Raw genomic sequence first — 288,358 nt, 5'->3', positions numbered from 1 at the left:
GCCGTGCGTGGCTTTGTTTTTGTGGATGTATGTATAGTAGAAAACAAGAATTTAAATAGCAATTCGACAGATTGCAGTGCTATTCTTCATATTATTATTATTTGCTTGTCGATTTTCAATACATTTAATGATTCTTTTAATATTTCAGCTCCTCCCAAAATAAAGAAAATTGAGGATATCGCTTGCTTAGCTGGTGAAACAGTACGCATGGAAATAGATGTTGAAGGATCCCCACAGCCAAGTTTTAGTATAACCAAAAATGGAAAGGATGTATCGGATGAAAGTAATATAAAAATTTCATCTACTTCAATTGGAAAAGGATCAACAAAAGTTTTTATCGAAATTTCTGACGTTAAACTATCTCAATCTGGACATTATTCTATTAAAGCCACAAATGATCTGAGTCAAACTTCAGAGTATTGGAACTGTACAGTTAAATCCAAACCAATATTTGTAAAATGTTTGGAAAGTGAATATATTCACGGCGAAAAAGAAACTGTAAATATGTCAGTGCGAGTAGATGCATTCCCCGAACCAAAACTAACTTGGTATCACGATAATACTGAAATAAAATTGACCGACACAAAATATAAAATGGATTGTGACGGGAATACTTACACTTTAAAAATTACTGGTGCCACTCGAGTCGATGCTGGAAAATATTCCGTTAAGGCAGTAAACGAGCACGGCTCAGCAACTAGCGAAACGCAATTACTTATGAAATGTACTCCAGAACTAACAAAAAAATTACACAATATTACTGTGCAGGAAGGCGAGTCTAATGTTGAACTCGTAGTTGGAATAGATGCCTACCCTCGTCCGCATACAAAATGGTTTATTGATGGTATTGAAATCGACGAAAACCGTAACGATTGTCACCAATCAATTGATGGAAATAATTATAAATTAGTTCTTAATGACGTTTCCGTTAATAGCCAAGGAAACTACTGTTGTAAAATAATGAATGATTATGGAATACTGGAAGACAGCTGTTCTGTGACTGTTAACTGTGAGTACAATAATAAATTAATATACTTAACAAAAACATTTCTCCTACAACAACCAGGTGATTGTTTCGGTGCTTAATGATGCCTTATTATCGCAGTAAATGATTGGTTTTAGGGAAAAAATTCATAAGCTGGACGATGGTCGTTTTTACGTCTGCTATCGTACATGATTGTTGTGGCTGCACCAAAGAATGAATTTTTTAAATTTGACCATGCTCGTCAGGAATTGTTTTCTTTCGGTTGAAAAGATGTCAATGTACAACATTTCACCGGAGTATGATGGGGCTGGAGTCTCTCCGAGAACCTGTTTCTTCGGGTGCCTGTTATATTTCTTTCGCAAGCCTTGTCATTTTTGGAAGGTAGTGTTCCCCCAATATCTATTTGATATTTTTTCTATGTAAATGTTTATGTCGCGTGCACCGTATAGGTACTGCTGAGCCTTCCCTAGTGCCTAGACTATGGCCCCTAACTTTCTTTTATTAGTAGCATTATGGGTTTCACATTCTTTCAATATTCTTGAATTCATACAAATGGACCTTCCCTCTTGCGAAAATACCGCACCAATGCTGTACGCAGAAGCATCCATTGTTAATTTGAGGTTGAAATCTGGGTATCTGAGTATGTCATCTTCTGAAGCTGAGACATTTCTCACCCTCTCAAATGCAAAGAAATAATTAAACCACTGTCAGTGAAGAGATGAAAAATAAAAATAATTATCGCATATAGAAAGAAAACGGTGTTAACAATACATTTTTTAAAATATATTTGTAGTATTCTGTCTTACAAACTATGCTCCAACTCCTAGCTAATCGAAGTCTGTGAATACCGAAAGGTATTCTGAAAACAACAGTCGAATTAAGGGAAGAGAGCGTTCTGCAAAGAACACGATATCCAGACTTTTTACTATAGTCATAAGGGTATATAGTTTCTGGTAAATCTAGAAGAAACACTGAATTGAAAACGATCCAATAGAAGAGAGGAATCTATGTCGCTGACAATCATCTTGTGTAGGAAGATAACCACGGAAGATTAAGAAAAAGTCTGCTGGGTTGCGATAGCAACCAAGTTAGCAGGTGAGGCACTAAACCGCTGGGATTCGTTTTTTTGTCTTGTCTTATAGTGAACAATACTTGATGACGCCTTGGATCATACGTATTTTGTATTCACCTATGCGGCTTTAAAATATATTTGTCAGCTACTTTGCACTTTACAATGCGCTAGTAATTTTGAGTCTTAATATCTTATACCTTGACCCAGTGATAGGGGCTGTTGTTAGTAGCTTTCTCGCAAAAATCAGCAACACAGATACAAATTTCATAAACAATTTTTCACAGCAGCTAGAACTCATTTAAATTGAACTCCATTCCATCCCATCTTCGGGTGCCCCAAGAAATTATATTCCCTCTCACGGTCTCTTCGCCGCTCTAACTCAAGCCTACTTACTCGTCTGCTCCTCCTCTAGTCATTTTAGGAGTCAGAGTTGCCTTTAACTAAACTTAAAATGTAATCGATTTTCTACTTTAATACATGGAATCCTTTTTCCTTGGTATTGCTCTTAAAAATAAGTTTATCTACATTACTTACTTCTTCCACCCTTGGGGCGTGAGCACATCCTCGCGAGGAGCGTTCGCTATTCTTATGGGGCGGGCTCCACCAAGCCCACCAGCTCTTCGAGGCCAGGTTCCCACCTCTCGATATCATCGGTTGGCTCCTCTAGATTCTTTCATTCGGAGCGGACCAGTGGTGATGGCGAGTTGCCCAAGATCATGTCCATGGTCCTAGAGACAAGTGGCGGAGGACGAATTGCTAAAGCTTCGGTTGGGTTGGTTTTTCGCCTCGAGCCAGACGAGTTCTTGGTGGCCCCATGATCGACTTGTGTCCAACAAACATCGACCTCTTACTCCATCTCGTTTGCGGTCGTTTTGTTGAAGTTGTCCATTCCCTGAAGGTGTATTAATAATTACAGTTTATTAGCTTATGTTAACAACCGTTTTATCCATCCTCCCTATAGTACAATATTGCTTGTTAGCTCATGTTCCCTATGGTGCAGCTTACAAAAGGACTCTTCTTACAACTAGCTAGTATGTTAATTATTACAATCCTTATTAAGCTATTTTGCATCTTCGCTGGGGCCTCTTTGGACATCGTCTCGGACAGGCCCGTGATAGTGTTTCGGCTGGGCAAGCACTCGAAATGAGGCGCGAACTTCACAGCCCGGTAGGGATCATGCCACTTTTGCTGCGAATCCATCGGCGGACTTGGAAAGCTGATGTTGGCGTTGCCACACCCACTCTGTGATAGTTGGTCGCCTTACCCTCCGATGTAAATTATTGTACCTCCCCTTGTTCCGGAAGTTGTGACGCAAGTTGTGAAGGAGGGTGTCGAATACTTCCCTCAGACGCCCGGCCTTCTCCTCTGGCGTAATACTCCTTATACTAAGAAGGCAGGGGAGAATCAGGTTGAATCGGCCACGCTCGTGTTCACGGCTACCACTATTTCTGGTAACATTTCGTCCCACGGACATTGGTGCTCTTCTATGAGCTAAGCTATCTTCCTCTTGACCGTCCGGTTCGTCCGTTCGGCTGTATTTTCCCGAGAGATGTACGTTGCTGTGTATTGCACCTCTACGCCGATGAAACTCATGAAAGTCTTGAACGTCCGGCTGATAAACTGCACCTTGCAGTCGCACACGAATGTGCGAGTGACTCCGAATCGAAAGAGTATTCGCTCATGGAACTGCCTCTGTAGGTGTACGTTTCTGTGTATTGCACCTCTACGCCGATGAAACTCATGAAAGTCTTGAACGTCCGGCTGATAAACTGCACCTTGCAGTCGCACACGAATGTGCGAGTGACTCCGAATCGAAAGAGTATTCGCTCATGGAACTGCCTCTGTAGGTGTACGTTTCTGTGTATTGCACCTCTACGCCGATGAAACTCAGGAAAGTCTTGAACGTCCGGCTGATTAACTGCACTTTGCAGTCGCACACGAATGTGCGAGTGACTCCGAATCGAAAGAGTATTCGCTCATGGAACTGCCTCTGTAGGTGTACGTTTCTGTGTATTGCACCTCTACGCCGATGAAACTCAGGAAAGTCTTGAACGTCCGGCTGATTAACTGCACTTTGCAGTCGCACACGAATGTGCGAGGGACTCCGAATCGAAAGAGTATTCGCTCTCGGAACTGCCTCTGTAGGTGTTGTGCCGCTTCCTCAAGGGGAGCAATTCCACCGACTTACTGAACGCGTCGTGGAATACCAAAAACATCGTACTCCCGTGCTTCGACCGTGGTAAGGGGCCTACGAAGTCGGCGCAGTGGAGGGCCCAAAGTTCCCTCAGCTGCGTGTCTACATCGCCCGACCGGTCTCATTAGTTATACCTTTATTTTTTGATACACAACATATTACGTGACGTTCGGCATCCCGGAACATCCCGACCAGTAGTACCTTTGTGCTTTGTGCCTGGTTCCTTGATCACCTTTTCCAGCATGCATTTAGTCCATTGAGAGTTTTCAGTATCCTCGTTTTACATTTAGCGTCGATACTGGGCATGCATCTGAATCCGAATGCGAGCTGAGCTGCCTGTAATCAATGCACACTAGCTATTCCCCTATTTTCTTCTTCACAAGCACGATCGGCACGCTGTACGGGCTTCGGGATGGCTCGATAGCTCCAACCCTAAGCAGTTCCTCCACTTGTTCGTCGATGACTCGTTGCATTAAGGGGTTCCATAAGTAGAACTCCTATTTTATGGGCTCGTCCTTCGACACGATCTTCTGCCCGTGGGACTCAGCTACCCTTTCCGCTCAGCTATCCTTCGCGCTATTTGGTGCCGATCCACACGTGATGCTTGGATCCCCGCCTTCGCTGACTTCTTTCGTCTCCTTTCTTTCCCCCCTTTCTCTCGACGTACCCTGGACACACTATTATTGCCCGACCGCGCCTTCAGAACTCTCTCCTCGGAGAACTTGCCCGTTCCCGAATTATTGATCTCGCCTTCGGGATTATCTCCGCGGGGCAAATTGTTGCGTCTCCTGAATTTTTGTTCTCCCCATTGTGATACGCAACGTATCCTGCTTATTGCATGGAGGAAGTCCATCCCTAGGATCAGCTGGTCTAGCATTGACGGCATTTTCAATAGAGGCAAGCTTACCGTGCGACCAGCAAGTCTGACCTTTGCCTGTTATTCCTACGATATCCAACTCTGATCCGTCCGCTAGCGTATCCTGGTTCGCATTTTCTAGATTGCTTCACTCTTTGCCACTTTAGCCGCTGCTCGTTTCTCTGAGGCGGTCGCCTACAAAATTCTTGGCAAATGCTCATCCAGTGCAGCATTGCACAAAAAAGACGACCTGGGGATTGGGATTATTATTAATTATCCTTTTGCCCCCCTCGGAAACATATTCGAAGCCGTCTGGCCAGTGGCCCCGGTTTTTGGCCGATCATCCTGTTTGCAGCGTCTTCCCGTTCCATCGGCAATGACCTCGGGGCTGTTCCGGTAGTCTCCGCACATACAGTTTAGGTTCAGGGCTGTAGTCAGCATGGTGTATTAATGCCCGCAGGTCTACCACGTCCTTTTTGAACAAGAAGAACAAGCAAGAAGAATTCCAATAATAATGTCTTTACACACGGACCATGACATGTCACTAACATGTCCTAGATAGATTCCACCAAGGACAGCGGATCGGCCTACCCTTCGAATCGCATACCCCACTTCGTAACTCGTTTGGGACCATGAAGTGTCCCCTCATTTCTGTTAGTGGGCGGGTTGATACTATCGGGGAGCCCTCGGCAGAGCGAAATGTTCCCGACCTAACTTTTATAGCCCTTTTCGCGGCCCCGATAGCTCGGGATCGCCAGGACCTCGAGCAGGCCGGGGGTACTTAGATGTGGTCCGGAATGTTACTTGGATATGGATCGACTATCCCATTCGGTGGGTTCGGACTGGGGCTCATCTTCCGAAAGTCACGTATACTTGGCCTCCAGCTCGGCAGCCAAGTTGGTCGAGTGCGAACTCTCGGAAACGAAGTTTGCCAACCGACGACGCAAATCTCCAAGCAACCCTAGCTCACTCAGCCCGAACTAACGAGCGATTGTTCTTTTCGCCGTTAGTGGATCCAGCGCAAGCCCACCCCTGGATGTTCGCACTAACCGTATCCGTGTCCGTAACCGTATCCATCCTTTTTGTATTTTTTTCCCTTCCTATTTCCCTTTTTTTTTCTTGGTACCTGAACTCAGGTACTCAGGTTACTCCTGTTCGGATTTATTTCCTCTTTCTTTTTTTGTCTTTGATTTGATTCTTATTTTATTGATTGTGTACATTCCTCCGAACACCGGAAAAAAAATGTACATAAAAATCGTTACCTTACCTTACTACTGGGATCGCTTCACCACAGCTGCTGTTCAGCTTCACCGTGTAACGACCTTGCCTCGCTCTCTTCGCCATGTTAAAATGTAATCGATTTTCGATTTAAATTCAATAAATCCTCTTTCCTTGGTCTTTTTCTTAATAATTAGCTTTATTCGAGTTTCAAGCATTGCTTCGGTCGACTTCATGTCTAGTTTATTAGAAAACAGATTTTATTCAAATATATTCAAGTTTGTGTGACTTCATGTTAATCCTTGTTTTCTTTTAATTATTTTGATTGATGTTATTACTATTGGGGCTTGGCTGAACACTTTCATCATTCTCCTCGTCACAGACACCACGATCGTTTCTTATCAGCTCGGCATCTGTAGAGCTTTCGTAAGTTTACCTCGGAGCTTTCGCTCTACAACGCCGTCAAATTTAAAAAATCAAATTTAAATATATAATTGGATCCTTGCCTGGACTAAAATTATAATTAAATCGAAAGGCATACTGCCCTAACTAAGTAATAAGGCTTACTGCGGAAAATTGCACCAAGATCGGTTAGGAAACACAAAGGTTATTAAGGAACACATCAATATATAATTACATTTACAAGCCACGTATTTGCGGCACCCTGCTCCAGCTAATTGAATTTTATCAACACCGATGCTCTCCTCTTGCAGTGCGCAAGATGGCTACGCGAGCGACTTCATCCTTTCGCACGGCAAGGTCCGTGTTTCTCGCCAGTGGCCACCTTAGAGGCAAATTTTCATCCTTTACGAGGGCTAGATAGTTGACGTATAGAACTGGTTTCGGAGTACGCCATTTGGAGCGCTGCTGAAGCAACATTAAATATTCTTCACGCCAGCGGAACCAAAAAGGGTGTTGGAGGTATATTACGCGTTGTCAGCCATCCAGACGGTTGAATTGAATAAAGAAATTAGCTGAAATGACCAAATCTAGGTCTGCTGTTAATTATCGTTAATTATCGATGCTATTTGTCAGACTAGGGTGCGAAGCTCCTTGAAGTTGAGAACACGAGAGCCAGCAGCACCATAAAAATGATGCTTCGCTGTCTTCACTGCATCCTCCCAAAACTTGTGCACTGAGTCAATATAATTGCAACTGATAAATAGACGCTTGAGGTCCAGAAGCTCGTTCTTGGCGCCGACAAAGTTGGTAGCGTTAGCTACTGGATTTGACTGGAGCTTTACTTCGTACATATGGCTTATAGAAAAATAGTCAACAATAGCGAACGCCATAGATTTCAAAGGGTCTACAAGCAGTCAAACGTTCTTAGGGAGGATCAGCCATTATATTCTCTGCTAATCAAGGCTTGGCACGAAAGCATCTCACACATTTCCCAACCACCTTGGATACGGTCTTCCTTCCACCAATCGGCTAATACTGAAAACGAATATGGGCCAGAAGTGCCGGTGGACCAGCGTGTAAGTCCCGATTGTGAAACCTTGATGAATGATGATAAATGAATCTGTGATGGGATGTTGCCGCGGGTGAACTATTGGATGGCGAACTTCGAAATCCAGCGAAGAGTTTTCTAAGCGCCCACCAAATCTTAGAATGCCGAACTTAAGTGATGCGATTCAACTGGATGGCTTATCAACACTTCTCGGTTTATAAGTTGATTTAATGCAGGTGTGCTCTCTGGATGAGCCTCAGTAAGAAATAGGTCCCAGCTTGTATGTCACGCACTGTTAGTCCAGGAAGCCTGCTGCTGTGTATGAACGTATTTGCAAGTGGCAGGTATATCAACGAAGGGAGATGATGCAACAAGGGCCTTCTTTCTTAGTTCCAGCTCTGGCCTTTCTGGAGCAGGCCAGTCCAAATGATTTCCATATAGAAACTCTGGGCCGTCGAACCACAGTGACGATTGACTTAATTCAGTGTGTGTAAATTCTCTCGGCAGTGGACCTGCCGGATTGAGTGAAGTGGGAACGTATCGGCATTCCATGCCATTAGTTAGCTCTAGAACTGCTATAACACGATTAGCTACAAAGACATTGAGCTTTCAGGGCTCGATCTTTATCCAGGAAATGCATACAGAAGAATCCGACCAGCAATAGAATTTTAAATCAAAGAGTTAAATAATAAGACGGCGCCACAGAGCTCTAGCTTTGGAACTGTGATTGTTTTTAAAAAAGCTTCTCGCGATTTGGAACACAACAGCTGACAACTGGCTGATGATCGTCGGAAAATGACGTAGACTTAGGCCCCACACGCTTCGATGGCGTGACAAAAATCGTGAACTTCTAACTCTGCTGCAGGAATTGACATGAGACGAGGAAATTAAAGAAACTGTGCTTTCTCAAAATTGCAGCAAAAATCATGCCCTGCTGTTCCTAGTTCCTAGTTCCCTGTTCCTAGTGATAATGGCAGGCTCTCGTCCTAATCAAGCTTCTCCTTCCAAATCTGCTGCAAGAAAATTATAGCTCTATAAGTCCAGGCAGGTCATACAAGCGAGTTATAGTCGAAATAATTGATATTTTATATGGTTTGGATCTCTGCTGAGTAAATGAGAAAGAAAACAGCAACTGATCCGACGCTGAGTCCCAAGCGAGTCCAACAGTTTTGGTGATGTCGCTCCCATCATCAAACTTTAGAAAAGATTCCGTCCTCTTCGGGTATCCCTTCCAGTATAGCAGTATTATTTGAGAAACTCTTTCGCAACTTCAAGCCTCACTTGCCAGGATTGCAGCCGTCGGATTAAGAATTGAGTCATCCCTTGAAATGAGGTCTTCAACGTAGAAGTCACGCCGCAGAATACGAGATCCAATTGGAAAATTAATTTCTTCATCCATAGACAGCTGATGCATAGCACAGACAGAGAGGAATAAGGCTGGCTTTGTTCCATATGTAACTTTATCTTGTGGACCAGCCTTCAATAGTTCATTTAATAAATATCCTGAGGTAGCTGCTGAGCCGTCGAAAATGACTCGCAACTTTGTCGTTGAACTGTTTTCTTTAAAGACACTGTGATAAGGGAAAACACATTGGGAAAGTCCTATGGATTCTGGAGCGACAAGCGAAATATGAGCGAAGATCCAAGAGCCAAGTATTATTTTTAAAAATTTGAATATTGAAACCTCAGGTCTGGACGATTTTGTAGTTTGCGTTCCACGGTCAGGAACCGACGAAAGGCTTTGCTTGAAGGGTAATCGATGGCAATCCCATAATTTCCTAACAAGCTTCTATGTCCCAAAATAGTCGAACCAATTCTTTAGCACGGTTTTCAGAAATTGACTCAAGTTTGCCCGCTGTATGCTTCACAATCAACATGGAAGCACCCATACGCAGTCCGCGTCTAGAAACTATCCAACCAAGCCGCGTTTTCCGAAGACATGGTAGCCCTGGGAGAAGCTTTTTCTGCCCGACGCTGAGGGGCTCGTAAAACAGGCTAAAGAAAGGCGGATCTTCAAGTTTTATGTTAGCGGAAATTTTCCAATTCGTAGTGTTGATAGTAAAGTTCGGTTGACTATTACTTATGTTAGGTGCTACCAGAGCTGTGAGGCATGTTGAGTATTTAGAGACTTGAGACTGTATCGTGATAGTGATCGTATTTACTTCTGTGACATAACGAGATTCTCCTATACTAGAGACAACGCCTGAGGACTTGTGCTAATTTAACTGAAGCTGTTCAGCAAGGCGCGACGTTATAAGATGAAAATGAGAACCGAAATTGAAAAAAGCACGACAAAGTATCAAAGTGCTGGAGCGAATTTTAACCTGTGCCTGAAAAAACAAACGACCTGAAATTCAGGTTCTCTCCTGACAAGAGACATCCCTGAAAATTGTATTACAGCGCTAGATCTTTATTAAAGGCATCTCCCATAATAAAAAATCACTTTGTAATGTCTCTGGGTGCGATGGAAACTGCTTCAGCAAAGAAGCGCACGTAGTTGGGTCGGATTCCCCTTCAATTGGCGCAAAATCTTTCTGTGAAATTTCGTGGCTGTCGGTCTAATCTATTAGCATCCTTTTTCCGGAAGGAAAAGTTCTGGCACTCTAGTAAAGGCTAGGGTTTCGAGCCTCTGAAAATATTAATTGCCAAAGAGATTTCTAAAGACTGCTGGTTGCCTTTCTGACAGGCCACCACAAAGTCAAATATTATCTCCACAAAATGCGCCTTTGCCCCGGCGGAGTTTTCAGGCTCAGCTAGGCGGGAGACTAAATAACTATACAAATTTCCTTTAAATGTCCACTCATTATTTGGAAAAAGACAAAGAATTTGGGCTAAGAGCTTGTTTCCTTAGCTCAGCCTTTCTACAGCCTGTACTGCTCCCTTCATTAGGGAGGTCAAGCTCCTCTTTCTTACATAGATATCCCCTAGCATAAACGGCCGTTTTGATCGCACTGTCTTGCGTGAAACTTCCTTTGATGACAAGGGTAGATGAAAGCAAAATTGATAATGATTTGAATGAGAGCAAGCAAATGTGTATCAATGAGCCAGTGTGGACTTCGCAGGAAGAGTGCCATTTTTCAAAGCCACAGATTAAGGTTAAGACTTTGCCTTTAGAGAACAGGAATCGTATTAAGTAAGTTACCCTAACCTAAGTCTGCTATCGACGATCCATTTGTGAAGATGGAATATTGCGGCGATCTTTTTAATGGATAGATGTAGTGTAATCTCTCCCAGGATTGATTCAATGGCTAGGGCTTACTACTTATTTTAACTTGCTTGGCAAGCGCTATTGTCCACTATTATGGCTGCCGCGGATACAATGTTTGTTGTATTCTTGGACTTTCTAGTGTTATATGATTCTTATATATTGCAAAATCCTATCATCATAACAATATTGTATTGTATAGTTTCCTTAGTTTCTCCTTCCAATGGGCGAAAAATATGTTTTTGTATGAAAAACTTTTTTATTTATTAATATATTTACTACATCAGTTTCAGTAAGTAATATGCATAAGTCTTAAAACTCAAATCTTAACAAAATCGCACTTTTATATAATATAGCTCTATAGAAAAAATCGTTTTTTATTTTATCCAAGATATTTATATAATTTACGAGCTTCACTATTCTTAAAGATCTTCAAAGCTATAAGAAACAAGTAAGAGGTTCTAGACTGGAGCTCCCGACTAGGGAATACCCTGAACCGTCTTATTCCAACACCAAATAAATTAAAAAACAAAAGTTCCCTTGGCAGGGCTCGAACTCGCGACAGACCGCACCACTGGCTATGCCTCTACTCAGCAGCCACACTAATAATTTAGTATTTATGGTAAAAAAATGAACTAAAATAGCATTACAGAAAAAAGTCGCAATTACCATGCTGATAGAATGCGAAGAAGACGCTCACGAATGTGTGTGTATACATGTATACAGAAGTTCTTAAAGCTCCTGCCCCATCCAATTGCGTAGTTTCATATAACTTTGTTTTTTTCTTAACCGATCTTTATGAAATTTTCCACAGTATACCTTATTGTACCATAAAGTGTTTGTGTATTCTGAAAAAGTCAATTGCATTTAAATTGTGGCTTAAATTGGCTGGCAATACAAGTTGGGTTATAAGCTTGATTTATAGCTCTGAAGTGGTAGCGGGGAGGTGGCGATAGGTATAAAATGAAACATACTGGACATATATAATATTCTAGAAGCAACATATCATGTTTAGTGACTCTAGCCCTTATTATTGACCCAATTTGCTCAAAAAAGAGGATGTTGATTTCGATTTTTATCGATTTCTTGGAAACGGAGTAAGTTATCGATTATCGGAAATAAACTCGATCTGCGCAGGCACTAGGAGCACCTACATCTAAAATTTTTCTAGCTCTAATAGGTTCTGAGATCCTTGCGGTCATACATACGGACGAACGGATATACGGACGGACAGACAGACGGACATAGCTAGTTGGACTCGGCTATTGATGCTGATCAAGAATATATATACTTTATGGGTTCGGGGATGCTTCCTTCTGCTTGTTACAATGGGTTCAGGGCATAAAAACTCTGACTTTTTCATTGCTTTTGATTTAGTTTTTGAATCCCTTTGATTTCGTAAACAGTCTTCTTTTATCCGTCTGTGTTTTGGTGTTTGTGTGTCTTGTATTACTTTGCTGGTCGTCTGCTTAATAGTAAGGTGTTAGAGGTACGATGATTTAATGTTGTTCGTGCTTATTTAGTCTCTTTTTGTTTGAGCTTGTTTTGTTAATTTGTTACATTTTTTTCTTTTATTCTTGTACTTACTATCAATCAAAACCCCGTTATAGCGTGCACCTCCATTACCTAAGGTAACTACTCTGATCATCTTAGCTCTTACGTTACAGTTTGGGATCTGTGTTCACCAATCAGTCGGTCAAACAGTTTTATACACATAAATTTCGTCTATGTTTCTTGTCGTTTAGGGTGTAGGCTTTGCGAATATTTATTATATCGTTGATTTTTGGTTTCGTGGTTTGTCGCGCTATAATTGGTTTTATGATGTTAAAATAGTAAATGTAAGCTGTTAAGCATCTTTATAATCTGGAAACATTGTCTCAGCATAGTACTAATTCTGTAATTAAATACTTGTTCAAATTTGTAGTCATGCACGAAGTTTCTATTAAACGTTTAACCGAACCACTACGTGTGTTTTCTCTATGTGCATCTCAGGCACACTAGAAATATCCCAACATTGGTTATGGGCCATGGTTCCGTTGTTTCGGTCAAATAAGTACACAAAGTGTCTACGTTTTTTTTAAATCATTGTTTTCTTAAATTTTGAAACGTTTATTTCGCGCGAAATGAACGTGGTGAAATAGTCATAATTAACATGTCGCATCAAATAGAAAAACTTGGTGTGGACATTTATGATGTTTGGCATATGGCCATGATAAGTGTCTTGATGATGGCGGACCCATGGAATGTTGTGTGTGAAATATGTATAAAGCCAAAAGGAAAAATTGCATACATAATTTTAAATCTGAAGCCAAAACAATTCCAATAATAATATCTTTAAACACGGACCATGACATGTCACTAACATGTCCTAGATAGATTCTACCAAGGACAGCGGATCGGCCTACCCTTCGAATCGCATACCCCACTTCGTAACTCGTTTGGGACTATGAAGTGTCCCCTCATTTCTGTTAGTGGGCGGGTTGATACTATCGGGGAGCCCTCGGCAGAGCGAAATGTTCCCGACCTAACTTTTATAGCCCTTTTCGCGGCCCCGATAGCTCGGGATTGCCCGGACCTCGAGCAGGCCGGGGGTACTTAGATGTGGTCCGGAATGTTACTTGGATATGGATCGACTATCCCATTCGGTGGGTTCGGACTGGGGCTCATCTTCCGAAAGTCACGTGTACTTGGCCTCCAGCTCGGCAGCCAAGTTGGTCGAGTGCGAACTCTCGGAAACGAAGTTTGCCAACCGACGACGCAAATCTCCAAGCAACCCTAGCTCACTCAGCCCGAACTAACGAGCGATTGTTCTTTTCGCCGTTAGTGGATCCAGCGCAAGCCCACCCCTGGATGTTCGCACTAACCGTATCCGTATCCGTAACCGTATCCATCCTTTTTGTATTTTTTTCCCTTCCTATTTCCCTTTTTTTTTCTTGGTACCTGAACTCAGGTACTCAGGTTACTCCTGTTCGGATTTATTTCCTCTTTCTTTTTTTGTCTTTGATTTGATTCTTATTTTATTGATTGTGTACATTCCTCCGAACACCGGAAAAAAAATGTACATAAAAATCGTTACCTTTCTTACTACTGGGATCGCTTCACCACAGCTGCTGTTCAGCTTCACCGTGTAACGACCTTGCCTCGCTCTCTTCGCCATGTTAAAATGTAATCGATTTTCGATTTAAATTCAATAAATCCTCTTTCCTTGGTCTTTTTCTTAATAATTAGCTTTATTCGAGTTTCAAGCATTGCTTCGGTCGACTTCATGTCTAGTTTATTAGAAAACAGATTTTATTCAAATATATTCAAGTTTATGTGACTTCATGTTAATCCTTGTTTTCTTTTAATTATTTTGATTGATGTTATTACTATTGGGGCTTGGCTGAACACTTTCATCATTCTCCTCGTCACAGACACCACGATCGTTTCTTATCAGCTCGGCATCTGTAGAGCTTTCGTAAGTTTACCTCGGAGCTTTCGCTCTACAACGCCGTCAAATTTAAAAAATCAAATTTAAATATATAATTGGATCCTTGCCTGGACTAAAATTATAATTAAATCGAAAGGCATACTGCCCTAACTAAGTAATAAGGCTTACTGCGGAAAATTGCACCAAGATCGGTTAGGAAACACAAAGGTTATTAAGGAACACATCAATATATAATTACATTTACAAGCCACGTATTTGCGGCACCCTGCTCCAGCTAATTGAATTTTATCAACACCGATGCTCTCCTCTTGCAGTGCGCAAGATGGCTACGCGAGCGACTTCATCCTTTCGCACGGCAAGGTCCGTGATTCTCGCCAGTGGCCACCTTAGAGGCAAATTTTCATCCTTTACGAGGGCTAGATAGTTGACGTATAGAACTGGTTTCGGAGTACGCCATTTGGAGCGCTGCTGAAGCAACATTAAATATTCTTCACGCCAGCGGAACCAAAAAGGGTGTTGGAGGTATATTACGCGTTGTCAGCCATCCAGACGGTTGAATTGAATAAAGAAATTAGCTGAAATGACCAAATCTAAGTCTGCTGGATCTTCTGAAAGGGGAAATAATGGCCTGGAGTTAATTATCGATGCTATTTGTCAGACTAGGGTGCGAAGCTTCTTGAAGTTGAGAACACGAGAGCCAGCAGCACCATAAAAATGATGCTTCGCTGTCTTCACTGCATCCTCCCAAAACTTGTGCACTGAGTCAATATAATTGCAACTGATAAATAGACGCTTGAGGTCCAGAAGGTCGTTCTTGGCGCCGACAAAGTTGGTAGCGTTAGCTACTGGACTTGACTGGAGCTTTACTTCGTACATATGGCTTATAGAAAAATAGTCAACAATAGCGAACGCCATAGATTTCAAAGGGTCTACAAGCAGTCAAACGTTCTTAGGGAGGATCAGCCATTATATTCTCTGCTAATCAAGGCTTGGCACGAAAGCATCTCACACATTTCCCAACCACCTTGGATACGGTCTTCCTTCCACCAATCGGCTAATACTGAAAACGAATATGGGCCAGAAGTGCCGGTGGACCAGCGTGTAAGTCCCGATTGTGAAACCTTGATGAATGATGATAAATGAATCTGTGATGGGATGTTGCCGCGGGTGAACTATTGGATGGCGAACTTCGAAATCCAGCGAAGAGTTTTCTAAGCGCCCACCAAATCTTAGAATGCCGAACTTAAGTGATGCGATTCAACTGGATGGCTTATCAACACTTCTCGGTTTATAAGTTGATTTAATGCAGGTGTGCTCTCTGGATGAGCCTCAGTAAGAAATAGGTCCCAGCTTGTATGTCACGCACTGTTAGTCCAGGAAGCCTGCTGCTGTGTATGAACGTATTTGCAAGTGGCAGGTATATCAACGAAGGGAGATGATGCAACAAGGGCCTTCTTTCTTAGTTCCAGCTCTGGCCTTTCTGGAGCAGGCCAGTCCAAATGATTTCCATATAGAAACTCTGGGCCGTCGAACCACAGTGACGATTGACTTAATTCAGTGTGTGTAAATTCTCTCGGCAGTGGACCTGCCGGATTGAGTGAAGTGGGAACGTATCGGCATTCCATGCCATTAGTTAGCTCTAGAACTGCTATAACACGATTAGCTACAAACACATTGAGCTTTCAGGGCTCGATCTTTATCCAGGAAATGCATACAGAAGAATCCGACCAGCAATAGAATTTTAAATCAAAGAGTTAAATAATAAGACGGCGCCACAGAGCTCTAGCTTTGGAACTGTGATTGTTTTTAAAAAAGCTTCTCGCGATTTGGAACACAACAGCTGACAACTGGCTGATGATCGTCGGAAAATGACGTAGACTTAGGCCCCACACGCTTCGATGGCGTGACAAAAATCGTGAACTTCTAACTCTGCTGCAGGAATTGACATGAGACGAGGAAATTAAAGAAACTGTGCTTTCTCAAAATTGCAGCAAAAATCATGCCCTGCTGTTCCTAGTTCCTAGTTCCCTGTTCCTAGTGATAATGGCAGGCTCTCGTCCTAATCAAGCTTCTCCTTCCAAATCTGCTGCAAGAAAATTATAGCTCTATAAGTCCAGGCAGGTCATACAAGCGAGTTATAGTCGAAATAATTGATATTTTAGATGGTTTGGATCTCTGCTGAGTAAATGAGAAAGAAAACAGCAACTGATCCGACGCTGAGTCCCAAGCGAGTCCAACAGTTTTGGTGATGTCGCTCCCATCATCAAACTTTAGAAAAGATTCCGTCCTCTTCGGGTATCCCTTCCAGTATAGCAGTATTATTTGAGAAACACTTTCGCAACTTCAAGCCTCACTTGCCAGGATTGCAGCCGTCGGATTAAGAATTGAGTCATCCCTTGAAATGAGGTCTTCAACGTAGAAGTCACGCCGCAGAATACGAGATCCAATTGGAAAATTAATTTCTTCATCCATAGACAGCTGATGCATAGCACAGACAGAGAGGAATAAGGCTGGCTTTGTTCCATATGTAACTTTATCTTGTGGACCAGCCTTCAATAGTTAATTTAATAAATATCCTGAGGTAGCTGCTGAGCCGTCGAAAATAACTCGCAACTTTGTCGTTGAACTGTTTTCTTTAAAGACACTGTGATAAGGGAGAACACATTGGGTAAGTCCTATGGATTCTGGAGCGACAAGCGAAATATGAGCGAAGATCCAAGAGCCAAGTATTATTTTAAAAAATTTGAATATTGAATCCTCAGGTCTGGACGATTTTGTAGTTTGCGTTCCACGGTCAGGAGCCGACGAAAGGCTTCGCTTGAAGGGTAATCGATGGCAATCCCATAATTTCCTAACAAGCTTCTATGTCCCAAAATAGTCGAACCAATTCTTTAGCACGGTTTTCAGAAATTGACTCAAGTTTGCCCGCTGTATGCTTCACAATCAACATGGAAGCACCCATACGCAGTCCGCTTCTAGAAACTATCCAACCAAGCCGCGTTTTCCGAAGACATGGTAGCCCTGGGAGAAGCTTTTTCTGCCCGACGCTGAGGGGCTCGTAAAACAGGCTAAAGAAAGCGGATCTTCAAGTTTTATGTTAGCGGAAATTTTCCAATTCGTAGTGTTGATAGTAAAGTTCGGTTGACTATTACTTATGTTAGGTGCTACCAGAGCTGTGAGGCATGTTGAGTATTTAGAGACTTGAGACTGTATCGTGATAGTGATCGTATTTACTTCTGTGACATAACGAGATTCTCCTATACTAGAGACAACGCCTGAGGACTTGTGCTAATTTAACTGAAGCTGTTCAGCAAGGCGCGACGTTATAAGATGAAAATGAGAACCGAAATTGAAAAAAGCACGACAAAGTATCAAAGTGCTGGAGCGAATTTTAACCTGTGCCTGAAAAAACAAACGACCTGAAATTCAGGTTCTCTCCTGACAAGAGACATCCCTGAAAATTGTATTACAGCGCTAGATCTTTATTAAAGGCATCTCCCATAATAAAAAATCACTTTGTAATGTCTCTGGGTGCGCTGGAAACTGTTTCAGCAAAGAAGCGCACGTAAAAGTTGGGTCGGATTCCCCTTCAATTGGCGCTAAATCTTTCTGTGAAATTTCGTGGCTGTCGGTCTAATCTATTAAGCATCCTTTTTCCGGAAGGAAAAGTTCTGGCACTCTAGTAAAGGCTAGGGTTTCGAGCCTCTGAAAATATTAATTGCCAAAGAGATTTCTAAAGACTGCTGGTTGCCTTTCTGACAGGCCACCACAAAGTCAAATATTATCTCCACAAAATGCGCCTTTGCCCCGGCGGAGTTTTCAGGCTCAGCTAGGCGGGAGACTAAATAACTATACAAATTTCCTTTAAATGTCCACTCATTATTTGGAAAAAGACAAAGAATTTGGTCTAAGAGCTTGTTTCCTTAGCTCAGCCTTTCTACAGCCTGTACTGCTCCCTTCATTAGGGAGGTCAAGCTCCTCTTTCTTACATAGATATCCCCTAGCATAAACGGCCGTTTTGATCGCACTGTCTTGCGTGAAACTTCCTTTGATGACAAGGGTAGATGAAAGCAAAATTGATAATGATTTGAATGAGAGCAAGCAAATGTGTATCAATGAGCCAGTGTGGACTTCGCAGGAAGAGTGCCATTTTTCAAAGCCACAGATTAAGGTTAAGACTTTGCCTTTAGAGAACAGGAATCGTATTAAGTAAGTTACCCTAACCTAAGTCTGCTATCGACGATCCATTTGTGAAGATGGAATATTGCGGCGATCTTTTTAATGGATAGATGTAGTGTAATCTCTCCCAGGATTGATTCAATGGCTAGGGCTTACTACTTATTTTAACTTGCTTGGCAAGCGCTATTGTCCACTATTATGGCTGCCGCGGATACAATGTTTGTTGTATTCTTGGACTTTCTAGTGTTATATGATTCTTATATATTGCAAAATCCTATCATCATAACAATATTGTATTGTATAGTTTCCTTAGTTTCTCCTTCCAATGGGCGAAAAATATGTTTTTGTATGAAAAACTTTTTTATTTATTAATATATTTACTACATCAGTTTCAGTAAGTAATATGCATAAGTCTTAAAACTCAAATCTTAACAAAATCGCACTTTTATATAATATAGCTCTATAGAAAAAATCGTTTTTTATTTTATCCAAGATATTTATATAATTTACGAGCTTCACTATTCTTAAAGATCTTCAAAGCTATAAGAAACAAGTAAGAGGTTCTAGACTGGAGCTCCCGACTAGGGAATACCCTGAACCGTCTTATTCCAGCACCAAATAAATTAAAAAACAAAAGTTCCCTTGGCAGGGCTCGAACTCGCGACAGACCGCACCACTGGCTATGCCTCTACTCAGCAGCCACACTAATAATTTAGTATTTATGGTAAAAAAATGAACTAAAATAGCATTACAGAAAAAAGTCGCAATTACCATGCTGATAGAATGCGAAGAAGACGCTCATGAATGTGTGTGTATACATGTATACAGAAGTTCTTAAAGCTCCTGCCCCATCCAATTGCGTAGTTTCATATAACTTTGTTTTTTTCTTAACCGATCTTTATGAAATTTTCCACAGTATACCTTATTGTACCATAAAGTGTTTGTGTATTCTGAAAAAGTCAATTGCATTTAAATTGTGGCTTAAATTGGCTGGCAATACAAGTTGGGTTATAAGCTTGATTTATAGCTCTGAAGTGGTAGCGGGGAGGTGGCGATAGGTATAAAATGAAACATACTGGACATATATAATATTCTAGAAGCAACATATCATGTTTAGTGACTCTAGCCCTTATTATTGACCCAATTTGCTCAAAAAAGAGGATGTTGATTTCGATTTTTATCGATTTCTTGGAAACGGAGTAAGTTATCGATTATCGGAAATAAACTCGATCTGCGCAGGCACTAGGAGCACCTACATCTAAAATTTTTCTAGCTCTAATAGGTTCTGAGATCCTTGCGGTCATACATACGGACGAACGGATATACGGACGGACAGACAGACGGACATAGCTAGTTGGACTCGGCTATTGATGCTGATCAAGAATATATATACTTTATGGGTTCGGGGATGCTTCCTTCTGCTTGTTACAATGGGTTCAGGGCATAAAAACTCTGACTTTTTCATTGCTTTTGATTTAGTTTTTGAATCCCTTTGATTTCGTAAACAGTCTTCTTTTATCCGTCTGTGTTTTGGTGTTTGTGTGTCTTGTATTACTTTGCTGGTCGTCTGCTTAATAGTAAGGTGTTAGAGGTACGATGATTTAATGTTGTTCGTGCTTATTTAGTCTCTTTTTGTTTGAGCTTGTTTTGTTAATTTGTTACATTTTTTTCTTTTATTCTTGTACTTACTATCAATCAAAACCCCGTTATAGCGTGCACCTCCATTACCTAAGGTAACTACTCTGATCATCTTAGCTCTTACGTTACAGCTTGGGATCTGTGTTCACCAATCAGTCGGTCAAACAGTTTTATACACATAAATTTCGTTTATGTTTCTTGTCGTTTAGGGTGTAGGCTTTGCGAATATTTATTATATCGTTGATTTTTGGTTTCGTGGTTTGTCGCGCTATAATTGGTTTTATGATGTTAAAATAGTAAATGTAAGCTGTTAAGCTTCTTTATAATCTGGAAACATTGTCTCAGCATAGTACTAATTCTGTAATTAAATACTTGTTCAAATTTGTAATCATGCACGAAGTTTCTATTAAACGTTAAACCGAACCACTACGTGTGTTTTCTCTATGTGCATCTCAGGCACACTAGAAATATCCCAACATTGGTTATGGGCCATGGTTCCGTTGTTTCGGTCAAATAAGTACACAAAGTGTCTACGTTTTTTTTAAATCATTGTTTTCTTAAATTTTGAAACGTTTATTTCGCGCGAAATGAACGTGGTGAAATAGTCATAATTAACATGTCGCATCAAATAGAAAAACTTGGTGTGCACATTTATGATGTTTGGCATATGGCCATGATAAGTGTCTTGATGATGGCGGACCCATGGAATGTTGTGTGTGAAATATGTATAAAGCCAAAAGGAAAAATTGCATACATAATCTTAAATCTGAAGCCAAAACAGTTAATGCACATCAAGTCATGCCCAACATCTGCAGCCATATGGAACAAATTAAACGATATTCATTTGTCAGTAAAACCGATTAAAAAGGTCCAATTATGACAAAAATTAATTTCAATATGGAGCAGGGTGACGACGAAGTCGCATTTGTTAATTCACTTGTTGAGACAATTGAAAAGTTGGCAGAATTTGACATCCAATTTTTGCTTGATTGCATGTATTGCAATTTGTTTCTACTTGTATATTTTCAACTTTCATACCACGCACCACTTGCTTGTCATTAAGCAATTTCAAATCCTTAAAATTCAGGTGGCCAAATCTATTGAGCCATTTTGTGGAAGATGAATCAGAACTATTTAGCATATGAACGTGATCAAGACTATGTTTGTACAAATTAACCGAAAAAGGGTAGTTACGTTATAAATGATTTATTTCTGGCTGACCCGTGAGGGTCTCTTAGCCTATCCCTCGAAGCTCTGGGTTGTCGGCAGAACCTCCGGTATCTCGCTGAGTCAGTGCCTCGTGACCGACCATCGTTGGTCACTCAGCGCGCGCATGCGAGGGTATCGGTTATCGTGTCCCGTTCAGCAGCCAGAATTTGCTGACCGTTGCAACACGGGCAGCAACTACTTTTTTGCGCGTGTTAGCTCCTCCCTCGGATAAGTGGCACCGTCCTCGGTGCTCCTTGGAAGAGCTTCAGGGTCCAGGGTGTTCTCCAGGGTGGACCAAACTTATTCAGATAGCTACGCAACAAGCAAGAAAGATGACCACCACGGTGTGCCACGGCACAGCTGCTCATGATGGGTTTTGATAATATTTCGTCTTTCAAGTCGCTAATGTGCTGTAGATTCCTGATGCTCAGCTAGTGACATTCCCGAGACGACTGGGCTCTTCTGCAAGACGCCTTTGTGGTTGATGAACCGACTTCTGTTCAGAGAGATGTAATCTGCGAAAGTCAGACGATAGGTTCCGGAGATTAGTTGGTTGTCCCCGTTGGAGGATACGGCGTCCATGGTTGCGTCGTTTATGATGATAACACCTTCGTCGACCACCGTAATGGGATCCAGGTGTCCCGTGCGGGTATTGCATGTAGCGGCGGTTCCAGATACAGTTGTGCACAAGATTCTGCCTTAAGCTTCTTGCAGAAGGTATTGCTGGCTGCATCTCTGCGGCTTCCCACGGTGAAGGTGTGCGTACTGCAGTCAGCGACCATGTTACCATCTTCAAAATCTAAAACTATTTTATTACTTTGTACAGGATAAACAATGATTTTCTTACAAACTAGTTGAGGGATTGGGATCTTAATTAGGAAGTGCAAAATGTCATTATTTTAGAAAGCCTTAATAGTCCTTAATTATAATGTAATAATAATCCTTAACAATCCTAGATACTTCTTAAATGCTAGGTTCACTAACGTTTGTGAGATGTTCATTCATGGCATCTCGGATGTCGCCGCTGTTCAGGATAGTTAGGCTGATGAGGTCTATTTTGGCTAAAGTTAAAGTTAAAAGTAATTTCTCTAAATCCGAAATTATTATCCTGTTCTCTGCCAGTATAGTCTCGTTTAGGTGTTCGGTTGACTGTTTCGTCCGTCTTGTGGATAGAGTTAAGTGCGTCCGTGATTGAATTTAGTCGTTCTTGAATATTTTTATTTATTTGTACGTGCCTGTTTTCTGTTTCTAATTACTGTCCTTGCTTGAATCTAACATGTTGCCAATCGTCGAAGTCCGGTGTCCCTGCACCCACCTTTAGGGCGGTGACTAGCAAATTTATGCTTTGTGCTTGCCTATTGTGAACTCTTAGCGTAGCTACCAATGTGTTCCTTAGTGAATACGTCCAGTACGCATTTCGTCCTGTCTGCGTAATCCTCATAGGAGGATACGTTTTTGGTCCTAAGTATCTGAATCTGTTCGAAATCGTCACGTCTCCGTCAACTATGGGTATGTGTCTTGTGTGTGAGTAGTCCGTATATTTTGTCGTGGAGGTCACATAAGTCAGGGTTATCCTTATAAGTATTATCCTAAGTCCTAACCTAAAATGTGTTAAAGTTCTTATTATTTTGGATGCTAAAGGTGTTCTTAGGGATTCTATTTTATCTAACGGAGATTGTCTTTATGGACTACCCTCCCCTTGATAAGGACAGTCGTCCCGAGGTCTGCCTCTGCAATTTCCTCAGAACATAAGGGTGTTAGCTCATTTCCTAGCCGCTTGTGTTGTTTTAACCATACCTTGTCGTTTGCTTGGTAGGTTTTATATGTGTATTGTACGATTGTGCTTTATTGTGGCCATAGGTACCAGTTCCACCGTGTTGTCGATTTGTTTAACGATATTTATACAACGAGCTATTTCAGTGAGGGTGCTATGGAAAATTTCAACGTGCCTATTTGACGAACTGTGCAGTGAGGCTGCATTTGCGATGTGGATATTAAAGTTGTTCAATAAAATGGAATTGATTGTTTCGGAGTTCAGCGATTTCTCGATATCGCAGTAGATTGTCGGAATTTTTGGGTAAAGGTTGATCAGTTGCAGTATTGGATTTTTTATATCCAGTATTGTTTGCGACTCTATCGGTTGTACTATGGCGAGTTTCGAGAATTTATCGACACAGGTGAGGAAGGACCTGTTAAAAATACGTCGACGTGGAGTATTTCTCCAGCGTAGGTTGGGACAGGTGTCTGACCGAGGGCTTGCTTGATCGGCCATCTTTGAAAAGAAATAGTCTCTTAAGACTTGTTTCACGTTTTCTTGGGCTGCGCGATGAGCGCGGTTATGTTCAGTTATCATTGTCTCCCTCTGTTCTGAGGGGTCGGTAATGTCAGTGACAAGGAATTTGCAGTGTTTTAATGTTGTCGAAGGGAATGTTTCGACTAAGTAGTTTGTATTGGATGAATGCCAATATCGGTCGCTCGCAACGGATTGCGTTAACTACATCGACCCTTCCTGCGTCCAACAAAGTTTTCCATAGCGTGTCGCGTTCGCATAATCTAATTTTTTCTTTAAAAAAAAAAATAAAATAAACAGTTAACTGGCTTATCAATTGTTTCTGTTGTGTAAGTGAATGATTCCTAACTGTGACAGGTGGCAACGTCCGAGTCCGGGCTATCTTCTACCGTGTTTATTAGCTGGCGTGACAGGGCATCCGCCACAACGTTTTCTTTTCCCGATTTGTAAATTAGATTTTTTCATCGATAAACGCTTTCCAGCGTTTTATATTAGCGTTAGGATTCTTATCGGAGACCGCGAATGTAAGTGGTTGGTGGTCTGTGAAGATATTTGCTAACCCCATAAAGATAGCTTCTAAGCTTTTTTAGTGACCCGACGATGGCTTGCAGCTCCCTCTAGTTTGTCTGAAAGTTTTTCTTGTTGTCGTGCAACGTGCGTGAAATCATCGAAGCCAGGATACTTTTTAGCTTTGAAAAGGTTTGTAATGGGTTCTGGCTTAGTTTGATTTCCACTTTTCGTGAGTGGTTTTTACTGATGGGGAATTGGGGGCCTGGCGATTTTGGCGTAATCTTTAATAAAACAGCGATAGTAACTCGTAAGGCCTGGGGGCTGGGAAATTTGAAATCGTTTTGCACCTTTTCAGGTGAGGTTTTTAAATCATCCCTGGATACGATGAATCCCAAATATTCTACGCTTTCTTTAAAAAACTTGGACTTGTCTTGGGAGATTCGCATACCTGCATCATAAAGACTTTTAAGGACCTAATCGATGTCCTTAATATGGCCTTCTTTTGTTTCTGAGAAGATAATTACGTCGTCTACATAAACGTAGCACGATTTGTTTGTGACGGATCTATTCATAAATATATAGATATAAAACACAAATATATTGAACAGTAACTTGAGTATTGACTTTTAGCTATCATTCCAACGATCGATTTCAGTTACATACATTTCAAAATATTAGTTATTGCATGATATTAATCTATCTAAAAATTTCGGTTGTAACAATCTTGGTAATTTCTGTTGCATATGTATCTACGACATACATATGTATTTATAAAACTATACCTCAAGACAAGTCGAGCTTGTCCGACTAAAGCAGTCTTATTTGCAGTCTAATTTGCATTATTAAATAGAATTTACATTTTTAGGTAAACCGAAAATAAGAAGACCGCTTAAGGATGTTGAGGTAAATGAAGGAAGTTCCCTAACCTTAGAAGTTGAAATATACAGCAATCCAGATGCCAATGTAAAATGGTAAATATACTAGCTTACTTATATAAATAATTATTCCTACATAAGATTTTTAAAATAATAGGTTTAAGAATGGGCATGAAATTCATGAAGATGCAAACATCAAAATCATAAGGGATTCCCAACGTATTGAAAATTATTACTTAACTTTAAATCTTGCTAAAGTTGAAGACTCTGGCACATACGAAGTGAAGGCATCAAATTTCATTGGAGAGACAACATCAAGTTGCAAGGTTATAGTTTTGAGTAAGTATATTTGTATTTCATGAAATTTATATATAATGCAGGCTTTTTGTTATTTTCTCGTATATTTCAAAGCGATAATATGTATTGAATTGTCTCGTTTTCCCTCGCCTTATTTGTAATTTCTCTACAATTGGAGGACCGCTCTTTTACGTAAAAGTCTTATCTTAATTGCTTTGTATAGGCTAGATATTATTTCCAAAAATTCAGTACTAGGTTTGGTATATCATTTCTGATACCAAATTTAATTCTTGCATACTTCACTTCTGCTCTTTTTAAAGGTAGGTGTTTAAGTTATTTATATATATATATATGCTTATTGGCTAGATAATACCAAAGCATATGCTTCACACTCTTAAGTTTGTGCTGGGCTTATCCCTTCATGTGTACTGTACATCCGGGCCTCCTTGTAACGCAGCTTGCTACAAGATCTTGCAAGTGAGTCAGGTTTGGCTGCATTCAGATGCTGTTTGGGCGACAAAAACAATTTGGATTTTGGCAATGGATTTGGCATGCCATCTATTGTGGTTATATGTCAACGAATCGATTTACTCGAATTGCGTAACCTTAAATTGGAATGCCCCAGAACTTGGTAATAAGATGGGTTGGATGATGTTCGGATGTAATACAATCTTAAATGACCTGGCCTATGACGCGCTAGTATAAAATTCGAAAAAAACATGGATCTGCGAGTGAACGGACGTCGAACCTCATCGACCCTAATGGGTATCCATGCTGGATAATTCCAGCAGGACAATAGCGGTAGGCAGGACCTTTGAATTTTTCTCCAACAATAGAGTGGTTACGAAAGCGACCTTGCGACAGCCCTCACGATGTTGAGTAAGATTGAGTTTAGTCTTTTTGCGGGCCTCCGACTAGAAAATGACCAAGACTCAAGGTGAGTGAAGTTGAGGCATGCTGCGCTATTCGACAAGAAAGTATAAATTTCCAAGACATACCTGGAAAGGGAGGGAAACTGATGACCCCCGCTTCCGATAAACCACCCATTTGGGCGCTCCTGGCGGTATAAAACGCAGGGTGACCGTAAATTTAGGTCACCTGTCCCTATTGCCTCAAGCGGATTTGGACAGACGCAACTTTTAAAGTCGAACGGTCGAAGTTAAAAAAAATATTTGAATAAATTTGCGACCCAATAGCCCGCTAGATACGGAAAGGTTAGCACTTGTATTCATCTGCATACCCCTGACAGCATTTTATAAAGCAGCATACGTAGCTCAAGCGCGTGACACTCTATTGAAATCGGAACATTGTGTATGGATACCGTCAGAGGGCGAAATAGTTGTCATGTAAGACTACACTGTGCGCTTTTCCAATCTCGTATCTTTGCCTTTATCATCCCTATGCGATATCCGTTTTCGAAAATGGGATTGATTATATCCGAACACTTGCGGTGAATCGTTTGGTATGGCAGCTTATAAGAATGTCTCTTCCGTTCCAGAATAGAACGGGGCGAGTACTTAGTAGCTCAAATATTATTAAGAACCGTGCCTAACAACATTCTTTATGTGTAATTCTGGAGGGTGGCTTGTGGCTTTGAAGTGGTGGATCTTAACGCTGGACTGCGGTTATATTAGGATAGAAAAGTTGTTTCAGTGGTGAAGCGTGCCGGATCGTCCGTTGTAGGTGTAGCAATTATTGAGATTGATGCGCCATGGCAAAATAATTTCTGCATAGCTCCTTTGTTTTCATGTTAGCGGATCCATCATTGACAGTTAACTGAAGTAAGCGAGGTCATGCTCTCCCTGGATAATTTTCTTTGTGAAGAAGTCCTGGGTGTAACGGTCTTTGGCAACAATTTCTTTAGCTTAACCGATTATTATGGTAATTATGTAGTGCCTGAAAAGAGGTCGGGGAAGGTCAACCACCGCAGATAGAAACTCTATCTGCAAACCGAGAGACTGCAAACCCTGGCTATGGTAGCGAGTGGAGACACTTGGAGGGGTCCCTTTGGAATAAGCTACATACTAAATTTGTGTTGAGATTCACTTCGGTAATAAATGGTGTATTAATCCTTGATTTAAATTATCAATCGCGCAATTGCAGAGCCGATGTTATTAAGCATCTGTGCTCCCGATTGCATATAAATTAGAAGATTTAGGAGCAGATACCCACTGGTTACATAATTTCTTATAATGAAAGCTACTCCATAAAATTTCCGAAATTGTGCCACTGACAGTGCATCGGACAACGCCGCCTTTGCATGCTTAGTTATTGACTATCATGAAAATATCGAAATTCGCAGCCAGCTAAGTATTCCTTGGGCTCAAAAGAAAACACCCACTTGACCTCCCCCAAAGAGTCTAACTCTACACACTTCACTGCTCCCCTACACTAAACAGACACATAGATACACGCAATTCCTAATTGCCAACGTACACAGAAAACATTTAATTATTGCCCAGAAGGCGGGCAGATTTTAATTTAAAACGAGAAAGAAACGCTATCTTCGGCACGCCGAAGATCTAATACCCTTGCAGACCCAATTTTTTCATAATGCACATAGTGATTTGCCCGTATCTAAGAAGCACAGGGAAAATAGTTAATGCCGAGTTTGGTCAAGATATCTTGATAAACAAAATGTTTTTTCATATAACAACCTAATTTTCGACCGATCGTTCCTATGGCAGCTATATGATATAGTGGTCCGATCTTAATAGGATTTTGCATATATATGAGGAGCTTAGTAAAACTAATAAATGCCGAGTTTGTTCAAGATATCTTGATAAACAAAATGTTTTTTCATACAAAAACTTAATTTTCGACCGATCGTTCCTATAGCAGCTATATGATATAGTGGTCCGATCCAGCTGGTTTTCACATATGTGCTGCGCGCAACAGAAATATGGAGTTCTGCAAAGTTTCATTAGGATAGCTTTAAAAATGAGGGACTTGTTCGCATATAAACAGACAGACGGACAGACGGTCAGACGGATGTACGGACATGGCTATATCGACTCGGCTGTTGATGCTGATCAAGAATATGTATACCTTATGGGGTCGGAGATGTCTCCTTCTATGCGTTACAAATTCTCGACAATTTATAATACCCTCTGCAAGGGTATACAAATAATTATGTTAAAAAAAAACGAGAAAGATCTAATAACCTTGCAGACCCAACCTTTTTATAATGCTAATAGTGATTTGCCAGTATCTAAAAAGCACAGGGAAAATAGTTAATGCCGAGTTTGGTCAAGATATTTATTTTTTTTATTTATTTATTTATTTATTAATGGTCGACAGAACGAGTGTCTTCCTCATTATTCAATAGATTTTACAATAGATAATAGAATTATATGCTAAAAGCCAAGTTAAATAATACAATTTTCTAAATAGCATCACCGACCGATGGAGGTGTTTTACTTGCCAGTCCGGCCAGCTGTGCCCCTTTTTACAGCTAATTTTGTCAGTCACGCTATTAGAGCCTACATCTAAGCAGAAGATTGTAGGTAAGAAAAAAGTGTTCTCAAGTGAAATTAACAAGTAAGAGGTTCTAGTCGGGAGCTCCCGACTAGGGGATACCCTGAACCCTCTTCTTCCAACATCAAATGCATATATATATTCTATTTTAGAAGTTATATGTCAAGTTTAGTGACTCTAGCTCTTATTATTGACCAAAATTGCCCAAAAAACAGGATATCGATATCGATTTTTATCGATTGCTTGGAAACGGAGCAAGTTATCGATTATAGGAAAAATCTAAACCTACATCTAAAATTTCATGTCTCTAGCTCTTATAGGTTCTGAGATCCTTGCGTTCATACATACGGACGGACGGACATACAGACATGGCTAGATCGACTCGGCTATTGAAACTGATCAAGAATATATATACTTTATGGGATCGGAGATGCTTCCTTCTGCCTGTTACATACATTTGGCTTTCGCACAAATACAATATACCGTCATACCCATTTTAATGGGTTCAGGGTATACAAAAATTTTAATTTGTTATATTAGTAAAGAAAATACAATAAATAGGAAAAAATAAAGTAAGAAGATTGTTAATAAAGTAAAGCAATGTGAGTGTAAGATAAAAAGTGTTAAGTAGATAGGATAAAGAGAAAAGTAATGGGAAATCCCCGACCCGGTGGGAGAAAATTTGTTCAGCCTGTCCGGCAAGCTATGCCCCTGCTTATAGCTGGGAATGGTCAGCGACTTCCCGAAGGTATCCTGACATCAACGATTTTATTAGAGGTAGAGACAGTTCGGTAGAGAAAACTTGATGCAAAGCATTATAATTTTTACATAGCACGCGAAAAAGATTGTGCATAGCGTAGTCTGTTGTGCACGTAGATAGAAATAAGGGGCGATAATTTCTGGTTGGTCTAGCCGGAACAGAGAATTGAAGACGCCCTAGCAGAAAAGGAGAATCTATGTCGCCAATAATCAACTTATGTAGAAGGACAACACCGTTAACGACGGAAGGTTGAGAAAAAGCAGTCTGCTGGAGTAGGATCGCAACAGAAGGTTAGATTCCCAACTTAAGCCTCGTAAGGCAGAAGCAGAAATTGCTTCTGAACTGATTCAATACGATCCTGGCTATTGTTATACTGTGGTTACCAGATGCAAGAGCAGTATTTAAGGATAGGGCGAACAAGAGAGATGTACAGAAGTTTTGTTATAAAAGGATCGTTAAACTCTTTAGACCATCGTTAAATGAATCCAAGTACACCTTTTGCCTCATTAACGATGGTATCTATGTGAAGATTGAAACAGAGTTTAGAATCATAAATAACGCCTAGATCCTTAACTGTTAGTAGACGTTGCAAAGGGATATTGTCGATTGTATAACTGACAATATAAGTTGTAGTACGATTAAATGTCATAAACATACACTTTGAACAATTTAGATGCAATTGATTGGCCGAACACCAATATTGCATAGTGTTCAAATCGTCTTGAAGACGAGAATGATATAGGGGATTAGTGTATGATAGAATAAGTTTCACGTCATCCGCATATATAAGTACACGGGCATGTGATATAACCGAGGGGAGATCATTTACAAAAAGAGTAAAGAGTGAAGGACCGGGATGACTACCTTGAGGAACGTGAATCGGTTTAGAGGTAGTCAGCCTCAGCATTACTCTTTGGGTCCTACCTTTTAAATAAGAATTAATCCAAAGCAAAAGGGACAGAGGGAAACCTATTCGGTCAAGTTTAAAAAGTAAAATGTCATGGTGCACAGAGTCAGATGCCTTATTGAAGTGTAAATGACATCAGTTTGCACTTTCGAAAGGAAAGCATCATATACCAAGGAAGTACACTCAAGCAGATTGGTCGTAGTTGACCGATTCTTTACGAATCCATGTTGAACAGGGGAAACAACTGATTTGCAGAAATGCTGCAAATTCGAAGTGATTATTTTTTCAAATAATTTAGGAATAGCGGACAGTTTTGCAATGCTCCTGTAATTTTGTATATCAGACTGCCCACCTTTCTTTTGAAGAGGAATGATATAAGATTCTTCCAAAGAGATGGAAAGACAGAAGTTTCAAGGGATAGATTAAAAAGCTTTAGCAATGGATAAAGAAGGGAAGAACTACACTCCTTGAGTAGACAACTAGGAATATTGTCCGGCCCAGGAGAGTAAGAAGACTTTATAGAGTTTATAGCTAATTGGAGAGAGCAGTGTGAAATAATGGGAGGAGGTATAGAACTAGCGGAAGAAATAGTATAAGGGTAAGAATTAGTATTGGGACAGACTGAAGAGTAAGTTGATTGGAAAAAATTAACAAAGAGATTAGCAGAATCAGTGTCAGTGCTAGCTTTATCTATCCCGAGAGAAAAAGAAGATGGCAAATTTGAAGAGTAAGTCTTCAAGTTTATAAAATTATAAAACTGTCTCGGATTTTGGGCAAATTGCCTTTTACAACGAGTTAGATAATTCTCAAGCCAAGTCTGTACACAAACCAGACTTTTTAAACTTCTTAAAATATTTAGATTTTACATTTTTTAGATGTGATAATCTGGGAGTAAACCAGGGTTGTTTGGAAAAAGTAGTCGAAAGAATTGACTTAGAAATACACACATCTAAGAGGGAGTTTAGGGTGTTATAAAAAAAAATTAATGGCAGTATTCATATCAACCGAGTCATATAAGAAAGACCAATCGGTTGCATAAATAAGCTGATTCAGCAAAGAATAATTTCCTTTGCGAAAGCAACATCGGGGCTTATTGGCTGATGAGCACGAAATGAAAGGATTACAATTAAGCATTGCAATCTCTAAAGTAGGATGATAGACATCCTCAGGAAGAGATAAAGGAGGGGACCTAGACACATTAGAAATAAGGTAGTCGTTAACAAATACAAGGTCAAGTGTTCTAATCAAATGATTAGAAATTGAATTGATTTGAAACAACGAAAGATCAAGCATGCAGTCTATAAAATCGTGCTGTGCTGAGGGCACTAGATAATTTTTGGCAGTAAATAATGACCAAGAGATGTTGGGCAAATTAAAATCACCCAACACCATAAATAGGTCATTATCACGCACGTCTGAAGAAACTTCTTTAATACAAGTAATATGTTTCATATAAACTTGAATATCAGAAGAAGGTGGGACATAAGAGCATGTTACATAGACATTCCGTGTAGGAAAAGACACCTTAACTGAGACAATCTCAGCGTCAGTAGGCGTACTAAAACAGAAAAGTTCAGACTGGAGAGTGGCTTTAACGGCAATTAACACCCGACCACCTCGAGTCGGCCGATCATTTCTATACAAAATAAAGTTATTTGATAAAATCTCAAAATCAGATATGGTTGAGTTCAACCATGTTTCTGAAAATGCTATTATATCCGAATTGAAGGAAGTGCTGGCCATGAAAAGATTTTTAAGTTTTGAAATGAGACTTCTAACATTCTGATAATGAATAAAGATTTGGTCAGAAGATGAAGCTAGTTTTTTGGGGCAGAACTGGTACCCTGTATTGAAGGGACTGGAAGGGTGACAGGCTGGTTACGCTTTTTAGGCTTGAACTCGTGAACAATCATGTGTGGAGGCCAAAATTTGGGATCACAAATAATTGGGAACATATCATTTGAAACATTTATTTTGAATGATGATATTTCACGAGGGGTGGAGAAATTAAATTTGGTTATTGACACGCTAGCAGAAGATTTGCTAGCAATATAACTTGCCTACGAGGGGCAACTACCGTTAAAATAGGCGCTGATGGGGCTGTAGGGAATACAGGAGTTGGAGGAGCTAAAGAGGCACAATGATTGTTTTTAACAATCTGGGAAAGATTGCGCGCAGGTCTACCTTTGCGGCCAGGAGCTGATGGGGCTGAGGCAGTTTGATTAACTGGGACGGGATCAGGTACGGGCTCTACTGTGACTACTACAGGGGTTGAAACAGGGGTAATTGGACAGTCGCTTGGAGAAGGCGATAGGGACGACATTGGAGATACATCAACAAAAGTTGAGGCTCCAACCGGTGATTGGTTGGGGACTCGAATTCATAGTTGCCAAGCAACTCGAAACTCGAGTCAAAATTACTCGAGAGCTGCTTAGCCACACTTTTCAATTTTAAGAACTGATTTCTCACAGAATTATACATTCTGGAGAAATCAATTTGCTTGTCGATGCATTCTGAGCACGACCAACGCAAGCCACCGCAGCCCTTCTTGGCAATTGCAGCGATCTTGTCGCAATCACGCCCAGTGAGACCTGCACATTTAGCATGCATTATATTCTCACACAGCCAGCAATTAACAAATTGCGGCAGTGCAGAATCATCAGCCTGCTTGAACGTGCACGGTTTCTTACAGCACAACATAATTATTAAATGCGTATGCAAGTTGTGAGAGCGCAGAGCAAACGAAAACGGTGCACAAGATAGAGCAAGTAAACACTCAAAAAACAATTATTCGTACACAAACAAATTGTTTGGAGCGAAAAGCAATAGAAAAAATTTGCGGGCAAAGCACTATTAGCATTATGAAAAGGTTGGGTCTGCAAGGGTATTAGATCTTCGGCGTGCTGAAGATAGTCTTTCTTTCTCGTTTTTTTATAAATATGTTTATTGTATTAAACCAAAAATAACATACATTTTTATTACAACACTGTTGGCTTAGGTGATATTTCGCTAAGCCTGGTTGAGTCCTTAGGCATTACCGTGGACAAACGTCAAAGGCGTCTCCTTTTAATAAGGCTGTCAAGTAGGTAGTCGGGAGCTCTGGGGTGTCTCCTAAGTCGTGGTTGGAGGACGTCCTTAAAGCATCTCCTCTTGAGCCTGCTGACTGCACACCTCCTAGCGAGGTCTCTTGCTACCCGGTTGCAGCGTCGCTGCAAGTGTTCGTTGTATCGGTTGGCGAATGCTTCGACTTGGCTGTCTATAGTCTCCATTTTGTGGTCTCTGTGCAAGGTAGAGTTTCTGACGAACCAGTCAGCGCCGGTCATTCGGCGCAAGGCCAAGTTTTGGAGTGTTGAATCCGTCGTCTATTTGTCCGTTTGCAGCGGAGTGGCAATGGGCTTTTGGGGTGAGGCACTGTCTGAAAAGGCCGTCGATGTGCGAAGATAAGCCGTCCGAAAGGTAAGCCTCTCATCCAGTACAATTCCAAGATACTTGGCGGTTGTGCCAGGGTGAAGGAGGCTGCCATCTATCCAGACTGTTGGAGCCTTGCCACGCCTCAGTGTGAAGTTGACCGCCTGGCACTTCGAGGCATTGAGCTTGATGTTCCACCTGCGGCCCAGCTCTCAAGCAAGTGGATGTATTCCTGGGCCCCATCAGTGGATTCGTACTCATAGTGGGCGGAGTAAAATACTGCCACTTCATCGGCAAATGTGACCAAGTGTTTGCCTGGGGTGGTAAACTCATCCGGAGTGGGGATTTGTGCCGTGTAAAAATTATAGAGGAAGGGAAGAGATTGCTGTCCTGACCTTTACTTCGAACTTTCGCTCCATTACATAAGAGCGCAGAAGTAGAATGCAGGGGGCGGGGAGACTCATCTTGATTTTTTGGATCAATCCATCAGTCCAGATTCAGCCGAAGGCCTGCTTAACGTCTACAAAGACTCCATAGCAATAGTCTTTGTCATCGTAAGCCTTAAGAATATGGTTAATCACTCTGTGAACCTGTTCAATAGCACCATGCCCACCCCTGAATCCAAATTGGTGATCAGGAAGAAAGGCCATTTGATCCATAAGACTTGCAAGTCGGGCTACAATCAGTCTTTCCCAGACCTTCGATAAGGAAGGCAGGAGACTGATCGGCCGGAATGACTCAGGGTCATATTCCGGCTTGACCGACGTATGGATTATATGGATCCTCGCTAACTTCCACTGGCCAGGGCGTCCTTAATATGGCGTTGAAGATCAACGTTATAAAAAGGAGCGCGCGCATTGGCAGGGCCTTCGGAGTGGTGATTAAGCCCTGGGAAGGGCTTTGATGACGTTGATCGCCTCCTCCACGCGGATGGGACAAATAGGTGGTGACATCTCCGTTTCAGATGTCACCAACGCTCAGGTAGTCTCATAGAGCTCTTTTGGGGGAGGCCACATCGAAAGGTGTTAACCGTTCCTACGGGTGGCTGGTGAAGGTATCAGCTTACTCATCGTCTGTTAGGCAGAATTTTCCATTGTGGCGAAGAACGGGTATAGTCCATGCTCCCCAACCTTCTGGAGAAGGATGCGTCTTTGTGTTTGCGAAAGCGATTCTTTAGTTGCCGCTCCGCTCTTAGCCACTCCGCCTTGTCCCACGGACGCTAAGTCGCCTGGAACCTGCGTCTGCACCGCCTCTTGATCCTAAAAAGGTTGGCTATATCCGCGGGCAGTTCATTGCCAGCACTATCCAGCCGCCTGGCAACTGGACGTCTGCTCTTTTGGCCTGCAATATACTGCTTCAAAGTCCACGCTTCCAGTATCAGTGGAAATTTTCACCGTCGAATATTGGTAAACACGATTAGCAAAGCTCATTTGCGGAAAAGGCCTCCAGCTCTAGTACTTTACTTGAAGTGCCATTAACATTCCAGATTAACACCTTTAGTGGTGTGTTCATTTGAATAGCAACGCGGTCAAGATTTTGCTGGATTTGCTGTTGCATACCCAAAACCTGCTGTTGCATTTCTGCTATGCTCTCGATAGATCGGCTCATGTCCTTAATGGCAGAGGAAAGTCCTTCTCCGTTTCCAAATGTCTGCTGTTGCTGTACCTGCGCAGTCAGCCTCTCCTGTTGCTGTTCAGCAATCTATGTAGCCTAGCTTGCGCTGGTCCTTCTCGCTGGCTAGCGCTGGAGGCGTTGTTCTCTTTGCTGAATGCAGCTAATCTACTTCTGATGGCAGCGGCGAATGAAAGCCCTTCTACTTGTTCAGTGGATGCTGTACGGGGGATGGGCGCATGTTGCCGAAATTGGGTCGGGCCGTGTGTAAATGAGCCCCAAATTAACGCATTTGTTTTCTACGGTATGTGGCTATGTGCTCGTACTCCTGACATCTATGGCATTGTACCACGTCTTGGCTTCTTCGTGCAGTCTCCACCTTGGGCACTTGCACAGCTTCCTGAGGTTAAGAGCCTCCTTGTTGCTGGCCGCCGGCTTCAAGTTAATGAAGTGGATATTCATGGGCTCCTTGTTTCGGATTGTGTACGTGGAGAGCGGTATAGCCCTGGCTCTGCAGGTCGTCGATGAGCTCTCGGTAGTGTGGAGTGGTGGAGGCCTTTGATGACTATGCGGTAGGGCTCCTCCTGCAGCTGGTATGAATAGAACTGAATTTTTTGTTCTGTTTCTTTATGATGGCCCTGTATGTGGGAGTCATATATTCCGACCTAGGTTGGATTTGATGGTCAGGTTATCCACGTCCATTACTTCGGATAGTATGAGTCACACGTTGTTGATGTCGTCGATGACATTTGCGGGGTGGCTCCTTTCCTTCAGTGGGGGCTTTGCTGTTGGCCTTTTCTTCAGGCATGGAGGAGCTGGTGCTGGCATGGGCGACAGCGTTGGGCTGGCTGCCACCCCCAACCTGAGGAGTCGCTGAGGCAGGCTAGTTCTCTTCTTGGGCTGAGCTTATCTGCTCGGCCTCAGATTCGTTAGTCTCCATGTCTTCGTCGTTATCGGGTGGTGCCAAGAGAGCATATCTATTCGATGAGTGTATTTGAAGACGACTTGTGTCAGTCTTGTTCTGTTTTCGCCGCGAGGCGCTTATCGTTTTTTTTTTTCGCCTGTGATTGTATCAGATGAGCCGCAGCTGCGACGGGTGAATTGGGTTTGTGGATATCTATTATATACACTAGGGTGCCAACGAGGTCTCTATTCACACTAGCACCAGCAAGTGGACTGCTGCCGACGTCTTCGGAGACCATTAAACTGAAGTACTTCTTCCAGACATCAGTGCGGAGAATTTATTGGCAGCTGTTACTACGCGGCTATTAGGTATTGAGGTGCTGGGCGGCGTAGCGGCCTCAGCATAAAGTTGGCCCACCTCGTTAGTTCGAGACGACCCCTTGTTACTCATTGTGGTTGCGTTGCTGTTCTCAGCACTTTCCGCAATGGTGGCTCTATTGGCGTTGCCACTGGCTGGGTGCATGTCAGCACGGCAGCGCAGTTTTAGTTTTGTTTTCCTGTTTGTTATTGGGTTACAATAATTGATGCGTGCGGGATTGCAAAAGCCGCGTTTGGCCGTTTGGGCGTGCACTCAAATTTCGATTTTAAATTTTATTCCGCGTGTACGCCCGTTCAAATAAATGCCAAGTTTGGTCAAGATATCTTGATAAACAAAAATGTTTTTCATACAACAACTTAATTTTCGACCGATCGTTCCTATGACAGCTATAATATATAGTGGTTCGATCTTAATAGGATTTTGCATTTACATAGGGAGCTTAGTAAAACTCATAAATGCCGAGATTGTCCAAGCTACCTTGATAAACAAAAATGTTTTTCATACAACAACTTAATTTTCGACCGATCGTTCCATTGGTATCTATATAATATAGTGGTCCGATCCAGCTGGCTTTAATATATGGGCTGCATGCAACAGAAAAAAAAACCTCTGCAAAGTTTCATTAAGATAGCTTTAAAACTGAGGGACTAGTTCGCATAGACAGTTAGTCGTTCGCAACAGACAGTCGGACAGACGGACATGGCTACATCGACTCGGCTGTTGATACTGATCAAAAATATATATACTTTATGGGGTCGGAGATGTCTCCTTCTATGCGTTACGCATTTCACGATCAAGTTATAAAACCGTCTGCAAGAGTATAAAAAGTGATTAGCTATGTTATTCGAAAATTTCGGTTACGCAGCGCTTTCTGCCATTGACGGCTTTACCCGAAACTTATATTCAGAGAAGCCGGTTTCAGAAACGATTTCTCGCAACAAATTAGTAGGTTGTCCCGTCAAAATCTATAAAGACATAGAAATTTTGGATGAAGACCAAGGCAACTAGCGTTTAGTCAGTAAAGCGTTTTGCAAATTTCTTCACACGCTGCGTACTGAATTTTCGAAAGAAACGATGACAGTATCAAGCCAACATCCAACAACAGCAGGAAGAGAAACAGCAAAACTTCCCTTAGCTTGATAAACCGAAAAGTCCGGCTTTTTTCAGTCCGATCACCCAGTCACAACGGCTAGCCTGTGCCAATAGATGTAGACTTATCTATATCAAAGTACAGGCACAAAGTCTTCATTTGTTTAACGTGGCATGTCCCCGTGGGGGCTTACTACCACGGTATTCCCATATGTCACATTTGTGACACATAATATAGCGGGCGGAAACAGAATCTCTGCTAGCGCCTCTCAGGGACCACGCATGCACAATGCCCCTTCGATACCAATTGAATGCGTATTGGACGGAACAATACATTCCCCTATTGAGGATCCACAACCAAAACACCAGCACGGTGTTTTGGTCGTTTAGTTTAAGTCGACTGTAGCAATGACAAATTAAAAAAGGATATATTATAGATGTCATAATGATGACATTCTTTTATTAAATTAACAATATATTATATATATTTATAATATATATAATTCGTTAAAAATAGTGAATGATTGTAAATCAAGCTTTTTTTTTACATGACATTTTATGTATTTTTGAATAAAAAAGCATATCACTGATATTACAATGTGATAACATTTTCTCTTAAGAACATTATATTATATCTAAAAGATTTGCATAATTCATTCAAAAATATAAATCTAATAGTATGTTAGTTTTATGTTTGACAAAATTTTTAGTCACATAAAATTAAGAAACTTACACAAATTAGTAAATTTGCCGCTCAAATTAGCTGGTTGCTTAAGACAACCTCGGATAATCACCCAGGGTTATCACGTGGATTCCATTTCCAATTGGTGGGGCACATTGTGCTTTCGAGCCAACTTTACTAATGACTTACGAATTACACTTGCCATTCTACATCGCCGCATATGCCCCTTTCCACAGACAGACAATCTATTACCAAAGGGCTAAGAGTATCGAGTAAGCCTAATACGAGTCCCAATAAAAGATCGAGCCGCATGACCAGTCCAAGGAGACTTAGGGTCTGCTGCATGATCAGTCCAAGGAGACTTAGGGCAGACCACATCACTTCCAGCCGTGGTTAAGCCAAAGAGGCAGACAAAGAGTCTGCCGCCGAGCCCTTCACTAAATTCGATGTCGAAGGCGAGCCCGAGTACAGCATCAATACTGCCAATTTTTTAGGCAAAGGTCCTTCCTATGGCGCAAAGTAGCAGGGGCAGACATGAAATTTTAAATCGACACGGGAGCGTCCAAAAATTATATTAAACCTCATAAGTAATCATCCCCTCCGAAGCCCCTTTTCGCATTTCCTATTCAATAATTAAAATTACAATCTGTACAGCAATGGTCGTTCGTGGGTGTTTTCTTATATCTATGAATAAAAGGAAGCTAGAATGTTTGTTAATAAAATTTAGCTTAGCGTTGGATTTGGTGTATCTGCCAGTTGGGCACTCCGGACTACAATTTTAGTAAATAATAAGAGCTAGAGTCACCAAACTTAACATTTAGCTTCTAAAATAAAATATATATATGCATTTGATGTTGGAAGAAGAGGGTTCAGGGTATCCCCTAGTCGGGAGCTCCCGACTAGAACCTCTTACTTGTTTTTATTTGGTTTACTTGCGAAAGCTTTTTATAATAGCACAACCTTCATTGATCTGTAGTTTATATGCGCTTTTCTAAGATAACTACGCATGTCACATCTACTTTTCCATTCAGTCTCACGAACACAAGATTAGTCAGGACTACTGTTAGAATCTTTTATATTTTTAAAAGTATTGTCTTTTTTAATATTTCCCTTTATGGTTTGGTAATCCGATCATTCATGTAGATAAAAAAGTTGTTGTTCGGGGTCAAGGCCCAAGAGGCTCAGTCTTTGTTGATGTATATGAGCCCGGCTGTTTCTGCCTGTATAACTGAGGATTGCCACTAATCGTTGTTGATTGCGATACAGGCTATATAGTTTTAGCCTAATCCTCCATCGGTTTTTTAAACACATTCCATCTTTCGACACATTAGAAAGCACTTTAATCCAACTCCTCTCATTTCTTTTCCCAGTGTTTATCACAATCCTCCGGGCTGTCCAGATCCATAAATGTTAAGAAGTCAATTGTCTTCACCCAACTAGAGTGGTAAACAGGAAATCCTGTGAAATTCTTAATTTTTTAGGAAACTTCGCCCTTAGTCAGCTGTTGAAAAAACTATAATATGTAAGAGTGATCTAGATAGGTTCGCCCGACAAGCGATTGCCCTGAACCTTCTTCTACTAAAACCAAATGAAGCTCGCGCAACTCACTCGCTTTCCCAAGGTTACTAGCGTTATTAAATAGCCTCTGCTTGTGTCGATCTCATAATCGCGCGAGATAACACAAAGACATAGCACAGCATAAAGTCCAATGCACTTGTAATTTTATTTATAAAATAAACAAAATACACTTAAAAGACTGTATGCTTGCAAATGTATAAAGCCATTTGTGGGCTTTGCGTTAGCTGTTATGTGGGTTGCGAATAGCTTCCGTGTTCCGACCGCCTTAAAATTGGTTCCAATGGCAGTTTTCATTTATTTGATTTTAGCTTTTATAGGCTGTGAGATAAACGTGATTATTCATACGGGCTGAAATACAGTCAAACGGACACGGCTAGATCGACTCGGTTATCGATACTTAATAACAATATATATATATATATACTTATACTGCACATGGCTCTTATACCATTTAACCAATTTAAATGGGTTTAGGGTAAAAAAAATTGACATGAAGGCAATTACTTCAACCGCGTATCGAGCCGATTATAACCCCATACTATATTAATATTTGATTAGCATCTAGCGGGTTTTTTCCGGGCTGTGTCAAGTTTTGTGCTTCAAATTTCAGATATAAGTCACATTTCAGTAATAGCAAAGTTGGCTTGGGTGATTTTTCGCTAATCCTTTTTGAGTCCTCAGACTTTATTGTGGACAAACGTCAAAAGCGGTTTTTTTCAATAAGGCTGCATCGTCACGTGGGTATTCGGGAGACTCTGGGGTGTTTCCTAACTGCGTCCTTGATTTGGCGTTGAAGTTCAACGTTATAAAAGGGAGCTCACGCATTGGCAGTGCTTTCAGGGAGGTGTGGCATATTCGATCATGGCCTGGAACTTTAGTACTAGGAAGGACTTTGACAACGTTGATGACCTCCACGCGGGTGGGACCGATAAGTGTTGACATCTGAATCGGAGTCCCAAACGCTCGGGTAGTCTCATCGAGCTTTTCTGGAGAGGACGAATAGAATGTTCCTCCAGGTGGCTGGTAGCTTTTTTTCTAGTTCTGGTTTCTGACAGTAGAATTATTCCGATGTCGTCTTTTTGTACTAGGGCCTCCCTTTCAAGAACTTTACCTGAAATGCCGTTGGCATTCCAGATTAGCACCTTCAACGGTGTGTTCATTTGGATCCGCCATCCTCTCGATAGCTCGGCTCATGACCTTGATGGCAGAGGAGAGTCCTTCCCCGTTCCTATTTGCCTGCTGTTGCCGTTGTTCCGCAGTCAGCCTCTGTTGTTGGTGTTCTCTCAGCAGGCTATGTAAGCTAGCTTGCGCCGATCCTTCCTGGCTAGAACTGGAGCCGTTGTTCTCTTTGCTGAATGCAGCTAATCCACTTCTGATGGCAGCGGCGAATGAAAGCCCTTCTACTTATTCAGTGGATACTGTACGGGGGATGTCAACAGGTATATGCCTATGAATTTTATTGCTGCGGCTTCAGTTCGCTTGAGTCGGCGGGAGATTTTTCATTTTGGCGGGCTTTGGGGCCCCAGCACGCTTTGTATATTCGGTGCATCACTCGCAGCCCTTATAATTGTAAGTGGGCGCATGTTGCCGAAACTGAGTCGGGCCGTGTGTAAATGAGCCCCAAATTAACGCATTTGTTTTCTACAGTATGTGGCTATGTGCCCGTACTCCCGGCATCTATGGCATTGCACCACATCCTGGCTTCTTCGAGCAGTCTCCACCTTGACAACCTGCTTGCACAGTTTCTTTATGGTAAGAGCCTCCTTGTGGTTGGCCGCCGTCTGCAATTTAATAAAGTGAATATTCATGGGCTCCTTGGTTACATTCTTGCTAGGATTGTGTGCGTGGAAAACGGTATGGCCCTGGCTCCGCCGGTCGTCAATGTGCTCTCGGTTGAGTGGTGGAGGCCTTTGATGACTATGCGGTAGGGCTTCTCCTCCCGCAGCTGGTATGAATAGAACTGAATTTTTTGCTCTTCGAGATTCCGTACGAAGGCCCTGTATGTGGGCTTATCATTGGCTAGGAGTCGCATAGTCCTATCTTGGTAGGGTCAGGTTATCCAGGTCTACTACTTCGGATAGTAATTGCTATCGTCGTTATCGGGTGGTGCCAAGAGAGCCTATTTATTGGGAGCATGTATGTCAACTGGACTGGTGTAAGTCTTTTTCTGTTTTCGCAGCGCAGCAGGTCTGGATCTGCTGTCTAAGACTTTGCGCTTATCATTTAATGTCTCGTCTATGCTTGGACCAGACGAGCAGCGGCTGCAGCGGGTGAATTGGGTTTGACGAAAATTAAGAATATTAATCATTTTTTTAATTTATGTTTAAATACATTTTTCTCTTCACAATTCTTCTGCATGATTAGTTTAATGATCTAGTTTTATGACAGCTGCTTATATGATCAACGGTTTTATGTAGTAAGAGGAAGGCCTCCTGCGACTGTCCTATTGGTTTTTTTAAAGTATGGGCTTTTGCCTAGCTTTCTGTTATACCTTATGTCTTTTTGGTCGCCTTGTTTTTCATGCTGCCATTGTCGCTTGACGCCAAGATACATAGTGTTCGTGAGCGCCATTCAATTCTGGGAGAGACCCCACAACGCCGAGAATCTCGTCGCAAGTTTCGCCCGCTTCCAGGGTCACAGAGTCGTGGACTTTTACCCAGGATCTGCCACCGACAACTTTTGTTTTCGGCTTGTGAGCTCATGTATTTTATTCTTTATTCCCTTTGAACACCCAACGCAGTGCCCACTGTTGTTGCTATAATAATCTGCAACTGTGACGATTCCATAATTAGTTTATTGTCAGAATTGCTCGACTGGTAACTTTTTACCACCCTTAGGCTACTAAGTAAGTAAGTATCGTCCATTACGCTGACGGACCTCCCATTCTCTTTGCTGTAGGTAAAATAGACTACAACTGTGCCGCGTCCTCCACATCCGTTACGTTGACGGCAAGATATTAAACTGAGAAGAGAATTAAACTGTTTTGTTGGTTGCCGCCACAGACATAAGTAAATAAATTCACCTTTAAACGAGAAAGAAAGGCTATCTTCGGCACGCCGAAGATCTAATACCCTTGCAGACCCAACCTTTTCATGATGCTTATAGTGCTTTGGCCGTATCTAAGAAGCACAGGAAAAAGAGTTAATGCCGAGTTTGGTCAAGATATCTTGATAAACAAAAAAGGTTTTTAATCAAAAACCTAGTTTTTGACTGATCGTTCCTATGGCAGATATATCTTAATAGGATTTTGCATATATATGAGGAGTATAGTAAAACTAATAAATTCCGAGTTTGGTCAAGATATCTTGATAACCAAAATGTTTTTTCAGACAAAAACTTAATTTTCGACCGATCGTTTATATGGCAGATATATGATATAGTAGTCCGATCTTAATAGGATTTTGCATGTATATGAGGAGCTTAGTACAACTAATAAATGCCGAGTTTGTTCAAGATATCGATCCTATGGCAGCTATATGATATAGTGGTCCGATCCTAATAGGATTTTGCATATATGTGAGGATTATAGTAAAACTAATAAATGCCGAGTTTGGTCAAGATATCTTGATAAACAAAATGTTTTTTCATAAAACTTAATTTTCGACAGATCGTTCCTATGGCAGCTATATGATATAGTGGTCCGATCTTAATAGGATTATGCATATATATGAGGAGTATAATATAACTAATAAATGCCGAGCTTGGTCAAGATATCTTGATAACCAAAATGTTTTTTCAGACAAAAACTTAATTTTCGACCGATCGTTTATATGGCAGATATATGATATAGTAGTCCGATCTTAATAGGATTATGCATATATATGAGGAGTAAAGTAAAACCAATAAATGCCGAGTTTGGTCAAGATATCGATCCCATGGCAGCTATATGATATAGTGGTCCGATCCTAATAGGATTATGCATATATATGAGGAGTATAGTATAACTAATAAATGCCGAGCTTGGTCAAGATATCTTGATAAACAAAATGTTTTTTCGGACAAAAACTTAATTTTCGACCGCTCGTTCCAATGGCAGCTATATGATATAGTGGTCCGATCTTAATAGGATTATGCATATATATGAGGAGTATAGTATAACTAATAAATGCCGAGTTTGGTCAAGATATCTTGATAACCAAAATGTTTTTTCAGACAAAAACTTAATTTTCGACCGATCGTTTATATGGCAGATATATGATATAGTAGTCCGATCTTAATAGGATTTTGCATGTATATGAGGAGCTTAGTACAACTAATAAATGCCGAGTTTGTTCAAGATATCGATCCTATGGCAGCTATATGATATAGTGGTCCGATCCTAATAGGATTTTGCATATATGTGAGGAGTATAGTAAAACTAATAAATGCCGAGTTTGGTCAAGATATCTTGATAAACAAAATGTTTTTTCATAAAACTTAATTTTCGACAGATCGTTCCTATGGCAGCTATATGATATAGTGGTCCGATCTTAATAGGATTATGCATATATATGAGGAGTAAAGTAAAACCAATAAATGCCGAGTTTGGTCAAGATATCGATCCCATGGCAGCTATATGATATAGTGGTCCGATCCTAATAGGATTATGCATATATATGAGGAGTATAGTATAACTAATAAATGCCGAGCTTGGTCAAGATATCTTGATAAACAAAATGTTTTTTCGGACAAAAACTTAATTTTCGACCGCTCGTTCCAATGGCATCTATATGATATAGTAGTCCGATCTTAATAGGATTTTGCATGTATATGAGGAGCTTAGTAAAACTAATAAATGCCGAGTTTTGTCAAGATATCGACCTATGGCAGCTATATGATAAAGTGGTCCGATCCTAATAGGATTTTGCATATATATGAGGAGTATAGTAAAACTAATAAATGCCGAGTTTGGTCAAGATATCTTGAAAATCAAAAAAAATTCCATATAGCAACTTAATTTTCGACCGATCGTTCCTATGGCAGCTATATGATATAGTGGTCCGATCTTAATAGGATTTTGCACATATATGAGGAGTATAGTAAAACTAATAAATGCCGAGTTTGGTCAAGATATCTTGATAAACACAATGTTTTTTCATAAAAAACTTAATTTTCGACCGATCGTTCCTATGGCAGCTATATGATATAGTGGTCCGTCCGATCTTAATAGCATTTTGCATATATATGAGTAGCATAGTAAAACTAATAAATGCCGAGTTTGGTCAAGATATCGATCCTTTGGCAGCTATATGATATAGTGGTCCGATCCTAATAGGATTTTGCATATATATTAGCAGTATAGTAAAACTAATAAATGCCGAGTTTGGTCAAGATATCGATCCTATGGCAGCTATATGATATAGTGGTCCGATCCTAATAGGATTTTGCATATATTTGAGGAGTATAGTAAAACTAATAAATGCCGCTACGCTTTCTCCATTTATGCAAAATCTTATTTACATCGGAGAACTATATCATGTAGCCGCCGTAGCAACGACTGGTCAAAAATTAAGTTGCTATATGGAATTTTTTTTGATTTTCAAGATATCTTGACCAAACTCGGCATTAACTATTTTCACTGTGCTTCTTAGATACGGGCAAAGCCCTATTGAAAGGTTAGATCTACAAGGGTATTAAATCTTCGGCGTACCGAATATTTTCTTTCTTTCTCGTTATGCACTATAAATGTGTTCAGGGTATACAAATACATGCATATTATTATAAATATTTATATTTAAGTTATATGTTTTATAAAACTAGAACTGGAGCCGTTGTTCAATTTGCTGAATGCAGCTAATCCACTTCTGATGGCAGCGGCGAATGAAAGCCCTTCTACTTATTCAGTGGATACTGTACGGGGGATGTCAACAGGTATATGCCTATGAATTTTATTGCTGCGGCTTCAGTTCGCTTGAGTCGGCGGGAGATTTTTCATTTTGGCGGGCTTTGGGGCCCCAGCACGCTTTGTATATTCGGTGCATCACTCGCAGCCCTTATAATTGTAAGTGGGCGCATGTTGCCGAAACTGAGTCGGGCCGTGTGTAAATGAGCCCCAAATTAACGCATTTGTTTTCTACAGTATGTGGCTATGTGCCCGTACTCCCGGCATCTATGGCATTGCACCACATCCTGGCTTCTTCGAGCAGTCTCCACCTTGACAACCTGCTTGCACAGTTTCTTTATGGTAAGAGCCTCCTTGTGGTTGGCCGCCGTCTGCAATTTAATAAAGTGAATATTCATGGGCTCCTTGGTTACATTCTTGCTAGGATTGTGTGCGTGGAAAACGGTATGGCCCTGGCTCCGCCGGTCGTCAATGTGCTCTCGGTTGAGTGGTGGAGGCCTTTGATGACTATGCGGTAGGGCTTCTCCTCCCGCAGCTGGTATGAATAGAACTGAATTTTTTGCTCTTCGAGATTCCGTACGAAGGCCCTGTATGTGGGCTTATCATTGGCTAGGAGTCGCATAGTCCTATCTTGGTAGGGTCAGGTTATCCAGGTCTACTACTTCGGATAGTAATTGCTATCGTCGTTATCGGGTGGTGCCAAGAGAGCCTATTTATTGGGAGCATGTATGTCAACTGGACTGGTGTAAGTCTTTTTCTGTTTTCGCAGCGCAGCAGGTCTGGATCTGCTGTCTAAGACTTTGCGCTTATCATTTAATGTCTCGTCTATGCTTGGACCAGACGAGCAGCGGCTGCAGCGGGTGAATTGGGTTTGACGAAAATTAAGAATATTAATCATTTTTTTAATTTATGTTTAAATACATTTTTCTCTTCACAATTCTTCTGCATGATTAGTTTAATGATCTAGTTTTATGACAGCTGCTTATATGATCAACGGTTTTATGTAGTAAGAGGAAGGCCTCCTGCGACTGTCCTATTGGTTTTTTTAAAGTATGGGCTTTTGCCTAGCTTTCTGTTATACCTTATGTCTTTTTGGTCGCCTTGTTTTTCATGCTGCCATTGTCGCTTGACGCCAAGATACATAGTGTTCGTGAGCGCCATTCAATTCTGGGAGAGACCCCACAACGCCGAGAATCTCGTCGCAAGTTTCGCCCGCTTCCAGGGTCACAGAGTCGTGGACTTTTACCCAGGATCTGCCACCGACAACTTTTGTTTTCGGCTTGTGAGCTCATGTATTTTATTCTTTATTCCCTTTGAACACCCAACGCAGTGCCCACTGTTGTTGCTATAATAATCTGCAACTGTGACGATTCCATAATTAGTTTATTGTCAGAATTGCTCGACTGGTAACTTTTTACCACCCTTAGGCTACTAAGTAAGTAAGTATCGTCCATTACGCTGACGGACCTCCCATTCTCTTTGCTGTAGGTAAAATAGACTACAACTGTGCCGCGTCCTCCACATCCGTTACGTTGACGGCAAGATATTAAACTGAGAAGAGAATTAAACTGTTTTGTTGGTTGCCGCCACAGACATAAGTAAATAAATTCACCTTTAAACGAGAAAGAAAGGCTATCTTCGGCACGCCGAAGATCTAATACCCTTGCAGACCCAACCTTTTCATGATGCTTATAGTGCTTTGGCCGTATCTAAGAAGCACAGGAAAAAGAGTTAATGCCGAGTTTGGTCAAGATATCTTGATAAACAAAAAAGGTTTTTAATCAAAAACCTAGTTTTTGACTGATCGTTCCTATGGCAGATATATCTTAATAGGATTTTGCATATATATGAGGAGTATAGTAGAACTAATAAATTCCGAGTTTGGTCAAGATATCTTGATAACCAAAATGTTTTTTCAGACAAAAACTTAATTTTCGACCGATCGTTTATATGGCAGATATATGATATAGTAGTCCGATCTTAATAGGATTTTGCATGTATATGAGGAGCTTAGTACAACTAATAAATGCCGAGTTTGTTCAAGATATCGATCCTATGGCAGCTATATGATATAGTGGTCCGATCCTAATAGGATTTTGCATATATGTGAGGATTATAGTAAAACTAATAAATGCCGAGTTTGGTCAAGATATCTTGATAAACAAAATGTTTTTTCATAAAACTTAATTTTCGACAGATCGTTCCTATGGCAGCTATATGATATAGTGGTCCGATCTTAATAGGATTATGCATATATATGAGGAGTATAATATAACTAATAAATGCCGAGCTTGGTCAAGATATCTTGATAAACAAAATGTTTTTTCGGACAAAAACTTAATTTTCGACCGATCGTTTATATGGCAGATATATGATATAGTAGTCCGATCTTAATAGGATTTTGCATGTATATGAGGAGCTTAGTACAACTAATAAATGCCGAGTTTGTTCAAGATATCGATCCTATGGCAGCCATATGATATAGTGGTCCGATCCTAATAGGATTTTGCATATATGTGAGGAGTATAGTAAAACTAATAAATGCCGAGTTTGGTCAAGATATCTTGATAAACAAAATGTTTTTTCATAAAACTTAATTTTCGACAGATCGTTCCTATGGCAGCTATATGATATAGTGGTCCGATCTTAATAGGATTATGCATATATATGAGGAGTATAGTATAACTAATAAATGCCGAGTTTGGTCAAGATATCTTGATAACCAAAATGTTTTTTCAGACAAAAACTTAATTTTCGACCGATCGTTTATATGGCAGATATATGATATAGTAGTCCGATCTTAATAGGATTTTGCATGTATATGAGGAGCTTAGTACAACTAATAAATGCCGAGTTTGTTCAAGATATCGATCCTATGGCAGCTATATGATATAGTGGTCCGATCCTAATAGGATTTTGCATATATGTGAGGAGTATAGTAAAACTAATAAATGCCGAGTTTGGTCAAGATATCTTGATAAACAAAATGTTTTTTCATAAAACTTAATTTTCGACAGATCGTTCCTATGGCAGCTATATGATATAGTGGTCCGATCTTAATAGGATTATGCATATATATGAGGAGTAAAGTAAAACCAATAAATGCCGAGTTTGGTCAAGATATCGATCCCATGGCAGCTATATGATATAGTGGTCCGATCCTAATAGGATTATGCATATATATGAGGAGTATAGTATAACTAATAAATGCCGAGCTTGGTCAAGATATCTTGATAAACAAAATGTTTTTTCGGACAAAAACTTAATTTTCGACCGCTCGTTCCAATGGCATCTATATGATATAGTAGTCCGATCTTAATAGGATTTTGCATGTATATGAGGAGCTTAGTAAAACTAATAAATGCCGAGTTTTGTCAAGATATCGATCCTATGGCAGCTATATGATAAAGTGGTCCGATCCTAATAGGATTTTGCATATATATGAGGAGTATAGTAAAACTAATAAATGCCGAGTTTGGTCAAGATATCTTGAAAATCAAAAAAAATTCCATATAGCAACTTAATTTTCGACCGATCGTTCCTATGGCAGCTATATGATATAATGGTCCGATCTTAATAGGATTTTGCACATATATGAGGAGTATAGTAAAACTAATAAATGCCGAGTTTGGTCAAGATATCTTGATAAACACAATGTTTTTTCATAAAAAACTTAATTTTCGACCGATCGTTCCTATGGCAGCTATATGATATAGTGGTCCGTCCGATCTTAATAGCATTTTGCATATATATGAGTAGCATAGTAAAACTAATAAATGCCGAGTTTGGTCAAGATATCGATCCTTTGGCAGCTATATGATATAGTGGTCCGATCCTAATAGGATTTTGCATATATATTAGCAGTATAGTAAAACTAATAAATGCCGAGTTTGGTCAAGATATCGATCCTATGGCAGCTATATGATATAGTGGTCCGATCCTAATAGGATTTTGCATATATTTGAGGAGTATAGTAAAACTAATAAATGCCGCTACGCTTTCTCCATTTATGCAAAATCTTATTTACATCGGAGAACTATATCATGTAGCCGCCGTAGCAACGACTGGTCAAAAATTAAGTTGCTATATGGAATTTTTTTTGATTTTCAAGATATCTTGACCAAACTCGGCATTAACTATTTTCACTGTGCTTCTTAGATACGGGCAAAGCCCTATTGAAAGGTTAGATCTACAAGGGTATTAAATCTTCGGCGTACCGAATATTTTCTTTCTTTCTCGTTATGCACTATAAATGTGTTCAGGGTATACAAATACATGCATATTATTATAAATATTTATATTTAAGTTATATGTTTTATAAAACTAAAAATTTTTATAAATAAATATTTTATTTAGACAACGACTGTATATCCATGGAACAAACCGTGACAAATGCAATGATTGCTACTACAGAAAAATCAGAGGATGGGGGTAACAACACACACTATACATTATTCATTAACACCTGTATTAAGAGAACATTATGTTTTCTTTTAATATTGCTGTACAAATGCGCTTTCTTACAAATTAAAATACTCATAAGAGATTAACTGCAAGCCGAAAATAATCTTTTATTTTAGCGATATTTCTATACATTATTACATAAAATTATTATTTTAAATAATATATAATATCTAGAAGATGTCTAATTTACATATCTTGTGCCCATAAAAAGTGAGGTAGCATAGCATTTCTAGTCAAAATGAGAAATCAGATTCTTCTTATTAGATATTCCAGTAAGTCGGATTGAATACTATGCCTACCGCTGCCTGCCGTTTCGCTGCCATATCGAGCCCACCTTCAAAAGCAGCAGAAAAAAGCTTAAGAGCATGGGATGGCTACTGAGAAGTCTCTTGCCTATTTGGCGTTATGGCATTCAAATTTTTGGCAATGCTACCTTGTCTAATCGGTGCAAGCTGCATCGATTACAAAATCTTGCCATTAAACCATTATCGGGATCTCCACGCTATGAGCGGAATAGTATATTCCATAGTGATCAGAACTTAGCTCTCGTGGAGGACGAAATTCATTTCACTCTGGCAGAAAATTCATTTTTGGCACTTGTCTGACGCGTGCACTTCTTTTTTATGATTTTGGATTTGAATTGGTGAATGAATGTTGACCCTTTATTAACTGCAGCAGCCAGTGAGGCCGAAAGAGTCAACTATTGCCAAGCACCTGCACCTGCATATGTATGTTGGTCAAGTGACTGATGAATATTCTTTTGCCCGCATGACCTGCCCATTTACACACATTTGTGTGCTTGTGTGTGTGTTTAGCGACCAAAATACACAAATCATAAAAACTTCAAATTTTGTCAAATTTGCATCGGGCAAGCAGGCAGATAACCAACAGGCACACAAGCGCATGAATACTTCTAATCATATACAAAATATGCAAGTATGCGTGAATAGCAAGACCAAGGAATCGTAAATGAACACATGCCAACGCTTAGGTACCCTTCGCAACGTTGTAGCAAAACCTTTCATTATTTCATATTACTCGTCCATTCAAAAGGGAAGAAAACCACCGACTATTGACAAAAATTGAATTTGTGGGCATTTTTACTTGAGCGGACAAAAACACACACAGACAGTACAAAGGTAAATACACAAACTGAAAGAGCACTGAGGGTAAGCCAAAGCAGTTTCGTGTAGTGCGAAGGAATTAAAAAAAAAGCAGCTATGCCGTTCTATCGCAAAAGTCATATGTATTTCTTACTCTCTTGCTGTCTGAGCCCGCGAGCGTGTCTTGAACCCGAACAAAAACGAAGACGACTTTGGACCAGCCACACAAAAATTAGAGGCCCCATCGCCGTCCACTGGTTGTCCAGTCTATATGTTCTTTGGTTAGTGCTACGGGTTACACTTTACGCTTAGTGGATGAGGTCCCCGATGGTGCTGCACAAGTAGTAAGCGTTTCTCCCGCTTGACGCCGTTTCCCGAGGCTACAGCAGATGTTGTTCTTCACAAGACCGAGGCCGATAGCTACCTGGTTACAAAATTGTTCCTACTAGGTTGCTAATTGCGACCGTGCCCTTGTCTGGTCAGATGTGCACTTTTGGTATCGCCGACTGGAACGTCTAAATATATTCGATGCTCTTTGTCACTACTCTGGCTAACAAAGACGACACAAAAACTGTGGAGTCCTTAATTAGTTCCAAGTCCTAACACCAGCACATATAAATATTTTCTTTAAATGGACACCCCGAATCACAACTAGGTTATTGGGTCGACTTACCATAAAGATTTTTGGTTTCTATTAGCGTACAAAAGAACACTTCGAAACTTGTAACACAATTGCAATCTTGGTCTCTGACATCTTTGCAAAAGTTATATATTTATATTTCGACTACGCAGATTATATACCTCTATTGTGTGAGTGAGTTACATCATCTATAGCTATCTGACGGCTTACTCGTAAAGCCGTGGGTCACTCAATAGCTGTGGCGTCGGATAAGAGATTCAACAGCACATTTTTTCCAAGCGCTAAAAATATAAGGAATACCCTGTTCTTTGGTGAACGCTGGCTCCCAAGGCAGCACCAATGGCATACATCATTTTATACCAATTTGAATGATCTTTTCCGATATAGACTCGAATAGCCGCTTGCTCTAATCTATTTACTCATTGCTTTGTGGCGAGTATACTTCCGTCCAAATATGGATGATTTCATATCGTGTGAAAAGCTTTAAAGACACTAGGTTCGATCTGCGAGCCGTTGTCGGTCAGAATAGTTTCTGGCACGCCGAAAGTAAAAGACAATGTGTTTTCTAGATGGTCGATCTTTTTGTTGGCAGTAGACGCGCGATGAAGCCACATAAAATGAAATTTAGTATTATGGTCTATAACCATCAGAAGGCCTATATTGACGTCCTTTGACCGAGGATATGGCCCTAGAAGAACCATGTCCAGCCTCTGAAATGGTCGATCTGATGTAATAAGCTTGCCCATTGAAGGTTTCAACACTTCATTACGGCTTTTCGTTTGCCGACAAACGCCGCAATTTACTATATATTCATGAATTTGGGCCGATATTTTTGGCCAAAACAAGTATCTCTTGAGATTCCTAAAGTTTTATTTGCTTGGTAGGATCCCACGAATTGGGCGCCAAATATGTAATTTTTTCCTTTCAGTTCAGTTTAGCTTTTGTTAACTTTCAACCAAAATAAAACAAAACGATCAAAACAAAACAAAAAATAATAAGAAAATTATTGATCAAAAGCAAGCTCCTAATATATAATATAATATCCAAATTCACATTATTCAATTTCGCTTAAGTGAAAGAACTAACGTGTTGATCGTGTCTCTTTCCCTCTACCCTCCCTACCCTGAAAAGTAACAAAAATGGGATTGGGATGCTTCTCCCTATTTCACTATAAATTGCAGTATTAAAAAGCTGGTATAATTCATTTATTCGCGCATTGTTAGTTTTTGATCATGAAAACGGTAATATAGCCTGATCTTATCACCTCTTGCTCTATTCGCCCTATTCAGTTGCGCCAGTAAAGGCGGCCACTCCATGTAGACCCATTCACATCCCACAAGGATGCTGAGTCATTCTCTGACATTTTGGCTGAGGGCGGAGTTGTCTCGGAATTGATTCAGTATCTAGGTCTGCTGATTTGCAAGATTGTAGTCCAGAACGCCTCTCCCGCAGTTAACACAAGCTTCTTAAAAGCGTTTTGAAATAAAAAAAAAAATTTGCAGACTTAGCGAAAAAATTCGTACGTTTAGCGACCCCAAATGAAAATATAGGCCGAAAAAAATCTATAATGGCAAAGCCACTCTCAAACATCTTAAATGGGTGTTGGAAGAGGAGTGTTCAGGGTATCCCCTACTCGGAAGCTCCCGACTTGCAACTCTCACTTGTTTAATTTTTGGACAAGACTGTGACATATTGTTTTAGATGGAATGAGTGGAATAAAACTGATTAAATCTTTATGTAAGAAAAACGGACATCAAGACATCAGCCCTTATCAGGCGCTGTCGAGTTTGTTTCCGATATTCGGTTACATGCCTGTTTCCAAAGAATCGTTAAAATCGATATGATTTGAGCAGTTTTGGTAATTAATAAGAGCTATGACATGTAGCTTCTAGAATAGTCTATATTTATGAAGTATATTTTATTTTATACCTATGACCACCTCCTTCCTACTACCTGATAGCTATAAATCAAGTAAAAAAACCAATTTATGCTGCCCCACAATATAAGCCACATTTTAAAAGCAATTATCATTTTGAGAATATACGAATATTTTATAGTACAATAAGATGTACAGCTGAAAATATCAAGATCGGTTAAGAAACACAAAATAAACTAGACAGTTGGGTTTGAGTACTTGTAAGATACTGATTTTTTTCTTACGAATCCTAGGTCCTATATACTAACAGAGTGTCTTATTTTAGGTCTGCTGTCAATGCAATTTTGGCAGCAGCGATCATAAAATATTGTATTTAATTAGGGTCTTTTCCTCACCCTTGCTACTTAGCATTCTAACATGATATTTCTTAGCGTAGGTCGAGGGAATAATGGTTTCCTGCCTTTCTGATTGCATCTTATAATGAGCAATTGGCAATTTATCTTCTGTTCCAGTCGTACAGTCAGATCTGATAGATAATATTTCTGGTGGTGTTTTTTTCGCAGTGGATCCTACTTGTCGTGTTACGCAGGTTCTTAAAGATCAAACTGCTTTGCGTTCTAGTCCTACCCAGTATGTTTTGGCTGTTATTATAGATACATAAATACAATTCGATGGTCTGTTTGGTTTAAGAGCTGAAGTTTCGCAGGTGTTATCACTAGCACTATACTATATATATACTATACACTATACTTAATATTCTGAACGCGGCATTATCATCTGCATTATAACTGTGTCATTGTCATCTGTCCCTGTTTTTGTATTGGTACTGGTATAATTCTAAAAAGATGGGACGGGTGTCTACTGAATAATGGTATTTTGACATTTATGATGAGTTTATTGTCGAAAATGCCCTTTGCCTTTAACAGTGTATAAATCTCCCTAATGTCTGTATTTATTCTCATTCCTGGAAGTACTAATTTTTCGGATAGGCTATCTTTTATCTTGGAGACTTCGTCCCTTAATTGTCTTGGCTTTAAAATGTTTGGATTGAGTCGAACTAAATTTTGTCACATTGATCAATTAAGGAGCTCAGTTGTTTATTTATTATGAAGAAACTAATAATAATAACTAAGTAATATGTCCTGTGCCTGTATACCAATAAGCGGGTAATGGGTCTTGTGGCCCTCTTGTAATTTTACCTTTACTACCCTGATTTTATTGTCTTTTACCCTATGTACTTCTTCTACTATGCCGAAGGGCCATCTTGCTAGATGACAGTTTTCGTCTTCCATTATGACGATTTGTCCCTTTTGTATATACCGTGTTTATTTTTTTCCACTTACTTCATTGCTGTAGGATATACGAATAGTCTTCTTTCCATTTTGACCAAAACTCTTTCTTCATTCTTTGAATCTGTCTAAGTTTCCTATTCTATTCTGTGTTTCTTATTCTATGCTATCTAATGTTGGCCGACCAATTAGAAAATTATCTAGTGTCAACACTTCGTTATCGTCAATGTCTTCTCCGTATGTGTACATGGGTAGTGAGTTTAATACTGCCTCAATTTGACACAACCATGTAGATATTTCATCGAATGTTAAATTGTTGTCGGCTATTACCCTTTTAAGGTGATATTTTACCGAGTTAATTCTGGCCTCCCAAATACCTCCGAAGTGAGGTCCTGCCGGCGGGAAAAAATGCCACTAGATTTTTCCATATCGGGGCAATCTTATTGATACTTTGGATCGCTTTTAGAAAAGCTAGATAGCTTCCTTGACGCTCGTACGAAATTTGCTCCATTGTCAGAGTATATGTGAGTTTAATCACTAACTATTTCTAGATGAATTGCTCTTGTGACCATACATACGAATACTGCTATATACCCTTTATATGTTTTGTATTCCCGAGTTTTTAAGCATCTAATGTTGTATGGTCCTGCATAGTCTACACCTGTATTTAAGAAGGGGAAGGATTCTGTTGTTCTATGTTTCGAAAGATTTCCCATTATTTGTTCCACTGTTTGCCTGTATCCAGTACATTTAACACATATCTTTAGATGTTTCTATTTTCTCTGGATATGATTTCTCATGAGGTTAATTCCTCCATGTAATGTTTCTGTATGTGCTCTTCTTATTATTAGATCAACTATGTGCCCTTTGTTTAAAATTATTGGATGTTTGATATCAAAATGTGCATTTGAATTTTGAAGTCCACCTCCGACTCTTAATATCCCATTTTGATCTAAAAATGGATTTAGTAATACAATTTTACTCTTTATTTCTATTTCTTTTTTCTGACGTAAGCAATTTATTTCTGTCATAAATTGATTTGCCTGCTCTTGCTTAAGTAACATTGTATGCTATATTTGCTCTTCTAAGTTCCTTAACAGTTAGATGGGATGGAAAGACCTCCTGTGTGATTTTGATTGCAATAAATCTTAGTATATACGCTATTATCTTTTCTGATTTCTATAAGCAAGAATAGCTTTGACTTAATTCTTGTATAATCCTTCTTCAGAAGCTTAATAATATTGTATTAACTATTCTTCGACCATCTGTTCTTTTGTCCAATTTTCTTTAGATTTTGATAGCCATTCTGGCCCTTTCCACCAAATTTGGCACCTTCCAAATTTACTTGGACAAACTCCCCTTGAGGCCACATCCGCTGGATTATCTTCTGATTTTACATTTATATTTGCATTTTTTATTTTTAGAAGAAATCCAAGCTGACGTAATTGTAGAGTCACTCCATGCATATACTTAGTTGTATTGCCGTTGTTAGTGACTCATTTATTGTTTTCATTCATTTTGCTAACAGATATGCTGCGCATAATTATAATTTCGGTATTTTCTATTTCGGTATTTTCTATTTTTTATTGGGTTTACCTTACTTTTGCTGGCTAATATCGTGACTGAGTTACCTACTTTTTCATATACCACTGCTACGTATGCCATCTCTGGTGCATCCGCGAATCCATGCAGCTGAATTTCAAGCTTTATGGGATTCTTATGTCTTCTAATAATGTTAAGTTTTTCCTATACTGTTCCCATTTATTTGCATCTTTCATGCATAGTTTGTCATCCCAATATTTATTTATTAACAAATATTTTAGCATGAATAATTTTGGATAATACTTGTCTTTTATTTATGTTTTCTGAGTCCTCACAATTGACCTTAAATTTGAATTCGCCTTTTAAGGGCTCCCACTGTGTTAATAGACTAATTTTCTGCGATAGTTATTACTTTATTTTCTTCAGTATTCTCTACATGCTCTAAAATCTCTTGTTTATTTGCAATCCATTTACTCAAATTAAAACCTGCTTCGACTAGCTCCCAAGATATTTATTTTATTTTCTTTTGACAGTCTTGTATGGAGTCTGCTCAGATCATCTATATAAAAGTCATTTTTAATTTTTTCCCCAATGATTTGATTTTTGCAATTATTTGCTAACTCTAGCAACACTCTTGTTGCTAAGTATGGGGCTGACATGGTGCCGTATGTAACCGTTGTGAGTTTGTAATTTTTAGTCTGCTGATTTGGAGTTTCTCTCCACAGAATATGCAAGTATTATTGATCTTTTTTGTAAACATTTATCTGGCGATACATTTTTTCTATCACTTGCGCCATTTTAATACGACGTCGAAAATATCTTTTTGGACTCTGGGTCCCACCCACATTATATCATTTAAACTTTTGTTGTTTGTGGTTTTTGCGGTTGTATCGAAAACTACTGTCAACTTTGTTGTGTGAGTAAATAATACTTTCCCTTTTCGTTGGACTTGACCATATGTCCTAAGTCCATGTATTCTTTTAAGAAATTGCTGTAAATTTCCCTAAGCTGTGTATTTCTTTTGAATTATTTCTCTAAATTTAGAAATAGTGCCATTGCTTGTGGTCTTGTTTCCCCTGATTCTATATCTTTCTTAAACGGAATAGTAACTGAATTCAAGGTATTCACATTGAATCCGATTCTTTTTTTGTTGTTTCAATAAAATTGTTCTCGCAGATTTCTGCTTCTGCATCTTCTGTATCTTATTCTATCTCCCAAAATATTTTCAAGTCTTTAAACTCAATGACTGAAGCGACTTTTTTTTCTTCTACTTTGGATTTTGTGCACTCAGACACTATCCACCCGAACTCTGTGTTCTGGCCGAGAAGCCTGTCGATTTTTACTACTCAATTTTTTAAAATGTGAGAATTCAGGTCAGTTCCGATAACCATATCTACTCGACTTGGTTTGTTAAACTGCGGATCAGCTATTATATAGCTTTCCATTTAATTTTATCAATATTTACTGATTTAATTAAAAGCGCTTTCATCAGTTTTGGCAAAACAATTGCATCTACTGTAAGCAGCTCCTTTTATAGCCTCTTAGCGAATGCGACACCATGCATCTTGCTTCTCCTTTTAGTGCCGTTTTCTAATAGTTAAGTTTAAGAACTGGACTCAAATTCTTTCTTGATTGAACCAACTCTGTAAACAACTCGGCAAAGGGGTCCCACTCTTTGGAATTCCCATAAAAGGTGGACATCTGCATTTTCGGGATCATTCGTAGCTCCTCTGTTTTGACATGGCAACCCCCTAATTTTGGTTGACAATGGTCTTGCATCTGTCCTGATTTTTCGTCTATCGTGTTCTGTAAATCGAATTATTGCTTTTTAATTTCCCTATCAAACATAACGTTGCTGTCAAACTCTTCTTTAAAGAATTGTATTTCTTCCCAAAGAAATACTATCTTCTTTCTTATGAATCCAAACATTTTACTGTTGTTTTCCCTAATGTCCACCTGCGTTTCATCTAAACATTTGTTCCATACATCGGCCTGTCGAATTCATTGGCTTTCCTCTCTATTGCCTCTGATTTCGTACTATCTTGGCGAACTGGTTTCGCCCTCTCTTCTGTTGTTTTCCTATTTAAGCTACCTGACAGTTTTTCCCTAATTTTGGCTATAACTTCCATTATCACATCGTATTGCTTCTTATTGAAGTAGTCATGATCGACTGCTCCAATTTTATACAATACGCTATGATTGACATGAAACTGCCTTTGCAGATCTCCTACCTCTTCTAACTCTCCTCCTTGACCAGCCTCTATTTCCCTAATCCTGCCCACTAATTGCGACTGCTTCGTCAACAATTCTAGGGTTTTATCTGACATCATTTTTCTAAAAAGAAATTATTATTATTTTTTAATAAGTTCTTTTTAATTTTTATCTTCAATGGACTGTATTTGAATATTTTTAATCTTATAAATCATGTATATATATATTTATTGTGAGGCGATCTTGTCGCCGATCTCGCATGGGTGCGCCAAGGGTCGCACTCTCACTTTATTTTTTATAATTGGTGGAGGATTTTTATTTACTTGCTCCAGTAGTTCTCTTCTTTCCTTTTTGAGTTTCGTCCTTTGGCCTCCTCGTCTCTTGGGGGCCTTGGGATATAGTATTGCCACTAGTTTTTCTTCCTCTGCCTTCCGCGCTGCTTTTGCTGCTTTGGCCGCCGGTTGCCTTGCCCAATATTCCTCTATGGACAAGGGCTTTGGTCCTGATTGCGGTTCTTCTTCTATTTATACCCTGAACCCATTGAAAATGGGTAAAAAGGGTATATTGTATTTGTGAAAATGCAAATGTAACAGGCAGAAGGAAGCATCTCCGACCCCAAAAAGTATATATATTCTTGATCAGCATCAATAGCTGAGTCGATCTAACCATGTCCGTCTGTCTGTCCGTCCGTCTATCCGTCTGTCCGTATTTATGAACGCAAGGATCCCAGAACCTATAAGAGCTAGAGACATTTTAGATGGAGGTGCTCCTAGTGCCTACGCAGTTTGAGGCTGTTTCCAATACTCCGTTTCCAAGCAATCGATAAAAATCGATATCGACATCTTGTTTTTTGAGCAAATTGAGTAAATAAAAAGAGCTAGAGTCACCAAACATGATATGTTGCTTCTAGAATATTATATATATGTCACGTATCTTTCATTTTAGACCTATCGCCACGTCCCCGCGACCACACCAGAGCTATAAATCAAGATAATAACCCAACTTTTGTTGCCAACCAATTTAAGCCACAATTTATTTGCAATTGACTTTTTCAGAATACACAAATGTTCTATGCTACATAAAGATATACTGTAGAAAATTTCATGAGAAAAAACCAAAGTTATATGCACTGCGCAATTGAATGGGGCAGCAGCTTTAAGAATTTCTTTATACATGTACACACACACATTCATGCGCGTCTGCTTCGCATTCTAACAGCATGGTAATTAGGAATTTTTCTGTAATGCTTTTTTAGATCCTTTTTTTATCATAAGTATCATAAGTACTTAATTATTGGTGTGGCTGCTGAGTGGAGGCATAGCAAGTGGTGCGGTCTGTCGCGAGTTCGAGCCCCACCGGGAAAAGTATTTATTTTTTTTTTGTTTTGCTGGTGTGGCTGTTTAGTATAGACGACAGCAAGTAATTCGGCCAGTTGCGAGCTTAAACCCTGCCAAGGTAACTTTTCTTTAAATTTATTTGGTGTTGGAATAAGAGGGTTCAGGGTACTCCCTGGTGGGAAGCTCTCGACTAGAACCTCTTACTTGTTTTTTGTTGTGCTTTCTGATTCAGTGAGCGCCACGTAGTTGGTTTTGCTGTGCGTCGTGACCTTTTGACGAGGGATGTAGGCGTTGTTTAGTTGCTTAGACCTTTTCTTGCTTTTCCGAATTCCCGTTTAGAAGCGCAGTCGGTGAGGGCGACGTGTCACATCCTTTAAGAGTTTTGCCCTTTGGATGGGCGTTGATCCTCCCTGCCAATCTGGTCTTCTGGGCTGCTCGTCTTTTTCTGTTTCGGCATGCTGTTGTTATTGCACTGCTCGAAAAATTTTTTAATCGGCGTGCCGTTAGTACTGTTCTGACCGTAACAAACTTTTTGTTTCGGCGTGCTGTTTGAACTACACTGCTCGATTTTTTTGTTTTTTCAGCGTGCTGTTAATACTGCACTGCTCGAAACTTTTGGTTCGGAGTGCTGCTTTTACTGCACTGCTCGAAGAACCAAATGAACTAGAGAGAACTTGTAAGATACTGATTTTATTCTGACGAGTCCTAGGTCTTATATACTAACAGAGTGTCTTATTTTAGGTCTGCTGTCAGTGCATTATTGACAGCAGCGATCATAAAATATTGTGTTTAATTAGAGTATTAGTCGCTTATGGAATGTTACGCGACCACATCGGCGCTATCTATTTTTATGCTGCTTGATGCAGTTGTACAATATGGTGTGAGGTATACTTTTACCGAAGGTCAAACTGAGACTCAGTGTCACGTGTTCATGTGTGAACTCAAAAGAAAATGTGTTTTGGCTGCGGCCGCTAGAAAATTCCAAGAATTTCTGCATGTGCTCACACATTCATGCGCGTCTGCTTCGAGTTCTATCAACAGCAATGCAATTGCGATTGTATTGTTTTCTGCGCTACTATTTTAATTCCTTGTTTTCTCATTAAGACTCAATTATTTGTGTGGCTGTTAAGTAGATGCGGCGGCAAGAAGTGCGGGATGTTGCGAGTTCAACCGCTCTGAGGCAACTATTTTAATGGCCTGAACCCATTAAAAATGGGTATAAGGGTATATTGTATTTGTGCAAAATCTAAATGTATGTAACAGGCAGAAGGAAGCATCTCCGACCCCGAAAAGTATATATATTCTTGATCAGCATCAATAGCCGAGTCGATCTAGTCATGTCCGTCTGTCTGTCCGTCCGTATGTATGAACGCAAGGATCTCAGAACCTATAAGAGCTAAAGACTTGAAATTTTAGATGTAGGTGCTCCTAGTGCCTGCGCTAGATCGAGTTTGTTTCCGATAATCGATAACTTACTCCGTTTTCAAGCAGTCGATAAATCGATATCGTCATCTTGTTTTTTGGGAAATTTCGGTAAATAATAAGAGCTAGAGTCACCAAACTTGACATATAGCTTCTAAAATAGAATATATATATGCATTAGATGTTGAAAGAAGAGGGTTCAGGGTATCCCCTAGTCGGTAGCTCCCGACTAAAACCACTTACTTTTTTTAGAGAGTTCAGTGTATCACCTAGTCGGGAGCTCCCGACTAGAGCTGTTTACTTGTTTTTTATACAGATTTAAAGAAGACCTACGCATATTAATGTTCCTGCGCACACGTATGCAGTTCTTCTATTTTGCGCTGACATGCGGGTTGAGAACTTTTTTTTAAAAACCTTTGCACTTCCTAACTGATCGTACTGAAATTTTCTTTATTATATTTTATTGTATTTATTTGTTTATTTGCTTTCAAAAATCAACCTTAAAAAGTGTGTTAAAATGGGTCATAAAATTATAGATTTCCGATTGGAATTTTAATCTATATGATTTTGCAAGATAGAGTGTGGTATCCACAAAATTAAATGTTTACCGTTTTTTACTGTATTTTTAACTCAATTTTTATCAATGGCACTTGCCAGAACCTTTAACCTTGAACAGTAATTCTTCAATGTTATTTAACGTTTGTTGTGCCCTGTATGAATTAAGAATAGTCTTAGCAAGTGCTTTAAAAATGTTAGGTCGACAGTTTATAACAATGTTATATACTTTTTATGGTATTATTAATAATAAAGATTTGTTTATGTATATTTTTAGCGGTACCCGAAATTCTTCACATTGATGTTTTTCAAATACACAGTTTTGAAAGCCTTCCCCTTAAATATGAAGTCATCGCCAAAGGTATACCTAAGCCGGAGGCAATGTGGTATCACGATGGGAAGCCTCTTACTTCTGACGAACATTTTGGTATAGCTGTTGATGGGGTTTGTATAAATAGGGATTGTGTACACATCCAATTTTAATAATTATATATTTAAGGATCGTTATAAATTGGAAGTAAAGTCATTAGACCTTAAGGATGCCGGTGAATACAAAGTAGTAATAAAAAATAAGTGCGGGGAAAAAAGCCACCAAGGAGTACTATCGCTGTCAAGTATATATTTATTATTAACAAAAAAAAAAATGTTATTTAATAAAAAATTAATTTAATTGTATACCTAGGTGCAGCAGAATACAGGAAACCCAAACAAATCTCAAGCAGCGGGCTACGAGATATCAAAATAAGGAAGGGAGAGAACGTTAATGAAAGTGTGATACTTACAGCGGATCCATTACCCGAAATAACTTTGTTTAAGGATGGAGAGAAGGTTCCTGAAGATGAAAAACATATATTAAAAATTGAATCAAAAGACTTGGAAAACGGACTTGCACAATATACGTGCACAATCAATATATTGGGAGGTAGGATTTGTACCCTTGTTATAAAATTTTGTTAAGAAATATGTTTATGAATATACAGACGGCAAACTGTTTCTAGGCAAATTAATCTTTCAATTTTAAAGCTGTCCTCATTTAACTTACGATTGGTCCTCCTTTTTTGTCCATAAATATATCGAAATCGGACCACTATATGCTGAAGGAATAATCGGTATATACCAACTTCTAGACTGACTTTTTTTCAACATATGGCCACCAAAGCTTGCCATTTACGAGCCTTACTTGCTCCCAATTTATGATAAAATTCTTCTTAATAGACAGTGCCTCGTAATGGATCCAACGATTATTTCTGTCTTGTTAAGCCTTCGAGTATGCACAATTTTTTCAAAATTAGGGGGTTACTTGATTTTCTAAGCTCACTCCTCTCATTGACGAGAAGAGCACGTTAAACGTTGGTGATGGATGCTGCATTGGAACGCAATATTTTGAAAGAATAAGTTTGGCTTTAAGGAGCACGAAATAAGCAAAGCTACTTGGCCGCTTGCAATAGCTTTTTGTTTCTTGAGTAAATCTATTGTCAAAGATGTATTCTGTCAACTACGCCAAGAAAATCGACGGCACAGATGGAAAATGAGTGCACCAGACCTCTTCAGCGTTAATTTGCCAAATCGCTTACAAAGAAGACTCTCGAGTGCCCTTAGACTAGCATGAAAAACCGTCAAATGCATCTATCAAATTAAGTTTCTGGAAAATTGCGAGCTTGTAGTCAGAAGTAGAGGCATCGTACGAAAGAGGAGAATGTGGAAGTCGTCCCCCACTTCATAAATATCCATAATAAAATATCCTAAGTAAATGGATAAAGACACTGCAGGCTATTACCCACGGGTGTGCGCTTTCGAACCCTTTCTAAGTCATCTTTAAACTCAACTAGTCGGATGGCTGTTTTCTCAAAAACTTTTTTCCATTTCATATTTCATCTCAGCAGCCTAGCATGCGATGAAAACCCATCGATAGTTGGTCAAATTACCAATGCTGCTAGTCCATCAGCTTTTTTACATTCTCTTAAGCTACGCGTTTCATCTCTCGTCAGATGCTGGTTAGCCAGCCAAGATTCTTTTGGTTCCTTTAAAATAAAAGCTGAATCAAACCAAAACGACGCAATTAACTCCTCAGCATCGCAGCCTCTCGAAACAATATCTTCCTTTTGTGGGTACAGGGCGATATTCACCGTTCTCCTTCCACTCTTGCATTTAAGCCACTCGCCTCGACACAAATGTTGTCAAGACCGAAGAATATAACCGATTCCAAAGGGACGTGATTTTAGAAACCAAAAACCGTCTGTTCGCTCAGCAATTTTATAGGAGTTTCGCGGGATGGTGTGCAGCGCATAATTTAAGTCTAGGGAGAGTCTTCTTAGATTTGGTCAACAACGAAATGCGACCGAATTGGTCTTCAAGATCCACTGACTTAACTAGAATTTTCTAAACGTTTTGGGGTTACCTAATAGTTTCTTACACTAGCTACGGAACACGAAAACAAGCCTCGACTATCGTTTTAAGGAAACAGCCTTTGACTTTAATTTGATTCTTGAGCAGAAATGTGTTGATACCTACGTAGGTACTTACGTTTCAAGGCTATTTCTCAATCACTTCATAATGAAATCATTGCATAATCGGGCTTATCTTTTGGTCATGATCTATTGACAGAAGCGATGGCGACATGCATCTTAACGATGCAGCAGAAAGTTGTGATGTCTCTGGTCTTAGGTCTTAGGTTAATTAAAAAAGCATTCTTTCTAGCTTCTAATTGCTATTCAACTTTATGTTATATTCTGCATACTCCTTGCGTATTCATTCATTTTAATATACCTATAGGCTCCTACTATTAATTATAGCTCGATCCGTGTAACCAACAGTTAAACAATTAATTAGCCGTAGAGCTGCGGCAGCAGCATTCGCAGAACGCTAACTTATATTTAATGCCGTTCTTCAGTGGCCGCTTAGCGCACATATGTATGTACGAGGTCAGTATAGAGCCAGCCTCATCTTCTGGAAAGGATCGGTAGTCAAGTCAGATTGCGTGGTGATCTGTGATCTGTCAACAATTTAGTTTGATACGAATGAGTACCAAGCACATGAGAATTAGCGCTAAGCTAATATTGCTTAATATTCCAATGTGCGCTAATACACTCAGATACGTCAACGGTTTCTCTCTATCCCTTTCCGCGAGATCAATTTGGTGGAATCATGATTTCACGACTAACTTTGTTTAAGATTTGGCTTTAGCCGAAATTGACAGGAATTGCGAAATTGAAGGGTAGTTACCGCCCGCTTTTTGGTTTTATTTTCTAAAGTCAGCAACCATTATTATACCCTAAACCGTCCGAATGAATGCGTCTATCTCTGTACCTATAAGAGTTGGGACATAGGTCATCTTAGTTTCCCTAAACCGACAACTTGCCCCAATTTCAGAAAACCGATAAAAATATATATAATCTTTGAGTAAGGCTGCATCGTCACGTAGGTAGTCGGGGGCTCTGGGGCGTCTCCTGTGTCGTGGTTGGAGGAGGTCCTTAAAGGATCTTCTCTTGAGCCTCCTGACTGCAGACCTCCCAGCGAGGTCTCTTGCTACCCGGTTACATTGTCGCTGCAATCGTTCGGTGCATCGGTTCTACGGTTTTAAGAGCTCGAGTCCCCAAATTTTACATGTAGCTTCTTAAGTTCTATATACAGAGCAGGTATTTTTATTTGTATAGCCATCGTCACTTCTACCTCTATCCTATATCCAGAAGTAAAATAAATAACTAAATTAATAGCTACCCACCAATTTAAGTAACAACGCTCAAAATCAGGATTTCGATATCTATTTTTATTGATAATTGGAAACAAACTTGTGTACTGTGGGGGCAATAGGAGGACGGTGCCAATTAGTGCGGTCGGTACGGTCTCGATTCCTATTCCGATTGAGTTGTGTGGCCAAATCTTTTTTAAAGAAATCTTTCCCCATCCCGACTGAAAGAAGCTTCACGATTCCTCTCCCATAACATCAAAAACTCGTAAGCCACAATTCTTCAAGGGTATATAGTTTTCGGCGGGCCGAAGATGTCCGTTTTTATTGTTTTTATACTTTGAACCCATTTAAAATTAGTAATGTTTCGTGCAAATGTATGTAACGCCACAAAGTATATATATTCTTGATCAGCATCAACAGCTGAGTCGATAGTCTGGTACCCTAGACACGTAAGATTAAATTAAGAATAGAACGTACAAAAGATTGTTGTAATCAACACATAATGAAAGCTTAAACAGGCCAAGCGTTATGATTAGGAATGACATTAAGATCATTAACTTCATTACCGCTATTGTTGATATGTCCGAGCGGTTAGCTATCAACTTTTTAAGAAATTATTCTGGGGAATTTCTATAAAAAGTCACTAAGACTCAAAAGGATATTACCAACAGAACTAAGATATTAATGTCGGCTTTGAATAGCTTACAGAAAGCAACATTCTAACATGCAAATCAGAACCCCATAATTCACATGGATACAATTTTGATTTCTGAATAAAACCTTTTATGTGCAGTAATTCAAGCCCTATATAGATTGACTGGGAACTCGAGAGGCTTAATTTGTGAAGAAGCAAGGAGTGATTAACCTTATCGCACATGGTAAAGTTTTAAGACAAGTTTACAAAGTGCTACAACTCAATACCGTAAAGCACCTAAGCACCATTAGAGCCCTATAAGTACGTTCCTAGTTACAATATGGAGCTGTACCAAAAATTGCATAGCGTTTAGATTTGACAAATTAACAAAGTTTTAAAATACCTAGAATTATGTGAAACTAAAGATGGTTAAAATGTCAATGTTTTCTAGAAAAGTTTGCTTTGGCAACTGCATGTCGGGAGATATAAGTGTTTCCAGATTTCTTCAATTTTTATACCCTGAACCCATTAAAAATGGGTATAGGGGTATATTGTATTTGTGCAAAATCCAAATGTATATAACAGGCAGAAAGAAGCATCTCCGACCCCATAAAGTATATATATTTTTGATCAGCACCAATAGCCGAGTCGATCTAGCCATGTCCGTCTGTCTGTCTGTCCGTATGTATGAACGCAAGGATCTCAGAACCTATAAGAGCTAGAGAGTTGATATAGGTGCTCCTAGTGCCTGCGCAGATCGAGTTTGTTTCCGATAATCGATAACTTACTCAGTTTCCAAGCAATCGATAAAAATCGATATCGATATCCTGTTTTTGGGCAATTTTTGTAAATAATAAGAGCTAGAGCCACCAAACATGACATATAGCTTCTAAAATAGAATATATATATTCATTTGATGAAGAGGGTTCAGGGTATCTCCCAGTCGGGAGCTCCCGACTAGAACCTCTTACTTGTTTTAACCACGTTAGTGGATAATAAAATAAAACAAATAAATTATAATAATAAATAATAGCTGTAGCCGTTCGACTTCCAAAATCGTTGAGCTTATCTAAATCAGCAAACAACAGATTCAATATGCTGGTTTGAGTACACGTATTGGTCGTCTAATGAAATGGGCCCCTATTAAACTGTAGCACTTTTATTAATCTTCTAATGAAATAATAGTGAAATAATACTTCGGCTGAATATAACCTTACGAACTCAATAGAATCATGCGACAATAGGCATTGCAGAGAGTAGAGGAACATTCGAATATGTAAAAAAAGGTAAATATTACCGAAAGATGCTTTAGCAAATAGAAACACATTCTCAGCAAGCTCAATGGTGAATAATGACGTCCAGAAGTTTCATGGTTGTGTCACGGCAATGTTAGATATATTTTACTCGAATGCCGAGAAAATTTTGATTGCATCTATTGCGCTTTCGCATTCAAAATAATTAGTCATTTAGATAAGGTAAGCAATAGTGTCTTGAAAACTTTAAAATCTAAAAACTATAAATTCTTAGTAACTTTTTCATTTTCGAAAGCTCGCCTTATTTCCTTTATGAAAAATGATATTGATTTGATAAATCTTTTATTTATTACCATCCTATTGTTTTATTATGATCATATTGTGCAGAGTTAATATTTTTAATAATATTATTAAAAGGAGAAAACAACCGGAGAGAGCTGTGAGCTGTGCCAGCTCAATATAGGCATCCAAAGGGATCTGAGAATATGAGAAAAATACCGGCGAGGAATAGAGTAAGCCTAAAGTAGGCAACCCATCCCCACGGACATTAGTACAGCACGTGTTCCAGATTTTCGTCCAGAGTTGGGCAGTTCGTGTCTGAATCGATGTCTTCCTGTACAGTTCGGTCACACTTTTCGTCTTCTAGTTCATTGCTACAGGCTTCCATCAAGTTGTCTTTGATACTGCTCTCTCCGATCTTCGGTTGATGTCGAGTGAAGTAGCATCGTCCATCGCTATTCTGCGTATATTTTCCCTATTTTCTTCGCAAGTATATCTACTGGCGGCATTACCTCCAGTAAACTGGCTGCCTCGTTTGAACCCAGAGATAACGCATAGTGCGCTGAGTTTGTAAGGGATCGTCAGCTTCCTTCGGAGGCCTTTCTGGCTTGCTACCGCTACTGACCACATCGGTCCACATCCAGCATTAGCCGCTGCTTCTACTTCTTTGATTTCTTTGCCCACCACTACTAGAGCCAGATTATCTGTGAATCCTATGATAGTGCAACCCTGAGGCAATTGCACCTCGTCGCCCTTGCGGGACCCCGACTGAGCCCCTTTAACTCTACCAGCGTCTTTCAGTGCCTCGACTAGTGGCGAGTGCAGTAGGGCAGGTGACACGAATTGTTCCTTGACTGCTAATCTTTTTTGTTACGACCTTGTAACATGGAAGCAGTTGGATTTGCTCTGTTTTATACTTTGCTTGAGGACTCGTTAGGCTGCCCAGAGGTCTCCCAACCATAATCTGGGCGGCATCGGGCTTGTTGAGAGCGCCTTCTTGCACATAAATAAGTCTTCCTTACATATCTGATCCCCGCGATCCACCAGTAGCATGGTGCTCCTCTTCTGCTTGGCGTTCTCCTAGGCATGGATAAGTCGCACGCATCCGAGGTGCTTTTCATTAGTTGCTGCGCCATGTCCTCTGCTGAGTCCGTTGTCCATGTCCACTGAGCATGGTGTATAGAGCCCTTGAATGTTTCCTCGTCTAGTCAGCTGTCCTTCCATTTAGGGCCTCTTGTTTTAGGCTGCTGTTGCTTCCGTCCTCTCCGGTGGATCGCGAAGTGTACCGCTTGATGGTCGCTGAATGCGAATTCCGTCGTGAGCTGATCTTACTTACTGGGGCGGTGATTTAACCATATGGCCGTTTTGCTCCATACCCAGGCACCTAAAACATCTGGTGATGTTTATCCGCTCGCGGAGCCTTGAGCTGGCCCACCCTACTTTCAGTGTGCCTACTGATAGGTTTTTTTTCTCAATTCCCGGCTTTCGCGGGCTAATATTTTCTGGGGATACGTCCAGTAGTTGCATCTGACTATTCAGCGCCTCGAAAATATCCTCTCTAGTCGTAATCTCATCCATGTCTTTGCCATCAATTGTTACTCGATGGGACATCGTCCGGGACTCTGCCTGACGTGCCGTGGTCTGCTTCCGCTTTACATCCACCGTCGTACTGAACAGGGGCGAGGTTTGTGAAGACTGATGCATCCTAATAACCACCACGAGTCACCCATGAGCTGGTGGGTGGACCGTTGCTTGCCATCTTCAAGCATTTCTACCAGCTGTGAGATCCCGTGCCTGAATTTTCGGAGTGCTGAGCTACTCTGAGGAATCGTCATTTGGTCCCGATTAGAAGTCGTCTCTGCGGGGACTGCTATCGGTACACCTACTGGTCAAGTCATTTTGCTCTTTGCAGAGCATGAAAGCTCTCCTTCGTTTGTGGGGTTTGGGTATTACTCATGTTATTTGGTTCCAACTCCTAAGCCGTTGTCTTTGATCGTTGTACAGTCGCGTTATGATATCATTGTTGTCTTTGCAAGCAGTGAAGCAATGCGAGGGTTGACACCCGCTTTCATGGGGTCGAGTTTTCAAAGCCAAATCCGCGTTAATCAGGAATATTACATCTGAGCATATACTGCCTACTAAATGGTGACGAGGAGCGTGCTTGGAGATTTGCACTGTTTTAACGGGACGGTGGCGGTAACAGAGTTAGCCTCTTGTCATCCGTTAGCCCAGGGATCGTATAATCAGATAGGGCTGCCCAGTGTTAACAACCTAAGACTTACTAGTCTCAGTCTCAGTTGCCTTCTCGTGTTAGCTAACTATCTAGGGGATATATCGCACCTGTCGGCGAGCATACACTCACTTTTATGTGTGTGCGTGTGTGTGCATACTGCGAAACCTAAAAACTTTTCAAATTTGCATCCAACAGGAAGGGATCCAGCAAGCTCACAAGCCGTATAGAAAATTGTGTATTTGTGCGTGCTTGGCCGGCCCGAATTTCAATATTTGGTTTTTTTCAGAATACTTCGAAAAGCGAAGACGATGAATTAGCCTTGCAGACGTACAACTTAGATTTTTTTATTTTAAGCAAAAATCTATAATATTAAATATAAATATTTCTTTTAGGTAATTTACATTTTTGTTAAATAATTTAAATCAAATTCTACTCATCATTTCTGACTGGACGAACAAATACATAAGAGTATTCAAATGTGTGTGAATTTTGCTACCGCAGGCACAAAAGGGTCTACCAAAAGATCGAAGGCAGCGCCAGCCAATTGAAGAGACAATCTCTTGCTAGAGACAAACGCCGTAACCTACTTGCGCGAACATCCACACAACACAAGCATATGTATGTTTATACATCTCGAGATTTTTGAAAAGCTATGCAGGGAGAATGAGATGCACACTAGCGCAAAGCAATGAGTGAAAGCGAGGCACACTCCGCACATGCATACATACATATGTTTTTGGCCTATAAGCAATTTACGAAAAATCATCTGCCCCAGCGCGGTTGTACGCTGAGCGAGATGCGGCTTCATACTGAGCGATCACAAGGTTAGCGTTCGGCTGCCACTCTCAGCATTCTTACTCTCTCTGGGCACATCGAAATGGACGCAAGCACTAATAGGGTTCACTCACATCAAATTATTATGCTTCGACGTATCTATGTATTGTATGGTTAGTGCTCGTATGTACTCGGTTATTACATTCAATTTTAAGATGTTTCGGGGGCGACGATGGCGCATTTCCAAAATTGTGTAGACAAGGGAAGAATGCGAAAAGATGCTGCATAGGGTGCTTGTATTTCTACAGTTTGTTCTTTATAATAGAAACATCGAATGTTTTTTTATCTCTCCAAGTCTCCAAGTCTACCACTCCCTCCTAGATCCTTATAAATTCAGTTAAAATATTATATTATTATCTATGAAACAAATTTAATTTAATGTCATTCTGATTAACATTTTACAATTTTTTTAATTAAAATAGCTGACATTAAGGATTCAGGCCGTTATGAGCTCAAAGTAAAAAACAAATATGGAGAACTGACAACAAATGGCTATATAGACGTATTAGCGAAACCTGAAATTTCTGGTTTGAAGAACCATAAATGCTTGCCAGGTCAGTCTGTCTGCTTTGAAGCATTAGTGCTTGCCAACCCGAAACCAAAAGTTTCGTGGACTCGGGGAAATGAAAACCTTTGCAACAAAGAGAGCTGTGAGGTCATCGCCGATGTTGATGCAGATAAGTACCGAATTGTTTTCCCGTCAGTTACACCAAAAGAAGACGGCAAATATTCAATTGCAGCAGTAAATTCAGAAGGAAGAGCTGACAGCGAATTTTATTTGCAAGTGCTTGGTAATTTTTAAATAAATTTAAGCTCTAAAACATAAGATGTTACTCATTTTTAATTCATTTCAGTTGAAAAGCCATCTTTTATAGTTCCACCAGAAAACCAAATAATTCACGACTTACAGCCTGTTTCAACAAGAGTAGTAGTGCATGGAGTTCCTACACCATATATTGAATGGTTTAAAGATGACAAGCCTATTGACTTTGAAACTGTTGAAAAGCTTTCCCAGGAAAAGGCCTACAGCGCTAAATCTACAAACACAACACCCGATCAAGTTGAGGGTATATTTGGAATATCGAAATTTAAGGAAAATAATGCTGGAACGGTATGACGAATTTCCTAATAAAAACATTACCAAAAGTGTATCTTTTATTACAGTACACATGTGTTGCTAAAAATGAAGTGGGCGAAACCAAAATATCATTTGAATTGGGCTTGCAAGCCCTTCCACCAAACTTTACGAAAAAACTTAACAGTGCATTAGACGTTCTACAGGATGAGCCTCTTGTTCTAGAATGTTCACTGGATGGCAGTCCTTTACCAACAGTTCAATGGCTTAAGGATGGTGATGAAATCAAGGCTAGCCCAAGGTATTTACATTCCATGCAAAAAATATATTTCATGGCTTCTAAAGACTCAGTTTATCTATTTTAAAAATTTTACGAAAGAATTTATGCATACATGTGCATACAAATGTCTCAATTGTATCGTATGCTATTCTCAGTGTTTGTGCTGCTATTATAATTCAGTTTTTCCTGATTGAAACTTAATTCTTGATATGGCTTGATTAGATGGGTCAGACATCGAGACTTAATAATAATGTGCAGGTGCTGAAAAAAGTATTCCTATCATTCTGCATTCGATTTTACTAGGCTCGTCTAGGATTTATTCTAAACTGGTCTAGTACCTAGAAGTATAGAGTCTATTAAGCCAATATTACTCTAGAAAAGTACGTTGCTAATCTTGTCACTGGGACGCAACGAGCCTTTGGCAGTGCATACCTTACGGCGTAAACCCCATCCCCCTTGGTATCCGGGAACAAATATTAGGCTTAGGATCTGGAAATGGCGACTAAAACTTTGCCGCTATCGAAGTATATTTGTCGAGAGAAGTATCAAGCAGGTGGCCTGGAATTTTTCAGTCGTCAGATACGAAGGGGCTAAAGCATACATATCGTTTAAATAGCCCTTGTTAATGCATCCGGATCGAGCTGGGTATTTTTTTTTTTTTTTTTTTTTGTCGAATGGCCCAGCGAAATATACATTTGTTTGAAAACTTAAAAGAATGTGCTTCGTTCTTCGGGCAACTCACGCATGAGTTGGGTTTGAAACTTCTTGCCATAACCGACACACACAGTCAATTTGCAATTTGCCCATAGATAGAATTGACCCATCTGAGAGTTGAAAAGCGCTCGAACAATTCTTTAGCGGAGTAAACTTGGCATGGACGTATGGAGTGGACTGTGTTTTGGATCAAAACCTATCGCAATATTCCTCTCTTTTAGTAAAAAGATTATGTTTAAACAAGTCTCATTTCTCAGAAAATAAAGTGCAATCGATCTAGATTTCTGAAGTTAATGCTTTCAACGATCTTTAAGGGTAATGTAACTACACATCTGCCGTGTCAGCCCTTTTAGTAGTCCGAGTAAAGTTTTTTCCCAAACGAAGTCTTACTCCTTTTGACAGTTAAGCTGGTAATTATTTCACCTGCCCGAACTTGATAAATCCAGCCGTGGTTCTGGACTGACAAAAAGACGTGGAAAAGGAAGAAATATCTACTGGACCTGTAAATATCCAGCCGAAAAAGTTATAAGCAGCGCATATTGAATTTTGAGGTTTGGTAGGTCTCTGTTGAACCGGACATGACGCCACATTACCTAGCAGATTGAAATCTCAGTTTTCTTGAAGCGCTGTAGATTAGAGGGTGGAATGGACTGTAAGTTGCTACAATGATGCAGAAGTATGTCATGGCGACCATTGCCGTGAAGAGGACATTTCAAATAATCCTCATACAAATTTGTAATCTCCTCTGAAAAGAGGAGCTGAAGGCTGATCGCCGGAGCTGTTTCTAAAATGGCCGCACATTAACGAAATAACAGTGATTACATTGCTTCCACATTCGACTATGATATGTTGAGAGCTGAAAAGCTCTTACAATCTTGCTCGATCTTATTTTAAAGCAGACTTAAAGGATGTAGAGCGACCCTGCAAATAATGAAGAAGCGTTGATTCTTACATTGAACTGACAAAGTCTGTCAGTCAGAAAATGTTCAGACCTGCTGGGGTGCATGCATGATTTCAATTGGGTTTTTTGTTTGTAACTGAGTGTATTGTTTTATTGTACTCCATTGTTGAGAGAAGAATAAGATCTATTCTTGTATCTGCCTATCGATTTTGATGTACCGTGCAATTTCTTTGAGAATGTTATGAAATCTTTGGACTTGTTTATTTGAAGTGCTGTGCAAACGGGGTGCGTTAGAAATTTGGATTCCAAAATTGTTTGTCATGGATCTTATGGTTTTAGAGTTCAGTGTCCTTTCGTTGGCACAATAGACATTCTTTATGTTCGGGTGTTTTTATTGATTATAGTAATGGTGCTTATTTGCCTATGCTTGCACATGAAGTAATTGACCGAACTCAGAAAATTTATCGATGCACGTCAGAAAATTCTTCCTGTCCGTGAAAAAAACATTTATAGGATAGGAGTGTTTCCTAATACTTGTTCTGTTGGGTGTCGGTTGTGTTTTGACATAGAACGAATCCTATGAATCCTGATGCTAAATGCTTCATATTTGGAAATAAATAATTCCGGAGAACTTGTTTCATATTTTCCTGTGCTGGTTTATGAGCTGTATTATGTTCTGCTGTCATGATTTCTCTTACTTCAGTTTTGGTGGTGGTATCTAGGATGAGATATTTGGCATGCCTAAATGTGGTTGAGGGAAGTAGTTCAACTAATTCAACAAATTCAACAAATTAGTTACTTTGTGTTGAATTTAAAGCATTTACGTGTTGTCGCGATAGAGCGTCAGCCACGGGATTTTCTTTTCGTGGCTTATAAAAAAAATGTTTGTTATGTTCGTGTAATGAAGGGGAGCAGGCAATCTCCCCAAAAAAAATTGCATGAGTCTGCAGCGGACAAATATAATTTGCATAATGTACCGCAAGCATATGGCGGCTTTGCTTTCTTCTGCGTGTTGGCAGAAAGCGAAGGCAGTAGACAGATCCCGCGGTTGCGCGGGAAACGCTGTTTGCCTAAGAAACCTTTTAAGGCCAGATACAAAGGTATGTAATGCGGCATCTTTGAACTCTGCATTTCGGACCGCCGTGGCTGTATCATGACTGATTATGGTTTAACTTATTAATAACGTGAGCTTTTCCTGATGATCTTTGTGCACCATGAACGGCGGTCTGTATTAACTGGACTATCTGATTGTTATTCATGTGTACGGTTGGCTGTTTCTGGCTTATCGCAAATTTTGTTTTCGCCGGCACTAGCACTGTTTGTAATAATGTTATTTCTCCAAATAGGTATTTTTTAGCTAGAGCTACGTAATCATTGTGTATTTTCTTATTAATAAAATAAACAAGTAAGAGCTTCTAGTCGGGAGCTCCCGACAAGGGAATACCCTGAACCCTCTTATTCCAACACCAGATGCAGTTCGCGCAACGCGCTCTTTTGAAATAATAAAGATAAATTAAAAAAAAAAGTTCCCTTGGCAGAGTTCGAACTCGCAACTGACCGTATTACTTGCTGACGACTCTACTCAACAGACAAACCAGCAAAAAAAAAAAAAAACAAGTAAGACGTCCAGTCGGGAGCTCTCGACTAGGGAGTACCCTGAACCCTCGTATTCCATTGATGTTTTCGCTAGCTGCCCATCCAATTGCACAGTTACATGTAACTTTGGTTTTTTCTTAACCGATCTTAATAATATTTTCTACAGTATATCTTATTGTACCATAGAATATTTGTGTATTCTCAAAAAGTCAATTGTATTCAAATTGTGGCTTAAATTTGTTGGCCATATAAGTTGGGTTATTAACTTGATTTATAGCTCTGCGGTGTTAGCGGGGTATAAAATGATACCTAATATATATATAATATTGTAGAAGCAACATATCAAGTTTGGTGAATTTAGCTCCTAATACTTACCAAAATTGCTCACAAAACAGGATGTCGATATCGATTTTTATCGATTGCTTGAAAACGGAGTAAGTTATCGATTATCGGAAACAAACTCGATCCCGCTACCACCCCAGAGCTATAAATCAAGTTAATAACCCAACTTATATTGACAACCAATTTAATCCACAATTTAAATGCAATTGACTTTTTGAGACTACACAAAAATTCTATGGTACAATAAGATATACTGTAGAAAATTTCATTAAGATCGGTTAAGAAAAAACCAAAGTTATATGTAACTGCGCAACTATTGGATTGGCAGCTAGCGAAAACATCAATGCAACAACTGCATTTGATGTTGGAATAAGATGGTTCAGGGTTATCCCCTAGTCGGGAGCCCCCGACTAGAACCTCTTACTTGTTTACTTTATGAAATGACTGTTATTAAGATTTTTAGCAACGTATTTAATATTTCTCATTTCTTCTTGCTTTCTTCACAGATTAAAATTATCCTCAACACCAGAAGGAATGGTAAAATTGGAAATCGAAAAGTGTCAACCAAACGACTCTGGTGCCTACAAATTAGTAATTTCTAATCCACATGGACAAAAAGTAGCATTGTGCGCTGTTGCTGTTAAACGTAAATATTTATTTTCATTAATTTTATTAATTAATTATTTGGACTCGATTTGACCTTGGGACGAGATCTGACGTATCGTTGGTTTTTATACCTTGAACCCATTAAAAATGGGTATAAGGATATATTGTATTTGTGTAAAATCCAAATGTATGTAACAGGCAGAAGGAAGCATCTGCGACCCCATCAAATATACATATTCTTGATCAGCATCAATTGCCGAGTTGATCTAGCCATGTCCGTTTGTCTGTCCGTCCGTCCGTCCGTATGTATGAACGCAAGGATCTCAGAACCTATAAGAGCTAGAGACTTGAAATTTTAGATGTTGATGCTCCTAGTGCCTGCGCAGATCAAGTTTGTTTCCGATAATCGATAACATACTCCGTTTCCAAGCAATCGATAAAAATCGATATCGATTGTTTTTTGGGCAATTTTGGTAAATAATAAGGGCTAGAGTCACCAAAAGAGAAATGTTGCTTCTAAAATAGTATATATTTGTCAAGTATCTTTCATTTTATACCTATCGCCACCTCCCCGCTACCACCCCAGAGCTAAAAATCAAGTTAATAACCCAACTTGTATTGACAACCAATTTAAACCACAATTTAAATGCAATTGACTTTTTCAGTATACACAAGTATTCTATGGTACAATAAGATATACTGTAGAAAATTTCATAAAGATCGGTTAAGAAAAAACCAAAGTTATATGCAACTGCGCAATTGAATGGGGCAGCAGCTTTAAGAAATTCTGTATACATGTACACACACACACATTCATGCGCATCTGGTTCGCATTTTAACAGCATGGTTATTGCGACTCTTTTCTGTATTTAAGTTCCTTTTTATCATAAGTGCTTAATTATTGGTGTGGCTGCTGAGTAGAGGCATAGCAAGTGGTGCGGTCTGTCGCAAGTTCGAAAATATTTTTTTCCTTTTGTGGCTGTTGAGTAGAGTCGACAGCAAGTAATGCGGTCATTTGCGAGCTCAAACCCTACCAAGGAAATTTTTTTTAAATTTATTTGGTGTTGAAATAAGAGGGTTCAGGGTACTCCCTAGTCGGGAGCTCCCGACTAGAACCTCTTACTTGTTTATTATGCTTCATTGCATTTTAAAAGGGATCAAGTCTTCTCATTGTATATTAGTAAAGCTAGAATAAAGTAATAGCACGTAACTCACAATGCGCAGCCAAACAAAGTTTATTAGCGACAGGCCCATCTTCATTGGCTAAAAGTATTTACTCTATATGATGATTAATTTATAAGATTTAATATACTTAATGCGATCTTACCTAAAAACAAGAAAGAAGGGCTAACATCAGCACGCCGAAGATTTAATACCCTTGCAGACCCTTTTCATAATGCTCATAGTGCTTTGCCCGTATCTAAGAAGCACAGGGAAAATAGTTAATGCCGAGTATAGTCAAGATATCTTATAAAACAAAATTGTTTTAATTACAACAACTTAATTTTAGACCGATCGTTCCTGTGGCAGCTATATGATATACTTTTCCGATCCAGCTGGTTCCGACATATGTACTGCGTGCAAGAGAGAGAGGACGGACAGACGGATATGGGTATATCGATTCTGCTGTTGATATTGACCAAGAATATACACACATATACACATTTCACGACAAAATTATAATACCCTCTGCAAGGGTATAAAAATCAATACAAATATGCTGTGCGGCTCCAGTGTCATCCAAGTAAGGCGCCAGCCATCTTATATCACTTCGATTACAGACTGACTTCCCAATGTATGAGGCTCAAATCTCGTCAGGGAACGATTCGCATTGTGCCCGTCACACTCAGCGTTCGCACATTCCATGGCGGTGAGGCCGAATCTCTCAAGCTCAGTCCTTTTTCCACAACACAAGCTAGTGAACCTTAGAACCCAAGCCGTCGTAGCTAGAGAATCTCTGAAATTAAATGAAAAAGTTATTTGATGTATCCAGGGCAAGGATCGCAGGATGAATATCCTGGTTCGGGCTGCGGCCAGCTGCTTTCCTGCTGCCACAATATTGTCGGACCGTCTAATCATCGTTACTGTTGGCTGAGATATACGTGGCGATGCGGTCTTGTTGCGTCGTCTGCTTCATATTCAGCAGCAGGTACCCACATTATCGGGGTTCCATAATAAAGCCTTTTGATTTTGGATTTTCACTGTGGTGTCTTCGAACATCTTCTGTGCTCGTACATCGTCGCTGGCGTAAGCCTTACACTGAAGTTCTCCAAATCAAAATGTACCATCTTTAGGATTGAATCCACCCGTGCTACTGCTAGGAGGAATGACTTTGATGACGTTTCTGTCGATTGACCTTTTACCGGTCCAAAGACCACCCATCCAAGTTCGGTGGCTGCGGCATACGGCCCCTGTGTTGCATCATGTTTGTATTGGCATTCGAGATGCACGTAGTTTAGTCCGCGATACAGTTTCATTGGCAATCGTGCATCGTTGCCCAACACTTGGACCTCGCGTCGTTGCAGACTGTGCATTGGTAAACTTAGGTTCGACACGGCACACACATTTCGAAACACACGACGCTTGCGTTTGTCCGCTCCACTAATTGCCATGCTTACCACAGTGGTCGGCTCAGTGGTTGCTCTTCCACTAAACAAATGTGTATTTAGATCTAAATAGCGCAATAGCTCGTCGACGATTATAGTAACAGACGAGCTTTCGTCGAGGAGCGCATGCGTATCGATTCGCTTATTGGCCCCGTGCAATGTCACTGGCAATATGCGGAATAGTTGGCATTCTCCTTCCGGATCGACACAAATTATCTTCCTTTGTTGCGTCACTTGGTCATCCACTTGCTGCGGTGCCCTTATGTGCGCATTCGTCCATTATACATTACTCCATCATCTGCTGGCTACGGTGCATTGTGACCGTACGCAGTATTATGTAAAGGGCGATGGTGCCTCTTCCGGCATCCATGAACTTGCCATTCGTTGGCCCTTTTGCAGACCCTTACTATGTGGCCATCTCGTAGGCACGAGAACCAAAGCCGGTCCCTTTGTACAAACCTCCACTTATTTTGTGGAGGATCTATGTTAAGCTCGTTGCAGTCTACGCTTCTGCTGCTTTATATCTTCGTACACACAATCGTACATACCTCATTGGTAGTCCGGTAAACACGCTCTAAAATGTACGAAAGTCGGGAAAGACCTAATTGTACCTGCATGCCCGGCCAATTCATCCCCTCTTTTTTGGTGGTAGTTTTGCGACTAAAGCATTTATCAATGTAAAAATCGCAAAATGCTGTTTTCCGTTAGCTCATTGTGGAAAGGTTACAAGGTTACTAACGCATGTAGCAAATGGCACGATTTAAGCAATGATATGCTCTTGTATTGCCTGCATCACTCGAATACTAAGTAGTTGGCTACATATTATGTTCTGAGCGGCCGTATCTGAAACATAATTGTCCCATCACATTGTTTACATTTCTTGGATGTATAGTACAGTTTCATGCAAAAGTTGTTTCCGTAAATGCACAGAAGAATATAATACAATTTTCAACTCTAGTCCCAAATTTTCACCCAATGACGTCGGCAATGCCTCACTCAAAGATGGCGTTTCGCTCAAAATATCAGTTTCAGGTGCTCTAGCACAGCCACTCTTTTTATCAAATCCATGACTTGCGAACTTGAGAGGTTTGTGCTTGGGTTTCCTTTTCCTGTCCTATGCTGGCCTATATCCATGGTGCTGGGGCCTTGTGGCGCGCCTACAGAGGGGACTTGCAGCTGTGATATAGTCTTCACCATTCTGCTTTTCTGCTTCGACTGCACCTCACTCGCCGTGGTAGTTATCCTCTACCCATCATTCAAGCGTGGGCTTTCCTGTGTGACCGTCGTGTCAGCCCATTCAGCTCGGAAATGACTTCTAATATATTTTACGCTGGCTGCGTACCAATCATAACTGTATAACTAAGGTTGAGGCCCTGCCTGTGCTGTGTCTATGTACACGCACTGTAACTCCAATTGTTACACCAAGTCTTAGCTCCAGTGCATGTCGCCCAAGAAGTCTCTTACAATAAGAACTGAGAATAACAGATCATGTCGCGTGCCAAACGAAAGTAGAGTTACAATTTGAACACTACGCATGGCCCCTGGTCATCTTACTCCGATGCTAGGCGTAGTGCAAAAAGTGCAAGTGAAAGGTGTTGCTAATGCATGTGCAAGTTCAAGTGCAAGTGCTTTATTCGCAGACTGTGCTCCTGCTGCCTTCTAACTTACGAAAACAATTATCTCAATAATATCTCTATATATACAACTGTTTGTCCTGACTGACTGACTGACTGACTTATTGACTGACTTACTGATTGATTTCCTGAAATTCAAACCGCATATGTGGAAAAAAAGCGAAGAAACTTATTTTCAAATATCTTTATTTAAATTCATTCGAGGGGTGTTTCACACTTTTCGAAGAGTGCAATTCTCCTTGGTGGAAATGGGGCTCAAAAAGGGTGGGTGACGTTTCGTATTTCCAACTATCTATCCGTGAAAGTTTATTGCTTATGATCGGCTTCAAAACCATATTCAAAGATCTTTGTGAGAATTCATTTAATACTTTCTTGGGTGACAAATGCGGGTCAAAGGTTTAATAAACATAAGTTCATTCTTCAGCTTTAAGATTCTCACTGCAAGATTAACATGGGTGGAAACCCATGATTCCGAAACTTGGTTCTATATTCGATGCACTTTAAACATATTTTTAAATAGAAGTTGAAATCAAGATGGGTAGACTTGTTTTCACCTTTCCGCAGGCTTGTACTTAGTGGAAAAATAAACTTTCCACATGCAAAGCCGGGAAATACCCGCTAGTATATATATATATTTGAATGCAGTTTTATATTAAAACTTTAAAAATTTAAAGATTTATTCTAGCGTGCATTTTAGTATAACCTTCTTCCCGACTTCCTGGCTCCGAATTCTTCTTACGAATGCAAGCCTAAATATGCTTACATATCAATTAATCTTATGAGAGAATATATGTATGTTCGTGGGAGAATGAGTGCATGTTTTATTTGGAAAAAAGAGTGCGTTTTGTTCACAATTTGTATTTCTGTGGCGTATTTTGTACACGCGATGTGACGCATTTGGTTTATGTGTTGACAGGCAACATCGGTTCACTCTCAAGTGGCGATTATTTGATACTTGAATAATATCCCTTGTGGTGCTATTTTGATATGTCTGACCATCCAAATGACTAACTTTGCCTTCTTTTCTTGATCGAGTTTCGACCTCAAATTCGTATGTATTAATAAACAGTGGATATAAGTATGAGAACAATGATAATAGTGTCCATAATTTCTTGCGTGTGAACATTTTATTGTTGGTTTGAATAATGAATGGTTTTTAACGATACGTAATGTGATCAATTACCTTATTAATTTAATCATTACCTATCATGTTTCTTCTATTTTTGTTTAAATCTTCTAAGTCGTTGGCATCTAAAGTTAAATATAAATATTTAAAAGTTAAACCCATGAAATCCATAAAATCCCTTTTTGCCTTCTGCACTGGACATTATTTTTACCTGAGCACCTTATTTATATTATTCTTAATCTTTAGAAGATGTTTTACTTACTGTTGACTTTATGTTATTGTAGGGTCATGAAATGTATGTTTTTTTTATGCGAATGATGAGATAGGGACGTTTTTATACCCTGAACCCATTAAAAATGGGTATAAGGGTATATTGTATTTGTGCAAAATCCAAATGTATGTAACAGGCAGAAGGAAGCATCTCCGACCCCATAAAGTATATATATTCTTTATCAGCATCAATAGCCGAGTCGATCTAACCATGTCCGTCTGTCTGTCCGCCGTCCGCCGTCCGCCCGTCCGTCCGTCCGTCCGTCCGTATGTATGAACGCAAGGATCTCAGAACCTATAAGAGGTACTAGGAATTTTAGATGTAGATGCTTCTAGTTCCCGCGCAGATCGAGTTTGTTTCCGATAATCGATAACTTTCTCCGCTTTTCCTCCACTTTCTCCAATTTTGGTAAATAATAAGAGCTAGAGTCACCAAACTTGACATATAGCTTCTAAAATAGATATATATATATATATATATATATATATATATATATATATATATATATATATATATATATATATTTGATGTTGGACGAAGAGGGTTCAGGGTATCCCCTAGTCGGTAGCTCCCGACTAGAACCTCTTACTTGTTTTTAATTTTATTTCTGTCAATTTTTTGTTTTTAGTTTTCCTGTGCATTTTTAATTGGCTTCTTGTGATATACAAATATTTCTGCAGGTGTCCTACCAGTAGTTCCATGTACTATTTGATTGTTATAAACGTATATTAGTTAAATATTTTAATACGCTGAACCTGTTAAAATGTATTTGTAAATGTTTTGTGTAAATGTTTTTAACAGGCAGAAGGAAGAATCTTTGACTCCATAAAGTGTATATTGTAATATTGTTGTTTTATTATCAATTATGTTTCGGCACGTCAGTGCTGGTTAGGTTCTGGTAACGGAATGTTTTTATTCAAAGTCAATGTTATGTGCTTAGACTATGGATACATATATGTTCTTATGCTGTTAATGGTTAACAGCTACAAAGAGAGGGAGAGTGAGTAGCTTGCATATGCCTGTGTTAGTGAGCATATATGTTGCTGTACGGGCATATACGCACTACACCTCCCTTTTTAAAGAAATAACGTAACATTATAAATGTGTAGTTATTAAATGATCAAAATTGGTTTTTTTTTGTGTATTAAATATTAAAATGTAGTAAAAATAATTAAAATAATATGAATTTTTAAAAAATTATTTAGGGTTTATAAAAATGTAAAAATTTCAAATTATAAAAATATAAAAATATATAATATTAAAATGTAAAATATAAAAATGTAAAATTTGAAAATGTAAAATATAAAAGTGTAAAATATTTATTGATGGCTCTGGCGACCTTTCCATATTTCAATAAAATATGGAAAGGTCGCCAGAGCCATCAATAAATATCAACGGAAGGCACGCCGTATGCACAGCAACCAACATGAGCTACGCAAAAATAAAAACTAAATACAAGGATTCGAAAAGAACAATTAATAAATTCCAACTAACACTGGTAAAATTAACTAAACTTAAATCTAGTTTAAAATTTTTGTTAAAATGTAGAAAATCAAATTTAATACCTAACTTCATCAAAAACTTGACACAGCATTTGACCATACTGACCACTGACAATAAAACCTACCCTGACATAACAAGAACATTGACTAGACACACACATTTTTACCATACCAAAATATTAAGCTTACTTATAAAACACAAACACAACCTATTACAAGAACAAACAAAACATATGGAAAAAGCAAAAACAAACATAGAACAACTGATGACCACAGATGACGCAAAAGCGTTTTTTGAGAGCGAGAGAAATATAGAAAACAAAATAACAACAACACTCAAGAAAAGACAAGAAACGAAAACGATAAGTTACGAGATCAACGGAACCTAGCCTTAGCGGACAACAACACTCAAAGAGAGTGGTTTGTAAACAAAACAAAAATAGAATTCCCGCCAAACGTCGTAGCGTTACTCGCAAAAGGGCCGAAGTTCGCTCTCCCAATCAGCAAGAGAGATTTTCCTCTCTTGAAATACATCGCAGACGGTGAGGAGCTAGTGCAAACAATAAAAGAAAAGGAAACACAAGAGTCGGCGCGCACAAAATTCTCTTTGTTAGTCAAAGAGCATAAAACCAAGAACAACCAAAACAGTAAGGATCGAGCAATATTGGACACAGTAGAACAGACACGAAAATTACTGAAAGAAAATATAAATATTAAAATTCTATCGTCGGATAAGGGCAACAAAACCGTAGCAATGGATGAGGATGAATATAAAAATAAAATGACAAATATTTTAGACGACTTATGCGCGTATAGAACACTGAGACTGGATCCGACATCAAGACTACAGACAAAGAATAACACCTTCGTAGCACAATTATTCAAGATGGGTCTTATTTCAAAGGACGAAAGAAATAAGATGACTACAACAACAGCGGTACCTCCGAGGATATATTGACTACCAAAAATACACAAGGAAGGAACACCACTGAGACCAATATGTTCTTCCATCGGATCTCCATCTTACGGGCTGTGCAAATATATAATACAAATATTAAAAAATCTGACAATGGACTCTAGGTACAACATCAAGAACGCGGTAGATTTTAAAGACAGAGTCAACAACTCCCAGATTAGAGAAGAGGAAACATTAGTATCTTTTGACGTAGTATCCTTATTTCCCAGCATACCAATAGATTAGCACTTGACACAATAAGACAAAAATGGACCAAATTAGAAGAGCACACGAATATACCGAAACAACTATTTATGGACATAGTTCGATTTTGCATACAGGAAAACAGATATTTCAAATACGAAGACAAAATATACACACAACTTAAAGGAATGCCAATGGGATCACCGGCTTCCCCAGTAATCGCAGATATATTAATGGAGGAACTGTTGGACAAGATTACAGATAAATTAAAAATAAAACCAAGACTCTTGACCAAATATGTAGATGACCTTTTTGCCATAACGAACAAAATAGACGTGGAAAATATTCTAAAAGAATTGAATTCCTTCCACAAACAGATAAAATTTACAATGGAATTAGAAAAGGACGGGAAATTACCATTTTTAGACTCTATTGTAAGCAGAATGGACAACACACTCAAAATAAAGTGGTATAGGAAACCCATAGCCTCCGGACGAATACTCAACTTCAATTCAAACCACCCAAAGAGTATGATAATCAATACAGCACTAGGCTGTATGAATAGAATGATGAAAATATCGGACACAATATACCACAAAGAAATTGAACATGAAATCAAAAAACTCTTGACCAAAAATGACTTCCCCTCAAATATAATCAAAACATTATTAAAAAGACGACAAATCGAAAGAAAAAAGTCAACAGAACCTGCTAAAATATACAAATCACTAATATATGTACCACGACTATCAGAACGCCTCACAAACTCAGACTGTTATAACAAACAAGATATAAAAGTAGCACACAAACCGACGAATACATTACAAAAATTCTTCAACAAGATAAAGTCGAAAATCCCGATGATCGACAAAAGTAACGTCGTTTACCAAATACCATGTGGCGGGGAAAACAACAACAAGTGCAATAGTGTCTACATAGGTACAACAAAATCGAAGCTAAAAACAAGGATTAGTCAACATAAATCGGACTTCAAACTAAGACATCAAAATAATATACAGAAAACAGCACTTATGACCCATTGTATAAAAAGCAACCACACACCAAATTTTGATGAAACAACAATCTTACAACAAGAACAACACTATAACAAGCGACACACATTCGAAATGCTACACATAATTAACACACCAACCAACAAACGACTAAACTACAAGACAGACACAGAAAATTGCGCTCACTTGTACAGACACCTCTTAAACAGCCAAACAACCTCAGTAACAATCTCCACGTCAAAAAACGCAGACGTGTAAAATAATGTATGTAAAATGTTCGAAATAATGTTTAATTTATTGTATTATAATTGTTAATTGTTTTTTGTATCTTGGTGTTAGTGCCCTGAAGACGGTTTGCCGATGTGCAACCGAAATATATCGGAAGAAAATTAAAATAAAATTGTTTTCATTGTTTGTTTTAACAAACACGGACCTCGAGCCAGCCAACAAATAAATATTAAAAGTGTAAAATGTAAAATTCATTGTAACAATTTGTGTTTCTTAAAAAATTTTTTTTTTTTTTTTGGTTAATAAAAAAATTTATGTTTTATTCGTTAAAAATGTTTAGTCTATTTTTATGAACTTTTTGTTCTTTACCTTTTGTATCTGTTATTATAGCATTGTCTTTATCTTTTATGCTTACTACCGTATATGGTCCTAGATATTTATTTTCTAATTTATGACCTACTTCATTTTTTAAAAGTACTTTGTCTCCTATATTCAAATTTAAGTCTAGTGTTTTCCTATCATATAGTTCTTTATTTTTCTGCTTATGTTTATCTATCATAATTCTTGCTCTTTTATATGCTAATTCTAGTCTATATTTTGATTCCTTAGCATAGTCTTCTACATTATAAAGTGGGTCTATTTGATCTATGCTATTAAAATGTTTTGGTATATTTGAATTTTTACTGAAAATTAGCTCATATGGACAATAATCATGTGCCATTGATGGGGTTGTATTGTAACAATAAACGAAGTATTGAAGCCATGTGTCCCAGTCAGTTTTGTCAACTGATATGTAGGAACGTATGTACTCATTAAACGTTCTGTGACTTCTTTCAACAGTACCAACTGTTTGGTGATGGTGTGCTGTTGATGTTATATTATCTATTTTTAGGTATTTACATATGTCCGTTATTATTGAATTCTTATATTCTGTACCCATGTCCGTTATGAACGTCTTCATTGGACCGTACTTCAGAATAAAAGATTCCAATATTGCTTTAGCGACAGTTTTTGCATTTTTATTTGGGATCGGAATGGCAACTAGGTATTTTGTTAAATCACAAATTAGTGTAACTGCATACTCGTTACCATTCTCTGATCTTGGTAATGGACCTATAGTGTCAACAATTACCCTGTCGAAAGCGTTTGTTAGTGTTTCAGTTATAATCATAGGTGTCTTAGTGTGCTTTGTTGTTTTGGCTTTTTGACATTTCGGACAATTACGTATGTACTTTGTTATATGACGTGTCATATTTTTCCAATAGTAATGTCTTTTTATTTTTGCTAGCGTTTTTGAAATGCCTGTGTGGCCACCTTGAATAGGATCATCATGGAATGTAGACATTATTGCTTCTTTTTCTGTTTCTTTAGTTATTTGGGTTACCGGCTTGAGTAGCGCTACTCTTAAGTTTTTTAAATATATATTGCCCAAATTTTTGAAAGTATCTATTGAAATGTTTTCAAAGATCTTTTCGCTCGGTGCCACTTTGAGTTGGCTGATTCCTAATATACCGGCTTCTTTTTCAAGCCTTTGGAAAAATTGACCTAAATCGATAGTTCCATTAGTATAAAGATCGCTAATCTCAATTCTTGCAACAACCTTTTTACCATGTTTTAAAATACATAGCATATTTGTTATGTGCAAGGTCACTATTTTTCGCATATCGTCGTTTTTAATGACGTCGTATACGTTGGGCTTAGAAGCTTTATCAAGATTTTGCCTTGGCAAAATTTCTTGTTCTTTTCCTGCGCAGGATTTATTTTGTCTACTTTGTTGTCTTGTAGTGACTTTGAAGACATTTGTATTAGTACTTTTTAATTCTTTGATGGTTATTCTTGATAACGCATCTGCAACAAAATTATCTTTTCCCTTAAGGTATTCTACAGTGAACTCATACTCTTCTAAATCTAGTCTCATTCTCGTTAATTTTGAACTTGGATTTACCATTGAAAACAGATATGTCAATGGTCTATGGTCTGTTTTAATAGTGAAATGTTGACCATATATGTATGGTCGAAAATGGGTTATTGCCCAGTGGATTGCTGACAACTCTTGTTCGGTTGTACTTTTATTGCTTTCTCCTTTTGTAAATGAACGAGAAGCATATGCTACGGGCAATTGTTTATCTCCATACGTTTGAGTCAAAACTGCTCCACAGGCTAGTTTACTGGCATCTGTTATGATGCAAAATTCTTTGCTAAAATCTGGGTATTTTAGTAAAGTGGGCTTCATAAGAGCTTTTTTTAAATATTCGAACGCTTTTTGGCATTCATCGGACCACTCAAACTTTACAGTCTTTTTACATAATCTTGTTATATGACGTGAATAATCTGCAAAGTTTTTTATGAAACGTCTGTAATAATTGCAAAATGCAACGAATCTTCTAGCGCTATCAGCGTCCGTGGGGACTGGATATTTTTCAATGACATCATATTTTTTGTCATCTGGCAAAATACCTTGATCAGTACACTTATGACCTAGAAAAGTCACTTCATGCATGAAAAATGAACATTTTTCTGGATGTAATTTAAGGTTGTGTCGCCTACACAAGTCAAAAACGTTTGTTAAGTTTTTGATCATGTGGTTTTCGGAACAACCGATGACGATTAAGTCGTCCATGTACAAGAAAGCTTGTGAAGGTTCTAATCCGGAAAAAGCGATGGTCATCATTCTTTGAAAAGAATTAGGCGCTATTTTTAGACCATATGGTAATCGTGTAAAACGATAGGAGCCATTGCTCGTTGAAAAAGACGTTATATTTCTAGAATTTTCTATTAATTCTATTTGGTGAAAACCGGACATTAAATCTAAGCATGAGAAATATTTTGCTCTGCCTAGTTGATCAAGAATATCATCTATTCTTGGGAGTGGAAATTTGTCAGACAAGAGTTTTTTGTTAATTTGACGATAGTCTATAACTAATCGCCATCTCTTGGTATCGGAACCCGGTAATCCCTTTTTTGGGACAAGAAGTATAGGACTGTTATATTCCGATACAGACGGTTCTACAATATTATCCGAGATAAGTTTTTCGACTTGATTATTAACTTCTTCTTTATGGGTATGAGGAATTCTGTAGTTTTTAATGTACACTGGCTCAATATCTTTTAGTCTTAGTTTTTGTTTATAAAAATTATTGGTTGTTATGGATTCGGTTTCGAGTCCGAATATGTCTGTATACTTGGTGCAGAGATCTTTTAATTGTGTCTGAAATAATGGTCTTTTTTAGTTTTTTCATCACCGTTTCTTGGCGATCTTTGCTAATTTCGTGGACTGTTTCATAGTCACTTAGCTTTTCTATTTTAATGTCGTTAAGATGTACTATTTTTATTGAATTTGTTGTATTTAAAATTCGGACAAATGTCTGTTGATTATTGGAAATAGTATTTCCAATGAATATTCCTTTATCAATTTCTTGATTTGGAATGAAAATATTGTTTTCTGGCGAAACAATATTGATTTGACGGACTACTTCAGAACGAGCTGGAAGTATTGTGGCATTATTATCACAAGTGTGAGTTATCGGTAGTTTTATAGGATAGTTTAAATTATTTGGCCGAAGTATTAGAGAATCACATGTTTGTGTGAAATCTAATTGGCAATTATACTTTTTAAAGAAGTCTATACCAATAATGCCATCGCTGGGTATTGGGAAATCGTGTCCGACTATGTGAAAGTCGTGTGGAATGACATATTTTCCGGTAGATAATTCTACGAATGCTAAACCTTTGGAAAAAACTGAACCTTCACCGATTCCAGATATTTGAGTTGATATGTTTGAATTAATGTTTTCAAATGTATCAACATGTTCTTTTAATAGTGATATGTCTGCACCAGTATCTAGCAATAGGGTAAATGCTTTACCTGTTTTTTCGTTATTTATGTTAATGAAGATACTGAGGTTTAGATTGACTGTGTGTACTTTGGTATTTCTTGGTGCATATCTTAAGGGTTTTGTTGGTTTTCCGAGTTAGTCTGTGTAACTCGAACATTATTATTACCATTATAGTTGCCATTGTTATTGTTTTGGTTGTTACCTCGGTTGGAATTATTCCTTTCTCGGTTATTACCACGGGTATTACCTCTATAATGTCCTCTGCCATTGCTATTGTTAGTATAGTTTGCGTTATGATTACCGCGGCCATTGCCTCTACCTCTTTGGTTATTGCGATAATCATTGCCTCTATTATGTCTGCCTCGCTGATATAATACTGTGCTGGCACTTCCAGTCATTTCAGTGCTGCATTGGATATATTTACCCATAGCATCATTGAAATTGCTGAAATTGCCTGCTTCTAATATTATACGAAGCTTTTCGTATTCGCAATTCTTTGTCATGGCAGATATTGTTTCTTTAGTAGAAAATTTCTCTGCGTTATCAAAGTCTAGTCCATCGTCAATATAGGCTGCTTCCAGTTGCTTACGCAAACTGTCAATTTCAGCTGTATATTGCGAGGCTGACTTGCCTTTCTGCTTTATGTTAAGCAACTTAGCTTTGATAACGTCAGTTGACTCGCCTTTGATATTGGTATTTAATTTATTTATAATACCAATAATGGATGTTTCATTTTGTACTTTGTACAAAATTGCGCCAATTATTTTAGACTTTATGACTTCTACGGCTAAGTCTTCTTGTGTACCTTTAGTACGATCGACTAGTCTTAAAGCCGTTAGAAATCTGGCCAGTGATAGCTTTTTGCCATCAAATTCCGGAATTGTAGACGATACCTGTCTTACATATTCGCGGTCTAAGGCCACTTGATTTACTGCCATGTTTGGTTCTGTTAATTCAAGTGGCTCAATGTCGCTATCAGCTTCAATATCAGGGTCACTATTTAGTGTTGGCTTAGACTCATTCAGTTCTTCTAGTTGATCTGGTTCAAAGGTTGCCATTAATTTTAAATCTGTTGGGATATCTATTACTATGTTGTGCCTAGTGCTGATATTCGATATTCTAGTCCCAAGTGATTTGATTATTTTCTTACATTGATTTACGTGCTGCTCTGTAAGCCTATTTTCTTTACTTAAATAGAGTTGAACTATGTTATTATAGTTTAGCACTAATATGTTTATGTGGTGAATTAGCGTTTCAACCCTTATATTAACACACTTATAAGATTTTTCGAATTTGTCTTTGAAATTATTTATTTTTCTCGCTAATTCACTCCATTCCATTTCTTTTTTTTAAAAAATTCTTGGTTTGTCTATATCATTTTTGAATGTTTACAGGAAATAAGAATAAAATTTTACTTCGCAGACAGATTTATAAAATAACCAATAAAATTTGCAAAAACATATATATAAATTTAATGAGCAAATAGCCATATATTTTAATTAGTTTGTTTTCTCAATAATGTTTTTGATCAATTACTGTTGCTAATTACGAGTAATTTTATTTTAAATTTTATCCAGGTCGTTTGCCTGGCTCTGGTATCGCTTCTTAATGCATCTGTTGTGGTACTTATATAATTTGTATAATAGATGCGCTAGTATTATAATAAAAATTATAACAATAAGTATTGTTATTAGTTTAAGGTCGGTGTTTTCGACTTCGACTTTGTTTATTACATTAGCTGTCGAGTCTACCGTTTTTACATCAACAATGCCCATTTTGGCTGAATTTTCAAAATTTTTTACAAATTTACTTATTTCATTAGTTTCTATTGACATATATCGGATTTTTTTTTTTATATTCTTGGAATTATAAAAAGTTATTTTACATGTTTTCCTGCCTAGTATTTCGAATGGCTTTACGGGCCAAACGTCTTGCCGGTCGACTCAATTGTCGTCGGGCATTACAATAGGTTTACAAATTTTTTTTTTTTTAATGATAATTATAATTATAATAATTTTTTTTTTGTTGTGCGCCCTCTGTGGCGCTGTCGGTCAGTTCACCCTTGGTGTTTTCCAGCGTTGGTACAAGGGGCGGTCTGCCTCTCGTACTTCTTCTTGTTCCAGCGTTGGTACAAAGGGCGGTTTGCCTCTCGTACTATTTTTTACTTGTTGATGGCCGCTGACATGTGCCCAGGCAATGTGGGCTGTATAGTGGTCCCTCGCAGTCTGCTGGGCATTCGCGTTGTCTTCTCGGGATTGGTTGTGGCTGTGGTCGATGTGTGTATGGATTAATGAGTTTTTTCTCTGAGGGACAGGGGGGGCTCTTTACTTTGCTTAACGACTCAAGATGTTTGAGTTCGTCATGTAGCTTGACTGCAGTGTCCCAAGGTATTGGGTTTTGGGACTTATATAAGAGTCTTACGATCTCAGACTTTCTTTGCCTGATCCGCTCTTTAATGCCACTGCGCCTTTTTAGCTTAGAGCTCATGCCCCCTGTACTCACTCAGTTAATTTTGTCTTTAATCTCTCGCTGTTGGTCATTGCAGACATTGTCCCGCGCCGTTTAACATTATTTTTCGTTTAATTGCTGCACTCCGCTGTCCCGCGCCGTTGTAGAATTTATATTGATGTTGTTGCTGCTGCTAACATGTTCGTGACACTTGTCACGGTCGCCATGTAATATTGTTGTTTTATTATCAATTATGTTTCGGCACGTCAGTGCTGGTTAGGTTCTGGTAACGGAATGTTTTTATTCAAAGTCAATGTTATGTGCTTAGACTATGGATACATATATGTTCTTATGCTGTTAATGGTTAACAGCTACAAAGAGAGGGAGAGTGAGTAGCTTGCATATGCCTGTGTTAGTGAGCATATATGTTGCTCATGCAATGTGCTCAGACGGAGCGTGGGATCTGCAGCGTAAGCATAAACGGTCAGCTAGTGAGGCTAGTGAACCGCGCTGCGTAATCTGAGACCGAGCCAATACATTAGCTGGCTCTGGGCTTGTTTACGTTATTGTTGTTATTGTATGCAACAAAGTGCTGCATACTTTATATTTGAATACAGGGTATTCTGTACGGGCATATACGCACTACAATATATTCTTGATCAGCAACAAAAGCCAAGTTGATCTAGCCTTGTCCGTCCTTCTGCATCAAACATATCTAACAATTTGAACTACACACAAATTTAAGTCACTTATCCCTTTAAGAATAAATGAATATTTTATAGTACCACAAGATCTACTGTTGAAAATTTCATCAATTGATTAAGAAATGCATAAGATATTAATAAAAACGTGTGATTGCATTAAATATGCTTAAAGTTTGGCTATCTTTCACAGAGGTTAGCTATAATGACACCAATACGTCGAAGTCATTTTGACAGAAAGCTCACCGAAAGCCACCTCAACAAAATAAAAGCCGCACTAAGTACGATTCTTGAAAGGTTACGCAAAGATCGTTGGTATTTGGGTACTAGGAACATCAAGAGAGGCCTAAGAGTTCCGAAAGTAGGAGACGTAATCCGTAACATGCCAAAAATTACTTTGAGCGCATCGCATCGCAAGTCTTGTTCAATTTTGTTCAATTTTTGCTAATATTAGCTCAAGCTGCCAATATTAGGTAGTTGTGAACTTGTTAATAATAAAATAAATATAAATTTGTACAACAAAAATATCACCATAAATTGTTCAATTCTTCAAAATTAAGTTATCTTTTACTTTGGGCTTAGCTCAAATGTCACTATAAACCATAAACTTCAATTCCTAAAGATTAGATTATTTAATGACATGCGACGATTAAACACCCTTGCAGAAATACAGCCTTTGTTTTTTAAATTTTAAGTTAAAGGTTTTCATAGAATTCAACAAACCATAAGAGGACCTTTAAAAATTTAAAAATCAGATTTTTCTTATGTTGTCTGACTGGACAAGGCCATACAAATGAGAGCCTTGGAATAAGTGTACGGCATGTGCAAGTGATTCTAAGATATTGCAAATCGTTATTTGCCCATTCATTGCATCTGGTTCTTGACAAATGTTTTGATCGGCATGAATCGGCACAAGCACACATAGAAATGTAGATGTCGGGGTTCAAGTATAGTTTAAAACTATGCGATGCGATAGAGTTGAACTGAATTTAAAAGAATCTTTACAAATAAAAAAAAAATACTTAACGATATAAAATATTGTTTTTGTTACGTGGTCAATGAATCAAAAAGCAAGGTTGCACTCTTACTAAGAGTGCTCCCGTTAAAAAAATTAACATTGTAATAACTTTAGTTTCCTCTTACAGCAAAAGAAATGCATCCGAAATTCCTGAAGCCCCTTGAAAATCAGTCTATCATTGTTGGAGAACCATTGAAATTAACCTCTCAAGTCATCGGCTTTCCTGCCCCCGAAGTAAAGTGGTATAAGGATGGTATGCTTCTACGCCCTAGCTCAAACATTAATTTTATTAATAATCCCAATGGACAAATCGGTTTGAGGTAAGCTGCTTCGAATAAATTATTTATTTATTTATTTATTTTATTTACATATTCAATTTAAATCCAGTATTGATTCAGTCGATGCAAACGATGCTGGAATATATAAATGTATAATTATTAATAAGGAAGGCGAAGAAGAAGGCGCTGCAAAAGTGGAAATAGTTGCTAAAGAATCCAAGCCTGCATTCATTTCCGAGCTTCAAGATGCAGCAAGTGTTGAAGGATTTCCTGTCAAAATGGATGTAAAGGTTATAGGAAGCCCAAAACCAAATCTTCAATGGTTTCATAACGGTCATGAAATATTGCCTGAAAACGGACATATTTCTATTATGGAAAACCCTGACAGTACTTTCAGCTTAGTTTTAGATAAAACTGTTCCATCAGATTCCGGATTATATGAAATTATTGCTAAAAACTCAGAAGGATCAACCTCCTCTAAGGCAAAACTGTATATTTCTCCAAAAACAGACGAAACATCTACAGAAGAAGCCCCACAATTCGTTTCAGGTCTAAGGGATGTGAATGCAGACGAAGGGGAAGAGCTCATATTATCTGCACCGTTTATAGCAAATCCAATGCCAGAGGTAATGTGGTCCAAGGATGGAGTTCTTTTAAGCCCAAGCGAGCGCTTGTTAATGACTTGCGATGGCAAACACGTTGGTCTAAATATAAAACCAGTAAAAGCCTCAGACTCGGGCAATTACTCTTGTCTGTTAGCTAACCCCTTAGGAGAGGATTCATCTTTATGTAATGCAAATGTAAGAAAAGTTTACAAGCCACCAATATTTACCCAAAAAATATCAGATCAACAACAAGTTTTTGGAAATAACGCCAAAATTCCAGTAACTGTTTCTGGTGTCCCATATCCAGAACTTACATGGTTCTTTGAAAATAAGCCAATAGAGATATCGGAAAAATACGCTATTAAAAATGATGGAGATCATCACCTACTTATAGTCAATAATTGTCAAGCGACTGATATAGGTGAATATAAATGTATTGCCTCCAATAAAGAAGGTAAAGATATTACCCAAGGTCGCTTAGAAGTTGTTAATGAACTGTAAGTATATTATGCTGCTTATTATTGATGAATATTTCTCAAAGATCTAAACTTCATATTTTTGTTTCTAGTAAAAAGCACATGCGGTCTGAAGCACCAGTATTTCTTAAGAAAATTGGAGATTGTGATGTCTACGAAGGTATGACAGCGAAGTTTACTGCTTGTGCAGCAGGTTATCCGGAACCAGAGGTGGAATGGTTTAAAAATGATCAAAAACTGTTTCCATCTGAAAAAATTGAAGCTGAAAAAGAATCAAATGGTCTTTTACGTTTAACTATCAAAAATGTTACGGAAGCTGACGTAGGACGCTATTCCTGTCGAATATACAACCCTTATGGCGAGGAAGTCTGTAATGCCGAATTACTTTATGATGGTAAGTGTATGTATATTAAGTATAATTAAAATAGAATATATGACGAAAAAATGGGGAAAACACAGACTTGAATTCTACAACATTTATTTAGTCACTATACGGCATATGGGAAGCTACATTATAAATGGGTCTCTCATATAAAGTTGATAAACTTGATCCAATCCGCGAAGCTTATTGGTAATTAAACTCCTGATGACCTCTACAGAAAACTAAATAAAAAATATTAAATTGCAATTATGCATTCGCGATCCCATCCACTTTTTATTTGTTAACAACGCTGATTTGAATTGTATCAAATTTTTGTTTTTATTTCATTTCGGTGTAGTATGAGGGTAGCGATGAGGTTTTAGTTCTAGCGCAAGCGACGCGGGTGTGCTGTGTCTTTGGCTCTGACTTAGAACACTTTATCTATTAGAGCGGCATTTACTTCATGTTATGGTAAGCCTTCGCAACTTTGATTGAGCGCGTGTGGCTGTTGCGCGCCATGTAGTATGGCCTATACAGACATAAGTGGAACTTTCATGCGTTTCTAGATTACGTGCCAAAAAAGTAAATGAGATACGAATGGAGGGCAACATCTTATGCAGCTTCAAATGTTTAAAATAAAAATACATACCAAACGAGTGCAGATTATTTGATGGGCTGCATGTGTAACTCTTCCACCTATGCAACGCCCTGCATTGCAACGTGCTGCATCCAAACTCTCATCCAACGCTGTCGTGAAACTTAATATACTAGCTTAATTGTCTAGAATAGAAGAATTTATACGAGGAAGAGAACACTCCGATTATAATATACTGTGATGCTTGATGTAATCTTTGCAGAGGTCCCGGAAAGGTGTATAAGAGGAATAGTAAGTTGGGCAATCACACGTTAATCTAGTAGAGCCAGACAATTATATTTGACAAAGAATAATTCTGTGAATAATTAAAATAGTATTTTACTGAAAATATTGCCTCAACAGCACACAATCATCCCTGCTTCATCGAGGAAGGGCAAATAACAAGATTTGTATAATAATCCAATGCCATATTGTGGGGACCAGACACATCAGGCATACTTAATAAAAGGTCGTTCTTAACTGTTGCCATCGCATAATAATAATAGGCTTACTGGCGACAGTCGTAACACGATAGTCAAATTAAAGTACTTCCTTACCGGTACTATTAGCACATTCAACAGAGGTAAGCTGTCAAGTGTATAAGAAACCATTTGGGTTTCTCTTTCTGAAGAAATCCATTACCTTACCCTTGCAACAGTTCCGATAACCACTAATAATGACAGGCATTATTTACATCATAGACATACAATAGTACTCAAGAGTAAGGCAATATTGAGGAAAGGTTTTAGATGAAAAGCCAGAAGTGACCCAGGTATATTTCGAATATAAATTGCTGAAAAAAAGCACTTTTTGAATTACTCAAGTACTCAATTTACTTAAGTACTCTGCGAATATTGGCTGCGAAAGCGAAAAGGCATAATTTTGATAGGAAGAAGGATTGAAAGCTAAATTGGAAGGATTACTAAAACCTGATAAATGATGATAGTCTCAATTAATTTCTTAATACCATTAATGACTAAGGATATAAAACCAAAAATGTTCTAAACTTCACGAACCCATACTATTATGCTGATATAATAGAGACGCATAAATATTTCAGTTTTGATAAAACGATTCTCATAAAAGGCTTTGGGAATAGTTTCCAACATCAGATTTACTCCCTTTTTATGGAGAAAAATTTTACACGATATGGCAGGGAAAGATAAAGTGTTAACAGACATCACAAAAGATGGTTACAAAGTGCTGCAGCAGAATACTCAAGTACACAAGCGGGTACACTATCAGTTCACCTTAAAAAAGGTCTGCTGACAGATCGGCAATGCCCGGAGAAGATCTGCTGATCCCACAGAAGATCTGCTGTAGCTAGAGAGTAAAAAAGATATAGCTGCTGCGTGACCGGAATTGTGGGCTTTATATTTGCAGTCGGTCATCTGCTGGATAAACAGCCGCATTTCGACATCAACCTACCCATACGGATCGCAATTATAAATTTTTACACGCCGGTGCTTAAAAAAAATTCCAGAAAAAGTTAGGATATATTCTTGATCAGCATCAACAGCCGAGTCGATATAGCAATGTCCGTCTGTCCATCTGCCTATTTCTATGCCAATTAGTCTCTCAGTTTTAAAGCTATCATCATGAAACTTTACAGAAGAAGACCTTTTTTTCTAATGCACGCAGTACATACCATGTCGCAATGTCGGTATGTCAGAACCGTCTGGATTGGACCACTATATCATATAGCTGACATAGGAACAATCGGTCGATAATTAAGTTGTAACATGTAAATTGTAATTGGTGGGTCTGCAAGAGTATTAAAACTTCGGCGTGCCGAAGATAGCTCATTGTTTCTTGATGTTGCAGTGGGTCTTCATAAGCCTTTTTTAAGAAAAACAGTTTGTTTTAGAATGTGATGTTGAAGTACAATTTTAATATTGTTTTCTGTATGAGTTAATATTGCCATTTTCTTGATTGCTTGATAGATAATTTTTGAAATGTATAAAAGAGAATTAAATGCGATGTGCAAAAAAAATGTTATTTTTATTAGAGCGTCGTGCTCCCTTTAACACAATCTTGAATACTTATTTAAGTGAAAGCCATTACCGCTTGTCTATCCGTTCGTCGGTATGTATGAACGCAAGGATCTCAGAACCTAATAAGAGCTAGAGACTTCAAATTTGGAATATAGGTCCTCGAAGTGCCTGAGCAGTACGAGTTTCTTTCCGATAATCGATCCCGTTTCCAAGTAATCGATAAGAATTGATATCGGAATCCTTTTCAGGAAGTCTCGTAAGTTGTGTAACTTGAGTAACTTGTCATGTAGCTTAGAGATTAGTATATATATATTAAGTATCTTTCATTTTATAGTTATTCCCACCAAATTAATTAATTAAAATTAAGCCCGTAATTTGATTGAATGTCGGTGTGTGCCAATGTTTTAAAAGATCGTTATTTTTTACATTTTCTGATTAAATATCGTAACCTTCATTTTGACTGTAAAAATATCAATCTGCTTCCTGAACAACACAGTGATACCTAACCTCAGTTAGCTGAAAACAAAAATGCCATAGACTACCGTGTCAAATTCTGCTAATCGGAAACTTCACTACCTTGAGTCGAATTTGGACAACAACTACATTTCGGTGGCTGTGCGTATTTTAACTCTCGTCCCAGTCATATTAGGCCGGTAGAAGTTTGATTGTGAAGTCAATATTAATGATTCTTTATCTGGAACATGAGGAACATCCTCTGAATACAACCTGCATCACCGGACATCACAAAATTTGTCTCTGCTGACCTGCAAAGGCTTAGATATGCTGATTATTATTGAGAATCTGAAAAAAAAAACAAGAACGGCCCTTATCACGGAGGACTTAACACATCCGGCCGACTGGAAGTCGACGGCCGTTCAAGATTTTGTTCATGTGTTTTAGGGCAAGTCGAAGCCAGGCTAAGGATATCTGGGTACTCTAACTATCTTTTCATAGCTATTTAGCTTATTTTTATTGAACATTTTCTTTGTGGCTTATCTTTTTGACAGTAAATTAAGTACTAAAAGATACGAAATCACAAATATATTTAATGGTTCATTTTATTTTTTAATTTTTATAGTCATAGATTCGCATCAACGTCCTTTGGGAGAGCAGTACACAGACTTTAAGCAGTATAAAAAAACCGGTGCTCCACCTCCTCTACCGGATGGTCCTATTATATCACGAATGACAGATCGGCGTCTTTTATTATCCTGGAAACCGTCGGTACCATTAACCCCTCGATATCCTGTCACATATCAGGTAAGTTGTTATATACATCAACTTATATTACGAGTGCTTAATTAATTAACTTATTTTTGATCAAATAGGTCGAAAGACTCGACTTACCAGATGGTGATTGGCATACAATAAGAACTGGAATCCGTAGTTGTGCATGTGATATTAAAAACCTTGAACCGTTTAGGGATTATAAGTTTAGAATACGCGTAGAAAACAAATTTGGCGTAAGCGACCCTAGTCCGTACACTCAAACATTTAGGTAAATATATAATAATTTTATGTTTAGTATACTGCTAAAATCGTTTCATTCGCTAGGCATAATCTTATACCAGATCCTCCGAAGACATACACCTATTTGCCTCCGGGTACTGACTTCAGACCAGATACTTCACCTTACTTCCCTAAGGACTTTGATATTGAACGGCCACCACACGACGGATTGGCCCAACCTCCTCAGTAAGTTACTTTGTTACAATATAAATAATATATTACGAATGTAATAAAGTCTATAACAGCAGCGTTGCATATTATAGTAAAAATAATACATAATTTTCACCAAGAGCATCCATTTGCAATACTAAGTTGATTCCTCTCAAGCAAGAGTACACATTTTTTGGTCGGGAATGCCTCCTTTTATGAAATCTCTTATCTTTAACTACAGTGACTTACGCTAACCTGACTGTTACAAATCGGTGTAGTCCCAACCACTATGCATATGATATAAATGGTGAAGTAAAAAAACAAAGCTTTTATCAGTAAGAAAATCAGAATTATTTGCATTGTATTTGCTGTTAGGTTAACTTATAGTGTATACCGCCACCACGCGGACGTTTGGAACTGTATTATATTAAATACTGATAGAATGCTTATTTATTTATTAATAGAAAACAAAATCACATTTTGTAAATACGTTGCTAAAAGCCTAGTTAGAATACACAATTTACTAACGGCATCACCGACCGATGGAGGTGTTTTATTTGTCCGTCCGGCAATCTATACCCCTTTTCACAGCTAATTTTGTCAGTGACGCTAAGAGAAAATTATTTACCCAATTTGCTAAAAAAAAAAAACAGGACGTCGATACCTATTTTTATCGATTGCTTGGAAGCGGAGTAAGTTATCGATTATCGGAAACAAACTCGATCTGCGCGGGATCTAGGAGCATCTACATCTAAAATTTCAAGTCTCTAGCTCTTATAGGTTCTGAGATCCTTTGACTCATACATACGGACGGACGGACAGACAGACGGACATGGCTAGATCGACTCGGCTATTGATGCTGATCAAGAATATATATACTTTATGGGGTCGGAGATGCTTCCTTCTGCCTGTTACATACATTTGGATTTTGCACAAATACAATATACCCTTATACCCATTTTTAATGGGTTCAGGGTATAATTAAAAATGTAATTGATTTGAAACACCAAAAAAATGTAGCATGTAATCAGTAAAGTAATGCTGGGCTGATGGTACAAGGTAAATGGCGGTGAGTACTGACCAAGACAAACTAGAAACTTTTTCAATACATGTCATTTGATTCGAGTAATCTTGAATGTCAAAAGAAGGTGGCATATATGAGCAGGTGATGTGTGTAGCACCAGTAGGGATAGTAACTTTAGCTGAGGCAATTTCAACATGAATAGGCGCAGTAGAACAAAAAGGTTCGGAATGGATGGCGATACCAACTGAAAGGCGTGGTTAAAATAACACTTTGCCAACTAGTACATTTTCGCTTAAAGCAGTCTTTATGGGCGGCGGCGATAGCCACAACGGTTTACCACCGATCACGAGTGCGCTTACCCATGTTACGCCCATGGAAGCATGGAATGGTAAAAACCCTCTTTTTGCAGTAGCTTTGGAATAAGCGGCAAAGCAAATTCAGTGCCAAGGGACAAGATTACCGAATGGTCAGATATGCCTGAAATTCAAAAGGATATCGTCTGCATAATCCGAATTATGGACAAGTGGTCGAAAAGAGAGATGTACTGTTCGATGAGCAATAAGCAGTGAAATACGCGATACTGGAGCTATTATGTTTGATTTGCCGACTGAACCAACGGGTCAATCGAACACAGGCAGATAGCTCATACGACAAAGCCAACAACGACTTAAATAATGACAGTTGCTCAGACGACGAAGTCACCTGTCACCGAAGTCACGTAAAACCTGACAGATAAGGTACCATGTTTGGGACCAGGAAGTCCCAAATGAATTTGGACTGGAAAGAGTAGACGACCCAAGCTCAACCTGCAAGCTCTATAGAGTTCTGTGACAGATTGTGCTTTTTGCTTGTGAAAACGGACCCTGCTTGTACCTGCATAAGAATGACAGTCGCGCTATGATACTGGTCTATGTAGCTCTATTTTTCATAGCTTGTCAAAATCAGAGATATCGAAGTTATTTGAATTTGTGGAAAAACGACATTTCCAGTTGTTCCTAGGCATGGATGTCCAAACGCGAATATAAAATGTGGGTGAAACGACCTTTTGTCAGATGCAATACATACGATATGCTGCATAGGCAAGGCATGGAATGCCACCGCCGCCTATCAGGATACCAAAATTTTGTAAAACTAGTTCATTCATTCATCTTTTAGTCAAGAACTATATCGGTCATTTAGTTTACTCGTTCAGTTATGCAGTCAATCATTAACGATTTTGCTTGGCTATTCAGTTGCACACGAACTTTATTTTCTGTTCAGTTATTTTTCATGCTTTCTGTTTCAACAAGTAAGAGGTTCTAGTCGGGAGCTCCCGACTAGGGGATAACCTGAACCCTCTTCTTACAACATCAAATGCATATATATATTCTATTTTAGAAGCTAAGTATATGTGAAGTTTGGTGACTCTAGCTTTTATTATTTACCAAAATTGCCCAAAAAACAGAATATCGATATCGATTTTTATCGATTGCTTGGAAACGAAGTAAGTTATCGATTATCGGAAACAATCTCGATCAGTGAATGGACTAGGAGGACCTGTAGCTGTAGCTAAAATTTAAAGTCTCTAGCTCTTACAGCGGCAAGTAGTTCGAACCCTGCCCAAGGAACTTTTTTTTTTTAATTTATCTGTTTTACTACAAACGAGCGCATAGCGCGGGTTCAGGGTATCCCCTTGTCGGAAACTGCCGACTAGAACCTCTTACTTGTTTGTTCATTAGCAACTAAATATTTCAAACGAATGTATTGTTCATGAACGGCGGAACTGATGAGCAGAATACATCGTTCATGAACGACTGAACGAGTAGCTAGCACAGTACAATAGGGAACGAGCATTTGGCATGCATCAAAAATGCTCTACGGTATCCGGTATCAACATTAAGCTTGAAACTGCATTAGAAAGAATGTCAGCAGGCTTTTGTGGGCTACGTGGATGCCGAGTGGGGGTGCTGACAGGATGGATCGCCGGTCGTAAACTGGATATGTTTTTTCCAGCTTCTAAATTTTTTACAAATATCCAAAATTCTTTAAAGATCACACCACTTTATTAAATGGCTGCCGTTGACTGATCTGTTGTTTTTTTCTTCTTAATATATCTTACCGAACTCGCATTTACTAGTATACCAAAATTATCTGTTTTCGAAGAAATTTTTATCTAACTCAGTAATTACGAGCTTCAGTATTCATACATAGCTCCAAGACTCTATGGCAATTCTTAGAAAATTGTATCTTCAAGATAAATATTTAGTGCGCCGAAGATACCTGAACTATTTGGTTTTATGTTTTTTATTTTTAAATCTTTCATTTTTCCTAATGTATTAGCCATTAATGTAAGATTAATTTTTTTTTTCAGATTTTTACTTCGCGAAAATGATATATCCTATGGAGTCAAAGGACATAATACTGAACTGATGTGGTTTGTGTATGGTTATCCTAAGCCAAAGATGACCTATTATTTTAACAACATTCAAATAGAATCTGGTGGTAGATTTGATCAGAGCTACACTCGCAATGGGCAGGCTACTCTATTCATTAACAGGTAAGTATTTTTATTTATTAACGGATGTGATTTCTATATGTATATGTATATGTATATGTATATGTATATGTATATGTATATGTATATGTATATGTATATGTATATGTATATGTAAGTTAACACATAGCACTTAATATAGGATATTTCATAAGTTATAATCAGCCCTCGCTATCGCGTGCTTCATAAGTTAAGGAACAGCCCCCGCAATTGCGACACTGCATACTTTGTATCAGCGCGCAATAGCTGCAATGGTCAGCGGTGGTAACCGGACACTTTTGTTTTGCTGCAAGAGTTTCCGTTATTGCCTAAGATTTTGCTGAGTCGGCTTGCCGACCATGACATTGTGGCGTGATGCGATTTTGGCTTAGCTTAAGTAAAATTTTCTGTGCATTAAGTTTTTAGTTTTGTATTTGACGTTTAAGAATAAACTTGCACTACTCCGGCACGCTGCCGTAAATATCATTTGTTATATATTACAAAAACATTGCTGAGCCACAAGGCCAGTGATTAGCAAAGAGAGTGAAGTCAAACTCTCCACCATAATCGTCCTAAATATCACTGGACCAGCAAATCGATTTAATTTGTATATGTATATGTATATGTATATGTATATGTATATGTATATGTATATGTATATGTATATGTATATGTATATGTATATGTATATGTATATGTATATGTATATGTATATGTATATGTATATGTATATGTATATGTATATGTATATGTATATGTATATGTATATGTATATGTATATGTATATGTATATGTATATGTATATGTATATGTATATGTATATGTATATGTATATGTATATGTATATGTATATGTATATGTATATGTATATGTATATGTATATGTATATGTATATGTATATGTAAAAACTTACTCAATCAAGATATGATTACTACTCGGCATTAACTATTTTCCCTGTGCTTCTTAGATAAGAGCAAATAATTATGAGATTTATGAAAAGGTTCGGTCTGCAAGGGTATTAAAACTTCGGCGTGCCGAAGATATTCCTTCTTTCTCGTTTCTTATTATTCTCAACGAGATCACACGCACGTGACAGAATCTATTCTCTATCGTATGCTTCTGTTATCAACAGTTATAGAAATTATATTCAAATTCAGGCTTCCTGGATTTGTTGAATTTTTTCCCATTTTCCTCTTGTATCAAAGCTATGTTGTCGTAAGCTTTTCAACGAATCTCGTCTTTTGCCTCCTGCAGCTCTAACAAATACCCTTCCCCAAAGAGTTTTTCCATTTTTTTTCTCGTACTTAGTTCATATATTCATTCCCATTAATATCTTAATTAATTAATAAAGTGATTCTCAAAGGAGAATCGCTTATAAATTGTTGAACCTTTCTTACATGCTTATACCGTGCTTTAGGATTTGTTGTACCAAGTTTAGATAGTAATGTACAATTCCTAGGCCGTTTCCTCGTGCGAAAAATTGCTACTAACCCGATCATACTTGCATCGCAATGCACCTCTGTAGCAGTCTTTTGGTCAAACAACTTCGGAATGAGAGATCTATTGAAACACAATTTCATCTGATAAAACAATGCAAGCTCTTCTGCTCCTATTTTAAAATTAATGTCGTTTCTCAGCACAGTCGTCAATTTTCTAGCAATGACGGCGAAGTCTTTCAGAAATCTACGGCGATAGGAAAATGTACCCATATAACGTTGAATACTTTTTCTATCTCGCGGAACTGAAAAACTATCGGCAGCCATATTCCTCTCTTTTAATGTTGTATGGTTGAATCATCGATATATATCCTAACTGACCTTTCTCCCCAAGACGTGACACTTTTCTCATCTTATTCGCAGTCCTAAAATCTGTGCAAGCCTTTTGCAACTTATCAAATGAGTCTTGCACATCTTGCGATGGGACAATTATATCGACCGTGTATAAAATAGGGGTGCCGCCGTCTATCACTGGTCTCAAAGAGCAGAATTCGTATTGTATACGGTATCTTTATTACGCACCACATGCAAGCATATGTTTACTGGTACCCTGCCTAAACTGGTATAAACTTTGAGCGAACCTAGCGTATGAATTCTCTTTCCTCCTATACCGATTAATTTTTTTAGCTCTGATCCCAAAGCATAAAACTATGTATAAATACTTTTACTGATGGTACAAATGTCACTGCCCGAATCAAATAATGCTGTTTACCGATTTTCACATTTTTTTAAAGCCCTATTAAATTTCGATTTGATAAAGCTGTTATAAGGAAATTCCCAATGTCTTCCAATGAGAATCCTATGGTTACATGTCTATAACATACATATCTCTGTATATTTGTTACTCAGTGGCAGTAGGCTTACGACCGATAATAGTGTTGCCATATATGCTGATGATACCAGTACGTATGTAGCTTTCAATGTTGTGATCTAAGTGGCGGCTACACTATCAAAGCTAATAGTTTAAGGAAAACCGCAAGGCGTTGGTGCTAGGCTTCGGGTTGGCTGGCATCGATGACGAGGACATCTAATAGCTCGTTGAATACCTGATTGCTTGGTACCTCCCGTCCGAAGAATCAAAGGTGTAAATTCTTTGTCAAATTATATTTAGACTTCGGCAGCAGGTAGGCTTGTGCCTGAGCTACTAACCGCAGGTGGAGTGATTGCAATCGATTGAGCGCTCGGGGTTGGTCGATTGGTTTTACACAAGTTGGATGTACTCGACAGTGTTCAGGCAATCATTGTCAATTCATGAAAGCCAGCTTTGCTCGAACAGGCGAGGATAATGGGTCCGATGGACTGGTACTATGGAAGTCGACCATGGTATAGCCCCAGCGCCATGACAAGCGACTTTTACGACCTTTATAGATTTTACCGAGGTTTTGAAAGAAAGATGTGTGAGATTGGAAGAGATATAGGTTAGGAAGCCACTACAGGGCTTCCGTTCATATTAGCGAATATTGTTCGTGTTCTGGCTGTAGTGTATTTAATAAGATCGAGAAAGAAGGACTATCTTCGGCAAGCCGACGATTTAATACCCTTGCAAAATTAACCTTTACCTAATGCTGATAGTGCTTTGCCCGTATCTAAGAAGCACAGGGAAAATAGTTAAGTTTTCATACAACTTAACTTTCGACCGATAGTTCCTATGGCTTTGTCATATATATGAGGAGCATAGTTAAGCACTAAAAGCTTAGTTTAGTGAAAATATCTTGATAAACAAAAAATATAAGAACATACTTTTTGACCGATCTTTCCTATGGCAGCTAAATAATATAGTGGTCCGATGTAAAAAAAATTTTGCATAAGTGTAGGGAACATAGTGATTATTACAAATGACGAGTTTGGTCAAGTTACCAAGAAAAACTGAAAAAAACATACAAGAACTTATGAAAACAGCTATATTATATAGTGTTCCGAACCAGCTGGTTCCGACATATGTACTGCGTGCAACAGAATGAGCTATATCGACTATTATACTTCATGGGGTCGGAGATGTCGCCTTCTATGGGTTATACATTTCACGACGAAATTGTAATACCCCTTGCGAGGCAATAATAAGTCAGATTATTGAGAGGGTACGAAACATCAACAAGCGCCTGAAAGCAGAGAAGATACAGTATTGATTAAAAGGAAATTAGAAAACAACGAATTCTTAGATTACAGCTTATGCACGAAAGCAGTTCGCACAAAAAATAGGTATAAAATATATGTGAAAGGTATTTTGATCGAGATACAAGTATATTTTGATTAGCTTCAAATTATTTTCAAACTTCCTGATAACTATGTCTTTTCGGCTTTATGGTCATTATCAAACCGTTTATTAACGAATGAATAAAGTTTCCACGATTTTTGGTGTTTTAGAAAAACGGGCGGATAGTTTTTGCACTAGTTTGGACAGGTAGCCGGAAAATGTATATTTTGTTATTCATCCGATCGACTTCCAACGCATTTCTAATAATAATATAACTCACATGAAACTTTTTACGAACGGAGAGTGAATCGAAAAGAAATATACAAAATTTTAAGAAAAAAATAGTTGGCATTAGAAAAGAGCGATGGCATCCGAGGTATACTGATAAACTATTTATTAAACTTCTGTAAGAGGTTAAAAGCTTGTGGTTTGTGTGCATGTGTGTGTATATGTAGTTGTATATATAAAAGGGAGTTCGCCTCTTTGTTGCACCAGTGCTGAGGCACGAACAAGAAGTTTTTTCATAGTCGGGTTACTGTTTCTTCTACTGTTACATTTACTTTTTACTAATAAATAATTTAAATATTTATATGCGCATAGCATGTTAGATCGAGATGTTGGGTGGTATGAAGCAGTCGCTACTAATGAACATGGTGAGGCAAGACAACGAGTACGACTTGAAATCGCTGAGTACCCACGATTTACAAAAAGACCTGATGAAACGTTTATAATGGCTCGGAAAAATGGACGTATTGAAGCTAGAATAACTGGAATTCCAATTCCAGAAGTTCGTTGGTATAAAGATTGGAAACTTTTAGCTGATTCTTCCCGTATAAAGGTATATATATTAACATACTCAAGATAGTTAAATTAAATTAAAAAATCATTCTCTAAAACGAACATTGCTAAAAAAATATTTTGATTTAGATGCACTCCTATGACCCCGATGTATACATACTATCAATACATGACTCAATAATTAAAGATGGCGGCTTATACTCAGTTAGCGCAAGAAATGTAGCTGGCTCTATTAGTACCTCTGTGACTGTGCATATAGAAGAAAATGAAGACCAGTATATTTATAAGACCTATGGAAGGCATCCATATGTTCGATCAAAGCAATTACGATATGAAGACAAATATGATATTGGCGATGAGCTCGGCCGTGGAACTCAAGGAATAACTTATCATGCCGTTGAACGCGCGACAGGAAATAATTATGCAGCGAAAATAATGCATGGAAAGCCAGAACTCCGACCATTCATGTTGAATGAACTCGATATGATGAACATGTTTAATCATAAAAATTTGATACGTCCTTATGATGCGTATGAAAATGATCGATGTGTCACACTAATAACGGAACTAGCTGCTGGAGGGGAACTTGTTAAGGATAATTTACTTAAGCGGAATTATTATACAGAGCGAGTTATTGCTAATTACATACGCCAAGCTTTATGGGGCCTGGAGCATATGCATGATTTGGGAGTTGCTCACATGGGCTTGACGGTAAATATGCTTTAAATCTAAAAATAAAAATAAAATATGATTTATACTATTCTTTTTTTATTTATTTCAGATTAAAGATTTGTTAATTTCAGTTGTTGGCAGTGATTATATAAAAGTTTCAGATTTTGGTTTATCCCGAAAAATAAATAAACATAATTTATCAACATTGGATTACGGAATGCCGGAATTCGTTTCTCCGGAAGTTGTTAATAAAGAAGGTGTAAGCTTCTCACACGATATGTGGTCAGTTGGTTTAATCACTTACATACTGCTTAGTGGCAGAAATCCGTTTCAAGGAGTTGACGATAGGGAAACATTAACAAATATTCGCGAAGGTCGCTGGGATTTCAAAGATAATATATGGACACACATTTCTGAAGATGGTCGCGACTTTATAAGCCGGCTACTTGTTTACAGTCCCGAAGAACGTATGGATGTTAAAACAGCATTAAAGCATCCTTGGTTCTTCATGCTGGATGGTCCAGACTCCCTTGACGATTTCGAAATTGGAACTGATCGGTTGAAAAATTACTATGGTCACTTTAGAGACTGGTATGCAAATGCTTCTTGTAAAAATTACTTCCGAAGACGTCGACTAAGTGGCTGCTTCCAACATCCTTCTAAAATGGTATACCCTTGTGGTCATTCATACACACCTGAACATACCCCCGAGCCTTTACCGGAACCAAGAAATAGAAGCAAACGCGATGAACCCGTTTCTAAATTTTTGCATCCCGATTATGAGTTAGGCCTTATACAATCTGAAAGCCAGTGAGTAACATTATAAATAAAAACATTGGAATAATTACCCACGGTAATTTTTTTTTTTTTTTGTTTTTTCTTAGCTATCAATATGGTCCCGATACTTATTTATTACAATTAAGAGATGTGAGTTTCCCTGTAAGATTGCGGGAATACATGAAGGTAGCCCACAGACGATCACCATCATTTGCGTTAAACGATTCAGTTGATTGGTCGGTAAGTACACGAATCCATTGTACAATTAGATAGGTGGATAGACTTCAAAATATGCACATATGCACGTTCCTTTAATATGAACGCGTCGATCACAAGACTAGAGACTTCAAATTAGAAACATAAATGGCAAATATTTGTATCAAGCGTGTCTATATACTGAAGATCTACAGATCACAGACCATGAAGGGATCATTATTAAAGATGTGTTATCAAGAATAAACATCCAAGAGTTGAAAGATATGACATACCAACACTTACAGGCACTACAAGACAAAAAAGTAGACAAAATAAACCCTGCGCAGCAGATATGAATGAAAACAACATAATCTTAAATGTGCTTCTAAGCCCAACGTATATCAAGTCATTATGAATGACGATGTGCGAAAAGTATAGTCCTTGCGATTAGCACCATTCAAATGTTTATTAAAACATGGTCGATAAGATTACAGCAAAAATTGAGATTTACGATCTATATGCCAATGGAATTCTCGATCTAGGTCAATTCTTCAAAAGGCTTGATAAAGAAGCCGGTATCGACAATATTAGAAAGCTCAAAGTTGCACCGAGCGAAAAGATCTTAGAAAACATTTCAAGATAATGGGTATTTTCGACAAAGTTCTGGTCGACATAATTATTCTTTTATCAAATTAAAAAAATGGTAACGAATATGGACTCACAATTATTTGTGATCTTTCAAAATACCTTGTTGCCATTCGTATAGAAAAATTAGCGCAAAAAGCTTCGCAAAAGCTTTATTCGATTCCTTCATTTCAATGGACAATCCAATAAAGATGTTCATTACAGAACATGGGTACAGAATACAAAAATTCCATAATTATTCACATATGAAAAATAAATGAAAATAGTCGGTATTACGTTTACAGCACACTTTCACTGTTTAGCGACGTGAGAAAACGTTAAATTAATCCATACGTTCATACATCGCGGTTGATAAAACTAATTGAGCTCCAATATTTTGTTTATTGCTACAATACAACCCGATCCATTGTCCATATTGTCCATGTGAATTATTTCTTAGCAAAACCCAAACTTACATAAGCATTTTAATAGAATAGATAAAATAGAACCACATTACACTTATATAAGATTGCGCAACGAAATCTAGATTTAAATTAGAAAACGCTTACAAGAGATCTAGAAAAATTATAGAATTTAATCAGAAAAAACAGAAAGAATATTATGTTGGAAAAGTGTCAGTATTTTAATAAGAATTAGGAACATAATGTACGAGAAGTTTTTAGCTAAACACTTTAATGTAAACATATATGCATAAGTACATACATAATAATGCTAAATTAGAATTGTAAGCTCTGTCTGAATTGAATAAAACATTGAATAAACCGACTTCAAAAGACAACCACTTTTAATTTACACACTATTTACGACAAGTCAATATAGCTATATTCGTAGGTTGTAGTGTCTGTTTGTCTGTTTTTCTGTCGATGCTAAGCAAACTAGACTCTCAGTTTGAAACCTATCGTCATTCTCTTTTGCAAAGTTACGTTTTTAATATGAAAATATGTCGGAACAAGTCGGATTATAAGATTATAGCTGCCGTACGATTAAGGTTGTACATTAGGTGTTTGTATAAACTCTTGTGGTTATTTATCCAGATACTTGTCTTCCCCACACCCGGCATTGCTCTTTATAAAAATAGCCGAATCCAACGACATCGGATTCCCATCATAGCATTTACAAGTTGTATTAAGGTCCACATATGTGGGACAAGTCTTATCAACACGGAACTACCATATCATATAGATCTAAGGAAGGAATCGAGCGAAAAAAAAGTAAGAGTTAACATAGGCCTAGCATGTAAGAAACTCCACATGGAATGAGCAGGCTAAATATTAAGTTAAATTAACTTTAGTTTGGGTAATATTAATACGAGAAGCGAAGGAATAATTAGGTTCAGTAGTTAGTACAGTTGCCGTCTCTTGGAGTAATCCCGGCAGGTGCCAAGTTGCCCTCCTCTTCTTGCTTCGCGTATCTGTAAAAAACAAATATCTTGAAAATTGGACACGTGTAAAATGAGATTGTTGGTTCTAATCTTTGATTTTAAACAAACCCACTTCACTTTCTTTTTGAAAAGGTACCAAATAAAGCTTTGATTTATTGATTTAAGAAAATTTCACATTTTTCAGCTTCCAGTAATTCGTGAAAGACGACGATTTACTGATATAATGGATGAAGAAATTGATGACGAGCGAACAAGAAGTCGAATAAGCATGTACTCTGCAAATGATTCATATTCTATAAGACGCCTGCGAACCGAACTTGGACCTCGTTTGAATGAATACACAGAGGCCGACGCAATGATAGAATGTCAGCGTGATGGCTACCCACCCTTTTTTAGAGAAAAACCACAAACCATTGCTATTATGGAAAATAAGCCAGCGCATATACACTGCTTTGCAGTTGGCGATCCTAAACCATGCGTACAATGGTTTAAAAATGATATGGTTGTAAATGAAAGTAAGAGGATAAAAATAACTTTTGATGAGGATGGTCGATCAATACTGCGATTTGAACCAGCAGTTCATTACGACGTAGGAATCTATAAAGCAGTTGCTAGAAATAAAGTTGGTCAAACTGTGGCAAGATGTCGTATAGTGATTGCAACTCTTCCCGATGCCCCTGACTCACCGGAAGTATCAGCAACAAGTGCAACAGAAATACTTCTTAGATGGAAACAACCGCGCGATGATGGGCACTCTCCAGTCTTATGTTATAGTCTTCAATACAAAATGCTTAGTTCGGATACGTGGACAACTGTAGCTGATAATATTGATCATGAATTTTACCTTTTACATGAGCTTGTTCCTAACACAAATTATCAAATTCGATTGGCGTCGAAAAATCGCATTGGTTGGAGTGAAATGGGAATACCCGTTAATGCATCTACTTCGGGAACGGAATCTCCAAAAGTCCACATTACCAAAGCTATGAAGCATTTACAAATGCTGACTGAAAAGGGGCAAGAAGTGGTGCTTGAAGAAGAACGTGTACATATGGACTATCATTGCGAGCGAGACCCTCCTAACTGGGTAACTGATTCCTCCGTAAGTGATAAATACAGTTTTATTTCCGAAATTGCACGTGGAGAATTTAGCACCATTGTCAAGGGAATTCAAAAATCTACTGATACGGTCGTTGTTGCAAAAATTTTCGAAGTAACTGATGATAATGAAGATGCTATAGTTTCGGAATTTGAAAATTTCAAAACTTTAAGGCATGAACGTATTCCAGCGTTGTTTGGAGCTTATAAGCCCATGAACTTACCAATCGCAATATTTGTGATGGAAAAACTTCAGGGAGCAGACGTGCTTACTTACTTCTGTAGTAGACATGAATACTCTGAACAAATGGTTGCATGCGTCATTACTCAACTTTTGGATGCGTTGCAATATCTGCATTGGCGTGGATATTGTCACCTTAATATACAACCGGATAATGTTGTTATGGCATCGGTTCGATCTATTCAAGTCAAGCTTGTCGACTTTGGAGCAGCCAAAAAAGTAAATAAATTAGGAGTTAAAATAACACCAACTGGTATGTTGGACTTCCAACCTCCAGAGATGATAAATGAAGAACCGGTGTTTCCTCAAAGTGACATTTGGTCATTGGGCGTGCTTGCTTATTTACTTCTATCTGGTTGTAGTCCATTCCGCGGTGCTGACGAGTATGAAACTACACAAAACATTTCCTTTGTTCGATATCGTTTCGAAAATCTTTTCAAGGAAGTTACTCCGGAAGCAACTCGGTTTATTATGCAGTTATTTAAGCGACATCCCACGTAAGCTTAAAATTATTATTTACAAAAAGAATCATTTGATACATTTGTTTCATTAATAGGAAAAGGCCATACACAGATGACTGTCTGGAGCATAGATGGCTTATGTCTTCAGATTATATGGTTCGAAAACGTGAGCGTGCCCTATTCTTAGGGTGTCGATTAAAGGTAGTTTATTTTGAAGTTACTTTTTCAAAAATGATATTTATGCTAACTCAATATTTCCGGCAGAACTTTTCTGATGAATATCATGAACAAAAGAGTAAAACAGCAACCTCATCCAAGTCTCCTTATTCAGTTGAGGGTGGACCCACCCCAGCACAACTTCTCCGATCAAATAGCATTGAAGAAGAATTGCTTACAACCTTTTAGATAAATGGAGGAAAAAAAATATTTTTATTTTGCTTTTATGATTTTAGGACATTCATATATTTGAGCATGCGAAATAAGAAAGTAACCTAAAATGAGATATAAATTATTTATGTTGTCATCAATCAATTAAATCAAAATCTAATTATATATATGCCTTAGAAAAATAAATATACTGTGTCCATTAAATATGTATGTAACTGTGCCACCTCGGACAATTTTATAGTTTTTGATGCCTAATGAATTTCTGTTGCAAATTTTTTATTCAAGCCTGTTGTTGGCGCAGATCCGCGCAGTGCTTAATGAAATGAAATTAAAACTTGAAGTCTAGTGTTAGAAAGTTAGGCTTATGGCGGAGCAGGAGTGCAGTAAAACTTAATCACTCGCTCTGGGAGCGAATTCGCCTCGCTTAGCCGGCGTAGCTTAATTTAGACTTAAGAAGTTCGTTGTCAGCTGTTGAATTAAATTAAACCAACACAAGCACGAAGCGTATCAAATCTACGTCTTAAAAGCCACCAGATTTTTAAATAATAATATAAAATCATACAATTTTAATTAGAAAATAATTTGTGGTAAAGTGCAACTAGTTGTGGCTCGCGAGTGAGTTAAAATTAAAAATTCAAATTAAATCGCGTCGGGCGAGATCAATATAATTATCTGTACTGCTGCCATCAGGAGATGCTAAGGAAAGTAGCTACCAAAACGGAACAGCAGGTACTGTGCAAGAAATTGAAAGCCCAACTCTATTGGCTTGGTTGCGCTAATGAAGCCAAGGCTTTCAATTCTTGGCAGATATGTACATACTAACCGCTTTGGAGATTAATACATATAATATATTATTTGTGAGATTTTGGGCTTCTGAGCGAATGGTAATTGGTGTCAAAAATTAATTGTCATTACAATTCGTTTGGCAAATTCCGTTTTTAATTGAAATTAATAATTATTAAATCGAATTTACAGTCAATTTGGCAACTAAAAAATGTTGTGACGATTATGTTACGGAACTGCTTGTTTCTCGGTGGGCCGCGCCGGCTCATCGGTTTCTCTGGGTGTAGTCCCATCCCTGGCCCGCAGTCCGCACAATTGATAACAACAAAGCTACACGTCTTTAGCAAAACAGACTTACACAACACTATGCAAAACAAACCACAAATCGATAACGTCAAACAATCGGAACTGATAACTCATGAACAAAATAAACAGCTGTAACAACTATGAAAATGTAAACAACAAAGGTGAGACACTCAATATAAATTAACAAAAAAGACACTATTTATCCACCTTACTCTTCCAGATCGGGCCCCGGTTCCGGACCCAGCGTACCCGCCCAACCATGAGACGATCACCTACTCGTCTCCCACATTTTGTCCATTAGATGGCCATCAGCCTGTGCCGGCTGTTATGCCAACTCTCCCCAACGAAGAAAATTTAGCCGAACATTTCTCTCATCAGGTACGGTATATAATTGGTTGCGTTTTCTTAAAGTGTATAACAATTATAATCATCGCCTATGGCATTTATCTTTGCAGCTATTTAGAATCTCATGCAAGTGGATATTTGATTAGCTTCACAGGTGCGTATAATGGTTCGTGCATTCCTATAATTATTGGCATCAATATTTCTTTAATTTCGTTCTTTTTTGCACGAGGTCTCCGTCCAGATAATATTCACGCACGTGAGCATTTCTTCCCCGGGTGCATATTAATGTTGCATATTTATATTTATACTTATGGACATTAGGCATTAACGGAGGCAATTTAGAGGCAATCGTTGCGCCAATTTAGGAACAATGTGCCCACACAACTACGTAAAACTGGGTATGTCACGACAATCAGTCGTGCAACAGGTAGGTGATATAAATTGTTTTAAATCGCTTTAATCGCTACCTTACCCTACCTAAAGAGCGCTCTGGGGATGGTAAGGGGCGATATAAATGGGTAATTCCAATTAGGTGATGGCATGTGTTAATTTTAAATTTTTATCTTTTACAGGCGCAGATGCAGCACCTTTGGAAATTCCCTCACCGTTCGCACTCTAAAGTGAAATTCGGCGTAAGTGCCTATGTATGTATAGACATGATTTATAAATACAAAAAAAACTAAATTTAACGACAAAAAAAAATCTGTTCTTTTTCAGGGAGTACAATCAGGAGTCTCCATCATTTCTCTGCCAAGGGCTCGAACGAGGATGGGCAAAATGGAACGGACTCACTCGGAGGATGTGGGCGTGGTCTCGCCTGTGGTCGCTTCTTCGTTGTTGGCGTCCGGTCGTCGGTGGCTCGTCTCGTCGCCTTCAGAGTTGCGCCGACGCTTGGGTGGCGGCGTCGCGGAATGGTATGATATGTTCGTGGGCTTCTCTGGTGCGGGAGCTGGTCACTTTGTTGCCGGAGCCGTTAATTTTTATTTTTTTCCCTTTTTTTTGGTTTGTTTCGTCGCACTTAAGTTTTAAGTTTTTTCTTTTGCAATACGTTAGCACATACGGATTAAGCGATTGACTAATAAAGAAACCCCGTCAAAAACAAGTGTATGCCCTTTGATTTTTTTATTCCTTTTTTTTAAGCACATTATCCGTAGCCGGCAAAATAAAATATCCAACTTTCACATTTTTTAACTGTGAGCCGGTACGTCCGCTGTGGACCGCTGACAAAGTCGAACTCCTTTACATTTGGGTAGCAACATCATCGGTGCCGAATTTCGGCACACGCATACGTTGGCGAGGCGGGCACCGTTGCTGCACATCTGCACAGCTGCATTTTTTTGGGTCAATGGCCCAAATGACGACCAAGGGCATATCCAAGGGCATGCGATCCACTCTATGCATATTCTCTTTAAGAGCGAACCGGGCGGCCAATAGCAATCGTCGCTTTTGGCGCCGTGGATCGTAAGTCTGGCATTGCCACCCTTCAAAAATTTGGGCTCCGCCGTGGGCGCAGCTTCACCCCGCATACTCTGACCATATGACGAAAAGATATCGGCGTGTCCGATAATATCGCACGCAACCAACTAGGTAAACACTCGGTGCTGCCGATAACGTCAAATGCACCATCACCACGCAGATTATTGTAACGACATGAATAACCGTTACATCGAATCTGCGTGCGCATATGGATTGACCCAGCCGGCTAATAACGATGCCCAACGTAAGTAATCCACGACAAGTAATCTATATTTTCGCACTGACCCGAAAGAAAAAAAACAGGGAGGACGGGCGCTGCCGCCGCCATTGCCTGGCAGGGAGGTGAGCAAATTACGATTATGTATATCTTTTGCGGGGAAGACGCCTAGCACGCATCCCTGGAGATCTTCTAACTCGTAGGCGTTGGTGCCCACGGCTCGGACGACTCGGCTCGGGCGAACTTGGCATTGAAGGCTTTGCCGAAGCTACTTAGTGCGAAGTTGCGCCTCCACACTTCCTGTTCCGGTTCCAGATGGAGCTGGCGCGCGCGGTGGTCGTATCGTTGGCGACTTCACTCGTAAGCGGTGTGCAGATGGTCCTTGACGTGGCTTCGGATTACATCCAGTCTGTCCTTCGCTTCAAGGTCAGAAATACTGTGATCGGCCAATGATCTCAGCTTCCTGGCCAGTTTGTAGCTGGAACCATTCAGGTACATCTGCTGTCCAAAGACCGCGAAGAACGGAGTCACTCCCGTACCGCTGTGGACCGCATTCCGGATCGCCACTTCCACCTCTGGTAGGTACGTGCCCCAATCCCGATGATACTGACCCAGGTAGGTTCTGATTGCAGACAGCACTGTGCGGTTCACGCGTTCGGCGGCGTTGCTCTGAGGCGAATACACTGGTGAGTAATGCCAATCGAATGGACCATCGCATCGAACGACTTTGACAATAATTTTCGTCCATTATCCGAATGGATCACTTCCGGCACGCCAAATTTGAAGAACACCTCATTCACTAGGAAGTTCACGACATCCGCCGCGGTGGCTTCCCTCATGGCCTTCAGGAAGGTAAATTTCGAGAAGTGGTCTACGACGACGAATATCCACGCATGCCCTCGTTTCGACCATGGATACTTCCTCAAGAAGTCGATATATAGCTTCTGGAAGGGGCGGTCGGTGCGCACTTCTTCCCCAATTCCGACCTGCATCCGGTAGTTTTGTGCCTTGGTCTCCTTGCATGTATAGCATTTCCGTACATAGTCCCTGACTTGTATGGCCATGTTGGGCCAATTATATCGCCTGCGCAGCGCGTGCAGCGTTTTCCTCATGCCTCCATGAGCTGACGTCTCGTCCGCGTGTGCTTGTTGGATGAGTGCTGTAGTCTGCCTTCGACCTCATCCTCCAAGCTCTCGTTCCCGGTCCTCTTGAACAGAAGTCCGTCCTGCACTCTAAGATCCGGCAACATCCCTTGTTGGCTCATCACCCCTTTTATCAGCTCTCGATATTCGGTGCTCTCGAACTCCGGAGTCTGAAATCCCAACAGATCCTCTGGGGTCAATTCGACCTAACTTTAGCATTTTATCCACCACGGCACACACGATCGCCTGCTTGGCCGGAGACAGCGGATAATGTCTGTCCTTCACGGGTTCTGCTCCCTCGATCAGCTGAATTCGGTGCTGCAGCAGGTGAGGCCATCCTTCTCAAATTGGAGAAATCTGCGCTTCATGCTTTCCAACTGACTCCTCTGATCGTTGTCCAGGTCCCTCATTTTCGAATCCGTCGCGCAGTCGTCGTCGTCCCGGTAATAAGCCACCTCTGGGTTCACTACCGTTACCTCAGATGCCTCTGGTGGTGTTCCGGGCTTTCTGGCCGGACCGAGCAGCTCTGGTACAATCTCGAAGGCCCGCCAGAAGTCGATTCCCAGGTATAGTTCCTGTCGCAGGTGTAAAATACGATATCTTCCTTTCTATTCTCGTATTTCACAGGCAGAACCACGCGACCTAAAATTGGGCGATTGGCACCCGCCGTTGTCCTCACCATCGATTCGTATGGCAGCGCTTCCCATCCCAGTTCCTCCACTAACTCCCGGCATCCTCGTCCCAACAGACTGACTGAGGCCCCGTGTCCAGCAACCCTTTCATCTTGGCCCCGGCGACTTCCACTTCGGCGAATACGCGTGGGTCTATACTATCCTCCCGTCTCACCGCTTCGACGACCTGGCGCCGGGTAATCCTGCGTCTGCGGAAGCGTGCATACCTTCCAGCTGTCGCTCAACAAAAATTCTATTTCGGGCCGACATGTATGCCCGAACACGTTCTTCATACGGTAAGCCCCTAAGTGTTCCTCCTTTGCTTATATTATTATTATAATACGCCTTATCCTGATCCATATTCCAACTCTCCGTCTTCTTTTCAATGATTATTGGCTTTGGTAGGTACCCCTCTCCTGCTTCCCCGCGGTCGCCGTCCCGGAACGCGTCTGCCCCGCCATCACCGCGCTCCCTCTGGGGTTTCCCGGACAGTTTTCACACTGGGAGCAGAAAGTGTCTGGCTTTCCACACCTATAGCAGAATATTTTCCGCTCCTTGGACAGGCAGTCTCTAAAGACGTGATCGAATTATCTGCAGTTCCAGCATACAAGTCGGGATGAGTTCCTGCCTTGCACGAATGCTTCCTCCAGTTCTCCCGGCGGCGTTTCTGTACGTTGTAGTGGTACTTCAACCTCGTGGACTACGGGCCTCGTTCCTTGTGGACAACGCGACGGCCGCAGGTGTTCCATCCGGCTTCTGCGACCCATGTGCCTCTCCACTTCTAGGCACTCTTGGCGCAGCTCATCCACGGTGAGTACGTCAATGGCATAGATATATTTCGCCAGACTTTCTTTCAAGCCACGCCGTCTCTCAGCGGCTTCTGGAATCGCGCGGCATCCACCCCTTCGCTGGCCTGTTGCTCTCGTTGTAATAGCTCCTGCATCACATCGTGTTCCGTCTGGTAGCCCCGGAACCTGTCCAAGAGGGCATGTCGCAGCTGCATCCAGCTGTCGACCCTAGAATGCCGCACGTGTATCCAATACCACTCGCGGGCGCGGCCGGTCAGGAGCAGGTGGAAACCGCGCAGGACTTCCTTCCACGGGCATTGATACTGCCTCTGCAGGAACTCCAGGCGGAACAAGAAGTCTTCGACCGAATTCATCGCGTCCTCGCCGTCAAACTTGACGTTCCATCGCTCGAGCTACATGTACGCCGCTTCTCGTACGTTGGCGTACGCCTCCTCCGGTTGAAAATCATCCGCTCTCCGGTCCTCTACTCGGAAATGGCCGTTATTCGGGTTACGCCAGTTCCTCGTCTGAGCATCTGCGACGAAAACTGGGCTGCTGGAAAAATACTCCGCCCCTCGTGCGCCTTGTCTATGTGGCATCGGTGGGACCGGTGGGGGAAATGCCTCGCGCTGGACCACTTCCCGTTCTTTCGAGATGGCGCCTGTTCGTGGTCCCGGCTCGACATGTCTCGGCGGCTTCGGCGCAGGGTTAGTCTCGGCGGCTTGGCTCCCTGGCGGCCTGAGCACATCAATGATGCCCTTCATCACTTCCATGAAGCCAGCTCGCATCTCCGCGCGGATGGACTCGCTGATGCCAGATAGCAGAGCATGCCGATACGTTTGGTGGGCCTGAGCGATCGCCGCGTTTGCCGCCGATTTGAGCACTGAGTCTTTCGGGGCTTTTGGGAACTCCAGGTTCCGTGGAGGTTTATCTTGTTGCGCCAATTCTTTCTCCAAGTCTACCAGGTGACCCTCTTTTGGGATCTGTCTCTCTGGAAATCCCCGGAAATTCATTGACGTTCGCACCAGCCCCCCAGCCGGGCGCGGCGGTGGCAGAGCCGATGCCCCATCAGCGTCAGAAGCCCAATCAGACACCTGTTTCTCAGCCATTCTCATATACCTGCTGAGAACTGTACCCCTCTCTTCTACAAGGATTGCTACCCTAAAAAAAAACGTTACCAATATTTCTAATAAATTAATAAATAAATAAACACCCACTAACAAATCTTACTAGTAAAGAATAATAATTTCATTCACATCGACCACAAAAACATTCACAAAATTAGATTTTTTTCTTTCTAATTAATTTCAAATACTTGGGGGAGAGAAGACAAATCCTAACACAGGCTAACTAATCTACGCATAATCTGGACAGTGGACAACACTTAAGCATTCGTCAAATGCTCAATTCGTCAGTTAGAACGCTACCTTGAAGGTTATTTGGTTTCTGTCGCACTTCTGGGCACCCTTAAGGTGTGCTGTGTGACAGGTGCGACGCAGGATCGGCTTTATATCGTCCTGGGTCACCCGTCTCCGAAGCTCATTTAACTACAGCCAGCACACCCCAGCGGTAGCACAGAGTGGGACAAAACAAATAGAAAACAGCAAACAAACTCTAGTAAAACCTACCCTAATATCACATTCTATCACAAGTTATTTTGTCGTGGCGGCTACCACCAGGCTACGATAAACAGTCGCGAACGTTTCGCCCACATGCGAACGTGATTTTCCGTCATCAACCACTACAAGAAAACTTCTCATGTTTATGGATATTCTCTACTTCCGTCGTACTTCTCGGATTCCACTACACGCTGCGCGATTATGAGCTCCCTACTCGTGCCACATTAAACTTCAGCGTGGGTCCTGAAGCCAAAGGAATCCTTTTCTTTGTACCTGCATTTATATCGTATTTATTTTTCTTTGATTACGCATCGACTTCAAAGAAGCCGAGTGCTTCTTCAAGTTGGGCGCCATATTGTTACGGAACTGCTTGTTTCTCGATGGGCCGCGCCGGCTGGCTCATCGGTTTCTCTGGGTGTAGTCCCATCCCTGGCCCGCAGTCCGCACAATCGATAACAACAAAGCTACACGTCTGTAGCAAAACAGACTTACACAACACTATGCAAAACGAACTACAAATCGATAACGTCAAACAATCGGAACTGATAACTTATGAACAAAATAAGCAGCTGTAACAACTATGAAAATGTAAACAACAAAGGTGAGACACTCAATATAAATTAACAAAAAAGTCACTATTTATCCACCTTACTCTTCCAGATCGGGCCCCGGTTCCGGACCCAGCGTACCCGCCCAACCATGAGACGATCACCTACTCGTCTCCCACATTTTGTTCATTAGATGGCCATCAGCCTGAGCCGGCTGTTATGCCAACTCTCCCCAACGAAGAAAATTTAGCCGAACATTTCTCTCATCAGGTACGGTATATAATTGGTTGCGTTTTCTTAAAGTGTATAACAATTATAATCATCGCTTATGGCATTTATCTTTGTAGCTATTTAGAATCTCATGCAAGTGGATATTTGATTAGCTTCACAGGTGCGTATAATGGTTCGTGCATTCTTATAATTATTGGCATTAATATTTCTTTTATTTCTTTCTAATTTGCACGAGGTCTCCGTCCAGATGAATTAATATTCATGCACGTGAGCATTTTTTCCCCGGATGCATATTAATGTTGCGTATTTATATTTATACTTATGGACATTAGGCATTAATACCTAAATTTTTCTCTTATCTTCTAGAATTCCTTTTTTTTAATTTTAACAGCACTAAATGGAACAGGCGACGAAATTCTACAAAGATATTGCCAGTCGCCGCAAAAGAAACGCGCACGGAGGCAATTTAGAGGCAATCGTTGCGCCAATTTAGGTACAATGTGCCCACACAACTACGTAAAACTGGGTATGTCACGACAATCAGTCGTGCAACAGGTAGGTGATATAAATTGTTTTAAATCGCTTTAATCGCTACCTTACCCTATCTAAAGAGCGCTCTGGGGATGGGGATTGGCGTCCGGTCGTCGGTGGCTCATCTCGTCGCCTTCAGGCTGGCGGCGTCGCGGAATGGTATGGTATGTTCGTGGGCTTCTGTGGTGCGGGAGCTGGTCACTTTGTTGCCGGAGCCGTTAATTTTTATTTTTTTCCCTTTTTTTTTTGGTTTGTTTCGTCGCACTTAAGTTTTAAGTCTTTTCTTTTGCAATACGTTAGCACATACGGATTAAGCAATTGACTAATTAAGAAACCCCGTCAAAAACAAGTGTATGCCCTTTGATTTTTTATTCCTTTTTTTTTAAGCACATTATCCGTAGCCGACAAAATAAAATATCCAACTTTCAGATTTTTTAGCTGTGAGCCGGTACGTCCGCTGTGGACCGCTGACAAAGTCCTCTCCTTTTGGGTCAATGGCCCAAATGACGACCAAGGGCATATCCAAGGGCATGCGATCCACTCTATGCATATTCTCTTTAAGAGCGAACCGGGCGGCCAATAGCAATCGTCGCTTTTGGCGCCGTGGATCGCAAGTCTGGCGTTGCCACCCTTCAAAAATTTGGGCTCCGCCGTGGGCGCAGCTTCACCCCGCATACTCTGACCATATGACGAAAAGATATCGGCGTGTCCGATAATATCGCACGCAACCAACTAGGTAAACACTCGGTGCTGCCGATAACGTCAAATGCACCATCACCACGCAGATTATTGTAACGACATGAATAACCGTTACATCGAATCTGCGTGCGCATATGGATTGACCCAGCCGGCTAATAACGATGCCCAACGTAAGTAATCCACGACAAGTAATCTATATTTTCGCACTGACCCGAAAGAAAAAAAACAGGGAGGACGGGCGCTGCCGCCGCCATTGCCTGGCAGGGAGGTGAGCAAATTACGATTATGTATATCTTTTGCGGGGAAGACGCCTAGCACGCGTCCCTGGAGATCTTCTAACTCGTAGGCGTTGGTGCCCACGGCTCGGACGACTCGGCTCGGGCGAACTTGGCATTGAAGGCTTTGCCGAAGCTACTTAGTGCGAAGTTGCGCCTCCACACTTCCTGTTCCGGTTCCAGATGGAGCTGGCGCGCGCGGTGGTCGTATCGTTGGCGACTTCACTCGTAAGCGGTGTGCAGATGGTCCTTGACGTGGCTTCGGATTACATCCAGTCTGTCCTTCGCTTCAAGGTCAGAAATACTGTGATCGGCCAATGATCTCAGCTTCCTGGCCAATTTGTAGCTGGAACCATTCAGGTACATCTGCTGTCCAAAGACCGCGAAGAACGGAGTCACTCCCGTACCGCTGTGGACCGCATTCCGGATCGCCACTTCCACCTCTGGTAGGTACGTGTCCCAATCCCGATGATACTGACCCAGGTAGGTTCTGATTGCAGACAGCACTGTGCGGTTCACGCGTTCGGCGGCGTTGCTCTGAGGCGAATACACTGGTGTGCGCAGGTGAGTAATGCCAAACGAATGGACCATCGCATCGAACGACTTTGACAATAATTTTCGTCCATTATCCGAATGGATCACTTCCGGCACGCCAAATTTGAAGAACACCTCATGCACTAGGAAGTTCACGACATCCGCCGCGGTGGCTTCCCTTATGGCCTTTAGGAAGGTAAATTTCGAGAAGTGGTCTACGACGACGAATATCCACGCATGCCCTCGTTTCGACCATGGATACTTCCTCAAGAAGTCGATATATAGCTTCTGGAAGGGGCGGTCGGTGCGCACTTCTTCCCCAATTCCGACCTGCATCCGGTAGTTTTGTGCCTTGGTCTCCTTGCATGTATAGCATTTCCGTACATAGTCCCTGACTTGTATGGCCATGTTGGGCCAATTATATCGCCTGCGCAGCGCGTGCAGCGTTTTCCTCATGCCTCCATGAGCTGACGTCTCGTCCGCGTGTGCTTGTTGGATGAGTGCTGTAGTCTGCCTTCGACCTCATCCTCCAAGCTCTCGTTCCCGGTCCTCTTGAACAGAAGTCCGTCCTGCACTCTAAGATCCGGCAACATCCCTTGTTGGCTCATCACCCCTTTTATCAGCTCTCGATATTCGGTGCTCTCGAACTCCGGAGTCTGAAATCCCAACAGATCCTCTGGGGTCAATTCGACCTAACTTTAGCATTTTATCCACCACGGCACACACGATCGCCTGCTTGGCCGGAGACAGCGGATAATGTCTGTCCTTCACGGGTTCTGCTCCCTCGATCAGCTGAATTCGGTGCTGCAGCAGGTGAGGCCATCCTTCTCAAATTGGAGAAATCTGCGCTTCATGCTTTCCAACTGACTCCTCTGATCGTTGTCCAGGTCCCTCATTTTCGAATCCGTCGCGCAGTCGTCGTCGTCCCGGTAATAAGCCACCTCTGGGTTCACTACCGTTACCTCAGATGCCTCTGGTGGTGTTCCGGGCTTTCTGGCCGGACCGAGCAGCTCTGGTACAATCTCGAAGGCCCGCCAGAAGTCGATTCCCAGGTATAGTTCCTGTCGCAGGTGTAAAATACGATATCTTCCTTTCTATTCTCGTATTTCACAGGCAGAACCACGCGACCTAAAATTGGGCGATTGGCACCCGCCGTTGTCCTCACCATCGATTCGTATGGCAGCGCTTCCCATCCCAGTTCCTCCACTAACTCCCGGCATCCTCGTCCCAACAGACTGACTGAGGCCCCGTGTCCAGCAACCCTTTCATCTTGGCCCCGGCGACTTCCACTTCGGCGAATACGCGTGGGTCTATACTATCCTCCCGTCTCACCGCTTCGACGACCTGGCGCCGGGTAATCCTGCGTCTGCGGAAGCGTGCATACCTTCCAGCTGTCGCTCAACAAAAATTCTATTTCGGGCCGACATGTATGCCCGAACACGTTCTTCATACGGTAAGCCCCTAAGTGTTCCTCCTTTGCTTATATTATTATTATAATACGCCTTATCCTGATCCATCTTCCAACTCTCCGTCTTCTTTTCAATGATTATTGGCTTTGGTAGGTACCCCTCTCCTGCTTCCCCGCGGTCGCCGTCCCGGAACGCGTCTGCCCCGCCATCACCGCGCTCCCTCTGGGGTTTCCCGGACAGTTTTCACACTGGGAGCAGAAAGTGTCTGGCTTTCCACACCTATAGCAGAATATTTTCCGCTCCTTGGACAGGCAGTCTCTAAAGACGTGATCGAATTATCTGCAGTTCCAGCATACAAGTCGGGATGAGTTCCTGCCTTGCACGAATGCTTCCTCCAGTTCTCCCGGCGGCGTTTCTGTACGTTGTAGTGGTACTTCAACCTCGTGGACTACGGGCCTCGTTCCTTGTGGACAACGCGACGGCCGCAGGTGTTCCATCCGGCTTCTGCGACCCATGTGCCTCTCCACTTCTAGGCACTCTTGGCGCAGCTCATCCACGGTGAGTACGTCAATGGCATAGATATATTTCGCCAGACTTTCTTTCAAGCCACGCCGTCTCTCAGCGGCTTCTGGAATCGCGCGGCATCCACCCCTTCGCTGGCCTGTTGCTCTCGTTGTAATAGCTCCTGCATCACATCGTGTTCCGTCTGGTAGCCCCGGAACCTGTCCAAGAGGGCATGTCGCAGCTGCATCCAGCTGTCGACCCTAGAATGCCGCACGTGTATCCAATACCACTCGCGGGCGCGGCCGGTCAGGAGCAGGTGGAAACCGCGCAGGACTTCCTTCCACGGGCATTGATACTGCCTCTGCAGGAACTCCAGGCGGAACAAGAAGTCTTCGACCGAATTCATCGCGTCCTCGCCGTCAAACTTGACGTTCCATCGCTCGAGCTACATGTACGCCGCTTCTCGTACGTTGGCGTACGCCTCCTCCGGTTGAAAATCATCCGCTCTCCGGTCCTCTACTCGGAAATGGCCGTTATTCGGGTTACGCCAGTTCCTCGTCTGAGCATCTGCGACGAAAACTGGGCTGCTGGAAAAATACTCCGCCCCTCGTGCGCCTTGTCTATGTGGCATCGGTGGGACCGGTGGGGGAAATGCCTCGCGCTGGACCACTTCCCGTTCTTTCGGGATGGCGCCTGTTCGTGGTCCCGGCTCGACATGTCTCGGCGGCTTCGGCGCAGGGTTAGTCTCGGCGGCTTGGCTCCCTGGCGGCCTGAGCACATCAATGATGCCCTTCATCACTTCCATGAAGCCAGCTCGCATCTCCGCGCGGATGGACTCGCTGATGCCAGATAGCAGAGCATGCCGATACGTTTGGTGGGCCTGAGCGATCGCCGCGTTTGCCGCCGATTTGAGCACTGAGTCTTTCGGGGCTTTTGGTAACTCCAGGTTCCGTGGAGGTTTATCTTGTTGCGCCAATTCTTTCTCCAAGTCTACCAGGTGACCCTCTTATACTCATATACCTGCTGAGAACTGTACCCCTCTCTTCTACAAGGATTGCTACCCTAAAAAAAAACGTTACCAATATTTCTAATAAATTAGTAAATAAATAAACACCCACTAACAAATCTTACTAGTAAAGAATAATAATTTCATACACATCGACCACAAAAACATTCACAAAATTAGATTTTTTTCTTTCTAATTAATTTCAAATACTTGGGGGAGAGAAGACAAATCCTAACACAGGCTAACTAATCTATGCATAATCTGGACTGTGGACAACACTTAAGCATTCATCAAATGCTCAATTCGTCAGTTAGAACGCTACCTTGAAGGTTATTTGGTTTCTGTCGCACTTCTGGGCACCCTTAAGGTGTGCTGTGTGACAGGTGCGACGCAGGATCGGCTTTATATCGTCCTGGGTCACCCGTCTCCGAAGCTCATTTAACTACAGCCAGCACACCCCAGCGGTAGCACAGAGTGGGACAAAACAAATAGAAAACAGCAAACAAACTCTAGTAAAACCTACCCTAATATCACATTCTATCACAAGTTATTTTGTCGTGGCGGCTACCACCAAGCTACGATAAACGGTCACGAACGTTTCGCCCACATGCAAACGTGATTTTCCGTCATCAACCACTACAAGAAAACTTCTCATGTTTATGGATATTCTCTACTTCCGTCGTACTTCTCGGATTCCACTACACGCTGCGCGATTATGAGCTCCCTACTCGTGCCACATTAAACTTCAGCGTGGGTCCTGAAGCCAAAGGAATCCTTTTCTTTGTACCTGCATTTATATCGTATTTATTTTTCTTTGATTACGCATCGACTTCAAAGAAGCCGAGTGCTTCTTCAAGTTGGGCGCCATATTGTTACGGAACTGCTTGTTTCTCGATGGGCCGCGCCGGCTGGCTCATCGGTTTCTCTGGGTGTAGTCCCATCCCTGGCCCGCAGTCCGCACAATCGATAACAACAAAGCTACACGTCTGTAGCAAAACAGACTTACACAACACTATGCAAAACGAACTACAAATCGATAACGTCAAACAATCGGAACTGATAACTTATGAACAAAATAAGCAGCTGTAACAACTATGAAAATGTAAACAACAAAGGTGAGACACTCAATATAAATTAACAAAAAAGTCACTATTTATCCACCTTACTCTTCCAGATCGGGCCCCGGTTCCGGACCCAGCGTACCCGCCCAACCATGAGACGATCACCTACTCGTCTCCCACATTTTGTTCATTAGATGGCCATCAGCCTGAGCCGGCTGTTATGCCAACTCTCCCCAACGAAGAAAATTTAGCCGAACATTTCTCTCATCAGGTACGGTATATAATTGGTTGCGTTTTCTTAAAGTGTATAACAATTATAATCATCGCTTATGGCATTTATCTTTGTAGCTATTTAGAATCTCATGCAAGTGGATATTTGATTAGCTTCACAGGTGCGTATAATGGTTCGTGCATTCTTATAATTATTTGCATTAATATTTCTTTTATTTCTTTCTAATTTGCACGAGGTCTCCGTCCAGATGAATTAATATTCATGCACGTGAGCATTTTTTCCCCGGATGCATATTAATGTTGCGTATTTATATTTATACTTATGGACATTAGGCATTAATACCTAAATTTTTCTCTTATCTTCTAGAATTCCTTTTTTTTTTAATTTTAACAGCACTAAATGGAACAGGCGACGAAATTCTACAAAGATATTGCCAGTCGCCGCAAAAGAAACGCGCACTGGGGCAATTTAGAGGCAATCGTTGCGCCAATTTAGGTACAATGTGCCCACACAACTACGTAAAACTGGGTATGTCACGACAATCAGTCGTGCAACAGGTAGGTGATATAAATTGTTTTAAATCGCTTTAATCGCTACCTTACCCTATCTAAAGAGCGCTCTGGGGATGGGGATTGGCGTCCGGTCGTCGGTGGCTCGTCTCGTCGCCTTCAGGCTGGCGGCGTCGCGGAATGGTATGGTATGTTCGTGGGCTTCTCTGGTGCGGGAGCTGGTCACTTTGTTGCCGGAGCCGTTAATTTTTATTTTTTTTCCTTTTTTTGGTTCGTTTCGTCGCACTTAAGTTTTAAGTTTTTTCTTTTGCAATACGTTAGCACATACGGATTAAGGAATTGACTAATAAAGAAACCCCGTCAAAAACAAGTGTATGCCCTTTGATTTTTTTATTCCTTTTTTTTTTAGCACATGATCCGTAGCCGACAAAATAAAATATCCAACTTTCAGATTTTTTAACTGTGAGCCGGTACGTCCGCTGTGGACCGCTGACAAAGTCGAACTCCTTTACATTTGGGCAGTAACATCATCGGTGCCGAATTTCGGCACACTCATACGTTGGCGAGGCGGGCACCGTTGCTGCAAATCTGCACAGCTGCATTTTTTTGGGTCAATGGCCCAAATGACGACCAAGGGCATATCCAAGGGCATGCGATCCACTCTATGCATATTCTCTTTAAGAGCGAACCGGGCGGCCAATAGCAATCGTCGCTTTTGGCGCCGTGGATCGCAAGTCTGGCGTTGCCACCCTTCAAAAATTTGGGCTCCGCCGTGGGCGCAGCTTCACCCCGCAGCGGATCCGTCAAAATCGACGTTGAGGTGGTGTCCGGCTTCGCCGCTTGCATTCGAGAGCTTGGAAGCATCTTAGAGCACGATTATAAAAATCAATCAGAGCTCTAAATTTAGTTTTCGCAGGCAGGCGCATGGGGCATGTGCAGCCTTGCAAAAAATAATTGCTCACAAGGAGCGCCCTTATCAGAAAGGATGGGTGCGGAGCCACAAAACCTTTTGACGATGCAGAGCCCCGAATCCTCTGCTAGGCTAGAGAAGTTTTATTCAAATGTCCGCCAGAGGCAATCCACTCGAGTTTTATCTGGATCATCTTCAATTTATTCTCCATGCGATTTTAACCAACACAAAATAGCTCGAAAAATAGACTAGCACCAAGTAGTAGATCGATCCGCTGGCTACTAGTTTTATTTTTTTTTTTATACCCTGAACCCATTGAAAATGGGTAAAAAGGGTATATTGAATTTGTGCAAAATGCAAGTGTATGTAACAGGCAGAAGGAAGCATCTCCTACCCCATAAAGTATATATATTCGTGATCAGCATCAATAGTCGAGTCGATCTAGCCATGTCCGTCCGTCCGTATGTATGAACGCAAGGATATCAGAACCTATAAGAGCTAGAGACTTAAAATTTTAGTTGTAGGTGCTCCTAGTGCCTGCGCAGATCGGGGTTGTTTCCGATAATCGATAACTTACTTCGTTTCCAAGCAATTGATAAAAACCGATACCGACATCCTGTTTTTAGAGCATATTGGGTAAATAATAAGAGCTAGACTCATTAAACATGATATGTTGCTTATAGAATATTATATATATGTCAAGTATCTTTCATTTTATACCTATCGCCACCTCCCCGCTACCAACACAGAGCTATCAATCAAGTTAATAACCCAGCTTTTATTGCCAACCAATTTAAGCCACAATTTAAATGCAATTGACTTTTTCAGAATACACAAATGTTCTATGGTACATAAAGATATACTGTAGAAAATTTCATGAGAAAAAACCAAAGTTATATGCAACTGCGCAATTGAATGGGGCAGCTTTAAGAATTTCAGTATACATGTACACACACACATTCATGCACGACTGCTTCGCATTCTTACAGCATGGTAATTGCGACTTTTTTCTGTAATGCTATTTTAGTTCCTTTTTTATTATAAGTACTTAATTATTGGTGCGGCTGCTGAGTAGAGGCATAGCGAGTGGAGCGGTCTGTCGCGAGTTCGAACCCTACCGGAGAAAGTAATTTTGTAAACCCTGTACCCATTAAAAATGGGTATAACGGTATATTGTATTTGTGCAAAATGCAAATGTATGTAACAGGCAGAAGGAAGCATCTCCGACCACATAAAGTATATATATTCTTGATCAGCTTCAATAGCCGAGTCGATCTAGCCATGTCCGTTTGCTTGTCCGTCCGTCCGTATGTATGAACACAAGGATCTCAGAACCTATAAGAGCTAGAGACTTAAAATTTTAGATGTAGATGCTCCTAGTGCCTGCGCAGTTCGAGTTTGTTTCCGATAATCGATAAAAATCGATATCGATATCCTGTTTTTTGGGCAATTTTGGTAAATAAAAAGAGCTAGAGTCACCAAACTTGACATATAGATTCTAAAATAGAATATATATATGCATTTGATGTTAGAAGAGGGTTCAGGGTATCCCCTAGTCGGGAGCTCCCGACTAGAACCTCTTACTTGTTATATATTTTTATTATATTGAATCAGAAATAGCATACATTTTTATTACAACACAGTTAACTTAGGTGGTATTTCGCCAAGCCTGGTTGGGTCCTTAGGCTTTATCGTGGACCAACGTCAAAGGCGTCTTCTTTGAGTAAGGCTGCATCGTCACGTAGCTAGTCGGGGGCTCTGGGCCGTCTCCTGTGTCGTGGTTGGAGGAGGTCCTTAAAGGACCTTCTCTTGAGCCTCCAGACTACACTTCGACTTGGCTGTCTATAGTCTCCATTTTGAGGTCTCTGTGCAAGGTAGAATTTCTGACGTACGTTTTGGAGTGTCTGAATCGGTCTTCGATTTGTACGAGGTGCAATTTCCCAAACCTAAATACCGTATCTCCAAGTTGGCGCCCCCACGACGTTCTCAACTCGACCCGTTTGCCCGTTTGCAGCAAAGTGGCAATGGGCCGTTTAGTAGCCAGTTGGCCTTGGCCATATTAAAGCGGCACTACTTGAGAAGGCCGTCGATGTGCGCTCGAAAGGTAAGCCACTTATTACGCGGAAAAGGATGCGTCTTTGTATCTGCGAAGGGCCACCTTGACTTGCCGCTCCGCTCTTCGCCACTCCACCCTATCCCACGGATGCTGAGTCGTCTGTAACCTACTTCTGCACCGCCTCTTCATCCTGAGCAGGTTGGCGGGCAGTCCGTTGCCAACACTATCCAGCCGCCTGCCAACTGGTGGCTTTGGCTGCTGCTGCGCGAATCTTTGCCTTAAGCAGCTTAATGGCGGCCTCTACATCCAGTCCAGTGCCAATTTTAGTATTGAGGTGCATACTATCACTCGTCTGTCTCTGGAAGACAACGAGATCAGTGCGTGAGTTGATCAGCCTAGGTATTGCGCTGACCACTCTGGCCCTGCTCTCCAGGGTAACTATCAGTGCCAGGTGGTGGAGCTGGTCAGCGATTTCCTGGTAGATAGCAAAGTCGATGCTAGACGGAGTAAAGGTATCTTGTGGGAGAACCTGTGGCCACTACCTTCGCTTGACGATGCGCTAGGCTGTTAGCTAGTTGTGCATTCCAGTAGCCTCACACAAGATATCTGCTTCCAGCCGAGTTGAGTATGACGTTGAAATCATCAGTCGACGTCTGCTCATTTCGCCTGCAATAGACTGCTCCAAAGTCCAGGCGTCCAGCATCAGTGGGCACTTTCACAGTCGAATATTGTTAAACACGATTTGCAATGCTCAATTGCGGGAAGTGAACCAAATTAATCCTCAATCTATGTAGCCTAGCTTGCGCTGGTCCTGAATGCAGCTAGTCCTCTTCTGGTGGCAGCGGCGTATGAAAGCCCTTCTACTTGTCCAGTGGATGCTGTACGGGGGAAGTCAACAGGTGTAGGCCCATGAACTTTATACGCTTGAGCCGGTGGGAGATTTTTCATTTTGGCGGGTGTTGGGGCTCCCGCACGCTTTGTATATTCGGTGAATCACTCGCAGCCTTTATAGTTGTAGTTGAGCCCGCATTTTACGCATTTGTATTGTTTTCTGCAGTATGTGGCTATGTACCCGCACTCTTGGCATCTATGGCATTGCACCACGTCCAGGTTTCTTCGTGCAGTCTCCACCTTGACCACTAGCTTGCACAGATTCCTCGTGGTAAGAGCCTCCTTGTTGTTGGCAGCCGACTTCAAGTTAAGGAAGTAGATGCTCATAGACTCCTTGGTGGCTTTGCTGTTCGGATTGTGCACATAGAGAGCGGTATGGCCCTGGCTCCGCAGGTCGCCGATGAGCTCTCGGTTGATTGTGGAGTGTTGAAGGCTTTTGATGACTCCTGCAGCTGGCAGGCAAGTTCTCTTCTTGGACTGAGCTTATCTGCTCGACCTCAGATTCATCAGTCTCTATATCTTCGTCGTTTTCGGGTGGCGCCAAGAGAGCATATCTATTGGATGTATGTATTTGAACTGGACTGGTGTCAGTTTTCAGTTCAGGCAAGTTCTCTTCTTGGGCTGAGCTTATCTGCTCGACCTCAGATTCATCAGTCTCCATGTCTTCGTCGTTTTCGGGTGGCGCCAAGAGAGCATATCTATTGGATGTATGCATTTGAACTGGACTGGTGCCAGTTTTGTTCTGTTTTCGCCGCGCGGCAGGTGGGTACCTGCTGTCTAAGACTTTGCGCTTGCCGTGGCGGGTGAATTGGGTTTGAGGATATCTATTATATACACTAGAGTGTCAACGGGGTCTATATTCACACTAGCACCAGCATGTGGACTGCTGCCAGGGTTTTCGGAGACTATTAAAGGGTAGAAAGGCGAAACTGAAGTACTTCTTGCAGACATCAGCGCGGAGAATTTATTGGCAGCTGTTACTACGCGGCTATTAGGTATTGAGGTGCTGGGCGGCGTAGCGGCCTCAGCATAAAGTTGGCCCCCCTCGTTAGTTCGAGACGACCCCTTGTTACTCATTGTGGTTGCGTTGCTGTTCTCAGCACTTTCCGCAATGGTGGCTCTATTGGCATTGCCACTGGCCGGCAATGTCACCAAGGCAGCGAAGACGACTTGCTCACTGAAAAAAATGGCTTGTAGTATTTTAGTTTTAATTTTTGACGTTATTGTGTCTTATTTTATGTTTTTGGAAATTTTTCGACTGGCAATGTCGATTTCAAAAAAGGCTGATAATCTGTTATTGTACGCATTTCGACTTCGGAAACGGCTGTGCCAAATTTCTTGTCAAAGGACTGAACAGGAACATCAGCAGACATGTTAGACGATAAAGCTGCTTCACTAGTGCTTGAAATCGAGACGCTCGAATGTTGAGTTGCCAGCAGAAATTTTTTTGTCTGCCGGTGATAAAGTTGAGCTGAGAAGCAGAATCGAGCAATACGCGATAAGGTATGTATGATGCTCTAGAGCGTACCATTATATCAAAGCTTTCCTATTGTCAGCGATTTAATAGTGTCTCATAGCTAAGACGCCTAACTAAAGAACACTGATGCCCTTGACAAACAGTGGCAGTCGAACGGAGCCAAACGCAGAGCCGATCACAGTGAGCTTCGAGCACGTATATATATCTATGTATTGCGAGCTCTATGGCACCGAACTGCAGTGTGTGTGTGAGTGCACTTGCTGGATTTGAATGCGGGAATGGTTTTGTTTAGCCCTGATCTGCATCCAACAGCTTTCTTATTATTGAGCCGACTTTCTTTATAATAATGCGAAATAAAATGATTACCTCGATTTAAAATAATTTTGGCACATCAAAAAAAGGTCAAGCCTAGACCGATACAAATGCGTGTGTGTGTTTATCTGACTGCAGCGGCCAAGACAGCGACGTTTGATACGAGAAAAGTTTATAAACGAAGATAAGTATGAAAACTAAAAAAATCACGTCAAGGTCACCACATTTTGAGAATCTGCTTTGGGCCCTATTACCTATTTTATTAATAATTATATCAAACAAATAAGACGCGAATTTTCAGTTATGTGCGTATTTTCAGCTGTTTTTTAAAAATAAAAGTAATAGTTGTGTAGTTACAAGTTTTTTTGCAACTAATTAATTATCACTTATTGAGTGCTGCGATATTAAAAGAACGATTTGCACAGGGCAATTATTAGAGTTTACAAATTATATTATTTAGTGCAAGGCGTCATAAGTCAAAATGCTGACCTTATGCCTCGTGCAAAATATCACGTTATCGCTAAAGCTTTTGTCGGCTCCCTGATCGCTCATGTTCGCTGTCAAAAGATGGCCGTCCTCGATAATTCCATACTGTCTACGGACTTCTGTATTTCTCTAGAAGCTCGTCTTCTTCTTAGACTCTGGCAGAGGAAGATAGAACCACTGAGGAACCAAAAGGAAAAATTATGCTCCGACTGGAAACCAGCCCTTGGGCGACCCAGCTACCACACAATCTTTGAGTTTTCGGATGACTTGTAGAATATGAACATTTAGTCTGTTTATCGATATCAGGCTTAGTACCGGATCGCTACTAAGGCTTTGCTGAGGGCATCATTGCAGCTCATGTTTGATGCCATTTATGTTGGCTAGCCACTCGAATGTGATAAGATGTGATCCACTTATATCTTGTCCGTCATCTGTGAAAACGTTCCACTTATTCATTTGAGCTGCTACGCAGTGCAGTCATATTGAGAAAAAATCTATGGAAAACTGATTTTGAATTTTAATAATGAAGTAATTGTGTCGAAGTTAAGCATTGCACCAATATCGTAATCGATGTCCTCTGTTTTTGAAAACAAGTTTACTAGCTACAGAATGCCCCATTCTTTTGTCATCTATTGTCGATTCTTTTGTCAGCTATCGCTCGACAGTTTTTTTGTGGGTATAGAATATGTCAATGTGTAAAACTTCGCTGTCATATGCTGGTATTGAGGTTTCCCTAAGTTTTTACTTTTTGGGTTTGCTGTTAAGGACAGCCTAATTAACCAACTAACATTAATCATTTTTGGAAAGTAATCGCGAAAGGACTTTAGTGTGACACGCAGTGTTTGCAGTAAAAGATCTTTGTTGCTGGGAAGCATAGGGCCAACTCATGTCCGAAACTGGTCAAGGTTGGAAGGTCACACTGTCACTCTGACACAGTCCATGTGTATTTTTTGGCCCGATTATTTGATAACTTCGCTTTTCTAGCCGACATATTCGGCTCACATATTTTCATTTTTCATTACCTCATATTACTCACCCCACAATTGGGGAAGAAATGCCTCAGACATTTAAGAAAAATTGAATTTGTGCGCATTGTTGCTTGTGCGGACACATACACACACATACGTTTAAGCGATCCCTAAAAATAATGAGAGCGCATTGAGAGCACTGAGAGCAAGCCAAAGCAGTTTCCTGTAGTGAGGGCTAGATATAAAACAGCGATGCTGTTCTATTGCACAAAGCATATGCATTTCTTACTCTCTTGATCGCTGAGTAAGTAAGCGTGTCTCTTACCCGAACAAAAATGAAGTTGATTTTGGACCAGATTTCAGCAATTTTAAATACCATATTCATTGTACTCATCTATATGTAATTTGGTTAGTGATACAACACCGCTTAGTACTGTTACTTATTTTAAAATTGGAAGAGGTTTTTTGGCGATTAACCCTTTTGACAATGTATATATATATATTTTGTTATATGGGATTTTTATTTACAAAAACAAATCTCATCATCCATCTGAGTTCTGTATATACAACACATAGAGTAATAAAGTGTTATTACTAGCGAAATAACCCCATTGTATATGTTTGTATACTTGAAAGTTTTTTTTTTTCTCTCATTTATTTTTATTTTTTACTTTCCCTAGAAGTTGAGGGCATTAAAATAATTATTAATTATTATTATTATTATTATTAATTAAAAAACGGTGTCCACCCATTTTCTATTGGATTCATATTAGGATTTTTCGGTGGAGTGTACCCTTCCACAATTGTACAACAGCCACACACTCTAAAAATTGGCTTATTGCCTGTCAAATGCTCAGAGATTGTCTAGCATCCATAGTATTTTCAATGAAGGTCAAATCTCCTATACCCTTGCTCAAAATACACCCCCACACCATCACTGACAGTTATCCCAATTTAACTGTTGGAATAATTTTGCGGTTTTCCAACGCCGTTAGTGGCTTTCTCCAGACTCTGGATGGCCCATCGTTTAGCTTTTGTCACAGAATATAACGTTATTCCAAAAAACCTTCGACCTATTTACATGGCCTTGAGCGAATGATAACAGGTTCAAAATGTTGACCGCCGAAAGTAGAGGTTTTCCCCTGGCAACTCGTGATGTGTAATTATTCGTATTAAGCAATTTTCGGACAATTTCATGTGAAACATCAACACTAGAGTTGTGTCGTTTAGTTCAGACCAAGTTCGAACGGGTCACTAAAATGAACTACCGAACTTATTCAGTGATTAGTGAACTAAATCGGTCATTTGGTTCACTCGTTCAGCTATTCAGTCGGTCATGAATGATGTTTTCTGTATTCGCTCAGTAGGTCATGAACGATGTATGCAACTCAGCAATTCAGCCGTTCCAGAACAAAACATTCTTTTGAGATGTTTGGTTCTTAATAAACATAAAAGATAGCAGGATTTTAATTTCACTTTTGATTTGTTAAGTTGTAAGTATCTATTATCAATGCTACAGTATAATAAGTAAAAAAAAAACATTAAAAATAACTGAACTGAAATATAATCGTTCATGATTGACTGCATAACTGAACTCAGCGAATAAATCATGACCGACTGAATAGCCGAGCAGAATTCATCGTTCATGACCGACTGAACAGCTGAACGAGTTAACTAAATGACCGATTTAGAAATTCAGAAAATAAACGAGTGAACTTATTCAGCAAATTGAACTAGAAATCCCCACTCCAATCAACACCACTTTCTTCCTTGAATTCCTGAGCAATATCCAAGCGAAATTTGTTGATTTACCTAAATGTTGTTATTTTTTGTGGCATTTATTTTTCACAAAATTTAAGCCAAACAAATTGCAATAGAAAATGACGAGGAAAGTCGAAAGCAAAAGAGAAGCCAAAACACATAATCCCAAATAATGGGACCGCCCAAAGAGAACTGCAAACCCATTTACCGTAGTTTTAAAAACACTTTATTTACAGCATAAACATTAAATGTTCTTAGTTTTCTAATTCTATAAAATGATTGTTATTTGAAAAATTGTAATGCTAGGTTCTAGGTTCATACAAATGAGGTTTTTTTCGGTAGTAAAAAAACTATTATACGCAAGTTCATACAGTCCGGTTAATAAAATATACTACACACATTCATATATTCACATACTAAAGTAAGTAATCCGAACCAGATCACACAAACAGAAAAAGAGAAAAACCTCTCGCTAAAATAATATGTTCGGTTGCATAAATCCATTATAAACAATAAATAAATATTATTTACTAACACATACTTTTTGTTCATTCTACTGCACCTTATACATACAAAGGCTTATGTGCTGACGTCCACATAAAAGCGGCAAATACATGCTTCAATAATTTATCCCATGCATTGTTTTTTATCTCCTACAAAATTAAAAAGCATAAAAAACATATCAAAACTACGCAAAGTAGCTCCCGCCTACTATCTGCTGGTTCCCACACAAACAGCGAAGAATAACTAACATAAACACATTTGGAAATTAATTTCATTCCTTGCCATTCGAATTGGCCGCATTGTTTTAAGGTTTATAATAAAACAATAAACGAGTACCAACATAAAATAGCGAATGTACTAGACGTATCCGATTATGAAGTACTTGTAGCAAGGTACTCGTTACCCTTGGGTAATTGAAAATAATTTTGAACTCGGGAAGACGTCATTATTCAAGTCACGTCCACATCCACATCTACACTTAATGACAGCTACAAAATTCTTGTGCTTTATTTTCCATCATTTATTATTATATATAAATATGTGTATGCAATAGTTTTAATTAATTTCAATTGATTTATTATAGTAAATAAATAGTTTTTTGTCTCTTCTGTCTTTCCTTGGGCTTAAAAATAAAATATATGAAAACCACCTCATCCAAATTGGACCGATTCCATCGTTTCAATTAATCTCATGTGATTGATTAACAATAGAATTGTTTTTTCCTTGTTTGTTTATTTTTTTTAAATATAATAAAACCCACTTTATTTAAAAATGACCAATTCCAGCGTTTCTATTAATCGTGTTTGATTAATCAAAAAAAATAATCATTCTTCTGTTTCTCTGCTGTCATCCAATTCCGAGGCTCTTTAGGAGCCTACTATTGATAGCGACAGAAGCAGTGAGCAACGACATTCCGTTCCATCAGAACAGCACAGAAGGTCAACATTACTTCCGCACCCGTCGATAAGAAAAACGTTTTTCGCCATCAACCGTGAAAAGTCTACACACTCCTTCCTCGGAAGAATTAACTCTTCAAGCAAGTTTTTCAAGGGTGTCCGCTAAGGGTCCGACAATTTCGGTATCCGGTCCTCTAACCACTCGGGCTGCAGGTCTGACATTTTTTAGCATTGCTAGTTTGTTTATGAGCGTTGTGCCTCTACTCTTAATGAACAAAAAGTGAGTGCAATCGCCCTGATCGCGGCTCCTGCGCCCAGCCCACTGCCAAGAGGCTTCTCCCGTGCAGAAGGACATTTTTACTGGGGAAACTTTTTTACGGCACTCTATATAATCAATCAACAGTTAACCCAGATCGAAGAACTATATCACCTCACATCAATTATTCCATGCTTAGAGGAGTGATTGCGAAACAGATTCATCCCAGGCGAGTTATACCATAACTTCTGTATGATGATTTTTGAGCCGATTATGATTGGTGCTAGTAATCGTAATGGATCTTTGTGGCTGTGGAATACCATTTTTTTTGACATAAATTCAAATAGTAAAACATCCCGACGTTGATCCCAAGCTACGCCAAGTGCTATAGAGACATCATTTCCATCGAAATCTAAATCCTTTGCCGATTTGTCGTCTTTGATGGCGTGATGATTGGAATGCCACTTAACCAATGCGGTTCTGCAATTCGACGATAATTTTCCAATTGATGCGCCGATGGTAAATTAGTTCACATGCAGATCTGATAGATATTGCAAGCTGTGATCTGCTAAGTATGGGGCCGAGGCTGTTATATATATTTCTGTATTAAGCTCAAATGTCGGCAGATCAGCATGAGGGGATGCTCTCCAAAATACATATTATATTTTCGATTCACTGGGCTGACTAAAACTTGTCTATCATTTTAGTAATGTCGGCTTTGTTAGCGTAACGAACCAATCGAAAAAGAAGGAGAAGTATAAACAGATACCCTTGTAGCACTGGGCCAACAAGTAGGAAATCATTCAATAAAGACTGGGATGATGTAACGCAAGAGGCGTCAAACACTCGAAAATGCGTTGTTATACTGCTGGACTAACACAATGGTGAGTTATGTAAAAGTGTGGCTCGCTTAATCTCGGATACGCCACTAAAATTATATGCTCGGGATCCTCATATTCTCTCATGAAAGTCACACAACTAAGGCGTCTCTCGAAGGCTAAAAAATGACGACATCTAATATCGCACCAAGGCGCGTTAGATCTCTCTTGAAGGTAGAAGCCCAACAATCTTGCGTTGTCCATCTTTGTTGTCTTGGAATACTTGTCTTTACAGAGCCGATGTTCCGGACTGTTTGACTTTGGCGAGTTTTGTATAGTATCAATGTTCCACAGTAGTTGAATTGTCAATTGGCTCCTCCACAGAAAGCAAGCACGTTGATGACTGTTTAGCCAACTGATGACGTATTTGCCAGACACAACCCATTCAAACACCGTTTTCAAAGGAGTGGCAAATTATCTCCGAGCTTGATCTGCCCAACAGTTAGGCATTCAAAAAATTCTTCTCTACCAGAAAGTTTCGTCCGCAAATGGTCTGACGTCTCGATTTCCTTATTACACTTCCTCATTTAAGTACACGTTTGAAGAGTTATCGACACTCATATTCAAAATAGAAGCTTGCCTCAACTCGAGGTCAATGTCCCCATTATCAGTGAACCCGGCTGACCTACTGGCCCTAAGTCCACGCCATTTTCTAGTAGATGGTCATCACATCGATGTAGGATCCTGAAATTAAAGTGAGTGTGGCGTCCATCCTGAACCGTTCAGTTCTGTTGCCGTTGGAAAAAGGATTACCTCAAAAAGAACAAATGGCAGCATGTAATGAAAAACCTTCGAAGCGGTGACATGGTTATCGTCGAGGACGCTAACCTTCCATCCAATGGCGGTTCGGCCAAGTCTAAGCCAGGCATCCATGCAAGGATAACATGGTCCGTGTGGTAGATGTATTTACTACCCGCTCCGATGTCACCATTCCGTCTTACTTCCTACTTTAGCGACATAGCTCCTCGCCCAAACAACAATACCTGTGGCAAAGACAAGCACAGAGGAGACGAAGCAAAGAGCACACTCAAGGCCGCGCCTGCCAAAGGAGCGGAAGGCGAAAACTGGCACTCGCCCCTCTCGACGCATCCATCACGGGAGCCGCGCTCGGTTTCCATGGCGCCAGCTACAACGCTGTCGTCTCTCCTCCAGCACAGGAGCATCAGTGTACTGTCTACTGCACTGGGATTCCTTGAAAACGGCACAAAACCCTTCGAGCCTATTGGCTAAAATCAACCATTTATTAATATTTTCTCGGCACAATGTATTTGAAACATTTGTTTTGAGGTCCCCGGGAATTACTGTTCTGTCTTTGTTGATTTTATGGAGCTTTGGCATGCACGCCAGTAGTGCTGTGTTTTACGTTAGTATGGTGTCCAAAGTCGTCGGCTGCCTGGTTTCTTTCCTTAATGGCCTTCAGCCGCTTGGGCCAGCGCTAAAGTCGATGGTAGATCTTTAGGGTGTCCTGGGAAAACTTCGAACCTTAAAGACCTGTAAAGCTCGGTGATGAATGGCCTCTGTATTAAGCAGGGCGGCTCAATATGGTTTATGATTCATAAAGATTTTATTTGTAATAAGTGCCAGCCTCGAACTCATCAAAATATTACAAAAGGCTCAAATCACCTTGCTTGACCATCTCTTGTCCCTGCCGGAGGATTCGTGGCGCGATACGATCGACGTATGTATTGTTTGCCTAGCAATTATTGCGCCTGATCTTATTTCTTATGATGGTAACGGCTTGATTGTGCAATTTACTATAACGATTTAATTTGCATCTACGACTGATAGCCTCAAACATACGCATTCATCCTGGTAAGTATCGAACTCCGGGACTATCTTTATTATGTCCAATTTCATCTCACAATTAATGTTTGATAGACAGCTATCCATGGCTATCATATGATGTGTCAGCACTATGAAGGAAGGTTAGAGAAAATTGTGTTCATAAGTAAAATTAATAATAATCTTAATTTACTATATTATTTCAGAAAAAAAAAGTTATTAATAAAATGAGGAAAAGTATACTAGATATATAGAGTGTTTAGTAAGTATGATAAGTGGTTAAGATTTATAGCCTAACCAGCAAGCTATGACCTTACTCTGCTGGGTAGCTGGGTATGGTCAATGACTCCCCCAAGGTATCCTGTAAGCAACGATTTTATTAGGGGGAGGGAAAGTTCGACGGAGAAGGAATACCAACTATTGTAATTTTTACATAACACTCCAAACGCATTGTGCATATAGTAATCTGTAGTGTACGTAGGTAAGAATAAGTGGCGATAATTCCCGGTAGGTAGACGCCCTAACAGAAAAGAAGAATCTATGTCGCTAATCAACTTATGTAAGAGGACAACACCGAGAATTGGCAAACGTTGGTTAAATACCGAAGATCAAGAAATATAAGGCTGCTGGAAGATTGGGGTCCCAATTTAAACATCCTAAGGCAAAAAGCAGAAACTGTTTGTGAAAAGATTTAATACGATCCTGACTATTATTATACTGTCGTGACCAGATACAAAAGCAGTATTCAAGGATGGGGCGAAAAAACAGATGTATAGGAGTTTGGTAATAAAATGATTTTTAGACCAACGTTTAATGAATCCAAGAACACCCTTAGCCTCATTAACGTTGGTAGTTATATGAAGGTTGCAGCAGAGCTTAGAAATAAAAAGACCGTCTTAATCCCTAACTGTTAGTATATGTTGCAATGGAGTATTGGCAATTTTATAACTGACAAATTAACACTTTAAACAATTCAGCTGCAACTGATTGGCCGAACAACAAAGTTGCATAGCGTACAAATCGTCTTGTAGACCAGAGTAATGTAGGGGATTACTGTATGAAGGAATAAGTTTCACATCGCCTGCATAATGTGAACCCGACTTGAGGTTGTCAGCCTTAGCATTACTCTTTGCGTCCTACCTTTTAAATAAGAAGAAATCAAACGCAAAAGAGATGAATGGAATCGGAAAAGGTCAAGTTTAAGGAGTAAAAGATCATGGTGCATGGTGCAATGGAAGATGGAGGGAAGAACTACTCTCCTTGAGTAGACGATTAGGAATATTGTCAGGCTAGGAGAGTAAGAAGATTTTAAAGAATTTATGGCAGAAAGCAGATTTTTTTTCTTTCTCTTTTATTAGCTATGTTTTTTCTACTATGAATGAGCATCTTACCCTAGCTTTACAAAAATGGATTAAACATACTTAACATTACACATAAAGTTTTAAAAGGCAGAAAGGAGAGAGTAATGGGAAATAATAGGAGCAAGTATTGGACCAGAGGAAATAATATTATAAGGGGTAGAATCATTATTAGGAAAAACTGAAGAGTAAATTGATTGGAAAAAATTAGCAAAGAGAGAAGAATCAGAATCATTGCCAGTAAAAAGAAGTTCGACTTCTGAAACTGAAGAGTAAATTGATTGGAAAAAATTAGCAAAGAGAGAAGAATCAGAATCATTGCCAGTAAAAAGAAGTTCGACTTCTATGTGGAATATTTAACCAAGCCAATACTCGAACTTGACTTATTAAACTTTTTAAAAGATAACGACTAAATATTGTTTAGGTTTGATAGTCTGGGAGTAGACTAGGGTGGCTGTGAAGAAGCAATTAAAGGAATTCAGTTGGGAATACAATCCAAGAGAGAATGCAGGCTGTTATACAACAAATTAAGAGCAAAATTCATATCAACCGAGTCATATTAAAAAGACCAGTCGGTTGAATGAATACGTTGACTGAGCAAGCAATAGTTTCCTTTCCATATGTAAATATTATATTGCAAAAATGAAAAGAGCATAGTGAAATCTTTAAACGCCGTGTTTAATCAAAATATCTTAAATGACAAACAAGTTTTCAGTACAACAACTTAATTTTCGACCGATCGTTCCTATGGCAGCTATATGATATAGTGTCCGATCTTAATAGGATTTTAAATGTATATGATGAGTATAGTTAAACCAATAAATGCCGAGTTTGGTCAAAATATAGTCAAAAACAAAAAAATGTTCCATACAACTTGACTTTCGATCCTTCCGATCCTTCCTATGGCAGCTATATGATATAGTGGTCCGATCCATCTGGTGTGACATATGTACTGCGTGCAACAGAAAGAGGGACTTCTGCAGTTTCAAAAAGATAGCTTTAAAATTGAGAGACTAGTTCGCATAGAAACAGACAGACGGACATGGCCATATCGACTCGGCTGTTGATGCTGGTCAAGAATATATATGCTTTATGGTATCGAAGATGTCTCTATACCCTCTGCAAGGGTATAAAAATATGAAATAGATTTTGTAGGATATTAATACGTCTATTTAGGACATGATTTCAGATGGAAGCTTGCTACCAAAACCGGTCACAGTATGGGTGCAAAATAAAAAATGACTCAACAGTTTTTACATTACATTTACATAGAATCGCAAATTTGTTTGAATGCAACATAAAAATTGTAATTCATATCATGAGTAACCCTTGTATTCAAGCATACATATGTAACTTGATCACTCCATTATTTTGTTTCTTAAGCGTTGGCACCTGTGTGCACTTATTTTGGTGAACATATATCCAGTTTTTGGGGCGCTTTATGCGTTTTTTTAGTTATCTCAGTGTATATTTATAAAAAATTTATTTATGAGCGCATCAACTCGAGCAACAACTCAAACAGGTAACTTACATTATAGGCATTTACATTTTTAATTGTTTTTAAACAAATTATTTATTAGCCATAAACAAGACCGTACAATTATAAATATTGTGTTTTTATTAACTATCCATTAGTTATTATAAACCAGTTAACGACTTAATATGTTAATGTTCCCTTCATATACACATATATTATTCATTTACGAAGAGCATACATTTATGTTTATGCATATGTATGTACATACATATCTACATATGTATGCATAGATATAAAACATATGTACATACTGTTTAACAAAAATATACTACATATACATACATATGTATATGACTGCTCGGCATTGTCAAGTCAAAGTTGATTCCAATCTGGGGTGTAATGAAGTTGTGCAAATGTATGTAACAGGCACAAGGGGACACTGCGACCCCATAAAATATTTATATACATACGTGTTAAGGACGATGAGATGAGTCGATCCATGAACGCGTCTGTCCGCATAACCGAGTCGATCTCTCCACAAAAGCCATATATATTAAATATCAAATATGTACTCATAAACAATACGCAAAACGTGACTATAAATATTTGCCGTTATCTCGCCTAATATCGATAACATCGATAAGAATCGTTTTTTAGACATGGTTTTTTAAGAATATGCACTAACCATACAAAGCATTGTATGGTATGGTATATGGTATATGCAACATTGTATGGTTAGTGATGTAACTCAAAAGTCCAATGAGCTAGACACACTAATACTGGCTTAATCTCGTTTAGAATAAAAATTTCCATGAAGAGAGTTTTTACTATATTTCACATCCTCCAAAAATGAAAATATAATATAAAATGGAGTCAAATTGGAGTGTTTGCAAACATCTGATATCAATATTTTTGCCTTCAAAATATCATAAGGGAACACCATAAGCACCGGTGGTATTTCATTATTCCACCAGTGGGGAATTTCATTAAAGAATGTTAGAATGTTTTTTTTTATAATTAATATAGAACATGCAAGTACACTGTAGTTATTTGTTAAACGTTTCCGAGCCGATTTCTTAAAATCCAAACCTACCAAAATAAAATTGTAATAACTTTTAATTTTTAGCTTTTGTGCAACGATCTGTTTTGACGTTTGGGTTGCACTTTCTTTTGTAATATTGCTATAAATAATTGCTATAAAAAATTGCTCTCAAAAACACTTAAGGGTCGAGACCTATGGAGTGGACGAAGACATGATGATATAAATTCATCGGATTAAATATTTTGACACTGCTCTGCACTTTTCACTTATAGTTTAAGTGTTATTTTTTTGCCTAGACCTAGCAAAAAGTATGTAAACTTTTCGTTAAATAATTTATGTATTTCCTTCTGCAGCGAGTTAGACCGATGATTTTATTGTGGTATAAGTGTTATAATATCACTGTACTTCGGGCTTAACTAATGTTCTCGTTGCTGATTTTCCTTTCTATTTCATTATTGAATTGAAATATATTATATAATATTGATTAGAAGAGAAATCGTGACAGTATAAAACTTTTGTATTTCCGTAATAACCATCGAAATACTATTTGTCGTGCCAAATTATTCACTAATAAACTTAGTGATAATAAAAATGAACAAGTAACCAAATTGTTCACATCGGGTAGAAAACGTTAGACTACAAGCCGTGAGGTATCCCTTTCCTCTCTCCCAAAACACCCAAAAATGCAAATTCAGCTCATTATTAGGAATAGCGGTTACTTATGTGACTAAATGAAATAGCAGTACACAAAAGCTTAATCGATGCTAAAATCGAACAAAGTCAACATCATTTAATACATGTGCTTCAGTGCTTTTAAGTCGCCAATGATGATATTGATAAGCTATTTTGGCGTTTGGCGTAATGTACTCTGGACAAATGAGAGTAGTTTTGAGTGCCATTAATTGAAAAACCCGTTTTTATTTGGTAATATAAAACAAAATTCCTGAATTCGCACGTCATTATGAATTCATGATGTGGGAAATAACTTCCATTAAATGGTTCTAAAATCAAGATCAATATTTAATGATTATGTAATTTCCTTTGGCGATCGACTAATTGGGAGAGCATTTGTTATCCAACAATATTATGCTGCTTATCATAAGATGATAACATTCCTAACGATGGTTCTCCTCGCAAGGGTGATGAAATAATAGATTAATCACATAAAATGTTTCACTGAAAACGCAAAAACTATAATAAATATTTTGAAATAAGTATCTCGTTGTTAACGCGACAATTGTAGCACGGAATTATCGAATACTTTGAAAATTCAAGTGGTCGATAAAAGCGTTTATTTTTAAACGAATATTTTTGTCATCCCTTTTGGTCTATAACTATTTGTATAACATTTGAATGTAGATGTAAAGAAAACTTTTCATGACAAATTAGGAGAAAGATCCAAAAAATTGAATTAAAATAAAAATAGCTTCCACGATCCCCTATCCAAAAGATGATATATTCTAAACAGCAACAGGTTACCTCGTGTTTCCTTCACTTGAAAGAACAACATAAGCTTATAAATGTTTATATGTTGTCTCGCTTCTTCTTTCGTACTTCTGTCTTCGTACCCGACCTTCATTTAAAACTTTAAATTAAGATCGTGCATATGCTTCGATTCTCAATTAATCGTATAATAGATCGTTTGCTACAGGTTGGCAGCACTGCCAGCTGGTAAGCCCAAAAAGAGTGAATGGTTATTGGAAGAAGAAAAACTCGCACATATTCCAAAACAGAATTAATAGAAAAATGTGAGTAGTTGTTTTATTTTTTATAAATGTTAAAACCAATTTCGCTTTGCAGAGAAAAGCATCGAACGCCTTTAGAAATTTTAATAATTTCTCAAATTTATCAAGGAGCTTCGTGACATCGCATGTAACTACACAAAAGAGGAAGAGCGAACTTTGTCAAAAGACTGAGCCGAATTGACGCCAGAGCTGAATGCAGTGGGCCCGTCATGTAAGGCTGACGAAGGGTAACGCCATGAAATTGTATGATTTAAAAGTAGTTATACATTATTAATGCATTCATTTATAATTAATAGCTGTGGTAGGATTGGAAACAATCAATAGAGAAGATTGCAGCACATAAAATGGTGAGAGGACCAACTGTCATCGCTCTTGTCATCAATCTTTATAAGAACTTGATCGTGCCTTACAAGATCTAGATAAAATTAAAAAAAAGGATGTGCCCAGAACACCATTGGGAACAAACACCGCCTCATCTTGAGCAAAGCACCTCAGCTATTTAAATAAATTCTTAGAAAAATTTGTTACTAAAAATAAAATATACAAAAATAGCTTTACTTTTTAAGAAAATAAAAAACCTTTTTACGATTTCAATGCCAATCGAAGTTTATTTGGAAAACGGGAGATTTCCAAAAATTGAAATGTTTGTGTGTAGACGATGCGAGAGTCTACATACATATGCATAAATATATCAAATTTAGTGATCGACTCAAGTATTGATGCTGACCAAGAATGTATATATATACTTTATGGCGTCTCAGATGCCTGTAACATACATTTGCACAAAGTCATCATACTCGTTTTACACAGTTAATTCACGGTTATAAATACGGCTCTTGGATTTCAATACTTTCATATTGCATTATTTTCATAAACTTGTGCCTTAAAAGTTTCTATTATTGGAATTATTAATCACATGATTTTGCACACGAATTACCTAGATAATGCCAATTAGTATCTGGAAAAACCGAACCCAAAAAATTGTGAAAAATAAGACAACTCAATTATCTTCTACACATCGTTTGCACATGCCAACGTTTCAGATGCGTTCTTCTTTTAGAAAAAAAATCACGCGACCAACTGTTATTTTCTTATTTCTTGGGCTCTTTAATTAATTCACAACGAATTTACACGTACACGTACGTAGCATTGAGTTTGCGAAACTTGGCGGCAAGAACATTTTAAGTAATGCTCATAAGTATCAATATTGAATCCTTAGTTAAAAAACACCTATTCCTCTTTTATTTGTTTATCAAAAAAGATATAAATATAGCCTTAAGCCTCTGTCCACTGACCCCATTTCTTACACATTTAAATAAGAAATTTAAATTTGTACTAATCCCACAGGTTTAGCATTTAAACATGGCGAAATGACGAAAAGAGTATGTAAAATTGTATTATGTGAGTTTTGCAAGAACAACTTTTCGGCGGTTATGAAATTTAAACCAACTCGATCAGCTGATTTTTTAAAGAAGCGGTACTTTTCTTTACTCACATGATACTTCCAAATTTTTAAAAACATCGATAGAAAATTCGATGAATCATCGCAAAACATACGATCTGTTCGGGGCGAATATACACATTTTTTGAAATTGTCACTGTGTTTTTTTTTTTATGGAATAACGTACAGGCCGCATTTAACACATTTTTCAAATATGTGCCATTTTCAAAAGTGTGTAGAAAATGTAGACAGTGTATGCTGACAGCCCTATAATGACGTCGCAATGTTAAATTGACAAACAGCTAACTCTAATGCAAGCACAGTTCCAAAAAAAACTAAATTTTTAGAAATTATTGTCAAATCAAACACACTGCTTGCAATAAAAAGACGAACCTATGAAAAGTTAAAAAACGATAGTTTATAAACTGAGAAACAAGATTGATTTGAGATCTTCGTGGTATCAGAAATATTATGATCATGTGCAAAAAAAAATGTTCACTAATTTTCGATCATTATATTTATTATATTATTATATATTGCTATATACCTCGCTTTAAACTAAACCAATTTTCCCAAAAACTTTTGTGGATGACTCAAACTCATGGCAAAAATAACAGGTACTTTTTAATACTTTTTTATTGTAACGGACATTTATAAATATATTATATATAAGAAATTATATATTTATATAAAAAATGTATATCAGCTAAAAGTTCCGGTTTGTAATCCGACCCTACCATTCTTAGGGTCTTTCCCGTAAGTTTGAGGTAGGGTCTGACAAATAGTTTGCTCCGAAATGTTAACTTCTTGCCCACAAAAATATATTTAAAAATTGAACTATACGTCGATAAAGCGTTTTGTACAACTTTGAGAAAAGCTGACGTGCAAAAAAAGATTTGTCCTGTTTTGCTGTGTAATTAAGTATTTAAAACAGATTTGTCTCGCCTAGACATCAGTTGGAAAGCAGTTTATTTTGTTAGTATACTTTGCATCATTTGCTTAGTTTATTATACCCTTGCAGAGAGTATTATAATTTTGTCGTGAAATGTGTAACGCATAGAAGGAGACATCTCCGACCCCATAAAGTGTATATATTCTTGATCAGCATCAACAGCCGAGTCAACAGCCGATCAGCATCAACAGCCGTCTGAACGTCTGTCCGTCAGTCTGTTTCTATGCGAACTAGTCCCTCAGTTTTAAAGCTATCTTAATGAAACTTTGCAGAAGTCCCTTTTTCTGTTGCACGCAGCACATATGTGAAAACCAGCTGGATCGGACCACTATATCATACAGCTGCCATAGGAACGATCGGTCGAAAATTAAGTTTTTGTATGAAAAAACATGTTGTTTATCAAGATATCTTGACAAAACTCGGCATTTACTAGTTTTACTGTGCTCCACATATGCATGCAAAATCCTATTAAGATCGGACCACTATATCATACAGCTGCCATAGGAACGATCGGTCGAAAATTAAGTTTTTGTATGAAAAAACATGTTGTTTATCAAGATATCTTGACAAAACTCGGCATTTACTTGTTTTACTAAGCTCCTCATATATATGCAAAATCCTATTCAGATCTGACCACTATATCATATAGCTGCCATAGGAACGATCGGTCGAAAATTAAGTTTTTGTATGAAAAAACATGTTGTTTATCAAGATATCTTGACCAAACTCGGCATTTACTAGTTTTACTAAGCTCCTCATATATATGCAAAATCCGTTTCAGATCTGACCACTATATCATATAGCTGCCATAGGAACGATCGGTCGAAAATTAAGTTTTTGTATAAAAAAACATTTTGTTTTTCAAGATATCTTGACAAATCTCGGCTTTTACTTGTTTTACTAAGCTCCTGATATATATGCAAAATCCTATTCAGATCTGACCACTATATCATATAGCTGCCATTGGAACGATCGGTCGAAAATTAAGTTTTTGTATAAAAAAACATTTTGTTTTTCAAGATATCTTGACAAATCTCGGCTTTTACTTGTTTTACTAAGCTCCTGATATATATGCAAAATCCTATTCAGATCTGACCACTATATCATATAGCTGCCATTGGAACGATCGGTCGAAAATTAAGTTTTTGTATAAAAAAACATTTTGTTTTTCAAGATATCTTGACCAAACTCGGCATTTAATAGTTTTACTATACTCCACATATGCATGCAAAATCCTATTAAGATCGGACCACTATATCATATAGCTGCCATAGGAACGACCAGTCGAAAATTAAGTTTTTGTATGAAAAAACATGTTGTTTATCAAGATATCTTGACAAAACTCGGCATTTACTAGTTTTACTAAGCTCCTCATATATATGCAAAATCCTATTCAGATCTGACCACTATATCATATAGCTGCCATAGGAACGATCGGTCGAAAATTAAGTTTTTGTATAACAAAACATTTTGTTTTTCAAGATATCTTAACAAAACTCGGCATTTACTAGTTTTACTAAGCTCCTCATATATATGCAAAATCCTATTCAGATCTGACCACTATATCATATAGCTGCCATAGGAACGATCGGTCGAAAATTAAGTTTTTGTATAACAAAACATTTTGTTTTTCAAGATATCTTGACCAAACTCGGCATTTATTAGTTTTACTATACTCCACATATGCATGCAAAATCCTATTAAGATCGGACCACTATATCATATAGCTGCCCTAGGAACGACCGGTCGAAAATTAAGTTATTGTGTGGACAAATTTTTTGTTTTTAACGATTGATTAACCAAACTCGGCATTTATTAATTTTACTATGCTCCTCATATATATAAAAAATCCTATTCAGAGCGGACCACTATATCATATAACTGCCATAGGAACGACCGGCCGAAAATTAAGTTATTCTATGGACAAATATTTGGTTTTTAATGATATATTGACCAAACTCGGCATTTATTAATTTAACTATGCTCCTTATATAAATACAAAATCCCTTCAACATCGGACCAATATATCATATAACTGCCATAAGAGCGATCGGTCGAAAATAAAGTTTTTGATTAAAAACCTTTTTTGGTTATCAAGATATCTTGACCAAACTCGGGATTTGCTATTTTCCCGGTACTTCTTAGATACGAGCAAAGCACTATGAGCATTATGAAAAGGTTGGGTCTGCAAGGGTGTTATATCTTCGGCGTGCCGAAGATAGTCCTCCTTTCTCATTTTTGTTTTATTTTAAGCAAAATAGGTCTCCACAGTAAACCAAAAAAATTTGAATATAAAATATAAATATTTCATTTAGGGCGTTTAAGTCTTAATTAAATAAAACAAGTAAGATGGGCTAGTCGGGAGCTCCCAACTAGGGGATACCCTGAACCCTCTTTTTCCAACACCAAATAAATTAATAAAAAAAAAGTTTCCTTGGCAGGGCTCGAACTCGCAACTGACCGCATTGCGTGCTGTCGACTCTACTCAGCAGCCACTACAACAAATAAGTACTTATGATAAAAAAGGAACTAAAATAACATTACAAAAAAAAGATGCACTTATCATGCTATTAGAATGCGAAGCAGACACGCATGAATGTGTGTGTGTACATGCATACAGAAATTCTTAAAGCTGCTGCCCCATTCAATTGCGCAGTTGCATATAACTTTGGTTTTTCTTAACCGATCTTAATGAAATTTTCTACAGTATATCTTATTGTACCATAGAATATTTGTGTATTCTGAAAAAATCAATTGCATTTAAATTGTGGCTTAAATTGATTGGCAATAAAAGTTGGGTTATTAACTTGATTTATAGCTCTAAGGTGGTAGCGGTGAGGTGGCGATAGGTATGAAATGAAAGATACTTGAAATATCTATAATATTCTAGAAGCAACGTATCATATTTGGTGGCTCTAGCTCTTATTATTTACCCAAATTGCTAAAAAAAAACAGGATGTCGATATCGATTGCTTGGAAACGGAGTAAGTTATGGATTATCGGAAACAAACTCGATCTACGCGGGAACTAGGAGCACCTACATCTAAAATTGCAAGTCTCTAGCTCTTATAGGTTCTGAGATCCTTGCGTTCATACATATGGACGGACGGACGGACGGACGGACAGATTGATGTTGATGTTGATCAAGAATATATATACTTTATGGGGTCGGAGATGCTTCCTTCTGCCTGTTACATACATTTGCCTTTCGCATAAATACAATATACCCTTATACCCATTTTTAATGGATTCAGGGTATAAATATATCAGAGCACTAATAGCCTCTGTCCACTAAACACATTTCTTATAGCGTCTGTCCACTTAACACATTTCTGAAAATGTCACATTTTTGCAAAATGTGTAAAATACGGACTGTAGAAAGAAAACACATTTCACACATTTTTCAAAATTGTGCAAATTCGCCCCGAACATTTTGTTTTTTTTGCGATGGTTAATCGAGCGCATTTTTTGAGTTTTGTAAGAAAAACTTTGCGGTGCTTAACTACATTAAAGCAAATCGATCAGCTGTTTATTTAAAGAAGCGGTACTTACACTTACAGGCACCCTTGGGGTTCCCTTGTTGCAATTTATCGTGTTTCGATAAAAAGGCTATGTCGTAAATCTATGCATTGCATGGTTGGTGGTGAAAGGTATTCATTATCGGAAACAATCTCGTAATATGCGGGAATGTAAGGATGGTGGCCTATAATATTGAGCATTGTTGACACTGCTGTGTGATCGTGATCACGGCGGGTTCTTCATTCATGACGATGACGCTGTTATCGATGAGCATCAGTGTCTAGAGATGTCTGGGCTGAGTGGTACAATGTCGCCAGATAGGGTAATTGATAATATTTCATTATCGTAGATAGCTCGTCGGTAAGGTTGAGAATGGTGGTCTTGTGTTGTACAGGGTATAAAAGTTTGTTAGATAATAAACATGGCTATAGATATTTATTTATAAATGTAAAAATTGTTATTTAATGGAACCTTGATTTGGGCTACTTCCATCAAGTCAGTAATGGTTTCCTGTTAGACAAACGCTTTTTTATATTTTAATAATAAGTACTAGTCTCTGAAAAATGATCGAATATCATAAGAGTTTCATTTTTTTGAAATCAATATCCTGTTTCTTGAGAGGAATGTTTTTAGTAGAATGTTTACTGTTTTTTTTTTAGTTTATTTATGTGTTTTTGTATATTTTCAAATTCAATGAGTTTATATCGTGTAATTTTTGGTTTTTCGAAGTAATAAAAGTCTGTAGTCCCAGCTATTACCTTTAAAACGATGCTTAATAGATTGATGCTTCTAGCATGCCGATAGTTTTTTCTTTTGCTTAACAATTCCGCGTTAAGTTAGTCGAATACTTCAAATATGCAAATTCTTTCAAAATTGTCGTGTCTTTCTCCATAACCCGGATGTAGTTCACGTTCAAGCAGTCGGTCAGTTTAGCCGTTGTTACCGTGAAAAAAATAGCATAATTCAGACCCTGGGGTGTCCGTAAGAAAAGATAATTATATATTAGCTATCTGACATTATCTTAATAATTAATTCTGCGTCGAGCTCTGCGGGAGATAGATGGATTATATCTATAGGGAATATTTCGACTACATGTAACGGAATAGGGGTTCCTCCGAGTACCAGTTCCTGAGGCAGACGATCTGACAAATTTTGCAATTTGCATCAGCTTCGTTTGTTAGTTGTTCTGCGGCAGCATTGTAATGCAGATGCTCATCTGCTTCTAAAGCGTGAATTTATTGTCAATTTGAACGTGTGAAATCAAAGTACTGCGCACATAAAGAAAAATAAAAGATATATAGTCCGGTTCGAAATCCACGGCTCCGCACTTTTTTAAAAAGATCAAATTGTAGAAAATTAGTATTTATTTTCATCATTATAAGAACATGCAAGGAATTATAATTGATGTTGAAAAAGGGAGAGAAGACATTACTGCCTACGCAGGCTGATTAAGGCCAACAGGTGGCCAATATGAGGCAGACGATGATCAGAAGTTCGTTCAGGTAGAGCTGGTACGCCTGGGTCTGGAACTGGGTGATCTATTTGGGGAAAACTTCACTTTTCAGTCTCAGGCGTTTATGGTTCATTTTAGTAGTTCCTTTTGCTATAGTTTTGCATAGCTCCGTTCGCTACAGATGTTTAATGTAGGGGCGTTGATATGGATTCTGCCTACTGCGAGAAATAAGACTGCCCCTGAGAACCGATGACCCATCCGGCGTGGCCCAAAGATAAAGAGCATGTCCCTGAAAATATGGCGCCCAATTTAGAAGCACACTGCTTCCTTGAAGTCGGTAAAGAATTCAAAGAAAAGAAAAACCAGCAATGCGCTTACGTAAAAGGGCTCCCTCGGCTTTAGGATCCACTCACGTGATGACTTATGTGGCATAAATTGGTGGCCCATGATCGCGCAGCGTGACGTTGGATCCGAGAGCCGCGATGAAGACAGATCCTGCCAGATATCTACGTGATCACGGAACGATATAGATTTAAACCTTCTCTGCACCTGTAACACAGCAAATCCCAAAAGTGGCCAGAAGTACGACAGAAACCAAATTGCCTGCAAGGTAATAAATAGCATTTCCTGGATGCTGTTCAACGGTCGAATCGGCGAACTGGCGAACTGAGCACTGGACGGTTGCTTGAATGTTTGTTAATTGTTGGGGGCAAAGGCATCATCGATATGTTCAGACCGCCAATGATTCACACCGAAGAGCCCTTCAGTGCGTCGGCGCTGAGAATCCATCGTGCCGACCCGGGAACAGGCGCTATACCGAAGGATCTTGAAGGGGTCCAGTGTGGAACGTTTTTCCGCCAGTGCCGCGGAAGCAACAGAGGCAGGCGCGCGTGGATCAGATAATTTGTCCAGCTCACCAGTCTTTATTATGTCGACATAATAAACTCTTTGGCTTTGGTGCAAATTTTGCAGTTTGCAACAACTTCATTGGCCAACTTGCTCATTTTTGGAAAATAGTAGTCACGGATGACTTGTTGACGTTCTCCTGAGCGGCTCGATGTGCACGGTTGTGCTCGGCAGTTATTATTTCTAACTGCTCGTTTTTGCCTGCTATGCCTGCCAAAATTTGGTTGCCGGGAAGTTTAGCACTAAACTGTGTTGAGAACTAGTCAGAGTTGGTAAATCGCAATGTATTGCACTTACAACATCTGGGTTAATAACCTCTTTAGGAGTCTCAATAACAGTGTTTTTGTCAGTGTTTTGTCAGATTAAATGGCGAGTCTTGCTGAAGAAGAGTATCAGGTATACTTCGTTCGCTAAAGATGTTTAATGCAGCGGCGTTGATATGGATTTTGCCTACTGCGAGAAATGAGACTGCCCCTGAGGACCGATGAGCCAGCCGGTGCAGCCCAAAGCTAAAAAGCACGCCCGTATTAAATATTGCAGAGAAATATGTTTTACAAATTTTTAGTTAAGTTAGTTAGTTAGTTAGTTAAGAGGCCATATAGTTGCAAGGCAAGTACACATCAGTTACACAGACTTTAGCTTTACAGCCAGAACGTACAGTACTCAGCTCTTCCACGAATACGAAAGAAACAACCTGAGTACAGGCCTGTGACACAGTAATCAGCTCTTTGAAGAGTACGAAAGGAACCAGAATACTGACTGTTACACAGTACTCAGCTCTTCGACGAGAAACAACCCCAGTACAGGCCTGTGACACAATACTCAGCTCTTCGACGAGTACGCAAGGAACAACCTGAGTGCAGGCCAGAGAAATAGTACTCAGCTCTTAGACTAGTTCGAAAGTAACAACCTGAGTACAGATCTGTTTTAAAGACTTCAACACTACAACAGGTATAATAATAGGAAGCAGGGGAGACAAGACAGCAATCATAAAAATTAAAAACCTGTTCAAGTTCTTGATATGTATAAAAAATACTGAAAAGTATATCTTCGTGTAAAGTGTATACAAATTCATTTGTTGTATTATCGTAGTAATCTCTAAGTGAAATTTTCGGTGGCAATCTTTTAAGTAAACAACTACCAAAAAATAGACACTTGATTTACTGTTCGTGCATATCATAGGATGATTTTTTGTCGCTGTTAGTTTTGAAAATGCAACAGCAGCAACTAGTTACTTTTAAATACTTGTTACTTGTAACGCGTGCTTGTAATGCGATCATACATACTCACGGAAAAACGGACAGACTGTTAGAAGGACAGACAGACGAACATGGCTAGATCAACTCGACCATTGTTGCTGACCAAGGATATATAATGGGGTCGGATATGCTTTTTTCTGCTTCCTATATTCATTTGTGTAACAAAACAATGTACATTTTTTACCTATTCATAATGGATGGCACACGCAGATCTAGTTTGTTTAAAATCATAGATTACTTTTAGATCAAATAAAATCTGTATCTCAAAAGCTCAGGGAACATCAAATTATCGTACAATTTTGTTGATAATAAATACTTAGATGAATTATTTATTCCATAAAACAGAATATAAAATTCAAAAGTTCAAAGTTAATTAAGATTGAGTTTCCTATAGGTTATGGGAACTAAAAGAATTGACTCAATTTTAACTGCACAGCATGTGGCGTTCGGGTAACGATCGAGCCTTACGGGTGTCTGAGACCATTTTAGTGTATATTAAGAAAAACCATTAGCCGCAGCCACGTCTGCGCTGAGCGAGATGCGGCTTCATATTGGACGTTCGGCTGCCACTCTCAGCAGTCTTTCTCTATCTAAGCACACTAAAATGGTCTTAGACACCCATGGTGCTCACTCTTTGCGATGAATCTTGATACGATTAAAACGCTGTTTGGTGTATCTATGCATTGCATGATTAGCGATTTAAGGCATCTTCCTCAAAAGAATTATAAATTGTAGAATTAAATTTGATATAAAAATTATTTTTGGGATTTATTCATTGGTATACATTAATAATCTTTCCACATATGTTATTTCAGATAAAAACATTTGTTAATGTGCTGCCCCCTGAAGGCATAAATTCATCAATATGTTATATCATTTGGTTGTAATTCTATTCATCAACTATGGTAAGGTCCTTAATAAATATAAGCTATTTAATGAAACTAAAAGATATTCTCCGGCGATGTACGGGCTCACATTATGTAAAAACATACAATTTTTTTTTAAATCCACTAAAGATGTCTTGCGTTAGACTTTAAGATGCTAGAAATAAAACCATTCTCTTCTTACACTATTCTATTAAAATCGTCTTCTCGAAAATATTTTTAAAGGCTATTTAACAGTTGTTTAATTAGCTTATATCTTCATATGTGCTGCTCTCTGAAATAGTTTCCAAAACATGCTTTACAAATCTGCAAGTACCAAAGTCGATCACACTTAATGCTCTAACGGTAGAAATGCTCATTATCTTTGTTCATCAACTTATTTTAATTAGGTCTTAAATTGTATGCACATGTAGCATTGTCTATTAAATTTTATTCAATTATAAGCAGGCATTTCCTATTTTATACCCTGAACCCATTAAAAATGGGTATAAGGGTATATTGTATTTGTGCAAAATCCAAATGTATGTAACAGGCAGAAGGAAGCATCTCCGACCCCATAAAGTATATATCATCTTGATCAGCACCAATAGCCGAGTCGATCTAGCCATGTCCGTCTGTCTGTCCGTCCGTCCGTATTAATAAACGCAAAGATCTTGGATTGCTTGGAAACGGAGTAAGTTATCGATTATCGGAAACAAACTCGATCTGCCCAGGCACTAGAAGCACCTACATCTAAAATCAAGTCTCTAGCTCTTATAGGTTCTGAGATTCTTGCGTTCAAACATACGGGCGGACGGACTGACGGACGGACGGACGGACAGACAGTGGGACATGGCTAGATATATATATCATATATATATATATATACTTACAACACATACATATTTGTTTATCATTAGACACACTGTGTAACGCAGGGTCACAATATGTATAAGGATGTAAATGTATATGAAGAATTTAACATAAGCGAAGGGAAATTCGGGTTAGGTAAGAAGTACTCACCACGAGGTAAACTCTAGAGGACAAAGACGCTAAGGCGTTCGCACTAGTGAGGTTGCAGTGGGACAGTAAAGTAGTGGTGCTTATAGGAGAACAATAGCAATTAAGACTGAAACTAAATGTAACTAATCCTTTTCGTCTCTAGGTAAGAGAGAACCTGTAGAACTCATTTTCGCGATCTCAGTCGCCCCTAACAACTCTAACGCGCATCGTACGCGGACTTAGTTCCATCTATACGCTTAACTAACCTTGGCGAGCGTTATCTAAGGCAGTGTCCTGGCCGTAAGCAAACTAGAATCCGGCATGAATCAGCGTAGTTTTTATGGTCGTTAGTTGAAAATCAAGCATGGATCATGCTCGGCACCACCGTTAACGCACACCAACCACGATGAGCCGCTGAAGAGCAATTCCAGACCCATCAATAGTTGGTCCGGTCGCCGTGTACAACTGCCAATTGATCGTTGTACGGCACTTGCTAATAAATGGCTTACAAATTAAGAAATCCCAATAATTAAAATTTTGTCAAACTTGCATCGGACAGGCAGACAACCAACAGGCACACAATCGCATAAATGCTTTCATGCATATCGAAAAGTGTGTAAGTGTGCGTGCTTGGCCGGGCCAAAAAGTTTTAATGCTCACAAGTCAACTTTCTGGTACTTATCAGTTATCTATTCATAAAAATCTTATATTAACACATTTAAATAATTTTTAAATTATTATTAAATATTATTAAAATGTATAGCCGAGGCGCGAATACATTAATTTGTATATATGTAATATGTTTGAAAATGTATGTACACTTGTATGTATGTTTTCAGTTATACAACTTTAATATCATAATATTGTATTATTGATAGTTCAATGATGTTTTGCATTTGCTGGAAGCGCTCGCCGCCCATTGTAAGCCAAAAGCTATTGCCATTCACTCTTCAACCAGCCATCGATTTGTGCGGTCGTCGATTGTCGATTGCGATTACTATTTTTACTATATAACTATTTTTGTTAGATTAAAAAAAAAAAACAAAAAGTTACCTTTCGTTTTAACAAGATTCAGTGCAACTCAAATAAAAAAGTTCTTCGATTATTTTAGTGTTTCGGAAATTAAATACTACAAACTATAATCGGTTATGCCGCGTAATATCGGCAGTCATGCCCCGCCAGTGTTAGTGAACATTTGTGTGTGAATGTGTGCGTTGACTCGTCGTTAGACCTCACTTAAGTGCGTGTATATGTGAGAGTTATGTGTCCGTGCTTGTATACACACATGGACTCTGGCATTGCTTTGCAATATATATTCTGGAGGTTGGAACTACAACTGCTGTGTAGTGGATTTTATCTAACTGAAGAATCGCAAGCTCGTTCCAAAAACGTAGTCTCTTAAAAAATGTTTAATTTATGGTTTTGTATTTTTTAAATGCATATTTATATTTAATTAATATTATAATATATATTATATATAATAGAAGCTAACAATAAAATAACCGAACAAATTTATATTATACTAGCGGGTATAGCCCGGCCTTGCCCGTGGCACATATGTTATAAAATCACTGTTCTCAAAAAGTTTTAGAAAGGATTTTGAAACTGTGCGGACGGTAAACAAACTACATTCATACAAACGTTTTCCGCCAATTTACCACTGTTGCGAGTGGAATTTTCCAAATCGCTGAAGGACGTATTCATTATATTCTTCTGTAGAGCTTTGAAATAAGTTTGATGCAAATCGGACACGACTTAAAATTCACCAAAAAAATCTTTAAATTGCACTTTCCACCGAAGAAATTTAGATTTTGCGAAAAATGTGAAACACGTGTCAAATGATTTTTATGTAGATCCTTGTAAATGAATTTGAGCGCGAAATGTAACCAACCAAATCTTTGACTCCCATTTCCACCAAGGAGGAATGGATTTTTGGAAAAGTGTGAAACACCCCTCAAATGAATTTGAGCAAAGATCTTTGAAAATGAGTTTGAGGCCAAAAGAGGTTAGCAAAAAACTTTCATACAAACGTTTTTCGCGATTTTTCCATACTTGCGGGTGGAATTTCCCGAAACCCCGTCTTAACGTGCACCTTCATCACATAAGGTAACTACAGTGAAAATTTGAGCTTCCTAGCTCTTACGGTTTGGGCTGTGCGTCCATCACCAATCAGTCATTACAACGCTGATCTTGTGACTACAACGCTGATCTTCGCGTAGTAGAGCGTAACTGTGACGCATGGGCCCGATCTAAAAAAAGAAAAGATCGGTTTCGACTGATCTTGATGAAGCAGCTGGCGCAACGCAAAGACATAATGAGGATATGCGAGCTCTACAGCAGTCGCAAAATACAGCAAAACAAGCTGTTCGGCGGCAAAACATGGAGTACCCCCGCTGTAGAACGCCAGGGAGCTACAGAATTTCATCTGAAAATCGCGAGCAACAACGGGACTTGCAAAGGCAGCGTAGACTTTTTTCTGCCCGGGATAAATACCTGGAAATATTAAGATAGGTCCTACAGATATATCTATATCTTGCAGAGGAAATTGGTTACCCTTCGAGGTAAAGCAATTGACTTAAAACATTTTACCTTTTTATAGACACCGAGATTCCGATTAATAGGCATCAAGATATGCTATTAGATATTTTTGTTTCGGGCGCTGCAGTTTAAGCTTATATCATCTTGATAGTTGTTATGCACAATAAATACCGATTATATTGGATATAACTTTGCACTGAGATCGACTCCTAAAAAGCCCTAAATATTTTCTCGGGGAAAATACTCTGACAAAATGTTGCATGCATTTAATGAAGATATATTGAAACTATAAAAAGTAGACATGGGTATTCAACATATTTTAGAAGCTGTGGTTATATAATAAAATACATAAACAAATCAAATAGAGGAGTTTCTCAATAATAGCGTAGTTGCCGACGAGGTCATTAGTAATAACTTCTCGGTAATAAGTCATCAATGGAACAGAAACATTTGCGCAGGAGACTTCTACAATATACTTGGACTCCATGTCAGGATCTACGTACAAATTATGACCATGGCGAGATTTTTGTAACCACTTCGCATCATGATTAAAGAGTTGGGATGGTAAAAGCCAATAGAAATTTAGAAACTCCCCTTAAGATTCAAAAGATTAATTTTCAGATCACTATGTTCAGAGACAGGACGAATTGAATTTTTTGTACCTAGTTGAATTTGCTGCCAAATATAAAAATTCCAAGTCGATCAATGCTCATTCAACAGAAGAAGAGTACGAGGAAAAAAATAATGATAAAAAGCGGGAGAACTTTGCCGATGACGGGTGTTCCATGATGTTATAATAGATCAGGAGTTTTAAGAAAAGCAGCCTTTGGAATTGGTCGGCTCACATTCCGTGTTTTCTCTTCCAGTAAACTAATATTCAACGGTGTTGAGACCCCTAAGCAACGACGCAATCAACACTATGCACTCAAAGCTTAAAAATGTTAGCGTATTTAGATCTCCGTCTAAAGTTAATTTTATGAAATAATAATATGTATTTTGCGACTTTCAATAATGGTATTAAGTGATTTAAAGCAGTTTCCACCAGTTGATGAAATATGAATTTTTGCACCAATATTATAATATACTTATTATTATTATTTATATTTATTCCAATAAATAAATAATAGTTATTCCACTGAAATAATTAATAATCCCAACAATCTATAAGGTTGCTTTACTCAAATCTGAGAGCGAGCGACTACATTAATATCCGACTAAGCTGGCCAACTGTGGGAGCGCAAACAAGAGCAAAAAACAAATCATTTGCACTCTTATTGGTCACCAATTGAAAGAGTTTTAAGAACATTTCAATATAGGAATTTTCAATTTCCAGTAATTCTTCCTGAAGCAAAATTTACAAGTTGCTGTGCAAAAAATTTGCAAGTTGGCATGAGCCGTGCAGCACTATCCGAAGCCTGTAACATAGCAGAGCGACTATTGCATCCGGGTTTTTTCTAATAAGAATATTAGTTTGGAAAATTCCGTGGCGAGAAAAAATTGACCAGCCATCATCAGATATATTTTGAGAAAGTAGAAGAAAATATTTTGATATATTTCGATAATATTAATGGCTTGCTTAATCATACTTTAAAAATTTCAAATGATTTGATAATAAGCACAGCAGATATTTTAAGTTTCGTGGAGACTTGGTCTAGAAAAGACCAAGTATATAATATACGCCGATTTGACGTACTCAGTAGAATCGATGGTACCATGTGTACAGGTAGTACGAAACCACCTGGTGTTGTAATTGCTTATATAAAACCGTATATTGTCTGTAGTTAGTATTAAATATGGAACATAACAGGAATTGCAAGATCCTTATTTTTCAACACTTAGATACGACAACTGTAGTTGTTTATATAAACACGTATTTCTCCTTTTCCGAATTACGTAAAATAACACTGTGACGCGGGGTCACAATTACAAGGGCAATAGCCATACCTCCTAACATACGCGAATGACGAACGGAACTTTTATATTATTGACTTTTAGCGCTGTTCAGATGTCAAACAAATGGAGCTATTATATTATTTATTATTATTACTATCATGTTTAACTAACGAAATTATAATCTAATTATTAAGCTAAGGGGACATATTAACTAACATTTAAGAGAAGAGGATTTTAGTTAAGAGAGACCGATTACGAATTAAATATAAGCATAGGCAACTCTGACTTCTAAAAATGTAAACAGGAGGAGCTGAGGATCGAATAAGCTTAAGTAGATAGTTTTCGCCGCACGGCGAAAAAGGCATGAAAAGGGTCGTAAGGAGGCGAGGCTGATCAGCAGGTTCACTTTTGGTTCGGTGAGCGTAAGTATAACGAACGTGTGATCGCGACGGCGGAGAACAGACTTAGAGGAACCGAGGTAGTTGTGAGGTAAAAGAATAGGGAACAAGAATTGACTTTTTGCGGAAGAGCCGGAGAAGTTAATAGAAATAAAGCATAAGCAGTCATATATAAAGTGCATCAGCGTTATACACTAGTTTATATAACAAATCGGCGGTATAGTCCGAGTAGTGTTTGTGGCCTTTTGTTCTGCGGCGGAGCGATCCCAGCAGCACCCATCACACTGACGTACCATAACCTTAACGCGGCGGAGTGAGTCCAGCGGTTCCCTCCATTTTCCAAAATATTAATCTCTCTGTGGCGGAGCTATCACTGCATTTGTCTACCCCCCTTTAAGCTTTACGTCTCGGCAAACTACAAATTTCTTGTAAAGTGAACTTGGTAAAACTGAGTTTTATTACCCCTGTTAAGACACTGCTTTACAAGTGGCGCCTGAGAAGCGAACCTAGGCGTGAAGAGTCATTATTTGGCCCAAAAGCCCACGAAAGTGCCGCCAGAGTGAATTTAGGGCCAAAACGACAGCGTTAACTGAGAAGTTAGCTGCCCGCGGCATAGGAAACAGGAACATCTAAGTCCCACTGGAGTGCCAGCAGCAAACTCACATGTGCAGACACGCCGCACGACATGTGAGATGCTGCGAGGTGTGTCAAAAGCTTAAAGTAGAACAGGTGAGGCCGGCAGGACGAATGCTGACGCGCCAGGTGACGGAACCGTGGTCCATCCCATGCGCCGACTTCGTGGACCCCCTACCACACTCGAGGCATGGGAACACTATGCTGATGGTATTCTACGATGCGTAAAGCAAGTGGGTGGAACTGGTTTCCTTGAGAAGGGCGACGGCGGAACATTTGGAGAGGCCGTTCCGAGATCGGATACTCTGTCGAGTCGGAGTCCCTCGGAGGTTTGTATGCGACGACGGAGTACAGCTCACAAGCCGGACATTCAAGGCTTTCGTGACATCTATCGGAAGGAAGGAAAACCCCACCGAGCGGACGAGCCGGTCAACGCGATGATCGTCCAGTTCATGGAAGAACATCAAAGCTCGTGGGACGAGATGCTACCCAAAATAGCGTTTTCCGGTGATTCAACCGGATTTTCGCTCACCTTCTTTGTGCAAGGTCGCCCGTCTCGTCTTCCCGCTGCCGCCTTATACGAAGAGGTTACGCCGCCCTGTTCAACAAACGCCAGGGGAAAATGCCGGGCGTCTGAGGGAGGTGTTTACCATCGTCCGTCACAGCCTGCAGCGTGCATCCCAGGACCAGGGGAGGCACTACAATTTGCGTCAAAAAGAATGGCGGAACAAAATGAACGAGCAGGTGTAGCTACGCCAGCATCAGCTGTCAAAGGCTGCCGACGGATTCGCGGCAAAGTTAGCGCCGAAGTTTGACAGTCCCTACCGGATCGTGAAATTCGTGCTGCCCAATATCGTGCGCTTGGCGCTTGGCCCACGCGAGGAAGACCCTAGTGAGAACAGAGGGCCGAGAGGACCAGCCAGACGAAGGATAGATTAAGAAAATTGTAACAACTAGTAGGCTTAGTAATTATAAAGAAGGTCGTTTGAAAGCCATAGTAGGTTACACAAGCTAAAGAAATATAATTACTTACGCTCCGAAATACTCAATATATATCAAACTGTCACACTGTAACACTTTGTTGCAGTGTTTACATAAAGAAACAATAAGCACATTTCAAGTGCATACATATGTAATATGACCACACAAATATGTGTCTATGCAACAACGCAGCGTCAGCGTTTCCCACGCAAGCCGGTTGCGCAATACAATACATAAGTGCACATAAACATACTCTCTCTCAGCGCAGCTCTAAGCGCTGCCTACATATGTATATGTATATAACAGAACCGCTCCGCTGCTGGCGTCGCTGGCAGCGCAGTTCGCGCGATCTTAGCTAAGTAGTACCTAAGTAAAACATTGTGAAGATATTCATTAACGAAGAGCAAACCAATAAAGTTTTGAGTGGAGCAGAAGCTCCAATGAATAAAATAACTTATTTTATAGCCTTTGTCCACTGAACACATTTCTGAAAATGTCACATTTTTCAAAATTGTGTAAATTGGAACCAAACATTTCGTGATTTTGAGATGATTAATGATTGTGAAAAATGTGAAAGTATCATAACCATAAACAGCTGATATATCAAAAAAGCAAGCGGCAACTTTAAATAATAAATTTAAGATTGTACTAATTCCACAGTTTTTAGCATTTAAACATGGACCCCCTACTTTAAGTCACATTATTTGAGTTTTGGAAGAAAAACTTTGCGGCGCTTATGTCAATTAAAGCATCTCGATCAGCTGTTTATTTAAAGAAGCGGTACTTTTCCCACTCCCATGTTACCGGCAACCGGTGGAACACCAATAAATGAAACTTGAAAATGTGACATTTCTTAAGCCAGTGGACAGAGGCTATTAAATCAGTTTACATGGCGACAGTGATTGTCGATCATTCGCCGATGTTTGTGTGCAATTCATAATGAACAAGTGAAAAGCAACTTTGCATGGAAAGTAAATAACAAATATTAAATTCCAAGACAAGAACTTTACAAAAAGCGTTGTGCGCCGGCCATTGCCCGCCAAGGAGAAGAAGCAGATCAAAACATATCACTCCGCAAAAGCAAAAACAGACGCATTGCCCTGGAAAAAATAATAAATAAAACTTTTCCATAAACAATAGTTGCGAGCAGCAACCTGTGCGATGACCAGCACCGGCACCACCTGAGCCCACAGGCCACGGAGAACAGCAGAAGAGAAAAAAAAATATAAGAAATTTAAATCAATTTTACATTTAAACCAACAAAGTACTTATATTCCCTCAGGCTCGAGGATGCTGTTCCTGTCGAGCAAAGGGCTGCACCAAGCCAGGCTGTGGCTTTAGAGGTGTATCCAACCGATGGACCCCGCCCACTCACATTAGCTGAGTATAACGCAAGACAACAGAAGAAACCACCTAAGAAGACAAAGATTGGTGGACGAATAGGGAAACTTCTCCAGAAAAGAAGACTGGAACTGGATCTCCAAATAACGTACACCAACGAGAAAGACCGACAACGCTGCCAAGATCGTATCGACGATTTAAATAAACAACTTTGCACTGGTGCGAAGTAACGAAATAAGGGCTGCATATATGCGAATGCCCTAATAGGTTGCCCCCTTAGGTTAAATTCTCACAAACAAGTTGAAGCACCCTCAAAGTGAAACTTGGAAAATACTAACCTCTGCTAGGATGTATACTAAAACCATATGATTGGCATAGAATTATATAACGAAAAAAAGTCAATCGTATGTACAACTAACACAACTTTTTCCTTTATACTGAACGAATATATAATTGCATTTAGTTTACAAAAGATTCATTTTTAAATAAAATTTCAAATTGGGTTGGTTTGCTTCTGAGGACAGTCTGATAATACAGCCAACGTAGTTAATAACGTTAAGATTGTGGACCACACAGAGGATATCCGCTCACTGTAGATATCGCTCCTAAAATTATAGCATCGTGTGCGTCGCACAGTTTTTGTTAACACTGTACGTCAAACACAATAAAATTATAAGGAAACGCTATATTAGCAGGGCAAATAATCTTGACAAAATTTAAGAAAGTTTATGATAGTAATCTCAAAAGAATTAAAGAAAATTTGATATGCATTTTTGATTTGTATGAGAACCCCAAAAATTAAAAAAAAGCGAGTCTTATATAAAAGACAAGTAAGAGGTTCTAGTCGGTTATTCCAACATCAAATGCATATATATATTCTATTTTAGAATATTTATCTATTTAGAATATTATATATGTCAAGTTTGGTGAATCTAGCTCATATTATTTACCAAAATTGCCCAAAAAACAGGATATCGATATCGATTTTTATCGATTGCTTGGAAACGGAGTCAGTTATCGATTATCGCAAAAAAAAACTCGATCTTCGCAGGCACTAGGAGCACCTACATCTTAAATTTCGGTCTCCAGCTCTTATAGGCTCTGAGATCCTTGCGTTCATACATACGGACAGACGGACAGGGCTAGATCGACTCGCCTATTGGTGCTGATCAAGAATATATATACCTTATGGGGTCGGAGATGCTTCCTTCTGCCTGTTACATACATTTGGCTTTCGCACAAATACAATATACCCTTATACCCATTTTTAATGGGTTCAGGGTATAAAAATGGGTGGAAAGCAATCAAAGGCAGATGATAACACTGCCAATGTAGTAAACGTGGTTTAGGTTTTAGACAGCTCACCCCATTTGCAGTTAACAAACATACTGCTAATTATTCTTATTGTAATAGCTTCGGTTAACATCCATCTGAAGATATCAGTCCCGGCTGACGACTTAGACAAGGTCTAAGCCGCTGCTTTAAGAAACATACTTAAGTGGGAGAAGTTCCACATTGAATGGCCCCAAATGGTCGAAAAAATAAAGCTGCATAGAGAAAATTTTGATAAATCATATAAGTGCCTAACTAAAAGCGCACCAGTTTTACAAACCACAATAATCAAACACTCTGAGATACTTGAATATGAATACAATGAAATCAGAAGTTTAATTAACGAGTGACAAACTGAAAAGTTTACACAGAGTCCAAACTTCAGACGCTTTACAACGTCTAAAGGATAATCTGGTTAACTTAAGCAAAAAGTATGATCTCAGGCTATATTTACCATCGGCAGAAAACATTGCTCAGGTAATTGTAGAGTTTTTAAATTTGGCCTCATCGCTCTTACCCGAGTTCGATGGAAAGGCGGAGAATCTACAAAGTTTCAAAGACGCATTGAATCTCCTTGATTCCCTAAAAGGCGCGAATAAAACAGTAGCAGTCAACCCAATAGGGACTAAGCTTAAGGGTCATGTACAACACAACGCTGGCTGTCAAGGTAATGACTGACAACTGTTCCATCGATAAGGTAAAACTTATCATGAAGGCTGGCACATTCAGTAACATCAATAAAGCTATGTCTAAATTTGTCAATAGTTGCACAGAGGCAACAGGACATTCGAATACTGTCCTGTTCTATCAGCAACAACATAACAGGGGTAACCATGGAAATTACCGTGGAAGAGGTAATAATCACAATAATGGCTACCGCAAATGCAATAACAACAATAAAGGACTAGGCAAATATAGAGGAAACAATAGAGGCAGTGGAAACTTGAATCGCAAACAATAACAACAACAATACTAGAGTAGCCCAAAGTTACTCGGACAACCAGGAAACAACCTTAGGATAAAGAAATTAAAAGAAACCAAAATTCATATCCTCAATCTCAGCAAAAGTATATTTATAACCGCTAAAAACGAAAATACAGGCAGCAAGCTCACTCTTTTATCGATACAGGTGCAGATATTTCCATTTTAAAATCAAGTGCAGATACTTATAACAAACAACATAGACAAATACTGCATTACACAAATAACAGGAATTGGCGAAGGTAAAATAAATTTTATTGGACTTGCCTATGTCGAAATTAGGTCAGACAACTAGATTATACCTCATGATTTTCATATCGAGCACGATAAATTTTCAATACCATGTGATGGGATTATCGGCATGGATTTCCTCACGAGATGCAAATGTCTGTTAGATTTAAAAGGACCACAAAATTGGTTAATAGTCAGACCCACAAATATTAAAACGCATATCCATATACCAATCACGCATATATGTTGAACCAATTCCACTCTACTACCACCCCGATCTGACAATTTAAATAAAATCAATTGATGGTCAAATGGTATATTTATTGGAGCGTGTATTACAGATTCAACAAACACTTACATCCGACTATTAAACACCACAAATACAAATAAAATAGTCGATTTTGAAAATATTTCCTATGAGCCTCTCAGTAAATACAATATTCTACACCCACCATTCAATCAAGTATTAGAAAAAATAAATAAAAATATACCCCAACAATTTTAAAAACTAAGTATTAAATAAACTTTGCACTGAATATTTTGACATTTTCGGAATAGAATCAGAAACAATCTTTACGAATAATTTTTATGAACAAAATATTATAGGATTCCAGGTAGATAAATTAATACGCGAAAAAAGGCGACAAGTAGTAGATTATCGTCAGATCAATAAAAAACAAGTAAGAGGTTCTAGTAGGGAGCTCCCGACTATGGGATACCCTGAACCCTCTTCTTCGAACATCAAATGCATATATATATTCTATTTTAGAAGCTATATGTCAAGTTTGGTGAATCTAGCTCATATTATTTACCAAAATTGCCCAAAAAACAGGATATCGATATAGATTTTTATCGATTGCTTGAAAAAGGAGTAAGTTATCGATTATCGGAAACAAACTCGATCTGCGCGGAAACTAGGAGCATCTACATCTAATTACAAGTCTCTAGCTCTTATAGGTTCTGAGATCCTTGCGTTCATACATACGGACGGACGGACGGACGGACGGACGAACGGACGGACAGACAGACGGACATGGCTAGATCGACTCGGCTATTGATGCTGATCAAGAATATATATACTTTATGGGGTCGGAGAAGACATATATATTTGATGTTGGAAGAAGAGGGTTCAGGGTATCCCCTAGTCGGAAGCTTCCGACTAGAACCTCTTACTTGTTTTCGTGTTGGATTCGTTCGACAGTATTGTGCACAGGATCAATCCGCTTACACTTCCTGAAGAACCTTTTCATCCAACTCTGAAAATGGTCACTGATCTACCAGCCCGAGTCATCAAGGAATCGGAATTATCTGAACGTAAGCGATGTTTCCGAAAGGCTGATTTTCATAAGCTGAATGATCTTATTCTGCAAGTCAACTGGTCCCAACTGTACAATTGTGCAAACATTGATGTTGAAATTAAACTTTTTTATGATACCTTGTATTCGATTTTTGATGTCTGTGTTCCTCTCGATCACCCTGAGAGGCCTAATAGGCCTCCCTGGTTTTCAAGTGAACTTATGAGGTTACAACATGTGCAGTCGAGCTGTTATAAAAAGTTTAAGAAATCGGGAAATCACTGTGATGTCTCCCGTTATGCAGTTGCCCGATCATATTTTTCCACTCAAAATTCCATCTGCTATTAGGATTACTTTCGGCGTGGTCGCCGCTATAACCTCGCTTGTATGCAGATTGACGTCATCTATACTGATTTCAGTAAGGCCTTCAACTCTGTCAACCACGCTTGCCCCATTCAATCCTTGAACTGGATTTCAGAGTATTTGCGTGATAGAAAGAACCCAAAAGGTTCTTTTCAGAAATTTGTTTTCTAAACGTATTCTGGTGACTTCCGGTGTTCCTCAAGGTAGTCATCTTGGCCCGCTACTCTTACTCTTTTCATCAATGACCTTCCCTCGATACTGTCTCACTCTCGAGTATTAATGTATGCAGATGATGTAAAATTATGCCGTGCATATAAAGATATGGCATCATGTTATCTCTTACAAGCTGTCATTGATGCGCTTCAGGCTTGGTGTCTAGCCAACCCTTTTAACTTAAACTGTTCTAAATGTAAGGTAATGACTTTCATTAGAAGCCTTCTTTTCCTGCTTTTCCGAATTTCGTTAAATATTTTTACAAACACAAGAGCACAAGTGTATAAAACGGCAAGGCTACCGCGATGGTATTTTTATACCCTGAACCCATTAAAAATGGGTAAGCAGGGTATTAAGTATTAGTGCAAACGTATGTAACAGGCAGAAGGTAGCATCTCTTACCCCATAAAGTGCATATATTATAGATCAGCATCAATAGCCGAGTCGATCTAGAAATATCCGTCTGTCTGTCCGTCCGTCTGTTCGTATGTATGAATGCAAGGATCTCAGAACCTATAAGAGCTACATACTTGAATTTGGAGCATAGTTCCTCCTAGTGCCCGCGCAGTACGAGTTTATTTCCGATAATCGATAACTTTCCCCGTTTTCAAGTAATCGATAAAAATATAAATTGAAATTCTGTTTTATGAGAAAATCGCGAAGGTTATAAAAGCTATATCACCGAAACTTGACATGTAGCTACTATATATCAACATAATTAAAAATCAACTAAATATACTTACTTTTAATGCAATTAAGAATATTGATAATAATCAAATATTCCATAATCCATTTTTGAAATTTTTATCAAGTTCGGTTAAGAAAAACAAAAGTTATTTAAGAAAACACGTAGTTATATATGTATATATTGGCAGCCCACGTATCAACAGTAGCTAGCGCAAAGCGCAGGAATTTCTGTATACATGTACACACAGATTCTCACGCATCTTTCTTGAGTTATATCAACGGCATCGCAATTGCGGTTGTATTGTATTCTCTGCAGTTGTATGTTGCTATTTTAATTGATTTATTTGTTCAGTATTGCTCACATACACAGAGCACGGTAAATTAAATTATGTGTGACAGATGGATAGACGGACGGGCGACCAGATAGACAGATGGACATAACATAAATAGGCTATTGATACTGACCAAGAATATATTTACTCAATGGGTTCGGAGATGCTTCCTTCTGATTGCTTCCACATCTGCAAAATCTAGCATCCGCTAATGTGGAATTCAAATTTAGCAGACATGAATTCCACCGTACAAATGCCAACAGAATCCATTAAGCAAAACAACAAAATATATGCTGGTTCCACAAAGAGTTTTATATCGTTGGTAGGCTGCAGCTGTATAACATTAACATGGAGAGCGCATCTTTGTATGCCATAACAAGTGAACCCCCATTTTTAACCGTAAATCAAAGTCACATTTGCTTTTTGACTCTGTCCGTGATATCCATGCTTATCTTTTCGCCGCAAATCAATCGACGATTCGGACTTATCACATGCACGTTCTGATTCGCAATTTAGACCTCCACCGTCCACTGAGGTGACCTTTCATTAACGCTGACTTACACCAATATTCACCAATAGTTGTCACTGATCACTAAAATTGAAGCTGATCTCTCATATAATAGCTGATCAGCTTAAGTCTACAAAATTAAACTACATAATGACGAAAGCCCACAGTAAATATGTTTTGGTCTATGTATAGAGCCGAGGCTGAGAGTACATTCTATTTTTAGTGTTTCGCTCTTTAAGGTTTGAGAGCGCAAAGGTACTGCTTTCGATTTCGTACTCATTATTTTGTTGAAAGACGCTACTTATCTTAGTTTTTCTATTGTCTTTGGTTAAACAATATTCACGACGTTTTATTTATCTCGATTTAGTACGCGCCTACATTTAAAGTCTTATGGCCGACGAGGAGATAATTTCTTCATATGTCGTTTGGTCTCAAGAACGGTCGCCAAACATTTCAACGGTTGATGGACAGCATATATAGAGTCATTGACTTTGTCGATTGCTATATCGACGAAATATTGATTATTATCATCGTTGTGTATAATCGTCATGCATCTAGAATTCAAGCACCAGACATCGAAGTTCGTAGGGGCATGAAACAGAACGACAAGCCCAAAATCGAAAGCACTGAGCAGATAATAAATGCATTTAGAGCGTGCAAGTGTTCCGTGGCACAAGCTGCTATTATGCTAATATGATATGCAAGGAAAACCTAATAAATTGTACAGTCCAAATAATAGAGAGTTATTAGCTATCTGCGAGGCCAAACCTTGTATCAAACATATCCCGGAGGATATGTTTACATATCCCCCGATTGTTTTTGTCATTAAAAGATATCAAACCATTTATATATGCTTTTTCTTAGAAGCCTGATAAAGTATCACCTCGCTACACGCGTCACCTTGATTTCATTTCGTAATATTCCACAAACATAAAACCGTACCTAGTACTGATAACATAGTGTCCGATGCATTGTCTCTCTAAATTCCTTTTCAAGGAGCAATTATTTTTCAATGACAGTGATCTTCAATATGTATTACAAGGTTCACTCAAATCAAATTGCAGATCATCAAAATTTTCAATTTGTCGTATGTACTACAGCCACTGTTCTATAGCTATTTGGCTTCCATCCAATCATCAAATACTTCGCAAATACGTATGATCACTTATGAGAAAGGATGTGACATCGTGGGTTCAAAACTGTTTACTCTGTCATAATACTATAATTACTGGATTAATAACATGTCTATGTGTATTCGAAAATTTGTTGAAAAGTCTATCTCTGATAAAATCAAGGAAGGTGTTTTGCCAGCACTAAATTCACTAAATAACAAATAAATGTACATTTGATCGCGACAGGTGCCAATAGAGCAAATGGATAGGCAGAACGCATCATGAGAATCTTATTAACTGCAGTTGAACTAGCAGTAGGTCTTGGCAAGATGTATTAGATGAGGTTCAGCTGGCTTTAAATTGTGCGGTAACTCGAGGGATCGCCCGTTGGCGTTGTATCACCTTGTGAACTTGCCGATTGATTTGGATTGATTTAGAAGTAAAAGATAAAGTAAAACAAAATATTTCAGCTGTTTCGTGATTCGCCTACCATACGTATTGAACTCGCTCAGCTCTTCAACTTTTCCCAATGCTTGTCGAGCAAATGCTGATACTTCTTGGGATACTCAATATGTTGATTATGGACAACTAGCTCCTCTTGAGCGTTGCTTAATAGCTCAATACTGCAGAATTCCTTTGCGAATGGAATATGAAGCAAAATACAAAGGCCACGACTCTAAGTTCTTTGTCGAATTCGAAGAAGACATCTAGGATGTGAGACTTCAGAGGCATTTCACGGGACGTAGCGTAGCAACTTGGCTTTAGGGGAAAACTGAACCCATTTGGGGATGCGTATCTTAGTGAGAGTAGCTTAACTTTCGAATAATTCTTGCTATGTTTGCTTCCGTTTGGCTTGGCAAGGATTGGTCTAAACACAGATGATCTCTTTCGGCAACGACTTTCGTTTCTCATAAACTGCGCGAGTACGATGGACCTCGAATGTCCCAAGTTGATGTGGTGAGGGTTCTTAAGGGTTCTTAAAATAAGACCGCTTTTTTGGTGCGCGTAAAACTCTTTCGTATACGGAGTCTGACTGTTTTACCAATTTGGCTGGCAGATCTCCAACCTACCAAAACTTAGTGAGAAGAGATGACTTGAATTGAGCCCGTCACTTTTGTGGGGACCGGATGGAAAGGAAAGGATGGCAAGAAAACTTGAGCAGATCAAATCAGCCGTGTAATAAGTGCCCTAAAGGCAAATGTTGATAATAGCCATGCCTAGAAGCACACCTTGCTTGTTTGTAGCAATATAGCTCTGCACATTGGAGGAGGAAGTGGGCTGCAAGCGGTTACTTTGTGACGGGTGCTGAAGGGGGGCTGCCACGATGCGGGAGCTTGTTCTAGTGACCTTGCCACAATTATGTGGACTTTTGCAATCTTTTAATTAAAGCCGTCTCGCGAGTTTAGGCAGAAGTTTTGCTGTTTTATGTTATTAGACTCTTCACCGACAGACTTCTGCAGAAAACAGGGATAGTACTCATTGGTTCAAAGGTCTTGGCTTCAAAGGAGTTAATCCTTTTTGTAGGAGGCTCCTTTCAAACGGTTCTGGAGTGCATTTGTGCTGGGCTTCATGCCCTCTATCGCCTTATTGCCCTCTAACCTTATTGTGCAACGACTGTTCCCACAGCGTAAGTGTTAGCTTAAATAGCTTAGAAGCGCACAGGTAAAATAAAAGGTAATCACAATTCACGGTACTTATGCGAGAGTGCTTGCGAGCTGTCAAGCAATTTGGATGAAGCTCTGCGAATCTGACTGAAGATTGAAGAGGACGTAGTTGGTTGTTAACTCAAATCTGTCAGTTAAGTCACTCCATGCTGATGAGAAACCATCATTTGTGAGAGGAGACCTTGCCACGGTTGCCACGGGGAGGAGACTGCAGGCTCATGGCGCGGGAGCGGGGGCGGTTGCGCTCTCTATTTGCTTATTAATAAAATAGCAGTGGTCAAATTTTGCTTGCATGGACTTCATGACTTCCACGTTCTCCTCTTCTTGGCTAAGAGCTTGGAATAGCGCTCACACTTTGGTCGAACATGCTGCAAACGCACAGACTTGGTATGAATTTATGAGTGTAGAGCGATACTACAAGGTTCAGAGACGAGTTAGTTCTTGCCTTCAACTGACTGAGTCAGTCAGTCACGGCAATAAATTCTGAGCCTCGCATTGGCTCGACGACAATCCAGTACAACTGATGACTCGCCCCGTGGCTAAACTAGCGCATTGGCTCGACGCGAGTACACCATTTCACGCGACGCACAAGTGTAGTAAAGTATTCCAAGACCAACCTCTTCCAAAAAAGGTCCCATAATAGCCGCGCTACACTCCACTGCTTTTTGGTGGCGCATTTCTCTTCTGGCTGCTCGTCGATGGTGGGTGTGTCAGGTATATGGGCTACGCGCTTAAGTAGATCGTTTGGTGTTAGAGGGGCTTCCTGATCCATAAATAGCAGTAGGTGGGTAAGCGCGCGACAATTAAAAAAATACTCGGCTTCTATCGGGAAACTCTCCAATACGTGTGGCGTAGTAAATATTTCTATATTTCGAAATTTCAAAATTGCATTTAAATCAAATCCACTCAAAGCTCCGATCAAATTCAATTAAACGACGTAAATGTACTCACATATACCTGACCAGTTTTTGACCACTGCAATTTCGTGCTTAAGTGCAGCGCTCTTCTTCATCAAATCCTCGACCTGTATACTTGCTTGGGCCCTCATGTCAATATGCTGGCTCAAACACTCACTCGGTGCTTGACCAAATAATTTGCGGCGCGCTTTTGTTGTTTGAAACTACTTATGTATATGTGGCAAACTGCCATTGCAAAAATTTATAATTATAAGTTTTTTGTCATTGATAAATTTGGTTACACTAATTATAAATTTCAGAATATCACGAAAAGTATGTACAAAATATTCTAGCCCGAGGTGTCTATCCATCAGCATCTATTAATCTATTATTAAATTTACGGAACTATATAAATATGTTTATTTTATAATTTTAGCGTCCTGTACTGATATTCCGAAATTAACACAAACAGTTTACGGATTTTTGGATTTCACAACCACTATTGGGAATACAGTTATGGTTTTCTCTCCACAAAGCTCCCCTCAATTTGGTAAGTATCAAAAAGAATAAAATATAATTATACCCTGAACCCATTAAAAATGGGTGTAAGGGTATATTGTATTTGTGCGAAAGCCAAATGTATGTAACAGGCAGAAGGAAGCATCTCCGACCCCATAAAGTATATATATTCTTGATCAGCATAAATAGCCGAGTCGATCTACCCATGTCCGTCTGTCTGTCCGTCCGTCCGTATGTATGAACGCAAGGATCTCAGAACCTTTAAGAGCTAGAGACTTGTAATTAGATGTAGATGCTCCTAGTTTCCGCGCAGATCGAGTTTGTTTCCGATAATCGATAACTTACTCCGTTTCCAAGCAATCGATAAAATCTATATCGATATCCAGTTTTTTGGGGAATTTTGGAAAATAATAAGAGCTAGATTCACCAAACTTGACATATAGCTTCTAAAATAGAATATATATATGCATTTGATTTTGGAAGAAGAGGGTTCAGGGTATCCCCTAGTCGGGAGCTCCCGACTAGAACCTCTTATTTCTTTTAAATATAATATTTTCTTGGCATACTGATGATAATAATAATAATAATAATAATAATAATAATAATAATAACAATGCTAATAATGATAATAATATTAATAATAATACTAATAATAAAAATAATAGTTATAATAATAATAATAATAATAATAATAATAATAATAATAATGATGATAATAATAATAAAAATAATAATAATAATAATAATAATAAAACTGCCCCTAGATGGACAGAGGCGTCAAATGCTTTTACAATATTGTTTATCGCTTATCTTATTTCTTTTTTTGTGCAATTTTTGTTTGGCAATGTTTTTAGCAAATTCCAAGTTAGTCATATATTTCGTTCTACATAGTTTATTTCAAAATGTTAGTTAGTTAAGTTTTGATGTATAAACATTGTTGATATTTGATTTTAAATCTCTATGATGCATTTATTTAAGATTAAATCCTTAGAAGCTATTGTATAAACCTGATTGTTTTGGATGAAATATTTGTCATGTATTTTTATACCCTGTACCCATTAAAAATGAGTAAGAAGGGTATTATGTTATTGTTAAAATGTATGTAACAGGCAGAAGGAAGTATCGCCGACTTCGTTAAGTATATACATATTCTTGATCAGTATCAACCGTCGATCTAGCCATGTCCGTCTGTCTGTCGGTCCGTTCGTCCGTATGTATGAACGCAAGGATATCAGAACCTATAAGAGCAATCAGAACCAAAGAGACTTGAAACTTTGTTGGGTCATCCTAGTGTCCACGCACTACGAGTTTGTTTCCGATAATCGAAAACTTTCCCATTTCCAAGCAACCCTGTTTTTTTGAGAAAATCTCGTAAATAATAAGAGCTGGAGTCACCAATTTTGACTTGTAGTTTCTTGAATAGTATATATACATATATATCAGGTATCTTTCATTTTATAGCTATCGCTACTGCCCTGCACAACATAGCTACAAATCAAATAAATAAGCCGATTTTAACTACCCACCAATTTAAGCCACAATTTTAATGCAATCGTCTTTTTGAGAATAAAGGAATAGTCTATAGCACTGTAAGATCTACTGTTGAAAATGTCATTAGGATTAGAGAAGAAACACAAAAGTTTGTAAAGAAAACGTGTTTTGCCTGCAGCATCTAGCACAAATTGCAGAAATTTCTGTATACATTCGGGTCTTTATTGAAATCTATCAACAACTGTGATGTGTGGATGTGCGGATTTTTTAATTCGTTTTTTCCACGACGAAAATAAATTGTTGAAGTGGCTGTCGAGTAGAGGTGGTGGCAAGTGGTGCGGTTCTCAGGGGTTCGAGTCCGATTGAGAACCATTTGGTGTTGGTAGAAGAGGGTTCGCCGTATTCCCTAGTCGGCAACTTTCGACTAGAGCTTCTTACTTGTTATACCCTAAACCTATTTAAAATGGGTAAATGTTTTTGCAAATGTATGTAACAGGCAGAAGAAAGCATCTCCAACCCAAGAAAGTATATATATTCTTAATTAGCATCAATAGCCAAGTCGATCTAACCTCTAAGAGATATAGACTTCAAATTTGGAATGTAGGTCCTTCCATTGCCCGCGCAGTACAAAAAATCGATAACAAAATTCTGTTTTTTGAGCAACTCTCTTAAGTTTTTAGAGTTGGAATCACCAAAAATGACTTGTATCGCCACCTCCTTGCTACCACCACATGGCTATAAATCAAATAAATAAATCATTTGTAACTACACACTAATTGAGGTCACAATTAAAATGCTATTGCCTTCTTGAGTATGTAAGAGTATCGTATAACACGGTAAGAATATTGTGGAAAGTTTGATCAAGATCGGTTTAGAAACACAACAGTTATTAATATAAACGTGTTTCGGCTGTCGCAAATCGCATGATTTTCTGTGCACATGTACACACATTCATTCATACGCGTCTTTATTGAATTCTATGAATTGCAATTGCGATTGTATTGTTTTCCGTGCTGGGTGTACGTGCTGCTATTTAAATTCGTCTTATTTTATTCATTACTAGCGGGTATACCCCCGACTTGCCCGTGGTACCCATAAAATAAATTTTCTCAAAGATCTGTGATAATGAGTTTGAAACCATTCGGACGGTAAACAAAAAACTTTCATATACTCGTTTTCCGTCAATTTAACACTGTATTCGGTGAAATTTCCCAAATCTCTGAAACACGTATTCATTAAGTTATTTTGTAGAGCTTTGAAAATTAGTTTTTACAAAAAAAAATTGAATCGCAATTTCCACCGAGGATGCTTTGGCTTTGCAAAAAATGTGAAACGCGTCTCAAATGATTTTTCATATAGATCCTTAGATATAAATTTGAGATCGAAACTTTACCCACCAAATCTTTGACCCCCATTTCCACCAAGGAGAGATGGATTTTCGGATAATTGTGAAACACCCATCAAATGAATTTGAACAAAGATCTTTAAAAATAATTTTGAGGCCGATCGGATGATAAACAAAAAAGTTTCATACAAACGTTTTACGCGATTTTTCCACACATGCGGTTGGAGTTTCACGAAACCCCGTCTTAACGTGCACCATCATCACATAAGGTAACTACAGTGCAAATTTGAGCTTCCTAGCTTTTGCGGTAGGGGTGCTGATTTGATCCTCAATCAGTCAGTCAGTTGGGACAAACAGTTTTATATAAATAGAGATGAATAGTTGGTGTGGATGTTGGGTAGAGACGGCGGCAAGTAGTGTGGTTTGTAACGAGTTTGAGTTCTATTGAAGGAAGTGTTTTATTTTTGAAATTTATTTTTACTATTGCAAAAGCAAACGAGCTTGTAGCGCGAGCTGCATTTGACGTTGGTAGAAGAGGGTTTAGGTTGTCCCCTAGAAAGCTCCCGACTAGAGCTTCATACTTGTTTATGTTAAAACAGTTTTAACGTTATTAGAATGTAGCAGTATTTTAAAAACTAGGGCTTAAACAGTTTTTCTAGGATTGTGGGAAATGATGAATTTTTCATATGAGTTGCTTTTAGCCATTGTGATTAAAAGTTACGAAAATTTCTAAAAGTCGTTCCCATAATGCTCGCAAGGCCGCGTTTATCGTGGTGTGCTATTCCTATGCCATTCATTTCTCTTTAATAATTTTCTTTTAAACATTTGATTTAAGCTATATATACATACTGTTCAGCATGCTTTATTAAATTATTATACGTTTGTTCTGTTTTGGTTATATTAACGGACAAATAATGATATTCGTAATTCACTGGTACGTTTATTGATTCAGTTTTAAAAAAGAACAAGACAAATCTTAAGAAATATTATTAGAAACGATGCATGTTTAAGTTGGGCTCTCTTGGCTTGTTTGATCGTCGGTTGTTAAACTGGAATTATAATATTTACTTTGGTAACTCTTCTACTACTACTCCTAAGTGACATTGCCTTTACTTAGTATAACTTCAAACCTATTACAGTTTTCGCTTAACTTCTTTATTTTATTATTTTTGTTGAGTTGTGCGTCATAAAAGACCTACTGGCCGGGGTACAAATCTCAATCCTACCAGGCCAGCAAGTTACAACACATTTCTTAACAAATACAAAAACACAAAATACATACACACAAAGCTGGGATTGTGCACATCGGTGACGGGCCGGGGCCTCGAACCATACACACATACACTGCTCACACAGGTGACGGGCAGCAGCCTCGTACCACTACACGCCACACCAGGTAAGGTACTCGAGATAAATGTAATTTTTTATAAAAAGAACTAGCGGGCTTCGTTACCACCTACTATGCAAAGACCCTGCCGCAGTGCTTGGAGCCCTAGCGCTTCGCTGTACACTCAAGGTTATGGCTGTTTCTTCGACACACGTCTACTCACCCTGATGCCCGCTCCATAAGGCGTTCAACTTCGCCGCGAGCTTTCGCTCTTCGCCACCGAATTGAAGTTGCGCTCTCGAAGTCGGTGTTGAGCAACCGATCAGAAACGCAAGGTTGCTGCGGCGGCCAGTGGTTAAATTTGAACTTAAATTATGCCCTTGAGAACTACTTGGCTCCTTGCCCTTAATTAACTATATTCTTATTCCAATGAAATCTGCTTAACAATGCTTATATCATATCGATACTGGAAACGGCTCCTTGTCCTACTTACTAATAATACTTATAATTCTTATAAACTTACAAAATAATAAAAACTATAATGCGGCTTCTTGCCGTGACTCTAACTCAGTGGCTACTTGCCACCTCACTCCCTCCCCCTCTACTTAGAAGAAGTGATGGGGACGTCGCACCTGGCGCTTAGCGTGACGCTGTAAACTTGGCTTCTTTTAAACACATGGAACTGGGTCCGTCGACATCGCCCCGGCGGTCCTTATCTCTTCCTCGATGAGGCCGTGGCACCGTGTCCTCGTCCTCGGACCATTATACTCTCATCCCCGTATTTGTCTGCGAACCACGCATCCTACATCTCTTGCTGGTGGCTAGTGACGGGTTCCTCTACTCGGATCGCGCGAACGAGCGGCGGCATCGCGTCCTCATCTTCGATCCGCTGCTACTCTATAACCATCTGACGGATAGCAACTGGTGCTCCTCACGGCTCGGAGCATTATCCTCGCGGAGTTGCCGTGGTTATACTTCCCAGGCTGGGAAGGACCATTTGGCATTCGCGGGGCGCACGCGTTTTTACGGTCCTCCTTGGGCTTAAGCGAGGCTCCTTCGGGATCCGGTACCGGTGTTCCTTCGACACTGGGTTGCCGTTGGCTCACACTTCGGCGGCGCTTGCATTGGGTGGAAGTTGGCCGATGGTGGCGGATCCGCCGGCGTTTTTTGACAGGGCCTTCTCTTGCATTTGCCCCTCCACGTTTCGAGTGGCCGGAGTGGGGTCCATTACCCTTCACGGGGACATAAGGCTGCTATCCGATGCTTATCTAGGCGAAATGGCTGTCCGGGTAGACCGGGGGATTGTGGGTGGCGAAGCGGCGGCGGAATAAGGACCCTTCCTTATCATCTTCCGTCACCGGGTCAGGTCGCCGTGTGCTTCGGCGCCGGCTGATACCTTTTCTCTACGGGGTCAGAGTTGTTCGTTGGGTGCTACCTCCGTCAGTGACGTCTCTGTTTCCGGAGCTGGCGGGGCAATTCCTGTTCCGTCCGACTCCACCGCTCTGAATTCCTGCATCGATGTAGTGTGTCTCGGTCGGTGAAAGTACCTCCTCATCCACCGGATCGCTCACCTCATCGGTTGCTGCCAGGGTCGTCGTTGCAGGTGTCATTGACGAGGGCGATGCAAGTAGAGGGGACGGAGGCTCTTCCGCGTGCGGCGTTGAATTCCTAGAGAATGGGGCCTCGACGAACATGGCCGTCACCTTGACGATCCCTACCATGACCATACATCAAAATGCTCCAGGGTGTTGGTCTGCCGGGTGTACAAGGTGTGACAGCACTGGCGAGGCGGCTCTTCTTGCTGTCTTCTTCTATAAAAATCGTGGACCTGGCGGGGTAGCGCTGGCGGCCCCCGGCGCCGGGTCCTGGGAAGGGCTCGGTTCCACCGCTGATTGTGTCTTCGTCCGGCAAGATTATAAAAATTTCTGAGTGCATTTGTAAATTCGACTTATTCGTTAACTTATCCATTACTTACGTTGCCAATTCCCTATCTTCACAGTGTGGCTAACATTCTGAAACCTATTCTAATTACACTACTAGTGTTATTATAATCCACATTTAGTACTGGTGTTATGTTACGCGACGGGTGTCGATCTAACTCTTCGCCTACTCGTAGGGCGTCCATGGGTCCTGGTTTTTCTCCATCGTCATCAGTCAATTCTTGGTAGAAAGGCTTCAACTGCGCAACATTGGCCACCCTCTTCTTCCGTTCGCCTGGCTTCACGAGGTGCACAATGTTAGGCACCACAACTTGGTAACGCGATTGGAGCCATCGAATTTGGGTGCCAATTTTGCAGCGAAACCCTCAGCGGCATTGGACAGTTGGTGCTGCCATAACAGGACCATCGAGTCCAACGAAGGTCGCCATTCCCGTCTGCGCAGGTTCTACTGACTGCATTGGTCCTTCGATGCGCGCTATTTGCCTCAACTCATCTGCACAAGTTGGGGATCCCGGAGTCACCTGATCACAAAAAACGGCGGGTAACCGCGGCTCCCTACACTGCATGAGGAAAGTGGGACTGTATAATGTCGCTTGTGTTGCTCACATACTTGGCGTCGTCGCGAAGCATACCCGGCCAGTAGTAACTCTGGACGCGGTTTTCCTCACCCCTTGATGTCCGGCCGTTATAGCATCATGACATACCTGCAATACCCTCTGCTGTTGACCACTGGCCACACATAGTTTCCAAGGAATATAGTCCTCGTCGTCCGTCCGGTGGCCCAAATGCCTATACAACTGCCCATTTTCTTTTATGTAGTCTGGGAACTTAGCTGGCTATTCGGCGATCCTGGCACGCATTCTAGCGACCCATTTGCAGGGGGATTGCCTGCTGACAGGTCTCCAGAGGATGCCTTGATAGTGTATCAGCCACGACGTTTAGCTTCCCTCGTCGGTAGTGGACGTTAAACTGGAACTGTTGCAGTTCCTTCCCGAAGGGCTCTCGGTCAAATGATTCGTTATCACGTCGAACTAGTACGCCTCCAGGTAGCAACACAACTTCCGGATCGACCACTCAATTGCCAGGCACGCTTTCTCGGTGGCGGAATAGTTCACCTCTGCTTTCAGAAACTTCCGATTCGCGTACGCTATCAACCGCTCTTGTACCACTATCGTCTGCGTCAACACTGCGCCGAGGCCATACTCACTCGAGTCAGTCTGCAAGACGAATTTGGCGGAAAAGTGCGGACAAGCGAACACAGGGGCAGTCGTCAAGGTATCCTTCAATTGACGCAATGCCTCCTCCTGATGGTCATCCCATTACCATTTTCGCCGAGTCGCGAAGTTACCCTGCAAATGATATGTCCCAGATAGACCAGTTTCTTCTTGAAGAAGCTGCACTACCTGGCCACTCTCAGCCAGCGGAATACCTCCCTCAAATTCCTCGATGTGTTGTATCACCGTCGTCCCTATCACCAAAAAATCGTCTAGGTAGGCAAGCGCAAGAGCGGCCCGGTGGCAGATGACCTCACTCATAGGCCTAGGCAAGCGATAAAGGGCAGTGCCATATGTCATGACCCGCTCCTCTAGGTCCACTAGAAATCCAAGGGGGTCGAAGCGGCCATCATACATCATGCCCCACTACAACCGTTTTTTGCTGTTTTTTTTTCCTAATTACAGGTAGACTTTTCCAGTAATTAAATTTTTCATATTTCAATCAATCATACTTACGACCTGGCGATCAATTGAAGCGATATTTTTTAGATCAAAGCTAAAATAGTACAGACTTTTTTACTCTATTGAAGCGACGATTGAAAATGGCAGGTAATTTATTATATTCTAATTATAAAATATAATAAATTTTCCATCAAATAGATTCCAACCTAATGTCGCAAAAAACGGGCCGGCAAGGTAAAATAAAATAAAATATTAAATGCTATGCATAGAGATTGTACTTAATTTTTTTTAATTAGGTCAGTTAATAAAATTCAGCGCATCGGACACCGAAATAAAAAAGGTAGAGCCTCCCCAGCGAAGCATATTCTGCTAGTTAAACTCTGAGGCGAGATCAGTGGTTTTGAGTCTCTACTTAGCTTCAGAGTCTCCAACTCAAAATATACAGCATTTGCAGTGCTCGCGATTTTCGAAACTTTCAGTGGAAGACTAGAACTCCAGCACATAAGACTCACAAACGTCAGTGGATTTTTTATCTTTGATATATTTAAGTTAATTCTAAGTTTTCTTGCCACTAGATGTCAATTAAATCAGAGAGATAGTTTTAGGGGAAAGATAACTATCTCCATCGCCTAAAAGTACCACCATCTGGCCTCGTACTTCGATACAAATTGGCACTTCGTACTATGTATATTACGTTTAGGAGCATTTTGCTTGGAGTTACCGGCTCGTCACCAAGTAATGCAGCGAGAAATATAGAATTGATATATATATCGGTCCTGCCCGTGGCACGTATGTTATACAATCAATGTTCTCAAAAAGCTTTAAACATGATTTTGAAACTGATCGGACGGTAAACCAATAACTTTCCTACAAACGTTTTCGCCAGTTAACCACTGTTGCTAGTGGAACTTTCCTTTGAAAATAAGTCTGATTCAAATCGGACAAAACTTTGAATTCACCAAAAAGAGGCTTTGAAATGCACTTTCCACCGAAAAAGCTTAGATTTTGCGAAAAATGTGAAATACGTGTCAAATGATTTTTCATGTAGATCTCTGAAAATTAATTTGGGTGCGAAACGTCATCCACCAAATCTTTGACTCCCATTTCCACCAAGGAGGAATGGATTTTTCGAAAAGTGTGAAACACCCCTCAAATGAATTTGAGCAAAGATCTTTGAAAATGAGTTTGACGCCAATCGGATGGTAAACAAAAAACTTTCATACAAACGATTTTCGCTAATTAACCACTGTTGTGGGTGAATTTCCCAAACCGCTAAAACACGTATTCATTAAGTTCTCATGTAGAGCTCTGAAAATAAGTTTGAAGCAAATCGGACACCCCTTAAAACTGCGCCCAAAAACTCTTTGAATCGCATTTCTACCGAAGGAATTTAGATTTTGCGAAAAATGTGAAATACGTGCCATATAGATCCTTGAAAATAAATTTGAGGGTGAAAGGTCATCCACCAAATCTTAGACCCTTATTTCCACCAAGGAGTAATACTTTTTTGGAAAAGTGTGAAACACCCCTCAAATGAATTTGAACAAAGAACTTTGAAATTGAGTTCAAGGCCGATCGGATGGTAAGCAAATAAGTTTCATAGAAACGTTTTTCGCGATTTTTCCATACTTGCGGGTGGAATTTCCCGAAACCCCGCCTTAACGTGCACCTTCATCACTACAGTGTAATTTGAGCTTCCTAGCTCTTACGGTTTGGGCTGTGCGTTGATCACCAATCAGTCAGTCAATAAGTCACTCAGTCAGTCAGTCAAGACAAACAGTTTTATATATGGAGATAGTGTCGGAGATGCTTCCTTGTACCTGTTTGCGCAAATATATAATACCATTTTTAACCAATTTTAATGGGTTGGGGTTTAAAAATGTATGATTATATAGACCATGTGAAGAATTTGCACATATATTCTGTAAACAGCATTGCAATTTAATTGTATTGTATCCTGTGCTGTGTGTATATTCTTATTTTGTTATTCGTGTTTTCTAAGTTAAAAACGAATTGTGGGGAGTCGAGGCGGTAGCAAGTAACGCGGTCGGTCACGGGTGCGAGTCCTATTGGGAGAACTGTTTTAAAATTACAATTATTAATTTAGTACAACTAAAGCAAACAAGCCCGTAGCACGGGCTGCACTTGATGTTGGTAGAAGAGAGTTTAGTTGAGACCTCCCGACCTAAGGTAGCTAAAAGAAAAGTTGGACAAAAAGAAACAAAAAGTAAAAGAATTTTACTGGCAACAGTCAAGAAAGCTAATTATAGTGAGCTCATAAAAATATATTTTGAAAGCACCGCTCACTTGTACTGCTTTTTGAGTTGATTATTATACCCTGAACCCATTAAAAATGGGTATGGGTAAATGGTAAATGGGTAAAATCCAAATGTATGTAACAGGTAGAAGGAAGCATCTCCGACCCCATAAAGTATAAATATTCTTGATCAGCATCAATAGCCGAGTCGATCTAGCCATGTCCGTCTGTCTGTCCGTCCGTCCGTCCGTCCGTATGTATGAACGCAAGGATCTCAGAACCTATAAGACCTAGAGACTAGAAACTTTAGATGTAGGTGCTCCTAGTGCCTGCGCAGATCGAGCTTGTTTCCGATAATCGATAACTTACTCAGTTTCCAAGCAATCGATAAAAAATCGATATCGATATCCTGTTTTTAGGCAATTTTGGTAAATAATAAGAGCTAGAGTCACCAAACTTGACATATAGCTTCTAATATAGAAGCTTCCTTGCAATTTGGATATATCTCCAATGTTGTCCTTATAGCCTTCTCCAAGCGACTGTCCAATTACCCCTATTTCAACCCCTGTAGAGGTCCCAGTAGAGCCCGTACCTGATCGCGTCCCAGTTAATTAAACTGCCTCAGCCCCGTCAGCTCCTGGCCGCAAAGGTAGACCTGCGTGCAATCTCGCCCAAATTGTTCAAAACAATCATTGTGTCTCTTTAGCTCCTCCAACTCCTGTATTACCTGCAACCCCATCAGCGCCTACTTTAACGGTTGTTGCCCCTCGTAGCAAGTTTTATGTGTCTCGACTTTCGTCCGAAACCACTTCTGAGTCATTGGCTGCCTATATTGCTAGCAAATCTTCTGCTAGCGTGTCAATAACCAAATTTAATTTCTCCACCCCTCGTGAAATATCATCATTCAAAATAAATGTTTCACATGATATGTTCCCAATCATTTGTGATCCCAAATTTTGGCCTCCACACATGATTGTTCACGAGTTCAAGCCTTTAAAGCGTAACCAGCCTGTCACCCTTCCAGTCCCTTCAATACAGGGTACCATTTCTGCCCTAAAAAGCTAGCTTCATCTTCTGACCAAATCTTTATTCATTATCAGAATGTCAGAGGTCTCATTTCAAAGCTTAAAAATCTTTTCATGGCCAGCACTTCCTTCAATTCGGATATAATAGCATTTTCAGAAACATGGTTGAACTCAACCATATCTGATTTTGAGATTTTATCAAATAACTTTATTTTGTATAGAAATGATCGGCCGACTCGGGTGTTAATTGCCGTTAAAGCCGATCTCCAGTCTGAACTTTTCTGTTTTAGTACGCCTACTGACGCTGAGATTGTCTCAGTTAAGGTGTCTTTTTCTACACGAAATGTCTATGTAACATGCTCTTATGTCCCACCTTCTTCTGATATTCAAGTTTATATGAAACATATTACTTGTATTAAAGAAGTTTCTTCAGACGTGCGTGATAATGACCTATTTATGATGTTGGGTGATTTTAATTTGCCCAACATCTCTTGGTCATTATTTACTGCCAAAAATTATCTAGTACCCTCAGCACAGCACGATTTTATAGATTGCATGCTTGATCTTTCGTTGTTTCAAATCAATTCAATTTCTAATCATTTGATTAGGACACTTGACCTTAGATTTGTTAACGACTACCTTATTTCCAATGTGTCTAGGTCCCCTCCTTTATCTCTTCCTGAGGATGTCTATCATCCTACTTTAGAGATTGCAATGCTCAATTATAATCCTTTCATTTCGTGCTCATCAGCCAATAAGCCCCGATGTTGCTTTCGCAAAGGAAATTATTCTTTGCTGAATCAGCTTATTTATGCAACCGATTGGTCTTTCTTATATGACTCGGTTGATATGAATACTGCCATTAATTTTTTTTATAACACCCTAAGCTCCTTCTTAGATGTGTGTATTCCTAAGTCAATTCCTTCGACTACTTTTTCCAAACCACCCTGGTTTACTCCCAGATTATCATATCTAAAAAATGTAAAATCTGAATATTTTAAAAAGTTTAAAAAGTCTGGTTCGTGTCCGGACTTGGCTAAATATTCCATAGACAAGTCGAACCTTTCTTCTTAATTCTCAATGCTATCTAACTCGTTGTAAAAGGCAATTTGCCCGAAATCCGAGACAGTTTTATAATTTTGTAAACTTGAAGCGTAAATCTTCAAGTTTGCCATCTTCTTTTTTTCTTGGCTTGGATAAAGCTAGCAATGACACTGATTCTGCTAACCTCTTTGCTAATTTTTTCCAATCAACTTACTCTTCAGTCTGTCCTTATACTAATGCTTACCCTTATACTATTTCTTCCGCAAGTTATATACCTCCTCTAATTATTTCACACTCCTCTCTCCTATTAGCTATAAACTCTTTAAAGTCTTCTTACTCTCCTGGGCCGGACAATATTCCTAGTTGTCTACTCAAGGAGTGTAGTTCTTCCCTTCTTTATCCATTGCTAAAGTTTTTTAATCTATCCCTTGAAACTTCTGTCTTTCCATTTGGAAAGAATCTTATATCATTCCTCTTCACCAGAAAGGTGGGAAGTCTGATATACGAAATTACAGGGGCATTGCAAAACTGTCCGCTATTCCTAAATTATTTGAAAAAATAATCACTTCGAATTGGCAGCATTTCTGCAAATCAGTTGTTTCCCCTGTTCAACATGGATTCGTAAAGAATCGGTCAACTACGACTAATCTGCTTGAGTTTACTTCCTTGGTAAACGATGCTTTCCTTTCGGAAATGCAAACTGATGTCATTTACACTGACTTCAGTAAGGCGTTTGACTCTGTGCACCATGAGATTTTACTTTTTAAACTTGACCGAATAGGTTTCGCCCTATCTCTTTTGCTTTGGATTAATTCTTATTTAAAAGGTAGGACCCAAAGAGTAATGCTGAGGCTGACTACCTCTAAACGGGTTCACGTTACTTCTGGTGTTCCTCAAGGTAGTCATCTTGGACCTTTACTCTTTACACTTTTTATAAATGATCTCCCCTCTGTTATATCAAATGCCCGTGTATACTGCTCTTGCATCTGGTCTCCACAGTATAACAATAGCCAGGATCGTATTGAATCTGTTCAGAAGCATTTTCTGCATTTTGCCTACGAGGTTTAAATTGGGACCCTAATCTTCGGTTGCCATCCTACTCCAGTAGACTGCTTCTTCTCAACCGTCCGCCTTTAACCAACCGTAGAACAATTCCCCGTGTTGTTCTACATAAGTTGATTATTGGCGACATAGATTCCCCTCTTCTGCTAGGGCATCTTCAATTCTCTGTATTTTCTTTATTAATATAGCAAATTAAGATTATTTTTAATTTTACTTGAGAACACTTTTTTCCTACTTACCTTCTGCTTAGATGTAGGCTTTAATAGCGTCACTGACAAAATTAGCTGTGAAAAGGGGCACAGCTGGCCGGACTGGCAAATAAAACACCTCCCTCGGTCGGTGATGCTATTTAGAAAATTGTATTCTTTAACTAGGCTTTTAGCGTATAATTCTATAATCTATTGTATAACCTATGGAATAATGAGGAAGACACTCGGTTTGTCGACCATAAATAAATAAAAAATAAAATAAAAAAAAAAACAAAAAAAAAAAAATCAAATAAATATACACACATTTGATGTTGGAAGAAGAGGGTTCAGGATATCCCCTAGTCGGGAGCTCCCGACTAGAACCGCTTACTTGTTCTGATTAAGAATGATGAATATGAAGAATATATTTCATAAAATAAAAATAAAAATAAAAATGTAAAATTCGGTAGGCAAATTTGTAAACAAAATAATTTTATATGAAAAATAACCTTAACCAGTGTATTTAGGTGTTACTTAGATTTGAATACCCTATACCCATTAAAAATAAGTTAAAATGGGCATCAAAAGCCAAGTCGACCAGTCGGAGTGTATTAACGCAAAGATCTCACAACTTGCAAGAGCAAGACTTAAAATTTTATTCGACCAATTGCCCAGATGAGATTATATATCCTGTTTTTTGCTAGAGCTAGAGCCGCCAAACTTAACATGTAGCTTCTTGAATAGGATCACTAACCCTACAACTTAAAGCTAAGACATGCAGTACAATTGCATATGCCCTGTCGACCTTACAAACAACATGTATTTCTTACTCTCTTGAAAGAATATATGTATACACACATACACATTCATGCGCGTCTTCATAAATTCTATCGACAGCATTGCAATTGCGATTGCTACCGCTAGCTGTATTATGTGTTAGTAGATGAGGGTTCAGGGTATCCCCTAGTCGGGAACTGTTGACTAGAGCCTTCCAGTCAATGGCGTGCAAGCGTTGTTTGTTTGAAATATGTCTGTCTGAGAACTTCAAAATGTGTACGTATGCACTGTAATTAACTGCATTAAGTTTGGTTGCCGGAAAAACTATTTGTGTTAGTTGCTTGCGCCTACCATGACGGATCCCAAAGTTTTATTTAAATATGTTATGTAGTGAGGTTAGGTTGGTAGAAAATAAGTATCTTTTACTCAAATCATTAAGTTAAGAGAATGGAATGCGCGTCTTTGTTCTAAATTTTTTTAAATCAAGTTGCTTATTAACAATTTATTTTTGTATGTGACTCATCTTTGTATTTATATTGTCCTGTGATATTTTATAAATGCTACATTTATTTGTTGCATACTGTGATTGTCTTCTCAAATAACCGATGCCTTAATCCCCTTATAACAAAAAAAAAAAAAAAAAAAAAAAAAAAAAAACATAGGGAATAACAAAAGCTACCTGCGGACATATGTGTTTCCAAAGGTGAGCATGAAAACTAACTGCATAAGCTTGTGTCTCTACATACACCCTCAATTGCAATTGTATTTTATTACTGATGGTTCCTTAGCTTTACCCATAATGGCACAAACATTAATATCTCCCTATCTCTTCGTTATTTCAGATCCAATAATCAAACCAACAATCGATCAATTAAATATTATTGACTCCAAACCGCATTTTCAAGAAGCTGAAGAAAGTAAAATTGGAATAAAGCCGACACCACTTAAAGTCCTAAATTCTAATGGACAATCAACAACTAATTTTACATTAGAGACAAACAATCGTTTCAGTTTATTGAGTACACCTATAAAATCTTTGGATTTCCCAGAATACGCTTTACTTTCTCGGCAGCCAGACGAGTTCATAGAAGAAACATACCGTTTGGTTAACCTAAATACTCGTGCTGAGGCCGAGAGACTTAGGACCGATCAGTCAAAGCGAAATAATAATTATAACAGTTCTGCAGGATTGCTCGCAAGGAAAAAGGAAATATCAACCAGAAATGTCAAATCTTCATTAAATGAAAATGGCTTGAGCACGAAAATTTCTAGCAAATCTACTCAAGGACATCAAATAATTACTAATATTGAAAGGAGGAGCAAAACTCGTCAACCATCTTCAGCCCGAGTTTTAAAAACTGTTGCCCCATCATTGCAAAATAATAAAACTCCTATAGAGTCAAGTGGATATACAAAAAGTCATCGTAAAAATAGTCGGGTTCCTAGCGAAAAAAGAAAATTGTCTCGGCATAAAGGAAAGAGGTAATGCTATGTATCAATTAAATTTTTATAGTTCACAAAATTGTGATGTTTTTGAACAATATGATCCCAAGAGTTGAAACTTAAACATTTAAAAAATAAATGTGGTGTATTTTAAAGGGATGTATACGTAAATGAATTGCTTTGAAAATTCGTATAACCACAATATTAGTAGACAACATCAAATACTAGTAAACTTGTGTGGCAATGACAACGTTTTGTTGCCTTAGAACCGGATGATACATTCAAATAATTTGATCAAGTTGAAAATTACACAGGTTGACTTCAGCTATTTTAAGAACCTCCCCCAAAGCCTTGTCCTCAGTCAATAGCTTGAGAACACCAGAAACCTTCTTATCTACTCATCTCTGCGACGTAATGTGCGATAACTCTTTATCAACAAAACAGTATAACATAGGACTCTTTTTATATAAGTAGATACTGTATCAGAATTTACCTATTTTGAGTTTATTAAAATGTATTTATTTTTATTACTATCTGATACGCTGTTACTGTTGTTTAGCAACTTTACGGAACGGGGGCTCATAGTAGTATGGTAAGCTTTTTGAACAGGCGTGCCCACAAATAGTTAAGATTCATTTTCAATAGACGATCTACGTTTAAGAAATATGTCACCGAGATAGTCAACAAAATTAAAGGCAAAACCAGGGGGATTAGCTGGCTGCTCAACTCCAACAACAAACTTTCGCTCCGAAACAACGTCTCCATCCATAAGGTAATTATACCCTGAACCCATAAAAAATGGGTTTAAGGGTATATTGTATTTGTGCAAAATCCAAATGTATGTAACAGGCAGAAGGAAGCATCTCCAACCCCATAAAGTATATATGTTCTTGATCAGCATCAATAGCCGAGTCGATCAAGCCATGTCCGTCTGTCTGTCTGTCCGTTCCTCCGACCGTCCGTCCGTATGTATGAACGCAAGGATCTCAGAACCTATAAGAGCTAGAGACTTGAAATTAGGTGTTCCTAGTACCCGCGCAGATCGAGTTTGTTTCCGATAATCGATAACTTACTCCGTTTCCAAGCAATCGATAAAAATCGATATCGACATCCTTTTATTTTTTTTAGCAAATTGAGTAAATAATAAGGTTAGAATATTATAGATATTTCAAGTATTTTTCATTTCATATCTATCGTCACCTCCCCGCTACCACCCCAGAGCTATAAATCAATTTAATAACCTAACTTTTATTGCCAACCAATTTAAACCACAATTTAAATGCAATTGACTTTTTCAGAATTCACAAATATTCTATGGTACAATAAGATATACTGTAGAAAATTTCATAAAGATCGGTTAAGAAAAACCAAAGTTATATGCAACTGCGCAATTGAATGGTGCAGCAGCTTTAAGAATTTCTGTATACATGTACACACACATTGATGCGCGTCTGCTTCGCATTCTAATAGCATGGTAATTGCATCCTTTTTTTGTAATGTTATTTTAGTTCCTTTTTTTATCATAAGTACTTAATTGTTGGTGTGGCTGCTGAGTAGAGGCATAGCAAGTGGTGCGGTCTGTCGCGAGTTCGAGCCCTTTGTTTTTTGCTGGTTTGTTGAGTAGAGTCGACAGCAAGTAATGCGGTCAGTTGCGAGTTCGAGTCCTGCCAAGGGAACTTTTTTTTTTTAATTTATTTGGTGTTGGAATAAGAGGGTTCAGGGTATCCTCTAGTCGGGAGCTCCCGAATAGAACCTCTTACTTGTTGAATTTGGTTTTGTAGTGTGATATCTTTCTGCCTCTGTTTGTTTCCTCAAAACGTTTGTCGTCGATTTGTCTTAGTTCTCCTGTTTTCTTGAACGGGGTTGTAGTCGTTGATTTAACTAATGGTGAATGTTTGTATCTAGTGTCAATTTCATAATTTGTTCGTTTTTTGTTGAGGTTATTTATTAGTTTTTCTTTATTAGCTTGAGTGTCATACTCTGGTGTACCTGCGTATATGAATATGTCCGCTGGTGTTCTGTTAGTCGTTTTGTGCTTTGTTTTATGATTGTACGTGTAGAGTATAGTTTCAAATTTTGTAAGTTTATTTTCGACGTCTGACTCGCTGTTAATGATTCTTAATTTTTCGTTAACTGTCTTATGAAATCGTTCTACGTCGGATATGCCATTTTTATACCCTGAACCCATTAAAAATGGGTATAGGGGTATATTGTATTTGTGCGAAATCCAAATGTATGAAACAGGCAGAAGGAAGCGTCTCCAACCCCATAAAGCATATATGTTCTTGATCAGCATCAATAGTCGAGTCGATCAAGCCATGTCCGTCTGTCTGTCTGTCTGTCCGTCCGTCCGTCCGACCGACCGTCCGTCCGTCCGTATGTATGAACGCAAGGATCTCAGAACCTATAAGAGCTAGAGACTTGAAATTTTAGATATAGGTGCTCCTAGGGCCTGCGCAGATCGAGTTTGTTTCCGATAATCGATAACTTACTCCGTTTCCAAGCAATCGATAAAAATTTATATCGATATCCGGTTTTTTAGGCAATTGCGGTAAATAATAAAAGCTAGAGTCACCAAACTTGACATATAGCTTCTAAAATAGAATATATATAAGCATTTGATGTTGGAAGAAGGGGGTTCAGGGTATCCCCTAGTCGGGAGCTCCCGACTAGAACCTCTTGCTTGTAACTAGTGGTTATATTAATATTTACTGCTTCTTATTTTAGCCATAATTGTAAAGCTGTGCACATAAAAGCTGAGTCTTTGTCTGCTTTTATTTCGATGGGTTTACCCATTTGGTTGAATACTTGTATTATAGCTCGTTTGGTTTCTAAACAGTCTCTACTTTTTATTTCTATTAATGATGCAAATTTTGAATAGATAGCAATGCAAGATAAAAATTGTTTATCTCCTACTATGTAAAAATCCATAACATATTTTTGTCCGATAATAGCGATTTCCGGAGTTATTTCGAAAGTTAATTTTGTATCCCTGTGTTCTGTTTTTGCCATGTTGCGAATCTCACATTCGTTTATTAGATTTTGATTTAAATTTTGATAATTTGGGAAATTGTGGGTTTCTTTGAACCAATTGATAGTTTTTTCAATTCCTGGATGTAATAATTCTTTGTGTTTTTTTAATATTAGTTCCTTGAATTCTGCGAATGTTTGAAGATCTATTAATTTCTTTCTAGTTTTCATTGCCTTTGTTGAATTATTCGGACTTATTATTTCTAAGTAGGCTTCTTGAAAAATTAGAAAATCTGCTTCGTTGTGGAAGTATAGCACTTTTCTTTGTGCATAGGTATTCTTCTATTAATTCTTTGGCATGCGCGTTAGTCATGTCTTTGTATATAATTTTTATGTTGGTTTTATGAAAGTAATTCGTAACTTTTGTTTCGTTCCTTTTTCAAATTCTATTTGTCGATTATAATAATTAAGGGGTCTTTCTGTGATTTGTAAATGGTTACTGTTGTCTTCTTGAGCACTATGTATGGTTGCTCTTGTGCTAATGGTATCTTCGCCTGGGAAGTTCGTTTAATTGGATTCTGGACAGAGCATCTGTCACATAATTTTCTTTTCCTGGGACGTAATTAATTTGGAAATCAAACTCATTTAACTTGATTTTTCATTGTTGTAATTTCATGTTAGGTTCTTTCATGTTATCTAACCAGACGAGTGGTCTGTGATCACTTAGGATTTGAAATTGCCTACCAAAAAGATAAGAACTAAAGTATTTAGTGGCCTAAACGATTGCTAATAATTCTTTTTCAATCATTGAATAATTTATCTCATGCTCGTTAAGAATTCCACTTGCGTAGCATATAGGCTTATGCTCTTGCGAAAGGACGGCCCTATTGTCATGTTACTCGCGTCAGTAGTTCATGAAAATGGTTTTTCGAAATTAGGGTATATTAAAATTGGGTCGGATGTTATGAGTACTTTTAGCTTTTCAAACGCTAAAGACTACGAAGTCTTTGTCATTTATGTTGATTTTTGCTCCTTTTTTTAATTTAAGTGTTAATGGTTTGCTATATTAGCGAAATTTGGTATAAATTTCCTATAGAAACCGCATATTCCTAGAAATTATTTAATTTCTTTTGGGGTTTTTGGAATTGGGAATTTGACAATTGCTTGTATTTTGTTGATGATGTGACCGAGAAATTCAGTTTCTTTTCTCATAAACTCGCATTTATCCAACTGTAGTTTTAAGTTAGCTTCTCTAAGCTTCTCAAATACTTTTTGTAGCGACAAAATGTGTTCCTCCAATGAAGTGGAAAAATTAATAATGTCGTCTAAGTAGACCAGACAATCCTTAAAAATTAAATCTTCTAAGAGATTGTTCATACAACGTTGGAACCTTGCAGGTGCATTCTTAAGACCAAATGGCATGCGAGTGTACTCGTAATGGCCATGTTTAGTCGAAAATGCGGTCTTGGGTATTCAACCAGGATCCATTTAGATTTGGTTGAAGCCTTTGGCTAGATCAATGGTTGTGAAATATTGACATTTTCCAAGTTTGTCTAATATTTCATCCATGATCGGGATAGGGTATTTATCATTAATAGTTAATTCATTGAGATTGCGGTAATCTATGACTAACCGGAATTATTGCTTTCCAGATGCATCGTTTTTCTTTGGAACGATTATTACTGGTGAGCAGTAAGGGGATTTGGATTTACGTATGATATTTTGTTTTATCATATCGCTTATTTGTTTATTTACTTCCTCATCGTATATTTGAGGATATTTGTATGGACGCTTGTAAATTGGGTCCTCATGTTTTCTTAGAATTTTGTGTTTAATTGTACTAGTGAAAGTCAAATTGTCACCTTCATGGTACTGGATATCACGAAATTCATGTACAACTTTTTTAATTTTTTCTTCTAAGTTTAGGTGCTTTAGCCTAAACTCATTGTTTGCTATTAATTCGTTATTAATAGCGAAGTTAAATGGTCTGTCCTCTGTAGAGGGTGGATCAAGGCACTCTTGTGCGGTCATGTCCTCTTCGACCTCTTCGTCATTATATCTAAAACAAAAGTTAAATTCTCCTAAGGTTACGGATCCTTGTGCATAGTCTATTGTTGCTTGACATGCTTCAAGGTATTCTCTCCCAATCAGAACATCATAATGCTCTGAGAAGTCGTGAATATAGAATTTTTGTTTACTCGGACAAATTTTGCTTGCTCCTAATCATATGCTTTGTTTTAATTCAATAACACCATTTATGGTGTGACGTATGTCGTATCTGGCTAACATCATGAAAATGGATAATTTTTTTGTATTTACATCTTTGATTGTGTTATTCATGGCATTTGTGTAAAGTGTCGTATTGCTAGGTATATTTTCTAATGCTAACTTATTTTATATAACAAAAGATTTATTTTCGAGATCCTCGATAAACTTACGGACGTTTCCCTGGTAATTCTCGTTGTATAAACGTCGAAAGAGTTTTTCAAATGGTGTTTGCACTTTATACTCTTCAATCAATGCGTTTCTCAGCTCCTGCAAAGTGTTGGCTGCTGTCCTTTGTGAAATTATCTGAGCATCTCCAGTGACTTGCAATTCGATGGCTCCGTATAAGATGCTGTGTTGTCTAACATCTCAGGTTGGATAAAGGTGTAGGATGTAATCGATCCTTTTAATGAAAGCGTTGAGATTTTCCGTTGATCCGTCAAAACTTGGCACCTGTCTCCGTTGTGAGAGGGCCTGGTTGAGGTGTTGTTCTGATAATTCCGTGGTCATCTTAGTGTAGTACACTTTTTTTTATACGCTTGCAGAGGGTATTATAATTTTGTCGTGAAATGTGTAACGCATAGAAGGAGACATCTCCGACCCCGTAAAGTATATATATTCTTGATCAACATCAACAGCCGAGTCGATAAAGCCATGGCCGTCTGTCCGTCTGACCGTCTGTCTGTTTTTATGCGAGCTAGTCCCTCAGTCATAAAGCCATCTTAATGAAACTTTGCAGAACTCCCTCTTTCTTTTGCCCGCAGCACATATATCAAAACCAGCTAGATCGGAACACTATATAATATAGCTGCCATAGGAACGATTGGTCGAAAATTAAGTTTTTTTATGGAAAAACATTTTGTTTATCAAGATATGTTGACCAAACTCGGCATTTATTAATTTTACTATGCTCCTCATATATATACAAAATCCTATTCAGAGGGGACCACTATATCATATAGCTGCCATAGGAACGATCGGCCGAAAATTAAGTTATTCTATTGACAAATTTTTTGTTTCTAATGATATATTGACCAAACTCGGCATTTATTAGTTTAACCATGCTCCTTATATAAATACAAAATCCTATCAACATCGGACCACTATATCATATAACTGCTATAGGAACGATCGGTCGAAAATTGAGTTATTCTGTGGACAAATTTTTTGCTTTTAATGATATATTGACCAAACTCGGCATTTATTAGTTTAACCATGCTCCTTATATAAATACAAAATCCTATCAACATCGGACCACTATATCATATAACTGCCATAAGAGCGATAATACCCCTTGCAGAGGGTATTATAATTTTGTCGTGAAATGTGTAACGCATAGAAGGAGACATCTCCGACCCCGTAAAGTATATATATTCTTGATCAGCATCAACAGCCTAGTCGATATAGCTATGTCCGCCTGTCCGTCTGACCGTCTGTCCGTCTGTCTGTTTTTATGCGAGCTAGTCCCTCAGTTTTAAAGCTATCTAACTGAAACTTTGCAGAACTCCCTCTTTCTTTTGCACGCAGCACATATGTCAAAACCACCTAGATCGGACCACTATATCATATAGCTGCCATTGGAACGATCGGTCGAAAGTTAAGTTTTTTTATGAAAAAACATTTTGTTTTTCAAGATATCTTGACCAAACTCTACATTTATTAGTTTTACTGTACTCCTCATATATAGGCAAAATCCTATTAAGATCGGACCACTATATCGTATAGCTGCCATAGGAACGATCGGTCGAAAATTAGGTTGTTATATGAAAAAACATTTTGTTTTTCAAGATATCCTGACCAAAGTCGGCATTTATTAGTTTTACTTTGCTCCTATTATATATGCAAAATCCTATTAAGATCGGTACACTATATCATATAGCTGTCATAGGAACGATCGGTCGAAAATTAACTTTTTTTATGAAAAACATTTTGTTTTTAAGATATCTTGACCAAACTCTACATTTATTAGTTTTACTGTACTCCTCATATATAGGCAAAATCCTATTAAGATCGGACCACTATATCATATAGCTGCCATAGGAACGATCGGTCGAAAATTAGGTTGTTATATGAAAAAACATTTTGTTTTTCAAGATATCTTGACCAAAGTCGGCATTTATTAGTTTTACTTTGCTCCTCTTATATATGCAAAATCCTATTAAGATCGTACCACTATATCATATAGCTGCTATAGGAACGATCGGCCGAAAATTAAGTTATTGTATGAAAAAACATTTTGTTTTTTAAGATATCATCTCCAAACTCGGCATTAACTATGTTCCCTGTGCTTCTAAGATACGGGCAAAGCACTATAAGTATTATGAAAAGGTTGGGTCTGCAAGGGTATTAGATCTTCGGCGTGCCGAAGATGGCCCTTCTTTCTCGTTTTGTGTTTCAAATGTATTTGTTTGCCGCGCTAAGCACTTATTACAATTTTTGAATTATTTTATTGTTGCTTGGTAGCCAATTCGAAGTAGTTGTGCCTAGGTTGCGATCAAACAAAAACTAACCAAGCGATATGTAAAGCGAACGAAACGGAACTCCGCTCAGAGCGTTGGGCAGCGGGAGTCAATGCAGGAGGCGAAGGGCCAACGAAAGAGCGTGGGCAGCAGCTTATGAGTTCGCAAACATAATTCTGCTGTTACTGCACACAGCCGTCGTTGTTATCCTTGCTGGTTAATTGACTAAACATTCTCCCCCCTTTGGAAAGCAAGGGGCTTTCGACATCATCCTGTTTGGGCAGCAAACAGCTTTCGTACGGCTCTGTGTAGAACTCCAAACTCAGTCTGAAGCAGCGCAACTCTGGATACTCCATCAGTTCCCGAGATCAGCTCTAGCACTCTGGCTACTGGCCACTCCAGCGGCGGTACATTCTCATCCTTTACAAGGACGACATCGTTGATGAAGAGTCCTGACTGAGGAGTGCGCCATTTGAATGTTAAAGAAGCCTAGAGTATGTGTAGCTTATAGAAGGAGACATCTCCGACCCCGTAAAGTATATATATTCTTGATTTGTATCAACAGACGAGTCGATATAGCCATGTCCACCTGTCTGTTTTTATGCTAAATAGTCTCTCAGTTTCAAAGCTATCTTTATGAAACCTTACAGAAGTCCCTCTTTCTGTTGCACGCAGCACATACGTCAAAACCAAACTGGATCAGAATACTATATCATATAGCTGCCATAGGAACGATCGGTCGAAAATTAAGTTGTTGTATGAAGAATATTTTGTTTCTCTAGATATCTTGACCAAACTCGGCATTACCTATTTTCCCTGTGCTTCTTAGATACGAGCAAAGCATTATGAGCACTATGAAAAGGTTGGGTCTGCAAGGGTGTTGGATCTTTGGCGTGCCGAAGATAGCCTTTCTTTCAAGTTTTTTCATTCAAATGTATTTATTTGCCGCCGATAACAGCTGTACCTGAGTAGCAAAGTTGGGCACGAAACGCCTGCGGCAGCTTCTTACAATTAGTCAGGGCCCTCAGGATTTGTATAGCCTCCATCCTTTCCGGATCGGTCCGTTTACCCCGCCAAGCGCTCAAGGATGTGATTGATCCGAGAGATAGGGTAAGCACCCGGGATGGAGTGAGCATTGAGTTATCGGCAGGCGAGGCTTACGTGCCACTTTCAAATCTAGTTCTACACTAAAACGATTGAGGTGAAGTACGGGCAACGCGACGGCTGGACCGGCTCGTCGATCACCCTATGCATGACCGGATTCTTCAGGTTGTACCTTTGGTTAAATGGCTTTTCATGCTAATGCTTCGCAATGTACGAGACCCCCTGCAGACCCTCGAAAAGTGCCTGTTCCGATTCCACGAACTCCCTCCGTTCCGGATCCAATTCTGCTGGCCACTCCGCACACAATCTTCATGAAGCTGCCATTAGCCCCGACGTTCATTGAGGCAGGAATCGTCCGCTCGCTGATCTTCACTGCGATGACTCGGCCACCGTCCACCTTCAATGGATAATCTATTTCCGGGTTGCGGGTCTGTTGGCGAAGATCCGATCCTGGCCTGGGCGATGCCGTTGCTCGATTGCAACTGAGGGAAATCCACAGGCGAACCCTTTTTCGGCCTCTCGGCTTATTATTCGATGGGCGAATGCGAATCAGCGGGGGTTCATCCGATCTCGGTATCGATCCCTGTTGCGCGGAGGGCTTCCTCGACTCGGATGTTATGAGCACCCCCTGCACCCATGACAGTTAACCTAGGGCTTGGGGTTTGCTCTTACAATTGAGCGCTCCCCAAGTTTGGTTCGGATTTTTGACACGGCCGTCGACAACCGTCTCCGGGGCATCTCCAGGTCGGTGGCTAAAAAGCTTTGGCATACTGTGCCTCCCAGGTTTCAGGGGTATCGCTGCCATCCTGCATGTAGGTCAATAGCCGCAGGTTTTCCTTTTAAGCCCCGAATTCCTGAGTGATCGCCATCAACAATTAAAGGTCGTCTGCTACCTCCTGGGGACAACATTGCTGCTTTTCGACGAGATCTTGAGGAAACTTTAGACCTAAACTTGGAAATATTAACACCAGAAGACATCGAATATGCAAATGTGCTATTCCTAAACAAGGTTCACTCGGCAGCCCTCATTTTAGCGCCAGTAAGCCGATCAGAAAGCTCAGGACCACAGGTGAGACTTCCGCTAGCAATCTATGCACTACTACTGATTAAGAGAAGACTTAGAAAGCAGTTCTGTCAAACTGGAGACTCAATGATTTTTGGAGGAATACATTTTTGGAAAAGTGTGAAACACCCCACAAACGAATTTGAACAAAGATTTTAGAATTTGAGTTTATGGCCGATCGGATGGTAAACAAAAAAGTTTCAAACAAACGTTTTTCGCTATTTTTCTATATTTGGGGGTGAAATTTCCCGAAGCCCCGTCTTAACGTGCACATCACATGAGGTAACTAGAGCGAAAATTTCAGCTTTCTAGCTCTTACGGGTTTGGCTATACGTTGATCAACAATCAGTCATTCAGTCAGTCAGCTATATATTAATAATATAATAAATTTTTACACGTTCAGTTATTGTAACAAAATATATTTCAATTTATTATATTCACGACGGCTAAAAATTGAGTGAATTTTGAGCTGCGTCAGCAATTATGCATGGGATAGTGCTCTGGTGGGAACATTGACAGTGGCGTGACATTTAGGGTGAATTGTTTATGTCTACCAGTTTGATCTTGACCAATGTCGATGTTATCACCAGGCTCCATGTTTACAAGATTGGAAATATTTATACTTGTGCTTATGTGCTAAGTTATATTAAAGGGTGGGTGGTGGGTGGGTGCGTATGGATATGTCACTCCCCCAACCATTGGAAAAGTGCCTGTCCTCAGGTGTTTAAGTTTAGATATAGTGTAACATTTTCTTCTTTTACAAGTAGTGTATCTTCTCTTATTGTAGGTGTTTCTTCTACTTTTGGTTTGTTATATTTTATAATTAATTTCTTAGGTATGCTTTTAAACTTATATGTTAAATACAGTGTTAAACTTATTAATATGATTACAAATATGGTTATTGTAATTATCTGGAATACATTGTTAAATTTTGTGTGTACATTTATAATTTGTTTCGTTTGTACAAACGAAAGTGGTTCTAATTTTATAACATCATTGCTTACGTAAATACTTTGAGTATAATCTAACATATTGTTTGAAATTGAAATTTCATTAACTTGCAGTGAACAATTAAAGATTTTTATTATATTGTTTCCTTCTATTGTTATTTCGTTATTTATACAATTATGGTTTAATATAGTTTTTGGTGAATTCCAAGTTAAAATTATATTTGGTTCTTCATAGTTGACTTGAAAATTTTGTAAAGCTTTAGTATAACTAAATTCTGATGTTATTTGGTTTAAAATTCCTGTCAAACATTCATTTTTAATTAATTTTTTTGTTTCTTTGCTATAAACTTTTTTGTCTTGGGTAAAATATTTTTCATGAGCTATTTCTGTCAAAATGTTATTATTATCATCCGGGTATGGAATTATTTCGAATACCGGGCTTTTTATTATTTCTCGAGGAATATGGGATATTATCAGTATTTCGTTTGTATCTGTGATCTGCATTCCCATCTCAATGTCTTCTATATATTCTGTAAAATGTTGTAAGTTAAATATAAGGATATCTAATTTCTTTCCTTTTTGTTTCTCTTGATTTAGTTCGTTCATGATTTCTATTCCTTTGTTTATAGCTTCTATTATGTGAATTAACTCGTTAACCTGAACGCTGTTTTCTGCTAAGCTGCTTATTTTTGTTCAATTTCTGTCTTGTCCTCTTGGTCTAATGTTCCAAATAACTATTTATATACTGTTCCCACTATGTTAAGTAAACCTCTTTTGCTGCGTTTGGCTATTTTTAAGCCATTTATTTCTCTGTTTAATTTTTCTACTACGTATTCGATTTGTATAAGGTTATTAAATTCTTTACTTTGTTCAATTAAGTTGAAGTTGAAAGTTTCTTCGGTTTTTGTTATGTTAACCGTTAAACAGTGGAATTCGTAATCTGTCGGAATGTCTACGGTTCCTGTTTTAAATATGATATAGCCGTTATGGGGTTTAATAGGAATTATTTCAATGCTTTGTGCATTTATGTGGTTTACAGTTATTGATAGTAATATTATAATAATTAGTTTAAGCTGGTGCTTGTATGTTTTGATCACTGTCTGTTGTTGACCTGTAATTGTTATATTTGCTTTGATTAGTCTTATTTTTCTTTTTATACCCTGAACCCATTAAAAATGGGCATAAGGGTATATTATATTTGTGCAAAATCCAAATGTATGTAACAGGCAGAAGAAATTATCTCCGACCCCATAAAGAATATATATTCTTGATCAGCATCAATAGCCGAGTCGATCTAGCCATGTCCGTCTGTCTGTCCATCTGTCCGTCCGTCCCTCCTTCCGTATGTATGAACGCAAGGAATTCAGAACCTATAAAAGCTAGAGACTTGAAATTTTAGGTGTAGGTGAGCCTAGTGCCCGCGCAGATCGAGTTTGTTCCCGATAATCGATAACTTACTCCGTTTCCAAGCAATCGATAAAAATCGATATCGATATCCTGTTTTTTGGGCAATTTTGGTAAATAATACGAGCTAGAGTCACCAAACTTGACATATGGCTTCTAAAATAGAATATATATATGCATTTAATGTTGGAAGAAGGGGGTTCAGGGTATCTATGCGGGAGCTCCCGACTAGAACCTCTTACATGTTTGGAATTGCTATTCGGGCATACTTGCATATTTTGTATATGATTAGAAGCATTTATGCGCTTGTGTGCCTGTTGGTTGCCTGCCTGCCTGTCCCTTGCAAATTTGATAAGATTTGAAGTTTTTGTGATTTCTGAATTTCGAGCTCGATACACACACATATACATACATACAAATGTGTGCAAATGAGCTGATCAAGGGTTTGTCGTGAGACAGTGATATTTTCATCAATGGGCGCGTAAATTTGGGCGACGGGCACGGTCTTAGTTTTTTTTTTTTTTTTTTCATGGACACAAGCCAACGTTCAGGTACCCTTACCCTTACAACAAAGCATGGAAAATAGCAATTTTGCCCATGAACAGGCCAAACCCTTTAATATTATCACGCAACTGCTTGCTCGAAATAGTGTGCGTGTGCACAAACAGCAAGTCGCAAAATTTAATTCTTTTAATTTTTGGTCTTTTCTTAGAACTCTTTGATAAGTCGACGATGAATTACCCTTGCTGAAATACGACTTAGATATTTTTAAATTTAAAACAAAATTGGTCCCTACAGTAAACACAATATTGTCTTGATACATCTTTTTTATTCGTTCGACCGCGACTGACTATGCGTTCGTTTTATGCTTACTGAATAAGGGATAAGTGAAACGTGTTTATACATGTGTGAGTGAGACAAGAAGTAATCGGATTTGTCGCGCTCTTCTTGCAAGAATTAAAGTGGAATAGTAGAATTGAGAATTGAATGTGATAAGTTTTATAATATGTGAATCTTAAAACTAAAAGAATATTACAATGTTTCTGAACTTATTTCTTATTTCCTACCCATTGTCTTATGTTGTCAACACTCTATAAACCCTTGTAAGGATTCCAAGAAACTTGGAAACCCTCAACATGCTATAAAAGAAACTTATCATTTCTCAATACCTTTTCTTTTAATTATGCTCATTCATTGTTAGGAATTAATTTTTTGGCAGCTCTTACAGTACTATCAAAATATTTTACCATGACGTAGACTTCTTTCTTAACAGCTGTTTCCCTTCTCTCTGTTTTGTTATAATATGATTCATTGTAAGATTGTGCTTTTAATTAGTTTTCCTTGACCGCCTTTCTAATTACCTTCAAGCTTTCTCTTGCCAAAAAGTACGATATCTGTTTGATGCTACGCAGTAAAGATTGTTCAAATAATGTTCTACTTGTTCGCTCACCGAATCCCAATGAAATCCTTTTTCTGGCTCTGTAAGTTTGGCGATCATTGGACACAGACTTCTGTTTATATGCGCAACCTGCCCAGTAGTGTACAACCTGACAAGCTTGGTAAGTCCGTCACCTATCACAAATATATGTTTGTTCGCTCTTCCCGTAGCTACTGATCCATAGTGGTCTACGTGTATTGTTTCAAGAGGTTAATTTCCCTTGGGTATACTGTGCAAAATCAGCTTTTAAGCATTTAAAGTTTTTGGTGAAAACACAACACATTTAACACAGTTTTCAATAAGATTACTGCATTTCTCTTGCAATTACCTATCCAACACATATTTGAATAGGTATCCATTATATTATCTCTTCCTATATGTCCAAACTCATTATAATACTTATGCAATACTTGATTTTCCATGTCCTCTGGCACGCAAAACAGTAACCTATCGTCGTTTTTTTTTCACATAAATAATTCCGTTCCTAATTTCAAACATCTTGTGTTTACCTTTCCCATTCTTTTGTAATTTTAAATCGTTTTTCTGGAAAAGGATTAGATTTTCCTTACAACTATTTGTTTTTTCTATTGAATATATTAATATGCATCTTCTTAGAGTATATACATGTTGCATTTCTTAGCAGATTTGTGGACCAATTCGTTATCAATTTTGTAATTCCGAAGCCTGCCCGACAATTCTAGGATTCATTTCGACTTCAATTAACGTAAGCGTTAAAGATATGTAATTATTTTAAAACGGTCATTGTTATTGTCGCATTAAGCCACAAAATGGCTCATTTCGTCGCATGCGAAACAAGCCCCAGAAGCTCTCTTTGATGTGCGGCAAACCTATATAAAATAATCGCGAGAGTTGCAGTTTCTGCAACGTAAGTCATTGGTGGCCAACGACATTGTTGATGTCATCCTGGAGCTGAACTTACTGCAGGGCAGTTCTGATTGCATTACCTTCAAAGTTGCCTTATAACTTCCATTATGAAAGTTTTCATATGAAATTATTTTGGGCTTTTGCTTGTTGCTGCGTCGTCATTATTCCGATCTGCTTGCTTTCCGTATTCTGCTGCTGCACAACATCTTTGTTGTTGATTCTCGGTCGTGCCTGTATGTTTCTAAGATTAGCAGATTCCAGCATGTCAAAATCGTCGGCAGCTAAACCTCGGACACTGCCGCGTACACTCGGTGGAAACGTGTTTAGGCGAGCTATCAGTTTCGCCTTGCACCCTTTTGTCGATGCTCTAAGGACAGTTAGCCAATTTTTCATTCGGATGACAGTGAAAATGTTTAATACAATTTTTTTCGCTGAAGTTAAACCAATTCTGATTTTCTAGAAGGCAAATGTCGCTTACAAAGTAAAAATAATCGTCTTGATACGTCTTTTTATTCAGATGGTCGATCGCGACCGACTCTGCTTTCATTTTATATTTACATTGTTTTTTTTAGCTAACACGGTTGGCTTAGGTGATGTTTTGCCTGGTTGGGCCTTCAGGCCTTATCGTGGACGAACGTCAAAAGCGGCATTTTTGAATAATTCTGCATCGTCAGGAGACTCTAGGGCGTCTCTTATATCGTGATTGGAGGAGGTCCTTGAACTATCTTCTCTTGAGCCTCCTTACTACTCACCTCCCAGCGAGGTCGCTTGCTACCCAATTGCAGTGTCGCTGCAAGCGTTCGTTTGGCGAATTGGCGAATGGTCCGACTTGAATGCCTATGGTCGCCATTTAGAGGTCTCTGCGCAAGGCAGAATTTCTAGCGTTCTAGTCAGCACCGGTCAACCGGTGCAAGACCAAATTTTGGAGTGTCTGAATCCGTCTTCGATTTGTCCGAGACGCAGTGTCCCAAGCTGAATCCATATCTCCAAGTTGGCGCCACCAAAACGTTGTAAACTACCCGTCCGTAGTAACCAGCTGGCCTTGGCCATCGTAAAGCGGCACTGCCTCAGAAAGCCGTCCATGTGCACCCGAAAGTTAAGTCTATTATCCAGTACAATTCCAAGGTATTTGGCGCTTCTGCCAGGATGAAGGGGGCTGACATTTATCCAGACTGCTGGAGCCTTGACACGCCTCGTTGTTCATAGTTGTCACATAGTTCGAGGCTTTATGTTCCACCTGCGAAAGTGGAAGAATTCCTAACCCCCGTCGGTGTCTTCGAGCTCATTCATCTGTATTTGGAAGACACCGAGATCAGTGTGTGCGTTGATCAGCCTCGCTATTGCGCTGACCAACGTGCCCTGCTCTCCAGGAAAACTATCAGGGCCAGTTTGTTGCTCGGGAGATCCCAATCATCAGCGATTGAAAGGAACTGGGCAGGTATCTCCTAGAAGATGGCGAAGTCTATGCAAGACGGAGTGCCTGTGCTGCCGTACGGGTGTCTTGTGGGAGGACCTGTGGCCAGTACATTCGCTTGACGGTACGCTAGGCTACCTGGTTAATGACCACGCGCATTGCTGCTATTTGCGCCCCATAGCCAGTGATCTGCATTCCAGTCGCCTCCCACCAAATGTTCAGCCGAGTTGAGTATGACGTTGCGGTCATTAGTCGACGTCTGCTCATTTCACTTGCAATAGACTGCTCCAAAATCCACATTACCAGCATCAGAGACTTCCACAGTCGAATATTGTTAAACAAGATTAGCAATACTCAATTGCGGAAAGTGAGTCACTAGCTGAGCGATTATGAGTCCAGCGTACAGGGTACACCTCGAAGCCACCGATTCTAGGGAAAGTAGGGCGCTAGTCCTAGTTTCTGACAGCTGAACTATTCAGAATTCGAATTATTATTCAGAATTATTCGAAGGGCCTCCAGCTCTAGTTCTTTACCTGAAATGCCATTGGCATTCCAGATTAGCATTCCAGATTAGCAAAAACCTGCTGTTGCATTTCTGCCATCCTCTCGATAACTCGGTTCATATCCTTGAAGGCAGAGGAAAGTCCTTTCCCGTTTCTAGATGTGTGCAGTTGCTGTTGTTGCGCAGTCAGTCTCTCCTGTTGCTGATCCCTTAACCGTCTATGCAGCCCAGCTTGTGATGGTCCTTCTCGCTGGCTAGAGCTGGGGGCGTTGATCACTTTGCTGAATGCAGTTAGTCCTTTTCTGATGCCCGTCTACTTGTTCAGTGGGCTCTTAACAGGAGTAGTCGACAGGTGTAGGCTCATGCACTTTAATGCTGCGACTTCGGTTCACTTGAATCGGTGAGAGATTTATAATTTAGGTAGGCTTTGGGGCCCCCGCACGCTTTATGTATTCGGTGAAACATTCGCAGCCCTTATAGTTGGCAGGGTGGTTACCACCACAGTGGCCGCATTTAACGCACTTTTCTTCGAGCCATCTCCACCTTGACCACCTGCTTGTACAGCTTCCAGACAGTAAGATCCTATTTGTTGTTGGCCGCCGACTGGAAGTTAATGAAGTGAATATTTGTGGGCTTCTCGGTCCAGTGTGGAGTGGTGGAGGCCTCCGATTACTATGAGGTAGGGTTTCTCCTCCTGCAGCTGGTATGAGTAGAACTCAATTTTTTGTTCTTCCAATCTGGGTACGATGGCCCTGTAAGTGGGCACATCATTGACTAGGAGTCACATGGTCCTACTCAGGCTGGATTTGATGGTCAGACTATCTAGGTCCACTAGGGGAGCGGCTTCTTTCCTCCAGTTATATTTACTAGGAAGTTAATGTGGTCTGTATTCGCCCTAGCACTTTTCTGTTTGTTATTGGATCCCAATACTTGATTCTTTGCACTCTTTGTGCGGAATTGCAAAAGTCGGGTTTGGCCGTTTGGGCGCCCACTCGAATTTTGATTTTAAATTTTGCGAGCACGTCCGTTCACCTTCAACACCAAAAATTGACCTTTATACCTACAGATTAAAGAAGAAGTGACAAAGTGTTTATAGAAGTGTGAGCGAGACATTAAGTAATCAGATTTGTCAAATTAAATGGCCCTGACTATGCGATTGCATGTATGTACACATGTATCCTACTACATATTTATACTCTAAACCCATTGAAAATGGTTATATAGGGTATAATATTTATTTATTTATTAATGGTCGACAAAACGAGTGTCTTCCTCATTATTCAATAGATTATACAATAGAATTTTATGCTAAAGGCCTAGTTAAATGATACAATTTTCTAAATAGCATCACCGACCGATGGAGGTGTTTTATTTGTCAGTCCGGCCAGCTGTGCCCCTTTTCACAGCTAATTTTGTCAGTGACGCTATTAGAGCCTACATCTAAGCAGAAGGTTGTAAGTAGGAAAAAAGTGTTCTCAAGTAATATTAAAATAATCTTAATTTGCTATATTAAAAAAAAAAGAAAATACAATAAATAGGACAAATGAAAGTAAGAAGATTGTTAATAAAGTAAAGCAATGTAAGTTAGATAAAGAGTGTTAAGTAGATAAGACAGAGAGAAAAGTAATGGGAAATCACCGACCCGGTGGGGGAAAATTTGTCAGCCTGTCCGGCAAGCTATGCCCCTGCTCATAGCTGGGAATGGTCAGCGACTTCCCGAAGGTATCCTGAAAGCAACGATTTTATTAGGGGTAGAGACAGTTCGGTAGAGAAAACGTGATGCAAACTATTATAATTTTTACATAGCACGCGAAAAGGATTGTGCATAGCGTAGTCTGTTGTGAACGTAGATAGTAAAAAGGGGCGATAATTTCTGGTTGGTCTAGCCGGAACAGAGAATTGAAGACGCCCTAGCAGAAAAGGAGAATCTATGTCGCCAATAATCAACTTATGTAGAAGGACAACACCGAGAATTGTCCTACGGTTGGTTAACGACGGAAGGTTGAGAAGAAGCAGTCTGCTGGAGTAGGACGGCAACCGAAGATTAGGGTTCCAATTTAAACCTCGTAAGGCAAAAAGCAGAAATTGCTTCTGAACAGATTCAATACGATCCTGGCTGTTGTTATACTGTGGAGACCAGATGCAAGAGCAGTATTCAAGGATAGGGCGAACAAGAGAGATGTACAGAAGTTTTGTTATAAAAGGATCGTTAAACTCTTTAGACCAAGTACACCTTTTGCCTCATTAACGATGGTATCTATGTGAAGATAGTTGTTGGAATTTCGGGTCGCCTAGTGCAGTACGCAGTAAGAGTTTAATTTTGATACTCGATAACTTTTCCCGTTTCCAAGTAATCAATAAAATTCGATAGCGAAGTCCCACTTAATATGTAGCTTTTAGAATAGTCTATATATATATCAAGTATCTTACTTTTTATAACTATCGCCACCTCCCGGCTACCATTACATAGTTATAAATCAAGTGAATAACCAATTTGTATTGCACATTTAAGCCACAATTTAAATGCAATTGTGTTTTTGAGAATATACAAATAACCAATAGTACATTTCATTAAGATCGGTTAACAAACACAGTGGTTATCAAAGAAAACGTTTTCTGTATACATCCATCAACATCATTGCAATTGCGGCAGTATTTTATTCTGTGATGTGGTCATGTGCCGCTATTTTAATTAGTTTTTTTGTTTCATAAGATTCTGTCACAGGTTCGATTCCTACTAGGATAAAGGTTTTTTCTTTATTACTGATAAAGCAAACGGGCTCGTAGCATGAGCTGCATTTGATGCATTTGGTAGAAATTTGGTTACGTGTTTTATTTTATACTTTAATTTGAATATAAAATTTTACTTTGAAATTTGAGTTAAACATTTTGTAAAGATATACAGACAGACATATACATAAAAGCTTATTACTAAATAGTTATATGGTTAAATTATTTCTCACCCTGCACAATCTCTTCGAATACGAAATTTTATAATTTGTAATCTTGATTATTAAATGAAACGTTTAAGAGAATATATTATTCATGCCAATGGCATCAAGCGATAATATACTTTCAATATTTAACGTGAACTTATATGGACATGAATGAGAATAATAGTGCACACTTATTTAACGATATACGACTTGAAATATTTCCTACTGTCAGTTTATGCAGTTGCTTTTAAGCGACGTGTTTGTGCATCGAACAGACTTTGAAATTATACTTGAATTTTATCAATTTTATATTTACAGGAGGAATAAAACTATTCAAGTATCAGGCTCGCAAATAGCACCGTCGTTAACGGACACAAGTGCTCGTCGCTCGTATAGAACAAAATCTAACCTTGCGACGGACGAAAATATTACAGTGTTAAGTCAAAACACTTTAATGCTAAATAGGCGCCCTGGTCGTTGGCAATATAAATCATCACCGAAACCAAAAGTTAATATAAGAAAATCTTCCACAAATAATGCGAAATATGAAGTACAAATGGATACACTCAAAGTTAATAATACTATTTTAGAAACAAACGAAGACAATCAAAAAATACCTAAGGCTTTTACCCTAGCCAAGGACTTAGATGCTGTTGGTTCACAAAACACTATTGTTTCAGACAATGATATAATAAAGCCTAGCAACTTCATTGAAACTTTAAATGTCGAAATATCAACCCCAAGTAACTTTGATGATACTTACTATGAAATTGCAACAATAAAAAGCCCATATATTTTTCAGGTAAATAATAATATTTTTACTTTTTTAATTACATATTAAATCTGTAATCCCATACATATATCTCAGTGTTGCCTACTACACATTCTATTGTTTTTCGCTTCGCTCCCAATTTCTACCAATGCTTGGACAACATTGGCCAGAGGCTCATTGTTGGAGGCGACCCCGATATCAAAAATCCAAAAGTCGGTGCTATATAAGTTTCAAATTACAATCAGACTTAATGTCATTCCTCTAGAGAGCTCACTTGCTGGTCCACAGATATAGACAATATCATAAACAAGCTGGAACTTTTTTAAAGAAAAACGAGGTGAAATATCACCACCAGCAATATTATTAAGCTGTACTCCGGAAACTGTGCCATTCACTTGATGGGTAGAGAGCCAGTAGACGAATGTCAGAGTCATTGATCGTCAGTTCTGGTTGCAGAAAACATGGACTCAGCCCTCGAACTGATCACTAGATCTCACGTAGAGATAGTGGAGTACCTGAAAACAAAAATCCACAACGCCGCGACGTTCGCCACTCCTCCCAGCTAGTTTCAAATCGCAACCCCCGCAACTATTTTCACCTTTTGTCTGTGGAACTCGCAATACAGGTTGCTGAGAAAATTTGCCTTTGCCAAGTATGGAGCCGAAAGAAATTCAAAGGACTCATGTTTAGCCTCTGTCTGACTTCAACCTATTGAATTTCTCGAAGTCGGCATCAAATGGTTCACAAAAGAAGAAGGAGCATGTGATGCCACAAGATTATTATAATTTGCGACTAAGCAACTCCTGTTAGGATCGGTTTAACGGGCATACCAACACCTTTGCCATCAACCTACTCTACAAAGGTCCACTATGAGAAAGCTCTAGGGCAATAATACATTATTCTCTTAATTTCTTTTCCTCTCTACTAAGCACTTGTATTAGCAGTAAAGCCTCCACCAAGGAATATTCATTATTTCCATTACCCGTACAATTTTCTGTTATTCATATACTAATAGATGAAACAAATTCCAAGATGCAATTCTTCTGGTATTGGAAAAATACTAGATATTTTCTATAAAGAAAGAAATGAATGCCAATAACATTAGGTAACAAAATTAAATTTTTGTACGTCTATTCCACAACAACTTTTTTGGATTTGTTTATAACATTTTTAAAATCTGGTATTCTATTTATAGGTGAGCCTGCATATTTGATTTCCCGAAAACTAATAAATGCATAGAATTTATTCAAAAGGCTCTTCAACTTAGAAAATTATTAGTTTTGCAACTATGTAATAAATAAAAGCCTCATTAGAATCCACAATTTTCTAATAGAATCACCGACACGATGGATGTGTATTATAAGTACGACCGGCCAGATATTCCCCTTTTCACAGCTAATTTTGTCAGTGACGTTATTAGTACCTACAGCTAAGGTGTAAGTAGAGGAAATAGTGTTCTTAAGTACAAATTAAAAATAATTTTATGTGACTGTACTTTAAATAAGAAAAAAAGAAAGAAAGAAGTTATTACAAAAGTAAGAGAATTTATGCTAGATGTATAGAGTGTTAAGTGATAAGATAAAATGATAGTGATGGGCAATCACCGACCCGATAGGAGAAATTTATTGCCTATCAGCAAGCTATGCCCCTACCTTTAGCTGGGAATAGTCAGTGAAAGTATCATGAAAGCATCAATTTTATTAGGGGAAGAGAAAGTTCGGTGGAGAAAACGTGATACAAGCTGTTGCAATTTTTGCATAGTACGTGAAAAAATTGTGCGCAGCGTAATCTGCTGTGCACTTAGGAAGGAATAAGGGGCGATAACTTCTGGTAGGTCTAGACGGAAAAAAGAATTGAAGACGCCCTAACAGAAAAGAAGATCTATGTCGCCAACAATCAACTTATGTAGAAAGACAACACCGAGAATTGTCCCACGATTAGTTAACGAACGGAAGAACGGAACGGAACGGAACGGAAGATTAAGATGAAGAAGCCTGCTGGATTAGGATGGCAACCGAAGGGGTCCTAATTTAAGCCTCGTAAGGAAAAAAACAAATTTGTTTCTGAACTGGTTCAATTCAAGAGCAGTGTGAAAGGATCGTTAAACTCTTTAGACCAACGTTTAATGAATCCAAGAACACCTTTAGCCTCGTTGATGAAGGTAACTGTTAGTATACGTTGCAATGGAGTATTGTCAATTATTTAACTGATTTTTGGTGTAGTACGATTGAAGGTCATAAACACACACTTTGAACAGTTCAGATACAATTGATTGACCGAACACCAAAGTTGCATAGCGTTCAAATCATCTTGTAGAAGAAAGTGACGTAGGGGATTAATGTATAAAAGTATAAGTTTCACATCGTCTACCTTCATAAGTACAAGGACATGTGATGTAACCGAGGGGAGATTTTTTATAAAAAGAGTAAAGAGTAAAGGTGTTTTGAAGTAGTCAGCCTCAGCATTACTTGTTGGGTCCTACTTTTTAAATAAGAAACAAGTAAAAGATTCTAGACGGGAGCTCCCGACTAGGGGATACCCTGAACCCTCTTATTCCAACACCAAATGCAGGTCGCAAAACGAGCTCGTTTGAAGTAAAAATATCTGAAAAAGGAGGAACATAGAAGCTATGAAAATATCGCGTGATGGGAATCTTAGGGTCGGTAGGCGTTCTAGAACATAGAGGTTCTGACTAGAAAGTGGCTTTAACGGCAATTAATACCCCCACCTCGAGTCGGCCTATCACTTCTATGCACAATAAAACTTAAAAACTTAAAAATTAGATGTTAGATAGAATTAAACCATGTTTCTGAAAATCCGAATATATCCGAATCTAAAGAAGTGCTAGCCATAAAACGAATTTTAAGCTTAGAAATGATGGTATGACATTCTGATAAGGAATAGAAACTAGGTCGGAAGACGGAGCTAGATTTTGGTGGCAGTAACAATAGTACCTTGTATCGAAAGGGTGGGAAGGGTGACAGGGAAAGGATGGTTTCACTTTTTGTGCTTGAACTCGTGAACTATCATTTGAGGATGCCGAAATTAAGAATCACAAACGATTGCGGACGAGTCATATGAAAAAGAAATTTGAATGATGATATTTCGTGAGGATTGGGGAAATTAAATTTATTAAGCGATACGCTAGCAAGAGATTTGCGTGCAATATAAACATCAACTTTGTTTGAGAGCTGCTTAACCACTTTATTAAGTTTTAAGAATTGATTGCTCACAGAATTTTACTTTCCACACGACTTTTTTTTAATAAAAGATAAACTCGCCATTTTGTCTAAGTTCTTATGGCAGCCAGCCCTTCGAGCTTTTATTAGTGATACTTCTCCTCACTATACTTTGTCTTACTACTCATGTACATTGCAGGATTCAAAAAGTGATTTTCTGATTTTCTCTACAATAATACAGCCCCAAACATAAAATTAAATGCATTTGTATGAATCGCCCTAGCCAATTTGGGATTATACAACATTCCAACTACCATTTTGAATTATTTGAATGCGAGCTGCTGCAACTCCTTAAGTACAAAGTTAGGATAATTCCTAAGCATGTCCGACAACGGCTTAGCAATAACCGCGTATCCCTCAACAAATTTCCTTAAATAAAAAGCCAAACCAAAAAAACGTTGTACACCTTTTTTTTTTTGTTTTTAAGTATTTAGATATTTAATGAGCGGCTTTTAAGGTCGCCAATTGCCTTATGCACCATTTGTGTGTCATTAGGTTTTTGTTAAGAAAAACTAGTTTTAGATTTTTTTCTATCAGATAGACAGCCTGAGAGGAGGAGGCCGCGTTGCCCTAGGGATGGGTGTGCGCAGTTGGGGGTGGAGAATCTGGGCAAAAGTTCTTCTTCTTAATCTTCTGATGGGACGGGCACCTTAAAGAGTACTAGCGAGCCTGTTGGCACGGTTTTCGGAAATTTGATACCACTCGCGTTTTCTCCTCACTTGGCTTAAAAGTACCGCTTTCCAAAATGTTCTATGAAAGTTACCTTCTTCTACACAAGTCGTTCCTTGCCGCAACCTCAACTAATCTCTGCAACCCTTGCAATCCTTCCTCAACATCTATAGTGGTGATGACGATATTATCCATTTGTCAAATCCAAAGTTGTAAAAATCAGTGCTCCCTGCAGCTTCTCAAAGACACTTTACCTGTGATAATCGAATTTCCAGTAGGCTTTGTGCTTAGCCTAGCTTTTCTTTCTGCATTCACATTCACTGGCCAACCTGTGGACAAGCTCTGTTTCATTTTCAGTCACTTTCATATCAATAGTTTCAAGAAAATTACCTTTAAGTTAACAACAGACTTTAGGAATAGCCCGGAGGTACAAGCACTAGCTTTGTTCTCCCCTCATCGTGAATAAGATTTGTTCTCTTTTCTTGCTTTATATGCCCGTTAACCTAACACTTAACTGCTAACTGCTTGAATTTAATTTGCAGACGTTCTTTTTGTAAATGTGACACGTCACTACATTTGAAACCTCTCCTTACTATTTCCAAAATTTTTCCTGAGACAGTCTCCTTTTTGCCGAGATGCAAGCTATATTTCATTTGCGTCTTCAACTGCCTCTTGTTTCTAGCTTGGTAGAATAGGGCTTTATTTAATCTGGTATCTGGTAAATCATTAAAGAAATATTCTATTAAGCTTTCCTCTTCGAAATTAATCGGCTTCGCTGTCTCCATCGTCATATACAAATATTTATGCATTGTTTCGCTCTTTTTCTACTGTCGCTTGCAAAGCCCACGATGTATCCCATGATAACCTAAGAGCAAAATCATCGCACAATGCAACTTTAAATGTACTTAGATCGCGAATATTTCGTTGGCTCAGCAATTGTATTGCGGAAATACTCAATTGCAACTGCCTCAAGTTTTTCAATCCACTCATTTATGTCTAGGATGCTCGACCGAGAGAATTGTGTCACATTATTTTCTGCATCCTTTAACGTTAGTCTACTTAACTTCGTCTCGCCGGAATCGTTAATCCGACGAATAGTTTTCGTTTTGATTTTGGTAATTGTTCTACTCAAAACACCAATACAAAATCCAAATTCTTCTTCTCATCTTGCTTGCGCTACCAGTTATTGACCACTTCATTCGTGCATTTAACTGCCATCACAACCCTTTCAATTTCTGATCTTGTCGTTACATTTTCTGATTCCCCCCCGCCGAAGGTAGAGACAACTCACGTTCTTCTGATGTAGAATTTAACAGTTTTTTATGTACACTGCTAACAAAACAATATTTTAGTCTGTGTATCTTTACTATTGCTTACCCACGCTTTTTTAAATGGATAAATTTTCGTTGCCATCGATAATCTAATAAATACCTTCACACCCCAGCACTATCGTTAATAACGACGGTACCATCAACAATTTTTGACAACTCTACTATTAGGAAATAGCGGTCATTCAAACGCCAGGCGACTATCAAGTACTCAGTCAGGAGATGGGAGGGCCTATGGGCGCCTTCTTCTCAGGATGGGACCACGCTTTTGCTCTCAACCTGGAGGATAAGTTGTTGGATATTCGAAGCATCCCTGTGCATATTCACAACAAAGTGGAGTCGGCTATTCGCAGAAATGGACATGTACCGAATTTTGTATGATCCCCAAAAACGGAAAAAACCTCCATAACGTGCATTTGTATAGGCTTATAACCTTGCTATCCAAGATTTTCGAGCGACCCCTACTTAAGAGAATCTTTGAAGTAAGGGCAGACTACGAAGCGATCTCCAAGTAAATTTTGGATTCGCACCTTCCCTGGACATCAAGCAGTCCCTTGACCGGTTGTGGCACGAACTTCTCTGCAAGCCTCCCTCCCTTCTTCCCCTGTTGCACTTCAGAGTCGTCAGGAGTTTTCTGGACGACCGATCCTACCGGCTCAGCAATAAACGGAATCAACAGCCGGAGTACCCCAAGAGTGTGCTTGGTCCCTACAACATCCCCAATGTAAATTCGAAAATCATTTTCATTACTACAGTTGCAAATGACACAACGATCCTGGATCGCGACGTGTGTGTGACACAACGATCCTGGATCGCGACGGCAGTGTTAAGGACACTGACAGTGTCCAGAAGTACCTTGCCAAGTCCTGAGCAGCAAACTGGAATATGGGACTGAACACTGGTGAGTGCGTAGTAGACGGCTCATGTCGAAAACTCACTTTAGCCACATAGAAAATCGGTTTATTATATCGACAACAGTATTGACAATAAATACACCCTAATCTCTACATTTTATTACCCTAATATTCCTATTAAAATTAAGTTAAGTTGCCAATGTTGCGTATGTTTGTCTAAGTATGTATGTATTGGTTAATGCATGCAAATTTAATCAACTTAATGAGTATGTATAATATATCTTTGTTGATGCGATCGATGTTCTTAGTTATACATTATAGAAATGGGCTGCTTTCAGATCGTCGATAGCTTGCTGGCGTTCGTGCTTCTGTTTTTGATAGAAAAGGTTTGAATATTTCTAACGTCCCTGGGTTCTGTGTATCCTCTATTTGGGCACCGCCTAAGCACTGTTACATTTTTGTCTGTTTTACCAAAAAATGTTTAAGATCTTTGACTTTAATCAATATTTTAATCTTTGCTAACATATTTTCTTCTAACATAACATATTTTTCTTCTTTTTTTGTAGGCGGGACTTGTAAAAAAAACGCGTTTTTTAACAGTTACTTCAACTGTGGAAAAATCACTTAAAAATGATAGAATTGATGAATATTCGGAAAATGATGGACCTTTAACTGAAAACATTTTGGAATCTACTACGCAGATGATTAAGCCATCGTTTAATGGAATTTTAACTACTTTGAAACCCATTCATTACACAGATAGCGTTGAGACTCCAGAACTTGAAATAGTTACAGAATCATTTTCATTTACGCAAGCCAAACTTAAAACTGAGATCTTGCCAATCGTTTTTGATAAACAAAATGAAACTACACAAATAACTTTAATACAAACTTATGATTATACAAGCTTTGTAACTGTTACTCAGACAGTCTCGCCCTTCAGAGAAAATTTTATACCATCTAAAAATTTTAAGGATTTTGAAGGCATTTTGGATGAGGCTGGTTCTGAAATAAACCTGGATCTTGAATTTGGCGATGAAAGCAATTCCGGGCAATTTGAGGTTAAATCGAATTCTAATAAAATGATCGAAATAAAAGGCATAAATTCTACAAGCCCAATTAGCCCCTTTCAGTTGAAGGACTCAGAGCATTTTATCAAATCCGAAATACCTGCAATATCAAGTCCATTTAATAGCATAATAACTACCACACGTCCGATAATTAAGGTTGATACGGTTTGGGAATCATATGTGGTACCTCTTATTAGGGGAACCGAAAGCATTTTGAGAACTTTATCAAAGTCAGTTGGTGTAGTTGAAAAAACTGAATATGTAACTGATGTTTCTACAATTTTATTACCAATGTCACAATATCCATATTCAATTAATCCATTTTATAATCCCTTGTTAGCCATACCTCAGCAGCAATTAATTACATCTACTTCAATTTATGAAACATTGATTACAGCAACGAGTAGTAAAGTCCTTAAGTTAACATTCGGTGCAAGGACGGCCTATACAACATTGTTTTCAACTTCAATTGTTCCAACTGCAGTCTCCAAATTAGTAACAGCTACTCTCCCAAATCAAAACTCAGGATCCTTTCAAAATTATTATTCACCCCCATTTCCCCCATTCGCGTACGTTGGTTAATGAATAGATATATTCCTTTCCAATTAATCACATTCACTTAACTATTATAAATAAACTGAAATTATGACGAGTCCTTGCACTAATAACGTTTAGATTCTTGTCCTTTGGCCAAATTAAGTGGCGCTCATAAAAGTTTGTGTTTCTTAATGCTGAAAATCGGATTACCGCAGGATGAACCTAGGCTCAACCTGCAGATTCATTTTAAAATTAATTATTATATAAAATCAATTAATCGTTGATATTCAAAAATTTGGTGTGTGACCTAAATATATTTTGATAGTCAAGATAAAATAAAGAATAAGTTTCATATATGATTCACATCCAAGGAAAACTTATTTCATCTTAAAGTTTTGAGTTCTGAGTAGACTTTATTGCAAACCACTTTGTAAACATTTTTTAGCACAAAAATATAGCTGATATCGAATTAAAAACAATAATTTACTACATCCACTTTTATTTTTAGATATTTTAGACAAACTTTGAATCCGCAGGGAAAGCGAAAATAAGTAAAATCAACATTGTTGTAATCAAATTTTAGTGTATCTTAAGTATTCTAAAGCTCTCACGCAAGGAAAACGGAAAATTTTAAAGGACTTTCTGAACATATTGTAAATCTTATTATCATTATTTTGTAAAAAACAGAGCAATCATCGAAAATCAAACATTTTAATCTATTTAAGAACTTCCAAGTTTTTTTAGCCAATACATTTGTGGAAAAGAATAAATTGAACAAGTAAGAGGTTCTATTCGGGAGCTCCCGGCTAGGGGATACCCTGAACCCTCTTCTTCCAACATCAAATACATATATATATTCTATTTTAGAAGCTGTTTGGTGACTCTAGCTCTTATTATTTACCCAAATTGCCCAAAAAAACATGCTTTCGATATCGATTTTTATCGATTGCTTGGAAACAGAGTAAGTTATCGATTATCGGAAACAAACTCGATCTGCGCAGACACTAGGAGCACCTTCATCTAAAATTTCAAGTCTCTAGCTCTTATAGGTTCTGAGATCCTTGCGTTCATACATACGGAAGGACGGACGGACGGACGGACAGACAGACAGACGGACATGGCTAGATCGAGTCGGCTATTGATGCTGATCAAGAATATATATACTTTATGGGGTCGGAGATGCTTCCATCTGCCTGTTCTATACATTTGGATTTTGCACAAATACAATATACCCTTATACCCATTTTTAATGGGTTCAGGGTTTAATTAAGATGAATACTTTACTTATTACGCGATGTACTATTTTCGACTCTATTTTTATATGTTATGCAGTCAAATCAAAAGTGAAATTAAAATCCCGATATCTTTTATGTTTATTAAGAACTGAACATCTCAAAAGAATATATCGTTCAGGAACGCTTGAACTGCTGAGTTGCACACATCGTTCATGACCGACTGAACGAGTACATAAAACATCATTCATGACCGACTGAATAGCTGAACGAGTGAACTAAATGACCGATTTAGTTCACTAATCACTGAATAAGGTCAGTAGTTCATTTTAATGACCTGTTCAATCGAACTTTGTCTGAACTAAACGTCACAACTCTAATGCGAATGAATGTAACAGGCAGTCCGTATTTATGAACGCAAGGATCTCAAAACCTATAAGAGCTGGAGACTTGAAATTTGGAGCGTACGTGCTTTAAGTGCTCGCGCAGTACTAGTTTGTTTTCGATAATCGATAACTTGCTCCGTTTTTAAGTAATTTATTAAAATCGTTATCCTGGCTTTGAAAAAATCTCGTAAGCTATAAAGGCTATATGTAGCTTTTAGAATAGTATATATTACTATAAATTAAGTAAAAACAACAATTTGTATTATCCACCAATTAAAGCCACAGGGTTTTTGAAGAAATTGTTTGGGAACAAATTAATTATTATTCTTTGCTTGACTGGGAATATTATACAAAAGACTTTAATCTTTTATTTGAAAGGCTACATATTTGCAAAGAAATTAAGATATCTTAGTAGAATCTGTATTACGATTTGGGTAAGTATTTAGTAGTTATGAAGCTTGCAATTTAACATCTATATACATATATTTATTTATTTATTTATTTATTAATGGTCGACAAACCGAGTGTCTTCCTCATTATTCAATAGGTTATACAATAGATAATAGAATTATATGCTAAAAGCCTAGTTAAAGAATACAATTTTCTAAATAGCATCACCGACGGAGGGAGGTGTTTTATTTGCCAGTCCGGCCAGCTGTGCCCCTTTTCACAGCTAATTTTGTCAGTGACGCTAGCCTACATCTAAGCAGAAGGTAAATAGGAAAAAAGTGTTCTCAAGTAAAATTAAAAATAATCTTAATTTGCTATATTAATGAAGAAAATACAGAGAATTGAAGACGCCCTAGCAGAAAAGGGGAATCTATGTCGCCAATAATCAACTTATGTAGAAGAACAACACGGAGAATTGTTCTACGGTTGGTTAAAGGCGGACGGTTGAGAAGAAGCAGTCTACTGGAGTAGGATGGCAACCGAAGATTAGGGTCCCAATTTAAACCTCGTAGGCAAAATGCAGAAAATGCTTCTGAACAGATTCAATACGATCCTGGCTGTTGTTATACTGTGGAGACCAGATGCAAGAGCAGTATTCAAGGATAGGGCGAACAAGAGAGATGTACAGAAGTTTTGTTATAAAAGGATCGTTAAACTCTTTAGACCATCGTTTAATGAATCCAAGTACACATTTTGCCTCATTAACGATGGTATCTATGTGAAGATTGAAACAGAGTTTAGAATCAAAAATAACGCCTAGATCCTTAACTGTTAGTATACGTTGCAAAGGGATATTGTCGATTGTATAACTGACAAGATAAGGTGTAGTACGATTAAAAGTCATAAACATACACTTTGAACAATTTAGATGCAATTGATTGGCCGAACACCATAGTTGCATAGCGTTCAAATCGTCTTGTAGACGAGAATGATGTAGGGGATTAGTGTATGATAGAAAAAGTTTGACATCGTCCGCATACATGAGTACACGGGCATTTGATATAACAGAGGGGAGATCATTTATAAAAAGTGTAAAGAGTAAAGGTCCAAGATGACTACCTTGAGGAACACCAGAAGTAACGTGAACCCGTTTAGAGGTAGTCAGCCTCAGCATTACACTTTGGGTCCTACCTTTTAAATAAGAATTAATCCAAAGCAAAAGAGATAGGGCGAAACCTATTCGGTCAAGTTTAAAAAGTAAAATGTCATGGTGCACAGAGTCAAACGCCTTACTGAAGTCAGTGTAAATGACATCAGTTTGCATTTTCGAAAGGAAAGCATCATTTACCAAGGAAGTAAACTCAAGCAGATTGGTCGTAGTTGACCGATTCTTTACGAATCCATGTTGAACAGGGGAAACAACTGATTTGCAGAAATGCTGCAAATTCGAAGTGATTATTTTTTCAAATAATTTAGGAATAGCGGACAGTTTAATTAATTAGGAATATTGTCCGGCTCAGGAGAGTAAGAAGATTTTAAAGAGTTTATAGCTAATAGGAGAGTTTATAGCTAATGAAATAATGGGCGGAGGTATAGAACTAGCGGAAGAAATAGTATAAGGATGTGAGGCGGCTAATGAGACCAGCCACCCTACAGTTTTCACGGCAAGGAGCCGTCATCCCTTTGGCCAATTTACGGCAAGGAGCCGCTGGCGGGACAACGTATTAATTTTCTTTAGTTATAAGTATTAATTATATTAGGTTAAGATCTTAGTGAAATAAGAGGCAAGGAGCCATCAGTAATATAAGCAGTTCGATTAGTGGTAAAGAGGCAAGGAGCCGCGAATATTATAATTGATTTAAATAGTGAGTTTGAATTTAACCGACGGCCGCCGCTGCAACCGTGCGTTGCCGATCGGTTGCTCAACACCGTCTTTGAGAGCGCAACTTCAATTCGGCGGCGAAGAGCGAAAGGCAAAGTTGCGAAAGCTCGCGGCGAAGTTGAGCAGCCGAAGCGAGCGCATGGCTTGCCGGCGAGCGTGCCGGCACTTGGGATTGAACATTAAGGGTAAGTAGAAGTGCTGTGCGAGATAAACGAAATTATAGATGGTATAGTGGAGCGCTAGGGCTCCAGAAAACAGTGCGGCAGGGTTTAGCTTAGGATTTACGATAAGGTCGGAATGAATAATAGTGAATAAAGTGCCAACGTTGTAATTATCTAGAAAGTATTGGATTATTCTCTGTTTCCTGGTAACCCGGCTTACCTTAACATCGGAACTAACCGGTGTTCGACCTAACCTCGAACGAGGGGCGTGCGGTACGAGATTGTAGCTCCGGTGTGGGCATTGCCGGTTGGTGTTTAGGTAGTGGAGTTGGTGCGAGGCCACGGCCCGCTAGTGTAGTTGGTGCGAGGCCACGGCCCACTAGCATAGTGGTACGAGGCCACGGCCCGGCAGAAAGATAGAGCGATTAGGCAGTGGAGTTTGTGCGAGGCCACGGCCCCTAGTGTAGTTGGTGCGAGGCCACGGCCCGCTAGCATAGTGGTACGAGGCCACGGCCCGGCAGAGAGATAGGGTGTTTAGGTAGTGGAGTTGGTGCGAGGCCACGGCCCACTAGTGTGGTTGGAGCGGGCCACGGCCCGCTAACATAGATGGTACGAGGCCACGGCCCGATGGTATAGGTGTGTAGAGGTAGATCTGGGTTTGGTTTGGTCAGGATACTCACCCCTCCCCCCCCTTTAAGCCCTCTCTCCCAGCGAAATTATAAATAACTTGTAACTCGCTAGACCTGGTAAGACTGAGAATTATACCCCGGCCGGAAGCTTCCTTACAAGTGGCGCCCGAGCAGGGACCAAGAGGGGTTTAGGGGTGTGGCATGTCGGCAGATTAAAGCCCGCAAGCATGCCCGAATATGTGGTCATGTATCATGTATCATGTATGTGCGAAATATGAAAATAGGGTATTAAGTAGTCCGGTATACCCCAGAGAACATTACAATACCCTGTGTTAGGCATAGCCAGAAAATGAACACGTGCAGCCGGCAAGTAAGATAAAGAGACGAAAGAGACGACATAACGGTCGGTCGTGAGAGTACAGCGCGCGCGCGCCAGCCGGACGACGTCGAGACCACGCTCGCACACGGGTGCCCACACGCGCGGCGCAGTCGACGTCGGCGTCGAAGGACCGTTAAGGCGTCGCGGCAGCGGTTGTACAGTGGGGCGAATCCAACTCACGCGCGGTGAAAAGTTGAATTCGTCAGTACAGCTGTCGGGGGCAGTGAAGTGGTCACCCTTCAAGTGAATGTGAACAAAGGGAACAATAAGAGCGGAACAAGTGACAAATAAAAATAAGTGGATAATAATAAAATTTTCTTTTTATAAATAAAATTAATTAAACAAAAATAAATAAAAACAAGAGGATAAGGATAAAACTTTCTTTTATAAATAAAATTAATTAAACAAAAATAAATAAAAATAAGTGATTAATAATAAAATTTTCTTTTATAAATAAAATTAATTAAACAAAAATAAATAAAAATGAGTGGATAATAATAAAATTAAAATAAACCGAGGTTCACAATAAAGATAAAGGCAGCGACCACATAAGGAACAGCCTAATAGCGGAAAAGTGAGAAAAGAAAATTTTCAAATACCTTTTGTAGTTTTTTTTTTTTTTTTTTGACAAAAAAAAGGGGGACCTTTTGTGGAATATTGTTTTGTATTTTTTTTTTGGTGAAAGATATAAAGACCAAAAGGATAAAAAAAAAAAAAAAAAAAAAAAAAAAAAAAAAAACTAAAGAAGAAAACTAAAAGGAACCAAAGTGGCTGAGCAAGATCGGCGTAAAAGTGAAAAAACACCAACACTAAGAAAAGGAGAGAGGAATAGTAAAGGGACCGACGGAACCCCTAGAACGGGAAGAGAGGGAAACAGCGACGTCGACTAGCAAGGAAGTATACAATAAAAAATGGAGGCAGGTGAGTGCCAAAACCCGGGGGTAGGCGTCCGCTGGATTCACCAGCGACGCAAAGAGGAGTTAGTGGCGATCGCCCAGGAGTTTGGGCTGGAAAAGGAGGGGCGCGTGGAGGAGCTACGTAAGCGGCTGTCCACCTACGTGCAGGAGGGCGGTCATTCGACTGGGATTTGGGCTCGGCTCGCCGAGCTGGAATCCCAGTATGCTAAAACTCTTGAGCCGCCATCTTGGGGCGTCCCACCTGACTTTGGTGGACGGCCACGGCAAAAGTCGGAACCTGACCTCAGAAGCTCCCAGCTGTACGGGCTTTTGCAGGCGCCCACCCCGAGTTTGACCGTCTCGGGCGTGGAGGCAGTTCCTGCTCTCGGTGAAAATGAAGACCGCCGAGCAACTGCGATCAACGCAGAGGTGGAGAGGTCCCCTGTTGAACCGGGTGGTGGTCCCTGCTACACTAGGCCGCACCATCCATCGGAGGCGAGGACACTTCCCAATGTCCCGGAGCAAGTTCGGAAGTGGGGTATGAGGTACGATGGACGCTCCGACCCCCTTGGGTTCTTAGAGGACCTCGAGGAGCGCGCTATCACCTATGGTATAGCCCTCGACCGTATGCCCAGGGCAATGAGCGAGGTGTTCTGCGATAGGGCTGCTCGTTGGTTTCTGAACAGTGGGCTAAGGGATGTGCCGTGGGCCGTATTTAGGAGGGATTTCTTGGAGTTTTTCTTGCCCCTTCGTTACTTCGAGAGGCTTGAGGACGAGATCCGATCCCGGAGGCAGCGCGTAGGTGAAGCGTTCAAGGAATATTTGATAGAGCTGAGGGCTCTTATGCACCACGCTAGATACGAGCCGGCACAAGAGCTGCATCGGATCTACGAGAACGCCGCTCCGGAATACAAGCTCTATGTGCGACGGCAAGACTTTTCTACCCTATCCCAGCTAACTCAACTGGCCGTAGAATACGAGACCGTCGTGAGGCAGAGGGCGGAGTACTCAGGCAGCCAACCCAGAGTGGGCGAGGACGGCGCAGTCCTCGGGACATCTCAATCCGTTCCGGTCTGCTCCCAGCGGATCCGGGACGACCGTTGTGGACAACATGGTCTTCACCCCACCCGCTGCAACTCACGCAGAGGTGGCCCATCAGATGATGAGCCAAGAGGCCGGGAACGGATATGATCCGCGACGGGCGTGTCGTAGGTGCGCACAGGAGGGGCATTTTGCCAGGGAATGTCCCATCGCCCCTGTCTTATTTTGTTGGGTATATGGAAGCCGGGGCCGAAGTAGTCGGGAGTGTTGCCGCCGCGCGGAGACGGGAAACGGGCAACGGCGTCGTCCGGACCAGGATCGGGTCAGCGCCAATACACACGGAACGCAGCAACAGGACACCCACTGAAGGTGGACGGTGGCCGGATCGTCGCTACGGTAGAGATTGGCGGACGAACGATGCCCGCCACGATCGATACCGGAGCCACTCGTAGCTTCATGAGTGAGGACTGCGTACGCAAATGGACGATCCGGGGAAGAGCGGAGGAAATACAGGCACGTATCCGCCTGGCAGATGGGTCCACCCTAGAGGTAGAAAAGGCTTTGAGAGTAGACGCCAGCTTAGGGGGAAAAACGATCAGCATGACGATGCTCATCATGCCCTCAATGCTGGACCATGTAATCCTGGGTATGGATTTTTTGGGGGCGATGGGTACCACAATACACTGCGGCGAGGCGGAACTGGTCCTAGAAGCAGCGACGACACCGGGCGTGAGGCCTGGAACGAGCGAGGAGTCGGAGGAAGGCCGCCCAAGGCATGAAAAGGGAGCACCTGCTCGGCTACAGAGGGAGCCGGAGGAAGGCCTCCCAAGTCATGAAAAGGGAGCACCTGCTCGGCTACAGAGGGAGCCGAAGGAAGGCCTCCCAAGGCATGACAAGGGAGCACCTGCTCGGCTACAGGGGGAGCCGGAGGAAAGCCTCCCAAGTCATGACAAGGGAGGACCTGCTCGGCTACAGAGGGAGCCGGAGGAAGGCCTCCCAAGTCATGATAGGGGGCACCTGCTCGGCTACAGAGGGAGCCAAAGGCAGGCCTCCCAAGTCATGAGAAGGGAGTACCTGCTCGGCCTTCGACGGAAAAGGTCAGGAAAAGGGGAGTAAAGTCCGGCCCGAATCGACAGCCTGGAGAACCCAAGAGGTGGCGCATAGAGCTGCAGAGGCAGACTTCTAATGGCTACGGAAGCGGCACGGCGGGAACGTGCAAGAGAAAGGACGGAGTAGGAGCGATGACCAGAATCCACACGGACATAGAAGGCCAGGAGCGATCGCCAGAATCGAGCGGCCACGGAGTTCTATCTGGAATCGAAATGGTCCCAGGATAGGGCGATAACGGCATCGAAGAGGCGGATTGGCCAGCGGATCTGGACCCAGAACTGAGGGAGTTCCTGGAGTCAGAGCTGGCTCTCTTCGAGGGGCTGCAGGGAATCTCGCACATCGCGGAGCACCGAATCCGGCTGAAGGATGACAAGCCGTTGAAACAAAGGTACGAACAAGTGGATGAGTTGATCCGGGCAAATGCCATCGAGCCGTCGCGTAGTCCGCACAGCGCCCCGATCGTCTTGGTCAAGAAGAAGATTGGCGAGTGGCGTATGTGCATTGACTACCGACAACTCAACGCGCATTCCATTCCGGACGCTTATCCGGTGCCTCGTATTAACCACATCCATGAGCGGTTGCGCACCGCCCGGTTCATCTCCAATCTGCATTTGAAGCACGGGTACTGGCAGATACCGATGGCAGCCGATAGCCGGGAGTGTACGGCGTTCACAGTCCCTGGAAGAGGTCTTTTCCAATGGCGGGTGATGCCATTCGGCTTAGACTAGGCGTGTGCGACATTCCAGCTTGGATACGAATACGGATACGCTTTGGATACGGTAATAGGGCCGCAGATGGAGCCTCATGCGTTCGCTTACCTAGACGAAATAGTGGTAATAGGAGCGACGAAAACACAGCATGTAGAGAATTTGAGGGAGGTATTCCGCCGGCTAAGGGCGGCCAACCTCTGGTTAAATAGAAAAAAATGCAGCTTCTTCCGGGAGAGGTTAGTCTACCTAGGACATGTAATTTGCGGAGAAGGGATACGGATCGATCCGGAGAAAGTGGAAGCGATAAAACCTGAGGGCCCCAACAAATTGCAAAGAACTGCGACAGTGTCTCGGGATGGAGTCATGGTACAGGTGTTTCGTACCCAATTTCGCAACCCAGGTACAGCCACTCACAGCGCTCTTAAAGAAGGGGCAGAAATGGGCATGGGAGCAAGAACAGGAGGAGGCATTGCGTCAATTGAAGGAGAGCTTGACGACTGCCCCTGTGATGGCTTGCCCCGACTTTTCCGCCAAGTTCGTCTTGCAGACTGACGCGAGTGAGTATGGCCTCGGTGCAGTGCTGACGCAGACGATCGATGGACAAGAGCGGGTGATAGCATACGCGAGCCGAAAGTTGCTGAAGGCCGAGGTAAACTATTCCGCCACTGAGAAAGAGTGCCTGGCAATCGTGTGGTCGATCCGGAAGTTGCGTTGCTACCTAGAAGGGTACCGATTCGACGTAATAACGGACCATCTAGCGCGCAAGTGGCTGAATTCGATCGAGAGCCCGTCAGGCAGGATTGCGCGATGGGCATTGGAACTGCAGCAATTCCAATTTGACGTTCATTATCGTCGAGGGAAGCTCAACGTCATTGCCGATGCCCTGTCGAGGCATCCTCTAGAGACCTGTCAACAAGCAGTGGTGGCCAAGGCCCCCTGCAAATGGGTCGCGAGGATGCGTGCTAAAATCGCCGAAGAGCCAGCCAAGTTCCCGGATTACACCGAGGAAAACGGACAGCTATATAGGCATTTTGGTCACCGGATAGACGATGAGGACTACATCCCTTGGAAACTATGCGTAGGCAGTGGTCAACGCCAGAGGGTACTGCGGGAATATCATGATGCTCCCACGGCCGGACATCAAGGTGTCAGAAAAACGGTGGCGAGGTTAGCCCAGCGGTACTACTGGCCGGGTATGTTCCGCGATGCCGCCAGATACGTGAAATGTTGCGAAGACTGCCAAAAATTCAAGAGTGAGCAACTCAAACCGGCTGGTCGCATGCTGACGAGGCAGGTGGCAGAGTACCGATGGCGGTACTTTGCGCGGACTTCGTCGGACCCCTTCCACGGTCGAAACATGGAAACACGATGCTATTGGTGTTCAATGACGCTTTCTCGAATTGGGTGGAGTTGGTCCCTCTCAGAAGAGCCACGGCAGCACACCTGCAAACTGCGTTTTGAGAGAGGATTCTAAGTAGGTTCGGGGTACCTAGAAAGTTTGTGTGCGTCAACGGGGTACAATTTACGAGTCGGAGCTTCAAGTCATTTTTGGGGTCCCTGGGTGTAGAGATCCAGTATACCGCCCCGTACTGTCCGCAAGAGAATCCCACTGAGAGGACTAACCGGACTGTAAAGACCATGATAGCGCAATTTATTGAGGGCCACCAGAGTTCATGGGATGAACTCTTGCCCGAGATCTCGCTGGCGGTCAACACGAGCGTGGCAGATTCAACGGGCTTTAGTCCCGCTTTTCTGATGCAGGGCAGGGAACCTCGGTTACCCGCAGCTCTGTAAGATCAGGTAACTCCGGGGTCCGCAACTAGTGCGCTCGACCCTAGGACAAAGGCGGATAGGCTAAAAGAAATTTTTGATATCGTCCACAGCAACCTCCAGCGCGCATCATAGGACCAGGGCAGGCATTACAACTTGCGGAGACGAGAGTGGCGGCCTTCGTTGGGCTCGATGGTCCTGTTGAGGCAGCACCAGTAATCCAACGCTGCTGAAGGTTTCGCGGCAAAGTTGGCACCCAAATTTGACGGCCCCTACAAAGTCGTCAAATTCATATCCCCCAATATTGTGCGGCTGGTAAAATCAGACGACCGCAAGAAGAGGGTGGCCAACATCTCACTATTGAAACCATTCTACAGAAAGACGACGAGCGACGAAGAAGACGAAGATCCAGGGCACGTAAATGCCCACGAGTAAGCGAAGGATGAGAGCAACACCCGTCGCCCAACGAAACTATTATGATTAAGCATAGATAAAGCTTAAAACTAACATTAACAACATATTTCAGAATAGGCATAGTAAAGTGTGAGCCGCACTGAGAGAATAGGGCATTAACAAATAAGTAAAGAGTAAGTTAACCAATAAGCTGAACTTTCAGATGGAACCCGAAGTTATCGACATATCGTCAGACGAAGAGGCTTCGCACGGAGACCGAGAAGCCCGAAGGATCGCAGCGGTGCGTGCCGCGTTCGCCCGCGAGCGCCAGGAATCCTGGCCGATACCGATTGCGGTCTGCCAGATGGTCGTGGAGGAGCACCATCTCAGCACCAAGGACGCGGCGAACTCGGCAGTTTCCACAGCCCGCGCCGAGGTGCCAGACGAAACCTTTTCTAAGGAATCGGAGGAGGAGTGGCTCGACGACGAGGACGAGATACCCGCGCTCGTGCCTATTGCCCGCACCGAGACACCCGACACCATCGCCCGGCGGGAGTTAGAAGACGCCTGGTTCGGCCAAGAAGGCAAGGCGCCATCCCAAAAAGGTTCCTTCACGGTTCGCCAGGAAGGCCGGGATGAAGTCTGGTCCGAGGAAGAGGACGCGGTGGTGACGGCTTCGTCACCCAAGCTTTCGAGTCCAACCCAGGATTCCTCCCCCATGGCTCTAAAGACTCCCACGGAGAGCGAGTTGTGGGACGACTAGTGGACCTTTTCGACGGCATCGACGGGTGGGACACTAGCCTGGACTCAGTGCTGGAGGAGGAACCCGACACTGAGGTCGACACGGTCGCCCGCAGTGCCGACATGAGGGTCACGCCAGAGAGCCACCTCAAGAAACCCGACACCGAGGTCGAGGCGATCGCCCACAGTGCTGGCGTTGGGGTAAAGCCGGAGGGCCCCGTCGAGGAACCCGTGCCCGATTCCACCCCCTCAGGCTGGAAGGTGTTTCCTCTTGGAACACCGTTGTCGTCGGGCGTGGTGGACCTAATCGCCAGAGAGGCGCGAATCCGCCGCTTCCGGTGCCGACGTACTCGGTTCCACGTGTCGCTGGCGGGACAACGTATTAATTTTCTTTAGTTATAAGTATTAATTATATTAGGTTAAGATCTTAGTGAAATAAGAGGCAAGGAGCCATCAGTAATATAAGCAGTTCGATTAGTGGTAAAGAGGCAAGGAGCCGCGAATATTATAATTGATTTAAATAGTGAGTTTGAATTTAACCGACGGCCGCCGCTGCAACCGTGCGTTGCCGATCGGTTGCTCAACACCGTCTTTGAGAGCGCAACTTCAATTCGGCGGCGAAGAGCGAAAGGCAAAGTTGCGAAAGCTCGCGGCGAAGTTGAGCAGCCGAAGCGAGCGCATGGCTTGCCGGCGAGCGTGCCGGCACTTGGGATTGAACATTAAGGGTGAGTAGAAGTGCTGCGCGAGATAAACGAAATCATAGATGGTATAGTGGAGCGCTAGGGCTCCAGAAAACAGTGCGGCAGGGCTTAGCTTAGGATTTACGATAAGGTCGGAATGAATAATAGTGAATAAAGTGCCAACGTTGTAATTATCTAGAAAGTATTGGATTATTCTCTGTTTCCTGGTAACCCGGCTTACCTTAACATCGGAACTAACCGGTGTTCGACCTAACCTCGAACGAGGGACATGCGGTACGAGATTGTAGCTCCGGGGTGGGCATTGCCGGTTGGTGTTTAGGTAGTGGAGTTGGTGCCAGGCCACGGCCCGCTAGTGTAGTTGGTGGGAGGCCACGGCCCGCGAGCATAGTGGTACGAGGCCACGGCCCGGCAGAAAGATAGAGCGATTAGGCAGTGGAGTTGGTGCGAGGCCACAGCCCGCTAGTGTGGTTGGAGCTAGGCCACGGCCCGCTAGCATAGATGGTACGAGGCCACGGCCCGATGGTGTAGGTGTGTAGAGGTAGATCTGGGTTTGGTTTGGTCAGGATACTCACCCCCCCCCCCCCCCCCCCCCCCCTTTAAGCCATCTCTCCCAGCGAAATTATAAATAACTTGTAACTCGCTAGACCTGGTAAGACTGAGAATTATACCCTGGCCAGAAGCTTCCTTACAAGGGAGTACATAAGTAAACACCTAAGAACGGAGCGGCTCACTAACCAAGCACGCATAATTAGAGTGCTGCTACCGGCCGAAATTCAACGCCATTTACCAGGCACACTACTGGCCATTTTATTGCTTACTTTATAAGAAATCATGTAAAAATAAAACTCTAAGGATTCAGTTCTTTGAATTTTGAGCAATAAACCAGTCGGTAACGACGGCAACAACATAAACAGTTGCCCGCTCATTAATATCCTATAATATTTCATGGCATACAAATTAAATATTTAAACGTATTCAGAACAATTGTATACATTAAAAGAAAGTACAGTTAATAATGCGCTTAGCGCCTAAATACAAGAATTAGATCACCGTTTGGAAAGTATGTGTCGGAAATCCAGAAGAAGAAACATATAAATACTCGAAAATTCAATTAACGGATTCTTGCAGTAAAACTTTAGACATTGTAAAATCATGGAGAAAAGCGCCAAAAAATACGACAGTAGTACAAAACATTATCAAGCTTTAGGTATAATAAGAGAAAAAATTAAGGGACCAGCTGACATGGCAATAGCGTCATTTGACACACTTTTACATATTTCAAAGCTAGAAGAAATCGACATGACTTATGCGGACAATCACCCCAAATGATATATTGAACAATAAATATTGACGCTCCATGAACATGATCTACGATAACACCATAGCTGTCACACTGAATTTATTATGGACATTCTATAATAGACGTTCTACATGTATATTTTTCGGGAACTAAGAAGTCGTTAAGAAACGTTCCGTTTTCATCAATACCGAAAGATCTTCCTTTCGCGTTGGCCTTTTCACAAGAGACCGAATGTAATCACGACCGACACACGCTTACCAGCAATTAAATCATACAAAGGAACTGTGACAAAAGCTCAAAGATAGCTGATATGATAGATAGCTAAAATGATAGAATGAATGAACAACCACAAGCTAGACGTAAATACTTCGTCACGTTTTGGGCAAACCACACAACATTAACACAATGCAGATGCATCCTTCCCCATGGACTATACCCATAACTCAGGATACTCACTCTAGCGAGCATCTAACAACCTCAAGCGCCAACCCTGGAGAACCAGTCCCCTTCATTGCCAGAATAGAAAATACTGCCTTACAGAGGAAGAGCAAGCTGAACGTCGTCAAAGCCCTTCCCAGGGTTAAGCACCAGGCCATGATGGAATATGCCCCAACACTCTGACCGCCTTGCCATACGTTGATCTTCAACCGCATATTAAGGACGCAAAACTTCCCTGCTCAGTGGAAGTTAGCGAGGATCCATTTGATCCATAAGTCGGACAAGCCGGACTATGACCCTGAGTCATATCGGCCGATCAGTAACCCGCCCTCCCTGTCGAAGGTCTGGGAAAGACTGATTGTCGCCCGACTTGCTACGCTATCAAATAGCCATTCTTCCCGATCAGCAATTAGGGTTCACAGAGTGATTACCATATTCTTAGGGCTTACGACGACAAAGACTAATGCTTTGCCTTCGACCGAGTCTGGATTAATGGATTGCTCCAGAAAATAAAGATGAGTGTTCCGCCCTCTTCTTTCTACTTCTGCGCCCGTATATAGTGGAGCGAAAGTTCGTATTCAAAGTCATGACAGCAATCTCTCCTGTTCCCAATATGAAGGCGTTTGTCCCTCAAGGCAGCGTACTCTACAATTTGTACACGGCAGACATCCCCACTCTGGATGACATACACTTTATGGCAACATTTGCCGACGACGGCAATATTTTTCTCCTCCCACTGTGAGTACGAAGCCACCGACAGGGCCCAGGAATACATCCACTTGCTTGAAAGATGGGCAAGCAGGTGGAGCATCAAGCTTATTACCTCGAAGTGCCAGGCGGTTAGCTACACACTGAGGCGTGGCAAAGCTCCAGCAGTCTAGATAGAAGACCCCCTTCAACCCCCCTTCACCCTGACATTAGCGCCAAGTATCTTGGAATTGTACTGGATAAGAGGCTTATCTTTCGGGCGCCCATCGACGGCCTCTTCAAGCAGTGCCGCTTGAAGATGGCCAAGGCCAACTGGCTACTAAACCCCAACAGCGCATTGCTAAATCGCTGCGATCGGGCAGTTTACAACGTCGTTGTGGCGCCAACTTGGAGATACGGTATTCAGGTTTGGGGCACTGCATGTAGGACAAATCGAAGACGGATTCAGACACTCCAAAACTGGGCCGAATGACCGGTGCAATGAACGCTTGCAGCGACACAGCAACCGGGTAGCAAGAGACCTCGATGGAAGGTGTGTAGTCAGCAGGCTCAATACAATAACTTTTTGCAGAAGATTACATCATACGACATGCGCTCAGCATGGTCGCACAGTTTACTTTATCACGCGGCCTAGCCAACTCGTCACTCACGGACATCAATGACCGCATCATCATTAGTGAGGCAACCGACGTGATGACATGTTGTTATAACGAAGCAAAAACTGTGACCGAAATATTTCCCATTACATTTGACGAAGAGGACTTGGTGAATGGTTCTTTGTACAGTAGCCTACAACATTAGTTATTGGCCAAGAAATATTGGGTTAACGTGCGTCTTATTAGCGGAATACAGAAGGAATTGATTGAACGGCAGTTAATATCTGCCCCCGTGACTATCTTCTTGGTCTATTAACATTTTTCGAATAATACAAGAAGCGGCAGGCTACTCGTGAGCCTTTTGATCTCTACCAAGTTGCAAGAATGTATCTTATAAGAAGATATTAACATAGAGGGATATTTACAATGATGGGATATTTACAATGATGGGATATTTACAATGATGTGGAAGGAGGTATTTAAATAATTCGCCTCGTATAAAGGTCACCTGTATGAGGATGTCGGCCGTTTACCGCGTGTACAGCGTCGGGTCGAGGACGCTGCCTTGTGATATACCTGCTTTGATGACTTTGAAACTCGAACTTTGGTCTTTGACGGCCATGTTGCCAGAAATGAGCTCAGGATGCTGAAATATGGCGCAGGAAGTAGGGTTTTATTTTGAAGACTAAACCCCCTTGTGAAACGTATACTTTTGAGTCGTTCAAGGGCCTTAAAAAAGCGTCGGCGGAATGACCCAGCTGTGTTAGCGGCTTACCGGATTTTGCGATCATAATGATTTTCGCACGTTTCCATTGCTTCGGAAAGTGACCAAGCATGGTGTTGAAAATGATCGAGAACGCCATGATGCGGGAGTACCTTGGCTGCTCTGTTGTCAATTTCGTCGCACCTAGGTGTCTTTTTCAGCGCGAGCGCTTCCAGCTTCGTCCCGATTTCTGGATATTCTCCTTATTCAATGTGCGATTTAAAGTGATTCAGTCACTTTTTCTACCTCGAGGAGACCTTAGAGCTCAACGTCGCAATAAATATGGCAAGTGAACTAGAGAGCTATATCGACTACCGCACTGGGAAATGGCTCCGTCGACAACTGGCTAGGACCCGAAGGGAAGACCTAGACAGCTTTCTGATGGCAACAGCACCTTCTTAGGGTGCAAGCTGACTAGAAGCACTAAAAGGAAAATTTTCTTACCTCTCCGATCATGGATCAGTTTGGTCTTGCAGATGCAACATCTGCCGTCTTGCCGTATTTATTGCGGCGCTGAGCTCTAAGGTCTCCTCGAGGTAAAATTCAAGTGCACTTGGTGTTGCAGTAACTCGTTGCAAGTTGCCTCTCCAGTGGCTATAACTTCGATGTCTTTGGGGACAATTTCAGAGAAGAGCGTTTTCCGTCAGGGAATCACGACTACCCCTACCAAGAATTTTGGTAGGCTGGTCAAAAAGGGCTTGAAAATGCGCCTGTCAATGCCGGTGGGCACTATACTGACGCGAGGTTGAAGTCTCCTCTTGCATATGCTAGTGTCACGACGACTCAAACGGATGGTGGGACAAGGACGACCTGCATAATATCGCTGCTCCTCCATGTTGGCTGTTGTCTGGGTGGTTGGCGGTGTAGAGAGTGTAGCCTGGCACTCTGAGGGTGATAAGGGAGCAAAAGTGAGTCTCCGTGAGTAGAAACGCATCGATGTGGTAGAGCTCGATGAGGGCAGATATCTCATTCCCCTTCGAAAAGACTTCGCTGGCGTTCCACAATGCTACCCTAAGGACGGTCATTAGGGGCACAGTTATTTTTTGCGCTAGCATTCGAAAGATATCATTTTGTCCAATCTGGTGAACAATTGCTCCAACCTGAACTCGAGGGCTGAGTTGGGACTGTTGCCAGCAGCTGAATGGGATCGATTGGGAATGACGCCTGTGTTATTTCTGCGAGCTGAGGAGCGAGCTCTGTGCTCGGTGGGTTGCCTACTGCGCAGGACGCGGGCAAAGCATTTCTGACCGGGAACGAACCTGTAGGCAGGAGGCACTGCTTGAGGGTGGCGATCCTTTTGCTAGTTTTTCTGCTGGAAAGCGTACTTCAGATACTTTATGAACCTTTGAAACTTGCGAGAGAACACCACATTGTTGTAATACAAAAGGCTATAGTATTAAACATGTACAATGGTAGTAATTAAGATTAGCATAATAATAATTGTCTATGAGCCAGTCCCTAGAAAAGTGCACATGGCAAAATAATAAAAGTTCCAGCAAATATTTTAACGCAAAGCTTTTGTTGGTTTATAGCCTTAAACCATCAGAAGACAAGTTTTGGAATAGATGGTATCCCGGATATAAATTTACAAGACTACAGCATTTTTTCGAAAGCAGACTTGATACGGGCCTTCAGTCAGGTGGAAATGTGCATCCCCGCACATAAACGAATGGGATAGATAGAAGCTGTTTCAAGACGAGAGGTCAAGTGCTACTATTGCAGCAACAAGACGCATAGCCAAGGACTTTCGTAAGCCTAAGCAGGAGGATCGCGCATGCTTTGCATCTGTAAAATTAGGGTATGGAGCCAAAGACTACCGCCTCTATCAGAATACAACAAATAGTCGAGAGAAATACGAATAAGTTAGGTACTTAGAAATACTTTTTTTTTGACAATGCTAACACAGAAGTATCCCAATTGATAGAATGCCTGATGAATTCTGGCCGTACCGAAGAAAATTAAATATCAAGAAACTTAAAATCGATGGAGTTTTACATTGTTATATTTTGTTCTAAAATAAAAAATTATAACAAAACTGATTGTGGTTGATAACAAATCCATGGGGTATCCGATTGTATTGGGTTGAGATTTCGTAAATCCAAATAAAGTAAAAATAATTGTCATATATGATTCTAGGGAAACGGATAGAATGGATATGTAAAATATCAAGAAATAATAAGTAACGCAAACGAATAAGGTCAGCAACAAAATTTTAAGATTAAAAAAATTTAGTTACAGCAACGTAGAGAATTACAATATAAAATTAAAAGAAATTGTGGATTACCTTGGAATGGAAGTAAGTAATTTTCCAGGGCCAAGAAAAGTACAGGATATATAAAGTTACATAATCTGCTCATATTAATTGCGATACCTCTATATAACCAGAAATAGAACGATAAAAAGTTTAGTTTTGGCCCAGAATAATTGGAAGTGTTCAATGTACTAAAGGAAAAGTTCCTTAGTAAAAGAACGACAGACGCTGAATCTAGATACCTTTAATGGTCGCAAAAGAAATAATTAGTGGTTGATGGATTAGCAACATATTATAATGCATGCCAAACCACGGCAACATGTTTACAAGAAAGTTGGCAACCATGTTGCTGTACTGCTGAACGTCGCGACAGCGTAATTGTCAGACTAAGCAGTAACGGCTTAGCTTTTGGTTTGTTTTATGTGTACCCACAAAGCTTTTACTGGCGCAAGCCGTACCAGAAAGCTTGTTTCGGTTTCAACAGCCACTCTAAAGAGTATGTCCGAATTTCTCTTCAAGCTTCGGATAATGATTTGTATCAAGATGCAGCCAACTTCATCCTCACTTAACCAAAAAAACGCTATAAAAGCACCGCAGGCATTGTATGCGGCCTCTTTTCTGCTCAATTGGTCAACCGAGCCTTTTACGGGATCTGCAATATCGCCCAAAAACTCGAAAATTCAATTAAAAATAACTATTCAAATAAATTAAATGGATGAATCGCGCAAAGTGTTCGCGACCAAGAACTTTTAAAATACACACAACATACACGCAACTATAAAGATATTCGCCTTGACCTCAAAAACAAGAGTCTCCGGCAAAAGTGCCAGTCCGCACCCGGTTAATCCGCCGGCATCCTGCGCATCCCGCTTAACCCGACCCAGCCGTCACTGCCTGGGGTTAAGCCACAAGAGCCCTGGTACCCGGGCTCCCGAAAACCACGCACAGCACCTACTTGAGCTGCCCTCGGAAGAGAACGCTAAACGCTGGGCGGAACACCCGTCTCAATTGACACTGTCGGCTACGACAAAAGCCGAGATCCCCCTAGATGATCGAAGCCACGCCCCTGGGTCAAAATAACCAACAAAAAAGTTCGAGGATCGCAGCCGCCGTCGTCGTCACCACGCTTAGTTTCATTTTTATACCCTGAACCCATTAAAAATGGGTAAAAAGGGTATATTGTATTTGTGCAAAATGCAAATGTATGTAACAGGTAGAAGGAAGCATCTTCGACCCCATAAAGTATATATATTCTTGATCAGCATCAATAGCCGAGTCGATCTAGCCATGTCCGTCTGTCTGTCCGCCCGTCCGTCCGTCCGTATGTATGAACGCAAGGATCTCAGAACCTATAAGAACTAGAGACCTGCAATTTTAGATGTAGGTCCTCCTAGTGCCTGCGCAGATCGAGTTTGTTTCCGATAATCGATAACTTACTCATTTTCCAAGCAATCGATAAAAATCGATATCGACATCCAGTTATCAAGTATCTTTCATTTTATACCTATCATGAAATTTTCTACAGTATATCTTATTGTACCACAGAATATTTGTGTATTCTCAAAGAGTAAATTGCATTAAAATTGTAGCTTAAATTGGTGGGCATTAAAAGTTGGGTTTATAACTTGATTTATAGCTCTGGGGTGGTAGCGGGGAGGTGGCGATAGGTATAAAATGAAAGATACTTGAAATATATACTATTCTAGAGTAAACATATCACTTTTGGTGACTCTAACTCATATTATTTACCTAATTTTCTCAAACATGTTTTCAATATCAATTCTTATCGATTGATTGGAAACGGAGAAAGCTATCAATTATCGGAAATAAACTCGATCTGCACATGGACTAGGAGGACCTACAACTACAGTGTCTAGCTCTTATAGTTTCTAAGATCCTTGCGTTCGTACTTACGGAGAGGCGAACAGACAGCAGGACATGGCTAGATCGACTCAGCTGTTGATGCTGATCAAGAATATATATTTACTTTATGAGGTCGGAGATGCTTCCTTCTACCTGTTATATACATTTGCACAAATACATTAAGCCCCTCTTATCCATTTTCAATGGGCTCAGGGTATAACAACACTCTGCTTTTTAATTTATTGCTTCTGGTCACTGCCAGAGCTTGAAAACAATTGAAGCTTAAAATGATCACAAGAGAGGGTTGCAGCTAAATATGAACAAACAAGAAAAGCAACGACTAAGAGTGCTTTTTACATAATTTATGAACTACTGTTAATTTACGTGTGCGTGTGTGTGACACAACCTTGCTGTACACTGCAAGATGACATTTGAGGTATTCTTAGATATTTTATTTATTTATTGTAATTTAAACTGATCTAGTAATGGTATATATATAATATATATATATATATATATTCTATTTTAGAAGCTATATGTCAAGTTTGGTGACTCGAGCTCTTATTATTTACCAAAATTGCACAAAAAAACAAGATATCTATATCGATTTTTATCGATTGCTTTGAAACTGAGTAGTTTATCGATTATCGGAAACAAACACGATCTGCGCAGGCCCTAGGAGCACCTACATCTAAAATTGCAAGTCTCTAGCTCTTAAGGGTTCTGAGATCCTTGCGTTTATACATACGGACAGATGGACGGACGGACGGACAGACAGACGGACATGGCTAGATCGACTCGGCTATTGATGGGGTCGGTGATGCTTCTTTCTGCCTGTTACATACATTTGGATTTTTCACAAATACAATATACCCTAAACCCATTGAAAATGGGTATAAAAAGAAAATAATAACTGTGGTGAAGTCGTAAGTCAATTCCAAGTATTCCATTTAGATTTGCCAGCCTCAACTTACGATCAACATAAGTTTGTGAAAAATTAATCAAATTTGGCTGATTTTTATTTCCATAATCCACAGAAGAGCGACATATCGGGCAGATAAACAAAGGTCCTATGGTCCTATTCTGCAAATGACTCTCCAAGTTTGTGGCACGGCGTCAGCACACCAGCTGAGCCGCGTAATAGTTGTCCAAGCAAAGGAGGCACGCAAGATTGCCGCCCTGCCATGGTACGTGACAGCCGACGCTATCGAACGCGGTCTCCGCCTAACAAACGTCGGAGACCAACTTAACTACAAGGTGTGTTATTTAAACATTCTCATCATTGTAAATAACATCTGTGTATAATAATAACAATACCATATAAGTTATATAATAGTGTGTAAGAAGAGTCTTAAGAAGATTCATGTTGTAAATTAAGATTAGACAAGACTTTGAGAATTGTTAATCACTAGAAAAGTTTCCTGCTCTTAAAGAGAGTTATTTGAGTAACTTTCTGAATAATTAGGAGACATTGAAGTTAGTTCATTTTAAAAGCCATCCCTTCAAATCAGATTCATAACAGCTTGGTTACTTAGATAGCAATCGCCTTTGGTGATGATCTTTGCTGTTCATTCCCTTTTGCTTGCATGAATGTATTGAAAACTATGTGTTTTGCGAAAAGATAAGAAAGTATAAAAATTAATATTCATTTCTTTTATAAAAAATCAGCAACTAGTTATACACGCACGTTGAAAAACATGCTGATTTGGGAGCCCTAAGAAGCCAATATGAGGTAGACGAGGACAAGATGTTCGTCACAGGTAAGGCGCGAACGCCTGAATCCGGAACCAACCTCCTACCTGGAGAATTAAAGTGGATCAGTAGAGTGTTTTGCTGTCATTCATTTTTAGGTTCAGCTGATTATGTTGTTAATTTTTATGGGCTTTCGCTGTAGTCTTGTAAAAGATGTTTAAGTAGCAGTGTTGATGATTATTGTGCGGACTGCGGGACACCCCCTGAGAGCTGTTGGCCACCCGGTGCGGCCCAAAGGAATACAAACACGTCCGTAACATATTCTCAAAATTGTAACTATTTGTTCAACCCCCGCCATAATTACCATAGACTTGCTGTAAATACATTTACTCACCCATCATATATCGCTACAATTAGAGCGGCCGAAAATTAAATCTTCTTCTTTTCAATTGTTGACCAGTATATTTCACCTTGGAGGTACTCTCCAGGGATTATTCAAATGGAGATCTTTACTTATACTCTTAGGATTTATATCTTTGATAAATTTAACTTCACAAGTGACTCGAAGCTATTCCAAACGTTGCACATAACCCCAAATAGGCTCTGTCCTCTTGCTCAAATTGCAGTCATTACCAATGTAACAGACAAACTCCTCGATTATATTGAGGTGTTTGCCATGTTCAATTTCTAGATAGCGTTTCTGTGACATACTGACACACACATAACCATTCAGCGCAGCTCCGCGAAATACGTAACGCTTAATAAGCTAAATGGAGAACAACAATATTGCTTTGTTACGGAACTGCTTGTTTCTCGGTGGGCCGCGCCGGCTGACTAGTGTCATCCCTTCCTGCTGTCGCTCACCAAAAATTCTATTTCGGGCCGACAGGTATGCCCGAACACGTTCTTACCGTATGAAGTTTGACTGACGAACGGCATTCAAGAAACGCAACCTTGAAGGCTATTTGGTTTCTGTCGCACTTCTGGGCACCCTTAAGGTATGCTGTGTGACAGGTACGGCGCAGGATCAGCTTTATATCATCGCGATTATGAGCTCCCTACTCGTGCCACATAAGACTTTAGCGATGCGGGTCCTGAAGCCAAAGGAATGCTTTTCTCTGTACCTTCATTTATATCGTATTTATTTTTCTATGATTACGCACCGACTTCAAAGGAGCCGAGTGCTTCTTCGAATTGGGCGCCATATTGTTACGGAACTGCTTGTTTCTTGGTGGGCCGCGCCGGCTGGCTCATCGGTTTCTCTGGGTGTAGTCCCATCCCTGGCCCGCAGTCCACACTCGATAACAACAAAGCTACACGTCTGTAGCAAAACAGACTTACACAACACTATGCAAAACGAACTACAAATCGATAAACAGCTGTAACAACTATGAAAATGTAAACAAAAAAGGTGAGACACTCAAAATAAATTAATAAAATACACTATTTATCCACCTTACTCTTCCCGATCGGGCCCCGGTTCCGGACCCAGCGTACCCGCCCAACCACGAGACGATCACCTACCCTCGTCTCCCTCATTTTGTCCATTAGATGGCCATCAGCCTGTGCCGGCTGTTATGCCAACTCTCCCCAACGAAGAAAATTTAACCGGAAATTTCTCTCATCAGATACGGATATAATTGGTTGCGTTTTCTTAAAGTATATAACAATTATAATCATTGCTTATGGCATTTATCTTTGCAGCTATTTCGAATCTCATACAAGTGGATATTTAGTAAGCTTCACAGGTGCGTATAATGGTTTGTGCATTCTTATAATTATTGGCCTTAATAAGAAGCATCACCTTTGGAAATTCCCTCACCGTTCGCACTCTAAAGTGAAACTCGGCGTAAGTGCCTATGTATGTATGGACATGATTTATAAATACAAAAAAACTAAATTTAACGACAAAAAAAGCTGTTCTTTTTCAGGGAGTACGGTCATATCATCATATCTTTTTATTCTTTTATTCCTTTCTGATTTGCATGAGGTCTCCGTCCAGATGAATTAATATTTATGCACGTGAACGTTTCTTCCACGGGTGCGTATTAATGTTGCATATTTATATTTATACTTATGGACAAATTAAATTTTTCTCTTATCTTCTAGAATTCCCTTTTTTTTATTTTAACAGCACTAAATGGAACAGGCGACGAAATTCTACAAGAATACTGCTAGTCGCCGCAAAAAAAAACACGCACGGAGGCAATTTAGAAACAATCGTTGCGCCAATTTAGGAGCAATGTGCCCACACAACTACGTAAACTGGGTATGTCACGATAATCAGTCGTGAACAACAGGTAGGTGATATAAATTGTATTAAATCGCCTTATTCTACCTTACCCTACCTAAAGAGCTCTCTGGGAGAGGTAAGGGACGATGTAAATGGACAATTCCAATTAGGTAAGTTCGCGCAAGTGTTTATTTTAAATTTTTATCTTTTACAGGCGCAGATGCAGCACCTTTGGAAATTCCCTCACCGTTCGCACTCTAAAGTGAAATTCGGCGTAAGTGCCTATGTATGTATGGACATGATTTATAAATACAAAAAAACTAAATTTAACGACAAAAAAAATCTCTTCTTTTTCAGGGAGTACGGTCAGAAGCCTCCATCATATCTCCGCCAAGGGCAAAAATGGAACGGACTCACTCGGAGGATGTAGGCGTGGTTTCGCCTGTGGCCACTTCTTCGTTGTTGGCGTCCGGTCCGTGATGGCTCGTCCCTCCGTCTCGTGGATTACGCCAACACTGGACCGCGCTTGGAAAATCCGGCCCGTGAATATCGGGGTTGATCTGGCCAGCGTCCTCCGGCACGAGATTCAAACGTGGTGTGCCACAGAATGGCTGCGGCTGCTCTAATAGAGTTCCGCTTTTATAGTAGTTATAAATGACGACAGTGTGTTTCGGGCGTATTATTGTTTCGCGTATTATCGCTCTTGGGCACTATTTCATTTGCAATACGTTAGCACAAAGGAATTATCTTCGCAGTTAAATAATAAAGAAAACCCGCCATGAACAAATGTACGTCCCTTGAATTGTTTCTTTTTGGTTAAGAACATGATCCGTGGCCGGCAAAAAAAAAAATATCCAACATCCAAAAATTCTTAACTACGAGCCGGTACGTCCGCTGTGGACAGCTGACAAAGTCGAACTCCTTTACATTTGGGCAGCAAAATCATCGGTGCCGAATTTCGGCACACGCATACATTGGCGAGACGGGCACCGTTGCTGCACATCTGCACAGCTGCATTTTTTTGGGTCAATGGCCCAAATGACGGTCAAGGGCATATCCAAGGGCATGCGATCCACTCTATGCATATTCTCTTTAAGAGCGAACCGGGCGGCCAATAGCAATCGTCGCTTTTGGCGCCGTGGATCGCAAGTCTGGCATTGCCACCCTTCAAAAATTTGGGCTCCGCCATGGGCGCCGCTTCACCCCGCATACTCTGACCATATGACGACAAGATATCGGCGTGGCCGATAATATCGCACGCAACCAACTAGATAAACCCTCGGTGCTACCGATAATGTCAAATGCAACAGCTTACGGTCACATTGAAAACAGCAATGAAGGATACGATAGAGATCTTTTCCTTCCAAGCTGCCATTTCCTCAACTACATACGGTCAAAAACATTGAAAGTTTTTCACAAAGCTGGAAAGTTGGTTTTAAATACAAATGTCATTACAAATGCAAATCCCAAATATTTTGATCAAGTAGAATGATCTTATTTAAAATGAGCCTCAGACAAATCCATACATTACGTCCAAGTTTACCATTATGTGTCATAAAAGAATCGATTGGCCATCCAAATTGCCAATGTTTCTCCTCGTTCAGGTTATAAACCTGACATCTAAATATTTATGACACGCCTTCTTGAAGTACTTTAAATTACTCCATTTATACCCTGAACGCATTCATTATAGGTGACAAGGGTATAATATATTTGAAAAAGTGTCTTAAACAGGAAGAAGGAAATGTCTCCGAATCCATAAAGAATCAGCATCAATATCCGAGTCGATCTAGTCATGTCCGTCTGTCTGTCCGTCCTTCCGTCCGTATGTATGAACGCAAGGATCTCAGAAGCTATAAGAGCTAGATATTTTAGATGTAGGTGCTCCTAGTGCCTGCGCAGATCGAGTTTGTTTCCGATAATCGATAACTTACTCCGTTTCCAAGCAATCGATAAAACTCGATATCGACATCCTATTTATTGAGCAAATCGGGTAAATAATAAGATCTAGAGCCACCAAACATGATATGTTGCTTCTAGAATATTATATATATGTCAAGTATCTTTCATGTTATACCTCCCCGCTACCACCGCAGAGCTATAAATAAAGTTAAAGTTACATGCCAACCAATTTAAGCCACAATTTAAATGCAACTGACTTTTTCAGAATATACAAATATTCTATGATACAATACGATATACTGTAGAAATATATCATAAAGATCGGTAAAGAAAAAATCAAAGTTATATGCAACTGCGCAATTGGATGGGGCAGCAGCTTTAAGAATTTCTGTAAACATGTACACACACACATTCATGCCCGTCTGCTTCGCATTCTAGCAGCATGGTAATTGCGACTTTTTTCTGTAATGCTATTTTAGCTGCTTTTTATACCCTGAACCCATTGAAAATGGATATAAGGGTATATTGTATTTGTGCAAAATGCAAATGTATGTAACAGGCAGAAGGAAGCATCTCCGACCCCATTAAGTATATATATTCTTGATCAGCACCAATAGCCGAGCCGATCTAGTTTGTTTCCGATTATCGATAACTTACCAAGCAATTGATAAAAATCGATATCGATATCCTGTTTTTTGATAAATAATAAGAGCTAGAATCACCAAACTTGACATATAGCTTCTAAAATAGAATATATATATATATGCATTTGATGTTGGCAGAAGAGGGTTCAAGGTATCCCCTAGTCGGGATCCCTCGACTAGAACCTCTTACTTGTTTATAACTCAGATTGACAACATAAGACCTGTAAAAGCTTGAGTCAATTCAGCCAACAAGAATATTTTGCAGAAATTGATAATTTGGACATAGCCTAATCTGACCTATAGGGAGAAGTTTACAGAACGTCTCAACTCTGATAAGCATGTCGAACCTCTGTGGCTTGCGAAAATATGGCTTAGCTAATTATAGATTATCAAGGATTTTCCAACCACTAACATAAACTGTATGCTCAGACTGATACCCCGAAAAGGTCTTCAAGACTCATAAGTCAAACAAAAACTCCCGTCATTTAACTAGAAAATTCAACACAGTACAGATTTTCTATTTTATTGAATTTTTTATTGGAATATGCAATCCCAAGTAAACTTATATTAGTCAATTTTTTATGCAGCTGCATTTTTTTGACGCTAACAATTGATATAGCTAACATCACACTATCAGACATATTTGCATGCATATCATGTGATGTCGATATTGAATCCTGTGCGTATTCAAGGGTAGCGCACGAGTGTTGCAAACGGAAAACGTGTGACCCTACCGAAGGCACTTGATGCATAAAGGAGCCATCTTAGCGAACTCTAACCACTGTTGTTCTACAGTACAGAATATGCTGGGTTTATTTCTCAAATCTCTTTTCACTGTATTTCTTCTTAGCTAAAGAATACCGTTTTGCCGACCATTATAAAATAAATAAACAAAATAAAAGAAATTCAGTATCGAATGGCCTTCGGAAATGCAATATAAACATTTTGGGTTCACTTGATTGCTTCTTACACTAGTCCCAGAAAACGAAAACGACCCTCGATTATTACTTTCGGAAACAGCCTTTGACTCTCATTATCAAACGAAACTTTAGCTGTTTCGCAGTCACTCCATAATGGAATGATCAGATAATTGAGTTTTATTTGTTATCACTTATTGACAGGAGCGATCTATAAATACGGAGATCGATGCAGTAGAAGGTTGTGCTACCTTTGGCTGGTTAAAGAATTAACTTTAAAATATTTTTATTGAATATTTGGCATTGTCGTAGAGGAACATGAGATAAGATGATTGAATTTCTTTATTCTCGGAATCGTATGATCGTCGTTAGCAAGAGTTTCGAACAGGCTAATGACTTAAAGAGTTTATAATGGGTTATAAAAGATTTTTCTGCGAGCTCACCACGATATAGCTGATAAAGCTGGTTTAAAAGTTTCTACTCTAGACTGATAATTAGACGATGTATCTATGTATGAGGCAGACGGGTCTACGCTAAATGTAGGAAAGGCATTGTGATTAGACGTTGGTCTAGCGGGGAAGGTGATCAGCCGATGCTCATCATGCCCTCAATGCTAGACCACGTAATCCCGGGAATAGATTTCTTAGGTGCAATGGGCACCACCCTGCGCTGCAGCAAGGAAGAACTGTTATTATAGACGGTGAAGGCACCGGTCGCGAGGCCTGGGACGAGAGATACGAAAAAGGCAACGAAGGAAGGCCTCCCAGGTCAGGAAAAGGGAGCACCTGCTCGGCAACAGAGTGTCGAGAAGTCGAAAGAAAGCCTCATGCGTCAGGGAACGGGAGTGCTTGCTTGATAACCAACGGGGAAAGATACGCAAGAGGGAGCAAAGAAGGGGCCTCGTTCAAGATTGGATCGCGAGCTTGAGGAGCCGAAAGGACAGATAAACGCTGGTCATGGAGGCGACACGGCGGAAATGTGCCAGAGAACGGAGTGATTAGAAGCTATGGCCAGGATTCACACGGACACAGGGATCAGAAACGACTGCCAGGATGGAGCGATCATGGAGCTCTATCTGGAGTTGGAGTGGTGCCCGGTGGAGGCGAAACGCAGAGCGATCCCAGGAGTGGCCAGCGGATCTGGCTCTGGAACTTAGGGACTCGTCTTGCAGACTGACGCGAGTGAGTATGACCGCGGCGCCGGAAGTTGCCGAAAGCGGAGGTGAACTATTACGCCACCGAGAAAAAGTGACCGGCAATCAAGAGGGGTGCCGGTTCGACTCACTAACGGATCATCTGTCACTCAAATGGCTCAACCCGATCGAGAGCCCTTCAGGAAGGATCGCGCGATGGGAACTGGAACTGCAACAGTTCCAATTTGACGTTCACTACCGTCGAGGGAAGCTCAACGTCGTGGCTGACGCACTAACCAGGTATCCTTTAGAGACCTGTCAGCAGGCAGTGGTGGCCGAGGCCCCCTGCAAATGGGTGCCAGGATCGCCGAAGAGCCAGCCAAGTTCCCGGACCACACAGATATGGGCAGTTATATAGGCATTTGGGCCACCGGACAGACGATGAGGACTACATCCCCTGGAAGCTTTGTGTGGCTAGTGGTCAGCGACAAAAGGTATTGCAAGAATGCCATGATGCTCCCACGGCGTGAGGAAAACCGTGCCAAGGTTGGCCCGGAGATACTATTGGCTGGACGTATGCTGACGAGACAGGTAGCAGAGCCGATGGCAGTACTCTGCGCGGATTTCGTCGGGCCCCTTCCACGGCCGAAACATGGCAATGCAATGTTACTGGTGTTCCATGATGCCTTTTCAAAGTGGGTGGAATTGGTTCCTCTCAGGAGGGCCACGGCGGCACACCTGCAGACAGCGTTCCGAGTGAGGACTTTGAATAGGTTCGGGGTGCCTAAGAAGTTTGTGTGTGACAACGGGGTACAGTTAACGAGTCGTGGCTTCAGTATACGTAAAGGTCCAGTATACCGCCCCGTACTGTCCGCAAGAGAATCCTACCGAGAGGACCGATAGGACCACGAAATTCGAGATATCGCTAGCGGTCAACACAAGTTTGGCGGACTCGACGGGATTCAGTCCCGCTTTCCTGATGCAGGGTAGGGAGCCCCGGCTGCCCGCCGCTTTATACAAACAGGTTACTCCGGGATCCGCAACTACTGCGTTCGAATCTAGGACGAAGGCGGATAGGTTAAAATAGATCTTTTATATCGCCCACAGTACTCTTCAGCGCGTAACAAAGGACCAGGGCAGGCACTACAACTTGCGGAGACGCGATTGGCGACCTTCATTGGACTTGATGGTCCTGTTATGGCAGAACCGGCTGTCTAACGCGACTGAATTTGGCTTCGTCGCCAAATTGGCACCCAAATATGACAGCTCTATCGGGTCGCCAACTTCATATCCCCTAATATCGTGCCAATATTTCACAGACTGATGGTTGTATCCCGGCAAGTAGCTTCCTTACAATATATACTCGTTTCGATGAAGTACCTTATGGGGGGTGGTATGGAGCGATAGAAAAGGTATTTCAAGGTATGTATGTATGTGTGTATTGTTCGTGCAAATACAACATTTTAAACTTTCATATTAAATAGGCGCGCATATGCATAACCTTTGGAGTTTTTCCCTCACAGTCGCCTGTGGCCTTTTTGGTGGCTCGTTTCGCCGTCTTGATGGTTGCGCCGAGGTTTGGCCTCGCTTAGGATCTCCGGCCCGGAAATACCTAAGGTGGCCTGGAAGGCGTCCTCGGGCGTGGGATTCAGTCACTGTACGTTCTCCAAATAGTTCAATCACAACAATGTGTGTGTATGGGTGTCCCAAAGTCACAGGTACTATTCGTACCCTGTCAATTTTTGTAATATGTTTGCGCTTGATAAATTTCGCTTTGTAAGTTAACACACGCGATGTCTTGATTAATTTTAAGCTACTATTACAAGTAAGATCGGTTTCTTGTGGCCGACATGTGGAAAAAAGACTAATTTTCTTTCAAGCATGGCACACCCGCCGTTGAAAACTCACAAAATCGACTCTCTGCTGTACATTTGGGCAGCAACATCATAGGAGCCGAAATTCTGCACACGCATACATATAAAGGTGGTCACCGTCGCTGCCCACATGCTGCATTTTTAGGTCAACGACCCAGATTAAGGCCAAGGGCATCCGATCCGCTATCCTCCTAATCTCTCTATGAGCGAATCGGTTGCCCAATCATGGTCGTTCGAGTGTGTTACCCCTCTCAGCGCTGTGGATCGTAAGCCGGGCGTTGCCACTCTTCAATTAATACTCTTCTCATACGACAAAAAGATATAGGCGTGGCCGATAATAAAGAACGCAACCATATAGGCAAACTATCGACGCTGCCAATAATGTCAAATGCAACAAGCGTCACTGTTTGTGTCGGCGTCACTAGCTTGGTGTTCTTGCTGCTATATTGAACAATGTTTATAAAACGCTAGGTTACGGTACCACTCACAAAGACCTCTTCGTCGAAGGTAAAGAGAAACTGTCCGGTCACCGTTTTTCTTTGTCATCACTTATCGTGATCAAGGCGGTTTCCTCATCGTTTCCTTATGATGATGACACCGTCATCCATGACCGAGACTCAAGATGATTAGCTCGAGTGGTACAATGAGCTGTGTCACTAGAGTTTAGATGTTGTATACGGTAATCTTCTGCAGAATATTTAATTACAGCAGTCGGCTATGATGTTTTGTGCATAAAGATATTTTCTTATATATTGAGATTGGCTTAGGATTTTTAATTAAACATTTTAAAAAATATTTATTTTCATTAAGTCAGTAATGGTTATGTTCGTAGAATCATTGCGAAATCAATATCCTATTTTTTGAAAGCAATATTTCGTATGTGTTCTTGCGTTTTTGTATTGATGCTTGTTTATTTGCGAATTCTCTGTGTGACTTTTATACCCTGAGCCCTTGAAAATGGGTAAAATGTATGTAACAGGCAGAAGGAAGCATCTCCGACCCCATTGAGCACATATATTCTTGATCAGCATCATAAGCCCATTTGATCTAGCCATGTCCTTGTGTCCGTCCGTCCGTATGAACGCAAGGGTCTCAAAACTTGAAATTTTGAACGTAGATCCTCCTAGTGTCCGCGCAGTACGAACTTGGACCGTTTCTAAGCAATCGATAAGAATCGAAATTGAAACCCTCTTTTTTGAGCAAATCTCGTAAGTTTGTATTAGAGAGCGTACAGCAAAAAGAAGGGTGATAGTAGAGAAAATAATGTTCTTGAGTAAAATTTAAAAAAAAAAAAGTAATTTACTATATTAAGAAAATAAAATAAATAGGCAAAAAGAATTTGAACAAGATATATAGAATGTTAGGTAGATAGGATAGAGAGATAGTAATGCGAAATCACCGACCCCTGGGAATGGTCAGTGACTTCCCGAAGGTATCCTGAAAGCAATGATTTTATTAGCGGTAGAGAGAGTTCGGTAGAGAAAACGTGATACAAACTATTGTAATTTTTACATAGCACGCGAAAAGAATTGTGCATAGCGTAGTCTGTTGTGCACGTAGATAGGAATAAGGGGCGATAATTTCTGGTTGGTCTGGCCGGGGCAGAGAATTGAAGACGCCCTAACAAAAAAGAAGAATCTATGTCGCCAACAATCAACTTATGTACGAAGACAACATCGAGAATTGTCCAACGGCTGGTTAACGATGGTATCTATATGCAGAATGAAGCTGAGTTTATAATCAAAAAGAACGCCTAGATCCTTAACTGTAATTATACGTTGTAAAGGAGTATTGTCAATTGTATAGCTGACAAGATAAGGTGTAGTGCGATTGAAGACATAAACATACACTTTGAGCAATTTACATGCAATTGATTGGCCGAACACCATAGTTGCATAGCGAATTAGCAGAGGTCAGCAGAATCGAAATCATTGCAACTTTATCTATCCAGAGAGAAAAAGAAGATGGCAAACTTGAAGATTTGCGCTTCAGTTTAAAAAATTATAAAATTGTCTCGGGTTTTGGAAAAATTGCCTTTTGCAACGAGAAAGATAATTCTCATAGCACTGAGAATTAAGAAGAAGTTCGACTTGGCTATGGAATATTTGACCAAGTCAATACTCGAACCAGACCTTTTAAATTAGGCAAATCTCGTAAGTTTGTTACGTGACGCCGGTTGACTCATCGGTTATCTGGGTGTAGTCCCATCCCTGGCCCGCAGTCCTCACAATCGATAACAAGCTACAAATTCTGTAGCAAAACAGACCTACATAACACTATCCAAAACGAACCACTAAATCGATAAACGTTTAACCACTAACAAATTAACAATAATAACAGCTGTGCCAACGAGTAAATGTAAACAACTAAGATATGACGCTAATATTAATTAACAAAAAAAAAGACTACTGATCCACTTTACTTTTTCAGATCGGGTCCCGGTTCCAAACCCAGCGTACCCGCCCTATCTGAGACGATTACTTGATGTCGTCTCCGTCATTTTGGCCATTAGATGGCCTTCATCAGACCGTGTCGGAAGTTATGACCCATGTTCCCATCATCAGATTATTAGCCGGACATTTTTCCCTTTATTATTTATATGTAATTGATCGCATTTCTCATAATTGTTAACAATTAATTTAATTTCTTATTTCACTATCTCTTTAGAGGATATCCCCACTCTGCTATTTATTATTTTATGCCAGCAGACATTTCTCTCAACTTCAACCGGTACGAATAATTATTGGCACATTCTTATAATTATTGAAAATTGATCTTTTTTTTTATAATTGAATTAATAAGTAGGAGGTACATGTACAGGCATTTGACAACAGAGTAACTGGGCGAGAGAACACTGCCAGAAGCGTGAGTCCAAATTTTCTCTTTGTACTAATGGGAAGCAAAATAAAAAAATAAATAAATAAATATATATATATTTATACATATATATATATGTAATAAATCGTTAAAGAGCTCTCTGGGGTTGGTAAAGGGCGATGGCAAAATAATGTTTTTTGGGTATACACCTAATTCTTTTTACACGGTAGCTTGGTTTCTGAAAAAAACGTGTAAAAATAGATATTGATCGTATGCAAAAATATGTGATTGGTTCCTTACCTTGAAAGTAATGAAAATTAAATGTATGACAAGTTCAGGAACTAAAAACAAATATGTAAAATAGATATGTTGTTAACAAAATAAGTGGTTTTTAATTCTTAAGGTAACAAAATTTACAAAATATAAATAACTGAATGCATATAAAATATTTTTTGGCTTAATACGTTAAAATTAAAATAATGTAATGTTGGAAACAAAAAAATTTCTTTACCAAACACCTCTGATTAACACATTTCAATTGCTCTGACAAGTAAATTGGCTTGTACGCACACAAAGGGAATTTACTTAAATTTGAGAAATGAGCATATTTCCAAAAAAAATTAAATTGAAAAAAAAGTAAGCTCAAAAGATTAAAAATCGTGCTAAATGGTTAAAGATCGTGTAGCAAAATTTATTTATTTTCAAAACATGTTAAATCAAAACCGTGTATATATATATATGTATATATATATATCTAAGCGTGTACTGCTCGTGCATGCATTTAATAATCACAATTTCGTATTACTGGCCGCGGCAATAGATCTTGGGCCGTATACCTTATGTACTAATATAGCAGCAAAAATAAATTAAATCTAATGCGTTATTTTATGAGTTCCAGGCCAGAAGAAAACCCTTTGCATCGGTTATATAACAGCCTGGCCTCTAACTCTAGCCAGGGACGGAAAACGGTCTCGGAACGGACTCATTCGGTATTATGGGCGTGGTCTACCCCGTTGCCGCTGCGTCTCCTGGTCGACTCTTGACGCTGGTAGTCGTTGACGTGCGCTTTGGGTTTGGTCCCTCTCGCATCGATGATTTTATTATCGTCGTCTGGCCACTGATAATTTTGAGGCTGGGTGATGAGCTAAAAAGTTTTGGCGCACGACCCAAAGTTTTTCTTTTAATATTTCGCCGTGTAATTATACTTTTGTGTGTACTTTATGGTACCAAGTTCTGTTTCGCGTGGCCGGGATTATAAAACGGTGCATACGGACGGGTCCGTTACTAGTCGAGCCTTCCTGCAGGCTAGAACAGGGCAGTTTTTACACAGACAAGGATCTTCCACCACTCTTAGTGGAACTTATATCAATCGAGATAGCGCTGGACTATGTTCTAACTTGGGACCTTCCCTCGCGCCTCCATATTTACGGTCAGCAAAGAAAGGGTTGCACTGCACACTACTCTTAACGGAACTTATAGCAATTGAGAAGGCGCTTAACCACATTCTAATGTGGGGCCTTCCCTCTCCCCGCCATTTTTACGGACAGCAAAAACGGAGTTGCAGTGCTAGCCAATCCCAACCAGGATTGCTTCATTCCCCAAAAATAACCGGGAAAAAATTCATCAGGACAACGGTCTACAAAAAATTGAATTTACATATCCCGGGTCACGCCAGTAAACACATACATACACATACAATACTATCGATAACGATTCGCACATCATTTTAACCTGCTGCAAACACACAACCTCTCTTCCATCCTTGGTCAGACACATCAACATACACGATTTCTATGTCCACTATGTATAAGAAATGTCACATTTTCACATATTGTTGCTTTATTTACATAAGCCGACACACCAACATACACGATTTCTTCCAAAACGAGTATAATAGCCTTTGTCCTGCTTATATTATTATTATATTGGTGTTCCATCGGTTGTCGGTAACATGCGAGTGGGAAAAGTACCGCTTCTTTAAATAAACAGCTGATCGAGTTGCTCTAATTTACATAAGAGCCAGTTGTTCCTCCAAAACTCAAAAAATGCGCTCCATTTTAGGTACTCTTTTCGACATTTCACCATGTTAAACTTATAACAAGTAAGAGGTTCTAGTCGGGAGCTCCCGACTAGGGGATACCCTGAACCCTCTTATTCCAACACCAAATAAATTAATAAACAAAATTTCATTTGGCAGGGCTCGAATTTGCAACTGACCGCATTACTTACTGTCGACTCTACTCAACAGCCACACCAGCAAAAAAAAAAAATAATAATACTTTCCCCGGTAGGGCTCGAACTCGCGACAAACCGCACCACTTGCTATGCCTCTACTCAGCAGCCACACCAACAATTAAGTACTTATGATAAAAAAGGAACTTAAATAACATTACAAAAAAGATGCAATTACCATGCTATTAGAATGCGAAGCAGAAGCGCATCAATGCATCAATGCGCAGTTGCATATAACTTTGGTTTTTCTAAACCGATCTTTATGAAATTTTATTATTTACCAATTTCTTATTATTTACCCAATTTGCTAAAAAAAAAAATAAAAGGATGTCGATATCGATTTTTATCGATTGCTTGGAAACGAAGTAAGTTATCGATTATCGGAAACAAACTCGATCTGCGCGGGAACTAGGAGCATCTACATCTAAAATTTCAAGTCTCTAGCTCTTATAGGTTCTGAAATCCTTTGGCTCATACATACGGACGGACGGACAGGCAGACGGACATGGCTATATCGACTCGGCTATTGATGCTGATCAAGAATATATATACTTTATGGGGTCGGAGATGCTTCCTTCTGCCTGTTACATACATTTGGATTTTGCACAAATACAATATACGCTTATACCCATTTTTAATGGGTTCAGGGTATAAAAACTGTGGGATAACCGCTTGCCTTCGTTGCAATATCAGCTGTTTATAGTAATGACACTTTTACATTTTTCACAATATCGATAGAAACCCCGATAAGTCAACGCAAAAAACATGAACCGTTCGTGGCGAATTTACACAATTTTCAAAAATGTAACATTTTTTAAAAATGTGTTCAATGTGTTTTCTTATGGAAACAAACCGCATTTTAAACATTGAACAAAAATGTTTCATTTTCAAACGTTTTTTTTTTTTTTTTTTTATACATGGTCGACAAAACGAGTGTCTTCCTAATTATTCGATACAATATACATATATTATGAAAAATTAATGCTAAAAGCTTAGTAAAAGTACACAATTTTCTAATAACATCACCGACCGATGGAGGTGTTTTATTTGCCAGTCCGGCCAGCTGTGCCCCTTTTCACAGCTAATTTTGTCAGTGACGCTATTAGAGAGCGTATAGCAAAAAGAAGGGTGATAGTAGAGAAAATAATGTTCTTGAGTAAAATTTAAAAAAAAAAAACGTAATTTACTATATTAATTAGGAAAATAAAATAAATAGGCAAAAAGAAAGAAAGAAGTTATTAATAAAGTAAAGGAATTTGAACAAGATATATAGAATGTTAGGTAGATAGGATAGAGAGATAGTAAGATAGTAATGCGAAATCACCGACCCCTGGGAATGGTCAGTGACTTCCCGAAGGTATCCTGAAAGCAATGATTTTATTAGCGGTAGAGAGAGTTCGGTAGAGAAATCGTGATACAAACTATTGTAATTTTTACATAGCACGCGAAAAGAATTGTGCATAGCGTAGTCTGTTGTGCACGTAGATAGGAATAAGGGGCGATAATTTCTGGTTGGTCTGGCCGGGGCAGAGAATTGAAGACGCCCTAACAAAAAAGAAGAATCTATGTCGCCAACAATCAACTTATGTACGAAGACAACATCGAGAATTGTCCAACGGCTGGTTAACGATGGTATCCATATGCAGATTGAAGCTGATTGAAGCTATGAATTAAGAAGTTCGACTTGGCTATGGAATATTTGACCAAGTCAATACTCGAACCAGACCTTTTACATTTTTTTAAATATTTAGACTTTATATTTTGTAGGTTTGATAGTCTGGGAGTGAACCAGGGTGGCTTTGAAGAAACAAATAAGGGAATTGTATTAGGGATGCAGTCATCTAAAAAAAATTAATAGCAATATTCATATCTACCGCGTCATATAAAAAAGACCAATCGATTTCATGAATACGTTGATTAAGCAAGGAATAGTTTCCTTTGCGAAAGCAACGGCGGGGTTTATAGGTAGCTGATGAATGTAAAACGAGAGGATTGCAATTGAACATTGCAACCTCTAAAGTTGTATGATATACGGCCTCAGGAAGGGATAAAGAAGGGGACACATTACCAATAAGGTAGTCATTAACATATACCAGATCAAGAGTTCTATTCAAATGATTGGAAATTTAATTTATTTGAAACAAGGAAAGGCCTAGCATGCAATCTATAAAGTCATGCTGTGCTGAGGGCACTAGATAATTTTCGGCATAATCACCCAACACCATAAATAAGTCATTATCACGCACATGTGAAGAAACTTCTTACAAGTAATATGTTTCATATAAACTTGAATATCAGAAGAAGGAGGAACATAAGAGCATGTAATATAGATATTCCGTGTAGGAAAAGACACCTTAACTGAGAAAATCTCAGCGTCAGTAAGCGTACTAAAACAGAAAAATTCTGACTGGAGAGTGGCTTTAACAGCAATTAATACCCCGCCACCTCGAGTCTGTCGGTCATTTCTATGCAAAATAAAATTGTTCGAAAACACCTCAAAATCAGACATGGTTAACCATGTTTCTGAGAATGCGATTATATCCGAATCGAAGGAAATGCTGGCCATAAAAAAATGTTTAAGTTTAGAAATGCGACGAAATTAGTTTTTTGGTGCAGAAATAGTACCCTGTATTGAAGGGACTGGAAGGGTGACAGGCTGGATACGCTTTTTTGGCTTGAACCCGCGAATAATCATGTGTGGATTTGGGATCACAAATGATTGGGAACATATATCATGTGAAACAATTATTTTGAAAGATGATATTTCACGAGGAGAGGCAGAAGATTTGCTATCAATATAGGCTGCCTATGACTCAGAAGTGGTGTCGGACGAAAGTCGAGACACAAAAACTTGCCTACGATGGGCAACAACAGATAAGGTATGAGCTGATGGGGCTGCAGGTAAAACAGGATTTAGTGGATTTGGTGGGACCAAAGAGACAGGATGATTGTGTTTAACGATCTGGGCTAGAAGCAGGTCTACCTCTGCGTCCAGGAGCTGGCGGGGCTGAGGCGGTTTGGCTAACTGGCACAGGTTCAGGTACGGGGTCTATTGGGACTACTACAGGGGATAAAACAGGGAAATTATTGGGCAGTTGCTCGGAGAAGGCGATAAACAATTATAAATCCATGTTGCTAGGCATTGACAAAAATGGCGTAGGTGTATGGACAGAGGGAGAGAGCAAATGCAGGAATTGAGGCTCTAACCGGCGATTGGGTGGAGACTCGAATTTGTATTTATTTGCTAAGCAACTCAAAACTCGAGTCAAAATTACTCGGGAGCTGCTTAGCCACGTTATTAAGCTTTAAGAATTGATTTCTCACAGAATTATACATGCTGGAGAAATCCATTTGCTTGTCGATGCATTCTGGGCACGACCAACGCAAGCCGCCGCAGCCGTTCTTGGCAATTTCAGCGATCTTATCGCAATCACGCCCAGTGAGACCTGCACATTTAGCATGCATCATATTCTCACATAGCCAGCAATTCATCAATTTTGGCTGTGCAGAATCATCAGCCTGCTTGAACGTGCAAGGTTTCTTACTGCACGACATAATTTCTATCTGCGTTAAAAGATAAGCAGAAGTTGCGAGAGCGCAGAGCAAATCAAAAAACGGTGCACAGCAAGTAACGCTCAAAAGATAACTATTCGTACACAAACAAATTGTTTGGAGCGAAAAGCTATATGCTATAATTAATAGACTTACGCTGCAACAACAGGATAACACTGCATAATTATAAAACTTTTTAAATAACGCACAAAAAATTCAAAATTTAGGAATTAAAAGCCGGGGTAAAGCTCAAAAACATATAAAAATCTTGAAGCACACGTAAAGCACGCCAATCACTCTCAACTTAGAAATCACTTTGAATAACAGAAGTAAGAATTGTGGTAAGTGGACAAAGGCCATAACACTGCATACCAAGATTAAACTACATTTTTAACTTCCAGCAACATATAAGACCACAAATACTTTTAAATGGCTAAAATACCTGACACTTGGCTACCTAAATCCAAAAAAATAAATAAATAACACGCTACCCAATGCTTGATGCATCTAACGTGTTGATAGTGGCTATTTATTGTTGTCAGGAGCGTTATCATGTGTCGTCTGTCCACGTCTAGTATCTGTCTCATATGCGATTGAGGAAAATGATTCTTCAATATCTCAGTTTAACTTACCATTTCTGCGTACATTGACAAGATAGTCGAGTGCATCAAATATTAATAAATTTTACACATTGTCGTGCCTTCATCCATAACCGGGATGTAGACTGCGTTCGAGTAGTCAGTCAATAGACCGTTGACTTTGTTACAAGAAGTAGCAGTCAAGATCCTGATAGAAGAAAATTCTATTATATCTTTTTTATACCCTTGCAGAGGGTATTATAATTTTGTCGTGAAATGTGTAACGCATAGTATAAAGTATATATATTCTTGATCAGTATCAACAACCGAGTCGATATAGCCATGTCCGTCTGTATGCTATGCGAATTAGTCTCTCAGTTTCAAAGCTATCTTAATGAAACTTTGCAGAAGTCCCTCTTTCCGTTTCACGCAGCACATATGTCAAAACCAGCTGGATCGGACCACTATATTATATAGCTGCCATAGGAACGATCGGTCGAAAATTAAGTTTTTGTATGAAAAAACATTTATTTTATCAAGATATCTTGACCAAACTCGGCATTTATTAGTTTTACTATGCTCCTCATATATATGCCAAATCCTATTAAGATCGGACCACTATATCATATAGCTGCCATAGGAACGATCGGTCGAAAATTAAGTTTTTGTATGAAAAAACATTTTGTTTATCAAGATATCTTGACCAAACTCGGCATTTATAAGTTTTACTATGCTCCTCATATATATGCAAAATCATATTAAGTTCGGATTACTATATCATTTAGCTGCCATACGAACAATCGGTCGAAAATTTAGTTTTTGCATGAAAAAACATTTTGTTTATAAAGATATCTTTACCAAACTCGGCATTTATAAGTTTTACTATGCTCCTCATATATATGCAAAATCATATTAAGTTCGGATTACTATATCATTTAGCTGCCATACGAACAATCGGTCGAAAATTTAGTTTTTGCATGAAAAAACATTTTGTTTATAAAGATATCTTTACCAAACTCGGCATTTATTAGTTTTACTATACTCCTCATATACATGCAAAATCCTATTAAGATCGGACCACTATATCATATAGCTGCCATAGGAGCGATCGGTCGAAAATTAAGTTTTTGTATGAAAAAACATTTATTTTATCAAGATATCTTGACCAAACTCGGCATTAATTAGTTTTACTATGCTCCTCATATATATGCAAAATCCTATTAAGATCGGACCACTATATCATATAGCTGCCATAGGAACGATCGGTCGAAAATTAAGTTTTTGTATGAAAAAACATTTTGTTTATCAAGATATCTTGACCAAACTCGGCATTTATTGGTTTTACTATACTCCTCATATATAGGCAAAATACTATTAAGATCGGACTACTATATCATATATCTGCCATAGGAACGATCGGTCGAAAACTAGGGTTTTGATTAAAAACCTTTTTTGTTTATCAAGATATCTTGAACAAACTCGGCATTAAATATTTTCCCTGTGCTTATTAGATACGGGCAAAGCACTAAAAGCGTTATGAAAAGGTTGGATCTGCAAGGGTATTAGATCTTCGGCGTGCCGAAAATAGCCATTCTTACTCGTTTAATTAATACTTTAGGCTCAAGTCTTCATCCACAGTATCAGCATTGTACAAAACTGTAAGAGTATTTGCCAGTCTCTTATTTGATTTTGCAAGGAAATTTCTATCTTGTCAAAAAGTTAAATGAAACTTTTTGGATATTCTCTGCTTTAATGCGTGCGTGCGATTTCAACAAGGGTACTTTGGAATCTTTGTGCTTCAGTTCGAAAATACTAGAAAGCATTATAGCTATGCAATTTGAACGTTAAATCGATTATTTAAAAGTGATTTTATTGCTTAGGATTATTTATATCCTTTAGTGTGGAATAAAATTTCATTAGCTGTAAGATTGCTGATTGTATGTCCACTATTTTTTTGGAAGCAATGGGGTAAACAACCGAAAATTTGGAGAGATTGTCTTTACAGGTAAGGAAGTACGTTGTCTTCGCCTTCACCTGTTAGTAAGTGTTTCTGAACGTAACGATTATATTTCGCCCTTTAACAAGTTTTGCAATTTGCCACGACTTGGAGAATCTGTTTTACATTTTCTTGATCGGCCGTATGGGCTCTATTGTGTTCCGTGACAACTATTTCTTTCTGTGTATTTGTTGTTGTCGTCGGAATGCTGAACAAAAGCTAATATTGGAAAAAGCTAATATTGCGTTTGTTGCATACTTCTTGACAACGTCACATACCCTCTAAATAAGCGTTTTTCTATCCGAGAAATGTATGATGAAAAGAGCTTTTTCCTCTATTCTTATTTGGTTCGAAATCAGTCTTTTGATTCGACAGTGTATAACTCATTATGTCTCAATATGTATTGTGGCAATATCGGACTGAACATCTTCTTCTACAGCGTGAATGTGTTGCCATGAAAATACATAAGCGGCGTAATTTTCGTTCACAGACTTATAAAATATGTGATCGTCAGAGGTAGCAGGGATTTGTGTTTAAAAAATTAACCTGTCTTAATCAAGTGGGGTAAAGTCATAGGTCAGATGATTCGTTTTTTTTTTGTAATTTGGTTCTCGGACATTTTGTTGTTTTTTGGTTTGCCTAAAACTTAAGGAAATTGTCTACATCCATAAACGATGATTGTTCTTGTTTTTGAGGAGCTACATTAGGAAGTCCTTGTCGCCTTTTAAAGTGGGGGCTTTTACCATGTGGGGTACTATCATTTTCTACCATAGAGCCTCAATCCTTCACCTGATGTATCTGTTTGTTCCTTTGAACCCCTTACCTTAATTGCTACCAAACGTGATTAGACAGCTTGGACTAAGGTCAAAGCAGAAGGAAGATCTTGCGGTCTTGCCGAACACAGAAGTTTCTTAACGATATCGAAGTTCCCGAAATAAATACACGTACAGAGTTCCTTCTAAGATTTTCGTTTAGTGCGATAGCTATAATGTTGTAGGTGATAATTATTTTGTTCTTCATCATAGTATTGCAGAAGTGTCAGGAGCGTCGAATTTTTTGTTGTATTAAATATATGAAGTCAAGCCCCCTTATTGATTTATTGGAATTTAAAGGCGTATCGAATTACGAAAGTACCAGTTTAGCTGGTCTCTTAATTTTGATTCTTATAATGTTTTGAGCTAGCGTCATATGTTTTGTAAGTTTTATAAGCAGCGTGCCGCTTTCCTAATTGAGACGAGTGTCTAATATTGCCCTTAAAATCTGGCAATGATTTCACAATGACTTAAGTTTCCCTACAGCAGCATTAATGGAACTTCCGCGTCTTTATAAGCTTCTACTTTTTGAGTGCTGACACTGATCCTGCCTAATCGTTGGTTTAAATCTTGTCTTTGCGCCTTAAAGCACCTATTTTAAGTGGTAAGCGCATTATTAACTGCTGTTTCTATAAATGTCTGCAATTGTTCTATAGACATTGTCATATTTAATTCTTTTCATCCGATTTCTAGTAAATCTAGTAAATCTAACTTACTATTACTCACATGGTATTTGCTTTTATTTTAATTTGTTTTTACTACACAAAGATTGGGAATTTAGCCAATATAAAATTATAGAATATCAATGAACGGCCTACTTACATGCTCCTTTTTATTTCCTATAAACTGTTTATGTTGATGTTGTTCCTGTTTCTAATCTTTCGGTGGTTCCGTTTTTTGCCGCTTCAGTTGTTTAGTTTTGTTGATTTCAGTTGCTATAGTCGGTGGTGATGTTATACCACTACCGCCAGTGGTAACGTTGTCTGCTGCATCAGTTGTTAGGTGAACCTGGGTAGTATTTCTTTCATGGCTTCTTATCTCAAATTACATTTTTTAAACAGTTTTAACCGCCACATCAAAGAGCTCAGACGTGTAAAATAATTGCCGTGAAGACGATTGCCGAGGCGCAACCGAAATACATCGGAAAAATATACAGTAAAAGCAAATTGTTGATTGATTTTAATAAAATAAACAGCGGACAACGGGCCAGCTAAATAAAGGTGTATTTATAAAAACTTTAGTAACGGCTATTCAATACAATTCAGCAGTATTATATACATATATACATATATTTTTCTGTTTTTCAATATTTTAAAACTAGTTTTTTATTATTTTTCCGTATTATATTAATCGTACGTCCTTATGAAATAAAATGTACTACATACATACTATAACTTTTACAAACATATTTTCAGTGCAAAAGTTAATATCCATGTTGTACTACTAATGTTTGCATGACTTTACGTATTTGATTGTTTGTATTTAGGCAAGATTTAATACCAAGGGAAAAGGCGATACATAAAATTTCCACAGCGTGTTCTTGTAACAATATGCATATTTCAAGAAGATTGTCAATGGCAGTTGCTGTTACAGATGAATTCTCATCTCTCAAACATTGAATATATGCGTTTAAAGTACACTGATTAACATCAGAATTCCCAGGGTTGTGCTTTAAATGTCTGATTAATATTATAAAGGCAATGGACCTAATCTGTGCGCTTGGTGAAAATATTAGTTCCAAAAGACGCTCAAATAACTCATTTATAAATACAAATCGTTTTGATGTCAAACATTCCATTTCTTGTAGAGGTCCAAGTATCACATCTTCAATATTAGACTGCTTAATGATTTTTATTAAGTCCATAATATGCGGAGAAACATCAGTACAATTTTCTTTGCCGTACGAACCAAGGGTCAAAGCTGGAAAGGAAACTCTGCACACATCTTGAACATTTGTGCTTCCATCAAAAGACTCTATTTCGTTTGCAAACATTTTAATGTTTGATTTGGTTTCGTAATCCAGTTCATATTCAAATTTTCCTTCTTCGTCATCAAGTTCTGAAGACGTATAAGATTTGTGCTGAAGCAAAGCAACAGCTTGTACAAGTACTTGTAGTTTTACGATTGAAGGATACTTGAATGCTAATTCTGTCAAAATCCCGACATATTGCTCAATAAATAACAATGCACTTGAAGGATTACAATTTATATATGACTGTAATACCTGCACAAATTTCACAAGCATCTGGCATGCCTCTTTAACTGAGCTATGATGTTTAAAAAAAGTAAAGTAACACGATAGAGTTGTTTGAATTTCATTTTTATATGCATCTTCGAAAATAGTTGGCTGCAATAGTTCCAATGTCCTCAATATCTGTACAAATCGATGAAAATGGTGTTCTTCCCGTAAAGCTTTCATGCTATTTTGTCCCCTGCCTTGCATAACTGAAGATAATACACCCAAATGACGAAGAAAGAGTAGTGGGTGTGATGCAGCCAATTTTCGCAATAAGAGTTCTGTATCAGTTGATAATGTTTCAAAATCCTTTTTTGCTATAAGACTTCCCAAACATGTTATTAAATTATTCGATATTTTATCAGCTTGACAGCCCTTTAAACTTTGTAGTTTATGAGTTTGGACATCAGCTCTACAACATTTTACAAATTTTATGCGTGGATACATTATATAAAGCTGTTGCAAAATTTTATGTTTTAAAAAATCCGGAATTAAACTTTTTTCCACGTACTTGATAACTTTAACCATTAAACCTTTATTTTTTTCTGTGAGCTTAAACAAAAGATTCATTCGGGAGCACAACTTGAAATCGTAGTTGTTATTCGTATCTGTTTTTACCTCTTCGATTCCCTCGTACAAAACAAAGTGCACAAAGGGCTCTAGCTCCAAGGGCTCCAACTTAAAAAAAGAATTTGGTTGTACATTTTTCGACATGTACTTATCCCTGCCTTTCCAGAGATTTGGATTTGTGGTCAGAGCCTCGAAATAGTTAAGCACGGTACTAAATTCGTAGTCAAGTTTATAATCTTTAAATAAACATAGGGCGATTCTTTCTATTGTATTCCAATTTGTTTGGTGATTTATTAGGGACAAAAGAAAAAATCTAAATTCACTACAAGATTTAGAAAACAAAAAACTTTCCTTTAAAAGTTTTGTACATACAATTTCGGGATCTGCTTCAGCAAGCCAGTCTATAAATAATCCATTATTGAAAATCTTATAATTATTTTGCTTAACGCAACATGTTGTATCGTTACAAAGATTTTCAAAATCTTGAATCATTTCTCTGACCACTTTTTTTGTTTCTAATAAACCAAATGGCGCTTTTAATTTTATATAGTTTATTTGAAATGAACTTTTTAGCATAAATAATAAGCTATAAAGAAACAATTCTGTTTTAAAAAACAACTTCAAAGTTGCAATTAATGGGTTTGAAATTCTATTTTGTTTCAGTTTTTTTTTCATAACATGATAGATATCGTTGGACAGCTTGCAGCTAAAGCATGCTCTTAGTAAAGTGGAAGCGCCCCGACTCACGTTTATAAAGTTATTGTGTTTTTCAGTTCGTGTATAATCAAATGATGACTGATTAACAACATCGCATATTGACGTTATGAATTCACTATTATTTTTTGCTGGACAAACGACAAGGTCTAATAATTTATGAATTAATATTCGGTAGTCTTTGGTAGAAATCATATTCTGATTTGGACTTTTCAGAAGAATTGTAATTATATCCTTTTGTGAACTACTAGAGTTTGAGTCATTAACATAATCTATGTCATAATGAGTAATTTGTAGGTTTTCCTGATGTTGCGAGTTTATTTTAGGAAGGTCAGGAACGGTTTGAGAATGTGAATGCAAGTCTAGTGCTTGAACTGTGTAGTGACCATTTTTAGCTCCTCTGGCTTGTTGTATTTCAATTAGCTGTGCTAAATACGCTTTATTTAATATCGCATTTTTAACAAGATCAAACTGCTCCAATACTGCAGTATCAAGCATTGCTAATAATTTGGACATTGAGTTTACCGGCGTTCCAAAATTTTGCACAAATAACACTATCTGATCCGGTGTAAGATCATTTAAAGCAGCTTCTATTAGGCGATCTACCGGTGAACGAATCATCTTGAGTTTCAGCCAATCCGGTAAAAGCTGAATTTGTTCTTGAGGCATAGTGGGTAAAAACGCTACCGGTGCGGGTCGACCTGGAGGAAACCAATAATCAAGAATTGGAACAGACTCCGCCATGCTGCTGTTTGAATATGTTAGAAGAATAATAAATGCATGAATTATATTTATGTGTAGAGGTAGTTGCACTCCATCCTCAAATTGAACCATTAATAGATCGGGGTACTCTGTCCACTCGTACGGCTCGTGAAATTCTCTTAATTTGATAATGTAATTGTTAAACATTACAAATAAGCATTTTAATGTTTGAATGCGGTTTTCATCAGGTTGAAGATCATAGTCTTCTTGAGAAATTATAATATGTTGAAACATTGTATTACGTTCAACAATTAGTTGTGCCATGTCAATTACATGGTCCAGCATTTCGTTAACTGGATCATTAAGCGTATGTGCGGTAATAAATTGTATATAGGCCATTATAAGTTCCGGACAATTCTCGACTTGGCATGCAGCTCGTAGCTGTGGGATTATGTATATTTTAGTCTCCAAAAAATGTGGAATTTGTTGAATTGATTTTAATAACCATTCGTTTTCATATTTACCGGAGTTCTTGAAAATTATTTTTAAGCCAGATAAAGCGGCAACTCTAGACTGTTTTAAGGTTGACGATAAACGTCGGAATATATAATCTAGTACTTCACAAACAACATGATTGTTATAACTAGAATCCATTATTAGATTTCTTATAAAATTCACCAATTCTGCATCCCGGCTATTTTCTTCGTTAATGCTATGTGCATTAAACAACAAAAATTCACATAGACACTGTACAGGGAGATGGCTAAAGTCACCGTCGCTGTTTTGAACTAAGTCAGATAACCAAGGCATAGATTGTGTTGTACCTTGCCTTTGTATTATATCTAGAAGCAAGTCTGGCTTTCTACAACGACAAAACAAGTGACCTAACTTGTATGTTTGATTAAGAAACTTCAGTTGTTCTAGAACTAAATTGGGTACTTTTCTGGGGGTTCCCATAGGGTCCATTAGCATTAGCTGTGTAATCAAAATTGCATTTTCCTCAGTAATTACAGCATGTGGAGAAGTTTGCGCTGCCAAATAGGTTTCAAATTGAAGAATATGATCTTTTTCAACAGTAATTATCTGAAAACAAACAATAGAGGAATGTATAACATAAAACGTGGCTTAAGTCTAAAAAAATATGTACCTGTAGTTCATCCTTATGAGTGATGCAGTTACTAAATTGGTTTGTTATACATATTTCTATGAGCATTCTCATTGTTGGGTAGTGATCCCAGCAAAATGCCCCGAATGTTGAAGGATTATGGGCAGAAATCATTAATAAAATTAACCACGCCTTCCAGTAAAACGCAATGATCGCTAGCTTTGGTGGTTCGTAATCCGCTGGTAAACGAATGTTTTCTGGGTGATGATATTCCGACATACTAAACAAAAAGTCGATTATGTCAAACTTATTTGCTTGAACTGCAGGAAAATCGGTTGCTTTCATTCCTGAGACCCGTTTTATAACAAGCAATAATATATCAAATGTATTTGCTATGGAGAATGGAATATCCTTTGTTATGCCTATTAATATAATTCTTAATAAAGTCTCTTCATGAATTGGAGTTTCTGATATTATTCTTAATATAGCTCCCCTTTCCGGCTCTGATGGCCATTGGTCGCAGCGGGAGTACTGTTCTGGAATGTCAAGCAAAAGTAGTTTGTGTAGAGCCTGGTAGTATTCAATTCCTTGAATTTTATAAAGGTTTGGAACTGATTCATACATCCATGAAACTGAGTCCAACTGTATTTGTGACATTTGATTGTACAGTCTAATTAGGGCTTGATTATTTTTTACATCACGATTTGTTTTAAGTGATAAGCTTCCTTCACGAGCTTGTGGTGTTGCTGATAGAAACATACAGAGACAAACAATATCAACCACAGAATTGAAAATTCGCTCTTTGAAATCAAATTGTTCGATTTGTTGGTTCAGCTCTTCCCTTTCACTTAAAAAAGCTTTACAAAACTTTACAAGATTAACATCAAAACGCAACATTCGTACAAGTTCTCTTAAAAAAACACGTAATGTCCTTAAGCAATCGTCGCGTTGAAGTAAAAACTCCTGATAAATTTCAGCTAGATTAACTGCAGACTGATCCGGAGCAGTTTGAAACATTGTAGCTGAAAGAGTTAATAAGAGTTTCTTACAGTATTTACATAAATTAATTTTGTTTTGTTGTATATTAGAATCAAGGCTGCCTTAAAAAAATTATGGTGGTTCGGTTCATAGCTCGAACCAATTACCTGCTTTTAAGTTGCGTTTGAATAAATTGCTTTTTACATCCAAGAGCCAGGTTTATAGTTTAGTCGTTGGCTGTTCTCATTTTTTAAAAAGTATTCGATTTAAAAAATCATTCAGGACTAACTTTATATTTTGGCTTCTGGTTCATTTTTAAAAATGTCAAACCTTTTTTTACCCTGAACCCATTTAAAATTTGTTAAAAGGATCTAATTTATTGTAAAAATCTATGTAACAGGCGGAAGGAAGCATCTCCGACCTCATAAAGTATATATATTCTCAGCTAGGAAGCTGAAATTTTCACTGTAGTTACCTTATGTGACGACCCGCAAGTATTGTAAAATCGCGAAGAGGTGTCCGATTTGCTTCAAACTTTTTTTCAGAGCTCTACATAACAACTTAATAAATACGTGTTTCAGAGAAAATTTCACCCGCAACAGTGGTTAATTAGCGAAAAACGTTGGTATGAAACTTTTTTGTTAACCATCGAATCGGCCTCAAGCTCTTTTTTAAATATCTTTGCTCAAATAAATTTGAAGGGTGTTTCGCACTTTTTGGAAAAGCCATCCCTTCTTGGTGAAAATGGGGGTCAAAGATTTGGAGGGTGACGTTTCGCGCTTAAATTTATTTCCAAGGATCCATAAGAAAACACCATTTGAGACCTCTTTTACATTTTTGCAGAATGAAAACATCCTCATTCAAAGATTTTTTTGATAACCTTTTAATTTTTTTCCGTTTGCTTCAAAATTATTTTCAAAGCTTTACATAAAAACTTATTGAATACGTGTTTCAACGGTTAGGGAAATTTCACCCGCAACAGTGGTAAATTGGGAGAAAACGTTTGTATGAAAGCTGTTTATTTACCGTCCGATCAGTTCCAAAATAATTTTCAAAGCTTTTTGAGAACATTTATTTTATACGTGCCACGTTCAAGGCCGGGCTATACCCGCTATTACATATATATATAACAAACATCTTAAATTTTAAACATTCAAAAACAGGGTCTACAGCAGGACCCGAACTCGTAGCAGACCGCACTACTTGCTACCGCCTTGCTACCGTCTACAGCCATACGCTTACTGGCGCATACACAAGTCAAGATAAGCACACGTTTTCTTAAATAAATTCTGTTTCCTTACCCATCTTGAGGACATTTTCAACAGTAGATATTATTGTGCTACAAAATATACGTATCTACAGATAATTATAAGATAATTACAATAAAATTGTGGCTTAAACTGTTGGGTAATTCAAATTGCTTTATTTATTTTAGTTATAGCTGGTAGAAGGGAGGTGGCTGTAGCTATAAAATTAAAGATAATATATATATATATACTATTTAAGAAACTACAACTGTCAAGGTTGGTGACTCTTTATCTAAAAACCTAAGAGATTTGCTCAAAAAACACTATTTTAAATTTTCAAGACTCTAGTTCCTTTAGGCTGTTTACGTACTTGGCTATTGATGCTGATCAAGAACATATTTACTTTATGGGTTCGAAGATTCTTCCTTCTGCCTGTTACATACATTTGCGCAAATATATTGGACCCCTTTAAAACAATATCAATGGGCTTAGGGTATAAACATCGGAAATAATGTTTTCCTTAAACCAACAATTTATTTTTGCAAATGTTAAGAACGTATCAAACTAATTTTTACCAAGACCTCTGAAATTTTCCAAAATATCTGAGAAAGGTATTTATATAATTGGAAACGAGTTTTACATCTATCTTATGTAAACAAAAAAATGTTATTTCGCCATATTTTGTTAGAATTGACCCGAACCGATGCAACATAACTTTAATTTAGAGAAAAGCTTAACGCTAAATTTTAAGCCTCCGGTGAATGGTATAACTCAGGTATGAGTTTTTCTGAGACTAGGCGAACTTCCCCTGAACTAACGTTTCTTATTAACAAGAAGTATTATGCCGCACAACAGTGTCGGTGGGGCCGAATCAAAAACTGGCGCGATAATTCCTAACATAATTTGTGGAAACTAAAACCACTAACCATACAGTGTATAAACATACCAAATGGCCGTTTTTATCGAAACAAAAAAAATCGAAACGAGGCGACCCCAATGGTACCTGCGACCATTTTAGTGTGCCCAGACAGAGTAAAACTGCTGAGAGTGGCAGCCGAACGCCGGCCTCAAAAGCCGAACGCTCAGTATGAAGCCGCATCTCGCTCAGCGCACAACGTCGCGGCTGATGATACGTTTTCTTAATATACATGTATGTATGTATGTATGCCATTTTTAAATCCTTACAGCCCAAAAACATTTGTGTGTATGCATGTGCCTCGCTCTCACTCATTGCTTCGCGCACTTGCGTTCAGCTTTTTCTTCCTACATAGCTTCCCACAAAACATTTTTTCCATATCAAAGTGCAAACGAGCGACATGTGCGATCCACCTGTTTCATTCAAGCCCACGGCAGGCATGCCAAAAAAAGTGCCAGTCGCCCAAATTTACGCACCCATTGATAAAAAATATCTCTGCCTCACGACAAATCAGCTCATTCACACACATTTGTGAGTGTGTATGTGTAGAGCTCGAAATTCACAAATGCCAAAAACATCAAATTTTGTCAAATTTGCATCGGGCAAGCAGGCAGGCAACCAACACGCACACGCATTAATGCTTCCATCCATATAGAAAAGTGTGTTAGTGTGCGTGGTTGGCCGATCCAAAAAGTTATCATGCATACATGACAGCGATCAGGTACCCTTACCCCTATTACAAGCATGGAAAATAGCAATTTTGCACATGAACAGGCCAAACCCTTTAATAATTTCACACAACTGCTTACTTGAAAGAGTGTGCGTCAATTTTTGGTCTTTTCTTAAAATCTTCGGCAAGCCGACGATGAATTACCCTTGCAGAAATACGACTTAGATATTTTTGTATTTAAAGCAAAATAGGTCCCTACAGTAAACAGAAAATAAATACAAATATTTCATTTGGGTCAATTAATTGTGTATTAAATTAAATTTGATCAACTTCTTCATATCATGCCTGACTGGACGAAGAAATACATGATAGAGTATTTAAATGTGAGTGCCTATTGCTACCACAGGCACAAAAGGCATACAATTGAAGATAGACCCTCTGGCTCGCGACAAACGCCGCGATCTACTTGTGCGCACATCCACGCAACACAAACGTATGAATGTTTGTAGATCTCGGGGTTTTGTGGGAAGCTTTGCTTTGGGAGAAAGAGATGGATGCAAGTGCGCGAAGCAATTAGTGAGAGCGAGGCACATGCATACACATATATGTTTTTGGGCTGTAAGGATTTAAAAATGACATACATTCATATATTAAGAAAACGCATCAAAATTTAATACACAGCAGCACGGGCTTAGGGAAAAAGGCTCATCCATCGTTTCGATGTTAAAATATTATTCTTTGTGGTCAATACGTTGAATGATTTTTAAGGTCCTATCGGACTAGAACTCTTTAAAAAGTCAGTGCAACCACTGACATCACCCAAAGTAGGCCATGGCTCAGAGCCCACCTTTTATACACGCTCCCTAAAAGTTCACTTTATCCAGATTGACGTCTGGAACCGGTCAAGAACTTTTTAGCAATATAATTAAACACAAACAAGTAAAAGTTTCTAGTCGGGAGTTCCCGACTAGGGAATACCCTGAACCCTCTTATTCCAGCACCGAATAAATTAAAAAAAAAGTTCTCTTGGCAGGGCTCGAACTCGCGACAGACCGCACCACTTGCTATGCCTCTACTCAGCAGCCACACCAACTTATGATAAGAAAGAAACTAAAATAGCATAACAGAAAAAAGTCACATTTACCATGTTGTTAGAATGCGAAGAAGACGCGCATGAATGTGTGTGTACATGTATACAGAAATTCTTATAGCTTCTCCCCATCCAATTGCGCAGTTGCATATAACTTTGTTTTTTTCTTAACCGATCTTTATGAAATTTTCTACAGTATATCTTATTGTACCATAGAATATTTGTGTATTCTGAAAAAGTCAATTGCATTTAAATTGTGGCTTAAATTGATTGGCAGTAAAAGTTGGGTTATTAACTTGATTTATAGCACTGTGATGGTAGCGGGGAGGTGGAGATAGGTATAAAATAAAAGATACATGACATATATATAATATTCTAGAAGCAACATATCATGTTTGGTGACTTTAGCCCTTATTATTTACCCAATTTGCTCAACAAACAGGATGTCGATATCGATTTTTATCGATTGCTTGGAAACGGAGCAAGTTATCGATTATCGAAAAAAAACTCGATCTGCGCAGGCACTAATAGGACCTACATCTAAAATTTCAAGTCTCTAGCTCTTATAGGTGCTAAGATCCTTGCGTTCATACATACGGGCGGACGGACGGACGGACAGACAGACGGACATGGCTAAATCGACTCGGCTATTAATGCTGATCAAGAATATATATACTTTAAGGGGTCGGAGATGCTTCCTTCTGCCTGTTACATACATTTGCATTTTGCACAAATACAATATACCCTTTTTACCCATTTTCAATGGGTTAAGGGTATACAAAAAATTGTCTCCCAGGTAGGGCTTGAACTAGCGACAGACCGCAACACTTGCTATGGATCTACTTAACAGCCACGCCAATAATCAAGTATTATCGAGAAAAAAAAACGAACTAAAATAGCATTACAGAAAAACGTCGCAATTGCAATGCTGTTAGAATGCGATAAAGTGAGAAGCAGACGCGCATGAATGTGTCGTGTACATGTATGACTTCATGCTTGTTAGGGCTCGTAAATCGAAAAGAGTTAGAGTTAGAAAGATCGGCGAAACGTATGCCTTTATGTATGCCCACAAATTACACTTTTAAAATTTCGGTCGTATTTATGCTCTCGTTTTAGGGGAGGAGCAATGTGAAATGATGAAACGGCTTGCCACGTCGATATCCCTTTTTTTTAACGTTGCATGCTTACTTTCGGTAATGTTATCTGTATGAAAGGTTGTTTGGTGCCATTACAAATGGAGAAATATAGACATGCGCCTGTTTCCGTCAAACTGTTAAAAGGCAAGGCAAATCGAAAAGAAAACTCTAATAAGCTATTAGAGCAAGTAAGAGATGATGTCGAAGAAACTTATAACCGGAGGAGTACATTTGAATCAATTTAGAATAGTTTTTATTCTTATTACACTCCAATTGTCATCTCATAAAAATGCACTAACCGACTCGGTTATTTTAGTTTTATCGGGAGCACATGCTTATGTCTTGATTATGAACTTGTGTCTTTATGCGCTTTTGTTGGTGCTGTATCTGGTCGCCATTATATTCTATTCATCAACACAGAATTAAATCTGAACTGAAACCATTCTTGTAGTTTGGCCTTCGTGGCTTAAATTGAGATAGTCGTGTACGGTTACCTTTATAATCCAGTTGACCTCTGATAATTAATCTTCTTTCTTTATTAAACTGTTGAGCCATGCTTGGTGTTATATTTATGGCACCCAAATGTGAGTAAATGGGTGAAATGGAGGCCGCTATCCAAAAAGTGAAATCTGAGACCTACCAAGGATTGCTTCAAAAACCTTTGAAAGTGGCCTATTGGAGTCGTGGCAAATCGAAAAATTGAATGTTAAGATATTTAGTAGCTTGCTTTAGGCTTTTCTTAACTATACTAAGGCACTGGTCGCTAACTCAATTTATATACAATATTAAATTATTTAATTTGATAAATATACAATTGGGATGTGGAGTGTTGCTCAGTGGATTGCAGCCAACAGCAACGTAAGAAATTTTTCAATTTAGTATACGACAGAATTGGATTTATGCTTTCGTTGAATTTTTACTAAATGAATTCTAATTATTATTTTATTTATTCCTTAATCAAAGGACGGAAACTTATTTCCATTCTAGCAACTTTCTGGCATCTTGTTTTGGCTGGTCTTCCGTCTTGATGTTTGTGTGAATTAGATTTTTTTGACGCAGCTGAAGCTTTGGAAGCATATCGCGTATACCCTCGTCAGATTCAACATTAATATTATTTGATTACGCTCATTGGGGCGCCAAAAATATATATATTTTCCAGTACAAACACAATTATTTTAGATGCCATTGAAAGAGTGCAAACTTGATGCAGCATTTTGCAGTAAGCAATGTAGCAATGCACCCGACTAGTCTATTATAGCCTAAATCGATCGCTAACTCCCCAAATGGGTACAAAGACCTTGTGTTAATACATGTGAAAGGAGAGCCCATAAGGTAAATGTACTCTTTGCCAGCGAGTCGATCTAGCCATGTAGACCATCGACCACATGTATGACGCATCGATTTCGGGAACTATAAGAGCTAGATTTGATAATTGAAACACAGGTCCTTCTATGCCATGCGTAGATTAAATTTGGATGCTGTGTTAAAGGTATCCCTAACCGAGCATTGATAGTTACTCGTGAAATTTCTAAAGATTTAAGTTAAACGAAAATTGTTACTTATATCTAATCTTTACAAACTGCAAAATTATCTTTACTTACCAAGCATTCCCATGTTATTTGGATTTCTTGTATTGGACAGCTCATTTTGCACGACAAGTTTCATAATGGTACTTAATATATTTGGCTGCAAATGTATCATCTCTTTTAGACATGACATATAATGGTTGATAAGTGGTTTAGTTTTTAAACGCATTTTAACTAATACTTGAAGGACTTCGTTGTCTTGAATGTTTTTGCCCTTGATATTAAAGCAAATATATGATAATAATTGCTGGGCGAACTTAACAAGTTTTCCGTTATGAATCCATAGTTCCAACCGAGAGACACTAAGGCAGCGAACTTCACCGATTCCTGAGCTGGTACAAAGAAATTTGAGAAAATTTCTAGTGTAATTATCCTGTTGCTGACGTTTGTTTAGTTGATCTCGGATAGCGTCGCCTACTAGCTTTTGAACAGTATTATCTGCAAATCGGCGCTTTACTAAACAAATTGAATCAGCTGCCTGATCTGATTCCAAATGCAAATAAGGACTTGCATCTAAGCTCTGAGTCGAATTATCACCTGAATCATCATCGACAGTAAAATTATCTCTATGCGCTTGGCCTGAAGTTACTGTTGTGTTCATCTCCCAACGTAGAAGGCTTAGATGAGGAGTTCGTGTCTTAAAAGCGGCACAAATATTTTTAACAAATGGCGCACAGTAGTCACTGTCTGCCCAAAATCGTTCATTGACGGCATCATCAACGTAAGTTCGCAAGAATATTTCTGGCCATAGTGATATATCTGAAAAGCCTCGACTAAGTAGGTTTGTAATTAATATGTGAAGATTTATATTATAACGCATTTTGATATTAGTCTCTCGACGCAAAAAAGACAAAAGTCCATATGCAACGATATCACTGTTGAAGAAATGTGGATGCAGTTTTGCAATGTACAACAGCGATAAATATGCGATGCTATCAACCTTAGCCCGAGAAGCAAGGGATGTTGATGTTGCGTGCCTGATCACTCCACAAATAATTCGTATGACTTCATTATCGTTTTGCTCGATCGCAGCGTATATGCAGTCTATTACATTTGCTATATCACACTCATCGGGCAATTGTTCCCATATTTCGTGGTGGGCAATCCCGGTTGTGGTGGTCATGTCTGGGAATCCATCTTTAAGGCTAGCACGATATCTTTTACTGGGATGACTGACAATGCTCGATGAAGCATCTCTTTTTCTCTCTGTGGAGGCAGAGCTAGATCCTGGAATTCCTTTTATTGGTAATATTTTCGTCTTAGAATCGTCACGACAACTTTTGGTGCCAAGAGCAAAGAGTTCTGCACCCAGTAATACTTTTTTTTGGCCCCTATTAGGGACATTAGTTTTATTACGTTCCATACTTATTTTTGTAATATAAAAACATATAACTTCAGATGCTGTTCACTTGCACAAATGATACTTTTTATAACTGATTCATTTGAATAGGTGAACTAGTTTTTGAACTTTTGATTTAATACGGAGGATACTATCAGAGAGTATTTATTCGTTACAAAACAGAACAAAATTATTGTACTACGCTAGTAAAATTAATATAGCGTAGTTAAGCAAAATGAAAACTGTCTAGATATGCATATCATCGTTGTGTACAAAAGACACGAAATTTATGATCTAATCGTACAAAAATTCCATAGACAATTTTGAATAAAAAAACTAACTAAACATGATATATACCTAAAAATTGCATACATAAAATGAATCTTTACTATACAGTTTGTCAAGTAATTGTTTGCAAAATGAAAAACATCGTTTTAATATTAATTTAAGTAATCTTCATATATATAAGGCAGATAAATTCCAAAATTTAAATCACAAATGTGAAGAACAAAACTACAATTCAGGAAAATTGCAGTCAATTAATTCCTTGCAAAATTAAAATTATTATTGTATATGTAACTAAATCTAGGAAGCTATAACTATGTTAGCATTCATATTTAGGATATTAACCCATAGCGTCCATTACTGCCCGCAGACGAAGAGATATAGACTGAACAAGGTTATGCAGGTCATACATTATCATGTTTTTAACCATTTGTTATGGACGTGTCTTTTCCTTTTGGACCGCGCCAGCTGGGTCATTGGTTCTCAAGGGGTAGTCCCATCCCCGGCCCACAGTCCGCACAATCGATATCAATGCAAGTAAATTAAACATCTGTAGCGCAGGAACTAAAAATGAACAACATTAACAGGTGAAAAAAAAACAAACTACAACAAAGGTGAGACTCTAATAATACATAAGAGACACTACTAATCCACATAAGTTTTCTCCAGAGTGGATCCGGGTACCGGACCCAATTGTCAATTCCAAAATTTTATCTTTATATGGTACATTTCGCTTACGGCATTATTGATGGTCAAGAACGTCACAGAAAGCTTTTTGTAACCGCCGCTGAGTACCACGTTGGAAAAATGTTATATATTAATTAAGAGAGCAATTGAATCGCCACATACTATACACACGTATAAAATAACTGCGCTTTAAGATCTTTAAATGAGTTTGCAAAAAATGGAAAAGATTTTTCATATAGATCCTTGGAAATGAATTTGAGTGCGAAACGTCTTTGCACCCCATTTTCACCAATTAGGAATAGACTGGAATGGAACACTCATCACCGCATAATCGCTGAAACACGTACTAATTAATTTATTATGTTTAAAAATATGTTTGAACGAATCGGACAAAACTTAACAATTCTCCAAAAAATCGTAGAATCGCACTTTCGTCCGAGGAAGCTTTGACTTTGAGAAAAATGTGAAACGCGTCTGAAATGATTTTTTATATAGATCCTTGGAAATAAATTTAAGCTCAAAACATCACCCAGAAAATCTTTGACCACCATTTCCATCAAGGAGGAATGGATTTTTGAAAAGTGTGAAACACCCTCAAATGTATTTGTACACAATCTTTAAAATTGAGTTTGAGACCAATCGGATGGAAAACAAAAAAAGTTTCATACAAACGTTTTTGGCGATTTTTCCACACTTGCGCGTGGAATTTCCCGCTACCCCTTAACGTGAACTTATGACCTTCTATGATTTTGGATATATGTTTGGCCTGCTTCCGGATCGCACTGAGATCTGATTTCTTTTTCTATCTTTTCTTACTCCCAACAACATATACCACTTTCCCTCGTTGCAATTTGTTGTTGTTTCATCAGCGCCAACGTAGATCATCGCCTTGAGTTTCAGCTTCGAGCTCGTAGAGTCTTGACTCGATAGCATTCACCATTATGCGCTCGGCATATATATGGCAGAACTTTTCATTGCGGCTAACTTTCAGTTGCTCAGGTTAAGTTGTGCTCTCCAGTCCAGGCAAGTACGTTAAGATGTAAAATGGCCCTATAAATCTGGTGCTTATCGACACGGGCTAAATTCTGCACCTCCATGTCGCTTACGGAAGTTAATCTGCGTGCTAGTCTGTAATCCGCTCCGTTCGTGAACATATGCTGTGCGAACATGGCAAAATATGGCGATGTTTCGATATAGACGCGGATTGCCGCGAGCACAGACTGGTTCACCCTCTCGGACGCGTTTGCTTGCGGCACACAGCTCCCTGTCTTGTGGTGAGCGATCCCATATTCATTCGTGAACTTGGCAATTTTATTAGACGTGAACTGTCTGCCATTGTCCGTATGAATAATTTCAGGTACTCCGAACTGCGTAAATATATGAACACGTAAAAGTTTCACCCCTGCCGTAGTCGTTGCCTTTGATATCGCTTCCAGCCAAGCGAATTTGGTAAAGTGATGAAGCACAATAAAAAGGTGTGTATTGGCTTTTCAATGTAAACTTCCTTGCGCATAGGTTGACGAGCAATCTGAGTCGTGTGCTTTGTCTTTTTGGAGATTTCACAGTTGATGACATACTTGTGGACTGGTATTGACATACGGGGCCAGTATTAGAATTGCTTGACTATGGCCAGAGTCTTCGCAATCCCACCACCCACTCACCTTCATGCGCGTTTTGTATAAGCGTCAAGGTAAGCGCTTCAGCAACCCACAGCTTTTGGGGGAATTCGCTGCTGTTGAACTGGGATCTCTTAAATAACAGACCCTCCTCGATACGTAAGTCTAGAAACTGGTCCGTCTGCTCATCTAAGCTAAGGGTTGCAGCCTTTTAAAATACTCTTCGCTCTCAAACTCAGTGGTCTCAAAATTGAACACGTGAACTTCTTCCAATTCGAACAGTCTAGACAACATATCCGCAACGCTATTTTAAAGTTAAATGCTTGTGACCAATGAGCGAGCCTCCCAGGCATTCCTTTTCCGCCCTACTAAAATTTTGTTTTGCTCTCTGAAGAAGCAACGCTCCTATTTCAAATTGGCTTGCATCGCACTGGGTGCCTTCTTGAGCTCCTGAAAAGCCTTTATCGCTTCTGCGGTCAACACCAGCTTCGTTTTCGCCTTCAATCAGTCTATTAGGGGTGCAGTTAGTCCAGAAAGTCTCGGATGAATTTTGTATAGCATCCCGTGAACCCTGAAACGAAATATCCCAGCTTCTCGGATCATAAAATTTCCGGCGCCAAGCCGAATTTTCACCGAAAATCCACTTCAAGTAACAGTGACTGGTTGAGAGATGGGTATAGATGCAGCGTTAGTTGGTGAGTCTGGCTGTTGTATAATATTGTGGGATAGACAAGACCCAGAATGTGATGTTGCGTGGCCCCAGCTGATTGAGCTATCGATCGTAGCCGGTAAATTTGTAATTCAAATTATTTTATCAATTGCAGGCAACTTTCTCCCAACAAACTGACGGATGCTCCTGTATTCAGCAGCTCAGCTCTCGCTGTCCCAACCCATGCGAATGCACGATCGTCGCCTTTGAAGATCCATACCACGATACCATTCTAAGCTCCTGCCGCTGTTTGTAGCAAGAACGCGCTCGTTTCACCGTGGCTGGGCCATATTCTGTCATAAATACGTACTCGAAGAAGCATATTCTGCTTCTCTCACTTTAAGTGGCTTCCGTTATGACCATCTAATGTAATTATTGCGATTGATGTTAATTTTTAGTAGATTATATTTAGCATAAGCTATCTGTTTACTCTACTAACACATTAGTGGAGGTATTTCATTCCCCTGTTGTGACGGCTTGGAGCGCGAAACCTTCGATTGCGTCAGGCTCCTGGCTGTTTTCTGCCTGGCAGTTCGGAAATTTGGGAAGAACAACACCTGGCAGACAACATTTATAACAAAAACTGTTTCGGGTATAGGACTCGCACTCCCAAAATATGTGCCCTCTCTGGGCACAATTCCAATGAGTGAGCTTATCGCTGCCTCCTTCGCGCGGCCAATACAAAGCCTCCACTCGCTCCTCCTGTTGCGCTTCGCCTCCTGGTTCATCATCCGAAACATATACCTCGTGAACTTGGTGAATACTTCTGATTTGCCGTGCCTGAACGTATGCTGCATTTGCAGGCTTCCAGCGAGTTTTCGGCAGGCACTCTACCCACAGCTCCTCCATGTTAGTGGTGTACATGGGAACTTAATTCTGGAGACAGCAGCACTTATATTCATTTTCAATATTTTTATTAGGTCATGATCGGAAAACGGTGTTGCCAATCGAGAGTGCAGACCTAGCATCGCCTGGATGTATTCTTCGATTGTCTCGCCTAGATTCTGATTCCTCTCGCGCCATTCGTGCTCCAGCTCAAAACTCGAACGCCTGGTCTAGAACTGTTGTTGCAATGATATACGAAGGTGCATTCAATACCACTACTTCACCTGACCCTTAACTAGGACGTGGAAATCGCGCAACACTTCTCTCCATGGAACCTGGTAAGTCAGTTGCATACGTTCCAACCGAAAGGTGAATTCTGACACCAGCATACCTTTAGTTCCACCATCAAATATTTATCCCCATTTCTTGATATGCACCACTTCAGTCTTCGGCTGATGGGCACAGGTTCGAATGCTAGAATCTTGCCCTCCGGTGTTTCGGAACTTGTGGGGAACATTATCTCCAACAATCGATGATCGATCGCCCTTGCCAGATCTTCAGACATTTGTTGCTGCTACAACGGGATTCCGGCTTGTGGTCTTGCAGCTGTGCCTGCGTAATCCATTAAGCAGCCACTTCCTCACTATCGTGTTCCAGTGTCAGCACTCATCTCGGCTACGCTGTCGTTGAGCTCTTCATGAACTCAAGCATGTCTTCTCTCATTTGCGCCTGCAATAATGAGAACTCGGAGGCCATGGTTTTGCAATGGGACTCATGACACCCACTGTATTGGCCTCCCGCGGCTTGGTGGAGTAATCCATGACCAATGATTGGGAGCTTCTATCCAGTTCGAAAAAATAGCAGCCTTGGTTTCTTTGAGATTGTGAGCGCATTATCGGAAATTTGGACCCTCTACCTTTAATGTACCCTATCTCATAAGCCTTCTCTTCAAAGTATGTTTTCCTTTCCTTTTCCTTACTATTTCTACTACTTCTAACGCTACTAAAAATTTCTATATTTCTACATATATATTGATACACACTTGCAGATAACAAAAATGGGTGAGATAAGTTTGGTGTCAGGCGGCTGCTTATCTGTAATTCTTTTTCTACTGTTTTTCCGTGTTCCTAAATTTTTTTCAGATTGTCTCCTGGCTATAGTACATATTATACTGTTTTCAAAGATATTTCAACAAACTTAGCATTTTCGATCTGCACTTTTCCTACATATCTGCAAATGGGAAATGTCTGCAAGGGTATAAAATCTTCGGCGGGCTAAAGACATCCTTACTTTCTCGTTTTGAATTGCTATTGATTTGATTCTCTTTGCCCCAGCATACAAATTTATTGATTCTTGTCCTGTGCTCACCACAGTTACAACTTTTTTTTGGTTTCTTCTTGTTTTTATACCCTGAACCTATTAAAAATAAGTTAAAAGGCTTGAAAAATTATATTATTTTAAATAATTTACAAAAACGAAATTTGGTGACTTTAAAAGACAAGCAAGGCGAATTCGCTCCCAGAGGGAGTGATTAACCTAACTTACACTAGACTTCAACTTCGGCCGACGAACCTTTGAAAAGCCATTAAAAATGTATTAGTGGATAAGGCAGATACTAGTTCTAAGTAAACCCCTTTGGAGGCGAAGCAAACAAATAGTGCTACGACTTATTCGTAGGCTTTCCAAGCATTCGAAAGGTCGTACTTATAACAGATAGAAAATGGGCGGAGCGCTCGGTGTCGATCTGCTGCTCTCGGACCAGCATGACAATTCGTCAAATGCAGGTATCTAATAAAGCTTCTAGCGAATAGCGAGCTTTTTTTAAAAGTAGCGGAAACCTGGCATCATATGAAATAGGAGCATTTACAAGTCGTCCCCCTTCTCGCAACAACAAAAAGGAGCACCAAGATCCATTATACTCATGTATAAATTGATTGAGACGCTGCAGGCTATGACCCACGTGTGTGCCCTTTCGAACTCTATCTATGTCATCTTTAAATTCAACTCGTTGGATGACTTCAACTATTTTCTCGAAACCTTTTTTTCTTCAAATTGTACTTCTCGACAGCCTGCCATGCAATGAGAAACTATCGATAGTTTCCTAGATATCTGGTCGGTCTACCATAGCTGCTAGTCCAACAGCTGTTTTGCGTACTTCTAGAATTCGAATCTCATCTGTCATCAGATGATGGTTAACCGGCCTGGATTCTCTGGTTTCTTTAAAAATGAAGGCCCATCGAACCACATCTATGCAAGTAATTCATCAACATCGCAGCCTCTTGAAACATTAACTGCTGGGTTTTGCTTTGTAGGTATTTGGCAATTTTCGCGACACATGCAGCACCAGTCAGTAAATCATCGACATAAAAGTCGTGCCTGATAACGTCAGCAACTTTAGGGTGTGATGGCTCGCTCATCTCGCTTAGCTTTGTTAAATACCGTATTGCCAAAAACGGGGCAGGCACAGGCTGAAGGACCTCAAAGAGTCAGATGGGTTCCTTCTCCACACTACGAGCTGGAAATTTCGATCTTCTTCATGCACCATGCACCTGCCTATAAATCTATTTGACGTCAGCTATCAACGCATATTTGTGGAGTCGAAATCGAAGTAGGGTCGAGTATAGCTCCTCTTGAATTAGAAGGTAATTCAACGCAATATGAGACGATGTCCGACGCGTAACTTCGTCGATGTCTTTGTGGTCTTAAAACACACTGATGCGGAATGAAGTAGTGTGGATTACTCGGAATCTGATCATCTATTTTAGGCATGTGACCTAAAGCTAGGGATTTCGAGACAAGCGTCGTTCAAGCGACAAAAAAACGACGCTTAGCAACCTCGAAAGTGTTACCAAGCTCATTGGGACCCAATTTAAATGGCAGTCTCACTTTAAATCGACCTGACGGCATTATTTCCAAATTATCTAGAAAGTGGCTCTCACATTACTGCTGTTCGGACCTTTTTGGCTGAAGGCAACTCTTCCAATGACCAAAATTTCTGCAATGTTTTGTTTATCGAGGCATAAGACTCTTCTTGGCAACTCAGCATGAGTCTTCTCATAACTTGACGGCGTGTAACGCCCTGATACAATACAGCCAACAAGTGTCTTTTGCAGAATCGGGCAATTCAGACCTTGTTTAATCTGACCGACAGACAGAAGCTCAAAGAACGTGTCATGCTCCTATGAGCATGTAGATCTTCTGTGGCTTGTGAAAATATGCATCAGCCAATTGCAGCCTCTCAGGGATTTTCCAACCACTGACGTTGACCGTATAGTCTGGATGATAACCCGAAATGGTCTTTAAAATCTACAAATCTAACGAGAACTCACTGCAATTGACTCGCGACTTCATCACTGTATAATCATCTTTCTTACTTGAGTATTGCATTGAGCAATCCCAAAAAAGCTGATGCTAGCCTCTTCTCTACGCAGCTGATATAGTTGTGTTAGCTCGTCTGTTACAAAATTAATTTGTGATCAAGGATCGAGTAAAGCTCTAGCCAAAACGAACTCACCACTTCTTGCTTCAACGCTAACGACTGCGGTAGCTAGGATTACACTATCAGACACATTCGCATGCATAGCATGTGAAGTCGATGGTTGATCCTGTGCGTAGTCAAGAGGTAGTGTTAACCCTCGAGTGTTAAAACCGGCAGAGTATCTATGCAACAGTGTGTTATGAGAACGACTGAATACTCTGAGCTTGTTTGCCTTACATTTTGCAACAGTGTGCTCCTTTCTCCTTAGCGAACTTAACTTTGTACTGATAACGCGGAGATGCTGGGCAATTCAATATCGAATGCCCTTCGGAAAGCAAACTAAACATTTTGGGGTCACTTGATCGTTTCTTCCACTAGGCACAGAACACGAAAACGAACCTCAATTATTGTTTTTGGAAACACCCTTAAACTCTGGCTTCGGGCCATCGAACGACGCTGTGGCTGATTCTTCGGCAGAAAGGTGTTGATATCTACGATTCAAAGCTGTTCCACAATCACTCCATAGTGGAATGACTGCATAATGAGTTTATCCTCCCATTTTAGTCTGGTCATTGGGTCAAGTTTCTTCATAACGAGGTGAATGACAATCGCGTTAGAAATCTTTTTGTCATCACCTATTGACAGGAGCGAGCCATAGATGGCGGCGACAGTGCCAATCATTGTTCTCAATGATGCTGCAGAAGGCTGATTTTTGCTTGGCAGGCTAAAGAGAGAGAGAAATTTTTTCATTAAATATTAGACATTCATTGTCGTATACTCTCTTTAGGCTGTCCAATGCTTTTAAATAATTGTCCTCAGTGCCTTGGGGCAGCAAGCGCGAATCGCAAGAATTTCTGTACACATATACACAAACACAGATTCATGCGCATTTTGTTTGAATTCTATCAACATTGCAATTGCGATTGTACTGTTTTCTGTGCTGCCATTTTAATTCGTTGTGTTCTCAGCAAGGATTTATTATTGGCGTGGATGTTTATTAGAGGCGGTGCCAAGTGCAGAGGTCCAGTGCGAATTCAAGCCCTAGGGAGGAAACTACTTCTTTTTTTGGCGTACACATATTCTTTTGGCGCAGAGTCGGCTACAAGTAAGTCAGTTACGAGTTCGAACTCTGCCAAAGGAACTTTCTTTTTTTAATTTATCTTTATTTTTAGAAACGAGAGCGTAGCGTGCTGCTTGTGGTTTTGGAAGAAGAGGGTTAGGGTATCCCTTTGTCGGGAGCTCCAGTCTAGAACCTCTACTTGTTTCAATTTGTTTTTATTATTGCTAACGGAAGCAAGTTCGAAGAGCAAGCTGCATGCGATGTTGGTAGAAGAGGCGAACTTCCGACTAGAACCTCTGCCCTGTTTTTTTCATTAAAAATGCACTTAATAGTATGACATTCGAGTAGAGATGGTGGCAAGTAGTCAGATACAGTTTAAAAGTTTAAACTAATTTGATGTGTAGCCACAGAATGCCTGCTCGATCATCGCGAAGACGGTTTGCAGTTCAATCGCCGGTCAAATACTCAGAGTTTACGGTCGGTGACTCTGATGCTCCGGCATAATGCCTTGGGACACTGCAATGTCTGCAAGTAGTGACCAGTCTTTCCCGAACCTTTCTGATTGAAGTCAGATGATTGATTGGCTTTTGTCTGTAAAAGTTGGTTTTTGAATCAGTTCATTGAGATTGTAGGGCTTGTAGCGCAAATATATTTAAGAAAAGTTATATCACAATGCTCGTGACTGCGTATATTACACTTCAGTTTTCGAATAATCGACCTTTATGTGAAGCCTACAAATGCTTACACATGTGCTCTGTATATAAAATTTTGCTTTGGAATATTTTTTCGCCTTTCTTGATCTTTTCTTTATAGTTTTCGTATTGAGTGTTATGCACCAGCCGCTTCCTGGCTGGCTCGGGTTTCCTTTCTTTTAGTTTTTTTCTGCCTTTCATATTTTGTTACTGATTGGTCTTTTTCTTTTGTACGGCTATTGTATGAGTTCATCATGACGGTAAGCCCTTAACCTTCGCAGAACGTCAAGGATGGTACGATTCATGCCTCTAAATGCTCCAAAACTCTGGCGCTCGAGGTTAATATGCCACATTCTAGGAAACGCTAGCACGATCAGTGTCCAGGGCCTGCTTCCAGCAAGATTCGTCAGTTGCCGTTCATTTGAGTCGTTGTATGGTTCGTTTTCGTCGTTCGATCCCCAGTATCGTTCGTTTCATCAATTTGGGTTCTATTGTCATTTTTTGTGTCATTCAGAGCTCTATGTTGGTCCATTATTGCCCATTACATTGAAATTACAGATAGTGATTATCTTTTAACAATAAACAAAACAAAGTAGTGCCATGCGTAAAGTTCTATTATATATATAACTGTTTGTCATGACCGACTGATTGAATGATTGTAAGGGTTTGAGAAATTCCACCATCAAGTATAGAAAAACGTTAAAAATGAATTTACGAGCGGGTTTCATACTATTTGAAAAATTTGTTCTTCCTTTGAGGGAATTGGAACACAGCTTTGGTTTGTAAAGTTTCGCATTGATATTCGTTTTTGAGGATCTTAATGAAAAATTAATTAAGATGTGTTTCACACTTTTCGTATAATGCAAGCTTCCTATTGGAAAATGTGAATATAACATTTTTTTGAGAAGTTTTAAGTTCTGTCCGATTTGCGTCAAGCTCATTGCTAAATCCCTACATGAGAATCTGATCAATACATGCTTCAGAGATTTTGTAAATTGGCAAAAAACCGTTAAATAAAACTTTTTTAATCGGTTTCAAATTTATTTTCCATGATTTTCGCAAAATCTGTTTGCAAAATCAACCGCTGTTGGATGTTAAATGCTAGTCAAAGATTCTAAAAGCAAGACTATCTTGAGCGGAAACCATTGATTCTAACTTTTGGTTCTATATTTGATGGACTTCAAACATGTTTTTGAATAGTCGTGGAGGATCGATAGCGTCTCTACATAGGAAACTAT

The 288,358-nt window shown here is 39.6% G+C and overlaps 4 protein-coding genes and 2 long non-coding RNA genes across 19 annotated transcripts in view; 5 read left to right on the top strand and 1 right to left on the bottom strand.

The window, feature by feature from the left end:
* Positions 1 to 114,508, top strand: part of LOC115760482 (obscurin) — a 236,881-nt gene extending 122,373 nt beyond the window's left edge. For 3 of the 5 annotated variants that reach the window (XM_030701818.1, XM_030701821.1, XM_030701820.1), the window contains 25 exons: positions 149 to 1,009; positions 25,102 to 25,207; positions 25,269 to 25,450; positions 50,380 to 50,454; positions 62,740 to 62,906; positions 62,962 to 63,076; positions 63,145 to 63,384; positions 71,806 to 72,174; positions 72,238 to 72,494; positions 72,548 to 72,759; positions 76,798 to 76,937; positions 94,567 to 94,759; positions 94,827 to 95,819; positions 95,891 to 96,192; positions 99,866 to 100,047; positions 100,116 to 100,285; positions 100,342 to 100,482; positions 103,821 to 104,006; positions 108,273 to 108,510; positions 108,600 to 109,181; positions 109,252 to 109,952; positions 110,027 to 110,159; positions 112,325 to 113,976; positions 114,036 to 114,141; positions 114,205 to 114,508. In XM_030701818.1, the coding sequence (XP_030557678.1) occupies positions 149 to 1,009; positions 25,102 to 25,207; positions 25,269 to 25,450; positions 50,380 to 50,454; positions 62,740 to 62,906; positions 62,962 to 63,076; positions 63,145 to 63,384; positions 71,806 to 72,174; positions 72,238 to 72,494; positions 72,548 to 72,759; positions 76,798 to 76,937; positions 94,567 to 94,759; positions 94,827 to 95,819; positions 95,891 to 96,192; positions 99,866 to 100,047; positions 100,116 to 100,285; positions 100,342 to 100,482; positions 103,821 to 104,006; positions 108,273 to 108,510; positions 108,600 to 109,181; positions 109,252 to 109,952; positions 110,027 to 110,159; positions 112,325 to 113,976; positions 114,036 to 114,141; positions 114,205 to 114,345 (8,444 nt within the window). In that variant the 3' untranslated portion in view covers positions 114,346 to 114,508. Of the gene's footprint in view, positions 1 to 148; positions 1,010 to 25,101; positions 25,208 to 25,268; positions 25,451 to 50,379; positions 50,455 to 62,739; positions 62,907 to 62,961; positions 63,077 to 63,144; positions 63,385 to 71,805; positions 72,175 to 72,237; positions 72,495 to 72,547; positions 72,760 to 76,797; positions 76,938 to 83,162; positions 83,271 to 94,566; positions 94,760 to 94,826; positions 95,820 to 95,890; positions 96,193 to 99,865; positions 100,048 to 100,115; positions 100,286 to 100,341; positions 100,483 to 103,820; positions 104,007 to 108,272; positions 108,511 to 108,599; positions 109,182 to 109,251; positions 109,953 to 110,026; positions 110,160 to 112,324; positions 113,977 to 114,035; positions 114,142 to 114,204 lie in introns of those variants that run through there. The other 2 variants (XM_030701819.1, XM_030701822.1) reach the window with 2 other exon arrangements.
* LOC115760483 lies at positions 84,072 to 86,654 on the top strand. Its single transcript, XM_030701823.1, has one exon. The coding sequence runs from the start codon at positions 85,306 to 85,308 to the stop codon at positions 86,464 to 86,466; it is 1,161 nt and encodes a 386-aa protein (XP_030557683.1). The 5' UTR covers positions 84,072 to 85,305; the 3' UTR covers positions 86,467 to 86,654.
* A 1,164-nt stretch (positions 114,509 to 115,672) lies between the features above and the next one.
* On the top strand, positions 115,673 to 116,370 carry LOC115760448. Of its 2 annotated transcripts, none has more exons than XR_004017657.1 (3): positions 115,673 to 115,794; positions 115,872 to 116,188; positions 116,334 to 116,370. It is a non-coding gene; the product is annotated as an uncharacterized LOC115760448 (long non-coding RNA). The 2 variants fall into 2 exon arrangements; XR_004017658.1 differs by having other exon boundaries at positions 115,872 to 115,915; positions 115,991 to 116,360.
* A 25,244-nt stretch (positions 116,371 to 141,614) lies between these two features.
* Positions 141,615 to 277,853, bottom strand: LOC115760484 (integrator complex subunit 1). Of its 5 annotated transcripts, none has more exons than XM_030701824.1 (3): positions 276,445 to 277,821; positions 268,849 to 269,828; positions 264,671 to 268,784 (listed from the first exon to the last, which is right to left on the bottom strand). In XM_030701824.1, exons 1-3 carry the CDS (start codon positions 277,790 to 277,792, stop codon positions 264,903 to 264,905), a joined length of 6,210 nt encoding a protein of 2,069 aa, XP_030557684.1. In that variant the 5' UTR covers positions 277,793 to 277,821; the 3' UTR covers positions 264,671 to 264,902. The 5 variants fall into 5 exon arrangements, with proteins under 5 accessions (XP_030557691.1, XP_030557684.1, XP_030557689.1 ...); XM_030701832.1 differs by lacking the exons at positions 264,671 to 268,784; positions 268,849 to 269,828 and adding exons at positions 275,131 to 275,271; positions 275,338 to 275,515 and having other exon boundaries at positions 276,445 to 277,853; XM_030701831.1 differs by lacking the exons at positions 264,671 to 268,784; positions 268,849 to 269,828 and adding an exon at positions 141,615 to 142,521 and having other exon boundaries at positions 276,445 to 277,847.
* Positions 144,888 to 221,579, top strand: LOC115760485. Of its 5 annotated transcripts, XM_030701833.1 has the most exons (6): positions 145,104 to 145,270; positions 158,358 to 158,447; positions 177,242 to 177,355; positions 192,299 to 192,938; positions 212,608 to 213,091; positions 219,718 to 221,579. In XM_030701833.1, the coding sequence occupies exons 2-6, from the start codon at positions 158,408 to 158,410 to the stop codon at positions 220,801 to 220,803; spliced, it is 2,364 nt and encodes a 787-aa protein (XP_030557693.1). In that variant the 5' UTR covers positions 145,104 to 145,270; positions 158,358 to 158,407; the 3' UTR covers positions 220,804 to 221,579. The 5 variants fall into 5 exon arrangements, 2 of the variants coding, with proteins under 2 accessions (XP_030557694.1, XP_030557693.1); XM_030701834.1 differs by lacking the exon at positions 158,358 to 158,447 and having other exon boundaries at positions 145,103 to 145,270; XR_004017665.1 differs by lacking the exons at positions 158,358 to 158,447; positions 177,242 to 177,355; positions 192,299 to 192,938; positions 212,608 to 213,091; positions 219,718 to 221,579 and adding exons at positions 147,905 to 148,015; positions 148,121 to 148,239; positions 148,309 to 148,567 and having other exon boundaries at positions 144,888 to 145,270.
* Positions 277,071 to 279,247, top strand: LOC115760486. The gene is made up of 3 exons (XR_004017667.1): positions 277,071 to 277,150; positions 278,424 to 278,667; positions 278,723 to 279,247. It is a non-coding gene; the product is annotated as an uncharacterized LOC115760486 (long non-coding RNA).
* Positions 279,248 to 288,358: the final 9,111 nt, after the last annotated feature.

Source organism: Drosophila novamexicana, unplaced genomic scaffold, assembly GCF_003285875.2.
Source record: "Drosophila novamexicana strain 15010-1031.04,08,12 unplaced genomic scaffold, DnovRS2.1 tig00000458-arrow-arrow-pilon, whole genome shotgun sequence".
NCBI classification, from domain to species: domain Eukaryota; kingdom Metazoa; phylum Arthropoda; class Insecta; order Diptera; family Drosophilidae; genus Drosophila; species Drosophila novamexicana.
This window is presented reverse-complemented; position numbering and strand designations above follow the sequence as displayed.

Bases quoted from the DNA above. Each gene is read 5' to 3' on its own strand.
- LOC115760485 (XM_030701833.1), top strand. From the start codon at position 158,408: ATGTTATATCATTTGGTTGTAATTCTATTCATCAACTATG. The intron at 177,356-192,298 runs GTAAGTATCAAA...TCGTTATTTCAG, and splicing joins ACAAAGCTCCCCTCAATTTG to ATCCAATAATCAAACCAACA. The intron at 192,939-212,607 runs GTAATGCTATGT...TTATATTTACAG, and splicing joins TCTCGGCATAAAGGAAAGAG to GAGGAATAAAACTATTCAAG.
- LOC115760483 (XM_030701823.1), top strand. From the start codon at position 85,306: ATGGACATAGTTCGATTTTGCATACAGGAAAACAGATATTTCAAATAC.
- LOC115760484 (XM_030701824.1), bottom strand. From the start codon at position 277,792: ATGGAACGTAATAAAACTAATGTCCCTAATAGGGGCCAAAAAAAAGTA. The intron at 269,829-276,444 runs GTAAGTAAAGAT...TAACTCTTTCAG, and splicing joins AAATAACATGGGAATGCTTG to CTACAATGTTTCAAACTGCT. The intron at 268,785-268,848 runs GTACATATTTTT...GTTTGTTTTCAG, and splicing joins CTCATAAGGATGAACTACAG to ATAATTACTGTTGAAAAAGA.